This window comes from Pocillopora verrucosa, chromosome 14 (assembly GCF_036669915.1).
Source record: "Pocillopora verrucosa isolate sample1 chromosome 14, ASM3666991v2, whole genome shotgun sequence".
Taxonomy (NCBI): domain Eukaryota; kingdom Metazoa; phylum Cnidaria; class Anthozoa; order Scleractinia; family Pocilloporidae; genus Pocillopora; species Pocillopora verrucosa.
Window position 1 is genome coordinate 20,518,429 of NC_089325.1, and position 238,515 is coordinate 20,756,943.

The following is a 238,515-nucleotide window of genomic DNA, read 5'->3' on the forward strand; positions in this document are numbered from 1 at the left end:
CTAGTAAATAAATAGTTTTTATTTGACTTGCGGATAAAAAATCAAGCCAATAAATGTTCCTCACTGGTAGTCTGCAATTTCAGCAATTGCTGAAAGGAAGCCTCTTGATATTTGGGCTTCGACGGGATTTGTTTCACTCCCAACGTGTGGCTCCGTAGCTCAGTTGGTAATGGCGCCCATTTAGTGTCTGGGAGGCACGGGCTCGAATCCCCTCGAAATTTGAATTTTGCAAACGGTTATATTCAGGGACCATACCTGCTTTGTGTTTTAGAACTAATTTGTTTTTTTCTTTTTTTCTTTATATCTTATTCATTCCAGATGAGTATCGTAGGGATACTGATACTTTTGATTCCTGTGATCACCTGGCAGGCTCGATTGACCGATGCAAGAAGTGATTGCGCACAATCCTGCTTTGGAATTTGGACTTTCTGTCTTACCGGCTGCAAGGATTTTAATGGTTGCGCTAAACATTGTAACTCAGGATTAGAGAGGTGTCGAAATGGCTGCCTTGGTTCACGTGTTGTGAAGAACATACCTTCGTTCCATAAGGTTCCTGTCAAGAGGCACAAACACCATAAGAAAACGCGGAGACTACAGAACCGTTTTAAAGGGAAAATTTGAAAATTTACAATTCGGTGAAAAATTTTATTTGTGCTATCTGAGGGTCAAACTGAAGAATTTTCATGTCTAACAAAATTGTAAGAACTAATTATTGAACGTATGAACACATCAGTTTGGGATGCTCATTTGCAGGAAGATTTTTTGAATGCCGGATTATTGTAATACTTGGTTAAATTAAAATAAATAACGTCCGTGCAAACATGACCGAGGGCCAATAATCGCTAGTACGGTTCGACAAGGTTGGCAGGGAGATTAATATGTCACTCCACTCCTTCGGACTACATTCGCACATTTTTTATTTCCGGCTTTCGAGAACAAACATACAAAGCTTACGACAGTTTTCATGGTAACGGTCCGTATGACAAAATCCTGATCAATTAAGAACCAATCAGAATGCTGCGGATTTAGCTCGAAACTACTTTGCTATTACATAAATATATGTTATTCACTAACCGGCAGGCCCGTATATAATGGTAATGGACCGAGCGGAATTCAGTTCGGTCTGTAATCATAAGAGTGATTAGTAAAATCGGACGACTGCGAAGTGGGAGTCCGATTTGTTAATCACGAGTGCTAAATGGGATTTAAAATACTTGCAAGCAAACTTTGAAACATTTTTAAATAATCATCTGTCATGATCTGACACCTGTCAGTTAGAGAGCGCACAAGTAATGAAAATCACATGAATACTTTCGAAAATAAACAACGGTTTGGCAAACAAACTCAAGTTCAACGGCTTTCTTCAAAAACAGTCATGATATTACAGAAAATATTTTCATTTGCACTGACGGGGATTTAATGCGGCTTTTTATTATTGAATTCCCTCAGTTTCTGTTGTTTAATTTACCGTACAAATGTCCGAAAAATTGAGCAGACTTGCAAAGACTTAAAGTCCCTTCTTTTTTTGTTTTGGAGTATCTAAGTAGTTCGACATTCGCACTGGATACAAAGTTGATGTTCTCTCCTTTTGTATTTGCTGGCTTATAGCCACTAGCATATCATGTTTTCAGTTCTTGCAGTAACAATACGGAAAACTGCAGAAGATGCTAAACATATCACAATCATTTCAGGATTGCGCGCAATTGAAAACAATAGTTTTACTTGCTGAAATATCTTAATAGGTGTGATCGGCGCATCAGGAAACTTGGAGGGGAATTGTTTTCTTTGAAAAGAGAGCACTTTACCGTTTAAATCAACAAATTATGCAGATCCGAAGATATAATCTTATCAGTTCTTGCCGTGACACTACAAAAGAATAGAAACATCCATATAAGTTCTAGGTGAGACATTTTTTTCGTTTTGGATTCTTCGCGTGTTTGAAGTTCAGTATTTAAGTCTTTTCAACGCGTAACTAGTGAACGTTTCTACTTATTGTTTCATTAGCGCCTTTTTTGTCATTTTATTACCACCTTATTACCGCCTTATTGCTACTTCACATAATTTATCGTTGAACATATAGCAGTAATATTCCTGTTTTCGTTTTTGAAAGTTTTTTGAAGAATTTCTTTCTTTTAAACAAGATCATTTTACTGGTTGAATCAGCGACTTATGCCGAAAAGAGCCACTAAATTTGCGAAGCGAGTAAACTGCAAAGTACGATATCTTGAGTTATTCACCAGAAGGATGGAAAGGAAAAAATGTGGATCGATGGAATGGCGGAATATCTTAATTACGAGGCAGAGAGAATATCCTAATAGGTGGAATACCTTCTTGTATGAAACAAAAGTATCGAAAAAATGGAATTTCAACAAATGTCAGGCTCAGCAATTTGACATATCGGAGAAAAAATTTTTCTCGTAAAAACAGTAGCAAATTCCTGAAATATGGACCGTAACGAATTTCCGTACTTTAAGGCTAGCATACTTGAAGATATAATTGAAGAAGAACTTGTCGAGGTGAAAGTAAAGGCGGGGGAAAAATCATCAGGAAAAGAAAGCCAGTCTAAACAGAAGCACGACAACATGAAACTACCGTGGAACCCCGCTAACTAAAAACCCGATATATTAAAGCATGTGAGAATTTGCTTTTCTTCTTATTTATTGTCCTAGAACAGTAAGATATAACCTTTATGTTGTGTCTTCGCTATAGATACAGAATATAGGAACCCTTAAATTTTAAATTTAAAACTCGCAGGAAACGAACAGAACAAAAACTCGCAGGAAACGAACATATTGAACGGTGATTACCTGCATAAAACACATCAGTACGTGACCAAAGCAAATTGTGATTGATGGGTTTTGGCGCCACTTCATGTCAGTTTCGGTGGGCCCTGCGAATTCTTCACATGCATACCGTGTGACAAACTAGAAGAACTCTGAGCGAAAACTAGCAGCTTGGTTTGTACTCTGAAATTGAGGGCAGTGGTTAGTTAAGCTTTATCAGAGCAAGTATATAGCTCAAAATGAAGAACATGTAATGCTTCCTTAAAAATAGTGATATTATATGCTTTGCGTTTCCTTTTTGAAAAAAATACAAGAACTGCGCAATAACGAGAAAAGCAGCTTTCTGCCACGACTGATCCTAGCAAATGAATTGCGTATCTTAATGATACCAGCGGGACAATTTCTGAGTGTATACACAGTAGCGTAATCTAACTGTTGACCCAATCACACTAACAACACTTTTTCCAGGTCAGACCCAAGGCAAGGACCAGCTAGCGGAAGAGTTGGCCTGTGCTTGCGCAGTTTATTTAGACCGCTGTGCAGAGGGTAAATAGTTGGAATCGAGAAGAATATGACCACCAACTGAAGCATTGCTTTTACACATGGTGTGAAAATCGGCCAAGGGCAGATGTTTCACTTAGTATTGTCATATATTGGCATTTAGTTTTACGTTCAAGAGATTTATGACTCGCAATACAAGCTCATTTCTCAATAGATTTCTCACATCATTCGAAGAAACGATTCTAACTCCAGCCACTTGATTAAGGTACAACAGAATTTTTAATAATCCAAATTTTGTGCAAACACTTTTTCTGCCTGTGCTTTCTAAGACACCAGTGGCTGTTCCTTCAATAAAAAACAATAGTTCTGCTTTCTGCTCTAAAATAATCCAAAATAAACTAGCTGTTACGAATTTGAGTATTTTCATATTGTTTACTGTTACAAATTCCATTGAGTGCCACCATTTCTTTGGACTGCCCTCCCACAATAAGAACCATTTGAGATTCCGCTGACTGATAAAAGGTAGTATTCCAGATTGTCAACTTGCCTGGACAAATCTCAATGTTTGTGTGCGAGCTGTCCACTCCCCAAAAGTTAACTATAAAATAACAGTTTTCGATTTCAATCGTGTAAACGTTAAGTAGATTAAGAGTACAATTATTACAAAATTTGCTACGAAATTCAGTGTTTTTGATGATCGTCGATCCGTAATTTAGCAGTCGATTTGCCGGGCTGCGACGGAAAGATGGCGAAGTTAATATTTTCGCTCATAAGCGTGTTGTTCATGAGAAAATTCACATTGCTCCTAATCGATAACCCCTTGGGTGTGAGTCCCACCTGTATACCAACGTTGAACGCCAGATATTTCTTGTATTTTACAAGAGCAGAACACGGAGTAGCTATAATCGGAATAAATTAAAATGTCAGATGGTACATGTCTAGCGCGAGGATTTTTTATTTTACCACTGTAGTCTAAAAATTTCACGTCTCATAAAGTTACACGTGGCTGAAATGAATGAAAAACGGTCAGTTAAGCTACCTGGTAAACTCCCTGGCCCAATTTTTAGCAATTGCCGATTCAGAATTTCCACATCTAAACTCAGACGGATTACCTCAGCATGAGTGGCTCTGCAAGACCTCTTGCGCTCGGTTGTTGGGCTCTGAAAGTGTTATTGACTATGGATAGGTTACCTATGTGTAAAAAGGAGAGAGCTAATGCGTCACCTCCACAAACAAAGCGATCCCTTCCAAGTAATTATCAGTAGTTTATTACCACTAAGCTCGAGTTAAAGATGTTGAGCCGTTTGGAGAAACTTCCCACAGCAGCAGCATCACCTGAGAACCTGCCTTCGTTTCGCACAAACTGACAGTTAGTTAAGTCCACTGAAAGTGACCGTATGTTGAGGTTTCATTCTGGAATCAGGTATTCCGTTCTCAGAACACATTCATTTTTCGTTTTTTAAGTCAGCTGAGTTTCCATAATGGATTTTGACTGCCTTGCCTGTGCTTATTCGAAACTCCGACGAGTTAAAATGAATGCTGAAGTTTAAAAAGCTATAAGTATCAAAGATATTTTTTTCCAGCCACATTGTTTTCAAAACCTGCTGCCTCTATCAGGAAAACTTGGTCATTTTCGCGTGCGTCAGCAAAAAGTTCAAAGCATGCTTCACTAGTACAAATATTCATCGAAACCATTGTCAGTAAAACCAATTGTTATTCCTCTCTGAATTGAACGCAAGTTTTTGTTGGGCAAGTAAAATATTGCATTTTCCTCACTCGTCAATTGATTGTTCGAAAACGTAGTTTTCAATGTTCAAGTTGACCATAGGATCACCAGAAATAGTAATACTACTAGGACTGTTGTTTTGAAGGTGCATCCGTCGAGTTAAAAACTTTTCCTCACAGAATCAGTGACTTATTTTAACATAGGCGTGGCAACAGAACGTCGATAAAGCTACAGGCGACCAGCTTTATGAGAAGCCAGGTGTTGACGTAGGTTATTTGATCCAAAGAGACTTCACCAAAGGCTTTCGTTCTTGAAATGCACAAAAATCAAAGACCCTCCGAGGTGCAGGAAACAAATGCTCGAGTATTGTAACTGCATATTGCCATGCCGGCTAGATCCACTTCTCTCCCATTCTCACACGGATGAGGGACACGTGACGTCCCTGTGCCATGTATACTAATTACAACACAGTCACACGCATGCGCAGAGACTTGTTCAATGGTTTTATAAGGCAAGACGCATTGAGCCCGTCGTGATGTTTAAATAACATTTGATATTCCTTTGTATCGTCATGAACATAAGCCGCGGGCTTGAAAGAATTAGCTATAAATCCCTGCCCTATCTGCATTTAATAGATTGTTATCATTTAGTTGTTACAGCCTTTGTATGTTGTTTTGTTAAAACTAGGTGCATTTTTTTTAATGCCTGAATTTTAGCTTCTGTATCATTATCGTCACTATCTTTATCATCATCATTACTGTCATCATTATTATCATCGCTTCCATTATTATTGCTTTTGCTGACATCGCGTCACTTCCCAACGGCAAAAGGGTGCACAAACTTCACAGATATGGACGTGATCTTCCCATCAGAGTCCATGAAAATGATAACGACTCTATGGTTTTCGCTTCGAGACAAGACAAGGAAACCCCATATGTAGACATGAATTTTCTCCTAAACCACTTATGTGCGTTTTTACTGTAGTCCTTCAAACTGCCAACTGAAAGAGAGTAAGTTCATTCGTAAAGAAAATGTCAGTGACGAGTATTTTTATACCATATTTTAGTTCGATCGGTTTCATTAAGTTAAAAGAGAGCAAGTAAATGGGGACCAAATATTGTTTTAGCGAGAAGGGATAGGGTAATTTACCTCCCTGCAGTTTTTAAGACGGTTTTTTTTTCCCTGCAAATCTTGATTTCGTCAATGGCCATTATCGGCCATTAATGGCGACTTTTCTAAAAAAATGATATTTACACCGAATTTATCGCATAGTGACTTATCACAGGAATATGATTATTATAAGATAGATACAGAATAGAACCATAAAGAAATGAATAAAAGCCATCCGAAATAAAAAGGAAATTTGAAAACCAAACCCTTCTTCTACGTTTTCTATTGAAATTTTTTGATACGTGTTTGACTTCTTATTCTAGGAGCTGTGAATTTTGATATTCACCTTCCTCTCTTCTTCTCTCCATCAAACATCTTGACTTATGACCGTTGCTTAAGAAAATTCAGTCCACTAAGTAGATTGAGAAGGTTTCCTAGCTATACCCCTCCCCTTCCCCCACAAAACATATATTCACGATAAAATTTGGGGCTTTTCACAAGCGAACAAACAAAAAAAATCTCCTCATTCTCACGCAAAATATCCACTTCGATCGTCTTTCTTGCTAAATCAAATGAAAGAAAATTCGTGAATTGTTAATTTCCCACTCTGTGACCTGTAATTTACACTCTGTTGCTTCGCTTAAACAAGTGTGAAGATAATTTTGTTTCATCTCTGAACCTAAAAACCTCTCACACCTTGCTGAAAACGTCAGCAGACTTATTGACAGCCAGGAACGATGAAATAGGCAAAATAATTCCAGATAATTTACGAATTACGTCCTTTTCAGGTGTTATTCCATCACGTTCGCGTTAAAATAAACTTTTCCAGCGAGGGGTTCCTTTTATCAAAGATAAATATGATTAAAATCACTTTTTAGGAGAAAATAAAAAAAATTATGCACGCCTCACACAAATTGAAAGGTATTGGAAACCCTCCTTTGGCATATTGATTATGATTTTCAGTGCTTGTCTTGATCTCACGACTGTAGTGACAGGTTCACTAAAATGAATTAAATTTTCTTTTCACTAGTGAATGAAGGATTCAATATCTGCAACGTATTATAAAAGATTTCTTTTACGCACATCCATAGATTTTATTTACTTTACTTTACTGAACCAAACAGTCATTTCCTTGAATATTGGACGTATGTCGGCAACAGAAAAAGAAAAACAATGGCTTCTAATTACAACTAGCATGGCTTGGCACTCCTGTCGCCACCTTTACTCATTTCATTAAAAAGCCATTTTATCCTTTAAGTGCATGATCCTAATATTAAAAAGCACTCAGCAAACAATTCGACCGGATCAAAACTAAGTTTGTCGGTTCATCTTGTTTTGACATTTTCTTTGCCTGCAAGACAGTTGGCTTTATTCTCGACAGGTAAGTTGACATATGGGAAGAGCATTGATAAAAGAAACCATCCAATTGTTTTTAGAATTACTTAAGTTGTAAAATATTGCATTTGCATAATGTAGCTCATCATGAACGTTTTGTATTCGAAGGTAATTGTCGCTTGTGTTTACCGATTTAAGATTTACACCCTTAACGCAAACTAAACCGCCTTTTCGAACGAAGAAGCGGAAAACTGGATGACACAGCGAGATTAAGCAAGTTCAGGTAATCTTTTTCTTAATCATGTTTATAGTTAGTCTCAATGGACTGAACCTGGCTTACTGTATAAACCAAATTATATTACCAGCGTTTCCACTCCTTATCGTGTCAATATACTGAACTTTAATATTTGTAACCGAGATACAGGTTTTGATGCAGTTACGCAAGGGTCAAAAAATAGAAACGATTTAACGATTCGATCTTAAACCTCGCCTACTGCGACACTTTTCTTTTATTCGGATATATGCTGATTTAATACTATCTTATGTATACATAAATAACAACAGCAATGCGCTAGAATGAACGGCCGACTTATAAGGTAAAAATTCAGCCTTTCATAAGGTTAGTCTTCCTTAACTAATGAACTGAGAGAAACGTATTAGTTAACTGTGGCCATGTTCTTGTTATAACCAAACCGATAAGCTAAGCTAAATGTTTACATTTTTTCTCCTACATTCGGTTGATACCTGTATCAGCTATTTAAGAGAGTAAACTTAAAAAGCTGAAACATCTCACTAAGCAAAAAACTGAAACTCTTCCGAGGGACAATCAAACTCTATTTTATTTTTTTTTTTTAATGTTTTGACAAAAACAATATCATGCTTTTCTAACGAAGGAAGTCACCTCTCTCCAAATTAAGAAATAAAAGTTTCCTGATGATGGTAATAAAAATATTCCAGGAAGTAAAAGATTTACTGGATGTTTATCCTGCTTACTGAAGGCTGCTTTGCCTTTTCAGTAAGAGGAAAGGAGAGAGAGAAAGAGGGAGGAAGGAAATTGGTTAGAATTGCTAAGAAAGGCGAGGAAAATAGGTATGCATAGAAACACCCAGGGAACAATCCACCTTCCCTGTTTCCAGCTCTCTTCTCTACTTTACCGCCTCCTCACTCCCCTTCCCCCTTGCTATTCTTTTCTTTTTTATGCCCGATGACAAGGATCGTAGTATTTGATTTGTAAAATGTTTATATGACGGAGAATTAATAAGAGTTATAAAAATAAAAATAAAATGTAGCAGAGGCAATTTTGCGGATAAATTAATTAGTTGTTTGCGCTGTAAACCTGATTATTACATCTCTGATCTTTATTCTCTCGAAGTTTTCTTTGGCATTGAAAACTTTAATTGTTTTTCTTTTGCTAAACAAACTATGTTCCGTTTTCAATAAGTTAGGTATTGTTGTTTCACTGGTTTAATTTGTGATCGTAAGGTAACCGACACATACATAAACTTTTCGTAGAATAGGATAATATGAATGAATTCAATTTAATTGATTTTTCTTTTTTTTCAAATTAAAGCAGCAAAAATTAAAGGAAAAACGAAACAATTAAACGCAAAAAGTATTGGAAAAAATAGAGATGGTAATAAGATGGTAAATCATTTGATTAAATTTCTTCACCTTCAAGTGCGGCTTATCTGAAGAAAGTTAATTATTTTTTCTCAGGAAAAGAGCTCGATAGACCAAACCATATAACCACCCATCGAGTAAAGAAGCCTTGTTTTCATCATCTTGAAAAAAATAAAGACAAGAAATTATTGTGAAATTATTGCACAAAGAAACAAATTATGTAGGTACATAATTCCTCAAACGTCCTTTATTGAGAAACAACGAACTGGAATCAATAATATTAATTTCATTTATGCCAGTTTTTCGTTCCAGAGCATCCAGTTGCCAAGGGGCTAAGAATATTAGCTACTTTATCTTGTTAAATACGTTGAATTCTTTTTTTTTTTTTTTTAACGCTTCATTTATGCAAATTATTCCGTGAAGTGCGAGGCTATAATTACCTTAGTTGTGTTTCGGTTACTATAGGCTCAGTAGGTGCACTTCTTTATTAAAACCGAGACCATATTTTCAGTTGACACGTGCAAACATGTGAGTAAGGATCGATTTTTTTTTTCATTTTAAGTTAAAGCTGATTGAGTAAGATACATCATTCCATAGAACCTTTTGAGGGAACGTACCATAAGGTGAGTCTGCGTCATAGTTTGTCAAAACCGCCAGAAAATTAGAATCAAAACGAGTGGGGTTTATTAAGGATCACGAAGCCATATCTAACGAGCTTTCAATCCTCTTATTGTTTTTGGACATGTCTGATTGGTTTGCGCGCATCATGAGATAGGCGAGGCCGTCTTCACGTTTCATGTACTTTTCAAAATGGTGACGCGAATTCGAATGGAAAAAACTGCCATCTAAAGGTATGATACCATGCCATTGCTCAGTTTGAACGTTTTTGCAATACGCAACGAATCTTCGTGATCGGAAAATTGGCGATATTAGTAAAAGCTTCCTCTAAGTTGCACGCGGAGGACACGTTGAAACTACAAAATTTAGGCTTGTACACTTTCTTTCTTTTTCGAAAAAAGCCTACATATAGCTTGCTAGCTTGCTGAAAAAAGCTTGGTGTGTAGTCTCCTATTTTTTTCAAAGGCCCGAAACAAAACGCCTGGCACGGGAATGTTTTCTTCAAAATGTTAAGGGGGAAAGATTTCTCAATTTGTCCTAACGAAGGAGTGATGTCGCACTTATCTGGACCCTCAAAACCGAGCTAAGTTGGGGATCAAAGGCTTGCACAAATAAATTTCAGAAACATGTTTAACTGGTGTATTTGATTACAGCCTTGTAAACTGAGTGTTTTTATGTAAATAAGTACAATGATAAGAGCTTGCAAATACATTAGTTAGACAATGTCAAAACTAGCTTGCTTATAACGCTCGATGATACATGGTAATTTGCAGTTCAAATCTTTGTTTAAAGCAATTTTGTTTAATACTTGTTTAAGGATGATTAAGTTCTTATAAAGTGCTCTCCTGTCTAAAAATTTGTGGTAGTTCTGTTTCCTCAGTCGAGGCCAAATTACACTGAAAATATTAAAAGCCACCCTTTATTTAACTTCTATGAACTTCTATGCTTTCTGTCCTGCTCCTTCATCTTGAATGTTTGTTAAAAATCCGGTTGTTTGTCACGATTATGACAAATGTCGAAATCGTTTGCGCATTTGTTTTTGTTATGAAAGCGCAGGTGATAAGCTGAGTACAGCTTTTTCCGTTTAGTATCTGCACAGGAGTCGTAATTTTCGAATTTCCATGTTTTCATCTCCAAATCGTCGCTATACTTTAAATTTGCGCAGCCTATAAATATTCTTTTTGGTGAGTACTTTTTTCTGTCTAGCCGGCTCAGAAGTTTTTCCGGTAAGATGAAAAGTTCTGTCGATGCAGTAATTGATGATGAACAAGACATTTACTGCGAGAGGGCTGGTAAATGGCCAAGTTTGGTCACAGGATGCTTACCTGGATACGGAAAAAGCTCCATTCGTTCGCTCTCGAGGCTCTTCACGTTCCCTATTTAATTTTGGGTGATATATTTTCCGCCATCATCAACTTGTGTGGTGATGGAAACAGAACATCGAGATCCAAAGGCGTAATGTATTTCAGACTTCACCGGAAATCTCTGCCTTTAAACTCATCAGCGAGCAAGATATTCAAGAGTTTGAGTCCACTGGCTAGAAATTGAACAAAGTTTTTTTTAAACTTCTCCTTCTGGCGCTGCCATTATGACGTAAATAAGCGATAATTTCTTTCAAACAGGAACACAACATTCATTTAAATTCTCTTTATTTGCAGGCTGCATACCAGCTTGACAGCAGTCAAAACTTGTCAAGCTTGAAAGTTGCATTTTTAATAACCGTAAGTATGTGTTTTATTTCGTACTCATATTAAATGTTTCGAAGGAAAAGTATCCAAGATAAATAATTAGACAAATAACTAACAATTTTAACCTCTCAAGTATCATTTAATATCGTTTAAAATTTGTTCGACAAAGGGTCGCTTTGGTGACTTGCAGACTGAAATTCAAATGCAGCCGCTTCAACGTATCTATCGATGAAAATATTGAATGTGCTGCATCTGTTTCCCGCAGTGCAGTCGGAAAATGCAGGGAATCAGTTTCTGGTCGGTGAAAACTGACCTCAGGTGGCTCTAGTTGAAGTAATTGTACTGTAAAGCAATCCGTTTGGAACTTTTCAATCTTTTAATAAAGAAACGCTCCCAATTTTTCCGATTTCTCACCAGCCATCCCAGAAAATCAGGGGATGTCTTCGATATCGAATTTTCCTCAGTCGCAAAACTCTGAGGCAATCGGGAAACAGCGAAAACCCTTTAACCCTAGCTTTGAGCCAATCACAATAACAGCCATTACCCGAAAAACCCTTTCAAAAAGAATTGTAGAGCAAGCTCTGTGTTCTATGATAGCTTATTCAAGATAGTATGCTTGCTCTCATTGGTAGATAGGTGTTTGTAGATGAAAGTATCTAATCATGGCTGCGACGTCATTTTTTTCAGTTTTCTGGCAGAATTCCAAACATTTTAAAGCCTTTGCTCTTAGGAGTAGTTCACCTAATTTTGATTTGGACTTTCACCATCTCTTCCCTTTGAGCCCGAGAAATTTAGAAAAAAGTTAAAAAAAAAAGGGCGAAAAAAAGAACCGCAACTGACAATCTGTTGCCTTCCTCGATAGTCCCAGGCCACACGACCTCGACGAAGAAGCTCAAGCGATAACGATACAAAATTACGTAATTAATGTCTTTCGGGGTAGCTTTTGCGTTACATACAACAAATGAATTTTCCTTAAGACATTTTTCATTTAAAAATGAAAACGTTCACCAAAGTATACGCTACAGACTGTAAATTTTTCAAATCAAACTTTTGACAGCCCTTCGGCTGCTGTGTTTTAAAACGTCAAACTTGCATAAATTGCATTTTTGTCTCTGAGTCGTTCTCGTTGTGAAATGTTAGTTCCACATTGGCAACGATAGTCGTTTAGAACTTTATCTTTCAAAATTGCTTGTCAAATCAAACTGCCATATCATGTTGCTGTCTAGCCACAGGAATGAAAATGTCTACAAAGGCCTCAAAGCTCCTCCTTCACAGCAGAGGCTCCAGGCATGTAGAATTTACTATTATTTTCCCAAAATACACAAGCCGTCGGGAAATACCAGTATTCCAAGGGCAAAAGCTACAACTTCAACAATCTGATCCACAGTTTGTACTATTACTCCTTACCAGCAACGATTGACGAGGCGCACCTAGCGATTCAACTTCTCAACGCCGTTTTCGCGCTGAAAAATCAGGCAAGTTCGCATCCTTAGAGAGCGATTAAGGACAATGACATACATTTTCAGATTAAATACACCACTCCGACCGAGATTCTTTCCCTTTAGATTCTAACTAAGCCCTGCGTGTTTAGGTAAGGCTATCTATGTGAAATCTAATGTGGTAGACATTACAGCTTGTTGGAGACAGTAAATTTAGCATCATCAACTGAACACAATTTGTAGGCAATTAATCGCAGGAGCCATTTAGCCACACAACCAATCAAGCTGTACGTAAAAACAAATTCATCAGTATAGAATGGTGTTTTAAAAAGAATTGTCAATCAACTTGCATTATTGTCAAATTTGAATACGACACAGATGGCAAAATTACCGCAGAAATGACGTGATTTATTACTGCGTCGCACAGTTAAATTGGACATGCAACCTTCAAATTTAAAAGTATACTGAAGGGGCAACAAGGCGAAAAATAATGTTCTTAAACATATCATCCGTACTGGGACTAGACCAAAGGAAGCTAAAAGGAGAGGTATGAAGAAAATCAAACGCTATGATTAGAAGAATAAACAGATTATTTAGAAAGGCGAATGGCAAATACAATTATACGGCTTGTAGTAATACATCATTTCCGCGCAAAGTAAATGCCGGATTTTTAGCAGACTTCGAAATTTTTTGCATTTAAGTTTTCATCGCCATATTTGACGATTTTTAACTCTAACTTAGTAAAGACTCAAATGTACTTTCACAACGAAGTGGTACTGAGACAAAATATGCAGCCATGAGTTTCAAATTGCTTCAAAATGAAATATGCCTTGAATTGTAAACAGACCGTTGTTAGAAACACTTACCTGATAGTCCTAAGTTAATGGATTGCAGAGATGGTTTTGCCACTTGAATCATCCTAAGTGATCTTTCAGCTTAATGAAAGGCAAATTACACTCTACCGGGAAGGTTATTTTTCTGAGTGTTTCACAATTTGTGTAGAGGGTCAACATTTTGTCCATGGTTTTCTTCTTCCTCTGTGAGGGGTAAATGAGATGAAACTCAATGATTTGGCAATACTAAATCTTCCGTTTGTCGGTGACACTTTGATGGGCTTTGGACTCAAAAATAAGGCCCTTGATTACGGTAGTATATTAAAATTAACAAGGTGGAAGTCCTTTAAGTTACATGAATTTTTGTATTGGTGTTTTACAGAACCCAGCAGCTTATTGTTAAGCCTACATTTGCTTCCAAGGCAAGGCAAAATGCTTTTTAAATCAGGCAAATGTACTTATTTTGCTTCTTGGAATAGTTTTTGTAACAGGCCATGGATATTGCCCTTGAAGCTAGCCAAATTCGTTGATTGAATTTAAATGAATAAGTGTAACTTCCGTTTTCATATTTTAATCACGAAACGTTAAAAGTCAAATGTTTCAGTTTCTTTTTTCAGCTGTAATCAAAGATTCTAGTGGTAAAATCAGTGAAAAATTACTGCAACTAAACGTGGTAAACCGCAATCCTAACATGTTTTTCTTCTTTTTTTTAATTGATGATCCCTATAAATTATAGCAAAACGCTAGACAAATTATTCTTACTGCCATTTTAAATTGTAAAATGCAAATTTGTTAGCTTCCATTCAGTTTCTGAGAGAACATTTAATATAATTGAGAGATAAAGCTAGCCGTTTAATCCACAGTTTCCGAAATCTGACTGAACACTCTCACAAAACGATTAGCAGTCACAGCAGGGAGGAAATGTTCATCTTGAACCTTCCCTACTGGTGGCTACAATAACTGCAACTCATCCTACAAGGCAAAAAGGGAACCATCCTTCTTATTTAACGTAGCTTCAGCTCGCAGATTTAAGAAAAAGCTATTTTTACCTGCTCAGAGAATGAAAGCGAGGTTTAAAACTACTTCTACAGATTTGAATTGATTTGGGTGGTAAGTAATTAATAATGGTTTCCGCTATTTACAATTGGATCATACCTTTAACAATGCATTATCGCTAAAGCTGTGAACTCAATTTGTAGGCAGAATTTTATGAGAGAAGGAAGGACGCCAAGAAGTGTGTCGCACAGTTCTTGCACCTAAATTTGTATATAAAAATACGGAAATATTTCACATATAGAAGTTCTGTCAAAACACTGAGCTAAAAGCATGCTATAATAGATTTCATGATGATTTTTAATTTTTAAGATTTGCTGTGGGCCGATGTTCCAAGCGCTACCTGCTCTCAAACCCTTTACCCGAAGAGAGAAAAAAATAATTAGGGTTAATTTGTCAGCAGGTATACTTCCTATTTTTCCATCTCCAGATTTTGTTTTATATTTCACTTTGGTTTCTCATTGGCCATTTAGATTGGCTCCGGCAGATAATAAATAAGATTAATTCGAATAAGTAAATGAATAAATACAAATATTTCAACGTATTTTGTCACTTCACAAACGCCCAGGAAAAACACCGACAAAATTTGTAAAGTACGCCCACACGTTTGAAACTCGTTTTGTAGCTTTTGCTTTCTTGTTATCGTTCTCTTCTGTGAAGTCTGGCTAAAGCAGGGGCTGCGATTCTTTTCACGAGTAAGTGTTCTTCTTCGTTGAGCATAAAATCTTATGTTAGCGTTATTGATTTCTGGATTATTAACGACAAGGGAGGATTTAGCTAATTCCTCTCAAGTTATTTTCAACTCGTACACCTGAACTCTTGCGGAGAATAACGTCAAATTTATCTTGCGTTTTCTTGAATCTGTTTGGCGTAGACAACCTGTCACAAATAGACCCCGCATAAAGTGTCCATGCGAGCGAATTTGCAACCGACGAGGTGTTATTTCTGGATCCTTTTAGCATCTCCGAGAAGCATGACATCTTGAAGATATCTCAAGGCAGAAGATATTACGGAGGAAAAATGCATGCTTTAGTTAAAAACTAATTTTTCTTTAAAATGTTTCCCTCTCAAGGTTCAACCAATAAGAAAACTCAGCTCATCATGATGGTAAGCAACTCTTCAATAAATGACAGCTTCACAAATGAGGCGCAAGAAACCCAGCTTAAGTGGCTAAATGCTGTACAGTACACAATGTTCACAACGATCTTTGTGGTCAGCGTTATCGGGAACACTTTGGTCTGTCTCGTCATTGCACGAACTCCGCGCATGCGCACCACACGTAACTTTCTACTGGTAAACCTTGCCGTAGCTGATCTGACAGTCGCAATGCTTTGTATTCCCTTTGAAGTAGTTTTGAAGTTGACGTACCCTCGCTGGCCCCTGGGACCGGTAATGTGTAAGATACTATGGCCTACCATGACGTCAGTGACCACGTGCTCCTCGGCCACCCTTGTTGCTATCAGTTACGACAGGTAATATCAACATATCGACACAGAGAAAGAAAAATCATTTTGAAACAAACTCGATATTTCAACATGAAATTAAGCTATGTTACTTTTATGAGATTAATTCCTCTATTTGAACAAAAAGCAAAGTAACAGCACAACGTGTAATTATATTTTTTCTTTTTGTCTCTAGGGACAAATGACTTTAAGGCTCGATCGAAACGTCATCATGATTATTGATAAGAACGATGTTTTTCGTGTACTTTCAGCCGGTTCTTAGTGGCTTATGGTGTTAATAATTTCAAAAGATGTTAGGTTTGATCGAATGCATCCATAGAGTTTGTTGAGCCAGTTATAGCATAATTCTGGATCTTAGCAATTCCCATTTACAAATAGGTTCCGAGCTGTTGTTCATCCTTGGAAGCCCCGTTTCACTTCAGTACAAACAACCATTATTATTGCTACCACGTGGTCAGTTTCCTACGTACTTGTGATACCCTATCTACTGGTTCTGTCAATCAAGGATAACTACTGCATGGAAGTGTGGCCAAGTGCTGTAGCAAGGCGTACTTACACTTTGGGGCTGTTCGTCATTCAGTTTGTCGTTCCCATCTTCATCATCGCGTTTGCTTACACCAAGGTAGTATTAAAGCTGCGGGATCAAGCTGCACGTTTCGCGGTAGAGAAAAAAGACCAAGACACTGCTACTCCAGAAATTACTCGCGCAGGTCAATCTAGCAGCTTCTTGTCTGTCGAAGTCAGCGATGTGAACTCAATATCTGGATCACCTCTGCCCACCAAGAAATTTACAACCAGGCTTAACAAACTTGTTTTGTCTCCCAAATGTCCCAGAACTGGTCAAAGTAGCGCTATTCAGCGGCTTGAGCGGAACACAAAGATAGTCAAGATGCTGCTTACAGTGGTTTTCCTGTATGTGGTCTGCATGCTCCCCAACCAAGTAGTGTGGCTGTGGTACGAGTTTGGTTCCGGGCAGAACTCTCCATATCTTAGGGTACTACTAACGCTAGGAAGCTCCATGGTGTATTTGAATAGCTCAGTAAATCCGATTCTCTATGCTGGAATGAATGATGAATTTCGACGAGGGTTCATTAACCTCTTGAGATGCCGATGTAGGCGTCCTATAAACAAATGACTTTAACCGAAATGAACTCTTTAATAGACGGTTGGACGAACTTGAGCCGCAGTTTAGCGAGCGAAAGTTACTTGGAAAGGGTTACATGCTAAGTTTTCTTGGCAAGATAAGTTCCTTGTTCAAAAACTGACTTGTTAGGTGACTTGAAAATGTAATGAGCTTGGATGAATTCATAAGATACTAGCTTTGATAACTGTAATGGCTTTTAAGTATTTGTCAACGTTACCCCATAAAGTTGTTCGTGTAAAGATTGGTTAACACGTTTTTTGTGCAGCAGTATCAAGTTTTCATTATGAATGCGGCCCTATGGTCATTCAACATCGAGGACAAAATTACTGACCAAACAGTAATAACTGTTTCTTTAATACAATGAACTTTTATCTTGATTTTCCTTGATTGTTTTCGGATTGACACCTAGATATTTAGCGACATGACAACGACATCACGGAGAACACAGGTATTTTTGTTGACCAGCTTCGTTGTCCTTCTGCTCCTTTGTGACCTTTTTGTTCTGTATTGCTGACATGTAAAACAATCTAACTGGATATCGTCAAAGCCGAAAGTGTATAGTGCTATGATTCTGCTTTTGAACGAATAGCAAATGTTTCATATGTAATGATCATCTGTCCAGTTTCTCAGTATAATTGTGCGTTGCTTTCTTTAGATCGAATAGTCTTAGAATTAACAACCTACACGGTTGGCGTTACTTAGTTGAATTGTCTGCTTATGGGAGCAATAACAATATATTCGTTAACCAATAACATAGCCTATAGCTTTTAAAAATAGTAAGGAAAGAACCATGTTATCCAGAATCAAAAATAAACTCATTTTATGGAAAAGGTTATTGTTCATCTCTGCTTTGCAGATTAATTACGTTACTTTAATCGTTTGTGTCACGATATAAGAGACAGGCTAATCATTCGTGTGTTGATCGATAGACCTGTAAACATCCAAGCTTCGGGAATTTCGATTCCACTATCCCTATTGATGTTGTTGGGATGAAGTCTTACATGAATAGCTTCTTTGACCCTACGTGTGTACCAGTGGGGCCACGATCAATAAACTTAACCTTGCTTTAAATAGGAATATGCCCCATTTCGTTAGCGCCCTCCGATTAACTTCATCCTAACAACATCAATAGGGATAATGGAATAGAAAGTCAACGATCAAAGAACACAACACTTGATCAATGAAGACTTATGAGGGAACACTACCCAATGATGAAGACTAGCAGTATTGCAGTCGAAACGTCGCGATCAACATCCAAAGTGACTCCATCGTGAGACAAACGAATAAAGTTCATCTCCTACCATGTTCTTGTTATTACTATTATTGTTATTGTTATTACTAATTCATATGCCGTACATTACTTACAATACTTACTATGCTGGCACAACTAATGTGCTGACACTATCATTTGTTACAATAAAGTCTGGATATAACACGTGCTGTCATTGGTTGAAAGAGCGTGCTCTTTGAGAGTATAGAGCTGAGGTAAAGCTGTCACGCCATCGGCCAAATTGTGCCATGTCCGACCCTTTCCGGGACTTCTCTCTAACCCTTTTTTCGTTAATTGAAAGTAAAATTTCAGAACAAGCGAGCCAACATGTACCAATAGAAGAACCAAACAATGGTTTTTAAAAAGGCCAGGCGCCGTAATTTACGTTATTATAACGCAAGTAGAGACGGAAATCCTAAAAGAGAAAACGAAATGGACAGTCCAAGATTTTCACGCTCAGTTCGATTGCAAGCTTACGTACGATAATAAGAATCAAACACAGCTAACACTCGCATAGTAAATAAAGTTACGTGTTAAGAAAAACAATAAATTCCGCTGTCGTTCATTCATAAAACAATCACCTTGAACAGTTTGTTTTCTTCTTGTCATGTAAAAAAACGTGCATGTTTTTATGAGCCGAATTTTTACTGAACATTTCACTTTCAGATTCTGTGTTAGAGACTAAAAAAACTTCAGGCGGGATTGACAACTTTAGTCTTGTGCGGCCAATCAGATCATTTGAACCATTTTACCAGGGATCCTGATTGGCTCATTGTAACGTGCTTTATTTGAGTATAGAGCATGCCGACGACACTTTTGTTCGCTTCTAAATAAAGTTTGTTTTGAAAATTAGAAGGTATGCTTGGGAACTTTAACGGATTCTTTATTGCAAAACAAATAGAGGAGCCTTGAATGTGCTCTGTTCTGCTCTAAAGCATTTAGGAAGCGACTAGAGCACTCAAAAAGTGGGGAGATTACGTCTCGTGTTTCTCCCAACACTTCTTTCGTGCTTTAGCCACTTCCTGTGCGCTTTACAACAGAGCAGAGCACAGTCAAGGCTTCTCTATTTGTTAATTAGAACATTTATATCACTGACAATACTAATACTTCTTACAAGGCCAATAATAATTAATAATTATTCACCGAAGTAGAGGCAAAAAGTGTTGGATATTTTACCGAGCCGCGAAACGAGGAAGTAAATATCTACCACTTTCACTGACAATGAGGTGAATAATTTTCTTGGTATATGCCGTATGGAAACCAAAAAAAAAACTAGTTTATTTCTGTAAATATACCAAAAAAATGGTCGGCAATTAAATTTTTGACGCGCGATTTCGTCTCTTTGGCTGTTCGGTGGTGAATAGCGCTTGCTTATCACCTCCGGATCGACCAATCAGCGCGCCTGTATAATACTATTCGCCTGTGTGGTATAGATTAACTATATTCACTGAAACTAGACGCACTAATCTATGAAAAGGTAATTTTTGGAAAAACTGCAAAAACTACCTAAAATGTCAATACCAATCATATCAGTATTAATGAAACTACATACATTACTGATAATAATAATACTTGCTAAAACGCAAAGCGCAAAGTTACTTATTACCAATAACACCAGCAAAGAGGGAATTTGTTTTTAGAAAATAGCAACAAAATTACTTACGACATTAACAAACGAAAAAAATAAATACATAAATGAAATTTTGAAAAGGAAAATTGTTTTTATTAACCCAACAACAAGAGAGAATACTTTACCCGCCTCTCTAACCCAACATTGGATATTTACCCTCAAAACGTTTTCTGCTTAAAAGCTAGCTAATTACAATGTTTTTTCCATACACATGTTTAATAATTTTGATGTAACTAAGGCAGATCAAAGATCATTATATTTGATATTAGCTTCAAGTCTAGAGGAGAAGCGTCTTTGTAATTTGATCCTAACAATTGGAAAACTTTTCAGGATACTTATTTTTTCTGGCAGAGTAGAAAAGTAACTTTTGGTATAAAGTCTTTTAAAGTTTTTTAATCTTGTCTATCTTTTGACGTCACCAATTCTATCCGTCCTTTCCTTATACCGAAAACAAAGGCTTAAGAGGTCCCGGAAGAATCATCATCCGTAAACCGGAAATGAGTGCCTTTAGCGCGTGGGATGAGTTGACAGACACCTAATCTTCCGTTTATTTATTCAGTGTGGCTGTAATTAGTTTATATCGAGCTGAAAAGGAGAATCAAATTGAAAGATATCAATCAAGAATCGATTAAAAATTTGGAACGGAAATCCGCTCTATTTCGGAATGTGTTACAAACTAGAACACCGAAAACCACCATTCTCCAAGTCGGGAATTGAACACTCCGACAACAGGTTAACTGGTCAAGATGACGGACTCGAAGCGCTAAGAGTGCGAGCTACAAACAAAATGAGGTATCTTTTTATATGTATATATTTATATATTTTTTAACTACTGATTATTAAACCTTATGTTTATATTTATCTTTTTTTTTTTTAATTCCGCGGTGTTCCGGCATGTTCCGCGATGTTTCCGGCGTTGTTCCGACTTATTTAGCATATGCTCTCTATTTCAGCGTTTAAGAGACTTAATCTGATTTCTGGTCTGAAAGACCAAGTCAAGAGGTTCGGTCTAGCGTCATGTGACCTGAAACTCTACCGCCTTGAAGTGGGAGAATGGAAATTAACTCTATATCAACTCAAAAGAATCTCGATCTGGAGTTAACCTTGTTTCTTGACTCTGGCGATAAAAATGAACTGAACGATAAGAAGTCTAAGTAGTGAATTCAATCCTGAAATAGGTTAGAAGTGCGTTCATTTTTCTTTTTCCCTCGCAACTGCACACACATGCTGCCAGGCAATGCATTTTGTCTACCAGTGCGTGTAATATTTAACGTTCAGGTCTTGGGTATTTAAATAGTAGATATGGAAATGGTAATCAGTCCATAGAGCGAGATGGGAGATTGTAGTCTCAATTATCAGGGCCTGGAAAATAAAATTTATGTATTAAGTGTATTCGCATTAGAAAAGAACATTGTTATTTAACCTGGGATTGAGGTGGGTGACTACTTCTCTGATACGAAGATTTTTTCCCCTATTTTTGTTAATTGGAAAGGCGTTACACGAAAAACTTATTTTATGGAAAAACAATCAGGTCTCTGCGTTTCAAAATTACGTATTTCTTCGGAATAATGAAACCTTTGCGGCTTTAATTTTCATTGAAGGGATTGAACTTTCTCCAAATGTCATCAGGTAAACGTAAACAGCATCGTAGGAGTTCGAAATTAAATTAGATTAGGAACGACTCCAATTAAAGTAATAACCATAAGCCAAGATTACTACAAGGCAAAAGGCCCAGCGGGGTCTTCTTTATCATATTTGTTTTAGGTATTGACTTTATTCTAACGATTGATATTGTCAGAAGTTATTGTTTTAAGCCATTTTTCAGGTACACTAGTAATAAACAAATGAACTATTACCTAAAAAAGGAAATCAACCAGACCCTGCGTGCAAATTTAAAAAAAATTACAAAAGATAAAAAGTCAAGGAAAAAAGATATGTCAAAATTTGCATACCCTTGTAAAATCATGATTTTCAAATGTTGCCTAAAATTGTGTCTTTGTTGTGGGCACACTGTTAAAATTTTGAACACAAACCATATTGCATGTACCTCCTGTCTTTAAACCCGGAGGGCGTCAAAATTATACCGAGTTTTTTTCAAGTTTGGTATTGCGGACACCTTATTATTTTCATTGTTTTATCTGATTTGTGATCATGGTAGAGGAAGCTAAATTAAACTTTTTTATCTGTCATGAAAGTTAAAAAGCGGCGGGAGATCTTCAAAGAAAGACATTTATGAATAAAACATTGATTCATTTGGTGATTTTGAATACAGCTTTTTTTTCATAGTCGGGGTTTGTTTCAATTTATGGTTTCATTGCATGATTGGGGCAGCTGCATCCCTGCTAGATATATCGAAATGATAATTCAGCAGAGATGTTATTCTAGAAAGTGTGAAGAGGAAATAGTATGAGCTTGACTCGCTGCTCCCTGCTGTAACCGACTGTAAACTAAAAAACATTGAAAAAATAATCTCTGGACGTGGTGAGGATTCCTTTTTTTCTTATAGTTATATTTATAATAGAGATGATCTTGTTATATAATATCGTGCTCGACAGTCGGGATGTTTTGAAATAAGATGGACTAGAAGGAGCTAACCTAGCTTCTTTTCAACATCGACTTTTGTTTTAAATACTGCATGATGAATTCGGAAAACACTGCGGTGTTTGTGGTTCAAAAAAAAAACTTAAAGCGAACTAACATTAGAGAAAACCATTTACATATTGCAGCAGTTTAGAGATAAAAAATTCATATCCTACAAGCAACAGATAATTCCTCTTTATCATCGTATATAAAAAAAGAAAAAAACTTCAAAACTTTCAGCAGACCCTGGGAGCTTCAAACGGATGCAGCACGTTTTTCATCCTTCTCCCACGTGTAGCAACAGAAAATTTGGCATGCTCGTTGGTCATTCTGCCAATAATCCGCAAAAAACCCGAAGCGTGACATTTGAACTACTTAAAGCGCATTAAAAATGGTTAAGACCTTTGAGAAAATATTTCATTGGGGTTTTTGTATTGCACCTTCAGCCGAAAATGTACACGAAATATTTGATGGAGAGAGCTCTCTAATGAGATGCGCTGGTTCAGTTAATTACCCAAAGCCTCGTTCTCAGTACTAAGCCGCAATATTAATTACATATTCAATTGCATATTTAGCCCATTTTAACATAAGTAGCTTCTAATTGAGGCCGTCTCTGGTAATACGTTCAAAGAAACTTGGAAAACAGCCATCTTTTTCCCTTTCCATCTTAGACCTTATGTCAGTTTTATAATATGGGTATTAATTCCAACCAATGCCTGCCAATGTTAGTTTAACATTATTTCGCATTTTCCGTGTCTTTTTTTGTCGTTTGATTGCTCGTCTCATGTATAATTGTTTATTGGAAAGAGTCTGTTCTAAATATAAAATTAGATTTCATTGGGGAAAAGTTTCGTTTCATCCGTCCGTGGCGAGTAATGCCAAGTTCTGATGATGTCTTAACGAGTTTGCGTATTCCTTCTCCTATCTCGTATTGCGTAGCGTTAATTCCGGGCATAAGCTGCTTTGACTGGCTCGTATTGTTAAAGTCTGTACATACTGCACAAGTGAATAGTGCTTTTCGCTCTTGCTAAATGGCTAAGTCGAGAGTCATTCGCAAAGTACCGTTTACTTTCAAGAAGCTGAGGAGAAAATAAAATGCTTTTCTTTTCGCCCCCCTCTGTTACCAACCGGCAACATAACGTTTTCATTACGAACTCAACAAAACACCCCAATCCTGATTGGTTTATGACAAATGCATGAATATACAATGTTTCTTTTAAAAGTGCAACAAAGGATTTCCATAATTCATTTCGAGATTGAAGTGTTTAAAATTGAAAAAGATGCTACTTTTCTCATATATGTCTATAAAAGTTAAGCTTTGTTTGTCTGTCCCAACTTTTGTTTACTCAAGGTTAACAGGCATTTTCCAACCATTGGAAAGTGCTTCGAGTGATGTGATCCGTCGTGGAAAAGAGTAAAGTTGGTAAGTGTTTATGTTCAAGAAATGATATGGAGCGTGATGAATTGCGGGTACATTTCGTGATCTGTAGCTACTAATGTGTCGTGCAATGTTTTTAAATCGTACTCGCTCACGACTCTTGCTAATCTAAAAATATTTTGAATATTGCTCATGATGTCCACGAAACACGAAATGCACACGCGTTATTGCGATTTTTCTCTACCGAGTGCTTGAGGCCTCGTTATTGCATAACAAGTTTTAAGCGACAATCATTTGACTTGCGAGGCGCAACCCAAAATCTGAGTAAAAAAAAATCCTGATAAGAAATTTATTACAATAAATCTAATTAATTACTAAAAGTGCACAACAAAGTGCAATTAAAATCATTTGGATAAAAATTAAGAGCTGTGATAAGGCAGTTATGGGAGAGGAACCGGGTGCATGGTATGTCAGTATTGTAAGTAGTGTCTGGTAGAGTAAAATGAGTGGTGCGCAGGAAATTTTTAAACATACTTAGACTAGAAAACTTGTTTTCTGGTCTACTTACTACCCCCGTACTAAAAAACAGGTTTTAGTACGAGGATAGGGCTCTTAGAGCGAGATCGGCAATGTGCGACTAAAGTAGCGTATCGACCAATATTTATGTCTGTATATCCGAAATACGATTATAAAGAAAGACGAGATCTTTGAGTTTTTGGTCGTGAGTTAATAGTAGTAAGCGAAGAGTCAGCAGTCTTTGTTTATAGGACATCTTGCCAATTCTAGTTCTTAGTATCTAGCGGTGCTACACGCGTTTGGACTCTTTCAAAGATCGTTCTCAAATTGACACTAGTAGGAGACTATGCCTATGTCGCATAGGAGAGGTGTGACTTTTCGAGAGATAGATAATTTCCTCCTGACTTTGATATTGGTGATAAGTGGGTAAATTCTATTTAAGAGACTCAATATTCTATTAGCCTTAGGACAATGCGCATAATGCGCGAGTCCTAGGATAGATTGCTAGAAATAGTAACGCCAAGATCCATATATTGCTTCCTGAATGCGTTGTAAGTTTACATCGCCAAGGAGATAATCATGAGTTACAGGTGTTTTCTTTCGCGTGACTGTTAACACTTTGCATTCGGAGGTGTTAGAACGGCTTCGTATTTGATTCAATGATGACTCCAGGTATCAGTCTTCCATTGTTAAAATAGTACGGCACAGCTTGGTGTCATCAGCATTCAAGGCGGTGCTGGTTTGTCATCTTGAGGATGGCACCAGGAGGGTCATTGATAAATATCACAAAGAGGTGTGAGCCAACAAGACTGCCTGGGGTACACCGGAGGTGGCCGGTAGACGCTCAAAGGCTATGCCGTCAATCGCAACTCTTTGTGATCTGTCCTTTAGGTAGTCGGAAAACCAATCTATTAGCTGACCTGTGACACTGTACAGGGCGCATAGCCAAAAGCCGATTTTCGGCGTTTAGGACCACGATTATTACAATTTTTTAGGGTAGAATGGAGCCAGAGTTGATATCATTCTCAAAGACGCATATGAAAAAGTATGGTAGCATCGATTCATTCAAGATATGATGTTATACAGTACCGAAACTGGTTTCAGCCAAATTATATGACTATGAACAAATTTCGAGACCCTTAACTTCGATGTTTGATAGGAACTAATACTTCAGCTCGACTTTAAGGTCGATTAAATCGGTAAAACTCTTTATACATAAAGTTCTCTTTTACCTATCTGCTCGTTCAGTTTGTCCATTTTTTAGTATCTTACCAGGTTCTTCTATTCATGTGATGTTGGTTGCTAACAATAATACAATGAACAAGGGAGAGCAAATGATTTGTCCACTTCTTCACCAGCTGACAGTTCTTTGGAAAAAATGTTCTTTTTAAAATCAATCGTCAAGTCTACATGAAAATTCAGACGTCGTGAAAGAAAAATATTTTCGCGCGGTCGTTAATTTCTGAAGTTCCGTAGTTTTAATAATTTCTGACAGCTACATCGTTTATTCATTTTTTTTCATTTCTATTCGGTTGCTCACCAGTTTGCGTGGGTCGTAATTAATTTTGGAAACTTCCCCCAAAACTTACGTGTCATATTTGGGAGCCAAAATAGGATCGAAAGTTACTAATTTCAAAGTTTAATTTTGTATCTACACGTTACAGTCTAGTTTGGAGTCCACTGGCGCCTATTTCCATTTTAAAGTTGTGCCTCCAATTTTCTTTTGATTGGATATTCGCACCCTTAAACACGTTTGCTTAATCAGTGTAGAATTTTTTATTTTAAGGTTCTTTTCACGATAATGTGTCATGTCTCCCTTGGGTCCGCTTCTTGTTAAACAGTAGCTTCACTGCGTTGAAGGCAGGAGACAAAGTGGTGGGTGCTATTTCAAAAAGATCCTATTTGATTCCAGTTGCTACCTTTCTTGCTCGTTAGTTTTAAGCTCGTATCGTAGGCTTGACTGAAAAACGATCATGTGCTGTATACTTCGACAGGTGTGATTCATTCTACCATAGAAATGTTCTAGAAATTTACTCAGTGTCCTTAGGATCTAAAGCCCCTTAAGGAAGCTTCGCGAATTTCCTTTTTAATTTTTTTCTCTTTGATAATTGAGAAAAACTCCGATCACAAGGATCACCTCCGACTATATACCTCTTATATTTTAAAGCTTAGAGCTAATTTTCGAGTTTTCTTTTTTTTATACATCAGTACCTGTGGCGTTGCAGTTGAAATTTAGGCGGTCATTAAATGCCATTGAACGAATGGGTCGTAAGGTAGCTAATACAGGATAGCGACTCGCCACTCGAGTTGAAAGGATTATTGGCTACAAGCTCCATAAATAGAAAAGGATTACAATGGCATTCGAAAAACTTTCATGAAATTGAAGAGCTACAGTCTGCGAAGTATTTAGCGCGTCTTTAAACCAAAAGCAGCTGAACAACAATAAGGTGTTCCCGTCATCGCAGACAACACCGCTTCTTATGGATACACCGATTCGTTTTTGCACCAGCATTGCAATGAAAAAAAGAAAAAATGAAAACGAGAAATTAAACCGACAAAGTGAATACAGTGGTTCTTTTCTACGTTGGTGTCACCTGTAAGCAGGTGTCCTATACATTTTCATGGAATTTTGCCGCTTTAAAATTTTTTCACACTTCCCTTAAGTTCCACTTTTGCACAAGGAATTGGATTTCTCTAAACGACATTTTAAAAGGAAGTCCTTACATGGATGACTTCATAAACTTACAATAACCGAAATTAAAAATGTAGTCTACACTGTGATACCAATAAAAATTTAGCGCTTAGAGGACAAACACAAGACAATCAAATAGATTTTGACGCGAGTGGACAGGATGGCAGACCTAATTAATCTGGAACATAATTTGAAGCGGGCTCCTGATTGGACCGGATCTAAAACCGTTGACAAACAGATGATACTTCTTTAGTGAGGAAATATCCTGGATTTTTTGTTTAACGTAAACTCAAATAGCGTGAAAGTAGAAGTCGCCCCGACTTGCTGTCCAAATGCTTAGCAATATGCGAGGTGACAGCGATCTTTGTGAAGGATAGTCGAGCGATTATCAAAACCCTGTCCCTTAATTTCGCCTCTTTTTCTCGGCCTTTCATTTGAATAACTAATAAATCAGTAGTCATGCTGAAGGATATCGACGGCTGCTCACATCCTTTTCTTCCCTACTTCTCTTTTTAAGTACCGAATGAATGTGGATTTTTTGCAAAAGAGACTGTCGAAGTGTACATTTCAGTCAAAACTTCCTGGGGTCTGAGATGAAGTCTCTTGTCTGAAAAAAAACTATTATGCCACCACCTTTGCTTCCAAAAATATATCATCATTTTATCATTTTATCTGCAACTTTATCTGAAATTTTTATACTTTCTTGTTTACCTATATTTTCTGCTTAGTCATCTTTAAAGCAAAAATAATGTCTGGAATAGATGAATTGTACCGTCATTTACCTAGGCTGTCACTCATCTCTGACGTTTTCTTTCTAGAGCAGAGAGGCTTAATGAACATAAAACAAAAGATACCTGAATTAATTTTATTTAAATTGTTTTCGCTAGCAAATGCAAGAAATTGAACTTTCATTTTAAAAGCAAAGATCACATATTTGATCGAGAGTGAGGGCTTGGTTTCGTTTACGATACAAAAGGTAAAATTTAAAAATTACTCTTTTATATTATAAATGGAATCTCGTTTTCACATTGGTTTGATTTTGTAGAATTATTCATAGAATTTTGATTTCTTGTATCAAATTTAAACATGGTTTGGACTGCAAATAATCAAAATTTGGTGTTGAAAATAATCTTTAGTCTAAGGGATTAAGTTCGAAGAGCAATAACAAAACGAAATATGATACTCATCGGACAAAAAATTCAGCTAACATTTCACGAATCCTGTGGTTTTTTCTCGATATATTTTAACCGATTGTTATGGCCGATAAATGCAAGTTTTAAAGATTTATATTTGAAGAATAAGAAGGTACAGAGCAAAGTGAAAAGTCTAGCATTGGAACCTTTATGTAATTCAATATTAGAAACTCTAAAATTTACATAATATATTAAAAACTATTTTAAAGCCTATGTGTAAAAGAAAAGAACGCGGATCCTTTTATCTGTGTATTCAACATTTCCAGTGAGTGCAGTCAACACTTCCAGTGAGTGCACCTGTCTGAGCAAAAAAAATAGTATCGAAAATTTATTTGTAAATTTCGAGTATCTTTTTTTGTCGCCTTCAGAGGAAAGTGTCATCAAAACCCTTACAACAAAAATGAATGATTCACCGGTGTTGCATATAATATTCTAAACTACTCTTACCACTCCTGAATAAACATGAATGTCAGGGCTAAAATCGAGGAAATATTTTTTTAAGGAGAGTTTTTGTTGATCTATATATCATGGAACATCTAGAAAGCTGTCCATAAGATTTATTTCAACAACGGAAGGCCTACAAATTTTAGCTCGTTAAGCATGCCATGCAAAATATCCTTGTAACAGTTAAACTGCGTGAACTGGTTTTCCTTGCCATCTATTGTTATTTAGGCCAGCGAGACTACCTTTATTTTTTTGTACTTATAATTCAAGGTAAAATTTTATTAATTCAGAGTGCAAGTAAGGATACTTCAAGTAAAAAGTTTTTGTTCTCAGATTATTACGGAGAAATTTCACGATCTTTTGTTATTACGATAGGCAGTTTATGAGTGTAGCGTAAATTTACACGCCATAGATTGTGAAGTATAATTGTTCAGGTTAGGTTCGTCTTGAAAATGGCGTGGTTATTGACAGAGACTAAGGGTAATTTAGGCGACCAAAACGCTCTACCTTATCTAACATAGCCCATTCTTAGCCATTCGAAATCCAAATATTTAGGGACCGATATCTAAGCAAATTTTTCTCCGGTAGTTCAAATCGAGATAGAGAAAATTTTAGAGCGGTCTCTCTCTTCGAATACAAAAAAGAGGGACTATATTTTGCCTGTCAGTGTCGAGAAAAAAAGTATATGAGTAGGTGCTTCCCAAAACGTGTGCATATTCTGTACGAACCCTTAAACAGATAGAAAAGGCACAATCACATTCATCATGCTAAAGAAGATTCTTTTATTAGATATAAAATTTTGCCAAATCCACAACGGTATTTTTAGCTGGGCTTCCCACGCGTCCGTGCGACCACGCCTGAGTGGCACACCGCACTGGTGAAATTTACGACTTTACAAGCTAAAAATTCATCTCGGTTTTCAGAGCTCAAATTTCTAAAAGCTAAGTATCTATATCTCGTGATATTTCATTCATTCCGTGTGAACCGAACTTCAATGCATGCGAATTTTTCACCCATAGAAATCTGTTTATTACCATGTATACGTCAATAATGTAATAAAGTCGTTAAGATATGAACAATGTCAAGTGAGTTACTCTCTTCCGAACGAATTCTACCAGCAATTACTTCTACCCAATATCATCGCTTAAAGAAAGGTCGTTGCTCGTATTATCCCGTAAGCAGAGCTTATGAAACATGACAATAATGTTGATTTTCAGCCAATTGGCTTTCTAATTTTTCCTTCAGATGGAAAAAAATATATACATACTTCACGTGCGAAGCAAAATTCTGGAATCTCGTCGGCTGAAAGGAGTTGTTAACAGCGTTTTTTCCGTACGTGACCTCTCCTTCCCTTTCTCGTATTTTCTAGTCCGTCATATTATCTCAGCGTTAATTTCCCTTTAAAAGCTTTTAGGATTTGACTTCGTGATTAACATTGCGATTTTTTCCGCCACTGCTGTCGTTTTACCTTTTTATGATTGTCGCTATTGCAATGGAAAGGGCTCACTTAGCATACTAATGAGTTTAAAGACTTCTAGTTCGTGATTTAATAGACATGCAGGCTATAGTATTTGAATCACCTGTTTGTCAATCAAATGGCTCTCCAAAATTCAAATGAAACATTAAATGCGATCGTGGAAATGCACCTTTCATGATTGTCGCTATTTCAATGGAAAGGGCTTACTTAGCATACTAATAAGATTAAAGACTTTCAGTACGTGATTTTACAGACATGCAAGCAATAGTATTTGAATCACCTGTTTGTCAATCAACTGGCTTACCAAAATTCGAATGAAACATTAAATGCGATCGATGAAATCAATTTATCTCAAGGGGTTCGGTCTTCAGCAAATGTTTGCCGTCAGCAGTACATTCAATTGAATGACGCCCTAAGGTAAACAGACTTTTTAGGGAGTCAAGTGATGCGGATTAGTCACGTATTTCATCGAACAAATTTTTCTATTTAAAAATAAACCACGAGTTATGCCTCCACGAGACTAAACAGGACATGCTTTAAGGTTTCATTATCAAGAAAAAAAAAGACGAAGCAGGGGGAGAAATCTGATTACCACAAAAGGAAACTGAACTCCAAATATCAAATAAGAAGAAAAAAACAGTATAACTATTGAAAAGGTGGTATTACCGTCAATGCACGTTGCTCATTATTCATGATCTCGTTCTCCAAATGGATTGTAAATGACTGTGATTTCTGTTTTATTGCATATCCAAGAATAATTTTTCAGTTTCCTGCGGAAATCGTTTGTCCTTCGAGAAGTTACAACCATGGTTGAATTAAGGGGAAAAACATCGAAATAACTGATAATTGGTCGCCCTAAAGCTTTACGTGCGTCGGAAGAAAATCCTTTTAAGGTCTTCTTCTGATCACCCGAGAGAACATATATATCCTAAGGCTCTTAAGACTGATACTTTGGAGTTTACGTTTTATTCTTGAAAGCAAGGCAACTTTACATTCGAAGTTGACTAAAATTTGGAAATTTTGGTTTAAAAGAAGACAGCAAGTTGCAAACACCCCTAAGGTCGAACTTCTAACCTATTTCTACAACATTTGGGCTTTATTCGTTTGAAATGCGAACAGGGTGCATTTTCTCAAAGGTTTATATAAGATAATTTGTTAATATCACTCACTTTCTTCTCGTTTATGGTTTCTCCACTGACAGGAAATTCATTACATGAATTGCAAAGGAAAGAATGGACCAAATGGAAGCCACAGAGTAAGCTGAAGGAGTAGTTGGAAGTTCTAAGTGCGAGAAGGTTCGTTACAAGACGTGTGTAAACCATGACCTCCAATCTTACTGACATCAGGAAATCGGTATCAAATAGTACTGAACCACAATCTGCTTGCCTTCAGATTGCGGAGTATACCATTTTCACTGTTATTTTTCTTATCAGTGTGGCAGGCAATATTCTTGTCTGCCTGGTGATCTTAAAAACGCCGCGCATGCGCACTACGAGAAACTACCTATTGGTCAATTTAGCTGTGTCGGATTTAACCATGTCACTTCTGTGCATACCATTTGATGTCGCACTGAAGATAACATCTCCCCTCTGGCCTTTGGGTTCCATCATGTGTAACATACTGTGGCCCGCCATGACTTTGGTAACAAACTGCTCTGCCGCAACACTGGCTGCCATAAGTTTAGACAGGTAGGGATTAGAATTAAATAGCACATGGTACGCATCATCTTATTGGTTTTCCAGACGGATGTTTTATCAAGCTCTATGTTTGAACTAAGTTACACGTGTGATTTTTCTTGATTATAAGATATCTAGCTCCACGAGAGGGCAAGCCTTTAGTGAATTATGAATCTAGCTTCCAGCCTTCGTAATTCGAAACCTCTGGAATATACTTTGTCTGTGACAAATAAAGAGCTTATTTGCCTCATTAATGAAACGTTAGATGGCCCCTGTTTCGCTTTTTTTTTTTCTTTTTTTTTTTTTTCCAATCGAAGTCATCTCGCCTCGGGTAATGAAAACGCGTTAAGAACTTGGCGATGTTTACTCTTGAATCGCCTACACGAAAATAATTCAGATAAGCTAAGACTAATCTGCTTCTTTTGGGGGTTCTTAATGTGATCTGTACAAACTACATTTGATCAGCAACAGACTTCTCAACAAATAAGTCAATAAATTTTATCCATGGATGGTGATATTAGCAAAATATCAAAAGATGAAATTTGGGTATATTCAAGACCTTTGGTTGGATAAGAGTTGGGTCAATAGATAAGTGTTTAGTTTATTCTTCCCTTATAAAGAGACTAGGAAACGAAATAATCGGGATGTGTTTTGCTCCGAATAGACATATGGCAAATCGAAATAGTGAAATAGTGTTGGTCATCATTATATTGACTTATGTTTGTGGTTATTAAACATGAATTTCAATGCAGCTTCTCTTTCTCTCGTCAGATACCGAGCCGTCGTTCATCCTTGGAAGCCGCGTTTCACGTCATTCCAAACATCTGTAATAATTGTAGTCACGTGGTCAGTGTCATTCATGCTCGTGCTACCATACGCGCTGGTACTAAAAATTCAAAATGGCTATTGTGCAGAAGATTGGCCTCATCCAGTGGCTGTAAAGGCATACACTGTAGGTTTGTTTATCTTCCAATATGCCCTGCCGCTTCTCATAATAACTTTCGCCTATACGATGGTGGGGAGGAAACTGCGTCACCAAGCTGCGCGCATTGCAAGGAATCGTTACGCAAGTGGCGTCCTCGTGGTAGGTTACAGTTCGATGAAGAGTAATTGTCAGCAGAACGCGATGAGTGAAGTTTATTCCGTATCGTCTCCTAGCGTAGCACGTGTTTTTGAATTTAAAAACACGTTCAGTGATCCTGCAAAACGAGAGCTAGTTCCGCTAAAGTTTGAGAAGACGCCATGCGACAAAAAGGAAATGAAAAGGCTGGAACGCAACACGAAGATCATGAAGATGCTAGTGATGGTTGTTCTACTGTATGCCATATGTCTCTTGCCCAATCAAGTGGTTTGGCTGTGGTATGAGTTTGGAAACTTACAGAACTGGCCACACTTCGGCAAGCTCCTGACTTTTGGCAGTATTATGGTATATATCAACAGCTGTGTGAATCCATTGTTGTATGCTGGCATGAATGAAGACTTCAGGAAAGGTTTCTGCAGGATTCTGCGCTGCAGATGGAAGCCTCCCTTTATGACACGAGTATGAGAGTTTTCTAGAACTTCTGCTCAGAAAAGTCGACAATAAAACTGAGAAGATAAATTTCTGATTTAAAGAAGCCTTTCAAAGCTCAGAAGCACCAGTTTGCTATCAAGCTTAGAAAAGTTCTTAATTAATCTACGTCGTGAGTTCTGTTTTCAAATGAAAGTGTTATTGTTTTAAGGCTAAATATCTCCTTTCAGAATCTTCTGAGGGGGATGGGTTACATCTCAGGTTTTTGAAGATATCTCAAGATCAGAGTATCGTTGGTTAATTCGAAATGTACGTAATGGGCTATGCTTGTTTAATACACTATTACAAAATATTTTCCCTTCTCTCAAATGCTAAATCTGATTTTTTTTACAACTCGTAATCCAAAATGCGATTAGAATTTTACGTTTTTTCTCTTTAGGGTGTGTTGTAAATTCGGAAATACAAAACTAAACGATGCCAATAATTCTAACAAAATAACGAAGTAATTCTTTATAAATTATTAGGTGTTTAGGTTGGTGGAGCTCTTTTATACCTATGATCGGCAAGGGCACCATGCCTGTCAAGAGCTTGAGCACTATGTTATAATTATTACGGAAAAGTAATTAATAAAATATAGATGTTATGCTCGATCAAATTGGCGTAAAATAATAAATGTGAAAAAATAAAAGAATAATCTCGTCCAATAGCGAATCAGTTGTGCCCTTTTATAGATTGAAATGTATGAAATTGTAAAAAATGTTTCTAGAGGTCGAAGATCTTTGTACAAATAGTTTATAATATCAGTAATTTCATAAACAATAATGAAATAAAAAGGTTAATTGTGATTGATTAAAAGCTTTACTATGATTTATGAAATGTAAGTATTATTTTCTGTGTCATAAAACATGATATTCTCCTTGCACACTGTGAACCAACTATTAAATCTTTCACACATGAAGATTGCCATTTGTTTTTGGTTACCAGCTTTATTAACATTGGGTACCTACTTTTCACGGGAGCTTTATTTTAAACTTAGGTTTAATTTAACTTTTTCTTCACATTGCTGAGAATTGAGTCAACGAGTAGGTAAATAACCATTAGATTCTGTGGTATAGAAAGACATTTTAAAACTGTCTCTTATTTATAGAACTGTCTCTTCTATCTATTTATGGTAAACAGAACATATGCGTGTCCTCTTGTGGATGCGAATTTTTCTCCTCGTGATGATAATGGCTAAATTCGTATTTCCACACGGCTATTTAATCATTATAACACTATTTTGCCATTTCTCAGTTTCCATTCGAACCTTACTTTATTACAATCCCAAGCAAACCCAATTAAAACTATGGACGAATCTTACTTTCATTAAAATATGTATTACCTACCCAATCTACTGTTTTCAAAACAGTTCAAGACAAATAATTTTTCTGTCTTGAATATACAGCATGATGTAGATTTTACTCTTCCTCTTTGTAGTTGTTGGGGTTTTAGAAGATGTCGCTGTTGCTTTTTTGTCGTAGAAAAGCTTGTTTTACACTGACCCCTTGGAATTCTTAGTGCATTCTTTCTTTTAATGTTTCATTTCACCTTTTCCTCAAGCGCTCAAATTTGTTTTATCGTTACCATCAGAAGAGTAAAGAATATCTTTGCTGTTCGTGTTCATACAAAAAAGAAAAAATTAGGAAGTCACCTCCTATGTAAAAGGCAAAACTTCAGCTTCTACCGGCTTACAATCAGCCTTACATTTTGATGCAAATAGTTTCACTTACTAAGTTGATTGATACATTATGGGAAAATTGAGCAACAGAAGATATTGAGGTGCAGCCGCAGTGCTTGCAGCTGTGAAAATATTTTCAGCTGTTACTTAGTGCGAAATATTGATTTATTTTAACCATGAAGGAAACCTCAGAATATTAATTTGGCATGTTAAAGATAGGTCATCGAAATGAAGTAAATTTACTTTAACCAAAAGGAGCGAGGATGTTTACGGTTGGAAGAGATTCACACAAATTTTACACGACAAATTTAGCCGAAGTTTTAAGGATACCTGCATCGAGAGGTAACTTCAACACTCATTTATGTAACGCTTAATTTAACCACCGAACTAAAATGTTTGACGCTGCTCTCTCCATTGGCATTTTATAATTCTTATGAATCCCTTTCTAAATTCTTCGTTCATACCAGCGTAGAGTAAAGGATTAACAGAACTGTTGATGTATACCATAAGGCTTCCAAATATAAGTAACTCTTGAAAATGAGGCCAGCTTTCACCAGATCCAAACTCCAACCATAACCAAGCAACTTGATTTGGCAAAAGACAAATCGCGTAAGAGAGGACTACGGAAACAAGCATCTTTACAATTTTAGTGTTGTGCTCTAGTCGTTTTGCTTCTTTCATTCTGCAAGCTCGGGATGTTGTCGGAAACTGCTGCTTCTTCCTTGTTGGAAGTGGGGAGGCAACATCGTGCATCTGGATTTCTAATTTCTTATGACCAAGATGATGTGTTTTATTGAGATTCCCATTCCTAAATTTCTTCCTCTCTGGAACAGGAGAAGACAACGAGATTGCATCACTTATGTTGGGGGCGAGGCTATTGCCAGCATTCCAGTTTTCCTCTGGCAACGATGGAGATGCTGGCCTCTTTGAAATTTCATGGTAGCTCGCCATTCGTTCCGATTGTTCTCGAAGCTTGAGAACTATTTTGACATATGCAAACGCAATGATTGTGAGAGGTAAAGCATACTGGAATACAAACAGTCCCACAGTGTAGATTTTTTGTGTGGTGTTACTGGGCCATTCTTCGTCGCAGCTGTTATCGATTACCTTCAAAGCTAACACGTATGGCAGCACAAGCAATAACGACACCACCCAGATTGCCCCAATGATGAAACCAGTTTGTCGAGTTGTGAGACGAGCTTTTGTCGGTCGGACTATTGCGCGATACCTTAGATGGAAAATGGAAGTATTATTGAGAATTTACCCACTTTCCTTTATGGTTCTGAACAAAAAATTCAAAAGGTATATAATTTGACGAAGTGTTAATTAAAGAAATAACTGGAAAAAGATTGAATTACGATAGTGCGTAAGGACCGCAAGGGCCTTAATATCTCTTTTTTTTTTGACTCAGATGTTTCTTAAATGCAGACCTTACCTTTTCTAAACATAACTGTGCTATGGGACACGTGCAAATTAAAAAAACAACAACAACAACGAAATGCGATCTGCACAGAAAAAAAATCTCACGAGAATCTGCACTTGAATAGATGACAAAATGTATCATGAACCACACGGTTCTTATATAACATTTCTCTCAAGACATTTGTTTTTGCTCATGAAAATAGAGGAGTATTCAAAAGGATGTAAAAACTGATAATTATTTTTAATTAGGCCAGATTCTTACCTGTCAAAGCTGATTACTGCAAGTGTAACTGCAGAGGAATTGGTTACAAGTGTCATAGAAGGCCACAATAACTTGCACATCGCGGCGCCAAGCGGCCAGTTGGGTGCTGTAATCTTGAGCACCAAGTCGAACGGTATACATAATAGGGCTACCGTTAGATCTGATACCGCCAGATTGACAAGGAGGAAATTTCGTGTTGTGCGCATGCGTTTTGTTCCCAATACCACCAAACAGACCAAAATATTTCCTATGGTACTAACTGCAAATATTATGGCAAACAGAGTGTACTGAAGAATGTCCAACCATGAAGCCTCATTCGGAACTGTATCGTTCGTTGAATTGGTACTGATATTTGCCACGGAAGTCCCGCTGAACATTGCAAGAGAATTTAACGAAGAGTAATATGCTGATAACTTAAATGTATGCTCTGTTACGCTGTGTTCTTTTCAACTTGGAGGAAGATAAGAGGTCGTCAAATGAAATTGTGATAATTCAACCTGAATACATGAGAAGATAAGGTTAAGAATTGCGTAAATTTCAACCCTCAATACTTTGACTAACATCGATATACAACAACCATTAAAGAATAAGGCTGGTATCAAAAAATGTTTTGAAGTTCTTGAAATCATGAAAATGATGCTAATTTCAACAAGAATTTCTCCTTTGTGAAAAAATGACGTCTTCAACGCCCCGAAGAGAACGTACTATTTATAACTTCACTCGTAAAGATAATAATGTCGTAATGGTAGCCAGGTTTATTGTCTTGGCAGTTTTATTTTTGATGAATGTTTTTAAACTTACTAATGGTTGAATCAAACCATTTTTGAGAGGGAACTACTATGTGCTGAGCTTATGGGCGAGTGATCTCTGCATTAGGTGCTCTTAAAACAGGTTTTAGAATTTCTTTGATTTTGAGGAAAATTGCATTTTCGCTTGAGGAAGTAATCTTCTCGAAGAAAATAGTTCATCTCAATAATAAACGAAACGAACGAGAGAGAGAAATTATCAACTCTCTAAGTTTACGGCGGCCATGTACGAGTTATATCCTGTATATTTTATTATCCTAATTTGATTATCTTTTAAGTATTTTTACTCCCCAACTTTGTAATATTTTATTCTTCGCAAAACTATGAAAAAGAATTCCATTGGATCAAAGTGACCATTTACTGATTATCATGAGATACGATGATAGGGTTTGAGTATGTGAGTGATATAATCCTCTTCATAACTCACTTTTTCTATTACTTATAGAGGACCATTAATTCATATTTCTCACTCTCGTTTGGTCTGCGACGTTTTGTCTAAGATAATGCATTCTACCTTGGATACAATTTCATATAAAGCTTAAAAGATTTTACCTTGGAGTGGTTTTTTTTTTTCAAGAATACATGGAAGGAACGTCGAGTCCACTCTGATACAAGTCCGTCAATATCAATATGTTAATAATGAGACAGACAATAACTATATATAGACATTCTCATCTCGTCAAACATCACACATAATGCCAGAACTCGCAATGAACGCCAGCGACAGCGAAAATATCAATTAGCAGAAACATTTCTTTCACACCATGATCAGAAAATTACTAATAACCAAGTGCCTACGAATCATTTCGCCATGAATAGGATTAGCGTTCCACGATAGAAAAATATGATAAAGGTAGTTTGGCGAGAAAAAAACGCAAAATGCAAGCAAGCAATTATTCCTTTTTTGAAATCATTTTCTTGTTACTACAGTAAACACGCATTAACGATTCTCAATTATAATGAGGTAAGAACGAAAGTCCATCTTTGTTTGTGCTAATGACATCTTCGAAAAAACAAAAAGGTTTTTTGTTTATTTTTATTAAAGCCTGCCGGTTGGCTCAGCTTATTATGAATGATAGAAGAACTATGGACATTATACAAACCCATTGTTGTAAAAGCGCTGAGTAACAAGGCTTATCGGTGACAATACATGGTATTTGAATAATTATGTCAATAGATGCCTTTTTGAAGCTTTTCCATGCAATTTCTTTGATTAGTTATACGAATTTCACCTGCAGTTCATGATATATTTGAACGAGACCTAAGTGTAAAGTTACAAAGTCACGCTCAGCATCTACACGATTAATGTTACCATAGTAGCTTCTTGTTTATGCTTTGAAAATAAACCAGTTATAAGCGCAGTTTTGTTCAAGCACGTTCTCCATGAGTGGAAGTGAAAAATAGTTCTCCAAATCTCCAGCATAAAACTGATCAATTCCGATTAACCTTAATAAACTTGATTTTTGATCGATGAGCGTCAAGCAGTCGAAGTTTGTGGTAATTATGATATTTTACTCGAATTTTCGTCATGGCAAGTTCCTGGCTAACTTGTACCAGTAAGACGGTCGACTGACTGAGAGGGAATTCATTACGTATGAAAATTTATCAGACATTTTCTTCTTTTTGTAAAACGAACAACATGGCATATCGCTTTACCAATTTAAACCTCGTCACTACCTTCAGAAATGTAGCGGGGAACGAATCAAACAATTGGGAATCTGGTAATCTTTGAATATCTGAACTCTCCCAACAGCGTTATGATGGGAGCAATGGCTGCACATATTTAACATTATTGCATACATCTATGTCTGAAATTTTCGAACAAACAGTTACTAATTCAATAACCTGAAAGGAGATACGTTGAATTTTCTAGCATGAAAAGGTCTTTTGTTCGTCCAAATTGCGTCTGCTCGGTCGATATAAGAGGAACTTTAAGTCAATTTTGGGCGGAAGGCTAAACGCGGTGGTGAAACAGAATTGCTGTCTGTCCTAAAACTATCTGTGCAATAATGTGAGGAGAAGTGCTTGTGATTTGAAAAAAGATATCATAATTTTACTCTTCTCTTGGATCTAGTTCCAGCATAAAAGAAAATAAGTGAATTTTGAAATTAATTTAGGCTCTCTCGCCTGAATTAAACGCGCGACAGTTCTACAAAGTACCTCGCTCGAGGCACCAATTACGAAGCTCTCACTGCTAATTTGAAAGCACATGAAACGAAAGTGGCAAGATAAGCGTATCTTTGTTTAGCCAAATGGGTGGGCGTGCAAAGATAAAATATAGTTTAAATTTTTATTTTGGTTCTGTTTTTACCACCCTCGCTGAATTCAGCGGTGTTTAACATACCATCAGTCGGTTTCTTATCTGTTCAAACTCATTACTGACTCAACATGCCCACTGATTTAACGAACAGAATTGGTAATGCTAGTTGTTCCGCTGATGATGATGCTAGCAGTTCAGTTGCCACCTTTTGCTCGCGTGTTTGAAACCACTGCGGAACTTGGCTGAACCATTGTGTTTCCTTTTACTCAGACTGCATAACACCCGTACCACAACACTAACAAACTTTAGCGGCGGCAACTTTGCACAGAATACTTTTACTCACCTAACACGCTGTCGCCATCGTAAAAAAAACGAGGCCCTTGGCAATCCGTAAGAAATGCTGGTTCAACATCAATCAAGGGGCGCTTTCATCTGTTGACGTCTGAAATGCCGAACAGCGCTGGCACAAATGTCATTTGCAAACCGAGACAAAGGATTTACTTTTAATAGTGCGTCAGATTTTAATTCCTTTCGTGACAGCGTTTGAAACATTTATCAGCTTTAGACACAGATAACAAAAATTGAGAATATATAAACTTTTGATCCTAATAGCATACGAAGACAAACTTTTCAGCTGTATCATTAAACTGTCATACAACTTTCACATTTTCATCTAATAAATGATCTAAAAAAGCTCGAAAGGGTTGAAAAGTCGACAAATTCGAAGTAACGAATACATTAAAATTCATTTTACTTTTTAATTTGCCCTTAGAAATATTAAAAGGATTGTTTGTTGTACCATGAAATATTGATAATCCAAGATAAAAAAAAAACCTTGGGGTTGAATTCGACTAAGTATTAGAACATTTTTTTTCGTATAACTCTGGTCATCAATATTATTTTGTGGTATATTTGAATTATAGGAGACTTACACTGAAAAGACTACGCTGAGATATGCAACGCATCCAAAAGAATAATTTGATCTGAATAGAAAAGTATAATCCGGGCTTTCCTCATCATAAAAACTAAGGTTTACTGATTTACATGAAATTCAGTCATCCTTATAATCTGCAGATCAGCAAGACTTATAGATTTCGAATTTAGCACTACAATTTTCTTGTATCTCTCATTTTGTTCATACTTGCCATTTTTTCCTTTTTTATGAGGCAAGCTTTCCTCTTTGAAGGGGTGATAAATCAAAAGCGTGAAACTTTCCATTACCAGAAATGTTTTATAACTTCTGCTTGCTAACCTTCGTCTCCAGCATTTTGGCTAGAAGGTGTGTTTTCTTAGTTCTTGTTTTTCTTTTTTTTCTTTGCTCATTAGCTTTAAAGGAAGGGCCTTCAGGCGAGACGCTGAGCTTTTCAGGTGCAGAAATAAAATCGAGCTTTATTTTAATTACGAAGACGAAGTTAAGGGGATTACTGTTATCAAATCCTTATTTTCAGCCAGTTAAGAAGCTCATTTGACGAAAGTTATCTCGCCCAGGAGTACTTGGTTCACGGATATCTCAATTGGCTTGTTCCCACTGTGCAATACGTATTTGATAATTGGTGCAACAGGCAGAATATTCTAGTGAAATTATTAAGGCGCGCACGGCGGCGAAGAATCGGGCGTTGATTGAAAATATCTGCACCCATTATCCGAAAACCCGGCTTTAAAATCTAACGACCTTTAGAATGCATTTGCCATTGAGAATATATTTAAAATATATATGAAAGGTGAAGGGGATCAAGAGGGAAAATTTGAAGCTTGAATAGATAATCTTACCAAACAGGTGGCCACCGTAATAAGAACATGCTATCGCGCTTAAGGGCGTCTCTGAAAAGCCTTATTTTTTTTTTTTTTTTTTTTTTTTTCGAAGAATATGTTTCTAATGCCCAGGCTCAATTTTCTTGATTTTCGAGCGACTTTTTATGTTAATAAATTATAATAAATTATATCTAGTCAAATAAGACGGAAGGGGTCAAGAATAAAAGTTTTGACATCTTTAGGCAATACAAATTAAGCACAAGTTTTTATAATTTTGGGGTGCCAGCTTCACTGGAAAAATAGAAAGAATTTGAAAAAAATTTTTGATAAAGGAATGTCTTCCACCGAATTTTTAAGTATTTTTTTCGAAATTAATGTGAAAGAGCTTTTTTTTTTTACAAGAACTCAGCTTAATATATCATTAATTAAATTCATATTTTATCAAATAGCATATTAAAATTTACTCAAAATTTTGGTCTTAATATTCTGATTTAAGGATGGAAAGTAAGTATGGCTTATGCCATGCCTGAGTGTTTGCAACTTAACTGAAACTGCAACTTAACAGTTATTTCGAAATGCTGAGGAGTACGCGGTTACAAATCTAAGCAAATTAATGACAGTATAATTGTAAAACAAACGCGAAGGTTTTTGAGTATTAATTTAATTTCTGTTTGCCTTGAATACATGGTGGTAAAATTTGTTATAGCTCCTAAACAATATCGCTAAACTGTGGATGGTAACATAATGTTTCAAAAGGAACATAGACATATTTCGTCAATTTTTTTTTTAGAATAATTCATGAGAAAAATATTCTGTCTATCAGCTCACTTTTTATTTCACGCAATAAGCAAAAACCTGCTTTTAAAAGCTATTCTCAGAATGCTCTCAGATAGCAACCCTACGCGAAAAATTTATGAAATAAAAATCCCCCACACGGCCTCTTCTAGCTTGCTATGTATTTAGCTATACCACTCTTAATAAAATCCGGCAATTCTATAGTCATCGGCTGTTAATTCGACAAAACATGTGACATTTTCATCAATGGATCATGGTCTTACATTTCAAATGTGTTTGCATTCAGTCTATGAAACAGCGGAACCGCTGGCCATTCATAAAGGCAAGCTGAAAAGTGATAATCCAGGGTGTGATGAAAGGTTTACTCTACACAGCTTCTCTGTCCGTGATGAGAAGAAAAAGAAAATGACCTAATCTTTGAGTAAAGTTATATATATGCACGCTCTCACATGGTGATATCATAGGTCAAGGTTAGTCCAAACTGCAATGTTTACTTCAGAGAACATTTTTCATTATAAAACGTTTGAATTGTTCCAATTTTAAGTAAGCTTTTAGCACTGAAAAAAAGACAAAAATAATTCCAAAGATATATTTGAAGGGGAAGAAAATTATCCCTCTTGCATGGATTACATTCTAAGCTTTCCTTCGATTTGTTTTCATCCTAAATCCTGAATGTACCAGCTTGCTTCAAGTGAATTCGTTTCAGTGGAACCATTTAAACCACTTCAAGATGATCCGTATTCGAGAGATTTTTGCGGTAACAGTTCGTAAAATGTTAACTTTTGTAAGACGTGGCCTCTGAATTGTGTCTTATAAATGAATAAATAATGATCAATTTTAAATCCGTAATTTAAAATAATCCTGCAATGCGCTAAGAAGTTTTAAAATTGATCCTACCTTTAAGAGACACTTAAAACGCTGATGCTGTCTTCTCATGCTTAAACGATTCTCTGGGTTTATTTCATATTTTTTTCAGACAATCTAATTTTCACAGGAAACGAACTGCAGAGGAAGGTATGTCGCAAACGATGAAATTGGATATGAATATTTACACCACTAACGTGGAGGGAACTGCAAATTCATTGCGACATTTTTCCAAAAAAGGAGATTCCAGAGCAAGCTGTCGTAAAATTAACATTAACCGTATAGTTTATGACGGTTAAAACCTTGATTGCCTCTATTAATGGCTTATGGTTCTCCTCACTTACCCGCTCCCTCAATTAAACTTTATTCTGAATATTATTATTTTTTAACCGCGTTCTAGTAAGCTTTGGTGCAATGTTTTGAAAATTATTCTTTCTGAAAATTTTACATTTTAAAACATTGTGAAATGTGATATTTAATAATTACTCTACTCATTTTTCCATCACAATAACAGTTAAATAGACTGACATCACATTCAATGTATATGAAAGTGTGATAAACATGAAGTTTTACGTTCCAGCATAAATATTAGCATCATGTATTTCGTCTTCAGCGAAACACGCTGCACCATCTATATCACAATATGTTTACTTCAGATTAAAATCGATGTTTTCGTTTCTGACGCAAATCAGAATGACAAGGCGTGATCAGTGGGCGAAAAGCTTAAAAAAGCTACGGGAATATAAGGTGATTTCCATTAGCTCGCCCTTTTGAGAGCTTTAACGGGTAAAAAAAACAGAGACTTGAAATGTCTGACGGCTTTTGTCTAAGATGGCTCAGCTTGGCAAATGTACTCTTTCACATTGTTTGTTTTTTCTTTTTTAAAGTTGTAACGACGTCGAAATGAGATACGAACAAATTAGCCGACAAGCCTCAAGAGGTTTAAATTACCGATGCTGTTTCAACCTTTTGACGTATTCTGAACTAAGCAGTTGCATGGAAGAATATAAAAGAAAACATTGAAACGAGTCGTTCTGTAAAGCTTGAATTCTCGAAGATTGGTCGCAGATTAGGCATTTTTAAAGTCGCTCAGATCAAGTCATAATCGAGTTCTACTAATTTTAATCGCTTTCATCTTTATTTTCACAAGGACTCCAATGATTTACAATATCCGAAATATTCTTGGAAAGATTTTCAAAGCAGTACACCATCATTAAAAATTTTAATTTCCTTGACTACAGGAACGACCAATCTAGTGCATTTAGTGTATCTGACCTTTTACTCAATTCCCCAAAAATTTTTTCTTTATAGACAATACCAAAAGTTTTTAATACGAAAACTCAAAAGCATAAAATTCTTGTTAATCAGTTCTCCACCGCTCACCACTGTTCAAAGAGCGGCCGCTAATCAAAGCAAATCGAATCCTCCCCCAGAACTTTTAATAGTTGCTAAAGGTCATTTGATTACTTCGTTATTTCTATTCAGCGTGTACGTAACCAAGAAAACTTATTTCTCATCTAAAAATCTATAACTGAAAGGCGGCAACCAAAATCCTTCATTGACCTCACTGACTGTTTTAGATCGAATATACATTTTTTATACACGTTAGATGTTCTTTTAATATACATTTTTTAGACATGTTAGATGTTCTTTTAATGTTTTGAGTTATCAAAATGCCCGCTCTTCTCCCAGCCGGGAGCTTTTTCTCACAGTTTTCGCGGAGCGAAAAACAGAGAAATGTTGGTATGTCCTGCATGATGACGAAGTAGGATGTAGCTAACTATAGTTGAGTACACATTCGAAGTTTTTACTTTTCTTAAAAGGCTATTATTTTAGCAAGTAATGGCAATAATAATATTCCTAATCCTTTTTCATCCACTGCAAAGTTTTAGTAGCACCGCTGAGTCAATCACGATTGATCGTGTAAAAACAATCAGTGAACATTGCAGCAGGAATCTAATTTACAATGCAGCTTAGGCTGACCATTCAAGTTTTTACACCGTTAATTATTAGATTATTTGAGCTTCTCAGCCTGAACAAAAATGAATTAATCCATTTTGAACCGATTGGTAAACTGAAAAACTAAAAAAAGGGTTGAGATCAAAACATTTTCTCCCAAGAATTAGTGTTGCGATAGTGAAAGACAAACAGGAAGGGAAAGGATTGTTAAAAATTGATTTATACTGACTCTGAGATAACGGTCGGAGGCTAATTAAGTTAAAAATTCTGGATTCATAACACAACCATCAAGGTGGTCCAACATTGGTAGTCAACGACAGAAAGAGATGACAAAAGAGACAAGGGAACTCGACTGCCAGCAAGCAAATCTACTCGAAATTGACGAAAAGAGCCCTTTTGATGTCTTTGATTCAAAAGATTGGAGATTTTGTCGTAAAGGGCTATTTTGGATCAATTTGCAACAAACAAGATCGGCTTGTAGCTCCAATATTGGGTAAATGAAACCAGTGGAAAACTGTAATAAAAACAACACAGTTGTCTCCGAAAAAAATGTAACTTCAAATAGCACGGTGCCATAATCAAATGTTCATACATATTTTCTAGACTGAAAAATAACAAAAATTACACCTAAATCTTCTAAAACATGATGCCAAGTGATAACAAAGCAAAAAATTAAATAAAAAACCATTTTCGCAAGCAGGAACATAAAAATGTCAACTTGGCTTCGAAATATCAAAGTTAATTAAAGGGCAAAACTTGAACATCTTGCAGTTTGATTTCAACCGTTCAATGTTAACCTGAGTGTAACCGCGACCAAGATATTTTTTGTTAGTTTTAAAACTGTTTTTGTCGAAATTTTTAGAGAATTTAATTCCTCACTATTCATCTGATGCCTTTTGCCTTACCTGTCACGCTATTCGTCGGTGTTTCCTCTGTTAGTATATATTTTTGGCTATATGCAAATCTGGGGTGTGCTCAATTTAAGTGATGTTTTAAGAAGCGTCGTCTTGAGTTTGCAAAATTTATTTAGTGAATTTGTGTTGCATCCAGGCGAAAACTATATTTTGTCCCACGATATGCAACCGATGAAATACGCCAAAATGTATGTGGAAAAAAGTTCCGTTCAAGCAGACTTGAGCACTTACGTACTGCTCATCGATACCGCTTGGCTACAGCTAAGTGACAAATCTCCTTATCTTTTGAACAGCTTTATGCTATAAACTGTTTCATTTAGCTTCTTCATAGAGTTAACGAAAATTGCACATTTATTTCATCAACCTACCTTTTATCGATGGTTTTTAGCTCCAAAAAAATAAGATTTGCTTTTGGCGACTTCTTTTATGTGATTTGCTTCTTACGTACGAAATGAAGTTTAGCATATAGGTTCGTCGGCTTCCTTTCCTTATGGTGACAATGATGTGAAATCAATCTTTCTGACAGATATCCTGCCATCAATAATATGCAATATGCACCCCTACTGCTCGGGATAATAAATTTCATATATTCTTCGCCTGAACATGAGTCGCAGATGTGAATCGGAGAAAGTTTTGGGGGGTTTTCCGACCTTTTTAAATAATGGTGTTTTGTTTAAAAAAATGGGAATTAAGCGTGGCTTTTTTAGAATGCAAACAACGTTCTACAAACCTAACTTTGTTTGCGCTCGACAAAAGACTTGTTTTAATTCATTTTGTTATCATTTCTTGAATAACAAAGAATATTACGTTTACATCTTGGATTCCCACGTAATGTACTCTTTTGATGTTGTATTTTGTTGTATATTTTTTGTTTTCTTTGTTATGTTCATTTTTCCGTTAGTGTTTGTTTCTAGAAAGTAAATAAATCTGTTAAAACCCATTCAAATAGTCCGTGGTGAAATAACTCAGTTCGAGTTCGTTGAGCTGAAAAGATGTTTTTCCATCCTTTATTGCTGAAAAGCTAATATTGATTTTGTGTAAGTTTTTAACATCATTCAATTCTATTACTACTTTTCAACTGTTCTGTAAAGAAGAAAGATTTACGAGTTTTAAAAAAAAGGTAGCTCTTATTACTTAACTTAGATTGGTTAGTTTAAGATAAGGTAACCGTAATAAGATTACACAGCAGCTACGGGGTATATTTCAATAAAACTTCTGTTGACAGTGCGGCCAATGTTTAACATAGAGCAGGAAAAAAAAAAAGTTGACACTTTTTTTCGCGTGGCGTGTTTCGACGGTTGTAAAATTTCCCAGAAGTATCCATTTTAGATTCATCTCCCGTTTCATTTTCCGTTTCATTTTTATAGGATGTGCAGTCTCCGCCAATGAAAACACTAATAGTAGCAGTATTGCAGGTAATGACAAATGTATTGAAGAAAGTTTTGATTAGATGATTGTAAGTGCTGTTAAAACAGCTGAAACGTTGCACCAGGCTGTTGAAAGGGAATTTAATTTAAACAAAGGAGAATGGAACAACTGTAAGCCCCAAGGCAAGACACGAAAAGTATTTTAGGGGGCAATAAGACAGTTTACCGATTGAAGTTTTCAAAGCGAAAAAGGGGAAATCTACCGAAACTAACCATCTTTCCAACAGAGAGGGAAAGCAAAGTAATGGTGATGTAATTAAATTCGTTCTCATTTTCTTGTGCGCGCTGAGAAACACCGGATGGCACCTTTTTCTAAATGCAAATCGTCTCCAAGAATAACCTAACAATAATGTAAATGGACAAATGCCCAGTTGTGTAAAAAGAAAACATTAAAAACGCGTGAGCAACTCTGTAATGAACTTCATATAAAGTAAAACTCGCTCTGTAAAAATTTCACTTGTCATGTTCACTGTCTGTGTTCCCTATATTCACCTACATTATCAATAATTAACCACATTTTTCGGACATAGGTTGGTTTCAGTCAATCGAAAAGTCCACTCGTCCTTATTTATACCAAGTTGCAAATTGTATAGACTTAAATATGTACTTTTAGTATCTACCACACAGGTGAATAGTGCTTTTCGCGCGCACTGACTGGCCAGTTCGGAAGTGATTAGCAAGTGGTTCGTCCCATCGCGACTCTGCTTAATCCCAGTGTAGATTCTTCTCTCCCTCAAAAACCTTTCCGCCGATATTTTGTGGTACTGAATTATTTGTCAAAATCGCAATCAATTGATTAGTTTGGTTCTTCTTCCTGTACTTATACCCTAAGTAGTTCGCTAGAGGTTAGTTCATCACTAAACCAGTCGCAGGTGTTGTGAGAAAAGTTGATAAACTGTGACTGTGATGAAAAAATAGATAGACTCGGCCTTGCAAGTGGTTCAACATACTAAGTTGATTTCCTTTCTTTAAAATGAATGGAACTAAGTCGAACGACCGTTGTTGCATTGACATCTAAGAATCCTCGCAAAACCTTTCCTGAACTCGTCGTTCATACCAGCATAGAGTAGTGGGTTTACACAGCTATTAACATAAACCATGAGACTTCCGAAAGTAAGAAATGTACTTAAATGGGGCCAATTGGCACCTGAACCAAACTCATACCATAGCCACACGACTTGATTGGGCAGAAGGCATATGGCGTAGAGAAGCACGACTGAAACCAACATCTTGATAATCTTCGTTGATCTCTGCAGACGTTTCTCCTCTTTCCGTGTGTTCGAAGGCTTGCTCGCTGTGAACTTTGTTTTGTTATTTATGACCGACATCTGAGTACTGTTAGCGAAGGAGGGATCATTCGACGCTAGCTCGCTTTCCATAGCAGACTCCATGTACTGACTGGACCCGGCATTCTTAGCTTTTTCATACGCACTTTCAGATATGCCACTCGCTTTACGATTTCTTGCCAGGATGCTTGCTTGTTCACGTAGCTTCAGTGCCACCATGGAATACGCAAAGCCTATGATCGAGAGTGGAAGTGCGTACTGGAACACAAACAAGCCCAGTGTGTACAGTTTTACAGCAACAGGCACCGGCCAGTCTTCTCGGCATTCACCTTCCACCATCTTTAACGCCAGAATGTAGGGTAGAACAAGAAGCAAAGACATTAACCATGTGGAGCTTATTATGATGGATGTTTGAACTGTCGTGAAGCGAGGCTTCCAAGGGTATATTACGGCTCGATACCTATAACGGAAAAATCGTTAATGATGATCGGTCGCTAAAGTTAAAATTTTGGCATAGGTCGGAGTGAATTATTTAGCGTGAAGAAGATCGAAACAAGTCTGGCTGACCTATTCTAGCGAATGGGAAGCGTCCATGGTCGTAACCAATCCATTCCTTGCCATCATTCATATTATATGGAAATGAAGGATGTTGGTGCTGTAGTTTTTGTCAAGTTGAAAATACCTAACATCGATAAAAGGGCAAGAATTCGCAAAAAAATCACCATTTGTCTCCCATTAAAGGTTAAGCCAACAAATCTTACCTGTCATAACTTATTGCTGCAAGAGTTGCCGCTGAGCAGTTTGTGAACAGCGTCATAGCAGGCCATACAACTTTGCACAGTGCTTCACCAAGTGGCCACACAGGAGAGGCCACTTTTAACACGACATCAAACGGGATGCAAAATAAAGCCACCATTAGGTCTGAAATTGCCAAGTTTACAAGCAGAAAGTTACGAGTGGTGCGCATACGAGGTGTCTGTGCAATTACGAGGCAGACGAGGGTATTTCCGGTCACAGCGAAAATAAATATAACAGCAAAGAAGGTATACTCTGTCAATTGCAGTGCCGTCATTGCTGTTTTTCCGGTTTCGGTTGAATTTTCCATGACACTGTTGAATCTGAGGACTGTTGAGTACTGGGACTGTGTTCCAAATGAAGAGTGCAGCTACTAATGATGAATAATAGCTTTAAATTTGTTTTTTTTTTTGCTGGTGATTGTTCCTCAGTTCTACGCCGATTTATAACAGTTGTTCAAGATTGAAATTTACTAAAAGAAAATAGAGAAGATAAACGTTAAGTGATTATTGTTTCTTTTGAACAAGCCGTATCCTATAGTTTCATTCTGATAAATAAAGAAGTATATTTTTACTACTTCATGTAAATTTAAAAAAAAGACAGAAATCAAGAAAGAGTCATTAACTGAATACAACTGACAACCACAGTCTGGATTTTGGGAGAGCTTTACCGTTTTCTCACTTACTCATCACATCTCCCGATTCCCTTCCACTAGCACTGACGGAGATCCTTACACAAATAGCAGTATCTCTACGTTCGTTAAATGATGGGAAATGGCGGCATTGTGGTCGAGATAAAATCAGATAATGATGATGGTGGATTTGTAGAGATTTCTTTGGCTAAAGCTTATGATGAAAAGGAAAACCTAGGCTTCTAAAGAACTTTAATACCTGACACAGTACCGACTAAATCTATATTGAACTTTTGATTTCAGATATTATTCAAGACAACTATCCAGTCTTAGCAACTCACTATTATTGCCGGCTTTCGTTATTGGTGGTTTTCAAATTTATCAGAAGAAAAAAAAAAAGACATTGGTTTAGTTTACATCAGTTTTGAAACCGATTCAACGGTCATTGAGTTTTAATAATTTCTCCGACTCTCAGCGAAATGCAGTAAACTCACAAAAGTAAACAATGTAACGTATTATTTCAAAACCTTAGAGATCGATCACTATCGGCTAGCACACCACAGTGGATTACCTTGAAAAACGGTGAGCAACCATACAGTTTTAACTTCCTGTTAGCATGATTTATCTCCAACCTTTTAAGTCATGCAAAACGGTCTACCATAATTCTTACCTGTGGAAAATAAAAACGTGCTGATTAAATGGAAATCAGTCTTCATTTCCTTTTTGACATCTTTCTCTATTTACTAACTTTCCTTTTCAGTTTGTAAAATTTCACTTGGTTTGGCCTAAGCCGCATTAATGAGCTCCAACCAACTGAGTAATGAGTTTTAAAAATGTCACATTGCAGTGCATTTTCATCTCAAGTACAGGAAGACGAACCGAGATATTTACGCCCACATTTTCTGTTTTGCTCTTAACCATCCATATGTCTGCGTCTTCATTAGGAAATGTAAACATTTTGACTGCGTTTCCGTCTAGAAGGACCAAATTGCGGATGAAAGAGACAGTACGTGACTCAATCTTGGACGTTTTCAAGCTCCCTTTTCACCTGTCTATGCATGACACAGATCGATTTGAAAATGATGCATCGTTTCGTAACTCTCCACTTTTCAAATCGTTTTCGCAAGTCTTCATTTGCATCAGCGTTTTCGTGTGTTTTAGTGTGGATGATGGGAAAAATGCATAAAAATGTGCGCATTTTCTCCCAAAAACGCATTTGAGTGGACGAAGCTTTTAGAATTGTTATTCAATGAAGCACTTTTTCAGAAACTCCCTTTACCTTATGCTTGTAACTCGCTAGTTGAGTATTTACCCTCAGAAGTGGTGAGTATTGCAATTTAAAGATTAAGAACCTCGGTCTTCTTGTGAACTAAATCCCCCTTAATCTTGTTTGCTGTTGAAAGCTCAAAATCTAGGAAATACGATTTTTATCAGTATCTGTCGTTGTTGTATTTTTGTCCCAAGTGACATTAGAATTGACTGTATATCGTTAAAGTTGTTTTTTGATCTTTTTCATGTCATGGAAATAACGTCCCACGGTTTTCCGATTGCTTTTGTCGAATGAAGGTTTCTCACTCACTTTGAGACATATCTCACGACTTTTTATCAGAAAAATCAAGAGGAACGTTTAAATTTGCCTTAAAATTAAATTTATAATTCAGACAAAATAAATAGTGTGAAATGTTTACTTTTGAAAATAGTTATGTTCAGTTTCGTTTTAATGTTTTATGTTTGAAAACGATAAGCTGCTTTTATTCTTCCTGCAATTGGTGTTTGTTTTAAAGACATCTAATTAACGAGGTCGTAAGAAATTTGAATTAGTATGTCCAACTTCGATCGATTCCACTTTTATCTTTGTTTGGATGAACCAGTTTTTGATAGACTTGTGAAAAAAAGAACTCTTTAATGGACAACCCTAAGACCTCTGTACAAAAACAGAGAGACAAAAAACTTCTTTCTTATCAGTTAATAATTCCAGTGTACGGGAACATTAGGCAACTGATTGGAGGCAAGAGCAGTTGTGTACGAGTCAATTTGATTGTGGCGGGATCCTACTGAAGTCCCCGACTCATAACAAATTAAGAAAGTAAATAATAAATGAAAGCATCTTTAGGATCCTTTTTTTTTGTAATCCAAACCTCTTTCCCTTAAGTAAAGCTGAAAGGAATGACTTTTCTGAAAATGGATAAAACTGTACAAAATGCAAATGAGGTAAGAACTATTTGTATCATTGTTGGATCCTGTCGTTCTAAAAATATTGAAATAGAAATGACACGAACATGTCAAATTTATACTTCGCGAGAATTGAACAATTTTTAAATTCTGATTATTCCACAAGGGTATTTCTTAATTTTGAAACTCCTGCATACCAGTCGGATTCTGCGCTCTAGAGAGAGCCTAAAGCATGAATTCTAGTATTTTTGCGAGGAGCTTTTGCGTTAATTAGCTCGGTCTTCAGGTTGTCCACACTTCCTTTGAGACATTTAAAAAAAGAAAAAAAACTTTGTAGTTAAAAGCAAACTTCTGCAATGAAAAAGAAAGAAATGCCGCCCGGGAATTTCAAGATATCCGTGTTGTAAGGTGTTTCAAAAATTTTCCATCCCATAGATTACATAGACTCGTTTTCAAAAGCCTAATCGTTAGGTGCAGAAGCAGAAGAACTTAAGCCTATTGAAAAGCTCAGAGCAATTTAACTAAGCACCTGATGTGATCTCCTCATAGAAGAATGATTCTCTCAGTTTTATATAGCACCTTGTGATATCGGTCAGCTATGACTGTCTGTGAAAATTCTTTTCCTAGACTTTAAATGCATTGGTGACCCCTCTAATGATTAAATACTACCCACATAGGTAAAGGATAACGGCAAGTCTGATTTATTTGACCTCTAAATGCACTTCTATGGTTGGTTGTAGCAAATTTGGAGAATGACTTCCATTTGTAAAACGATGACGTTCACAGGAAGAAAAATAAACATCTCTATCGCATCTATGGTATAAATTATATTATCTCTTGCCACGGTGTAAACAGTCATGAAGGGTTTGTAGAAGCCGATAAAACTGAAACTGCGTTTTCGTACGGTTGGGCATTGAAATAATTGTGTTAATTTACCCGGATATTTGGTAACCCATTCTTCGTACTGCCTGAAGTATTCTATCATCTGTGGTGAGGACACACCTCACGGCTTATCAGATCTAATATATAGGATGAAGATTATATTTTCGATGTTTTCAGACCTGTCCTTCAGAAGATGGATAATTTAAATTGACTTGGTGATGGATATCCGTGGGAACACCCACCACTGCACTTAAACTGAGCGGCTTCTTTAAATGCTAATCAGCTATTAGCTCCTAAATTTCACCACTTGCGCTCATTTCAATTCAACTTGTTAGTGTGTTAAACCGCCAAGAAGAAATTTAATCTCATTTGTGGTTCAAGACACAACAGTGCTCGCATTTCAATAACAAAAGGAGCGCCAAAAAGAGTTAAAGAATATATTTTTATTCGCGCCCAGACGACAAAAAAAAATTCTTTTGACAGATTGCCATATTTTCAACTCGTAATGTAACAGTGTTTACTTTAGAAAGGGCATATAAAAATAGAAGAGAAAATGTTTTTTTTTTCAATTTAATCGAAAGAAAAGCTTAATTTTTCCCTGGAAAACTGCAAGAATCTGGAGAGACCTAACTGGGAAAAAACGCTTTGACCTGAAAAACAAATTTGAGACAAACACCTGCTACAGTAACTAACGCTAGCTAAAACCACGATATAGTGAAGTTTTTAGCCTTCTTGGTTTCATGTCTATTAAGTTGCTGGCTCCCATTTAAATCAAATAGTGATCCAAAAGTTGTTTTTTCGCCCTTCTATTTTAAGCTTGTAGGCAAAAGACTTTTTTTCCCTTTCTTATATTCCAAACCTCAACTATATTTCATAGAATATTTAATGATAATATTCAGCCTCGATGTTTAATCCGAAGAATTATAGTACATGATAATTTGAAAGTGACCGCGAAATTATTTGAATTTATCCGTTAAAGGTGTTGTGGAGATTTTTTGGCCCATGACTTTTCTAGATTAGTGTCCATTCTAATACGATCTGAAATTAAGCTTCTTCACCTATCCTGAATATCTTCGGTTGTCCATATAAAAAATGTATTATTCCTAGTAATAGTTCGTGAATTAAAGGCTAGGCATTGTACAGTAACTTAGTAACCTTTGAATAAAAGATTCATTTCATACAAAGAGTATCATCCTCGAAGTGTCATATTCTATTTATAAACTGCCAGCCCTTTTCGAATTCCAGCCAGTTATCTTTTGCAATAGCAAAACTGAAACAAGATCATGCATCATGCGCTCAATTTCGAATTACTCACCTACAGAAATCTCTCGTTAATCTCTCTTACTGTTTAGCATAAATGCTTTTTTGGGGGGCACAGAAAGAAGCAAAAAGAAGCACAGGCGAATGTATTTGTTTTGACTGAGGCTGGAACGTTTTCAACCGGATTGTAGCTGTGCCAAAGTAAACAGTATTTTGCTTGGACAATGATATATTTCAACCAGTGTTATCATTATTATCGGCTAAAATTATACAAATTGGCTCTACTCGCGTGTATTACGAAAACAAAAACATATTACCAAGTAAATCCTTTGGATCCGGAGATAAAAGCTACTTTAAATTCAACATCAATATTTATCTGTTTTCCCATAGAATGCATAAGTACTAGTACAGGTACTCATGGCGAGATGAGTTCTTTATAAATTTAACATTAAAATATTTTAAAGAAGCAATTTTACTATAATACTACTATTGCAATAAAATTGGTCTACACCTTAACGTAGAGGGGAATCGAGCAAAAAATCAACAGTGAGAAACACATCTTTTTCTTTGTTATCTTCCATTTGAACTGACATTATTAAATTGTAAGCCGGTAGAATCAATTGCACTACATATACCTGGAAGTACGTTTCTGAACGACAAGTTCGTGATAGCTGAACGACCAATCAAACTGTGGAAATACGAATCAATTAATCTGCAACGAGTGTCTCTTGGCTTCTATTCGTATTATCGAGCGCGCGCATCTATAATATATGCATAAAATGTTAGCATGAGGTAGTAAGAATCATAGATCCATCAGAGGAAACAAGCCAATGACATATACCATGTACATACTCTTTCAATATTCTTTATGTGTTACTCAACTTACCTCCAAAACAGAGCTAATCATAAGAATAAATTATGATAACAAAACCTAAAACATTCGTTTCAGGGAGTTGTGTGAAACTGTTTCTTCAGAACACTTTTTAATAACGATATCTTTCCTTCTGAGTAAACTGATCCGAATTACTTGATAAGTCATTAATTGAAACAACTAAATGTTTACTTATATGTCTAATTTTGGAGGATGCACTTCTAAAATGTTTACTTTGATCTTAAAATAAATTTTGATGTCAGAAATTTATCGAGGACCTAACTTGACAGATCCTCTGAGCATCGCTTGAAAATGCATTTATTTTATCATTCGTTCAACCACTTTCATGCATTAATTAATTAATTTTTTTAATTATCCTCACATGTGTTTACTCATTTTGTCATTATTTCAGTAGGTTATTGTTTGTTTAAAGATAGAGTAGTTTTTGAAGAGACGTAAGGATAAGAGCAATATATTTGCAAATTTTGGAGAATTCAAACTAGGGATTCTCAAAAGTCTTATTTCTGGAGTTCTTTAATACATCTTATCCATGCTAATCAAATTTTGGTCCAACGTTGATCATTAAATATTTACAAGCTGTCAACTTCTAAAATTAACATCTTTTAGATTAAAAGAAGCTTGAGTCGCCAAAAATAAAGTTGTATTTTAAGTACCTCACCCTTGGCAAAATTTTCTAATGGCAAAATGGTGGGCATAGTAACTAGAACACCCACAGTTACATTAATAAAATACTGAATAATGTTCGAGGTTCCTAGATGGTGTCAATATGCCACGAAAGGTGAAATGTCCTTATAAGCAATAATTCTGCATTCAAAAAGACCATAACTTGATCTTGGCTTATAGACTATCGATCCACGATCGCGAAATACCTCGCGAATTTTCCAACACTTACAGAAAATGAGGTCACCCCGTCTAAAAACAACAACACACATTCACTTATACAAAAGGAAAAGCGCCTTGTCCTATCAAGTCGCAATTCTGTAACACATTTTCGCCTGCAGCCCGTGATACGATATGAGAATAATATTTTCACCTTTGGTTCCATCACAAAATTACCGAAAACTGTGGATCTTCAAATAAAGTTCGTAGCTGTAATTTTCTGTAGCCTACATTTCATAAGGTTAAATGAAAGAAAAGAAGCATTTGATGGCATAAATTTGATCTGCTACAGACCCTTTTATGTTCTGATTTCGGAGAGGGCGAAGATCTCCAGCTTAAACCCATGGCAGCCTTCTGCCGGGCTGGGTGAAATAGCGGCGGGCTCATGCACTGAACTAGGCCGAGTCCAAAAGGTCGTAAGCAGCCAGTTTATCAAATGCTCACATTTATGCTATTTTAGATCCTCAGAAGTTGTGCGTTTCTCGAGTCAACTCAAAACCAGTCACATTACTGAGCTCCTTACGTCAGTGGCTAATGCGCAAATATTGCGATTTAAGAAATATTTTATATCTTACGAAATATTTCATCGAAAAATAAAGTAAGAATGAAACACATACGTCATATACTTAATTTTTTAAGGGAAACGTAATCAGGTTTTTACGGATATCATCAAGTTCACGTTTGGAAGAAATATTCAGTATTGTTCCTGAGCAACTTTGATCCGAGCCGATTTAAATTACAGAATCAAGTCGTTATTGCGGTGATGCATGAAAAAATGTCATAGTGTAAACTTTTTCGTGATACTTATCCACAGACATCGCATTCATGGAGAGAATGTATCCTGTTAAAGGTTCCCTTCAACAGCGAAAGATTGAAGACGCTCGTGAAAATACCTCTCGTGTTCGTGTCACAGGATGCTCAGCTGAACGTTTTTTCTATAGTTTCAGTGTCATTTACCTTAATATTTGGCTGACCTTAGGTGAAAGTTTTAAAACGTCCACACGCCTTTTGAAAACCCCTCGATCAATTGAACTGCGCCTTACAGTAGTACAGTACAGGAGTCTTGATTTCAATTCATTTTATAGAAGAAAAAAAAAACAGCGTATGTTAGCGGATTTTAATAACAAATGGTCGACTATTTACTTTTGAAGATCACGTCCCACAAACATAAAAAGGTTTCAGAGAGAACTTTTCTAAACGACGGACTCTAACAGATGCATGACCAATCAAACGGGCGACAGATTATGTAAAATACAGAGCAATTGATCTGCACAGCGGGTCTCCCGGCTCCACTTCCAGTAATAATCTAATAACTGTTTTATCCATAAATGAATTCATCCGCTCGTTTATCCATTTTCCTTTATTTCCCTAGACTATCTACTGTCTAGACGATGGCTAGGTTTCTTCAAATATTTGAAATAAATTAAATGAGGTTGAGAGTGATATCCTTGCAAATTTTGGAGAATTTGAAGTTAAAATTGTAAAAGTTTTATTTTGGTGTTATGTACTCATTTACTATTTATCTCGATTTGCGTTTCATGTATGTTTCTAACGACATTTTTCAAAAACAGACAGGTTCACTAAGGTCTTATGAAAACTGTCACTTTATATATGAGAATCTCAATTTAGCTGAAATACGTCTACTGTTTATCAATTCCAATAAATTTTTATCATGATTTTGGTCATTGATTATTTTCACTCTTTTCTTCCAATGTGAAACTTCTTGTAAAAAATGTTAAAAACTTAAGTCCTTGCACTACATGAAAAGTTACCAGTTTGAGAAACATGTGACATTTTTTTTCTCTCATATGATTACTATAAAGATCTTCGACGCATTTTAAGTGGCTCCCCTAAGGCAAGATTTTCTTAGGGCAAAAAAGGTGGGCAAGGTGACATGAATACAGCTAATCATATCAAGAGAAAGAAATCTGGCTTGGATGGAAGTTTCCATATCACGTCTCTGTGTCGCGGACGGCGAAACGTAATTTTAAGCAGCAAAACGGTCTATCGGTTGCCATATTCTTTGCGAACTTAGTTATATTGAAAAAAGTACTCAAAATGCTGAAAACTAAAGTCGTGAGAGGTTTCTGGATAAAAAAGCTACACCCACAAGATTACGTATCAATGTAAAAAAGCTGCTTTTCTTATCAAGTTTAAGGGTTAAAAAAAATGGGAGTTAAAGGAGGCAGGCATAATGTTTAACAAATTCACGTATTTTGATGAACTCATAAATTGGACAGAAACACTACTTGCACTTGTAATACGAAGTTCGCCACTTGATTTCACTCCAAACCTTCGGGCCGACCTACCACGACATAAAGATATATATTGTTGTTAACCTCGGAACAAAACAACGAAACTGTTTTTTTTATTTTTTTAACGATATCATCTGAGCCTAGGGAATCTCTGGATCAAGTCGTCAAAGTAGTTATACACAAAAGTGTTAATATGCGAACTTTCTGGAATTACTTACCCGAAGGAACCGAACTCATATGAAGTGCCTTGCGTTGGTTATCCCTACAATGGCGGAAGATAGGACACCCTAGTGGAAATACCTCACGCAGCCATGTCGCAAGGTGCTCTGCTGAATCTTTTTCAATGACAGTGTCAGTTTTCTCCTAGGTAACTAAACATGTATAGCATTTTCGAAGCTCGTACTCGCCTTTTGAAATCTCTCAGATCAGTTAAAAAGCTTGCCTCACAGCTTGTGGTGGATACTGTGGAAGCGTCTTACTTTGATTTCCTTTTAAGAACAAAGCTGCCCCCGCTTGTGGATTTTAATTATTAACGTATATAATCTTATGCGTTTAAATATCACTTTATAAAATGGTCTGCATAAGTACTTGCCACTGTCAACCTATGTAATTACTGATCGAAACTTCCTCTGTATCATGTGAAACTGTGTGATTCAAAAATGTTACAAAAAAAGATAAGCAATAATAGAATAAAATAAATCATAGAATAAAACAGACCTAGCCTATAAAAGACATTTAAAATTGTTCAAGAATCCTTCGTCAGTCGGCTCAAACTCATGATTACTCGTCTAGCGATCTCTTATCAAGCCCCTTCCTCTTTTATATTACAGACCCATGTTCCGATTTAATACCGGAAATTTGTTTCTCAAATGAGAGGCTCTCACATCACCGTTCAAAATACCACCTCTAAAAGAAATTAAGATGGCGAAATATTCTCTCTTACTCTCCTTCTGAAGTCTCAAACATCGGTTATTGACCAATGAGTTCACACATTTTCCAGGCGAAACGAAAAACTAGAATAAACTTTCATGATGCACTTTTTCAATTTATACGTTGTGAATTCCACGATCAAAGGGACCATAGAATCTCGTCCCAAGCGTTCACCCTACATCGTGAAAATTTAATGCTATTGTGTCCGAGAATTTATTTCACGCAATATTTTGTTTCATGAGATTGTGTCGTCTATGAAGGATTAAGCATATGCAGAAGCATATGACGATGTTTCTTTACGACGATTTGCCCACCTTAAGGTTACGACGTCACCTTTTAAATTTTTGACAATGGTGAAGGGATGAAAACTACTTCTTGCGTTTCACTGTATTCATAACAGTTTTCTAACTGTGCATAGCTAACGATGTAATCTATTCGCCCTTATGTTGCGCAAGAAAGACAGCTCATCGACATGCGTGATAGTACTGTTTTCAAGGAAATCGCGATCACGTACGATAAATGCTGTAATTAAGAACAGCTCACTGGAAAATGCTAATAGACAAACATTTGAAACCATGTAACTATCACTGCGTTTGTAGAGTTTACTACCATATGTCGACCGAAAGCATCCAAATGAGAGATGTCGTCATGAAGTTACTCAAATATTTCTGTATTTCTGGGCTTCTTTTCTTTGGAAAGTCTTCGTGGGGTGATTTTTTACTTTTCTATCTTGTATGAATTAGGCAGGTGCAACGGAAGACACAATTATCTTAATGAGCTAAGCTCACGTAGTATTCCCCTTTCACTTCATACATTCCGCACGTAGCTTGAAGTACTTAAGTAACCTTGAAAATGCAGTGAATATTGGACGTGCAATACTGGACTTAGTTCTTAAGTTACTCAAAAGTGAGGGCATTAGGGTTTTTGGATATTTTGGTTTTCTTCATTTTCACCATTCGTTCAGTTTTAGATTTTTCAAAGAAGCCATGTTCTCGCATCCATCTGTATAAAGAAACGTCTGGTTCATTTAACGGTTTTTGTTTTTATCTTTGAATTCATAGTTTCTTAGCCCCATTATTTCACTACAATGGGGATATACTTTGGCGGTTCTTCAGTTTGGAGCGATAATTTAGATAATTTTGGCCAGTTCTACGGCAGATGCTCACCATTTTTTAACTGACCTTCTTCTTCTCGATTAAAATTATATCATGGCAAACTCCAGAAGGGCAATTAATATGAATGTTGCTTATCTATGATAAGATGAAATCAAGCCTGTCCTAAGTATCGTCAGAAAGCCAGCGTAACCAAAAAACTACTTACAGGCGGGGGCAAACTAACGCAACGTGAAACTGAAATTAAACCCTGTCAGCCTATCACTAACACATTTTTTTGTATGTTTTTCCAGTGGACTTATTCAGTTTTTATAGGACTCTCTCATTTTCTTATCTTACAATGGACAAACTAATCTTTTGTTAGTATCCATAGGTTACAACATCACACTGCAGCTGTCTTACGAATAAGGTAGCCGGGAACTTATAATAACAGACGTCAACTTTCTCGTCACTTGCGTCATGGAATAAAAATTTCAAGTTCTTGAAAATGAAGGTTGTGCGTAAAGGATTTTCCACGCAGCGCTGAACTAAGCAACCTGGGAGGTATACTTAAGGAAAACCATGGGGATACACAAGCGGGCATTGTAGAACTCATTAAAAAACCTTGATCATTACAATTGTTGAAACTATAAATAAGATCGACAAAGCGATCTCGATTACAGGCGAAGGACATGAAAACTAAAATCAGTTGGCAAAATTCTTTCTGTTAATTTTTTTTCATTTGACTTCTTCCTTCATTTTCTCCCCTGATTATATTTACTGTTGAAGATTGGCAATCGCCTGCGTAATTAATTGAAGTCAGGTTTTACGAACTCCAACTAGATTGCAGAACAATACCGAAAAAATGTATTCAATCTCGTTCGATCTATGAATATGTCAACTTCTAATCAAAGTTAGTATATTTTTATAACCTGTACCAGCCGCCCTCAGTTAGTGGAGACGAGCGCAAACGCGGGCGCGGGAAAAGTGGCAAGCTGGCGGACGCAGAGGTTGCGGTTGACATGGATACAGCTGTCTCACTTATCGCGTTTCTTCGTGCTCTTTATTCACAATAGGTGAATATTTTCCTCGAGCAGTCCTCATAAAGGAGTTAAGGAGCATCTTATATTGGAATTGAAGTTCACCTTACCTTATTTGTATTTGTTTTGTTTTGTTTTGTCTTATCTTGATTTAGCCTAGAAGTTCTGAAAATACATATAAATAAATCAATGTGGACTTGACTATATACAACCTATCGTGCTGTTTGCTGTTTTTGGTTTGTGACGTTTTTTCTATGTTCCACGGTTTTGAAATTTTTTTCATAAATACGATGCGACACTAACCAAATAGCGCTAAATCTTGGTATTTGGCTTTTTCGACGATATTTGGGTTTTCGAGAGACATTGGTTTTGTGTAAAGTATTGAGCAATGGTAGTGTCACTCGAATTTATTCATTAAAATAAAACAAACAAATTCACGAAACTTAACATTTTAAGTGACTCTCAGCATGGGTAAGTTCTTACAATATTCCTCAACATTTATGAGAAAAGTTCCTTCTCAATGCAAAACTTACATAAGTACATGAAAGACTAGCGATCACTGCGCGCGATCAGCATAAATCGATACAGAATCGTCAAATATTGGTCTGAAGATAAAAGCCGCTCACTTTCTTAGCGTTTTTTTATGAGATATCGAATTATTTTTTGTTCTTTATTTGGTGTCGAATAGAGGTCATGGTTTTGGTTTCACGGGTTTTTGTCACATACATTACAACTGTCTTCTTCCGATCTGCGAGGTTTTACATTTTGTCATATTGATGTACAATAAGCGCTAACATCTTTCAGTTTGTTGGGGTTAAATTAACACTCTCTGCTAAGCTTAGTTTTACCCTTACAGGAACCAATATTTTTCTTTCGTTGTTAAAAGAAATTAATCAGGACTTGGTACAGAGAACGTACCCAAAACTGATTTAAGTAACCCGCTGGTAGAATTCTGAATTCGACATTGATGCTGATATTCTGTAAACATGAATTCAATTCTGTATCTTGAACGACTCAGCAGGTGAAAGATATTATAAATCTATACGGTATGTTTTTGCGCTTTTCTATCATTCCCTGGGTAAGATTTTAACGAAACACGCCAAACTAAACGGGTGAGACATCATCTGGTTCAAATTCAAAACAAAAATGCTGAACATTGAACAAAATCATTAACCGAAAGCTCTCACGGTACAATAGCGTTAATCGTTTGAATATCCATTTGGAGTTGAATATCTCCCCTTAAATAACTCACAATCGGTCTAAAATGAAATTTCTTTTAAAAACTGTAAAATGTAAGAAACGTTCTCATTTTCATTCCATACCTGATTACTTTTTCTCTCCTTGATCGAAAAAAGGAAATTCAGCTTTGTAGGTAAATTCGAACTCAAAGAACTCCAAATGATCCGGGATTAGTTCTTTCCTGAAGATTTTCAACCAAATATGAAACTATGAATTTTCGCCCTTGGTTTTAATCCCGTGCATAGTTCCAGGACGTCATCGATACGACGTAGTCTACAAATCAGGTAACTTTGTCAGCTGGTTTTGTTTTGATTGACGAAAAAGGTCGTAAAAAAGACATTTCCGTCGCAAGTAAATTGTCTTTAACACCTGTTCTGCTCTGATTCTCGAGGAACAGGTTCAGTGGTTCTAATAGGGAAAATTTTCAAAATAGCATCAATTTTATCAATTGTCCTCAACTTTCCTTTACATACCCTGTAGGCAACATTTGGAGTTCTGAAGAGAACTGTATTCGCCTGTGGCAAGACATTTTTGCTTGCAAACTCTCGCAAACCGTCGGCAAAGCCGTGAAAGTGTTGCTTACCATTTAAGTTTCCTGTTTTCGGCAAAGTAACTAATAAAGTTTTGTTTCTACAAAATCGAGAGTAAAAGTATTTCAGAACGAAGAAATAAATTTGTTGATTTGCAAACCCTCGCATCTCATGAAATATCTTGATTTTGTTGTCGCAGTTTTTACGCTTTGTTCTTGCATTGATCACATTTGTCTTTTTCTTTTTGTTTTTTCTTTGTTTTTATTTTTGCTTTTTTGGTAATCTTAGCTGTAGATCACAAGAGTTGCATACCAACGGCCGTTTCACTGCATTGGCGAATGTCTGCCAGTTCTCAGGTAGCCGTGATGAGATAGAGACCATATAGGGATTCAAAACAAAATGAACCAAAATGTTTCAGCTCTCGTTACATTACAAAATATATCTATCTGATCGAATAAAGAATGTACCACGTTTGTTTGCCGACTAAGATTCGGTGGTTTTATTCACATTACAAACGATGCTATGAAAGAAATATTTCGTTTCTTATTGTGCCGTCGACTATAATCAGGTGATATAAACAAATTGTGAAATCATAAAAATACTACCAAGCAAAATATTTTCGTGCTGTTTTCGAGACAGACTGCATTTCACCATCACGGTTGAATAATAATCGACTTGATGCAGTATGGTAATGTATATTCAAGATAGACTTAATAGCTTTCAAATCACTTTAAAAGCTGTTATATTGATTTATTGCTTCTGAGAGGTTTTTGTGATTATAGAGCACTATTTGGCATTGTGTACAGTGATTTGGGCTCTTCAAAACCTTAAGAAAAACATTTCAAAAGGAATTAACTTTGTTAATTCAAAATTATTTGAAAGACATATGTGATAAGTGTTTCTTTTTCCTTTTTTTCTATGTTTTCTTCTGTCAGCTTAATACAGTAGTTGCTTGGGGTTATCATTAGCACCACTTTTCAATGCGGTGTTTAAACTATACACGCGCTCAGTTTTGACGTATGTCTTCTCGTCATTATCGTTCAGACCGAAATTAGGAGCATGACAACGCTCTTTAATTTTAAAATTTTCAATTGAATTCAGTTAATTCTACCATAAGCATACACTTCCTATTTATTCTTTTCAAACTTACAAACCAAACTCGCTAACAATACCAAGCAAGTATTATAATTAGTGTAGCACTTTTTTAGCCTGATTTATCCAACATTCAGCTTCTCTGTTGCTGGAAGAGGAATCTTTATTTACCTGTGAGTATATTCATCAATTAATAAGGACAGTTTTGGATTGTACTTACACTTTGCACGCTTTTGTTTCTCCGTAGCATTAAAACGAACCACCAAAAACCATGATTTATTAACTAAACCAAAATGATAATAGCCAGAAGCAATCCGGCTGCTTTTCTTCATAACGTATTTGAAATCTTTGAAAATTTGATATTTTTGTTCGTTTGCAGAGAGAACCTAAATGTAAGAAAATACAGTCGTCTCAGGAGAAAGATGTGATTAATTGAACACTGATCAAGCAGATATTGTCAATATCATTCCCCATTTTTTCTATTTTATATTGAAAATTATTTTTTTCGTAATTGCAATTCTTATTTAGTGCCTGATTGTTTCGCAAAAAAATCTGTCGCAATTCCGTCCACCATTCCTGCACTAGTGAGAATTGAACACCCAGAGTGGAAAATAATTTACAGATGACAGTTGTTTTATCAACAGGCGTAGCTTTGAACTTTGTTAAATCTGATATTTACCGTTATCTTTGCAGATAAACCGAATTTCAGTAGAACAATGAGCGGCAGTATTTTTAGACTCAGTCAATAGATTGACGAACTTATTGGGTGTTCATCTAACCATCACGACTGGTACATGTAGATAACAAGACTTACCTTAAACGAAAAGGAAACAAATACCAAATGATGAGATATTCACACTCGTCTGACAGTTGACTCAATACCGTTGTAACTGCATACAGCATAACGCTTCGACAAAAATATCCCCCGGCGGACCTAACTCGGTAGGCCAATCTGGGAATTTGCGTCTAGAGGCCGGATGTTTGTATGAATCGTTGTTTCAAAATAGAGCCAGTTTCAATTTCCTAATTTCGTGTCGTGCGAGCAACATAAAATGGAGACTAAACTTTTTTAAAATAGAATTTCAGCAGTGCTAGCACAAGAAGATTATTCTCCAAGGTAGTTGATTTTTTCGAAACAAGTGACGTGGCTTTTATTTTTCAGTTTGTCGTTCAATGAACACTATGTCGGAATGAAATGTCTAATACCGCCACTTAAAATCTGTAGCGCTATGAATGAGGTTTACACCGCCTCCTGAGAGTTGAACAGAATAATTTTTCAGAATATTATTTTAAAAAATAATTGGTCTTGCCAGCCTAAGGTCAAGAGATTCTAATCTCTTGCCTAAAGTGAGTTTTTTTAGACCAGAGTTTGTCGTCCAATAAACACATTGTCCAAATGAAATATTCATCGCCAACACTTATTGATTTTTTCGGTTTTGTTTTCTTTTTCTGTCAATTTCAATTACTTTAACGTGTGTTCTCCCCCCCAGTGCTGGTAGCATAAGCGCTAGAAAATCATTAAATGAGATATTTTTTCTTTTTCGCAATGAATAAGGTGGCTTAAATTTTTGGTCTGCTCTCCAAAAATCATGTCTAACAGTATCACTTCAATACTGTAGCATCGTGAATAAATTGAAGAGAAAATAAGTTAAAGAAAGAAAAGAAAACTTATCAATGCTATATCTCGAGTTTATTGTATTCAGATATATTCAGTCCTTTTCTGAGCTATTTAACACAAATTATATTTATGAATGAATATATTTAACAGGAAGACAAACATGATTAATATGGATACGAAACGACTAAACTTATCGGTTATGAATGGTCCTAGCTGGGTACAAAATCAACTAAGTACCACTGTTTACGAAATCACCAGTTAGCTAAATCAATATGAGGAATAAGGCAGCGGTGGTAAGACAACAATCACACTGGATATTTAGGTGTGATTTTACAAGTCGTACTGAGAGCTTTTCTTTCTATAGATTAAAAATATGATCTCTTGATATGATACAATAACATATTGCAATAATAAAGATTTCAGAACACGTCTCACCGTTGAACTCCTTTAATTCCATCCACGGTGAACAGTTGTGGTAGCTCCAAGAGGATTTGCTTTTGGGTAGCTATGCTGTAATTTGATTAGTTTTCCATTCAGTTTATTTGACCAGCTGGTCGAGTGTTATGTCGCCCTTTGTAATAATCGTCGCACTTTGAAATACCTGTCGCACTCATGATAAAATTGTGGCGCCTTGTCATAAAAAAGCTCTCGCACAATCTAATAACAAACCATCGAATTTTGTATAAACATAAGCTGTCGCTCTATGTAATAAAAATACATCCAACTATATAATAACAGACCTTATCCTATGGCTGCCAGCACCCGAGGGCAAGATGAGGCGAATGCTAATCCTGTGTTCTGATTGGCTATCCGAGTGGACAAGATAGGCCCATCTTTCCCACTCAGGATTGTTGCTCCCTTCGATCACGCGAGAAAGAAAAAAACAAACAAACAAACAAAAAACCTTGCGTGGAGTGGACTTACAATGCTGGTAATTTTTAAAGGAAAACAGAAGGCAGCTAGAACAAAGTAAAAAAAAAGCACAAGCAAGTTTCGTGAGTTATTTGTGTTACAAAAACTTGAAAATTCAAGAGAGTCATTATGGGGTTAGCCGTTATCCGTAAAACAGCCGAAATAAATGAGCCGTTCGGAGTAAAAACTGACGCTGAATTTTAACCTTGAGGCGTAAATAAGGTTAACCATAAAAGTTTTTCTCATGTAAGATATGTCATTTTGAAAAAAGACTGTAGTGTGTGTCTTGTATCGTGGCTTACGCTTTTACGACAGTTTTATCCTGGCACCGAAAGCAAAGAAACTTTGCGCAAGTCCCGCTGATTCATATTCTGCGAACCGAAGTGTCTTATTTTTGCGCGCAAGATGAGTTGACAGACAGTAGACCATTTTTAGGATATTATGATTCTTCATTCAGTGTACCTGTGTGATGGCGGTTTCGAAGAAATAGTTAGTTTGTATCGAGCTGGGGAGGAGGCCAATCGAGAGGTATGAGGCGCGAGTGAAAATCGGAGAAAAACGCCGCTCCATATAATCATTTGACCTGAAACTATACTGCCTAGCGATAGTCAGTGAAAAACTCGGAAATCTACGCGATTTCAACGCAACAGCTACTCGATTTAGAATTACTCTTCTTGTCTCACTCTGATGGTGAAAGCGAGCTGGACGGTAAATAGTTTTAGATTTCCTTTTTCGACCCAAATACACACTGCTAGGCACTGCACTAGATCTACTAGTGCAGGTCTTGGTTTTTCGAAGAGCGCATAAATTCTCTGCGGTAGATTAGCATATCCAGTGGATTATGTATAGTGATTCCCCGGATATATTTGATTTCTCAAAAGCTAGATGGAAACTGTTCAACGCCAATCTGTCCAGCTCGCTTAGCGTTTTTAATATGGTACAGCGTAGTAACAACCATTGCTAAGGGAAATCTTCAAAGAACCGCCCTCAACATCGTACAGAAAGGGCGTTCGCTCAAAAACATATACCGGTCATGCTATGGAGCCGTGTAGGCCTTCTAACAACTGCAAATGTTACAAATTAAACTGGACGCACAGTGGATTATTGTAGCCGAGCTTGTCAACCCCAATTTACACAAACATATTATGCAATTAACTATACTTTTGATATAGGTTATTTGCATGGCGTCGCTGTCTCTGTTGATTGTACATCCTATGATATATTATTTCTCTATAAACATAATAGAATAGGTGTAGTCCCTCTTTTTTGGTGAAAAAAAATTGATATTAGCGCGCTGCGGGGAACTCTGGGAGTGAGAGATTTCTCGTAGTCTAAACATAGTATGCTAAAAAACCTATTTCAATTCTTATAGTACCGTAAGTACTTTGTTTATGGTTTTTTTTTTCCGGAATTGACCTAGGACGTTAAAGAACGTTAGTAAATGTGTTTTAGAACAATGAAAATATATCTTTAACTTTTGAAAACCATTGAAAATAATTATTTACATTTCTGTCATCTGTAACGGAATGAAAATAACGGTTAGCCGCTATAACGCGTAGCCGTTATAAGCGGTCACCTCATTGAGATCCTCACGCGTCTTAAAAGGCAAAGTGATATAGAGGCAAGAAAGCAATTTTTTCCTTATTTTGCTATGTGACAATCTTTTAGTGACCAAGGTTAGATGGCTGGATCACACGCAGCCCAAGCTCCAGCTGTGAGATGATCATATTGCAAAATAAGAGTCATGGCGAAAATATAAGAGTTTGTATGAGAATATTCACGACCGCTCTTAGGAAGTAAAGATACAATCAAATTCTCAATAAAACTACCTCACCTTACTTCCACCGTGCATCGCTTGTTATCTGACCGCTTACTATGTTGAAAAGAACCCATTTTGGCGAGTATCCATTTCTAGTTTTACTACCCTTAAGAGGAGGAGAAGGCTGTATAATCCATTTCCGAACACCTGATCCGAGAAGCGAAAAAAATCCAAGCTCAAAATGACCCCGTGTCCACAAATCCAACGCAGAATCCAAGCACATATACTTTAGTTTCATTTCAATTCATTAACAACTCAGTCCTCCTTGTGAAACCCACGCTAAGCCACAGTTTGCTTCCAAAATTTCCCAACGACCCGCGTACCTTTGCAAACCAGCTTGGTAACCCTGTCTCTTTTGGGAACTGAGCCTCACCGGAGAACCACACCGTCACTTGGCACCCGTGGTTCTACAGTAATTTGTTGATGCCAAGTGACGGTGTGGTGTGGCCCCCGGCGAGATTTAGTTTGCAGAGGACTAGATACGTCTGCAAGGACTCGATTGTAAATGAAATATGAGTGATCTTATGTAAAATGGTTGCAATACTCGTACTTCTGTTCATTGCTCCAGCAGCAATCTTACCGTCGACTATAGTCTCTAGTGTAACCGTCTTCGTTAGTGGATAAAATAAACAAACAATGGTGCGATGTTCTTACTGACTGAAATATTGTTTGACTGGTTGATTTCTGGAGTGCGATCAAAAAAATTTTATTGCCTTGTTACTAACAGCAGCTTTAGAGAACAACCGATGCAAAGAGAGAAGAAACAGCTTCAGCTAAGACGGCAATTAAATGAACTGGCAAAACTTATCAATGATAAAAATTATTAACACGCTCATTTACTAGAAGCTGATGCCTTGTGAATCCGAGTAGCGTTGACAATAGTAAATACGACTATGTGGAGCGCTTGCTGCTCATTTGCAAATGCCTTTTAATACAAGTCGCCTGAGGGTAAAATAAATGTTTTCCCTTCGAAGATTAAGCTTACATTACGGAGTCAAGATGCCTCCACAAGAAATAAGAGGACCGAGATAGGTTTCGTGACTCGAGGAAAATCCTTTCAAATCATATAGTCACAGACCATTTACAAATAGTTAATCATTCAATTTTCATTCCGCCTTTGTTTTGTTCGTTTTGTTTACGCACCTTTCAAAAGTACCGCTAAAGAATTGCAAACCCACACTATGTAAATAAAATGCGATACTAATTGATACATCTTCTCGCCGTCTTCTCTAAAAAAACTTTTCCCAGTATTCTGCTCCATAGCGGAAATTCCAATCCTCATCGTTCGCCGTTGCACATGTGGATCTTACGATCCCCTATGGCAAAACAGTTTTAAACAAACACAGTCAAACACAGATTTTAGTCATTTCATCGGATTTTCACTGAACCAAAAATCCGCAAAGGGAGATAACCATCATTGTAATTGCGCTATTAAATTGAAACAAAAGAGCAACGCCGAAATATTACCATGGATTTTCTCACGCAATGATGACAACCGAGAAATCTTGAGGATGCAACCAAGTTATCAAGGGCCTTGGCCTTGTCAAGGGCCTTGGCCTTGTCAAGGGCCTTGGCCTTGGCCTTAACAAGTCATGTTTGTTTGAAGTTAGCAATTTCGGAATATATAACGTCATAAGTTCGATTCCTGTGAGAAATTATTTTTTTATACCTATCATTCCAGTCAAAACTTCATGAGAGGTAAGATTACTCAAAAGCTCTAAATTTCCAGCGTTACCCATGGAGTAAATATCCCTCCAGGTGTAATTACTGTCTAGTGTCTTATTGTCTTCTAACTATTGAACTGTTTTCCCTATAGTGATATCATCTCATTAGAGAAGTAGATCGTATCTTGGTTATATTTGTTACTGAAGCATATCAAGTTGTTTTAATTCAAAGCTCTATGAGTACTAGTGAGTGCCCAGCTTGAATCAACTCTATACTTTATTCTTGTGTCGAGATCAGTATCAGAAAAAGTTGAGCAAAAACGCAGAGTGAAAACATTTAAGGATAGTGTAGAATGCCGATTTGTTTAGTTTAGTTTTTATCTGATGTTCTGACATTCCTCGAATTAACACTTAATTGTTCTGAATGCTGGCAGCGTTTATTGGTATTGAGCTACTTTCTCGAGCGTGATCAAGGGCGGCGTGAGACGCACAGACGGGAGGAAAAAATCACGTCCGAAAAGTTGCTGAAGCATTTCGATGAGAAATGGATCATTAAAAAAAATTTAAATCCTTAAGTGAAAAGTTTGGCTTCTGATGTAAACAGTATTTTCTCCTTTCTATCAAGAACAGGCACTAAAAACAGAAGGGAAGAAATTTCTTTGAAATTCTCGTCTACGTTTTTGCGTGCAGTAGGGATTTCTTATCGCTGCCTCTATGAAAGGTTAGCATGATAAGGAAACTAAAAATGGTAACGATCAAAAGAAGGGTGGAATAAAATCAAATAGTTAATTGTGTCACCGTTGTGTGAAATGGTCTTTTAGGCGTCATTCTCACGGCTAAATGAGTCATTCGTGTTCTCTGATTTTAGAGCTGACATCTCAAACCTGAAAGGTAAGATCAATTTCGTTAAGATAAACTTTTTTTACCCCTCTGTCGAAGAATTTAAGAAGTAGGAAATGGAGCGGTAAGTTTTCCAAAAAGTCATACCAATCACCGCGTGTAACTCAATTTTTAACACTAAAATATTACTTGAATCACTTTCCTCTCACAGTGCCTCTCTCCATCCAGAAGTATAAATGGGTACCGGCGAATTATCAGGGAAGCATGATGAAATGCTTGGCGTAACCTTGCAATGGAGTGGTATTCCATCCAGGGGGGAAGTAGCAATACTCTTATTCGCTCCATGCGAAGGAAACTGGTATATGCTGCGGGTGGGTGGGTGGGCCGGTGAGAAAAATGCTCAAATGGCGCCCACCAATTCACTCTGCGATCGAAAAAAAGAGATTGTTGCGTAGCTTTACATCCTGATAAAATAAGATGCTACACAATTACACATGTATCATCTTCACTTGCATATTTTGCGTTGGTCTGTATATTAAAGTCAAGCTTTTCATTTCAGTTAACATGGCTTCCAGTGGTAAGATTCTTCTGGCCCTTGTCCTTCTTCAAGTGGCACTGGTTTTGGCAAAGCCTTACGATTCCCTTTACGATGAACTTTTTCCCTCTTATAGAGATATGCGGGATGAGTATTTCCACAGACGAGAAGGTATTTCTAACAAGATCTTGCTATTTTTCCGAAGCATTTGTGACATATCTTTAATACATCAATTAAATCGCAAAAAGTGACAAGATTTGTTTTAATGTTGATTTATCAGTTTTATTACTGAGTCACACTAGTTTTCTTTTGTCATCTAGTAATACTTAGGCCCCAACATCGAAGGCTGCCCCGCGATTTCTTGATATTTTGAAGAAGAAACTTTTCTACAACAATAAAATTTCAGTTGTACCGGTAAACAACTGCTAGCTCCTGATAATTACACTAAGACAATTGTTCTTCTCAGCCACACAGAATATTGATTATTTAACAATCTCTCACATACAACAGACTTTTCAAGTTTTTCAATGCTGTAACCGGAAAACGCCAGATAAAAATTTACAGTTCATTTCTATGTCGTCGCAGTATTAATTTAGACCATTTAAATTTAACTCACTCAACATTTTTGTTCCACACACTGGTTAAAAATTTACTACGTTTCAATCATGAAAAACATTTGTATTTCACTTTAATCGGGCGAGGAAAAGGTCGCTTCCGCTGGTTGATACATTGATTGTGGGACATTTAGAAAATTGTTTTTGTTCATTCTGGTACCATAATTATTTAGATCTTCACAATTATTTTTCTAAGAAATTCCAAATGCTTTATTGAATTCCGCAAACTCTTAGAGCTATCTTATCAGCAGTAATGACAATGGTAAAAGCGCCAAAGGTAAGGCAGTCGACTGAAACACTTCTAACTGGAAAAAAGTAACGTTATTAATCCCTCATATCAATCCCCTCCCTTTCTAAAGTCAATTGAAACACGTTGATTTTTCTGTTCTTTTCTTCTTCAACCAAAGCCCAAGCATGTTATCCTGGCAGATTTAGAGTGGGCTACTGCCGAGTAACGTGTGACGGAGGGGAGCAAGCAACCGAAGGGCCAGTGCATGGATGTACTGAAAGCCAAAAATGCTGCGAATGCATGGGCTTAGGTACTTGGTAAGTTATGCATTTCAAATAACAGTAATTCTTTTTTTTAGTAAAGGGTCGAAAGTTATCCGGAATTGCAATAATATTCTGAATTTTTTTCACTCTTCGGCTCTCTAAGCGACCTTGAAAACACAAGCCAACCTCTCTATTAATTAGATGCGACACTCAAAACAGACACGGTTTGTTCATTCGCATGCACTGCATTCACTGCGCTTTAGGCAATATCAGTTCTTAGGAATTACAAAGCAGGTGAATCTTATCAACTCTTTTGGCTGAGCCACGATTATTTCAAGCAACAATTACTTTTAACTGCAGACTGTAGCACTAAAACATTCGATTTAACTTTATCATTTTTTTTGGAACAGGTATTTGATTGTCACTTGACAACACGTTCAATTCTTGTCTAAAAAAAAGAATGAAAAAGCAAAAAAAATAATATTGTGGTTACCGTCACTCATCTCAGTAACATATGTGGCCTCGCCCCCAATAGGAGGAAATAGCCACAAAAACTAATGATTCTGTTTTGCTAAACAGCCCTGAATGTGACCAGTAAGACTAAAAAGTATTAAGACATGGGTTTCTTTTTCATTCTACAGCAAACCATAAGCAGTGTGACCTACATGTGCAGTACTTCAGTTCTGTTGACTCAGTAACTTTAGGCATTTTATTTGGGTTATATACGCGTACATGACGACAAACTGAAAAATAAAAGCTACCATGCTAATCAAACCCACATGAGAGTTTTTTTGCTGTCAAGATTTTTTTTTTTTTTTGAGTTTCTGAGTTTCTGACATTCGGTTACCTTTAAGCTTTTTTTTAATTAGAAGAAAGTGTTTATGAACAAAGTTGGACACGTGAATTAGATAAGAGCGTGTCGCTGCCATTTCGTCTACGATTTTAACCTCTTCCATACCTAAAATAAAACCCTTTCCCCTCATTCCAACCACTCTTAGGGGTTTAAGTACTAAAGCATTCACCGGCTCTATTAAGCATCCGTTGTAACCCTTGACTGAGTCCGAACGGTCTGTTTCTATTGTCTTCCAACTATGTTGAACGGTCACCTTGAGTGGAACCCTTCAAATAAAACTAAGAATAAACTCGGAAGTCAAATTTAATCCATATTTACCCCCGAAATCAATGTATGCACTTTGAGTTAAGATATCCTCAACACATTCCAGATTATTTTTCTTTTTGGGACTGTTAAAACGTAGACAAAATGGCATTTTTTAGGCGCGTCTGACCCCTATTGTTCTTGATTTTACTTTTAAATTGCAATGGACTAATTTTAGCTTTCGTAACCATCGGTTAAGAAGGTAACTCATTGAAGTCAACGATGAAAATTGTGCGTCAGTTTTATCTGTAGTAAATCCGTAATGACCCCATGCTAATCATCACTTTTCAGCATTAAAGTGAAGAATTTTAAATCATAAACACGAATTCTCTAACAGTTTAATACGTCTCAATTTATCAAACACTGACAATTATAAAATATATCTCTTCATGCTGTAGGGACCTCAAGTGACTTAAGAAAAAAAGAATTGAGTTATTTGCCCTTTCTCACTGCCCCAGCTCTCTAATCTGTGGGCACGCTATCGTTATTACTGCGGTGGCATTGGTATAAGACTCCCTGCAGGCCCCTCCCTCACCGACTTTCTTTGCTCAAGATCTCAATGAACACATTTTCTGACTCTAACTCTTAGAGCATCTTTAATCCTTTGCATCCCAACATCATTTTGAATATTCTCCTTATTGTTCTCTAAACATTTCCTAAGGTGCTGACAAGGAGAATTTGTTTAACAATCAAGAGCTTATTTGGCCGGTGGTCATTTTCTTCAATCTTATGACCTTAATGTGTGATTCAAGGCTGATCTTGTAAGGAGAAATAGATGTTAGTCACCCTAAGTTGAGGAGTTAAAGACTTGCTTAACGTTACAAAACGTGTGTTTAAAGGGAAATGTTACAAATGTCACGCGATCTATTTTTGCTGATAAAGTAGTTGTTGTTACATCATGTGCACATGATTGAAGGGCGGAAATATCAGCCCCCTGGCTATGACAAATGGACCGAACTAGAAAGAAAGATTCATTTTCATACGTGTTCTTTTCCCCTTCTTTGTGTAGGGTTCTAAACCGATAGTTGTTCACTGGTTACTAACCGTGAAAGTCCTCATATTGTTAATAATACTGGATAATAATAAATAAATTATCAAGCTTGAAAACAATAGGTCAAAAGCCACCCACTTCAGTAAAAACATGCCAAATCAATAGACGAACAAAGCCAGAATACGCTTGAATTGAGAGCTAGTAACGATTATATTTCTATTTGCCACAGAAGGTTAAGGTGATTACTAAGAAAAAGACTTTATCGAACCATTTTTTTTTTTTTACTTTCCTTAAATATTCTCTACCAATATGTGTTTCGCTTGCTCTATTTACGCCTGTACTAGGACTTTTCACGCACGGCATATCACGGCACATTTTGCAGCAGCTGGAAGCAAGGGTTTTTGAGTAACACTAAAAATCTTGATAGTTAGAAAACCTCGAGCGTAAGAACAATTTGATGTATAATTTGTGGGAAAGTCACGCAATTTTAAACGACATCGACTCAAAAAGTTCTCAGAGTCGTTGTTTTTAAGGCTAACATTTACCTCCTCGAATAACGAATTTCGTGCACGTTTTTACCTTTTTTTCCCCATGCTTAATTTTTTTTTAATTTCTCCAATTTAAAGGGGATAATTTGTACACCGAAATTATTCAATAAAAAAATATAGGTCACCGTGCTCGTTCAAGAGCTAAGAATTTTCGTACCTCTTTACTTGGTCCATTGATCTTGGATTGAGCGCTTATTCGCCTGATTACGTCGTTTTATGCGCATTGCAGAACGTGCAGAGCAATACTGAAGTATTTAAGCGCAGCGGAGGAACAATTTTAAACACTGCTTTTCCAAATTTCAGCAATATCAGGGCCTTGAAGATCCAAACTGAAAACCTGCAATGGCAATGTTTGCTCTCTTTTTGTTCCGGTTGATTGGCTTTCGCTTCTATCTCGACGCCGTTCAGTCTACCGCTTTTTAACTCTTACTGCGATGAAGGGTAACTGATTGGCAGAGTGAATTCCTATAACCCATTCGTTATATGCCGATGAGTTTGTCACTAAATGATAATGACAAGAGAGATTAAGAACAATTTCTAACATTTGAGGAAAAAACATTACTTTATCATCGTTTTCATCTAAGACTATGACAATCGTTCCGTTGTGTTTTTTTTTAATGCTAAAAATGGTACGTGTTAAATAAAATTAAATGAAGCGGATATCATGAGCAAGATCAAAGAAAGGGCGTGATGCAAATGGGTTTCTTGTGATGTCACTTATTCAAAGAAATTTATTTATCCTTCCCAATCCATGCAAAGTTATTTCGGCGCTGGAATTTCGAGTGGTAACTTCTCAAAAAAGGTGAGTTCAATTTTTGTTGAGAAATACAGTTCTTAACCGCAGTCATGAAGAGATCGCAAGAAGCGGTAAATGGTGTGCGTGTACATACAACTGGTCGTACCTTTGATTTCATATATTTCTTGATCTCCGTTCAGGAGTAGCTGCTCTTATTGTGCGCTTCAGTTATTAAGGCGTTGTCACCTTTCAACTAAGGGCTTGTTACAGCATGCTTCAGCATCAAAGCTTTGTCACTGATTTCCAATCTTTGCATTTCAGCAAACATGGCTTTCATTGGTAAGATTTTTCTGACAATTGTCGCTCTCCAATTAGCTCTGGTTCTGGCCAAACCGTACGAACCGTATAACGTTGATCTTTATAACTCCAACGAACCTATGGACGAATATTTCCACAAACGAGAGGAGCTAGGTAGGAGATGTCTGGAATGACAACTTCGCTTTCATTTCAACAACGTGACCTTTTCTGCCCTCGAGGGGAGTGGGGCAGGGGATTTTACGTTCCTTAACTTTGTTCATACCCCGGATTGCAGAAATAAGCTGACAAAACCTCTCCCCGATATCTATTTTCAATTACTATAAAGGTTGTGAATTAAGGAGCTTGTCACTTAGCTTAAACGGAACGGAATTTTAAAAAGGATAGTGACAAATACTCCCGTAAAATCTACCCCTCCTCTGTCACACTTCATGATTCCTCCTTTCCCCCCGAAAAAGGCGAAGAAATTTCGATATAGCTTCGGCAAATGCTGGAAGTATGGTGCATCATCCATCCTCGCTATGAATCCATAAAACATCTTCGAAAAAACACACACGAAAGGTCCATGTTTCATGTTTCCTTCCATGTTAACAACAGACAACCTTGATAATTTATGAATTTCCGAGGTGCCCCTTAAAGTCCTTCCCCTCCAGTAATCAGAGGTGACAGCGAAGGTAGTGATCACAAAGGTTCAAATTAAAATCCTCAGCGGGGCGGGGAAAGGGACTACAGAGAAAAAGATATGGTATTTGTACCTATTTTAGTAGAACTTTCCCGACACTTTTGTCACAGATTGTTTCCGGGAACAAAATAGTTAAAGGGAAGTTTCGCGTTTGTTTTGTCTCAAGCCAACCGTTAAAAGCATACTTTTAAAGGTCTTAAAATGCTCAGCTGATAGGCGCCACTTTTTAAAAAAGGCAGACGGTAAAAGGGAATCTTTTGACGTCCCTTTTCAGCCACTTGTCCACTCTGAGGTAGAGATTTGGCATGCGCAATGAAGAGGTTTTTTTTTCTTGCTGTTTTTTTTTGGCTAAGATTATCCAAGGAGTTTGCATTAAATAAGAGCCATTGTCTTAAATATCACGTTTAAATTGACTGATAATCCACTATTAAAACATGGTCAGGAACCGGTTAAGCCCTAATTGATATCGTTGATTACTTTTAACTCAAAGCGAGGTGCAATCATTTTTCTTGGCCTGCGTACCACAAGGTCAACTACTGCCGAGAGTCTTGCAGAGCAGAACCATATGATACGCATGTGAAGAATCTTGACTATTTGTGTACTGGGGGATTCAAGTGTTGTTCGTGCAACTATCAGTGGTAAGTTTAGAACCTAAAGTCGTTAATTGCTATAAAATTTACCAACAACAATTGCAGCCGAATTATGGGCCTTGCCGGTAAAGATTGAAAAGTGAGTATCGTCAGAAATCACTTTAATATCGTTAGAAACCACTTCAACTTAAAAACTGATAAAGCAAGTTCAGTGATGTAAGCGTGAGAGATACATTTTGTTTTAAACTGGTTCACATCCAAGAGAATTCTTGCAATCATTCATCGATCCCAGCCACCAACTTAAGTTCGGTGCAGAAACTAGCTTGGACCCCAACTCGGCAAACATCTTAATCTCCTGAAAACATCACCCTCTTGAATTTTCCAGTCCTTGATTTATAACCCAGTTGATGTTTGCAACCCATGGCCACCCCCTTCACTGCTTGGTTTATTCATATAATCACCGAGATTTCTAGATTCCAAAGAGGTACAAAAAATTTCGGTTATGGACCCAGCCCTTTGCAAATAACGAAAGTAACATGGCCGCCTACCTATGACGCCCAAAGTCGCCCTTTTTTTCGAAGTTTTGGCGGCGTATTTGGATAGTGAGGAGCTCAAAATGGGATTCTTGACTCATAGAAGTCGTGAAATAATTTTTTCCTACACTGAATGATGTTTTTTTTTCTTTCTACAGTCCTAAGGACGAGTAGTGAGCCGCTTTGCCTTCGTTAGGAGTACTCCGAACAGCAGTTTTTCTTTATAAGACATTCTATTACGATGTTGTGTGTATCAGACAATACGCTGAGTAATAAAGCCAGAAAATAATCTCAATGAAAATATATGAAATTTATGATTTGAGTTTATGGTTAGGGACAAATGAGATTCAATTTCGGCCCCTCGAACTGCGGGAAGTCGAAAGACCTTTGACCCGTGTCACTATCAAGATCTGTAAGTAAAAGAGGGTTAGACGATTTTTATATATCAAGACAACATCCATCAATCTTCTGTGCGAAAGCAGTATTTCCAAGAGATCCTGGGAACTGGATTTGAAAGTACTCATGATGTTCACCCCTCTGTCACTGGATATCCCGTATCCGTGATTTTGTCGTCTGCTGACGATTCTACTCAAGGCCTCGTTTACACCGTTTTTATATGGGGGTTTCTTTAAATCTCAGCGCTGTAGGAACAGTTTCTTTCAAATAATCACCAGCCCGCTCTTCGAAATTTGAAAGCGAGGCTTACGTTGAAATTGGATACTCGTATTAAAAACATGAATGAGGCGATTTAGATTTGTTTACTCAAAGATCTGAGTTCACTTCCTCCGCTGCGCATTTCACATTGCTGACGGATTTACCTTCTACCGTTTGAGGTTCTTAAGAATTTTTATTCATTTTATTTCTTTAAGAAGTTTACGTCGTCCCAAATTATCGAAGAGGTACTCAGTACATCGTTATCATCCTTATTAATATAATGGCAATGATCGTCAGTGGTATGCCTTGGACTACAAATTTGGGTTTTCCAACAATTACATCAACCTTGCTAAGTACTGAGAAACATAATCCGTAGCCTCCACTTGGAGCGAAAATATGCTTGGATATTTTTCTATGGACATTATCTGCCTCGAGGAGTTTCGCGTTCGGAAAACTGTGAGCTTCGAGGAACAGATAATGTCCAAGGAGTGATATAAACCTAAATGGAGGCGACTGTCTTTTTTTTTTTTTTTTTGTCTTTTCTTTTTGCAGCACGTAGGAAAAAATGTTTACGGCCATCTTACCGCTTGCTGCGTTGGATGTTCACTTTTCAGAGTTCTCGAATACAACTTTGTGAACAAAAAAACATGTCTTCCCAGTTGTAAATTACAACAAAACGCCCACTCAACTCGAATTAAAATTTAAACGGAGAATTTTATCGTATTGGACGTAAGGTTTGAAAATTGGGGAATATCACCGGTTATTCTCCCCTGCAGCATATTCGATCACGCGACCCGTTTAGACCAACCGCGCGCTAGCGAAACATTTGATGGAAAGTTATGGCCACGTGTACGAATCTCTGTAATCACATCCTCATTCTCGTTTTTGAGTTGATCAATGTCAGGAATGCCTCTTGTAGCAATGATGGTTTAGTTTCTCCAAATCTGCCAAATTGTACTACGTCCGACCATGTCCCAGACTTCTCTCTAGCCTTTTCCGTTGATTTAGAGTGAAAATTCGGAACAAGCGAACCAGTAAGTAGCAACAGAAGAACTAAACCAAGGTTTGTAAACATGCCAGGTGCCGTAATTGACGTCAGCAGAAGCGAAAATCCTCAAAGAGAAAACGATCGAGCAGTCCGATTTTTGAAGGTTTTCACGTCTAGTTAGATTACAAGCTTACCTACGGTAATAAAAATCAAACATAGCTAATACCCGTGTAGTATGTAGAGCTTCGTGTTCAAAAACGAAACAGGACAGAACAGGAATAGTGAAATATATAGCCAAACTGGCATAACTGTTAAAATTTACACTTATCTGACTGCGATCATGCTGAGGTCCATCGCTGAGGTCCATCGCGGTTAAGATATATTAATAATTATTTTTCATATCAATAAAAATTTTTAAGTTATTTACAGGCTTTTTTTAGCAGTTCCTAATCATCTATTACGTAAGGTTTCATCTGTGAGCGAGTCAGAAGGCCCAACAGCCGCAAAAACAACTTTCTCTCTGACTCAGTCCTTCAATGAACATTGATCTTTGTAAAATAAAAATTTAGGACTACTATTGGCTTTTTATTAATGGTAATAATTTGTGTGGCCATAGGACCAAGGAAATGGAAATCAAATTTCATCGCAGGACACGTAAAGAAAATAGTTTACGACAAATTAATTTTAGGTTACTGCTTAGACTAATTGTCGTTAAGAAAGAATTATTTACATATAGCCTGAGCGATGACTGAAAATAAATGTTTATATTTTAAGGAGCCAGACTCTATTCTTTACAAGTTCCTTGAATGTCATTCCACACATGAATTTTATACGGATGTTGTTGATCGGTTTAAAGTAAAATATGAATGCACTTACTCTCCATCGCATTAAGAAAAATTACTTGGAACAACTACAAACTTCTCAAGTTGGTGAGTAATTTTTCAATCACTGTTTATTATAAACAAAAGTATATCAATACCCACAAAAAATGCTTGTGATACTAACGAACTTATTTTCAAATTTGTGCATGAATTTAGAACTTATTCTCGTAAAGAAAAATTATTTTTATTGTTAACTTGCACGGATATCAGCAAAAATTATTTGTACCACCATAATATGCTTGTGATATTGACGAATTTATTGTTTTAATTTGTGCTTGACTTTAGAATTTATTCACACGAGCGAAAATTATTTTCATGGTAAACTTGCAAGGTTCTTTCACTTGCTGAATTCAAACTTGCAGTGAGAATGACGCTATTCTTTTACATTTTGAAAAGAAATGGTGAAATTCAATTGGAACAATCTTTCCTAGTGACTCAGTGCATTTCTCTGCAGTTTCGTTGAAATTTAATGGAAACAGTTGAAATTTATAAAAAATTTGCTTGACAGGAGGAAAAAATTTGTAAGTGAAACAGAGCAGATGGCGGAGACTAAAACGTAGGAAAACAACCGAGCGTGTGCGACAACGCTGAAAGGTTTCAAGGGTAGCTTTGGTGCTTTTTTCAGTTTCGTAAAGTTCTTCAAGCTTTTATACGATAATGAAAAATAGCTGGAGTTCCTGTATTCCTGAATTTTTCGTTCTTTTGATAGCATCGAAATGACCTTCAAAGTAGCAACAGCAAAAAATTGTTTCCCGCTTTGCGGTTTTCGGGATCGTCCTAAGTATTTAAGCTTCTCATAGAACGAGATTTCTTTGTTGAAACCGCTCGATATATACAACGACCTTAAGTGTTGAGAATCATTTTCTTTATACTTGGGTTTTTTTTTTCGTAAGCGGAAATGTCATTAAAAGGAAACCCATTTCTATGTTAATAAATTACACAACAAATGTTAATTTGGCCTGCGGATAAAAAGCAAGGAAAGAAATGGTTCTCGTAGGTTTTTTACAATGTAAGCCAAGCACAAAAGAAGCCTGAAAAAATATAGGCCCCGACAGGATCCGTACCTCCCAGTTTCAGGGCGTTACCATTTGAGGTACAAAATCCTCTAAATTCACCGTGTCCTCAACGTGCGGCTTCGTGGCTCAGTTGGTAGCAGCGCCCAACTGATATCTGGGAGGCAATAGGTAAAGACCTGTCGAAGCCTGAATTTTTTAGCCAGGCTTCTATTCTGCAATTATTTAAATTGTGGCACACCTGCGAGGATCATTTCTTTACTTAATAAAAATTTTATCAAATCTTTTTTCTATTTTTTTAATTCTTATCTTTTTTTTTTTCTTCTTCTTCTTCTTTTGGCAGGAGAGTTTTGGGTGTAATTGAAAATCTGCGTACAGTCCGCTCATTTTAATTCAGAATTTCACGACCATTTATTTGCCTTTTCTTTAACAATAACGATAGATAAATTTACAGCATCGTATCTGTAAGGTGAGGAGACCTCAAGGAATAACCGGGCTTAAACGTGTAATTAAAATCATTCGATTTTGTCACGTAGTTACTCCCGCTTGGCAGTTGAAATAGAAGCTCGGGATGTACCACAAAATGATTTATTCCTTTGATTTGACAATCCATCCAGCCAAGCATTGCATTTAGATGCTCACTGTTTGCGATTTACTCTTATACTGAATTTGCCAATCCGGTTACTTTATTTTGTTTCTTAATTTTAAATAACAAGTTGTTTTCCTCCCTTAAACTTCCTTTCATTTAGCAAAACGAGTCTTGCCATTTTTTACATTTTTAATCGAGATAAAAGCGAGTTATCACTTTTCACAAAGCGATTTGATTACTGAAACTCGGTTAAATGTTTAGTTGTTTTCGAAGAAGCAACATGTATGATCAGTTGAATCCAAAGTTTGATCAATACTTGCTACAAAACGGAGAAAATGGCCAGTTTGTGGTAAAGGATACTGTAAGAATGATTTTAAGAGGTTTTTCGTTGGTTCTGACTCACCCATGTAGTAAGGATTACAATTGTTTTAGAAACAATTAACTGCTGCCATTTAGATGGACACGCTTTTAACCTTCGCAATAAAAATCAGGTATTTGACCGATAAGAAAGAAGATTTCATCTAAATTAAGAAAAAAGGACGTTACCTTGATCTAGGGAAGCCTGTGGCACAAAACAGATCATCATAAAGATCTGCATAGGATGTTCGCCTTGTGATATTTTTTCCCTTGGCTTTACCAGAAGAAGTTATTAATACGAATGCCCTACTAATGCGCTCTATGAAAAGCCCCCGCTGTGATAAAAGGCCTTCACCAATGTCTTGCAAAACAATTTGCATCTTTTAACGACAGGAACTAATGCTTGAATGAACTCATTCATTCAACTTAACGAGGTAAAGTTGAACTGCGTTTGAAGAGTCACAGAAAGGTTGAACATGAATACAAATATGTAATACCATTTGATTCTGCTTTGTCAAAATGAGGTGTTCTTAATTTTCTTTTCGTTCATTTCCAGCTGTCTCAAGTTATAACACAAGTGACATTTCAAAGCAATTTTCTTGATAACGCGTTAAAAGGCCAAAATGCATGTATAATTCGAAAAATCGACATTAAGCAAAAATGTATGCATCTTAAGTCGGATGAATTGACGGCATAGAGTAAGTAAACGCTTTTGGCGATCAGGAAGGACATCGTAGGATTTACTCAGTCATTCTTCTCTTGTTACCTAAGGTTTGTTTTAGACCACCCATCTTTCATCTTCATCAAACTGGGGTTAAATTGTTAATGCTGATAATAATAAGTTGCGTATTGAAAAAATGAATCGCCAATATTCTAAAATTTCACTACGAAGTTCACTGGCAGTCAGCTAATGGTAAATTGAACACACTTGAAAAAACATCTGACTCTTTTAAGACTCAGTGATTGCAATTTCAAATGTTTTTTTACTTACTCCTGTACCGGCACTCTAAATTTCCTTAAAAAACAGTCCTGTACGAAGTGAAAAAAGGTTTAACCGCATGAGGTGTACATCAAACGCACGCCGATTAAACGGGTTTCTCTAAGAAGATAAAGTGGCTTTTAAACCACTTTTCGCATGAAATTCTCACATAAACATGTGGCTTTAATACTTAGCTTCAGATTGACTAAAAATGATTTGTACTTGCCGCTAGAAATGAGTAAATTTTAAGCAAAAAGATAGAAGAAACATTTAATCAAAGGAATAATTTGAGATCAATTTTGGTGGAGATCAAATTTTAAAAGCGACAGCTTTTTCTACGGAATATGTCAAGAGACCATATTTTCACTCCAGCTGCTTCCAAAGTGTTTGTATGATGTTCACTCACTTCGTGAAAGCCTTGAAAGGCCAAAACAACATTTGTGACAAATGCCGCGCTTGTCAAGCCTCCTGTGCGCAATCTTGTGTCAAGTTATTTGCTTGGTTCGACAAACATGTAGTTTTAAGACAGTTTAATCGATGTTCGAATTTCCGTGCCGAGTGCAAATCTGAAGTCAGGTTCTGGAAATAATGAGAGCGTTCAGAAATCTACATTTATCAGTGTTTTGACTAGATATGCTATCTTCCTCCGCTGCGCGCAGCACTTAAAAGTTTTTAGATCCATAACAACTATCGTTTGAGGGCGCTGAGGTCACTCTTAATGTGCCAGGGTATGAGAGCGATAAAAGAAGAAATTATCTCCATATCATCTTGAAGTGGTGGTTGCTGAAACATCTCGAAACACAGAATAGCTGTTGATTTTATAAAGGGTTGGCTCTTAATTGTATAAACAAGCCTGCTGTGACTTAGGAAATGGAGAAGCAACACCCTCCGGTTATCTGCCCATTTCGGGTTTACATTAAGTTAAAATGCTCTTAAGTGGTCGATCTGCTTCCTTTATATGTTGATTGCGGTCATTTAGAGGAAAATTACTTGAAATAAGGTAAAACCATTTGCTGTTAAAAAGTAATTTCAGGCAATCGGTTTTAGGAACATTTGTCAGCCCTGAGACCGTTTGTGCAAAGAACTGCTATATCTTAGTTTCCAAAATAAATGTTATCGGATCATCTTATGTTTTAAATGGCTTGAACGGAGAATTGTCTGACTTTTCTTTCCTTTCCCTAAGTCAAAACAATTTCATTTGTCTTCAAAGAAAAACAGTTTTAAACGGAATTATGCCTACGGTGGTTTACAACGTTTGAAGCGCAAAACTCAATCATATTTTCTAAAGGAAATCACTTTCCAACACACTGTTAGTACAGTATAGCCGAAGGCATAGTTTTTACTTAAATGCATGGTAACTAAGAATTGATAACACTTAAACTTTACGCAGAGCTTGTATTCAAATTTGTGGGGACTTAAAAATTACGACCTAATTAGCTATCTAGTTTTTTATGCAAGGAAGCAAAGTGCTCTTGAAGAGCAGATGACGCCTTTTATATACTGTTAAAAATGTCTTTCACAAAGGTTAAGAAACAGGATTTACTCAAAATATTAAAAGTGTAACAACTTTTTATTTACCTCACTCCCATCCTGTGGCTTCGAGGCTCAGTTGTAGTGGGTAGGTAGCGCCCAGTTAGTGTCTTAAAGTCACGGGTTCGAATCCCGTCACAATCTGAATTGTATTTAAGGCTTTTCAGCAATTACTAGAACACTGGCAAGTACCACTTCTTTGCTTGATTTTAAGTTGGTAATAGATATACAGAGTTTATGACTGAAGTTAAGGAAAGGACATGCTACGATTACAAAAAGTAGTTTTAAAAAACCACTAATTGTCCCAATGGTGTCGGAGAGGGAAATTCTCATTTTTCTTCCTCTGGACAGTTTGAGACTCAGAACGTTGCTTAAAGATATAAGGGTGAATGCAGGCGAAGGTCTTCTCACAGAAAGTTAACTTTTTGAGGGAAAACTTAGAATGAAGTTTTTGGATGGAGGAAAAAGTTAGATTGTGTATTCAAACTGCTTTTGGAAGGACCTTGCTTTCATATTTATTCACAGCTAACGCCAATTCGCGGTAACCATGCAAAAAACAAAAATTTGAAAATGGTGTGCGCTTCTAAAAACCGCTGATAGTATGCCATTTCGATAATGATCTTTCCAAGCCTGTATGTTCCCCTTTAGATACGGAACAGCTTTGTAATGGGCATTTCATCAATTTAAAATTGGAAAAATTGGTGTCAACAATCCTATAGTAAGAATTCACCGTCTTTTAGCATAACAGTTTTATTTTATAACTTTTACCAACGGCTGACCATTACCTCGTGTCAAAGCTATCTCCATGCCTTGTGGCAATTATGATAATTTTATGGTGACAATTAAACATCAGCTTGAGCGGTTAATTTCCATTTGTATGCAAGTTAACTGGTTTTCCTTCTGAAAATTGACAAGGAAACTGTGAACGTGTTGTGCGGTAACATCGTGAATTTTCACACCGTAGGAATAAAACCACACTAAGATCTTAGGCAACAATCTTCAGTTCGGAAACGAACATCGCGTTAAGATAATATATTCTCCTCCTCTCTGTTAAATTAAAAAAAAAAAAAGTAGAATAAACATTTGGCTCTCACTCATGAAAATTTAAACCTTTGCTGAATAATCAGTACCTTCTGAACCATGCATTAACAATTTCTAATTGAGGAATAGAAGTTTAACTATGAACTGTTGTACGTTTTATACGATGTTTTTTGATAGACACCGACGACTTCTTGTAATGTCCAGAATTTCTAAAAATTCCCTTTTTAACAGAAAGCCCTGACTGGCTTGGCACTTTTATTAATGAATACGTTCCCCGACAGACTTTGCGTTACTCGACAACTCGAATTAAAAAACTGTCTCATCGGCATCTTGACGTGATAGAAACAGGACATCAAACCGAGCACTTTGTTACAGTAGTTATTTAAAGTCCCGTCTACACCATAGCAAGACCTTCTCAGAAATGAAATGAGATGATACACTAGTTGTTTACAAGAAACAGCATAAGCCATTTTCTTTCTGATTTTGTGGTAAGTGGGTGCACAAAATTGTTCCCTTGATTAATGTCGGTTTTACACTGTCACCAGTTTTCTATACCAATGGGAGTAAAAGAAATGTCCCTTTAAACCCTTCAGAGTTTTTCAAACAAAACATTTTCTCACTGAGGCCTCCCACGACTTTGTTTTTAAATCATTTCAATATCTCCGAAAGTCGATGGGTTGGCGACAGTCGATGCATAATAATCAGTAACAAAGATTCAAAACGTGCGCATTTTTCTTCTAGTGTAACCAACATCCAAAGTGTATTAAAAGTGTTTTAGTTTCAGGGAAAATAATAGTTATTTACTCACCGGTTTGAGAGACATTTTCGCCTGTGAAATATCGAGGATATTGCACTGCTGTCGTAAAAGCTGTTTATTCAGCTAACGGCCAAAGTGAGCAAAACGTTGGATTAATTAAACAAAGCTGTTGCGCGAGACAGTTGTTTGAGTTTCCAAGGAAATCTACCATCTTAACAGCGACTCGTTCAACAGAAACAATGATGATGAGTTGAAAAGAAAAAGCACTTTCTGCAAAAGAAAGGAGACACGCGGAACTTGTTGTCACAAGAAAACTGAAGAAAAGCCGGCATGCGTTGTCTGTTTTAGTACATTTCTAAAACTTGCACGAACGTTTTAAGTTGATTATCATTTAGCTATGTTGTGTTAAAAATATTCCGCAACTCAAAGCCTTGTTAAGATCGAAACAATTTCGATTGCAGTCTTTTAGGCTCGATGCAAGAAAATGCATAATAGTTTTGCAAATAAGTGAGTGACCCAAAAAATAAAAGACCACAAATGAAATGACGAGGCGTCTAACACAACAAAGCAAAAGATGAATTGATTTTTCAACGGTGTCTTTGTATTTTGTCAGAGGATGCCTCCCATGTTGGATTGCTTAGTTCCTGAACCACTAAGTAGAAAGCACGACGGTTTTTTAACACTAGCGGGCGTTAGAGAGAGTAATGATTTGCTCGCCAGCAGACATCAAAGTTACGCTTATAGTCGTAAGTGCGAACAACGAAAACACAAACATTTGGTGAGGCTTTCAAGGAGTAGTACCTTCACAAAATGTAGCATCTTGGGCAAAATATGGCTTCTCAGTCTTCTTGAAACAAATTGTTACATTTGAAGAGACTGCCCTCCACATTTTTGCTCGCGTGGTGTTATAAAAATGACGGGAACATAAGTTTTATTTGTTCCGGATATGTAACAATGGCGCGAAGGTGATCTTCCTTCGCGACTAAACTCAAAACGAGGTCGGGCACATGCTTTTTGTTTGAGCTTCATTAATCCCGGATATATACCTCAAGTTTTTTCCTCTTAGAAACGGCTTTTGTTTTTTTTATTTTTTATTTTCTTTGTGATGGTAAGATTCATTTGTTCAATTAAGGCAAATTACAGAGGAGATTTCTGGAAATCTCCAACACAGTTACCGCAAACACGCCTGTCCCACGGAACAAGTCAGGTGGAACAGTCCGCCCATTTTGCTCCATTAATGCTTTCCACTTTCCTGTCGGAACAAGATAAGAGAGAGAAACTTCTTCTAGTCCTTTCAATCTGATAAAATTACAATTGTACTTGATGTTACCATTGAGCCTAAGGAAAACTAGAAAGCGATTTTTGAACTCAGTTACCGCAAACACGCCTGTCCCACGGAAAAAATCAGGTTAGACAATCCACCCCCTTTGCACGAATAATGCTTTTCCCTTTCTTACCGGAACAAGATAAGAAAGAGAGACTTTTGTTAGTCTTTGAAATCTGATAAAATTGCAACTGCTGATATTTTTAATGGAGTCTTCTTAATCTTAGAATCGGTATCTCAGAATTGACATTTCTCAACTGTAAAGACCACACTTCCATGCATCGTCTGAATCATAAAAACGTTTTTCAATACCGCTGCTGCACGCCCCAAAGTTTATCGGCTTCACTTAATAGAAATTTAATTACTTTGGCTCACGCTTTACAAAGTGTCTGTAAACCCTCCCATTGACTTGTTTTATTTACACAGAGACCGGGTAGGGCTGTGGTTGAATAAATAGGGCGGTTGCTTTAGTAAACAATTTTGTTAATTATTTTTTCTTGTTCTCTCGCACTGGTGATTGATTCGTAGAAAGTCAATTTGTTGAACCCCTTAAACTAATTAATTGCTCATTTAATTTGGGTTCTAGTGACACTCTGCACCTGCAAAAGACCACGAGGAGAAAAACAAATGTATTTACTTTCTTGTGATTCTTCTCAGTTTTCACATTAAGGTGGGTGATTATCTCCATGCGCGCCGCTTTGTCTTCCAATTCAATTTTCCAAGTTTTTATCGAGATTCTTTGTTCCAAAGAGTGTAAACAGCGTTTTTTAGAACTTTCCAGCCAAACAGCTTTTACAATTTCTTCACTCAAGGCCCCTTGCGTGCTCTTGACACAATCACATTTTGACGACGTGTATCCGTTGAGTAGCTTTTATCACTTAATTGACTCTAATGGATATGGAGAGCTGACTAAAGTATTTTGATTCTATTTTGAATTTCAGATACTCTCGACCTGTTGCGCAGATAGGTTCGGGAAACTGACTGAAGAAACATCCGGATCATCAACCAACCCAAGGCTGATACTGAGGTAGGTCGGTGATACACGCGGTTATTTGTCACATAACAAGTAAGCTCTGTTTGTCTTTTTGATTAATTTGTTACGGAGATCGGCGCAATTCATCGTTTCAGTTTTGTTGCACCGATAAATGCCACCATCATTTGAGCGTTTTTCGACTAAAAGTTGGGAATATTCTATCTTCTACGCTGGGGATGGATGCTACGTTTTCCAATGAAAATGGACATAACAAAATATTTTAAAAAGGGAGTACCTTTTCGAGACTGAGTGGAAAAGGCATACTTCTTGTTTTTGATCTTGTCATACGTAGTCTTGTCATACGTAGTCTAAGCTGGTTATGATTTCGGATTTTTTTTAATCATTGAAACAAGTTGTATGGTTTGCTCTTTTTTTCTTTTTTATACGATTGCATGTTTATTGTAAGAAAAGAGGCTTCGAAATATGAAAAACTAACCGACCAACTGACTCATTCACTCACTCAGTTACCTAGGTCTCTTTCTCGCTGTCTCACTCACTCACACACAATACTCACCCACCCTTATCCCCTCGAAACTGACTGGAAAAACTACCAAGATAAAGAACAAACTAACCAAAAAAGAAGGCTGTTAAGTTTTCTTAATATTTGGGAAAAGTGCAAAAATGTAAGTATCCATTTCGATAATGAGTGCTTGCTCGTCAAACTTTCAGCAGGGGTTCATAGCCCAGCATCCGACTGGTCTCGGGAGGAAATCAGGTTATTTTACTGAACTACAATGGAAATTATCACCTTTTCTTGACTCAGACGGTAGTCGCATAAAAACCCCTGGGACTGCTATAGCCACACCTTGAATGTATATTGATTTCACTCGTCTAAAAATAGCAGCAAGAGGGAAGAATTGTTGTGAAAAAATAATTGCATCAGTTCATGGATAATGAGGTTTGGCTGCAATTTCTGAGTTAAAATCTTACATCACAAGGGTACCAGAGAAAACAATTTTAAGAGATTATATTTTAGCCTGAACCGCAGCTGTGAACTCTGACTCTGAAAATTCCTTGGTATTATCGCCTTTCCCTGGATTACTGCACGAATTAAAACGTCATCTTATGGATCTTTGTCACTAAAGGGACGGAAGTTTTCCGGCTCTAAAAACTCCACTTACCTGCAAAGAACTTGGCATACCCTTCATAAATATCAGATGAAAAATCAAATCAGTCGATTCAACGCAGCACAGAGCGCGAACATTCCAACGATGAAATTTAACGAAGCAGATCAACTTCACTTCGCTTGGTATGTCATTCGTTTTCTGATTACCTTTAAAGCTTCTCTTTGAATACGTAACTTACCATTCGTAAATTGATATCTGGTGCTTTATTTTCTTTTCGTTTTCTCATCATCTCTTCATTCCAGCCTTTTATTTAGGGAAATAATTCTCAAAGTCAGAATACACTATCTGTTTCATCGCAGTTTCTCGTGATCTCGATCCGAAGATACCCCAAACAAGCATTCTCCCCTCTGAGAACAAAGGACATTCATTCCCATAGTTTCAAAACTAGCTTGGAATCTCAGTTATCGAAAATATAGAAGATTAAAAGTCTTCCAAGACCCTCTTACATAATCAAGGATGCATTTTGGTCATGTTCATACGTAACATTCGTAATCTAGCTCTCAAAGCCTTTATTGTTATATGATTCCGTTGCACAAGCGCAGAATATCTAGACTTAAGATAACTAATGAAAGTATTTTTTACTAAATTCGTGAGAAAAATTCCATTTTAGATCACGAGGTTATAGTTTAAACATATGTAGAATTGTGTGCCTCAATTCTGCTTCCTTTGAAAGAGTCTTAAATGTTAACCGATGCTCCAACTACTGAGGGTGGGCGACTGAGAATTTCTCCTTGCAATGTTTCCCTGGCATTACTGCTTCTGGCAAAAAGTTATGAGGAGAAAAAGAAATGCTAAGGAAAGGATAATGTTTGAGTAACCATCAATTTCTCAGAGACAAGATCATTATATGCTTGGCAGACATTGCTGAGAACTGGGAGTGAAGGGTTAATATACGCTCCCTTCGTCATGCCCCGTCCAGTTTGAATAAAAATTTGGGTTGAAGTTTCATAGCTTTGCTATTCGCTTTTTGGTTGGTAAAACCATACAACAGAGAACTGTTAACTTTCCTGAGTCTTTCAGTGGATTAAGGAATTACACGAACGCCTAAAAAAATTGGCTGAAAATTTTGTACTCCAGCTGTCAGCCAGCAGGTCATTTTCAGATCTATGATTTCAAATGTTCTTGAGATGAACCCTAATCACCTTCAAAAAAAGACACCTCCATTGTTTTTTAAGCACTTCTCAGGATACCATAAATATTTGAAAGTTATTTAATTTTAATACAACTTACTTTTAAGCTGGGCTTTTTTTTTTCGGCATTTGTCATTTGTTTTCGTTTTTTGGTATGTTTGTTTGTGGGACTGAGTTTTCAAAAGGGTGAAACAGGGCACATAGCTAAACATTCATGCTCACAATGAAAAATTGTTGACTCTGAATGAACGGCTAAACAAATTGTCTAACTGCCTATCAATTTTGTTATCCTAATTGCATCTCAATAACCATCATTATCATCCTTTCACCGGCCCTTTTAAATTACTCAAATTTAAAGTGAAATCTTTTTACTTCACGAAGATAAACAAACAAACAAACAACAAATCAAAAGGAAGAGTGGAAACTAAATCCTTACCCGTGGGTGGTTTCCAGAAATACCTTTTTCACAAGAATAGATTGTGACGTCCACAACTTTTATTATCGTCGGCAGGCAACGAATTATCGTTTTGCAATTGTGGACTTTTTTTTGTAGAGAAAGACCTGGAAACGACGATATCCCAAAGCTGTGTTATTAAAACTTTGTTTGAATTCCTTGTTTTATTTGGTTTAATCAATTTCTCAACAGTATCTGTCCATACAATTGTACGTTTGTAGACAAACATTTGCATGTTTAAAGCTCAAAGTTTTCAAGTAAGAGACGTGATATTAAATTTTGCTACTGCTCACCTAGCCAGCGAGTTATGACAATCAGGCCAAGAGCATTGCTGATAAATCCTCATTTTCGAAGTTAGTTGTCAATGAGTGTGTACATCAAAAAAAAATATAAACAGCAACATGAATGTGGTTTTATTTCGCCATTATGACTGCGAATGATATAACCGTTTACAAGATGTCTAGACCAAGATCAGCACTTGGTGAAGGTTTTATCTAGTTGCTAACTAAATTGAAAAATAACCGTTGTCCCTCCGATACTGATTTTGTCATTTGGAGGAAAATCTGAACAGTCTTAAGTGGTAACAAAACTGTACATGGTTTCAAGTTTTACCTAAGAAATACTTTTAATATCAGCTTCGCAGCTGATATTAAACAAGTGTTTCTGAAAAAGGATGTTTCAAAAAGTAACCAAAATGTTCCTTGTGAGGGTTATATCAAGGTCAAATTTCCAAGCGATCAATAATTCCGCCCCGAATATTTTACATTATTTTCGGCAAAACTGCAACATTTTTTTTTGTTTTCTCTTAGATACATATTTTGAGGATGCAAAAATGTACGGAAGACCGTTAGTCCTATTACATGGCAACTGTATATCATGACAAAAATCACCCAAACGAAAAAGAAAAACAAGAAAAAAACCCAGTCGTTTGTTTATCGAAAATAGTTTCCCTCAAACTTATTTTTTTTCCAAAAGGGATAAATAAATTCGTGGGCGTTTTTCATAGTTGACCTAATCCAGTGACACTTTACACGGCTTCAGCCAAATACAGATTAGCCTGGAAGTGACATAAAAGCGGTAAAGGAGTTATGTTTCCCACGATTGATGCGAATTAAAAATTACCCCTGACAATCGCTTTCATATTTCTGTTGCGGCCAGTGCTCAAACGGGATAAGCTACTGGCACACAAAAGGTTTTGTTACGCCTTTTTTAGATACCACGCCAGTTCTCAAGTAATCACGCAGCCTTTCGCTTCGCGTAAAATTGTAAGAATTTTTTGGTTAAAATTTTGAAATATCCGTCCGTAAATTGATGTGTTCGTTTCCTAGGCATTAATCGTTTCAAGAGAGGTAAAAAAAACCAAATCGGTGAAATTTTATTTTTTTTTTTACTTTTCCGGCTACGCCGTACATTTGACAAAATAATCCGGAATTGAAATTGAAACTGCTTAGATAATTCCCGCCGTGCCTCCAGCAGTATTTAACTACCACACGATCTTTCGTATTATCGTTGGCATGGCCCAGTGTTTTGTATTTTTTTTTCCCAGAGTTAATGGTCGTGAATCCGCTATGATTAAGCTTCGTTTTTTGATAGAACAGTGAAATCTTCAATCCAAAATGTGCTTTCTTTCGTCCAACATAATTTATTGAGTATCGTGTGTAGCTAGTGTTTTTTTTTTTCCTATTGACAATAATCCTGGGACCAATTTTTAATTCGAAGTACGGGGCCTAGAATACGCCACTCGCTCCATCAATTGAGTTTTCCGTGTTCAAGACGAGCTCTACGGTAGTCCAGTCGGTTATCAGTGGCGTCAGATGATTACACTGACATCCAGGTAAAATCAGCATCTTGGTTTGATTTCACTGTCACCAGGGGACGCCATAATTTATCTTGCGTGTCTTAGACTGTTTCCAGACATATTGGCTCTTCGCAGAATCGCAAGGCCAATATCACAGGCTTGTTTTTTTTCGCAAAGCATTTTCTCTTCTTGGTTGATTATTTTAGGCAATACGAACATAAACTCGATCTCTCGCTAATGCGTAGCGCGCCGTTAAGAACCCAACCATCGTTACTTTAACGCGCCAGCGAGGGCCCAATTAACAAAACACCTGACAAACTACGCCAAAAACCTTTATTCAACTGCAACAGCTTTATTTACACGTTGTGACGGCAAGGTGAACCCACTGGTGCCTAATTTAGTTCTTTATCACGGTTTTGCAGTGTCGACCTTGGGTACCTTTCTGCTCTTTGGGCAATAATACGCAGTTTGTGGTGACCAGGTTTTAAATATTACAGCCCGGAGTGCTTTTGTAAAAATTCATGGCATATGTCCATTCACGTCAGGTGGTTTAAAAAAGCACGAGACAAAAACGACATTAGTCTGCTCCGATTTATGACAAATCTTTTTGCCGGCGTGGCTCGGAAGCAAGTTTCTGACTAGAACAGTGATGTACCACCAACACAGACTTAAAGGCGCTTTAAAACAAACACCCCCCCATACCTGCTTGGACTTCGTTTCTCTTGTATGCAAAATAAGAAGTTGATGGACACATAGTGGCACTTTACGTACTAATTGCGTCTATCTCAGTGTCTTATAAATTGACAAATCTGACACCGTGCAATGATGCAGGAAAACTCACATGGGCTAGGACTGTGAGCTACTCTTCAACGTTTTACACATCTATCACATCACTCGGGTTTACTGTTTGTAAAAATCCTCAGCATCGATTTTTCTAACCCAAGAAATATAGCATGAATCTTAAAATCATGGTTGAAAACCCTTGTTCTTTAAAAAAGAGAACCATCTAAAAACAAAAGAAAGACTAGTACTTTTAATCAAGGAAATCATTTTGGTCTGCAACCGAACGACTTTCATTTACGTTAATTAACGTACGAAAGAAACCTTTGCAGATTCACTGCTGCTCTGTTTAAATTCGCTTTATTAATTTGAACACCAGATCAACATCTTCCAAATATATTTATGTATTTTTAAGAAATTTAAGCCTCGATTCTTATTTTGATGAAAATAAAAGGGCAAACGTAAACAAGGTTGGCAGGAAACTAATTGAAACAGGCTTTCAAAGAAGAAAGAGGGCGATAGATTATTGACAAATGTCCGAATTGCAAATTTTCATCTCGCCAGTCACAATAAAATTACCACAAAGTGCCAAGTCCATATATGAACTTGCGAAAAAATATTGGAACAATTTTTAATGACGATCTCTCAGCCTTGTGTTCATCAACTACCCCAAAAGGTGGAACACTGTTGATATGTTGGCCATCAAAACAAGTCTCGTCCTTTGTTTTATTGGACGAAATTTTAAACTTCGCCGCCCACCTCATCAAAATACAATAGAACTGTCCAACAAAATGCACTTTAGCACGACCGTCAGTTGTCAATAGTAGACAAGGTATATTTTGATGTAATCGCAGCAACGTGAATGATAGTTGACCACGTGCACCTCTTAATCTACTGGAACATATTTTTTAAGCCATGAAAGATACACCATTGATCAGTGGGCGTGCGGTATTTTTCCTGTAGCAGACATAAACGCCAGAACAGGTAATGACTATACTAAGTGTTCGGTTGGCCTCGTCTCGTGCACAAACCGCCAACAAACTGAAACCTTTTTCTTTCGGTTTGCTTTTCACAGCATGAAACTCCAAATCGGTTTAGCGACAGCTAGGACCGCGTAGAGGTGTAGAAGAGCGACGCTGGAACGAGCTGGGAACAGACAAGCAGCCATAGGTAACACGAACCAACAATCATTTGCGTATTAGGCGATCCTACTGCGAAGGTCTTGCTGCGTTTGGTGAGGTAGGATGGCGTTGAATATCCTAATGTTTTTACAATCAATTTGCGTGCACATTAGAGAAATGCCAGGCTGGGCTGCGTAGGAGCATAGTCGTTAAGCTGGGAAATTTAACGACACGTTTTGCATTGGCTACATGCACAAGGCGCTGTTATCTTCAATGGCCGCTTGCGTTTTTTAGCGAAGCTGTTCAAATTCGCTTTGAACCTAAGCCGTTGAACTAGTTGCTATCGTCAATTTCAGTCTGGAATGATACAAAATTTTCTGATTTTGATCATCGATCGATAGTGTCTGAAAAATTCTCATTTGAAGCACGGAAGAGTCTACAACATTGTCATGCATTCCGTAATTTTGTTGCTATCAGTCGAATAATAAATTGGCCCGCAAACCTCCCGTGACCTACCTCCCCACTGATTGGGGCAACCTGATCTTATGTTACTTTTCCTAGCCGTGGACGATGCGTTGTGTTTTTGGCAAATGAGTGAATAAGGAAGAATCTTCAGCTCCGGGGCCTCAAAAGTGTTTATATCCCCACTCGCTGTACGAAGCGACCATGTAGTTTGCATAAACTTGAAAATTTACCCACCAAAATTTTCGTAATCCATTCAAACATTTTAATTATTGCAACGATTTTAAGTGGAGGCAAAGACGCATTTTAATCAAGAAATCGCCTAAGCCGATGATAGGAGTATGTAAGTGCAAAATTAAGCTTTGGTTTGTGTTATATTCATAAACTGTAAGAAGAGGGAGGAGATATTTATTGATAATTTTCACGGATGTCTTTGGAAGCCTTCCATTTGTTGAGACAAAACTGTAATGATTTTGTTGACGTCGATTGTCACGGCTCGCAGCCAACCATCAAATATTGAGATTGACATATTCAATACAACTCTCCACGTGTCTTATTGGAAAACCAAACATAGGGGCGTATTCAGGGAGGGAAATGTATTGTCACGGCGTAATTACTGTAAAAACAGAATATTCAATTAGGAAATTTGTCAGCGCTGAACGATCGATGGCCAATGCGTGTTGTAGAATTCAATTTATTCGGGTCGGCAGCAAACATGTCCTAAGCAATATTGGGCCTTCAAATGTTTTCCCTGCTTGTCAGGTTGTTGTCACTTGCACATGTAATTTTCACCCAACGGTGCCAGATGTGTGAAAAACGACTTGTGAAAGTCGCAAAATTTGCATATGGATTGGAAGAATGATATCGGTCTTAATGTATGTAAACGTCCAACAAGGAGGTAGTTTAGTTGCTTTGAGACGATATCAATGCAATTGACATCGTGGTATTTTTTTCTCGTTTTGTTCATTAACATATCACTGGCCACTAATTTGTTCGCAAAGTTCAGACGAAGTAGGTTAAATCTGTTAAGTAAACATGATTATGTCGACGGGAGGTAAATCGCAGCTAAAAAACCCATTGAAGGTTTGTTTCATGACCTCCCCGGGTGTCAGGGGACAGCGTGATGTATTCCGAGACACTTAATACGGCGAGATGTCGTCTTATACGTTTTAGCTTTCGTGTGTCACAGTTCCTGTACATCTGCTGAGCGCTGGATTCTCCAAGGAACAAATTAGCAGTCCCTTATTGGCCCAGTAGTTTGTCATTGTTTGACTTTCAATGGACACAACAGGACCAAACGTTAATTGAATATTACAGCACAATGTAACAATATAATTGTGGACAATTAATTATATGTCTTAAATGGTTTAAGCGAAACATTGCCTTCGGATCGCTGGCGGGCACATATCACCTGAAGATATAAGTGCGGTCCGAACGCTCTCGCCTCATTCCATTCTTGTCAATTTCAGGACAACAGACATTCCATGAAGAGAAAAGAGAGATGGAAACATGTTTGGTGTGTCTATGTGGTCTGCTAATAGCCTCCGGCGTCCTTTCATCGATAGCCGATGGTAAGCATATCTGCTTTCAACAGTTCTACTCGCTGGTGCAAATTTATCTTCTTGCGCATAATACTTCAGGCGACATATCGCTGGTTAGCGCATATCTTGAACCTCAAATTAGGTAGACTAGAGTACTTTTTCCCTCCATGGCGTGTTCTTTCTATTCAGAGCGTCGACATCCTAAGTTAAAGGCCGTTGGACGGATCCAAATCACAATTTAGTAATAGTTGACAAAAGAGCGTTTAAATTCTAGTTAATGTAAATTATCTTTCTCCGACCGCAGCGTAAATACATAACAGACATGCCATATTGGAACTGTTACGCGTAAACGTAAACTTGTATTCAAAAAATAACTGATAATTTTTTTCTTCTTTCAGGTAATTTTGGAAAACGACCACTCAAAGGTCTTGCCGTAAATTTACACCCAACCTCATTGGAAGTTCTTGGCGGCAATGTTACTTTGTCATTCCAATTTCCCAACAATTTTACTGGATTTTTTGGTAACCGAACTTTCTACGTCTTCGTCCACGAAAACGCTACTGACAGAAAACTTTTTAAAACAACTGTACCGCTAGATCGCCGAGAAATTTCTGTCATTTTACCATGTGAAATCTTCGACCACCCAGACATATATAGCTTTAAGTATCGCATTTCGGACAGTGAATATGGAGGGGTTATCTCACAGAAACTGAAGCTCCAATGGGGAAGAATCATCATCGATTCACCGACGAACCACACGGTCTTAACCCGGTTAAAATCGATCAAAATTCGACATGATCGCAAATGTTTGCCTAAGGCATACCGCGATGAACTCAATCTTTATTACGTCCAAGGTGGCAGCAAGTCGATGTTTGTAACTCGAAAATACATTCGTAAACTGTCCAGTGGCAAGCAAAGAATTCCTAAAATGCCCCAAATTCGAATGGGTTTTGCCTGCAATTTCTTCGACGCGCAAGGAGTGTACTTCTTCGAGTATCGCACTGGCTACGCTAATGTTACCCTGGCAAAAAGTGCAGCGGTCTACGTCAATTGGGGTAAACAAACTCTCTTTTCTCCTGTCTCGACGATTTTTCCATGCACAAACTCTCTGGCAATATCATTCACTCAACCGAGCTGCTCGTATGCACGAATTCAAGATGCTATAGTCCTCGCCAAGAAAGATTCCAATAAACCCATTGTGCGAAAAGCCGTGCAGCAAGGGCACGATGTGACATTTTTCTCGTGCACACTGTTCAAAGATTACGTGGAAGAATACTGCTTTCATTACTCTACAACGTCAAGGCTCACGAAGAGTACTGTGGCTGTTGCATCTCTCTGTCTGCCATCAGGTAAGTAGAGCGGTGATTTTATCTGAGATAAACTATAATTATTGAACGGGAACCTCTGACCTTGGTAATTACATGGAATGTTGTAAAACACTGATTTTTCTGCTCGTAAATACAGCCTTGCTAATGGTTTGTTTTTGCTGTTAAATTTGTTTTTCTTTAAGTGCACTCTCTGTATTCTTTAGTAAGCGCTTTGAATTTTCATTTGCTGTCACTTAGTATGGTTTTAGTCGTCGAAAACAGTTGCAGGGAAAAATTGGAAGGCGTGAGAAGTTCATTACAAACATGTTACTGCTTCAGACACTTTTTGCGATACGAACCTACGACATGTGAAGTATTTAGGTTTCACTCTAAAAACATTTTAGAAATGTTTTTATTTTTGGATTTTTGTGTGTTTCAAGAGTAAATTGTTGCTTAAGTTTTGTGGATGTTATTCATAACGTAAGTTGCGTCTAATATTTCAGTTCAGTTCACGTAGTGAGAGCTCGATTTTCAGCGTTAATGACAAACAAATGACGTGAAAATTACACGGGAAGGAAGAGGTTTTTATCAGAGGCGTAGACGAGGTATTGCTCCAATTAGCACCATTGTGTGACACGATTCTATAAAGCTGCTAATATTTTCGCTTCATAATGGAAATTCAGCTCAGTAAGAAGTCAGCTGATAATTAGTTCGATTCATTTCCATGGAAAAGAATAGCTTTTAAGTGACGTAGGGAATCCCTTGACAAGTATGAATGCTGTATATTGAGGTCGCGTTTTGTTGTGCTTCACAAAAGACAAATCAACCAGGTCGGCTTGGTGAATCAAGTGCCCACGGTTACTTTTGGCCAAAATAAAACACAGCAAAAGTTTCAAACAATAGACAGGCTAAATATTGACTCAACATTCAATTATGCCTCCCGCAATGACTTAAAACAACAGCTAGTCTATCATCAGTGTACAAACAACGTGGTCGGAAGGCAAACTCTTTCAAGTGTACGGCAGACTGCACACGTTGTGTTTGGCAGAGTTAGAGGTAATTCCGGCTCCGGAAAATTAGAAATACAACTCTTGAATAGCTTGGACTTCAATTTTCCTGTTGTCTTTTTTGTTGACCTTTGGTAAAGCCGGATGAAGGCAAAACGCAGCTAGAACTTTAAAAGTACCAAGTGGCTGCATGCGTTTTTGGGATCGATTCAACTCAAGGGAAGGGCATACATTTGATTTCAGTCCAGCAGTTATGCGCTCGTGCTTGCATTGACATTCGAACTGAATATACATTTGCAAAGTAACGACAGAGTTCTAACGCATCAAGGTTCGCTGAAAGTCAGCCATATTTTCTTTTTCTTTTTCTTTATTTGTAAACAGGAAATTCGGGTGGGTACGACTTGGCGTGAGTTGTGTTGTTGTCTTTACTAAGGTCTCAACCAGATTTCTAAGGGGTAATCTTGCCAAGAATGTTGAGATTAAAATCAGCCGATCTTTGCTCCACTTTAAAACGTGACAAGCTAAACAATCAAATCAAAATAGAGTTTAAAAAACTGAGTAACCGCAGTTATAATTTTAAAAGTTTTTTTTTAAGAATGGAGGCTATGTGTTCTCTCTGAAGTGTTTATTTCAGTCCAAGAGCGACACATTTTTTTATGATTTCCCGTTTTCTTTTGTGAAATTTAATCCACTTAGGAAAAGGCCAGCCGGTTTGAAGTGCTATTGTGTTGTAGCGGATGACTTGTAATTTCCCGTTTTTAGTACGTTATCTGTTTAGAAAAAAATGGCCTTTAATTGGATGCTCCAAGGTTATTTGTATATCGCTTCAATTTCGTGTTGCTCTAGTTTTTATCGTCGTTCATTGTATTGTTTACAAGAAAAAAGTTCTAATTTTGCCGTGGATCGGTAGGATAATGCATATAAAATTTCGCTTCAATTTGTCTGACAAAGCAACCAGTATTCGTAATAAATTACAAGAAAGTTTTCTTCTTCCTTTCCTTCGGCTTTGTCACTGATGTGGATTGGGGAAGGGAGAGGGTACGTTAGGAACGGGAAGGGAAATTTATTTTTTTTTATTCATTTTTTCCAAGATTGTAATGACGTCAGAAATAAATGCTCCAAATTTGTAACAAAGATCACCCAGGGTTCTTAGCGGTAAAGACATGCAGTGTTCACGTTACTAAGATATTCTGGAGAAGCGTGCTTAGTTCACACGACCCACCATTGTTTGAGGACTTTGTAAGCTCCAGACATGTGGTAATTTCAGCCTTAAAATGGTTATCATGGTAACTTACATGTATCCAAACTAATGTAATATTCAAAAGTCGTTCGTGCCCTGAGCGTGTTGCACTGGCAAGCTAATATAACAGCCCATAAAACCCTAAGTGTCTTAGTCTGAGAAGATCCCAGTGAACTGTGTCAAGCAAGTGATTAAACACTCGCCCAAACACGTAAACTATTTTTAAAATTAGTGAAAAATGGAAATTATTCATTCGGTTGTCAGTTCTAAAAAAAAACAGCTTCTAATAACAGCATTTGCGATGTGCATTGAAATTAATTGTGAATTGAAAGCAGACGCTTCAGCTTTTATGGATTTCTTGTTTCCAAGGCTAAAATCACGAAAGCTTTATATCAAGGACTCAGTCCACTCTGAGTAGATATTGACAATTTTAATACCAGCTGCTGTGATAATTTCTCGTGATTGCTGTGACTAATTATAGAACTTTGTTTTCAACACTTCGAAATATAATAATCTGTACTAATCGTGATGGAAGTTTCAAAGCGAAAGAGAAATTATGCTTGTCGCCTATTCTGCACAAACAGTTATAGATATGAACAACTTGCCTAACTTTTCGTTTTGAGCTGAAGTCTCATTTCATGCCAAGAGTGTAGATTAAATAGAATATTATGTCAACTTGGGCGTGTAGGGTTTTTGATAATCAGATTAGCTGCCCTGGAGGTCATTTCGGTGCGGGATTAGGAATGACTGATTTTACTTTCAAACACATGCTGTTGTATGAAATTTACCCGTGTCTCTATGTATTTAGCAAACTACTCGGCAGCTGTATCAGAGCTCCATAGCGTGCACATGTAGTAGTAGTGATGGTTGTTAAGCAAATATTAAAGGAGGCATACATGTTGTTCAAACTTTTACTCTCGATCTAGATAAGTTTAAGCCTGAAAAATTTACCATATAAGGGATGCTGAATGACCAGCAAATTCGCGAGTAACATTTATTGCGACTTTTCCACGATATGAAGTCTGTGATTTTGTCTGCTTTCCTCGCGAATTAAAAAAAACCATCAGTTAAAGCTTCTGAAGTTAAAGATCAGGGCTTTTTGCGGTATTTTTCGAGGCCTACAGGCGAGTTTTCCCGAGACTGTACAGCCAAAATATATTTGACTGAAATTCTTTGCGACGTTTATAACTCAATTCTTAAAACGTTGCCGTCAGTCTGAAAGCGTATACTTTTCAGTCACTAACTTTGTTTGCCCCAGTAAACAAGTTTATTGGGGTAAAACCTCTTTGTTAAGATTTGGCGTTTTCATTCAAAGATACCTTTAAAAGTCGTATTTATTATTATCTGATAGGAGTGGCTTTGGTTGACAACCAGTCTGTATTGGAGAGTCTAGGAGGGACAAACTTTGACAAATTGAGAATTCAGTATCGCGGAGGGTCATGTAAAATGTACCAATTAAGGGAAGACATCATCGTTAATTTAGGAAATGGAATATAAGACGTGAATGTATTTTTGAGGTTCGCCTTTTCTGCGGTAATCCAGTATCATTGCAACATTAAGGTCGTTAGGAGTGTTTTTTTTTCTAAGATAATGTTCCTTGATTAACCAATGTTTTTAATTGCTAAGCGTCGCTAAGTTTTTAATTTTAAGGTTGCCTAAGCGTTTAAAATCTGTAGAAGAAATGTCTCTTGATTCAGGCTTTCGTGAATTTAGAGTAACAAGAGGTTGTGATTCTTGTTGTCACGAATCTGGTCACGCTATCTACATACGAAGGCACGTGTTTACCACTTGTTCGAGTTATTTATAGGGTCTCGATATGTTCTTCGTTTGGTGTGATTGGAGATAAAATTCACGAGCTTGTGGTCTTGTTATGTAATACATATTTGACCAAAGGGGTTTGTAAGAAGCCCTCAATCCTCTTACGTAGCAAAGAGGGTTCTAGAAAAAAGAATTTGTCGAAGCTATTTTAAAACTCATTAAGTATACTCGAGATCAGACAACACGGCGCCTTTATCAGGTGCCAATATTTTTCTTTGTTTTCGTTAGCTACACAGTTTGTTGTCAAATCGGTGATGAATGACGACAAATTTTAAGCTTTTTTTGCTATTCCGTAAGAAGTTTTGTGCTAGAAATAAGAGTTAAGGCCTTTCTAAATTTCCGCTCAACATTCGCCTTTGTCATTCTTTATTTTTTTTTTTTTTTTGGCCCTTAGAGCAAAATATAATGAATTAAAAATGTTTGATAAATTAGCACTTTGCTAATAGGCCATAATAATGTCTAGTGTAGAGTGGTTTTTTCCTAATAGGTAAAAAGCTTTTAGTTAAACGCAAGATTTTGCTATGATTAATATTGTCGGTGTGTTGTATAGGCGATTACAAGTTTCCTAAATCTAAGATTAAATCAGTTTAGGAGAAACAGGGCCCAGGAAAGAGAAAATAAGGTTAACTTTTAATCCGTCTTCGTGGCTTGCAAGCGGTGCCTTACAAAATATGGAGAGAAGCAGCTTAGAAATATTTGGACACTTGTCAGGTCTACAAAGCAATTATAAGCCCTCAAGCTACGCTAAAATCAATGCTTACATCGCGAAACCATCCCTTCTTTTGACTGCTTCGCATTTTCGTCACAACGATGACGAAAAATAAATAATTACCCATTTCCCGCTTCGATGTCTTGCTTTCGCTCAATTACGCCAAATTTATTCATTATTAGAGAGAAAATGCTGATTAGTTTTTCTTTTAACAATCTGTGTCAAATTTATTGAAGAGCTCCGGTTGGTAAAAGCAGAATTACTTTCTAGGTGTTATGTTTTTTTGTTTGGAGTTCCTTGAAAAAAGTTTGAACTACGATGACGTTATATTTGCTTCAGTATCTTCTGAGGCTTTCTGAGTTGTGTTATATTGTGTAATGTTTTGAGTAATAATAATAAATATAGTTAATGTATAAACTGTATTGCATGAAACAATAAAACGACCTTAAACCTGTGATTAGCTATTCATCAACTAAACTTAGTTAATGGAAGAGTTGTTTGTTGAAAAACCCGAACTGTAGTAAGTTGAGTTCCCATTTTGACATAAGTTGGTCAATTTGTTTATTTTTGTATTATTTTTAAGAGACGTGATATTTTTAGTGGCCTTCCTATATTCCAGTTAATCGATTTGTGTGTTAGAGACTTGTGTGCAAGCTGGTTTTACTGTTCATAAGCACAATTTGGGTGTATAGACTCACTAAAATCAAAAGAAGGAGATGTGACGAGAATATTGGTCTTAGAAAAGCTGAATAGACACAAACGGAAGACGGAAACTTGGCAAGTATACTTCAAATGAGACTTTCCGGCGCCGAATGATAAATGACAGATATTACTTGCTTTTAGAGAGCTTGTGATGTTTGGTGTGGTTAACCACGAGGTCACTCAGTTTGCTTCTAACAGATCAATACTCTCTTTCTTTGTGTGAAAACAAGTACGTCAGTAGATTTTGGCACATGTTCGTAAACAGGAATCAGGAAACTGGAGGAGAAGCCTCTCGAAGACACTTTTCAAGCACTTTAGCCAGATTAAATTCAAAATGATCTCACGCAAAGTCGGTTGTGATGAGTTGAACTATCCGATCGGAAATAGCACCAGAAATCAAGTTTTCATTTCAATCCGAGAAAAAATTTGAGTTACCAATTGCAAAAATAAAAGACATCGACTTTGTTAAAAACTGCCAAGCTCGAATAGCAATAGAAAGATTTGTAACTTGAAGGAGCCAGATATGAGATTGTGGACTCATCTTTTTAGCCTTGAATACTAAAACATAAAATGGTGATAATAAACTAAAAATATGGGAGAAAACCTGAAGATGGCTAAGATCAACGGGGACTGAAAAGGACTTTGATTGATGAAATTAAAAATTGGATGCTTAAACCGTTTCTTTGCTTTGTTCCTCTTGACTTTTTTAGAGACGACACAGATCCTTCACTGCGCATGTCAATGTCTCTTTTTTTGTGTTCTGATAGGCAAAGCATATTATGAGGGGTGGAGTACGTGGTCCTCTTGGGGCTTGTGTTCTAGCTCTTGTGGGCAGGGGAAGCAGCACCGCTCACGATACTGTCTGAGTGTCAGCACATCCAAGGAAAAGGAATCGACATGCGATGGGAGTGCTCTCATATCCAGGTCTTGCGCGCTTAATCCATGTCCAGGTATGGAAATGATAAAGTTAAGCATAACTTTTATAGAAAACGGCAAACGGCTGAAATTGGACACCTTGTGTCTGCTTTTAGCCATTTTTTTCATCTGAAGTGGAAATATATGTATAAGCTGTGGACAGGGTTTTCCGTTATTATTACTACAAAATTAATATATAGATATAGATATATATGTCGTTCCGTTTCCATAAATGATGTCAGGCCGATAATGCACCTGTGCTTGCCACTTGTATCAGCCTCAAAAAAAGGCCACTGTGTAGAATACCTCGCGTACAACAGCACATATTTTAATGTTCGTGCACGAACTGACGCTAGGACTAAGTATCGCATCTTTGTATACAAATGCGCAGAGAGTGCAAATTGCCACGGGGTTGAAGGACAGCACGCGCAGTTTGTGCCGAGAACAACAACAAATTTGAGCAATCAAGGTTACTTTGCGCACTACCGAGACCTGTCTATTTAGCAGTGTTGTGGAGAGGCATACTTTGGAGTTGAACTCAGCCTATCAACACATAGTGCAACTAAAAAACTCTTCAAGATAACCCTCTTCCTTAACATCAAAATCAGCATACGCTGGTGTTCTTGGGCTGAAATCCTTCGCTTTTCTTAACTATGTGTTCATGACGAGAAAGGCCCTCTTTCTTACTAATTTTGCTTCCGCGCTGCCTTCAGCAATGTGTACCAGTGTATGTTACAGTAGCTTTTGATGTTATGAAACAGTGTTACTGTGGCTGTAATATTATTTTACTCTCGTCATCGTAAACAGTAGGTAATTTCGATTAAATAGCACTTTATAGGATGCATTCAATGAAATTCTCCCGCCTTAGCGCAACTCGTTTGCCCCTCTATTTCTTTTTCCTGCCAAACTCGAACTATGTTGTTTCCCGCTTAAAGGTACTCGCTCTCAAAGCGAATACGAGTCGTTCCCTACAACAAATCCGGAGCAAAGTGAGCCATTACTAAAATTCTTGCATGCTTGTTCTTCGAACTTGGGAACTCAGTGCTTTAAAAAATTACTTTTATAAACAGAGTCGGGAACCTCTTGTTCATGTGGATGCCGGCTAACAGAACCTCAAGGAATGATTACATCATCACCGCAGTTGTTCACCCGCCCTGGAAATCCTAGCTGTACGTGGGTTATAACCTTAGCAGAAGGGAAAAGGGTGCGTCTATGGTTTGATGCCTTAAAAATGAATGGAGATTCCATCATAATTCGTGACGGAAAAGATCGCAGTGCGCCACAACTGGTCATTATAAATGATGATTCATTCAAAGAGGAAATAGTCTCAACTGGGAACAGCATGTACTTATTTTACAAACACAATGGGAGATGGACCAACGGCACACGAAGAGGATTTACCGCTTCTTACAGCACGGAAAGTAAGTGTGGTGTGCTGTGTTATTCAAATGCTTTGTGCAGTCCTGCCAAATGTTAGAAATTCAGTTACGATTCACAGTTGCTTCGTTTTATGGTCAGTTTAACGTAAAAGAGAAACATTTCCATTTTAAACTTGTAAAAAGACTTTCTTTCATGGTGAAAATTCCTGCTGGTTGCACAGTTAAGTCGTATTTGAGACAGACCAAAACATTATTGAGCGAAACGACCACATACCGTACGATCGAGAAATTTTAACTCGTCATCATCTCAACCACTTTAGACTATTCAGTTCATCGTGAAATGAACCGACTATGGAACAAAGTATAGAAGATAGACTTACAGTTACACGAGACAAACCCTTAAAATCGAGATGTTGCTTGTATAGTTAAGTTGTATTAATATATGCGTGCTGTTCATTTGATTTGACTTTATTTCGTTTTAAGTGACTTCAATTCTATTTTTCACATCCTCGTAGCCGATGACGAGCCAGTCGAGGTGATTCGCAGAAGGACTTTGGGAACGGCTGCAGTAACATTTCTTGCGGTCTTCGTGTTTGCTGTGTTGGTTATTGCGGTTCTTCTGTTCATTGTCTTCACAAAATTGCGCCAACACCACAAAAATATTCCTTCATCGTCCAGCGGAAGCTCAAGTACGTCAGAGTCCACGCTTAGATCAACGGGGACGTCGTCTCCTCTTGAAGACGAAACTTTCAGCAACCAACCTTCAAAAACTTATCGAAATCAAAGAACTAAAAAAGGCGATAGAAGGAGATCGTCACACAGAAAAAGGACGCGAAGGACAGAATTCCTTTGTGATGCAGATCATGTACCAAGATGTACCTGTGGCGAAATTTCCGAACTAGACTCGGCCACAGGAAGTAATTCTGCCAGCGAATTCTCGCCTGTTAAGGCTATAAGCGGCGTGGAAAGGGTGCTAGTTCGTGAAGACGTGGATTGTGACTGTCCCGAATGCCTCAGAAATGACAGGTATCCCTTGAATGGATGCCCGGAATTTCGAGCCCCGGAGAAAAAGTATTACGGAGACTGGATGTTAACGGAAATGCCGGCAGAGAACAAATTTCAAACAAATCAGCGTATTTATAGGGATCCTTGTCAAGGTTTTGTGTAAATATTGTTCATAGTCCTACTAGTGAAGAACAATCGTGAAAATCGGATGAATTTAAATGATAGTATGAATGCCTTCTCAGATTGTATGAAGGTATAAGATGGCAAACAATCGTTGATTAATTTAATCCTCCTGAGCTCCAAAAACACTCACTTTCCAGATAAGGTCGAGAATGCCAATCATTTTCATATCAAAAACTGTGTGTTTACCGTCGTTTTGAAGCAGAAGCTTTGGGTTTTTTAGCTTTGAGCTTTTTGTAAATGCCTCATTAGTTTAGATTTTTGTCGTTTCTTGTGTTTGTTTTTCTGTTGATCTCGGCAAAGGTATGTTTTGCTCCTTGTTGTGTTTTTCTTTTTTTTCTCATGATCACGAGACCACTTTTTGTTAGTAACATACACTCTACGTTAAATAGTTCGTTCCAACAACATAAAATTATATATAATTTTATTGATGCTTAGAAATTCATTTTAAAAATGAAAAAAAAAAAAAAAAAGAGAAAAGTAGTTCATTTTTTAAAAACTAACAATTGAGCGCAATGCGCATGGGTCGTTTGTGCGGATTGTTATGTATTAAAACTATGATCGGCAAATACGCATTGAACCATTTTAACAGTAGAATCTTCTCGTCGAATTTCAGTCGAGTATATTAAGTTTAAGTTGTGTTATTTTTTTAAGCAAAGACGTTGTTGCGTTTGACTTAGATGACTTACTGTTTAGTTGAGAAGCGTACGTTAAGAACTGCTCCCAGCGCTACTTTTTTTAGGGAAAAAAAAAATTGATATTACTTTTAAAAAATATGGAGAGTGGTACCAGACATTCCTTCATTATAACAAACATAACATAAGGTAACAAAAAATACTTATATTAATGCATTAGACATTAGTTTAATATTGAAAATGCATCGATACCATATATTTGTAGCATTAAGTTTTGTATAACAAATAGAGAGCCCTGATAGTTGGGCAAGACTAAATTAAGATACTTTTGGAGAAAAAGGATATAATGTACAACTAAAAGGTAATTGTTTATTTATTGAATCAGGGAAAAGGGGAAAATCCTTTTAACTACTAAATTGGGGATTTTGAAGAGAAACCGCAGTAGTGTTAGTCTTAGACAAGAATTTAAGAAATAAATTGATACAAAATGATAAGAATGTGTCTAGATTTTTGTTAGACTGAGCTGATGGGGTCGTTGAGGCACACGCGCGATCAAATCCCTTGCTCATGTTCACGTGCGCATGTGCACCTGTGCCGTTAGTTTGGATCTCGAGTATAACATGAACGGCCTTTTGTAAAGGGAGTTAACCTATAACCAGAGTTATGGAAAATGGCAGGTCTGGCATCTTTAAAGCAAGTGATAGCGTCGGGGTAATTCGAGACGTTGGAGTCTGCTTTTTTCCCGACCAGAAAAAAAAATTCCTTTTAGTAGGTTACATTACCCCAAGGGTTGGATTACCAAAGTCGGAGTTGGAATGAAAGTTATCAGGGAACTCAGGCAAAACACTTGGATGGCAAATAGAACGTAGAAACAAAAAAAAGATTTAATGGACAGAACAATAGCTAGCACGTGCGTTTTAAAATTGGACATTTCTTATACGTCCTCTGCAAGACAACAACGACAACCCTTTACAGAATTGAAGTCCAAAAAAGCTAATAAACCGCAACGGGAACTTCAAAGACAAGGTGATTTAAGGTGATAACACTGCTTAATCTGTTCTGCGCATAAAAACTGGCTGTCAAGAACCACTGACGAGAAAGAAATGTAAGCTGTCTCATAAGCAAACTCTGCAGCCTATCTTTCTCACTTTTCTGTTTTTGAATTATTTAGTTAGTTCAATCCTTTTTTGCGCTGTGTAAAATTTGAAAAAAAAAGGGGTGGAAAAAATTATTAAGAAAAAAAGCATTCTTAAATATAATTAGAGGAAAAAATTCTGTCCTCTCAATCGCGCAGTCGATGAATAGCTGTGTTCACGAAAAACACCCTTCCGGCAAGGCGCCTGCGCAATAAAGCAAACAACAGATTGCTCGTTTTTTTCCAGGCACTTCAATGCACCTATTAAGTTTGCAATCTCAAGATTTATGTCAAGATTGTGAGTTTAAATTGCAACAGGAATCGCTAGGATAAACATGTCCCTGGAGTTGCAGTTTCAGGAATTCGAAGACTAAACTAATCCAGTTATACTAATAATTCCCCTGTTGTCGAATTATGTGCCTACCACGTACCAGTTACCAAATCATAACGGTGCAATCACAGCCACATCTTGTAAGTGTACCAAATCACTCATTTCTCTACATAATCCCATACGGAAACCTTATGCCTATCTGTGCTACGTCTTTGCATGAGTTCTAGGGTCTTCTAACATATCCGAAAGAACTTTCCATGGTAGATCTACATCGGTGGTATGTTAGCATAGTATGGTAGTATGGCAAAGATTTTTGTCAAAGGAACGACAACAGCAAACGGGAAAGAGATCAAAATAGAACTTGTAACTCATTCAGCCAGAAAAGATCATTACTGTTGTGATGAGCGAAAGCAGAGGAACAGGGTAATTTTAGTATTTTCAACTGAGTTGATAACGTAAATTGGCCAACATAAAGAGTTTAGAACTGACGTTTCGAGCGTTAGCACTTCGTCAAGTCGCTCTGACGAAGGGCTAAAGCTCGAAACGTCAGCTTTTAAACTCTTTACGATGGCCAATTTAAGTTGTAAACTCAGTTGATGATAATAAATTACCCTGTTATACTCTCCCACCGACGCATCACCACAGTTTCTTTAGAAACTTACCCCCTTTATTCGTAGAGGAACCTCATGACGGTACAGTAGGGTGGGGAGAGGATAGGGAGGATGTCATCTTTCATTATACCTTTTATTTTAAAAGGTCCCCTGTTTGTTGCAGGGGGGTCTTCGTTACTCTGCTACAGTAAAGCAGCAATCGTGATCATTTAAAATAATCTGCAAGTGGCAGGGGAGGGGATACCGCTAGTCTCATAAAAAATTAATTAGTAACCAAGAGGTTATAATCGCTAGGTTAGGTAGTAACCTAACCTAGTAAAAGAGTGACCACTCAGTTCAATCCAAAGTAGGTGAAGTTTGTGTGTCTCACTTACAAAGCCTGCCAATAAAGAGGGTCCCAAACAGGTTTTCGGCATGCAGGATTGGGCTTATTTGATGACCAGGTTCTGGGAATTTAGAGTACGAAAGGAGCGAGATGCGGGATTGTTATCATTAAAGGGGCACGGGAATCGGCGATTTTGAGGGGTGGGATTCCTGAGATAAGTTTATGTTATTTGCCTTCCGTATGGTGAAAAACTGTGATCGAGGTCTTGAATATACTGCCCGAGGCCGTAGGCCGAGGGCAGCATTTTCAAGACCGAGGTTTTTTTCACCATACGGACCGACCCTTAGCCGGTAAATAACAAATTTTTTTTTTTAAAACTTGACGAAATTCTTTCCGAAATGGTAGTTAAAATAGAGGTGATGCAAATTAAAGAGAGATGCCTCACCGAAACATTTCCATTTTTGCAAGGATAAAGGTGATTTAAAAGGCTTCCACACAAACTTTGAAACATTATTTTTACAAGTATCTGTCACAATCTGACACCTGTCAGTTAGAGAGCGCGTAAGAAAAAATAAAGCGCAAGAACATTTGAAAAACAACGGAACTAGTTTGGCAAGGACTGTCATGACAATGTTTTCTTCAAAAACAGTCGATGATCTCACGGAAAGTATTATTCACTCTCTTCGACGATTCATTTATGTACGAAGATTTACCTCTGTTCATTAAGTAAACGGCGAGGAAAGTAATTGTGAGTAAATTCAAATTTTTTATTTTGAAGTTGTGAGAGTTTGCTTGTTTGTTTGCTGCAATGGCGTGTGTAAATCTGGTCTTTCCTCCACAAAAACTAAATTCGAATGGCACACTCCAACGAGACACAAGGGGATTTAATGCGGCCTTTTCTCAATAAATTGCTTGCTGTTGTGCAATTTACGGTACAAATGTCCAAATTGAACGGACTCGGAAAGACTCACTGAGAGAGTATATTTGTTGTAGAACTGAATTTAAAACTTCGCTCGCTCTTTCACTACAAACAAATTGTTTGAGAAAATTCAGATATTAAATGAATGAAAGTTCCATCGTTCAGTTTAACTGTAACCAAACACCTCACGTTTGAACTTTCTTGGTACTTTCTGTGAACGATTAAAATTAATTGCAGACGGTTTTTAGGCCGCTTGTCAACCAACGTGATGACACTTATACAAATTCATTTTGAAACAAATATTTTTCTGTCAACCAAAGTGATTTGAGAGAGAGAGAACAGAGAGGATTCATAAGTTATTTATCGACTTGAGGTAGTGACCGACGTGTTTGATTAAAAATACTGCCCAGCCGGAAAAACGAGATATATTTATGAAAAATGGCAACGAAAGTTGGGATGTACTCGGCGATTCACAAAAGCACTACCGTGGCCCGTGGGCAGAGATAGGAAAATACTGACCGGGTAAAGAACCAATCAGATTGCAGGATTCGTTACCGTGCTCTCTAAAAAAAACTAATGGCTTATACGAACCGAGAAGCGGGAAGTCCGTTTACGGGAAACTATAGAGAAGCTGATCTTCGTGAAAGTCCAAAAAGTCCAGCCTTCCACACCGCCGTACTTCTTTTACGAGATCGCGTTTCACGTCTCCCCAAAACGCGAAAGTCACATATGCGATCCCCTAAAAACGTAAGCGTAGGAGGCTAAAAAAGCCGCATAAAGGTTTGTTATGACTGTCCTATCTACGCCTGCGCCAGTGACCTTTGATTGCTTAGTGACCGACCAATTTACCTCTATCAGAGAGAAATTCAGCCGAGTGGACCGGTCAGCCTCGAACGCTCTGACTACGAGGAGCAGCAAAAAGACAGCGGGCAACAAGATGAAGAGGAAGCCCAAAGTAGTGATAAAGAATTGAATAAGTCATTTCCAGACGACGAGACCGCATGTAATGATGATGCTGATTTTCTCCTCGGAAGAGTTTCCCGCTTCGGAAGAAGTATTCACCTCAACAGAAGAAATGTGTTCCGTTAATTTTTATCTATTTCCCTGGATGTGGAACGTTGGACTTCGATCACCTTTTGTTGTGCTATGCACTTGTTAACATTGTTATTCGTTTCTTTAATTTTTCCGTTACCGAAGTTACGGGAGGAACAGGGACCCGCGCGGAGGTAGGGGTTTGTCGGGGAGGGGGGGGGCTTTAACCCCCCCCCCCCACGTTTTTTCAAAAAATGGTCCTGCTTGAGCAAGTCTTTGCCCTTCTCCTTAATTGAAGTACATTATCAATATTGCAAAGGCTGTAATTTGTCCATCAGTTTAAATAAGGTGGTGAACTGGAGCAACTCTGGTTTGACCAAGCGGGATCGGGATGAAAATGTTGATTGCGGCGGGATGGAATGAAACATAGCGATAGGTTGCGGGATTGGAACAGTCGCCGAAAAGTGACCGATTTAATTAAAGGAAACGGACATCGATCTTATATAAATTTCGTTGAGAAAGTCTTAGCAACAAAACAACAAAGATAAAGTGTTTGTCGGAACTGACTCAGGGCAAGTTTCCTCTAATCGGATAGGTCAGTAATGTATAAGTCACCTTGGTAACAATTTTTGTAATTCAAGAATTTTCTGAAGTTAGGAAAAATAAGAATTAAAACCCTCTACTCCAGTTGCTATGTTGTGTTATCAGAAATTAAAAAAATAAGAAACCAATCTCTTTAATTTTAAAATACCATGCACTGAAAGGCTATACGAACCGTTAACTCAACCGTGTGTCAATTCCAGCCGGAGGAGATCGTTGGTCGAATTGAATGCCTAGTAGAGCTAAACCCGGTAATGTTATTTAAACTGATAAAGTATTACACCAAAATATAGAACACAACCTCTAAAAGATATAAATACCTGTTTCAAGACTACTAGGACCCTTATCTGATTCAAAATAGATTTGCATGAATACCTCGAATAAAGACATTTAGAGTTTGTCTGGTCGATGATAAAGTGATTTGCGCAAACTTAGACACCCTGACTCACAGCGACAGACACAAAACTGATTATACTAATCCCATTACAGGAAATGGGCTGGAGACGGTTTTGTCCTGAGCAATGGCTGGCACAATTGAATTTAGTTGGAATCGTTGTAAGCTTCCTATAATGTGATTTTGATCGAGTGACTCCGCTTACCGAATACGCTGTGACACTGGGATGAAGTCTTTGTCTAAGGCTGCTAATATTTGTAGTTTACAAAATCGGATTACTTTTCTGCAGAAATAAAAAAACCGAGATACGATTATGAAAAAAAACTTTCTACCCCCTTTAAGTCGGTCTAAGTTTCGCCAGACAGTCGATACGGTTTTTAGAACTTTTTCGTCTTTAATAGGATATACCATTGAAATGTTTAGTGTCTAAACCTGCGAGTTTTAAGCTGCGCTGAGGACGAAGCGAAAGTAAAAGAAAACGTGCAAACAGTTAACAAACAACTGCACCAACAACAGTTGGTATTTTGAGTGATAAAGGGATTTGTTACCGACCCAAAAATAATACGAATGAACATAATTCGTGTCTTTCTATTCATCCTCACGGGTTCGATCAGGGCGATTTCAAAAGTTTTTCTTTATCCAATGTCTGTAAAGATAAACTGATTAGAATTAACCGACCGCGCCTCTAAGTATTGGTAGTCTCCAATCAATCAAAACGTCAGCTTCAATCTAATAGATTCCTGCAGTCTAAACGAAAATCCAACATTTAGACATATATCAAGAAAATGTTGATTCCTTTTTTAAATTTAGATTTTGAAAACTCTCTTCTTATTTTCTTCATCATCACTGAGCTTTCCCGTGTGCTTTGAATCTTCACTTCATTCCATTTTCCAGCCCCGCGATGCAAACTTGTTTGCGGGTATAGTGCAATCTCGATTTTAACGAAAAGCCAATTACAAGGGACTGGGGAAATTGGTTCGTTATAGCGAGGGTTTGCTTTGACGAAAATCTCGATTTAACGAATTTGCGGGAAAACAACCAAAATGTTCGTTATATCGAGGAATGGTACATAGATTTTAATTTTTTTCCTCTTTTTTTTGCGGTGTGACGTCGCGCTACCCAGCATTTTGGGATCGGAACGATTACTGTAAATACATTTGTGCTTTTGATTTCTTCATGAAGTTACAGTACACTGTACAGGTCTGTATATAGCTACAACACCTTGTTTTTAAAGCACGGAGGAAAAATTTCAATGGAAGTCACTGAGCCTTAACGCCAACGCACTTCACGATTTTTATTCGGGGATTGTCGATCCTTTTATTTTCATTTACTAATAATGTCGACTTTTCTTGTCAGTAAAGGACTATTGTGTTTATATGATAAACAAAATAGTACATGGTTTTTTGTAGATGTGAAATTTCTCTTATCGTGTTTAACTCGACATCTCACTCGTTCGCTGCGCCCACTCCTGAGCTATCGAATTAAACACTCGAAGAGAAGTTCTCTTTGTACGCGCGCTCATGTATTATTCTTGCGAAACACGGGGACACGCCAAGTTTCGAATGTGTTTAGTTTATTTTTGCATTTGTGTTCAATTTGCTAGATCTAATCATTTTAGCTTGCTCTTTCTTATGTTTTTTAGTGTCATTTTTTTAAAATAACAATTTTTCGTTCAGTTTACAATGCCAAAAAATACAATGACACTGTTCTTAAGTAAAATTCTGACACTTGCTATCGCCTTAGCAAAAACATGATTAATATTACGTCAAAAGCTGAAAAAAAAAAAACCCCATCTAGGTTTCCTTTCTATGACCTTAAGAGTTACAAATACATTTTTGACATACGCCGAGATGCAAAAACTGGCCCCTGGTTTCGATTCTTTTCTTCTAATCCCTTTAAACAAGAGAACGTGTCCTCGTGTTTTAAAGGATTAAAAATTGATCCAGCGGAAAAAATAGAAATCATCTATTCACATCAAATTTTCGCTTTATGGTGCATGAGACTAAGGCAGATTGCAAAAGTCTGAATCACTGCTGCATGTTTTTACCGTTGTTCTAAATATCTATGATCGAATGGGGTTCTGAAGGATGTGAGAAAATTGTTCTAAGTGGAATTAAGTCGAAATTATCATAGTTGACAGAACAAAACTGGTTGCCAAGGGTTCTTAGCAACCAACGAGCCAATTAACGATCGGTTTTTCGCTCGTGCGAGTAGCAAAATAGTTCGAACGGTGGAAGGTTTCAAAATGCCGCCTGGAAAATCGCAAAAGAAAGTTCGCCCTTCCACGGCTTCGGGGGCACTGGAATCTCATGAATTTGTTGACTTACTGGACGAGCTAAGACCTTCTACTGCTCCGGGAAAAAACTTACTAGGTCTCGATCCTACATATGTTACATCGAGACATCATGTTCCTGGTGTTCCAATTACTTCGAAGTTCAAAGGAAGGCAAGTTTTTGGTGGTATTCCCGAGAATGATTTCAAAGGATTGCAAGGGAGAAGGGCTACTTTGGGTGGCTTAGAGGATGTGGAAGAGCACGAAAAACCCAAGAGACCGACTACTGCCATCGGAGTTTCTAAACAGATTAAGGTAAATTATATAAATTTATAGCTCAGAGGCTGAATGTTGAATTGTTCGCTTGTGAAATTTGACCCTTCCGCGCAAGAAAATACAGTGCAAATTGGAACATTTCGGCATTTATAAGTTGAGTTGAGGTAATTGTTTGTGATAGCTTAAATAATTGACGTTCTCAGTTCTATTAATTACAACTTACTCGTCGTTGTGGTTTATTTTGCACATTTGATTTCAATGCTTAAAATTCAACGAGGTAAACACTCATTTATGCTTTTGGTGCATGTGCCTCTAAGTGTATTTGAGTACTTGAGCATATTCCATTTCTAAGTTTATAGCAAATTTATTGAAGTGTTAGTTGTGGCTGTTTAATCGCGATCTTGGTGCACTGTTTTATAATTGCACAATATGTTTTTAAATAACAGAGATCCATGTAAATAATTGATTGTCCCTGTCTCACCATATTAATAAGCAGGTGCCGATTTCGTTAATGAGCACTAGTTCCGTGGGGTCAAATTTTAATTCTGCTTGTGAGGCTGATTTGCGAAGCTGTTGGAGCTTCTCCTCTTTCCTATGGAATAATAACAGCAAGGAGTATTGAAAATTTCCTTGAAATTATTGGCCAGTCCTTCACAGGTTCTGACCCCACCTCAACTTCCTCCTGAGAGAATTCTAGTGCCCATTTACACTCCTGATCTCGGTTGCCATCTGCTGGATAAATCACTATCTGGCACCAGTTGTTCAAAGGGTGATTATTACATGTGCACTGTCCTCTGGATAGCTTGCTGGATAATGCATTACACTTTGTCAACACTTATCAGCCCAGGATAACCCTCTATCTGTTGGGTAGCTTAATATCTGCCTTTTGAACAACTGGATCCAGGTGGATAGTGCAATATGTTTTCTTATCTGCCTTTTGAATAACTAGGCCCAGGTTAGAGCAAAGGATCGGGTAATGAACACTGTAGGGGTAGAGTGCTTTGTCAAAGAAATGCAAGACATTGATGTTGAGCAGGATTCAAACCCGTGCCTCACCAACTGTTATACCATAATATCTGTAACTTGTCTAACAAGTAATGGGAAACTACATGAACAAGACTAGATGAACAAGAATTTTGGGAGTATGGGTATGAGTGATGTTTTAAAAGTTTCTGTGATTGCATATTCTGCAACTAAGTGCAAATTAAGAATCTTTCAAAAAAATCACTAAATGCATGTGTATGCAGTTCAAGGAAATTTTTCCTCTCAAACAAAACATTGGAGAAATTAATTTTTTCTTGATTTTCTTAAAAAGCTTAACTTTTTGGAGAGTGGCAAGAGAAAATCATGGATTCCACTCCTTAACCTACGTATATTTATACTGTCAGCAATGACCAAATAGGAATGTTATATAATCTCAAGTATGTTGTTAAGTGAGAAAAGTCTAGCTGTTACAATAATATCTTATTCCTGGGCTAGATTGAAATTTAAGGATATGGTAGACCCATAAAGGCCAATTATTTTTATATGTCAAACTATATTTAGCATCACTATTTCAGAACTACAGTTTCCAACAAAGTGTTTTGTAAATGTTGAAACACACACAGGTCAGATGTGATGACGTTACATGACGTTAGGGTGTAAAGGGATAAAAAAATAAATAAATAAATAAAATAAAATAAAATAATTTTAAAAAACACTTCCAGGCAAAGGTTATGGTGTATTTCAATGTAAGTTCTGCATTTCACTGCTTTATCTAATTAACTAGCTGGTGCTTCAAAAATGAGTAGCTTCTGCTGGTGTATTTGAAAAAGAACATTGCAACTCAGATATGAATCAATCTGGATGACTTGATATCAAGGATATAAACAACTTAAAGCTGCATCTGTGTATGTGAGGTTCAGACAGTAAACTGTTGGGATCTCATGTTAGGCTGACTGCTAGATTGGAGCATTGTGTACCCATAGAGATCCTATTAAGTTTGGGTTTAATAAAACATTTGCTGTGCAACCTGTACTTTGCACTTTGCCTTCAGTTGGTTTTTGTAGTTGTACATGGTAACAAGAAAGAAGTTATAAAATAAAGTTCTTTGGACCTTAAACACTCTACTGTGCTATCTTTGAAATAGTTAATTTAAAATGAAGTTAGTTAATAAGTCTCATTTTTAAAAGTTGACAGCAATTATTTCATAACACACGTGAATTTTTTTTATTTGCTTATTGTCAAGCTTGAGGACCGAATTACTTTGGACCATTTGAATAAGATGAGACAAGCTTTTGAGGTGAGATTTGCAGTCTCTTTGCTTGGTTTCGTCTTTGTGTGCCCTACTTTCATTAGTCCAATTAAAGTACTTTCTGATTAGATGATGAAATATTGACTTTAAATTTTATACTGTGTTAACTTTGTTATCAAAACAAATTTTTGTCTAATGTGAATATTTCCTTCACAGGAAGCTGACTCTGATGGTAATGGAACATTGGATTTAGAGGAGTTCAAAGATGTCATCACAAACTTGTTTCATTTTCAATTCAAGGTTAGTCGCTGCTATACCTGCCATACTTTAAAGTACATGATAAAGTTATGGTAAAACTTCATTTAATGGATCAGAATTATATTTGCGCATACAAGGACTATAGATCAATTAACAGAATGTGAGAATTAAATTGTTTCCTCAAACAGCAGATCAAGATTCTCCTATAGTCCTAGGAGAGTCTGGATCCTCAATTCTTAAGCCTTGATACCTTTAGTTAATAGATTGAGCCTCAAACCTCAATTCTCGATCCTTGATGCTCGAAACCTTTGAGGATTGATAATTGAGTTTCAGGTCAAGACTGTCAACTTACTTGAGTGAATAATACTGTATAATTTTAAATCAAACTAAAATGGAAATACACCTTTATTAATTCAAACTGGGGCTGAGTTTTTTTAGTAAAAAACTATCCCTTCAACTAGACAAGCTGTCCAACTTAAGTGAGATACAGATTGTTCTTACACAACAAATTTAATTTATTTTTTGAGCTATGTGTTTAAGCTGTTATGATTAATACTTGTAATATTAATAATGTTTTCTTTTTTGTTTTCATCCCTTTTTTTTCCCAATTTCATGGACACAGAATGAAGACCAGGTTACAGCTCTGTTCATGAAAATAGATTCTTCATCTGATGGTGAAATAAATTGGGTGAGTTTGTGTACTCCCTTGTAATTGATTTGCTTGGTTAATTTGGAAAGGTAACATGTAATATTTGTTCTAGCTTTAATTACTGGTGTTTCTAACAATTGTGTCAAATTAAAAGGAGTGACATATTTTTTCATTTACATGTCTGCCTGCCTTTAAATTAATGAATAAATGTGTGATATTTTGCTATCTGCCAATTTTTCCAACACCAATGTTTTGTAATTGCAAAAAAAATATATTGTCCAGTCGTCACAGTTATGTAAATTTAAACACTGAAAACTACATTTTTAAAATCCATTCTGGAAGATTTAGGAGAAATGTATATTCATGGAGGGTGATGAGTTTAGTTTTGACAATGATTACAACTTGCAGGTAAAAGATTTTCAGCATTATATCTTTTCCCTGTTTAAAAAATTATTATTTTTTTTTGTATCATGAACTGTTTTCATGTATCTGGTGCTTTAAATGTTTTGGATAAATAGCAAAAGGCATAATGTACATCTGTTTTTGCTGTTTAATTTTATGTTTTATTTCTTTTTTTTTTTGTATTTCCTTTATCAAAATTCTTACAACTCGATGAAATAAGAAAAATGAAACTTTGAATGTCAATGTACAGCTTTAATTTTTGACTTTAGGTCATGGATACCTCTGAACTTTTCAAAGGAAATAAAAAAGGGTTGAAAAAATAGCAAGAATGATGTGATAAAGACAATGATGTCCTGGAGAAACAAAATTATTTTCATCTTGTGGGAGGGCTGCATTATCAAGTGTCCATTTTATGAGGAATGAACATTTTTTGTCTTGTTTTCTCACTGCAAGAAACATTTGAAATTACGAGGGTGATCTGCTAGTTACAAACTAAGAGAGAAACAGCTGTACATAATTTTTTAAAATGTGATTCATAATGTGGATGGATACAAAGCTTGTGACAAATTTAATAATCTTGTCTGAGTAACCATCTTGCCAATTTGAATTTGAAAACTTCAGATAGAAGACAATGTTCTTTACTTATTTAACGCTTTTTATTTTATGGCATAGAATTTGCCTAATAACAAAGACTTAATGTCTTTTGTGAGTTTCACGTGCATACAAGTGCAAGCTATGTTCACACTTCCAAGCAAAAAGGAAGGAAAGTGAGATATGCAATAGCAGTGGCTGACAATGATCAAGTTTCTAGTTTTTGTTCACAGAGCTCTGAGGAGATAATGCATGCTTTTACTGTTTGCTGAATGGGTGGAAAGCCATTTTTATGTACCTTTCTTCATAAAACATAGGCCCACCTCTCTGGTCACATCTTTCCAAACAAGACTATTCTTTAAATGGCTTGAAATTTGGGACAATTTTTTTGTAAAGTAGGAACCTGTGTTTTTCATGTTGTGTTTGTTCTGCCCTGGTTCAAACATGTGGGAAGCAAATGCAAGTGCAAGAAAATAAATTTTTTTTCATATCTTGTGTTGGATCTCATGTTTGCATTTTTATTTGCCTCAGGGTAGTTCACCTGTGTAATTTTTCCTTGCATATAATTGCATTTGCATATGACTGGTGATCCATGCGTAAGGGACTGAGAAATTGTATCAACAAGGTTTTATGTGTGTGAGTGTGTGTGTGTGTGTGCATGACACAAATCTTTCTACAGATATGTCATGCGCATGTAAATTAATGTCCAAGAACAAGGGAACAACTGCAAGCTCTTACTGATAGTAACTATAAAAGTTGTAAAAAACAGAAGATTGGAAAAAAACAGTGAGACTTATTTTGTGCCGCCTTGATTATCCAATATCACCAATTGAATTTTTGTGTGGAATTTTCTTATTTCTGTCAGAGGTGTTGGTAAGCAGGGTTTTTGTTTAATTAACCCTTTAACTCCCATTAGATTTGATTGTTAATTCTCCCCTCCACACACTTCCTTGTAAATTAGTTTGGACAATTTGGTGTTAGATCAGCTGAAGATAGTAACTTCTACTAGATAACTTTGAGTAGTCTCTGTCATTGCCTGTTGGCAGAATAACACATGGATCATATACATTTAGGGAGAAGTTACATCTTTATGTTTAAATCACTTCTGGAAGTTAAAGGATTGAGGATACAAAGTAATTCATTAGCAATCAGTAGCAGCATCACACATTGTGCATTTGGTGCTTGGACACTTCTTTCTTTCTAACTTGATTATATATTACTTTCTTTCTCTATCAGGATGAATTTTGCACTTTCATGCAACTTGAATATGCTGAAAAAGAGGATTCATACTTGCGATCTAAAGAGGTCTGTTAATAATTATTATTAGTAGTATTCAAAATTATTCCACGAATTTCAAGGAAATTTGTGGAAGGGTACTTGTAAAGTGGAGTTCAAATTGTCTGCCTGTTAAATGTTTGTCACTTCAGAAGCGTTACACAATCATGTATATATATTTCATATATATTAATTTTATGACCTGTTTTTTTACAGACTGCTTTTACTCTCCCTGCAATTATTGCTATGAGTGAAAACTCCAATTCCTCTCAGAGAGAACATGTGATAAGACTGTGCCATACAGCAGACAACAACTTCCTTGTTGTTAGCAAGGTGCTAGGATATTTATAGCTTAACACATGAGTGGGAGACATTTAATAAAGGATTCCTAACCTATACCAAAAAAGGTTGAGCTTCAAGTCAAATAGAGCAATTTTTACATTGATTGTGTTGGTGAAAGATTGCAATTGATTTTGCTTTTCTTTGTCCAGTAGCTTTGATTGCCCTGGAAAACTCTGGATACTTATTCTTTCTGACCACTTGGTTGCTCATGTATTCTTGCACTTAAGATGATTTGCTTGATTTTCTTAATTTTTCGTTTGCTCATTGTGATATTTTCTTTCAAACCCTGAGAGTGACTTGCATCTTATTTCTTCACACAATATCACCCTGAATCAAACATTGCACTAGGTCTTGGGAATAAAGGAAACGACCACCAACTAGTTAAAGAAGCTCATGATTTGGTTTTACAAAACTCATTGAATAAGACATGCCATTTAATCCAAGGAGAATTTATTGAGTCTTGGTTGTTATCATATACATTATTTGCCTTTATTGTAAGTAATTTTGATCTCTGAGTACTTTCTCACTTAATTATTTAACTGTAAGTAGTGGTTTTGAAGTACAGTAATGTAATGAAATTGTCTTGTTTTGTCTTTACAGGATGGCCTTGTTTCATTTTGGTCTCAAAATTTGGAATTTAAAAGAATGAAACATGCAGTTCATGTGAGTACTACTTGTACCATGTTGTCTAGGGTCTGTGGTTCAATGAGAAATAAGTACACTGAAAAGTATCCAAGCTAGGTTTTACATTTTAAGCAAAGAGGGAAAAATATTGATCATGACAAATAATGCATGCAAATCAGCGATATTTCTTCTGGTATTAATTCTCATTTGAGGTTTTTTTTCCAAATCTTTAATTCTAAAAAAAATGTTTTCCATGGGGATGAAGCGGGTGGGGTAAATAGGGTGATTGGCACAGTTAGGCATCTGGCTAATAAACTCTAGTGAATTCCAGTGTGCCATTGGTTAGTGTAAATTGTATTTTAAGGACTGATGAAGTATGAGAAAGATTGTTTATATTAAGAAGGATAATTAATTTAAACTAACTTAATGGTACAATTCATCAATAAAGTTGTTTTATTCAATACATTTGATATCGTGCTGTAAAATGATAAGTTAGAGTTCTATTTAGGTGAATTTATCCCATTTTGTGCTGGCCATTTTTAGTTTGAAAGCTCAACAAAGAAGACAAAGTGGATTACAGATTTTGTTCTTATGCCTCAATTTAACAAATTTATTATTTCAACAGGGTAAGTTTTGTTTTATTTATTTTGTTTTATGAAAGAAATGTAGAGTAACATGAATGTACACAATTAAACCTTCAGACTGTATTTGTTCAAATTTTTATATGAGATTGATTTTTTTCTGAATCTTAACTGCATGAGGACTCTGTATTTGCAAGTGAGGAATTTTTTTTCCTTGGGATTTTCAAAATTTTAACAAAAATTATGGCACTATGTAATTACATGTATTTTTGTTTTAGAATAACTTTTGAGTGACATAATTCTCTCTCTGTAGGGATAGGGAAATTCAATTTTTTGAATTATCAACATTTGAGCCTTATTGTCAAATTACTGGTCTGGAGACTACTCCTCTTAGACTTGATTATTGGTAAGTAAAAACAACTTCTTTCATCGTCACCTGTTTTGGTGTCTTGTATGACCATTAGACTCTGCTGGGCATAATGAATCAAAGGAGAGCTGTCCCATTCTTTTGACAATTAGCTTTTAAGTTATAAAGCATTCTGAACAGGGCATATTTTGCCTCTTTTAGGCAAAGGGAAGCAACTGCAAAAAGAGTGTGTGGAGAACATGAATGGCAAGCAAAGACTTGTTTTGCTTCTGATGTTTTTTCACACACATGCCTCACACTTGCTTCTGCTTGCCAAAAAAACATGTTCCATATGGGCTCATAATAATTTGATACATGTAGCTATGATTGTGTTCCTCTTGAAAACAAAAACAGAACAATTTAGTCAGTTGATATAGTACATTCAGTAGAATATTAAACATATATGCAAGGTTAGAAAAGCTGTTTAGAGTAGTTTTTATGGTCATTTTTTCTCTTTCACTACATATAGTTCAACAGGACAAGATGAATGTATTATTCTTTATGGAGACAGCCAGGTAATTTCATCATAGATGCATGAAAAGCTAAAAAAGTCCAAATGATCATGATGGTTGTTACTGATGATGTAGATGAGTGATGAATGGTGATTTTTATCCTTTTAGGGATGTGTAAATATCTTCATCATGACCTCTGTAGGGGAAACATTAAGGTATCACATTTGAGTATTGTTTGCTATTCAGACTTAAAGCCTCAACACCATGAGATCCAAATGGATATTCTCTATATACTGTTATCTGCACATTTCCTAAGTTGCCAACAATGAGAATTTGTCAACAATCAAGAACTTCTTTTGTTTTTGTTCATTTCCTTTATTCTGTGATTCAGGGGATAAATTAGATGCCAGTCACTCTTAGGGGTGAAAGACATAAATTTCAGAGATGAAAGAAACACTCTCTGTTGAAGAAGAGTTTTCTTTTTTTTAAATAATTATCAAATTAAGGATTCAGATTGTCAGTTTTGGAAGTAGATTGGCAAAAAAATTTTAAAATGTATTTTTTAATTCAATTAATGCAAATAAGTTTCTTGCTTCTATTAAATGACAGACAGCATGTTTTAAAAAAATTGTCTGCTACATGATTGTATCACAATGTAAGGTTTCTTGGCTTTGTGATGAATTTTTAAGTATGTGTAGAGGTGCATGGTGTGTTTTGAATTTGTCTTTTGTTCAAGAAGATACACAATATTTGAACATTACATAAAATATAAAACAAAGAACTTATTTTATTGTAAGGTATTTATTTTTAATTAGTTATTGCGATGGTTTTGAGTGTTACCTACTAACCTGAGGATTGTTAAATTTAACAAATTTAACATTTTTCTTCATTAATTTCTACAGAAATTGGAAGAAAATGCCAAAAGTTGAAGGGATAGCTAGTGTAAATATAGATAGGTACGTGAAATAATCGCACATCAAGTTTGTTAAATTGCATTTCATTCTGTTTAATCAAATAATGCTTTCAGGACAGTTGTCACAGTTGCAGTCACATACACTTATATAGTAATGGTTCTGAGCACACCATAAAGTTTCTGTAAGCTCTGTGGTAGAGCATCAGAGTGTGAAATATGAAGGTTTGAAGTTTGGATTTTTCATGAGGACTCTTATCCTATTGTGTTCCATGCTGGTGACACAATTGTATACATTGTGTACATGTTTAAGTAAGTAAGTGAGGTTATGCATCCGTCAATTCAAAGTTTCAACATCCTGCCCCTGGCCAACTCCTCAGACATTTGAACTTTCTAAGATTGGTTAGTTCAAATTTCCGCCCCCTTATCCACTGGGGCAAAAATTTTATTGAAATGCCCCACCCAATTTTTTTTGGAAAAGGTGAAATCAGCATTCATGACTTTCTACTCATTGATCTAGTGTTAAAACCTAGACCTTGTAGACCTTTTTTCTTGGTCGTTTGCTCGCATAAGTAAACTATTTGCCTTAAAAACCTCAATATTTAAAGATCTAACACTTGTATTCCACTGAAAATACTCGACACTTCCAGTTCAAATTCCCTACCCCAGCTAGGTAAGCTTAAAATTCCTCACCCCTTGTGCACAGGCAACAGTGAAATGCCTGTGGGTTGCCTGGAGGGGGGGGGGATGTTGAAGCCTAGAATTGATCGACGCTTTAATATATATATTTTTTAAATTATCAAGATGATATTTGAATAAGTGTTACGTTTGTCCATTTCAATTACTATTTTGCTAGTCTAAAATAATTATAGTTTTACTACTGTGTGGACGGATCATGAGCTTACCCCCGGTGAAAATCTTAGAAGGATCCTTGATGATCTTTAGAGATCTTCATGAGGAACTTTGAAGATCTTATAGAGGATCCTGACAAAAATCTTTGAAAAATCTTTGACTTCATTCAAAATTATTTCCAATAGCTAATAGTTTCACTATCTAGCTTTTCATGGAGCCAGTAACTCCAACAAAACTGACCAATCTGGGTCAGATTTGTTTGTTCAAAGTGCGGATAACGCTATCCACCGGATAAATCGCTATTCAGCGGGTAGAGATTTATCCAGTGGATAGCGTTATCCACCTTTCGAACAAAAGGAGCCTAATTATAGGAAACTAGAACCATCTAAATTCTTGGCCAGTTTTGCTTGCCTTAAACTGACTCACTCTTTGGCACAACCAGATAACTTTGTTTGGCATTGTGATTCGTTTCTTGTAGCAAAAGTGCTTAATTTTGTTTAAATTACCCCCGTACTGAAGAGCTGTCTCAAACTGAAAAGAAAATATGATGTCACTAATTCAACACTGACGGCTACTTTGTGTAGTTTGTTCCTAGTTTCTGGTGTTTAATCTTGGTTTTCTTTCTTGCTTCAGTGTTGTGAATTCGGAAAATGCCAGGTTCACCTGTATCAGGTAGAGTTATCTGCTGTTTTATTGATAGATATTGCAGTACTGTTTGAATGAAGGACATTGTTTCGTAATCTTCATAAAAGCTTTGTTAAGAGGAAATATACATTTGGTATATTGTCGGATTTCGCAAACATACATGTAATTTACCTTAACTGCAACAAACTCAATCCCTTATTGTTTACAACTGATAGTTTTTTTGTATGGAAGACTGGCGTTTTGTATGGTATTTCTGGCATTTCGTGCTTGCATGTTTGGGACCAAACCAATTTGTTGGATTTCTGATGTTTCTGTTTTAGGTGGAAAGTGCACGAAGACTGGGTTTCCCAGCTGAAGTATTATGACTCTTTGAGAGCCGTTATATCTTGTTCAAATCACCCAGAAACAGCTTTGGTTATTGGTGAGTTACCTAGCAGTTCTGTCACACGTTTGACAATACATAAAATCTGAGGTTATTACTTCTCCCCGCGCCCCGGTGAGGAGTCGATTCCGATTTTTCCAATTCCGATTCCGATTTTGCGGTCACGTGTTAGGCTAGTGTAGCCACTGGGAACTCATTTGTGAGGCGAGGTCCTAAACTGTATGGGAAGAGGAACTGAGGAACCCAACTAAATCGCTGTAGATCTTTTTGAAGTGACTCAAAAGCCACACTAGAGAGAGAGAAACTGAGACTCGACTGAGGCAGGGTTGGTTATTTTTGAAGTTGAATCCTGGACATATTTTGATTTCACAATGCAACTATATTCCCCACACTCTACTGGTGTTTTTACTGTTTACTAACGCATAGAAAGCAAACTTTACCTAAAAGATAGTCTGTGGTTGAAAAATGAAATGGCATTAGAAATTAAAGTAGTCACAAATTACTTTTGTTAAATAATCACAGCCATGATAATATAACGACTTCGTGCTGCGTTCTGGCTTAACTTTAGGAGCAAATTTTGAAAGAAAGATGGTAGCTTGTGAGCTCGGTCTTTGAGTGAAAGAAGATTTTCTTTGTTTTCAGGTCAAACAATGGGGAGCACTCATGTAGAATCACAATTAAAAGATTCCACCGGTGCTTCAAAGAAAATTCAAACTTTCACTTCCCGTGACATGCAGCCAAGGAGACGGGCAGACAGTGACCAGACAGTGTTCAAAGTGTACAAAGGAGTCAAAACATTTGACTTCTGCAAAGAGAAAAATGTTATTGTGACTGGAGGTAGGGCGTAATTTAAACCCTTTTCTGATGTTGTATTATGTCTGTGATACTGTCTGTGCCTTTTCTGGGTGTAATATCAATTGAGTGTCGGAGGTAACCCGGGATTACTTTGGTTCTGCTTTATTTCGATCTGTGATTGGTCTAGAAAACTCGTGCCATGCTCTTAACCAATCAGACGCCAAACGAAAACTAAAGGTGACCTGGTCACCCGTGTTTTCCCGCGCTTTTGGTAGTTTGCCTGTTTTTATCTTGAGTCTTCATTGGTTGCTTATGGCGCAAACATTTGTTATGACAGGCTGCAGTGATTACTTGGTTTTGTTTTACGACAATCAATTAGAAATTGCTCTGTGTCTTGTACAACCCTAATGGTCTACTTATAAGTGTTGGAACATACCCCAGGAGGAGAGACGCACTGTGAAGAGAACACAGCGATTTAACGTAAGGCGTGCTGATTTAAACTGATTTGACTTAACTCAAGTGATTAAACCCCCTAACACCAATGATTTAAATCGTTCGAGAGTCCTTAAGGGATGTTTTGCCATATTTGCCACGCATATATATTTAGTTTACAAGACGTAAAGCTTGTGGTAAGGCACTTTGTAGTTAAAAGTTTTCAAACGAAGTTTTAAACTGTTGAATTATGATCTTAAAGCTATTGGAGCATGTACTTATAATATCTCTTACTCACTAAAATCGATTTTTCTCTCCCTGAAGGAATGGACAGACTTGTGCGAATGTGGAACCCTTACGTTCCAAGGTATTTACCATTCTCATTTAAGATTGATAATTTGTATTCAACGCTCTATGTTCAAATAGGATCTTTAGCCAAGAAACCTACCTTCCATAGGAGGATGTTTGTTTGCATATTTTTGCTTATTAACATGAGCTCTTCGTTTTCCTATCAAGCTACAAAAATGTTGGTACTGAATCATCGAAATATTAGGACATATTTATATTTCTCTCTAATGGTCAGTTCGATACATCTAAACTTCTCTCAGCCACACGATGGTAAAAAGAAGAAATTTTACAAAGAATGTTAGTGCTCATTAGCACCTGGCCACCCAGAATATTTCAGTTAGTTTTAACCCGCGAGCAGCTCCAAATTTTGCGTATTTCAAACTCGATTAATTCAAGGGTTTCAGTAAAAGCCGTTTACCGGCGGGAGGTCTTCTGCCGATTATAAGACCTCTCACCGCGGTCTGTTTATCCTGCGAGCTGGCTTTCATGTTTTGGTTTCGTCTTACGGCCCCTTATCAGGCACAGCCGCCTATAACACCATCCGTAGCAGCTTATGGAAAAAGTTATTGAGACCCTTGTAATTGCAAAAGTAAACTTTTTCTTCCAACTCTAACCCAAATGTTTGAGAGCCTTCCCCTGCCACACACCCTCATCAATTTCTATCAATCCTTTGAGTTGCAGCTTGTTAGTTGCTGATTAAGTCGTGATTAAGGATGTTATTTTGTTTGTTGTTTTTATTAGTAAACCGACGGGTCTTTTAAGGGGACATACGGCGCCGATTTTTCATTTGTTTATTTGCCCAGAAGATGACAGAATATTCAGTATATCTACGGACAAAACTGTCAAGGTATGGCGACAAAGCATGGTGTCCCGACCTTATTAAACAAGTTTTCCACTTACTTTGTGTGATCATCACGTCTCAACATTGGAGCAGTTTTCACTTCAGTTTCGAAAGACAAAAAACCAAGTAATCCCAGCAGCCTATTGGAATGAAGGTTGACATCATCATCAGCCAATTAGAACTCCAAGTTAAAACAGCGGGAAAAGAGGCGGGAAAGGCGAGAAAGCGCGAATGACTAAATCAGGGCTGGGTTAAGTTTTGAATCTGATTGGTTTAAGTTTTGAATCTGATTGGTTTAAGTTTTGAATCTGATTTGTTAAGAGGGTGGCGCGAGTTTTCTGGACCAATCACCGAGTGAAGTTTTGCAGAACAAGTCCCGGATTACTGTCGACACTCAGTGGAGTGTCTAGTAACCTGGGTTGCTTTAGTTTTGTGTTATTATGCTTTTTGTTCGGAACGGAAATCTTGAATCATTCTCTCAACCAATCAGTTTCTATACCAAAACCAGTGGTGACTTGGTCACTCGCGTTGTCGTGCCTTTCAAGCAGTTCGCTTGTTTTTTTTTTTACCTAAGTCTCTCTCAAGTTCCCTAGAAAATGCTTTGCTTTGTTCTGATGAGCCAGTTTTTTATTTAGACTCTAAATCGAAATGTGCTCCATTTTCTGTTATTATACTTTCCACCAAGCGAAGTTTCAATGATGACAATCCATTGTTGTGTATTTATTGCTAACGTTGCGATCCAATTAAATGATCAGGTGTGGGATCTTCATGATCACACTTGTCTGCTGACTGTACGACCCAAAGCACACAAGATTAGAGGAGATCTAGCGGGTAGGTACTGGGGCCGAGAAGTATACTGATTTAGAAAATATAAAATAATGACTGGTTCTTTACTTGCTCTTGACCTTGTAACTAAAAATGTTCTTTTTGTGAATTGTCAGCCATTCATTACAACTCCGCCAGTAGAGGTCTTGCTGTTGCCACATCTGAGCAAATAGCTCTTTTGCCTCTGAAGAACAGGTTAGTTTAACATTTCTCTGTAGGTTAATCCCCAAATCGAGTTGTCCTGGTTCGGGCCTTTGTTGGTTCTTTTGCGTTGTTGGACTATATTCTCTCAGTGATTTCTCTTCGTACAGAATTATTTTAGTTAACTTTTACTGAAAGTTTGCTGGTACTCAATCAAAATAAAAGAAAACATGATGTACCGGCAAACTGTCAGCAAAAGCTAATGCAAAGGTCTTTTTTTTTTCCTTTGGGGGGGGGGGGAAGAGGTGGGTGGTAACCTGCAATTAACTGGCATTCTATCCCGGGGGGATTAGCAATACTTCTTGTCGCTTCGTGCGATGGAAACTGGGATAGTAGAGGCCTTACGCATTCTTGACGACGACTCCGACGAAAACTTTGATTCAATAAATGTGCTGGTATCTTTGTTTAGAATTTCACGCGTGACTCCATAACTGTATCATCTTAAAGAGCGTCAGACCTTGTCTTCAGTTTAACAATTTGAGGGCACCGTTGAGTACCAAGTAGAAATATAAATAATTTACTCGCGGGGTTCTCGTTCTCGGACCTCGCAAAAATCGGTGATTTCATGTTGCTGTTTAACAGAGGACAAACTTTTCAAACGCACGCACAAGTCTATTGTTCAGGCCTGGGCTGTTCAAAGGTTGGATAATGCTATCCACAGGATGAATCTCTATCCAGTGGATAACGGAGCACTTTTTATCACTCTTCCGCTGGATAGCGATTTATCCATTGGATAGTGTTATCTGGGGTTACAACCTAGCTCCGCTCATTGAATCTTTTGTATCACTTCGTTGTCGTTGCAGTCGCCATGGTTGTTTGCAGAGGGTCTCTAACAATAATTCCAGGCGTGATCGGCGTTTTGACCTACAAGCTAATTTCACTTTCACCCTAACTTGTGTTAATAGTGACATATTAAACAGTAAGACTGATACTTGAAGTATGAAAGCATTCTTAACTTGAAGAAAATTTAGAGCTTACCAGATTCGTGGTTGTTGATCATGTTTCGTGGTCGTGACACGACACATAGCAAGTTTGTACTGTTTACAAGTCAGACATTCTAGCTGGAAGTACAAAATTACCTACGAACAATGTCTTCTTTTTGTTGTTTTCTTTGCTGTATTAGTCACTATTCTTTGTCTAGTAGCAACGTTTTTGGCTTTCAGCATATACCTTGCATTGAACTGGTAGATGTTTTCAATTCGAATTGCAGAAGTTCTTCAAAAGACATGATAACAACCCACAAGGAGCCAGTGATGTGTCTGAAGTACAACAAAAGCTTTAAACATGTCGTCACAGCCTCGGAAAATTCCGTAAGTTGAAACGAATTAACTTCCTTAACATTAATTCTCTTTTCTAAAAATGATGCAACGGTTTACGACTATACCAAAGAATGGCAAAAAAATAGGAAACCCGTCGGCGGTTTTTTTATTTCTCTCTTTTTCCTATTTTTAAGTTTGTCTGATTCTTCATCATCCTCAAAACTTGGTTCTTGATGCCCGCTGCGGTAAAAGCTGCCTAGAAAGATTCTTTTAGCAGAAAAAGTTCCTCACAAGTTACGAAGTATGTATACCGAACTGGCTGCAAGGATCTCCTTTAATCTGTGAGATCAAAGCGGGTATTTCGCCTGTCAGGCCCACTCGAATGACCAAAACAAAACACAGGTTTTGCTTCATGTTACCCGCTCGCGGAGCCAGTCTCCTAACCTGCGTCCCTTGACTCACATTTTCTCTCCTCAGGTGGTTAAAGTTTGGGATTTGGAGACGGGTCGGTCAGTGTTTGAGTTTTCACAAGCGCATGGAGATCAAGCTGTCACATGCATGAGCTTTGACTCTACAGAAAGAAGGTTAGAAAATACTTTTTGACAAACAACATCTTCCCATCGTGGTAAGGTACTCAACAGTTTTTAAACCTCGTTTTCCTCTTGCAATCGAAACTTACTCTTGTGTAAACCTTGCACGTGTATTACGGGTAGGGTTTTAGTATCACTCATCCACACTGCAAATGAACACTTAAACGTCAAAAGTGCGCTCTCATGGGTTTTAATAAAGGCAGTCTAACATCGCCTGAAAGACCTCTCACCGCCGTCTCTTTAGTCGCGAGCAGGCTCTCGCGTTTGAATTTTGCTTTAGGGCACAGCCGCTTATGGAAAAAGTTATTGAAACCCATGATACACCCAGGCAGTAGGGGAGAAACAAACAAAGAAGTTAGAATTCATCAGATAAAAGATATATCCCTCTGTTTGGGCCTCGAAACTTCTTGTCCTTTACTTGTGACAAATGTTTAGTGTCCATCTATAGTGTTAATTTACTACAAAAATTATTGACCCCTGGTTTGGGGGGCATCACTTCTTTGGTCGTGAAATGTTAGGGTACTCAACAGAATTCTTGAGGTTTAAAACCATCCTTTCCTTATCATTGCACAGGTTAATAACTGGCGGAAGGGACGGCCGGCTTAGAATATGGAACTACAACAATGGCCACTGTCTAAGAACACTAGAAAAAGGTTAGGCTTCTGTTAGTCAACTTGCATTGAATCGCACTGTCTTGCTCCGAGCTCATCGCCACTCTTACCTAACTTCTGAAGGTGTGAGGGTGGGAGGTTGTGACACAATTGCAAAGAAACTATGAGAAAGTAAAGGAAAATCAAGAAGCTGCCTGAGGCATTAGTGACTAAGCAGGGCGTGAAATTGCGCCTAATACAGGCGCCAATGCGACTAAATTTTTCACTTTGGCAACCAAATCCTGAAAGTCAGTCGCCAAATTGGCGACTAGAACGTTTCATCATAACCTTACCAAGAGATATAGTGAATTAAAAAGATTTGCAAAGATAAATCCGCGGCAAACTTCCTCGTTAAGTTTGTTTCCAAAACGTAGCACATGCATCTCGATCGATAACTAGACGCCATCTTGGATTTAGATGAGCCTGCAGAAAGTTGTATATCATCCATCCTAGTGTCCACTTTGTAGCATGTTAAAGATCTTTTCCCTAACTTAATTTTGGAGGGTCTATCTAGAACGCTGACAGCGTAAAGAAAGATTTTGTTTGCTTTTGAAAATGGCGACCAACTTTTTTTGAATTGGCTACCACTTTGAAGAATTTAAGAGCCAAGTGGCTATCAGAAAAAAACAGTTAATTTCACGCCCTGCTAAGTCGTGATTGGTTTCAGTTTTGCATCTGATCGATTAAGAGGGTGGTGTGAGTTTTCTTGACCAATCAGAGAGCGGCATAAAGCACGACTATTGGAATTATGGATCACTTTCCCGCACTTAGTTGAAAAACTGCTTTATTGTTCTTCGCTACTCGGTGCTACAGCTTGTTAACTGACAATTTGTTTACCCGCCTCAATATCGTGCATGTGTGGCTGTTGGCCAGTAGCTGGTATCAACGTAGTAGAAACTATCGTGGAACTGAGCCATGCTTGTACATGTATGTGTTACTAACGTGTTGCCTTTGGTAAAAACCTTCATTCATAACAATTTTTTTTTTCTCGTTTGGTGCCAGAGAGTGACGTGGACGAAGTGGCAGATTTGACTTACTTAGTACTGAATAAAAACAGGTACAGTAAAACATTCTTGTTTTGTTTTGTGTTTTTTCTCATTTTATGTTTTTTCGTTTTTGTGTTGGAGAGATTGTTTACAACGCTTCACAAAAAATTACACGACTTTCCTTATGAGCTTGGACATTTCCCTTTAAAATTTAACCATCGACACCAATACGTACTACCTTTGTCTTTTTTATTACAGATATATCATCTCTGTCGGCTGGGACAGAAGAATAAATCTTTTTTCCGTAAGTGACTTTTGGAAATTAAATACGATGCATTAGCTTCTGTAGCTGGTTGTTCTACCCACAGCGCTCGCGGCACCAAAAACTGTGGAGGCCAATAATGAGCTTCAATCTGTGATGAGCTTTGTATTCACTCTGTTAAACACATACATCCCATGTCGCCGTGCGTCCGTAACAATAGATCACAGATGACGTTGGGATGTAATAAGAACGAAAAAAAGACGCATATTATGAGGTGCAGCCGAAATAAGAACAAAAAAGGGCACATATCTTGAGGTGCAGCCGAAATAAGAACAAAAAAAAGGTACATATCATGAGGCGCAGCTGAAATAAGAACCAAAAAGGGCATATATCATGAGGCGCAGCCGAAATAAGAACCAAAAAGGGCACATAACATGAGGCGCAGCCGAAATAAGAACAAGAAAGGGGCACATATCATGAGGTGCAGCCGAAATAAGAACAAAAAAGGGTACATATCATGAGGCGCAGCTAAAAAAAGTAGCAAAAAGGGCACATATCATGAGGCGCAGCCGAAATAAGAACAAGAAAGGGGCACATATCATGAAGCGCAGCCGAAATAAGAACCAAAAAGGGCACATATCATGAGGCGCAGCCGAAATAAGAACAAGAAAGGGGCACATATCATGAAGCGCAGCCGAAATAAGAACCAAAAAGGGCACATATCATGAGGCGCAGCCGAAATAAGAACAAGAAAGGGGCACATATCATGAAGCGCAGCCGAAATAAGAACCAAAAAGGGCATATATCATGAGGCGCAGTCGAAATAAGAACCAAAAAGGGCACATATCATGAGGCGCAGCCTAGTGTTTTATTGATGTTCTTTCCTCGTTTTGACGTCTTATCTGATTTATTTCAGAACAGACGCATGCCGCATAGCAACATGAAATCTTTTTGTTTTATATGATAGAGAAGCAAAGTTAACAATGGTTACGGCATCTTTGCGTCTGTCTTTCAGTAGATCGTAAATATGACCCAATCGAATTACGTATATAATGCAGCTTATTATATAATTCTGCGTTGATAATGTTGTTCTGACATCTTCCAACAGGATGATAATGAAGATTTTCATCACGTGCAGCATCCATATGCCTACTGGAAAGACGACCTCGTAAGTTTATTTACACCATACAACACACCAGAACACGAAACCTGACCTTTCGTATATTACTTTCAAATGTGTTAAGTTCGACTTCGGATGCTACCCTATTGATTCTTGCTTGGTAAACTGGCCGCTCACCAATTTCGTTAAAGATTCTCACGTCCTTTTTCAGTTCTGGTCAATGTCTTTGAACGACAAGGAGCTAAACAAGGAGGAACCCTTGATTCAAACTTAAACATTTTTTCACGCCACCCGCAGCAGCAGCTGTTTGTGAATAGCGCGTTGAGGTTTTTAGATGTGCGGCTAGTAGGATGTTCCAACGGCGGTGTCTTATTGTCGAACATTTAATTCATTTTATTGCACTTTCGAAACGTTGTTAAAAAAAATAAAAGTAAAATGGTTTATATCCTTTTCGATAGTGGAGCATATTTTCTCTTTAAAATTGTCTCCAACAATTATAATAGTCGCAAACGTTGCGTTTTACACCTTTCCTTTGTTTATCTGTGTATTTAGGTCAACGGCCACAAAGAAGATATACTGTCGATAGCAGTTAGTCCACCAAACCTTCTGGCAACTTCTAGTTATGACGGCGAGGTACAACCACTTAATTCAGTTTCATAGCAAATTATGGCCAATCTGTTTTAAGGGTGGATAACGCTATCCATCAGATAAATTGCTATCCGGCGGAGAACTGTTTATTAAAAATATGGCACTGTCCAACGGAATCCAAAGAATTACATTAACTTGGCACCCTTCGAACAACCTGGACTGGAGTTCGTATCAGCTCATGTTCTTTGGAACAGCTTTCACAGTCTTTAACATGTTTTAACCTTAACACGTAAAAAGAAAATAGACAAAGACAGTAATCCTCAATGGCACAATTGATAGCTCAAGAATTGTTGGCTATGTTGTCCTCGTTCCGTGTACAATAGCTCATGGCCTCCATAGTCGACTAAGTACAAAAACAGTTTCATCAACTGGAATATTATGCTCGGAACTTTGGTCTGTAGCACGCAGTCTCAAAATTCTTTACCATAGATATTGAAATCACTTTTAAATTTCATGAAACACTTTTTGGTCGCTCTTGTTTTTGCCGTCATGATAACCACATAAGTACATGTACCATCTTTCTTTTCGTATAGATCATCATCTGGAATCAGATTTCGGGGCATATATTTTGCCACATATTTTCACCCTTTGCGACCAAAGAGAACGGGGAGAATTTGTCTTCTCAAGACTGTAAGTACGCAAAGAAAGCCATCGGTTATGGCGACTTCAAGCATAACGGGCGAGACACAATTTTTTCACCTGGACGCAGCATACATTTCCTACGATTTCCAAAGAGTCTTGAATAGGCCACTGTACAGCTATGTACTTAGTTGCCAAGCCTATGATTTGGAGTGAGGTTGAGGGTGACCTTCTGGTGATAGAGACCAGTATCTAGTAAGCATGATAACAAAGTATTCTACATCTGAAAAGCAGCAAGGTTTATATCATAACAAGGACACCCTTACCCTCACTCCTGTTCAAAGGCTTGGCAGCCAAGCACGCAACTGTAAAATGGACTATTGAACTTACTTAAGGGTTTGCTTCCTTAATGTCAGGTTTTTATAAATGGCATCAGTGCCACTCTACGTGTACAGAGTGCATTTTTGCTGAGCAGGTGTTTAAATAACTTCAGTGTCCATAAGCGGAAGACCGCTAATGATAGACTTTTATTGAAAACCCAGTTAGATAACGTAAAACCAAACGAAATTATCCCAGCAACCAATCAGAACATAGGAAAATATCACAAGGAGCCGATAAGAGCTCGAAATAAAAAAACGCAAACTGCATAAAGCAAAGAGTCCAGAAATGCATGCAGTAACCAAAATGGCGAAAATTCGTTAAAATCGTCAAATCCGCCCAGCTAATTTCGCCTTGACGAATTTTGCTAAAATTTGTCAAAATCGTCAGAATTATCAATTCCGCCAAGCTGTTTTCGCTGTCACAAATTTGACGAAAAATCGTCAAATCCATGAACATTCACTCGATTCGACGAAAAAAAAATCTTCCGTTTCGTAAAATCTGCCATTTTCGTTACTGTGTGCATTTCTGGACATAAGTGAACGAAAAGCGAGCGACAAATCGTCATCATTTTTAGATTTTGATTCGATTTCTGACTGAGGATGGTGCGAGCTTTTAAACTAATCGTGGTGTAAAGTAAAGAAACACTAAAATTGCGTCGGGTTATTTTTGAGACTCGATAAAAAAAATTCACGAATAGACAATTGCAGTTGCTCTAATCTCTTGACCTTTCAAGGGTTATCGGAATTAATTGAATGGTCATATTTCATGCTCTTATTTTGTTTCTCAGTGGATGGAGGAAATGCTGTTGGTAAGATAATATTCTTGAAAGCTAGAGCAATGAAGAAAGACGCTGCCACTCTGGTGGCCAGTGGACCACAAGGTACTACTATATGTTATCGAACGAATCTGTCCCATTCATCGTTAGGACCAAGGTGATATCCTCCGTTACAATGTGATTTCGCTGAGCCCGTAGATGTTAATAAAGGTTACACGTCCTTTTGACGTTAGACCAAACGGGGTATCTTTTTCAGAGTTCTGGCTTTTTGTCCAGTTTACCACGAACGTTTACTCTAGGCGCTTATTGTCGGCTTTATACTTTGCCAAGCAGAAGAGGACGTGCAAAACTGAAAAATAAGTGATTGTCTTGAATGATGTGTTCTCTTGTTCGTTAGTTTGTTTTTATTCTTCGTGGTGTCGCACCGTCAAGTACATTTGCGGTATCCCTAATTATGAAAGAGATGCTGTGTACATCAACTTTTCCGCAAATTGTAGGCTACCGATATTAAAAGTGCCCCCTGAAATGCTCTTGTTTTATGCTCTACTAACATTGTGGCTATTGTTCCTTAGGGCTGATTCACTTTTGGAATATTTACACTGGTGGCACTCTTTATGCTACGTTTTCTCCGGTGAGCGATTTTTTAGCGTTCGGCACCAGCGTGTGAATGTGCAATGCAAGTCGGCCAAAGGGTCTGCAAGGGGTCTAGTACTGATTATTGGTGCCAGACCCCCGGCAAACCTCTCACTAAGTCGTCTCAAGTCTTCCCGCTAATAATGAGGGTATGGAAAGATTAGAAGGGAAATCTGACGTTATGTAGAGGAGTGGTATCATGTTTCATGATACGCAAATCGTGATTAGTTCCGTCGGCATGGACCACCTAATCTCATCTTTAGACATGCACATTACAAAGGCTCATGGTGCTTCTTTTTTGTTCACAGTCCAAGTATGGTGTCACCACCTTGACGTCGGTTTCAAACGATACCAAACTCATTACCGCTGATTCAGCAGGTTGGTGGATTGTTTGGTTTGTCGTTCTTCTTGTTGTTGCTTCGGTAATGGTGGACTTTGTTTTGTCATGGTAGTTTGATTCCATTTTTTGACTTTCGATGTGTATGGAGAATATTGCAACACGTCCGTGCGTGTATTCCGTATTTATCACACCTCTTACCTATTCACCCCGCTCGGTTGTGAGATACATCTTGAACTTGAGGGGGTGGGTGGGGGGAACAAAACGGCAGTGGACAATTACGGTATCCTGGAGGTACAAAATGCTTTTCCTTACCACTAAAGATGAATAAGTTTTCCTTTCATTGTTTTGGTAGCAAAGAACCAACAGCGGCTATACTGTCGCCCAAGAGTTTCAAGGCTTGTTAATCCTCAAAATGTTCTTGGCTTTTCATTTCTTCAGGTTTCATCTCGGTCTGGGATGTCGAGGATTACGGTATGAGAGGAAAAACCACTAAACCCCCGGAACGTGAGTGGAACTTAATGATTTTCTCCGAGTAGTTGCAAGCTAGGACCTTCTGTCGCAACTGATAGTTTGTGTAGTTTGAGTGTGCCTTCATGGGGAATCATAACCCTAATTACGTACTTTCTATCGTGCAGAAACGAAGGTTCCTTTTTTGTTAGGTAGGCCACCTCAGAATAAGAATTCGTCATTGAATTGTGGGGCTAAAATTATGCAAGCGCTCGTATGTAAAATAACTTTGAAATTCTTTAGGAAATAACGTGTTTTAACTATGGAGTGTTACTAATCGTTAGAGAGTGTGTGAACCTACCCCTTCGTATAGTTATCAAAATTGCATGGTTCTTTTAAGTTAAGAGTTATGTTATCTCTGTTTCTGTAGGTCTATTCTTTTGGCGTGCACATGTGCAGAGCATCACCAGGTAAGCAATTCTCTCTTCTTTTTTCTTTTCAATTCTCTTTCAACTGTGAAGGAACCATGAGTCTTAGAAACGGGAAGCAATTCCATGGTTAAGGCATCTGTGAACAACCAAATTATCAATTATACTTTCCCCTTGGGAACGCAGATGGACTGAATAGTTGACGAGTCTCTCCGTTGCAAGTTCTGTTATCCAACAACTGAAAAGCTCCAATTTAACCTGATCACATTTATTGTCCAGGTATCAACTCTCCTCACTGCCGCATTTTAGCTCTGGGAATTTGTTGTTGATTAACAATATGCTTCAGTTGACATTTTTCTTCTTATAGCGAATAATTATTCCTCGACATGCGAACTTGGTAAGGAAAACTTGCCTGTTAAAATGCAGCATCATGGACATGTTTTATTTGTAAATTTTCAGCCTTGAACCGCTGGAAATATGGAATATTGACGTGTTGATGACTGCGTCTTTGGACTGTACAGTCAGACTGTGGACCATGGACGGACATTTCATCGGTATGTTTTGTTTCGTTCTATTGTAATGAAGAAGATTCTTGTCTTCACAGCATACCTTGTACCCCCCTGTAGTACCCTTCGCAGCATACCTTGTACCCCCCTGTAGTTTAGAAACTAGTTCTTCAGCGTCTCTGCAGAATCTGTCACCTTAAAGATGACAGACGCAGGGATTTTCTTCCAGTTGTATTCAAAACTGGCTCTTATACCTTCGTCGCAGTAAGAGCAATTTGATTCATTGAAGTCAAGAGCGTAGGGTGATAAATACTCTTCTTGTCGATCCGTCTTCCATTCAAGTGTCGGCGGTTCACACTTTGTTTTTCAAATTGCTAGTTGTTTAGTGTTGATTTTATTGATTTTATCCTTTCGTCTCTCAAACCAATTTTCATAGATATCTTGCTTGGCGTCGACAAAAATCACAGCGGTATATTTAAACTCTTTGTGCTCTAGGTACTCTTGGTCAGCCTAAAATATGGGACATAACAAACCCTGTGTCTTACCAACATCCAATGGCGCCCTATGATGTACTGGTGGATCCTCAGACTGTGCCTCACATCCCTAAAGCAAATGATCCTGACGAAATTACGTCACAAAATGACACCAAAGAATCCGACAAAGCAAACGAGGTCAGTGCCTGGAAAATAGTGGGCTACCGCGCTGCGATTTTTGACCAAGTTTCACTCTTTTTGTAACCTTTTTTATGTGCTGTTTTATTTTTTGCCTGATGTAAAGCACCTTGAACATCTAGCCTACCAGACAGCTCTCCCAGAGTTCCATTCCTTCCTTGCGCACCCTCCCCGGTAGATAGGGGTCTGGGTACAAGGCAGCCGCAATGCAATACTCAGACCTCTGTCTTTGCCCTTTACTGTTTGCGCTCGTTTTTTTCATATTCATTCACCGAACATTGTAAATGGTAAACTCAAAATGCACATACAGCTTTACAGCACCTCTAAATACGAAGAGTATTCCAAATTGAAACATTGTTTTGTTCTTTGTAGTTGGATTCTCAACCTATCCCGTATTTCTCCAGTTCTCATGGAAAAGATCCGCTTGTGTAAGTAGATGTTGCTCATAACTACAGCTTGAGGAGATCCATGTCCAAAATGGCGACTGAAAATGAAAATAAAAAATGAAGAATTTTATGTAAGCTCCATAATAACCTTCCTTGGTTTGGTAATCTTATTAAGTTCCGTCTCAGCAGGTGTTGTTTTGGCGAAGAAAGTATAATTATGAATGAGAAAAAATCGGCATAAGTGTTGTGTGGGGAACCAGCCATACCTTCCTCAGTGACAAAATTGCCGGCAATTATGAACAATGTCCTCTGATAATGTGCATCACCAACTTGTTAAAACAACTATCAATTGTCAAAAGTAATCCTAATAATGGTCCTCCCTCTTTGGCAGTCAATTTTCTATAGCGGCCCCCCCCCGATCCTCCCCCTGATCCCCTCGTTCCTCCTGATAACCATATAATGCCCCCAAAATCCCTCTCACCACCCCCCCTTGTGATAAATAACGACGGGTCCCCAATAAGCCTTCCTTTATCATAACCTTACTGTAGTTGGTATATTTTTGGCCCTCCTGGTCTGTCGTTAATATTTTTTTCTGTGATTTGTATTTGTATGTGAACTATTAGAATCGACGAACATGCTATCGCTGAAGAGTTAAAGAAATCACCTTGGAGGGAAGGATGCGGAAAGAGGTGAGAATTTATCTGAAATATCCTAATGATTACAAGACCAGATGTTACTGCTCCACTTGGTATACATGGGAATGCCATGAAAAAAATTGAATTGAATGTTCCTTCTCGTTGCAGATTGCGTCATGAAAGGTTAAAGAAAGTTCCTAGAGATGTTGGCGGACCAAATGCTTATCAAACTCTGACGTGCTTTGAACTAGAAGATACGCCTGCTCTCCCTAACCCCCCCTCGTCTTCATCCATCGATGATCCTTTTGATATCACAATATAAACAGTTCTTTAAAAGCGCCAAGTGACCGGCTAGTATCTAAATGTAATGAAGGGAATTAACACGATTGGATGTTTTTTTAAATAAAAAAGGAGAGGGTTGGTCTTTTTATTGTAATGAAAATATTGTAAATAACCTTCAAATTCACTTAAATATCTTCTGTTTCGTCATTTATAGTTTTGCGTTCCAAATATGGTCTAAATCTTTTTACATGCAGAAATTGATTTTATTTTGACAAGTGGAACGCAACTCCGCCTAACTACGTGTACATTTGAATATCACGGTTAACGGTAGCTTTCGTTTTCAGACACTCTCGCATAACTTGAAACTTTGTTAACACTAGTAGTTTCAGTCAACTAAACTCTGAGGTTAAAATCAAGTTTCTCAACTCACATCAACTTTTTTATTGTGCCGTTATACGTATATCAGTGGTCAAAGGACTTCTTCGTTCATTTTGTGGTACATGGCTATTTTCAAATAATTTTACCTTAAAACTCTCCACAAATGAATGTAAGGCAACGCTTGTACAAGACAACTACGAAAATACATGAAGATTCGTAGTCCACAGAAGCAGTATGAAGTGCATTTTGCGAATTTTTTTAAATACACAATACTGCCCAGATGCTCATAATTCATAGTTAAACAATACTCGAGCGTGAAGTGTGAAGTTTGACGAAGTTTCACAGTGTTAAATGGGATAACGATATCGATTTGAGTGTTTGAAAATTGCCTGAGTAAGCTTAATTTGTAAATTTTCAAGCCAGCCAGCTCAGAATCGACAGGAGTATTTATCTTTTCTTTTCATGTGTAATATTTTCGTTTCTTTATTTACGGGCAAAATAGTATTTAAAAAAATTAATTTTAATAAGGAAAGAGTGTTCTGTATCGCTGGATGGGAAGCGTATTGTAAATAAATGAATCCGAAGAATTATTCCAAGCTGTGAATCCGTCCAAAACTTGTAAAATTTGAAAAAAATTAAATTTCTTTTTACAATGTGAGTCAAATCTCTCTTGGCCTCATACGAGCTGGATCTCAGTATATTCTCAACAAAATATCACGTTCGTGATTGGCCAATGGCGAATACCTAGAAAGGTTTTAGAGCGCAATACTGGGTTTCCGTTTATATTGCTCTTTCCTCAGTGAAACTTAAGCTCTTAAAGATAAATAAGAAAAGTTGATTTTTGAAATATTTCGACAAACACCGAGCTTGTTTGTCTCACAAATGTTGCATAAAGTGATCTACTCAAAGAAAACTGACAGGCATCTTCTAATAAGCTGTTGAAAAGTATTTCGAAGAACGTGCGCCAAGAATGTACTAAGGAACTTTGGTGAGTGATAACCTTTTGAGAATATGATAGCTTCAAAATTGCATGAAGCGCGCGTGCATTACGACTGATTTATGGTCGATCGTAAAGGTCTGAAAAGTTTTCAAATGGCCCATGCCGAAGTCTCGTGCAATGACGAAAAACAGCACTCGTGTCCATAGATCATGAATCCACAAGCGTTCATGCAATTTCTTACACTGATCTCACCATCAGTCGATCGGAAACCAAAGCGCACTCGTGCCTTCATCCACGAGCAAGCTGTGAGAAAGTGTCTTCCATTTAGTGTATGCGGAGAAAAGGGAGCGAAACCTCTCCTTATATGATCTCTTGATTCCTATGCCCTATGCCTATGAGTCTCACAGCTGCCGCCCTTTTGATGTTACGCAAGTCGTTTGAATTAAACGTTTCCCCAGCTCAATATAGCTTTAAAAGAAACTACTCCGGAACATTTCGCTTTGTCCGGTGACCGAAGGACATTGAAAGCAGTTCAAAGTTAGACGGAATTGCGGGATTGAAGAACTCCAGTCTATTGGGAGACCCTCAAAGTCCGGCTAGACAGCACAGTTTGAGTCTAACTATAGCCTTCAAAGGCGTCTATCACTTGTTCACGTAAGTCCAAATTCGCTGAAAAGGAGACATTTTCTGCTACGTAGCTGTTTAGGTACAGCAAGTTTTTGATGGTGTTACAGAGAAGGCACTGCCATTCAATTCTGTTGCTTTACTCAAGCAAATTGTTATCAACCATTTAATTGTTCATGGTAACTAAGTCTATTCTTAGCTATGTAAAAATAGGCAAAAATTTAAGATTGCAACCAATCTGATGTTGCTTGCTTAAGTCACGCTGGAGCATGTCTTTAAGAAATTGCCTCGTGCTCTTTTGATGACTTGTTACTGAAAAGCAATGAATTAACGAAATTTAGTGTATTTTAAAACATTTGCGAATGCATTTAGGGCTATCTAGTATTCGTCTGATAAAAAATTTAAAGAACTGTAAAACACACGGTGACACCCAGAAATAACGAGAATAATGCGTTACTCATCTTCGCGTGACCACTTCCACATATGGGCATCTGTTAACCGCTGAAAATTTGTTTGGGCTTATTGATCCGTGGGCGACTCTGTGAGCACTTATTATGGTGACGAAAACTTTCCAGTCGTTTTATTGGGTTACGAACTTGGCATTTTTGTCTGAGATTTTCGTTCTCTGGTGAAACGAAGAAAATTTCACATCTTATTCGAACGACAGGGAAGTTCAGCGATCGAATTGGCGCGGTCTCCCCCGACAACGGCAGTTAAATGAACCGTCGAAATTGACATTATTGATGGCGCAGATATTGGGACACTTTTTATTCTAAGCTTAATTTGTCAATTGCTCGCTGTAATTGCTGCTTCGTCCCCCTGGATTAGTTGAAAAAACACTGTAAGGGGCCGCGAGAAAATGCTTCGTCTGTGACGAAAAGACTGGTACTTCATTGTCTGAATAACAAGACCCATGTGAGTTCACGCGCCCTACAGATATTATCGAGAGAGGTAAATCCATCATTTAGATTGGTTTTTGTGGCAGACCAGTATTGCACCGTTAACGGGGTTTATATATCAACGATTAGTCCAGGATGTATTCTTTTAACTCCGAACTGAACCATTCTCCGAAGCTGAGCCCTTCCTCGAGCGAATCTTCGCTGGGTGGCTCGCCTTCACCCAACACGAACTCGAAGGCTCATGCGGATATGGGCGAAAAAACAATGGCTGAATTGCAACAAGAGAACGCTCGATTGAGGAAGGAAATTGATGCCAAGGAAACAAAATTAAACTCCAGTATGAGAAGTATCAAAATGTTTTGGAGTCCAGAACTGAAAAAAGAGAGAGCAGCGAGGAAAGCCGAGGAAGAAAAATATTCTCGACTAAGAGAGCAGCTCAACGTTGTTTCTGAAGAATCACAGGTAAGGTCTCAATTTAGATGCGTTATTTTCTTTCGGGATTTTGGGATTGAAGTAATAAAGGCGATCTTTTATTATGGGATAAACAGAAAATGATGAAACGTGTGTCTATTCGTTTAAAACGGAAGTGACTGGCGGGGAAATCAAGGGAAAGCCTTAGCCCCGTTCGATATTAACTAATGAAACCACGCACTACGTTCTTTCTTAACAACAGTAACACGACATTGTCAAGATATTGCGCCCCAAAACTGATTGATTTAGAGGTACTCAAATTCTTAAGCCTAAATTAAGATTAAAATTTTGCAACGGTGTCGAAAAGGCATAGACCACTTACATTACCGTGCATTATTTATACGTTCTTATTGAAAATCTCTACAAACAATCGGCACAAGCTCTAATTGTTTCTCTCTTTCCGACAGCTGTAAGCATCAAGCATGGCGAGTATTGTTTTTCCTAGGTGGAAATCATTGTGTTTAGAACAATAAAAGGTCATTAGACGTGTGGTTTACTATCTTGAAACTTTCCTTGAATTTATACATCTATACATGGGGTACGAAACACTGTCGCAGTTCGCTTTTAGCTATACCGCCAAACAAATGAAACAAATTCTTGACGTGGTTCGTAAAATAATATAAATTTATTAGAGATTTATGGAGCGCAATAGTGACTTCTGATAATTCATCATTAAGCTTTCCTGAAGTGTAACCATTGCAGTTTCATTGTATAATACGTGTGATGACCACGTCTAAAAATGTGAGATACACAATTCCGTCGTTTTGTCACTTACATTAATGTAAAGGGTAATGTTTTATGGAAAGCCAAACTTGACTTCTATTACTCAAGAACAAGTCACAAGGAAAACAGATTTAGGAGTTTGATTTGACCAAAAATAGATAATAGATCCATCCTTACATTTTTATTTATTTTAAGCAGTTGCCCTCACAAAATTAGCAATTCATATGGAAAAGTATACTTGCTAATACACCAACTATCAAGCTCACAATAGTTTACTTAGAGTTCTGTATGATCTAATTATGTTCTCAAAATTTTTTTTCTTTAAAAAAATGTGTTTAGCTAAAAGTAGCATATTTTGTTGCCAATTTCTATTTTTAGAAGCCTCTTGTTACTGCCATGTTGGAAAAAAAAGAGATCTTTAGATTAAAATCTCCAGACTTGTGTATCATTAAATTATTTGTCATTTGTTACAAATAGATGCAAAATCCATACTTCCTCTGAATCAAAGCAGTCCTTTCTTAGTTGAACTTTTAATTGAGGAGGCGGAAGGGCTCTCTTGATGATGCAAATCTATCTACTGCTGAGAAACATATCACATGCACCAAAAAAATGTCCAAAACTTAAACATTTCATGGGTTTTATAATTTCTTTATTTTTATAGTGATCCGATTATTGGTAGTCTGACAAAGGTGATATTATTGATAGCCTCTAATCTGCCATAATTATCCAATTCAGAACCAGTAATTCCTCAGCTTTCTCTCATTGACAAATATTTGAGCATGCTGTCTACAAATACTATTTGCTACAGAGGGTTAGGAAAATTTGCAAGGGTTAGATTTCATTTAGGTGATGAAGTTCTGTGTGGGGGGTATCTTAATAACTTTCCACTAGTGTGACTTTGGTTTGATCTTGACTTGGTATCACCTGTGGATTTAGTTTCTTTTCTTTTTTTTTTTATAATTATCTGGTTAATCTCATCCTCACTTTAAGGATTTCCATATATTACCCCATTTTCCAACCTCCACAAAAACCATTATTTTTAATTCCAATCCAACCAGTAGAGACTGATGAATAAGAGCTATCTTTTGAGCATGCTACTTCTGAATCCAATGGATCATTTCATGAATGATCTGTTACATAACATCCTCTCACAAGTATGGTGAACATTTGTGAATTATAAAGGGAAGCTGTGGTGTCATAATATAATAATGAGACAAAATGCCCCTCAAAACATTACATCACATGTGTGTTAAGTTTTTGTTTGTTCTTTTCTGTGCTGTAAGGATTTTGCTGTGTGTTCTTTGGTTTTATCCCCTTCACATTAAGAAATATTCTTAAGGAAGAGAGAAGGAAAATCTGTTCAGTGGACATGTACATGTCAATTTTAATCACTGGTAAATTCAACTAATATATTTAAAATGTTTAAGTTGAGAGGCCCTTGTTATCCAGTGGCAGTATTGTGAATGTCATGCTCTTATAGACATGATCAATATAGTTAACAGAACCTTCTCTTTGCTTGGTGTGGTCCTTATTTATGTCTTTCGTCTTGTTTCAATAGCAAGAAGTTTCTATTTTTTTTCATTTTTCACCTTTGTACTCTTCAAACTTTTATCTTCTATCAGTTTTCTTATGTCAGCCGTCTTCCAAAGTATACTGTATGTTTGCTTGGCCCTTGTGCGCTGTGCCCCTTACAAGTGGGTGGGGTTATTTTCAATTTTCCTTGCCACCCAGGTACTCATTGCAGCCTGTTATTCTTAGAGTCTCATTCCTTCTTGGAGTTGGTATATCTGTAAGGTACTCTTACTCTCTCCATCTATTAGGTTGCATTTCACTTGTAAGGAATATCTCCAGAAATTCTTCCTCTCCTCTTTCTTTCTGTTGATGTCTGTCATCAGCTTGGTTGCCCTCTTGAGAAGCACAAGTTTAACAGATTGACTTTCATCCAGGCGATACTTTCATGATGAAGGTCTGAAAGTGGTCAGTGTTGTCAGGTTTTCTTTATGTAGGGACTTTTACAAGATAACTGTGCTACTTTGCTTTTCCTGCATATGTACTTTTCTGTTTAAAAAAGTCAAGATTTTCATTTTATTTTCTCTTAAATCTTTTATCTGGGTTTAGTTGATGGATGCAATTTGTAATCCTGAAAAAATTTTTGTAAAATTGTTACTGAACTCTGAGATATATTTGACTCTAAAGGTGCATGTACCTCATGGACATGTAAGCTACAACTGTATTGGTCAGGACTAGCCTCTGTATTGGAAAACGTCTGAAAGAGACAGTCATTTGTATTTTTACAGACTGAGGCTCTTCTCAGATCAATGCCCTCTGCAAATGAAAGAGGCACCTGTTGTCAGCCAAATTCAAAAGAAGGTTCCCATCCTTTCCCTTCTGTCTCTCTTTATAGAAGTACTGAGATAATAAGGATGTTAGTCATTTTTATTAGATCAACTGCAGTGTTTTACAAGAATTTTCAGCCCTGAAAAAACCCAGAACAACACGAGAAAAAAAAACCCATAATTTTTCATGTTTGTGTTTGATATCACCAGTCAGCTGCTGACATGTTACTCGTCTTTGATGCCATTCTGTCATGTTCATGAATGAATTGCAAAGCCTTCATCTTTCTCAAACTAAGATTGTTTGTAGACATTTTAGGGATTGTGGCTGCTAAAACACTGAAATATTTGTTTTGCTTACAGACAGTGATGTTCAAAATTTCTCAGAAGGGAAGGAAATAAAAACGTGAAAAGAAAAAATGAAAGTTACATACTAATAGGCTTTAGCAGTGGCATTTCTTGTAGCTAAGGGCAAAAATATTTGCCACAGGCCCATCGTGCTGAGTACCTGTGCAGTTTTCTTTTGTTGGTAATGAAAAGGTTAATAACTTAGAATTTTGCAAATTGAAAGTTACCTCCATGGTTTGTTTTTGTAATGATTCGATGCATTTTTATCTTGAGCCTTATCGCCAGCACACTTAACAACTTTTTTGAGGGGATATGGATCCTATTTTTTCATTCATGTATGATTAAATGTTTGCTTCTCTTGTCAGGAAAGAGGGTATTATGTCTATAAGATAAACAAAATAATACATGGTAATTTAGTAGTATCTACTGAGTTCATAGCGTAAATTGGCCATGGTAAAGAGTTTAAAAGCTGACATTTCCAGCGTTAGTCCTTTGCCAGAGCGAGGACGAAGGGCTGGCACTTGAAAGGTCAGCTTTTAAACTGACACAGTGACCAATTTAAGTTATCAACTCAGTTGATAATACTTAATTACCCTGTTGTTCTCTCCCACCAATGCAGCACCACAGTTTCTTTAAAGACCCACCCCCTTTTTTAAAATGATACTTGGTTACTTGTAGATATGGAATTTCTCCTCTTGTGTTCAACTCAGTATCTCACTCGTGAGTTATCAAGTTGAACTCTAGAAAAGAAATTCCATATCTACCTGTGCTCATGTATCACCCTATTCAATTATTTTTTTCTGGTTATGTAACTTGTGGATACACAAAACGTAGAAACAAGTTTCAAGTTTATTTTAAATTTCTGCTTTTGTTGAAAAAGGGGTTTTAATTTGTAAAAAATTATATCATTATGCAGGCCACTCTTAGGAGAGATTAAATGAGTGCCTTGTTTGATCAAGTGCCCTCATCTTTTGCTTGATTTGAAATGAATAGAGGCTAATTAAAGGATTTATGTTATTCGTATAAACAAACATTTGACTTGCCCAGTCTAAAATGATTAAAACTTAAATTTATTTATTCCTTTTTTTTTTTTTTTTTTTTTTTTTTTTTTTCAGAAAAAAGCTGAAACAATTCGAGATCTGCAGGAACGGTTACAGCAACAGCAAGAACAAACAGATCGCCTTTCAACTGGTCAGCGGTCCCTTTCATCCTCATCACATTCAGTACATTCACAGGATGGAATTCAGCGCGAGTTAGAACTTTTAAGAGGTGAAAAAGATCGACAGGACAATGAGACATTTATACTGCAAAGATCATTGGAGGAATTGAGCTCCAGACTTGAAGCTCAACAGCAAGCAATACAGGCTAAGGATGAAACTATAACTCAGTTAATGGAAATGATACAAAGCAATAAAGGACTTGAATCCAAGCAGCTTGAGATGCACAAAGAACAGCACAATGCTGACAAAAGAAGCTTGCAGAAGCTCTCAATCAACTTGTTAAATTAAGAGAAGAAATTGATGAAAGGGATAGAGCAATTTCATCCTTGCAAGAGGTAATGGTACATGTACTTAAAAATCTGTTAATTATTAATTGTCCTCTTTTTTGTCTTTGCTATTCCATGACTCTGTTACACAGTGTGATCAAACTGATACATGTACACCAATGAAGGAAATCTTCAGCTTTGAAGTCCTGAGGATGTGGTTTGTATTAAGATAATTTCCATTTGTGGATCATATTGTGAGTTTTCATAACTAGATATTGTAAAGATGATTTATATATACTGACAATTACTTAATGGTAAACTCAAAGAATAAAGTTAATGACACTCTTACTCCTCCCTAGGTGGGGAAGGTGTTAAAAAAATTTGTTGTGGTGGAAGTTCAATCACTCCCAGACACAATTTGATGCATGAAAACTTATTTGTAAATTTTTATGATATTATTGGTTCTACAACTGAGAAATAACTTATCACTTGACTCTGAAAATGGCAAAATGACTGTTACTACCAATTAAGACATTCCTCTTTGTCCATTTCCTTTCTCTTTTTGTCCCTCTGATGAAGGGTTAATGCTTGACACATTAACTTCAAAAACTCTTAACAGTGGCTAAGTTATATCAACTCAATTTTAAAACCAAATTAACTGGTGATGTCATTACTGACTCAGTTTCTTTAGAAACTTACCCCTTTATCCTTTCCTGTAAACCTTCAACCAAATGAAATGTTGTTACGTGTACCTCTACAAGTATCTTGCATCTGCTCTGTGTACAATGTAACATGTCTTGCAATGGATACATGTATTTATTTTCCAGAGCTAGTACACGTATCAATGATGTACCGTGTTTCTAGCTGTTCATTCAGCATCAAAGATCAGAGAATTCTCTCTTTATTTATCAAATTTTCCAGCTAGATTTTGATGTCTTTGGCTATATTTTATTCAGCCTTGGAGAAGTATTTGGCAGTCTATTTACCCCTTTCTCCTACTACTAGACTTTTTAATGAATACCCTGTAGTTTACATGTACATATCAATAAAATCCTTTAGATGCATGTTCTGATGGGTTATACCTTTTGCTCATTCTACTAGTGAATCCATAGCTATTGGATATATGAACTGTAGATTTCTATTAACATTATTTTATTGGTGTTATGGTAATGTTTATGAAGACCGAGAAGCTTATTGTCAAGGGTGTTGGTCTTGTGACATCTGGTAATCCCCAGTTCAAGTCCTCCTCTTTACCACTCACTGGCCTTGTTCTCAGTTAGCTTGAGTTCAACTCCTTAATGGCTTTGCTTGTATACAGCCAACTGATCTGCCTCCTGCCAGTTGAGATTTTTACAACACTATGTTTATTCACCATGTTTGTTCCAATTTGTTTGTTAGGGTCTAGATGAAAATTACCTTGTGGAAATCTGGTTTACCCCTATAAAATAAAGTCTTTTTTTTTCATTATGTAATAACTTACTTGGGGGGTTGGAAAAACACTTGTTCATTACATGAATCACTCTATGTAACTACATCTGTGAACAAAAGGAAAATGCAGTCAGTGGCTGCACCATGAAATGCAGCATTTAATGATCAAACCCTAACCATTTTTGTTTTATTTACTTTCAGGAAATTGATAATGTTAAAATCAACAATGTAAATGATGAACTAAAACAATCTGCAAACCTGTTGGCTAAGGTATTTAAAATTTGTTATAAACTAAAAATAAGTGTGAGCAGGCCATCACTGTTGAAAGGTCTACTAGTGTTAAAGAGCAGAGGAACTTTTCTCTTTTCCTTTTAATTCCTTCTCACCCAGAAGTTGCCTTGCTAAGGTGCAACCTGTAGTAGTTTTAAGAAATTTCAGAAAAAGTTATATTTTTGATCCCATTTTAGTTTAGAATGCAAGATTGTTTGTTTGTTCATTTGTTTTTTTAATAGTTTTGTACAAGTCATTTAGTTCTGACTATTATTATCCTATGGTAGATGTACATGTAGGTTACTATGTTGGAGTTTCTAATGGAAAGTTTTAGTGATAATTAGTTTTTGTCATATGTACAAGGTTTTGTTACAAAATTTTTTGTATTAGCAGGGCATCCTCTGGCTACCCTGAATAAATAAAGTTGTCTTATTTTATCTAATGATTAACGGGGCTATAATGGTAATATTTGTCTCAGAGAATTGTTTTTGAGTGGGTATAAACCTTGAAATATTTGATGCCTAAAATTGTTTGCTGTGGCTGCAAACAAGCTAAAGCTATTAGAAAGATGAAAAAGTTGAAAAAATGTGCTAAATATTTTAGATGGATTAATAGTGATGTACTTGTAGTTCCTTTATCACTATTACAAAAACAATTCCAATTACCAAGATTTACAAGCAGCAAGAGTGAATTAATTTGTGAAGGCTACTAGCTCCCTGAAATGACTAAAAAGTTAGGAAGCTAGATAAAATAAAATATCATTTAATGATTATAACAGAGGTTCAATATATTGATGTATACTAGTCAAAATGATTGTTTTTACAGGGGGAGTTTTAGATATCACATGTTGGGTTGCGAGCTTGAGTTTTCTGCAAGTCATCATTTTGCAAACATAATAATGTTGTGCTTGCCATTTATGAAGCTTGGTCCATGGAAAAAGGAAAAACAAAAGGACACTTAGAGTTTTCTATGACCTTCTATAGAGCTTCAAGTTGATTGGCTGGTTAATAGTAATAATTTCAGATGCATAGCCTTTGATTGTGACACAGCTATCATCACTTTCCTGGGGGGGTAAGGGGGTCTTGTTTCCCTGCACAATTGTGAAAAAAGTGAAGTAGTTAAGACATGCATTCCTTTATTCTTAGTGAAAATTTTTACCTTTGGAAAGTGGTAAAGGGAACAAGTTGTAAATTATATCTAGAATTGATATATAGGTACTTGACCAAAGCAGAGGTTTGCTTTCTCACAATCAATAATAAATGAGAATCTTGAAAAGTGTTAGATAGTTTCAGCATGAGAGCGTAAGATTGGATTTGTGTGTTTGAGTCTCATGCTCAGTGCATGGAGACTTGAGTGGTGTGCTTTCTTCATTACTGACCATGTGGCGTTATCTTTGAACTAACCACTGTTGCTGGTAACTCTTCTTTGAGACTCTTTGGACATTTTATAACATTATACCTGAACAATAAAGAAGAAGGAGTGTACATATTTTTGAAAGAACCAAGTCCATAAGAGAAGCAATAATATTTATGTAAATTTTATCTCACTTTCACTCAAAGACCACAAACACTTATCAAAAATATTTATATTATGCTCCATGAACACCACAGATAATTCTTAATTGGCACCTTTTTCTGAAAATGTGTTTGTCAAATGTTGTATATTTATTTACTTCCAGTGCTGACCTAAGTGTTCTAGATAAGGGCAGTGTACAATATAAACGGTGTTTGTATTCAATTCAAAATCCTCTATTCAAATAAAGAAAATGCTGGATGCTGACCAACTTGAAAATACTTAAGAGTAATCTTTTGCTGTCTCATGCAGATGCATTCATAAACACGCTACATTTACAATATATCAAATTTTTTTATATATTTTAATGACAGTGTAACTTAATATCTTAGTTTCCTATTGGTAAGTCTGTTATCATCTCAAACTCAGGTTTTTCAAAGGACATGTATGCATCTTTTACTAGAAGAGATGCGTGTCTAAAATTGTATGCTGGTACCTTTACATCACATGCTTTCAAATATGATATGGTGTTTTACTTTATTCATGTTATGATTGAATGGGCATCAAGACATTATATTATAAAAGGAGAGGTTTATCAACTTGCATTTTGTTATGTTAGCCCTTTCCCAAACAATTAAAACAAGTACTGTTTGCCAAGAAATTTTGAGTGATCTTCTACTTCGAAATTCATAAGACTGCTTCTTAGACAACAACAATATGACAGGCAGTTATGTTTAGTAAACATGACTTACAACCTTAATCAATAACAGCAATAGAATGTACGGTAGATGAGTTTTTAATGGTTACATTGGGTGCATGAATCAATTAAACTCTACTTGTCTTCTTTACCAGTCTAAAATTTTTTCTTCTTGAAACAACTTTTCACTCTCAATATTAAGGAGTAAGAGGTCACGTCTCTGATATTGTGGTCATTTCACTGTTTTTTGTTTTTAGGATAGCCACATTGCCGCACTGGAGACACAAATAAGTCAGCTGGAAGCAGAGGTTTGTGGACTTGTTGAATACCTGAACTGTTTAATTGAAAGCTGTCTTAAAAGCTACAATTTTGCAGTAGTGAACGTTTCAAGTTTACTTTTGATATTCGGTGTGAGATAACTTAATTTGTTTTATAAAAAATTTGATCTATACGTTAAGTTTTGATTTACAAGTGATCAATTATGTATTTTGACCTTGTTTATCTAATATTGGATGAAATGCAGTCAACAATCTTTGGGATTTACAATTATGCAATCAATATTGATAAACATATTTTCATTTTCTTTCAATTTGAACTAGTATTGAGCTGTATCTTACACTGAACATTTGACATTCGTTTGTTGTGAGCAATACATTAACTTCTTGTGATCATCATGATATACCTGTCAGATGGAAAATCTCAAAAAGAATGCTTCAGAAGATGATAAGAAGAGAGAGGAAGATAGGAAGCAATCTGAAGTTTATGAAAGCCACTCAAAATTCATGAAATGCAAGGTAAGTACAAGTGGGTATTTTGGAGTGTGGATATTCATCTCTCTGCTGTTACTAATTGTACCATGAGATGTATATTTAAAGTTCTCTTTACTGTGAAAGACAAAGTTTTTTTTCTTTTCATGTTGTCATTTTTGGTCTCAAAAGCACCCTTTTGTCGGCCCAATTGATTCAAAATGCACAGTCTTTCCAAGTCATTTTTTGCCTGTTTATATGTAAGAGTACATGGCAAAGTACATGTCAGGTCACATTTGTAGGCTAAAAAGTGTTTGATTTAAACAAGCAAAAAGTTTGATAAAGTTTATAATGTTATGCCCTCATGGGTTGAAATTCAGGGCTAAATCGAAACATCTGGAAAACTTGAAACATAACACAATATAATTTTATGTAAATTTAATTAATTTGAATGAAACTCAATGGCCAATACATAACCCAGGTGATTTTAAGCCAACTGAAAAAAAAATGTATTTGCTTCATTCTTGAGTTGTACACAACTGATCTAGGTGATGTTGTTGTTGCTGTTTTATTGTAATTTTTTTAGTTATTGTTTTTTATGTATGTCCTAAGATTGAATCACTTAAAGTGGATCTAGGTAAGAAGGATGCAGAACTAGTAGCAGCAGAAACCAAACTGGAAACACTGAAAGCTCATCAGGCCAACCAACAAGAACACATTTCTGTGTTACAAACCTCTTTGTCAGCCAAAGAACATCATATCAAGAATCTACAGAGTGAGGTTAGATGTGTGTTTTGTTGGTCCATTTGTTTTAATATTATTTCGATTGATATTCCTATTGATGTGCACTACATATGTTCAGTTTCAATGACATTATTGTGTATTAGTTTATTTCAACCTCTATCAGTATATGGTTGAATTTAGTTTTTGTCATGGGCAGTTTCCTTTGTTGTCACGCCCAAAGTTTGTGTTCTTAAGGGGTAAATATTTACAAGGAGTCATTTCTGTGTACATGAAGAATGGTGAATTTTGTAGATTAAACCTCCTATGATAAAAAAAAATAGAAGAAATTTGTTTTCATTATCTAGGGATTATGGAAGTGTGGAAAAATTAGATGATGAGTAGAGAATGGAAATGGCCTGGTGTGTGTCTTGACTTGGGTCAGTGTGTTGTGTTCTGGGATGAGACACTAAACACTCACAGGGCCATCATCCACTTAAAGGAGTGGGAATGAGTACCAGTGATTTGTGAAAAAACCTGACAAAACTGTATGGGGGAGGAGGGTGGGGGTAACCTGGCATACCATCATCCTGAATCTATTCATGTCACTAAATGCTTTGCTTGATTGACTCGTGGCAGCTGGAGTCTTTACGTGGTCGACTGGATGACAGAGAAGAGTTGTTAAGAATGAAGGAGAAGAAACTGTTGTCAGTGTCTACGGAACAGTCAGAGAATTACTATGCTGTAGAGAACCTTCAGAGTGTACTGAATACTAAAGAAGACAGATAAACAGTCTCAAACAAAAGGCAAGGACCTGAATTTTTAATTGCACAATCAATCCTTCAATTCCAAATATAATATATTAAGTAATTCTTCCTCGGAACTGCTATTTCCTCGAGAAATAGTTAATTTTCCGTTATTTAAAACTGGCATGGTTTTTTGAGATCTTTTAAAGCTGAATTTCACGCAAAGTGCCTCGGCTAAACGCTATTTTAGCATTGTTGGAGATTTTAAGTAGGAGGCGGGGTAGGGCTTCGAAACTACCGTTCTGCAGAGACCGCGCGATTGGTCTCGTAATATCGAGAGTGGAATAATAGAAGGTGATAAGCTTCTGTAGAAGGATGGTAAGATTCTGGAAAAATTCCTGAGTTTGTTGCCCAGATATACGTTTGATTCCCACAATTAAAAGGAAGCAGATAACAAACATGGACCGAAAACCCTACGTTATTTCTGTTATTAATGGTTAAAAGAGGGAAACATACTAACTACTTACTTTTTTTTGGTTTGCGAAGTGCGAATGTCTCGAGAGAGATCTACACGAGAAAGATTCCACCGTCGTAAGTGTGAAATCTCAATTGTCTTCCATGAAGGCTGAGTTTTCGGGGTCGTCCACTACCATCGCCAATTTGGAAGCGACTATCCGCGAGAAGGATAGGCGAATAGAGATACTACAGAGTCAAAGGCAGCGCAGCGGCGCTGAAAACGAGGAGGAGGTGAACCGAGTCAAAAGATCACAAGAAAAACTGGAAGCGAGGGTCGCATCTCTGAGGGAACAACTCACAGAAAAAGACGTAAGCGTTGAGGGTACTTTTTTGTCCTACTGCTCTAATAAGTTTGTTTCTTTCCTTCTGATGAAAGTGTATTAGAATCGCCATTATTTTATATTTTTGCTTGTACGTGTGCGACGTATAAGTTAAGAACTAGACACGCCCGGACGTAAACGGCCAAAAGCGCGCGAAAGCGCGGGTGACCAAGTCTCGAGGTTTGAATCCGATTGGTTGACAAAATGGTGCCAGGTTTTTAGGCCAATCACAGAGCGCTGTGACATACATACATTTATTTTTTTCTCAGTTCGTGAGCAGGCGGTATTCTACAAATCCTGCAATCTGATTGGTTCCGAGAGCGGGCAGTATTCTCCCCATCCGGCCCGCTCACAGCGGGCGGTATTCGAAAAAATGTTACGAAGTTTTCTGGGAAGCCTTTTAAATCACCTTTTAATATCATTACGCAAATAAATATGTTTTGATGAAACCTCTCTCTTTCATTTGCATTGCCCTTGTTTTCTCTGCCATCTACTCGCTCATAAATTGTTCCGTTTATGATAATCTTGCCGTAATTACAGCCCTTTATCATTCACGTGCTTTTCGCAACCATTTATTAGGTTTTAGAAAAAAAATAAAAAAGTTATTCACCAGCCAAGGTCGGTCCGTATTGGGAAAACTGTGCCTTCTGTCTTGTGTACCGCGGGCGGTATCCAAGACCTCGGGCACAGTCTTTCCAATACGGACCGACCTTGGCTGGTGAATAACCTACATACATACATAATTTATTTGAATAAGGTCATGATAAGGGCAGCTTTTCACTGATGTGACGCAAACGAAAGCATTTTTTCTTTTTACGCTCATTCGAAAGTTGCTCTGTTTGCTCGTTTTCTGATTATTTCAGAAACAGTAGTAGGAGTTTTACTTGTTTGTTGCATTTATCAACCGCTTATGTCAACGCGTTCTCGTTTGTCTTTTGCAGGAGGATGTTGCTAGCTTGGAGAAACAGGTTTCGTCTCTGAAGACATCGCTACAAGAAAAAACACCAACTGTTATCCTCTCAAGAGAGAATTAAACATTTGGAAGAGAAGATAGACGAGGTATGATTAATATTTGAATTTTTCGCTTCAGTTGCAAGACTAGTCGGTAAAATCATCTATGAGAAGGGCGGGAAGTGTTTTGCAAAACAGTTAACCAATATCGAGCTGTCCAAAAATTGATGCAACACTTAGACGGTTTATAACTTTGTTTGGTTCATGAATGTCCCTTCTTGACTAGCAACTAAACGTTTTCACCCACGCCATTTTCAGTTTAACCGTTTCTTTTTTCCTTTGAAAGTAAACAGTGTTTTTGTTTATAAAAGTTCAACTGATGCTAATTCACTTTACTACATGGCCGATATTCATTCTGCTAGTCAGCCAATATGGCGCTCTTGACGTCGAGTGCAAACATTTTTTCCAATAAAAGATATAACGTTGTAATTCTTTGATCATAAATTAGTCGATTGACTCATTTATTCAATCATTCATTCACAATTGCAGCGTGTCTTCCGAAGTCGTGGTCACTCAAACAAAAAGGCAATTTGGATGGTGTTTTTATGGAATACTAAAACATTTCCTGAACACAAGTTACCGATATGAATCCACAAATTAAAGTCTTTTACACTTTTTTTTCAGCCAGCGACCTTTAGTAAACGAATATAACATGTGCTTCTCCAATTCTTGCTCTAACAACCCCTTGTGTGCGTTAATTTCACCGTCACCCTTATTATCTTCACTCTTTCATCCGATGGCCCCTTTGATAGTAACAATAGTATCATTAATTCCTCAGAAAATCAGCAAAACGGATCAAGTGACGTCGGATCTGAGCAGTAGAAAACTTGAAATCTCTATATTGGAAAAAGATCTCAGAAAACAACAAATCGAACTCAAGAGCAGAGAGAGCAAAATGAAGAAATTACAAGAAGAACTGAAAGAACAGAACGCAAAAGTGAAGGAGTTGGCGGATGATTGTGAAGTGAAAGACCTTAAAATAACTGAACTGGAAAAGTAAGTGGAATAACTTTTAATTCCTCTCACCCTTTTTTCCGCGTGTCCCCTCTCTTGTTCATTCTTTCCTCCTTTTGTTCACGGCTCGTTCGTTTGCTTGATCATTCCTTCGTTCTTTCGTGCCTTCGTGCCTTCGTGCCTTCGTGCCTTCGTGCCTTCGTGCCTTCGTGCCTTTCCTTGATCTTTCGTATCTTCGTTTCTTCATTCCTTCCTGCAATCGTTCCTTTTCTCATTTGGTACAGTATAGCAAACATACGAGTGTATGGTTTGCGGAACAACAGTTTAAAGCCCGTGAGGAAATTCAAAAGCTTGTATTTATCGGTTGCCTTCTTTGCCTTTTCCTCAGCACATAGAGATGGCGTTGATATTTTCTCTCTTTAGGCAGCTTAAAGAACAGAGCAAAAGTTGATCGGTGTGAAGAGAAATCAGCAGCTTGAAAGGGAAAAACAAGCCGAGCTGTTGAATGAGGTCAAGAAAAAAGAGGATCAGAAAGGCGAGACAGCTGAATTCTTCCAGGTAGTTTGTGTATCTAATAGCGGGTGAGAGGGAGCACATATATGTCGCCGGACAGGGTATGATTTCGGTTCTCGAGTCTTAAAGAGGCAATACAGTTAAATAACTCATCGCTTTGAACAGGGTTACTTAATGAACTACAGGCTATGAACAGCGAGTAAATATTGGCAGTGTTTAGTCCACTTGGGAAGAAATGACGAAACCCTATCTTTTGTAAGGTCACGCAACTTGATCCACATGTTGCGTCGTATAACTTCACAACAGACCCAATGTTTTCTCAGTCTATAAGTGTAGTTTATAGAATATAAGAGTGAGATACGTTATATTAATATAACTATGAGAGTGAGTGAACAATGTTATGAGAAACGCATGAGATACATGTAAATTTCAGTTATAGAACTTCGGCGTTACGTAATTTATTCGAAGTTAGTTCGTGTAGTGAGTTTGATTTGTAACAGTCGTTAGTAAAGTGTCTTTAACTTAACCGGGAGCAATTCAATGCGTATGTATTATTTTACAAAAGTTAAAGCTGTTGTTACCCCGAAAGTAACATGCGTCATATTACCCGACCCCCTCCCCTCAACCTCCCTTTAAAGGCCATCTCTCTGAAACGTCTACAGTAAAGAATTTTTTACTGTACCTTAGATGTTATGGCATCTAGGCAATTAGATAGTTTGAAACTGCTTTAAAACGATAGCAATGCTATTTTTCCACAGAGCGAGCTGCAGAAAAAGGACGAGCGAATTGCGGTCTTGGAAGAAGCCCTCACTGAAAGCGTGTCCATTGCTGCTGAACGCGAAGAACTGCTGGCTCAGCAGGCTCAGAACGCCGAGACAGCCACACATCGTGTGGAAGAAATGGAGTCAGAAGTGGAAAGAGTTCGAACGGAGACCGCTGTAACGAACACGAAGAACGCGTCCCTGGTTCTCGCTTTGAACGAGAATGACATCATCCTGTCTTACTACAAAACTGAAAGGCATGGGATGATAGAACAGCTACTAGAAATGAGGTAAATATGTTATATTTTTAGCGTTGATACATGTAGCTGTTTCGAAGGCTTCGTAACTCCCACATATCATAATAGGAACTCTAAAATGTTGCCTCCGCGAGATAAAAACCTTTAGCTGATGAGATTGTTTATTCTCACTACCTGTTTGCTTATGAATATATTGCTACAATAAGGAGAAAAGAGAATTAAAGGGATGAGCGTAAGTTTATTTTATATAGTCTAACAATGACTTACAATCCTGATTTTTTAACTCCTCACTCGCTTTTCGCACCCTGGTTCCAGTTTCCCGCCCTTCATTGCGTCTCACTATAGAAGAATGACTCAGTAATGACAAAATTTTAATATTTCACTCCCGCTTTTCGCCCTTTCCTCTTCCGTCTTCCTTCCCCTCTCACTCGTCATCATCAGGGGCTCTACCCACCGCGTAACTACCCCCCCCCCCTTTGATCTCTTTGATGTTACTCCCAACTAGTTGTCCAACTATTCAGAGGTACGCTTCGCATGTTGGTGTATCATTCAAGTTCTCTGATTAAAATCTTAAAAACTGGCGGGGTTAGTCGTCGTTCGGTTGTAAGTGGTCGAGAAAGCAAATCGGAGTGAACAGAGATAAGGTTCCAGGTTGCTCTGGTCGTTAGCTGTCTGCTCATACTAATTGGTCTATCGTTTATCAAGTGCACTTGTAATGGCTAACAGATCTTTGTTTAAATCTTTTTTGTAGGCAAAATGCTTTACTTGCCACCATCTCTGAAAAAGATGCTAACATCGCGCTGCTGGAGTTATCTCCCACAGCTGGCAGTGACGCCGAGGTGCGAAAATTTAAAGCGGAAAAAGACAAGTTGGTGAACGAGCTCAAAGAACAGGTACGAATCCACATTGACAGAGCTTCAATGTTCGTCTCAAGCAGCGGATTAGTCTAGAGGAGAGAGACGAAAAGAAACGCATGTTCCACTCGAGAAGTGGTACAAAAAGCTGTTTGATAACAAAAGAGAACAGGGTCCAAATATATTTGTTTATATATATATATATATATATATATATATATATAATTTGCACAATGGAGAATGTGCTTCCGTTTTCAACGCTTTATTCAAGACCCAAATATATATATATATATATATATAACGTCGCTTGGAAATTCATGGAATAACGCGCGCACGCGCGCGCTTCATACTCCCACTGTGCACGCTTATGACGTCAGCAAACAAACACCTCGAGAAAAAAGTATCTCTGCGATTTCCTTCGGCAATTAACATTCAGAAACGGGGGAAAACTTTAGACTCTCAAGATGCTGAATTTAGATGGGGATACTTGGTTCGAGTGCAGATTTTCCCTTTATAAATTTCTATGCCCATGTTAATAAGTCTATACTTTTTAAAACGCCACCGGCGTATTCGTGTACACGAGGGGTTTGAAATTTGTACTTTGTTTTTCAGACTCAAAAGCGAATGACGCTTTTGTCCAACGAAGATAACAAAGAAATTTCTCTTTCGTCCGAACTCGCGCAAGCCTCTACGGAAAAGGTAAGATGACTGGTTCGCTGACAGTCCATGTTTAAGAGATACACAAAGCACTCTTCTTTTTCGACAACGGGCTTATAGATTTGTGGTTACTGAGTCGCCGTTATGACTGATAAAACCTGCCAATCACAAACTCCTTTGTTGGAAGCTAGCTTTATTCTGTCCTCTGAAGTGTTTGGTTGGTTCGCCTAATTTGTGGCACAACTTTTTTGGTGACCTCAGATGTGTCGTTATCACTATCAAAATTATGGTTGTGATATCAAACAAGCAGGTCTGAACCTGTTTTTGTTTCTTCTTTTTCTTCTTTTTTTTTGTTGTTTTTTCAGCCGCTTTACCGTATAGCTACTTCGTATTTTTACTTAACAAGTTATTTTCCGGTATTAAGGGGTAACTTATTTTTTATTACAAACGGAGAATTACACACAGACGTTTCTACGAAAAACGTATTGAAGCATTCAACTTAAGTGCACATTCATCTCTTTTCATCTCTAACAAGCTATCCAAATTAAGTAAGCACACGAGAGCTCATTACCGCTCGCGCTTGGGCAACGAGCAGGCCTCTGGTAAACCAAGGAGAATAGCGGCTGAGAAATTAAATTGGTTTTTCCCACGACAATCCCAGACAAATTAAAGTGGTTGAGCACACGGGAGGAGTGGCTAAAACTTATTTACTTATTGTAAACCCTAAATAAAAAGATGGAGGTGAATGAGCGAGAGTAGCGACTGAAATGTCATTGGTTTTTGGCGTGCATGGCCTTTGGAGACGAAAATGGCATCCGATGAAATATTATCTCAAAGTTTTCAATAATTTCGTTGTGGCGACCATTACACGACTTTACCAGCATCGCTCGTTGTCTGTAGTAATTTGATAAAAAATGAATCATTTAGCGGTAAAAAAAGCTTAGGTTTAAACATGCGCACTCCCTGCTTTGTTGAGGTACTAGAGTTGTATACTTCTCGGGAGACTGTATTTGAATACAGGGAAGGGAAGAATGTGCGAAAAGAGCTGTTGTAACTTCTGTCATCACGCAATCTGTGTTAACAAGGTGAACTCGTTAGCAGAATCAGTCTCTTGCTACAGCTTTTGAGAATTTTTGCTAGCTGCGCTGTGTGTGGGAAACCTATGAGGTGACTCTTGAGAACTCAATTAGCGCCTATCGTATTCCAGAGATTTTCAAGTTTATCCTTTGGTAATCCTGTCTACTGATTTAATCAACCTCGCTCTATGCACGGTTCTATTGTTTAAAAAGTCGAGCTGATGAAGTATTTGGCGCTTTACTCTCTTTAGGTGACGCAGATCTCTCGTTCGCTCGACAGTTTGACGTAAACCGATAAAAGTTAAACAAGTGCCAAGGCGCGATAAGACTCGTGTTATATCTAGGGGTCAATAACTAGCCTCCGAGATTGTTTTGAATGATTAATTATTTGTTGAAACAGTTGTTTCGCGAAAGCAGTGTTTTTTACTGACGTCACTTAAACCCGCTTAATCGGCAAAGTGGTTCTTTTCACACGTTCTTTTCCATGTTAATCTTCGTGTGAAGACTTCCACATAGCCTAATTTAGAAACGCGATGTATTGACAAAACATTTTTTTTCCTGGTTAAAAAGTGTTTGTCATGCCATAATTAAGTTGCTTTAGAAAATTATACAAGGATACACTAAAAGAACTTCCTGGATAGTACTTTTGGCGTCGTGGTCTGTTACAAATATGTTCGTATTTTCAACTTCACTTTAACTTTTTCAGGAAGTTTGCTTTCATTTTGTGTGGAGTTTTTAATTATCTGCAATATTTAGTTTGTTTTTCGCGCATAAAAACTTGAGAGTGGGTATCATAGATTTCCACGTTTTCGTAATGTCAGTAATTTAAGACGTGAGTTTTTCCGATGACGGCCAATAGAAAGTGAACAACTGGGTTGAAAACGTAAATTAGCCACCGTAAAGGGTAAAAAAGCTGACGTTTCGAGGTTAGCCCTTCGTCAGAGCGATGTATCGCTCTGACGATGTATCGCTCTGACGATACAACTCTAGTACCTCAACAAAGCAGGGAGTGCGCATGTTTAAACCTAAGCTTTTTTACCACTAACTTAGTTGTTAACACTAAATTACCTGCTATACTCTCCCACCGACGCAGCACCACAGTTTCTTTAGAAACTTACCCCTTTAAACAGTTCGTTTGGCTGATGTAATAAGCATATTGCAGTGATTTTGTTCCGATTTCCGAGGAATTACACAGGCGAACGATTTCACACGCCAGGTGGTGCTAATGGTGCTAATACCTGTATAGTTGGCACAAGGAATATGGATAGGCTACAAGACATGATATCTTGAGTATCTGGCCAGCACAGATCACGGAAAGCTTTAACAGAATTTCCATTCGTTTCTTTTGAGCGAAAAAAATCTCTCTTTGCCAGCTGACTATATCACCCCCGTGTCCACTTTGATGTTAATTCTTCCAACTTGATGCATAGCTTCAGCGTGAATTTGAGTATTGTGCGAGATATCATCCCGTTGGAGAGAGAAGCTCTCTTTCACCACTTGAGCATATTAAGCCCAGTTTTGCAAATTATATGTCTGACTTAGACGGCGGTTACAATCAAGAAAAGAACCCAATCAAATGAAAACTACCTCAGCGGACCTTGGTCATCTAAAGTCACTTTTGTATTTGATGAAATCTAGCCTACTTTTTTGCGCAAAGCCATTTATAATTGTAGCTCGAATTCTCTTATTTACTTGATTAAATGAAGGATGGGAATATATATATATGTATATATATATATATGGGAGTTAGCAGCGTAGACATTTATTGTTTACTGAGGACTGGAAAGTTGCATGTTTGTTTCAAATGATGCAATGACATCCTCGTGGAACTTCCTTAAATTTTTGGTTCAAATTGCATTTCGTCTCTTACTTCCATTGGACACAGCTTTATGCTACCACATACCTTTACTAATTTCAGCTTTGTATGCCTGTTGTGATCGGATTCGAACAAATTCGATTACAACCTATTTCAACTAGCATAACAAGATTATTCTCCTTAACTTGAGATATTTTTGAGGCCGTGTTGAAAGTTCAGTGCCACCTAAAATTGTAAATGACGCGTCTGTCATACATATATTCTGCGTCACTTGTCAGTTAATTTTTAGATGTGATAAAGAATGTACAAATGGAGCTCACTTTTGAGCAAACTCTCCCCTTATCTTTGTCTGTCGCGCGAGTGATAAGAATACACAGAAAAAATGACAACTAACTGAAAAAAAAAAAAGTTTAGAAAACCTTGAGAAAGAAGTTATTTTTACTCCTGCGACGAGCTTACTTGGGAATGAAGGGGTACTATTTGCCTATGGCGCTGTGATTGGAGCGTTATTGTCGCCTGGGCTCGATTCCCAGATCGCCAGGCTTGGGTCATGTAGGGTTGATTGTTTAATTGGTTCGTGTCCTTGCATCACGGGTTTTCCCGAGGTTCTCCGGTCTTCTTCCCTCCACAATTACTAACACTCCAATTTCGTTCTCTCTATTTGTCTTCTACCCATAATGAGACGTGAATGTCGTTCATCTTTGCAATTAGAGCCTTCGAAATTTATGGTTTTGTCATTTATTTGTTTTGAAATTTATTGGTTTGTCTTCGTAGATAGTGGAAGTTGTGTCGCTGATGGAGGACAGTATGGACAAACTTCAACAATACGGAGACGAACTGGGTGAAATCTGTGAGAAACACTTCCCTGATATCAAAAGAAAGATTCCCAAAACAAAACGCCGACAAATGAGCGGTATAGACAAGCTTAAAAATGCCAGTCAAAAGGAGGTACGTGTCCTAGGCGCTGAGAATTCTATCTCTCTATAATTGCTTTGTGGTTATAACTCATACTCTGCATTTCATAGTAATCCACCAGAGGCTGAGCAAATTTGTTTTCGGTTTAGTATAGGTAACAACATGATTTGGAGTGCAATTTGGTGCTAATAAGCGCAAGTCAATTTTTCAAAAGAGAACAAAACTGCACGAGCCCGTAGGCCGAGTTCAGTTTGTAGTGTTTTAAAAATTTACAAGTGCTTATTTACACTAAATTAAAGGAGAAATATAGTTGTTGCTTGTTAATAATTTACATGAAAAACGTATCACAGAGAGTCAAAACGGACGAGATTTTGGCAGCGCGCGCGCTATTTGTAATTGCGCTAGTGTTACAACTTTGCATTCGTGTTACATGAAAAATGCACACGTTTTCAGTCAATCAGACGCGCGTAATGTTTTCATGTTCATGATTACTGACAGACATGGTTTGATGCTACTCTGGTTTACAGATTTAACCCATTGACATCCGATGCGCCCTCATGCGCCCAGAAATAAAACCCCTCTGAAATTCCAATGCGCCCTCATGCGCCCTGTCAAAATTGGCTTGTTTTGATTGGCTGTAGCTTAGAAACAAAACTCCCCTGGGTATTGAAAAGCAGTGAAACGTGACATGCAAAAAATAAGCTTTCGTTTGAGACCAAACTCACTATTACACGTTTACCGTGCGATTTTTTACAAATTTTTCAAAAAATGTGTCGTGGTCTTAGACATGGTTTCTGGAAGAATTGATGAAAGTTAATTTTCATCCGATGAAGAGCAAGAAGTCTTCGCTGGTTTTATCATCGAAGAAATTGAAAAAAGCGACAAGCTCGTCAAGCACAGCATGAACAAAACTTGCTTCGAAATGTGGATGACGAGATGGAAGACTTTTTCGACCTACGGTCGCAAGAAAGGGGAAGCGATTCCGATGTTGAGCTATATGCTAGTGAGGAGGAAGAAGAAAGCGACGCTAGTAGTGATGAAGAATCTGCCGCAGAAGAAAGCTGACCAAATGCTCTTCAATGGTCTAGCTAATTGCGAAAATTTAATGTTGAGGAATTCTCCATTCGTCGTGGCCCGACCAGAGATCTCGGAGAAAATGCAACTGCCAAAGATTTCTTCAATGTATTTATCGACGATGCTTACATTGACGAAGACGTCCGATACACCGTTGCGTACGCTCGTTCGAAAGGAGATCGATCGTTCACATCTACCCAAGCGGAAATTTCAGCGTATCTTGGGCTAAACATTCTCATTGGAATCCATGAACTTCCTCAGCTGGCAATGTACTGGGATTCTGACGAGTTTGTTGGAGTTGATTGCTTAAAAAAACGATCCCAGAGCACCGCTTCATGACTCTCGGGAAATATTTACATCTTGCTGACCCGACCGCAGAAGACCGAAACGATCTCCTCTGCAAAGTTTGCCCCCTTGTAACTCGCTTGGAGCAAAAGTTTGCCTAAGCGAAGAACATATATGCATTGTTCAAAGTGAAACTTTTCATTTAGGCGTAAAAATTGGTTTGTTCTTGCTCATGACTCGCAAAAAGTAATTTTATAGCTGCGCCTTGTGACGTGTCGCGATGTCGCTATGGCGGGCAAATTCAAAATTGACCCGCGTTAGAAAGTTTAGGATTCCTTTTGTTGAGGAGGAATTTGCGATCTGTCTTTTGGTGTTGTATTTGAGGGAAAGCTTTTTACATGATTCTGATGGAATAAGAGTGCAAAAGAGAGTCATCATACTGATAAATACTTTCAAAGCTGAAGGCAACCTTGCCAATGACTCGCTGTACATCATGAAGTTGAATCCGTTCTCTAGCTTTAGAATTTTTTTTGAGAGAGCCTGATGCTCAAATTGAAAATAAAATTTGACAGGGGGAAATTATATTATTTAATATGCAACTTTGTGCAGTTTCCCTTCAGTAGAGTGAAATGAAGACATTAAAATCTTAAATTATTTTGGCAGTGGTCTGTGTGTTCACTGTGGCAGCCATTTTCTCTGGAATTTCAGGGGGTGGTCTGAGCTCTAAGGTGTGGGGCTCAATGGGTTAATGAATGTAACCGAAGAAGTTACAATTCATTTGGGTCTATGAATTGTAACTTATTCGGTTACATTCATTAAATCTGTAAACCAGAGTAGCATCAAACCATGTCTGATTGTCCACCTGGTTGCCGTGTGAACTTTAATATATATGGTTACTGACCTTCGCTTGCTGTGATGCACGCTTTCTAGTACATTCTCATTGTTGTCTACGAGGTCATTAATAGTTACTCGCGCGTGCACGCTCGACGGACCTATATTTTTTCATGAAGGGAACTTCGATCCTTCTGGTAGATCATGCATAACTCGAATCTCTTTGAACTTTTTCGTCATCCGATGCCATTTCTAATTTTCTAAAGTTCTTTCTTCATGCCAAATACGTATTAGAGGAATTTTGCTTTCCAGTGCATGGTGGTCATGGCAAATGGCAAAAGTTGAACTTCTTACCGTCTGCCTTCAGCCATTCGACACCTAAAATAATAATTTTTGTATCTCATACCTTGTGTAAGATTTATTTTCTATTTCTTGACAGTATTGATTGAAGGATTGGATGATAACAAAAATGAAAAAATCCGAGTTTATATTTTTCTTTTGCCGTTGCAGAAACAACGTTATGCCTAACCTCATTGATATTGAATTGAACTCGTGCTCAAAATATATCTGTCATTTATCTGCTTCTGATGAAAAATGTTCTGAATCTGGCTAAGTTTGGTTTTGATAAAAACGAGTTTCCCTTCTCGCAAATTTATGGTCCAGTCAGTTTTGATTTTAGTGTTAAGATTAATCGTAACGGACACGACTACCAACGAACTTCTGTCCAAATGTGTACAGGTCTGTCTTCATACAAAAACTAACACATCAGTTATGTCACTTTTTATTAATTTGGCGTCAATACTACTATGGAAGCCTTCTTATAGGGCGTAAGTGTTTCAACTCGGCCAAAGAGGGTACCTTTCGTGAAGAGCATTTGCTGAAGGTGGAGACAACGAACCATCGGATGGAATGGATACAGTTTTGACCACCCAGGTCTCATTTTTCATCGTATGCAATACGCTCCCCCTTGAAAGTCATTTTTTTTTGGTTTTTTTAAAATACCTGTTTGGTATTGACGTCAATTTTGGCACCGTGCAAGCAACCTAAATAAATTAGAGTAAGTTTTCGAACCATGACGTTGACAAGGAGCTGTCGGTAAAATTTTACGTTTTTTTTTTCGTCAGCCAATTTTCGGCATGATAGACGGCTTTACCGACTTGACTTTTCTTCCTTATCTCACGAGCACACGAAACCACACATCCGGCTATTATCTATACTATGTACAGCCCCTTAAGCTCGACCACACAAAGTCCTACATGTAGTCGTTTAGGCGTATTAGAGTCCTTGAGGTGCGCCGGCGGTTTAGCCTCAAAAAAAATTCTGTTGCATTACGGCTTCGTAAGGCTTCAACACTGAACGGTTTCCGTTCGTCTTACAGGTTGTTATCCACACTTGCAGACGTTGGAAAGCGGACATGCAGACCTTACAGGACAATATACACAAGCTTCTAGGAATATGATCGAGGGATTTCAGCTATACGTGACTTCTAAGCGTAATCTTTTACATCAAGCTAAAGAAAGAAGGTTTTGCAAACTGTTGTTTTACGCGCCTGATAAGGTGGAACTTGCTACGCACTTGACCACTTTTAACAGATGATAAGTGCATTAGACTTAGTGCAAAGAGTACGGGCCTTTGCCTCATTGAAGTTGTTGTCTAAAAGGGTTTAGAAAATTTCTAGGTGCGTGTCTTGAGCGTGCGAGTATGATTTTAATCAATTCAATCAAAACCTTAATTACGAAAGAAAAAAAAACTATCGAAGATAAAGGCATTGGAAAATGTCCCCCATGGCGGATGCTTGTTCAGGTGAATATTTTATTAGATACGTGCTTGTCCTTAAGAAGTCCGCCGAACAATCATCCATCATCTAGCGCCCCTTTATGTGATTAACACCCACAGTTACCCTAGGGTGCATAGCTGAATGGAAAGTACTTCACAAAACACGTCAGATAGAATCGTATTATGTAATTGACGGAAATTTTCCGCCATCAGCTTTTTTTACAACTTTTCACCCACTAATCGAAAAGGAAAACCTTACCGACGATACCCACTAATTGGTTGAATTAAGTTCACAGTCAAGGTAACCCAAGATTCCTGACATTATTGTAAGACCAAAGTAGGGCGCGGCGCACGGTTTTGTTTGTTTGTTTTTTTTCTGTTTGTTTTTTCTTTGCTGTGCTGAATTTCTTAAAACTCTATGGTGTGTTTTCCTTTGTTTATCCAGTGTCATACTAAGCTAATCTTGGTCTAGACAATTCCAATTTTAGATTTACTGCTAATATAACTTGATAAGCGTTAGGTGTTCTTTTCCTGAGCTTGGAAAAGGATAAAAAAAAAACCTCTAAAGCCACGTTACTTTGAGTTGATTCCACTACGGTTTGCCAAGTTGAGTCCAATCGGTTTTGAACGCAGTCTAGCGGAAACGAAGAGTACTTACTTAGTTATATTGCAAAACTGAACCAAAACCCTTACTCAACTCTTTATTTCACACAATATCGACCAACATTAACTTCCCATAAAATTGTTTAAACATTATCAAACAACATGCGATGAGATTTGACATGTTTAAAAAAAACTGTTTAACCAGACGGGGACGTCTTGATACAACACCAAATTCTCCTAACTTAATGTTTAGAAAGAAGATGGCCGCTTGTTAAGGAGATTTGCCGATCAAAATCTTGGGAATCGCGTGGTTAACGTGTCTTCTTAGAGTCGTGGATTATTCATAACTGCGCGATTATTTGTTAGTTGGAACTTACAACGCGTTGCCTCTAGGAAAGTGCAACAGCGCTTTAAAAATGTTCTTGACCTTCTTACTCAAACCTTAAATCCATTATTTCTGTAAGTGCTCGATAAAATTTCTCAGTTTCTGCTTGCAACAATGGACCAAAACGGCACCGAGCCCGTGAAAGGAAGGCCATTGCTTTTGGCCGTTTCGCGTGATTTCAAGTTCACCCTTGAAGAACAAAGACCAGAACTCCCGTGAATAATTTTTCAGGAAAGAATCTTGTTATGACGTCAAACCAATCAAAGTCCAAAAATGTCGCCAGCCTTATAAATCCTGCCTATCCTGTTTGGTTGGCCTACCCTGAAAGTTTTCTTAGTCAAAATTTTGTACGTCAATTAACCAAGTGTTGGCCGTCAGTAACCCTGTAGGGAAGGATAAGCGCGTTCAATTCGGTGGTGTTGCTGGAGAGAAAACACAACAACTAAAGCTTTAAAAGAGTTATTCTAGAGGCAAAGTATCATATAATATATTATAATATAATTATTTCAAAAAATTAGTATTTTGCGTAGTTTGTTCCTAGTGTATTATGTCCGTAACGTAAAGATGGGTGTTGAGAAACGAGTGCTTTTTACGATACCAGGTGGGCTGTTAGGGAGTATTTTAAGATTGACAGTTTTTGAGAATTGATAAATAATTACTAAAGATTAAACCGTTTTTATTTTCGCCGTTTGGTGTATGATATTTGATAGTGGATTCGGAGGCTTTGACTTAATGAAGCTCATTATATTGTCCCGAGTCCTAGACGAAAAATGTCGTTAAGGTGTTTCGTGAATAATGGTGTCTGTGATTGTTCCAGGGAGTGATTTAGTATTTAAGTGGGGATAACAGCCATTTTGTCCAACCCGGAATTTGAATTGACCGTGTAATATACGAATTTTGCACTTAGGTTTAAATAACATAAGCCACCCAACTAAACAAAAAACCATCGCTTTATCTTGTCGGTTTACATCTCAATTACTTAGAATGGAAAACTGAGAAGCTACGAATGTAAGAGAGATTAATCCGCAATGCGAGTGATTAACCCAAAGCAGGCATGTCTATGCTGAAATAGGTTCCAGCAAGGCGCTCTTGACTTTTATAGTCTGGTGTCGCTTCTGTCGCTGCTTGGAGAAGATCGCGGTTCATTTCGCCACGTACACAGTAGGAACAGTATTTAAGCTCAGGTGGTCAACATGGACATACGGTAAGGTGCAGTGACTTGTCGCATCTCTTCTTTAAGAAATGGATAAGTTAGTGTTGTGTACATTTAGCTATGGCTTTTGCTAATGGCGAATTGGCTGTGCCGCTCGATTTAATTGCTCTTCAAACAAAGCCCTTAGAAAGACGAGTGTGCAGATATCTCGGTTAAGTTAAACAGTGATCGACAGAGATACCTCATTTATCATTTATTTTCCGAAAATTCAAGCTCCGTAGAGCACTGTTTTGTTTCGACTATTTCTATCGAATGTGTTTCCGTTGTTGAAAGGAGAGAACAAAAGCATATCTGAGTAACCGTGAGTCTGCCACGTTGTTGCATGATTTTACACAATCGAACCCCTTTATAAGCCATTATTACGGCTACCTAACAAATATCAGATGTGATTAAGCTGTTAGGCTCAAATCGTTAACGCGTAACCTTGCATAGAGGTGGTAACTATTCACTCGGCTTACTTCGAACTTGCACGGCCGGCGGCGAATGGGCGAAAACTCTTGGAACATGGAATGTCTGTTGGCGTGATCGCATAGTTTCTGTCAGCTGTAAGTTCCTTCTGGTGTAAGTCTATCCAATATCGATATGTCGTCGTATGATTTTGCAGGCTCAAACTGCAAGGCGTGCCTTCCGCAGAACAAAACTGCCCTTGGAATGTTATGAAAATACTTTTTCCTTACCTAATCGGATAGTTTTTTGTCTATACGATTTCGTAGGCGGCAGGTTAGGAAAATATTGCTAATAAAAGCACATTAAGCAAACTTGTTCCTCGTTCTTCGACCTTGGTGGACATGACGGTGCTGACTCAAAAAAAAAAAAAATCTAATGAGAGATGTAAAGTGCCGGTCATAAATCTTAACGCGTTGTATGAAAGCATTTAGCAAATGTTTTATGTGGTGTAATCCTCTTCCTTTAAATAACATTTTGTTTTCGATGTTGTTTTGATCGTGTGGGAAAGTCGAGACGAAACCCACAGTGTTGGCGCTATGTAGGCAATGTTTTAGATGAGGAAAATGAAGAATGCTTTCAGTGAATACGCGATGAATACAGCCTAACTTTCTTGAATTTAGCAGAGAAAAATCCTCTGTTAATGAAGATGGCGCTATGCGTTAACAGAAAATAAATTGGATTTGTTCCTGATATCCACGCTAATGCAAGGCCTGGCGAGATGTGGGAGGGTAATGAAAGGTGGTGGCTTGTTATCACTTACTGGGAAGCTTTGTCTCGAAGCCAAACCAACACTATTTTCGAAGGACATCTCTTAAAGAAAGTGATATGCTTCACTTAAGTTCTCGACTGTATGTTGCTGTAAAACTGAAGTGGAGAATGAATCGTCTTCGTTTATCACTGAACACTGAAACTAACCTCTTTCTCGTATAGTCAATGGATTTGCTATCGGATAGACTGTGCCTTTCCACAAATATTTCATGAAATTGCAAAAATATCTTTAAAACTTTTCCTGATAACACGAGTTCATTCCAGATATCGTGCAAAACCTTTTAAATATCTCACGTTTGTCTGAAAATTCCCTTTCGTTGGCAAAAACTTTTCACTACTAGGAGGGGAAATAGTGTCAAAGATTGTTCACACGAGTATTGGGGAAATATAAACAGTATGTAATACTATTAAACCAGCATGTATGCAATGCTTTATTTCTGATCAACAATGGATTAATCAGTTGGTAAGTTTTGCGACAATTCTGGCAAAAAGCTGATAATATTTTTGAATAACATGGCGCGGATAACCTACAAACCTACTTTAAATGTTTATTAACACCCCTGAATTTTCCAAATATCTCGTCAACCTCTCAAAATCCCAAAGAGGAAGGCTTAAAATAGACAGTCTCTAAAACCCAATAAAAAGTCCTGAAATCCCTACTTTGTAAACTACCGCCAGCTTGGTTCCCTTTCGGGTGACACATCGTCTCAAAAGGAAAGAACGCCCTCTCCCGCGTGGAGAGATGTGAATAGAATACCTCAAAAGTCATTACCCTTTTAATTAAGGCTTAGAGTTACATGCGTTTGTACGCAATAATGTAGCGTGAGATTAAAATAAACCATGCACGCATTTTGGAAAAGTTCCATGAAGTGGCTATCATTGAAATGTGATTTGCTCATGAGTTCCGGCATAAATGCTCTATCTTGTAAACTCAAACTGACAGCAGTATAGAAATGTAGCTCAATCTGTGATCTTGGAAATCATTCTTAATTGCTGAATAACGGAATTAGACTAAACGAAACCAAGAAACATAGGCACGCTACGCGTACAAAATACGTTTGTTTATTTATTCATTATATTTTTTGATAATAACGTGTCATTTAAGTCCTTATCTGATTACTTAAACTGTCTTTTACATAATAAATATTATAAAGAGGACGTCTAAAAGAATTAAATGGATACTCTTCTGTCTACAGTCATCATAACATTGCTTGATGGATCGTGTACAAGTATAATTTTGTTGAAATAAAATGTCGGGAATTGAGATTATACCATCATTCTTTGTTGACCCTGTCACCTATACCATATCAATCGTTGAATATATAAGTACATGTAGCGTGTTTTATTTTTCATATTGGAAAAGGCGTCTACATTTTAGAAGCCTTCATTTCCAGTGAGCGCGAGCAATAGTGTAAGTATGGTGTTGTTCCGTTTTGGTTAATTATCGCTGATATAATCCACACAACCTTCAAGTTTCTAAATAAGAATCGTTGGAGTTGGTTCCAGATCGTCGTAACATGTCGTTAGTGAATCTTAGCCTTTGACTGATACTGTTGGAAAGGTTGGACACACAACGAAGAGGCAAGCTTGAACGGAACGGTTACAATGATAGTTCAGGACAGAGAAAGTTAACTCACCTGCAAATGACAAACCAGAAAATTTAAGAGATATTTCTCGACTAAGACAAACCTTGACGCTTTTCATGATCATCAGAGAAGTTGGCAATTCCAGATTACGTGCTATTGGTAAAATCTGGTTCCATCTTCCTGTGGACTACAGCATTCATTAGTATGCGGAGAGCTTTTGGTTTATTTTTCATATGACCGCTGTTAATCGACGTCCAAAACTAAAATGGGTTACAGCTCCACTGGTAATCTGAAATATCGCTATACTGCAGGGAAACTGTCCATCTTAGAACTTCGTCAGTGATTGAATATCCGATAGTTAGCAAAGACTTTATCAGTCATCACCATGCATGGTTAAAGGAAATTCTTTAATCATTCTAACCTCGTAATGAGAAATCCTTCAGGGAAAACCACTCGAGCTTCCGTAAATCTGAACAAATCCAATTTGCAGTGTGCATAGGAATTCATTGTTAGAGCCAACTGTCCAACTGCAGTCCTTTTAACAGTTTCGTGGCATGAAGTGGCTAAGAGCATAGCTTACTGTACTGGCGCCCGCTTCTCGAAAGTCCCGCCGGGTAACTGGACGTAGCCGTATTCAAAGAATAGAAAAGCAGGTTCTGACATCCTAAACAGTCCATTTCGTTGCTTTAGCTAATAGTTTTATTGTATAATTTTCAAATATTTGAAACCCCTATCGTGAATGAAAACAAAACAACTTCACGGGCCAGTTAAGTTCTTAGGATCTTTCAGAAACGGACCAGAGGACGAAATCCAGTTTATCGCTGGTTACCCAGCAGAATTTCGCAAATTTTCCCAATCAGAATTTTAGACCCCTTTATGATTTTGGCTGGGTGAAGTGAACCACTGTAATAGAGTCTGATTCGATTCAGAGTCTAAAGTTCTGTTTGGAGGGTTTGGATTAAAATTCTTCCTTGAGCCACACCCTAGGTCAGAAACCTGTAGACCCTTCCTCCTCTTTATAACGCGAAAGTTGCTGTCTTTATGCGGTATTTTTAATATAAAAGATCTTGAAACCAAATTGTAGCTGGCAGTCTTCAGAATATATCCCACTTACGTTCTAAGATTTTTAGTCACTCTTAAAACATGAAGGGGATAAAATTTCCTTGAAGCAATTCAACAAGATCAAAACAAGAATTAAATCAGTTATCTGATGATAACAGAATTGGACATAAGACGATTAGAAAAGTTAACTCTAAATTTATTTAGTACTTCAACGGTTGCTTGAACCTTGAACTTAAATATCCTGTATACTGCATTGTGTCGCCGTCCCTGAAGCGATCCACAGTTTTATTTTTTATCAACCATGAAGGGTTGTGAAGAAAAAATTTAACTAAACTTTCGCAGTGTCGCAGTTTGATCTGGTGGTTATCGATGATAACATCCATTCACTGGATCTTCATACTTCTTGGCAGTTAACGAACGAACAGAAGAAAGTAATGAACCGGAATCGATTTAATGTAGGATAGGCACGTCGGAAGGAATTATTACAAAACTTTGATTATTAAATTAAAAGTTAGTAGATATCTTAGCACGCAGAGCTGTTGAACGATATTTGAGTAACTTCCATGGGTCCTTGAAAATTTTCGTCAGCTGGAAAAAGAATTCTATATAATAGCTGTAGTTTGCCAAAGAGGAAAAACTCTGAAGTGGAGGAAAAAAATAAAAAAGAACGAAGATGGTTAGGAATAGAGAAGGTCAACACGGATTCAAAATGATGAACTTGAGGAAAACAGGAGAAATTTTTATACTGCACAAGTTGTGACGCAGTTTCTTCAAAAGTGTATCAAACACGAAATGGATTTCTCCTTGCTTGAATTGTGAAACATCACCTTGCCTTTTTATGGTTCTACCAGGGACGTAAACGGAGGGACATAAAACTTCCTCTCAACTTCAAACTGAAGAAGATTTACAACGTTCGTAGAGAACAATACTTGAGGAATAAAAATTTTGCAGGTTTGCAGAAAATGTGTGCAGGATCTTATCTAAACGTGACAGTTACAACGATCAGTTGAAAGAATCTTCGTGCATAATGTTCACAGGGCAAATGTTTTTCCAGAATAGGAGTTGCTTTGTCGAGCGAGGACCATCGTGATAAAATGTATTGAATGTAAAGCGTTTCCGTGTCTTCTTTCCACTTGAAAATTTATGCTTAGTCTCTTGAATGATTGGCAGAAAAACTCTTAAGATCCACTAACAAGTACAAAGAGGCAATTATTTTCTCTTGAAAGAACATACTTAAGAGCTGCAATAGAAGATTGGAAACAATTGGTTACGAGGGTTATTTTCTGTGTATTATGACGCAAAAGACAATACTTTCGAGAACGTAATTGCAAACATGGCAACAGAACGATTATGATAATCGTGATGTCTGGAAACGTTCGGCACTTTGATTAATTACATTCTTGAATTCGAAAATCCTCAAGACGCAAATTCTAGCTTAGACATTGGCTAATGGATCCTCTTTACCGGCGCCGAAAACGTTAAGTTAATTTACGTAACAGGTATTAAAATTTTCGCAAACAACAAGAATTAGAGGTGGTTGAATGATGTCAAAGATCGGGTAGATTACGTAGAGTCTTAAAGCTGTTTAAGTTTTAAGGTATTTGTTCGACTGACCTCCTACAAGGATGGGTCAACTATGAACTGCCGACTGCAGATTAGACTGATTACCATAAAATCTCTTAGGAAAACTTCGGCGTAAATTATGACCACGCCCTAAAATATATTTTCTCTTAAATAAGCCACTGCTTTAAGAAGGCTGTTTATCCAGGTAAGATATAAAACAAAATTAGTTTTGACCCTGATGTGTTACGGATGGCCTTATGATGAAAAATATGCCACAAAGTCTGTGCAGAAATTAAACCGCTTTTCAGTACTTAATTTTTAGAGGCCTTTTAAATTCATACTGAGCGTTAATCCTGCCTAGGAAGGAAATCTTTTTTTTTTATTTTATCTTCCTTGCTTCAAAATATCCGATGTCCCGGTTTTTCCAAAGGACTTACGATCCTTTGCCTCGTGGGTCCGTCAGCATTGACAGAAATCTGTTTCAGAAGTCTTTAAATCTTATCAGACTTGGTTGTTTTCTTTTTCGCCATTCGCGCCATAGTTCCTGGTAAATAAAGAGGATAAAAAATTGGGGCGAGCGAAAAAAAACAACGGCGGAGATTTGGGGAAGAGAGCCATTTTCCTTTCCAGACCCCTTTTCGTTTCACTTGCCTCATGTGCTCCAGCGTATACACTACGCTACGAGTTTAGTACAGGTTACGTTTGCTGTAAGCGCCATAATTTCTCTTCATATTGTGCTGCAATAAGCCTAAAATCCCACATATGAGAAACCGTGCCGCCCTAGCTAAATTTTGATCCTATAAGCACCGTCTTTTCTAACACCGACATATACCAACCGTATTAGGGTACACGTAAAGACACGCTTTCCGAAAAAATTAGTCTGCAGATGTTCATTGGATTATTAGATCTGCTAGGGTCAAATATTAGAATTTCAGATTTGTGTCAACATGCAACATTGAAAAAAACCTTGTCGTTAATACTTTCTGCACCAAGTGAAAAAAACAAAACAGAACTTTTTAAGCAACAAACATGTCCTAAGCCTTTCAGTTTTCAGTCCGTTTGAGAGATTATGTAGTAATGGAGCTAATGGCATAACACACTAGCTTGGATTTCATGTCGCACGCAACTTAAACCATTCATTTATCACTTGTCAATGCATACATGTAGTTTGTCATGTGCTATTGAGTTGAAATCGGTATGAACAGAATAGAACATTCCTTCAGCTTTTTTTGAAAGCATAGGCCAAGTTCAAACATCGCAGGGAATCACTATGGTGGTGTGGGCGTGGTTTCATCTCACTGAAAACGGCATAAATTAAAATTTCATCATCAATTAAGCACGGCCAGATGCAAGGTATTTATTCGGTGACAAGTTAACTTCAATCTCCCTACACAGTCTATATGCAACAATTTGACCGGTGGTAAGTGAACTGAGTCATTCTATGGTGCGATGACCAGCAAAATGTTTTCGTTACAAAACTATTTTCGAAGCTAGAAACTACAAAACTGATTTTCTTAAATGCCCTCGTCGCAGTTATTTAAGATAAAACTATGAGCATATCAATGAAGTACGTTATCTGAAATTTTTTACAACTGTTTCAAGATGTTTCGCGTGACTAAAAGTCTGTACTCGTAGACTGAACACTGTTGATGAAGATGTGCTTAGATCAACCTTTTTTCCTAAGCTGATCAGTGGGTTTTAACTATTCAAGGTATTTCTTGTTCACGCGGTTCCATGACCTCTAAATTTCCTCTGCAACTTACCTGTTGACTGATTCTTCTCTCCTCTCATATTTCCATTGAACCCTTAACACTCCTATATCAGTATGTACATTCTCCATACAGTTTCCAAACATTTGCTAATGTGCTGACAAGGAGAATTTGACTTACAATTAAGAGTTTCTTTAGTTGATGATTATTTATTTTATTCTCACGAGCTTATAGGGGGGAATTTGGGGTGAGATTATAAGGAGAAATTAGATTTTGAAATACCCTCACTTTTCGCCTGGCTTTTTTTGTAATGTCAAGGAAAAATATCTTTTTCCCCTTTATGTTTCATTTCGACTCACTCAGAACCGAAAGGTCTACGGTTGGTTACACAGCATGCACCTATCTTTCCAAATAGCCAGTCAAGGAATGGCAGGCGCTGGTTACTGCAATGCTCCAGTACATTTTCGTGTGAGATGCTCGTAAATTTGCATCCCTCAGGCTTCAAACATTTTGTTTCCGACCATTTTTTGAATCCCAAAAGGAAACTTTATAAATTTGCTCTGAGTTTCGACTCTCAGACCAAGCAAATTTTGGTGATTTTACTTTGTCTTTTTGCATGCGACCGCTAAGAAATGCACTAAGTTTTAAAACGCACGTGCTGAGCTATTGTTCTGCTCATAAGATTTTGCTTCGTTCTCCTTGCTGACGCCGTCCAGGTTTGCTTAAGATCCCTATTCATTGTAATTGTCAGCCATGCCTCTCCTATAAGATTAGCTTCGTGAATAAGGCGTAAAAAAATTGTAGTTTCTAAGCGTAAAACAAACGATGTTTTCTGGTGTATGTTTCTGGTTCCTTTACATATTCTCGTTACCTATTTGCTTGACAATGTCATAGCGATGGGAGGAGAAACTGCTTTTTTTTTCACTCCTGCGATGGGAAGGTTAATGCAATTAGACAGTATATGGAAAGCAACGAACAGTCATGCAAGCGGACAATTGATTGTTAAATCCTGAATTAATAGCTTCATCTAGTGAGATCACTTAGCTCAGAACCACCTTTCAAGATCTTAGAGCTATCTCTCTCAATTGCCATACATTTCTTCGTTACTTATCAGAGGCTAGACCCATTCGCCAAGCGCAGCGAAATCTAATGCATGTCAGACACATCGCGTTATGTAACATAAAATTTTTAACTATTGAGACATTGTTCCAAACCTGACCTCAACAACTGTGGACAAAAACTGATTGAATTTCCACATATCATCCCTAACTGGCTATTGATTTCACACGCACATGTGTTCGTTGATATGAACTCGAAATTTACAGACAGAAAATTGTTTTTTTATCATATATTATAATAACCTCTTCTGGAATTATCTTGTTGTCCTTATCTGTAAAGAAAATCTAAAGTTAGATTTAAAACATTTCATAAAAGATCGTTAATTAACCTAATTAATTGCCTAAGGGTCAAATTCAAGATTTATTTACTTTTCCCATTGTCAGCCCTGTACTGCATAGTGACCATTAGATAAAACGTTGAAATGGAAAGTTGCTACAACAATACAAAAAGATACGATAGATAACAACATTTCAGCAGAACCCTGAAGATCATTTTTATAGTTCTATTTTATTCTCTGAATAAAAAAACTTGTCACACCAAAATTTACATTTGTAAATAAAGTCTCAATTCTTCAGTTATCAATATCGCTGTATTTCAAGGTTGGTTACAAACGCATTTGCTCAAAGGACCGTTAAGCAAACAAAATTAAAAGTACATACTGCAATCATGCGCTGTATTGCAAATAACGGAGCGTGATGATCTTGATACAAGTTAAGAAAATGAGAAAAGCTTTGAGGACGATAAAAATAAGGCGATATCCCAGAGTGCTTTTCTCTAAAATATCACATCTGCCATTTTAGAATTTATCATTATTTCTCGGTCGTGAGAATACATTCTTGCCATTGACGTCAATAAGTCTTAATCATTTCTGAGTGAAATTCTTTCTTTTCTTTTCAAGCAAAACATTTTGATGCACTCGCGGTATTTTGTCCTTTCATTGCCTGATTTTCGCCTGATAAAATTTAGCCTGTAGAAATATTCAACTTTGAATTAATTGTTATTCCTTAAAAGGATGTCATGAGATCAATTGATTCTTTTCACTAACATGGCTCAGATATCATATCTCTCCGCCCTCTGTAGACCAAACAAGGTATTTCTTTTCTTTGCCAAATTGTACCTTAAAAATGCCCAAAATTCTTAACTCTTTCAAAGTCTCTTTGTCGTCTGTCTGCTATAAAATGGCCATGCAATCTGGTTAACTTTGAACTGGTGCCATTTGCTCTATGACTTGAGATGAAAGACAAGCCCTAATCTTCTCTCCAGGTTAGATCCAGATACAAACTAAGCCTTTCGAAGTTTAAACTCGAGGTAAGGATTTTACAACTGCACAGGTTTTTCTTAGCTTTTGCTGGGCTAGAAATGACGTGACGAGTTTTCTGTTTCTGCCTTGAATTTTTGTTTCAAGAACCATTCGCTTAGGATCAGTTTTTTTTTTTTTTTCTGATTTTAAATTTCTCCGGGAAACACAAAAATTTCCCAAAATTGGAACAGGCTCAAGGTTCGAGTCTATTCTTTTCCATTGCCCTCGCACTTGGTAGACAGAACTTTGACCTCTTAAAAATTTGTAGAAAGATGAGAGTTTTCTCTGAAAAATGATCGCATTTTTGCATACCTATGATAAAAATAAAAAGTAATGGCCTTGTTCATATTACATCAGAAAAAAGAAATTTTTGCAACTGATTCAGCAACGTTTTGTAAAGAAATTGGTCACAGAATTAAGACGACAACTTTTTTTAACTTCAAAAGCTTAGTTTGTTCATACTGTGAAGATTTTTACTATTATGCCAGCAGCTATTTCAATGTGAGGAAAACTGATTTGAACAGACTGACTGATTTGTCTAGGCAGACTAAAAGCTTCAACCACTGCTGACAGAAATGAAAGCAGGGTTTTTTGGTGGTTTGGATTACACTTTCCTCTCGATTATACATGATGATCTTAATTTTACAAGACTGAACAGAAGATGATGTAAAATGACGAGAAAAACCTGCCTGCGCTTGTTTTTTTTTATTTCCCGAAGCAGCGCTAATGATTTCTATCAAAAAACATAAGACACGTGCCTCAAGCAGTAATAAAATCTGGAAGTGTCACACCAAGGAGATGGATTGCGCGGCATTTAATCTTGGACATTTTTAGCAATGAACTGTGGTATTGTTCAATTCCTTTTCCAAAACTCGTTATCATTAAAATTAAACTGCGTTAGAGACTTTGGAAATTGTTTTTGTTAAATTTGGGAGTTTGATTTGTCGGATCCAAGAACTCCAGTTTTATGTCGGTGTTCTAGAAGTATCTATCTTGGGCGATTAATGAAATATTTATTCGTAATCAAACCATTCGAAACTCATTTTCCGCCTTTCCCAGGATAACCACCGTTTAGTTTCTCTGTTTTCAAACCAGGCATACGTATAACTGTTTATACTTGCAAAGATTGGAAAATTAAATTAATTTTTCGTGGAGGTATCTCTTGCAGAGATAAGTAATTTTCTAGACAAGTATTTAAACCATTCGAAGATAAATTTCATATTTTCGTAAATTTGTTTTGGGGCATAATTTCTCGCTTGAGAAAATCTTGTGACGTCAAAAATAGTATATAAAAATGGTGTTAGCTATGTCAGGCGACCCAAAAGACGTCAGAAGAGGTGGAATGGAATTGTTGAAAGAGACATAAAAAGTAATATCGCGTCAGACCATAGGTAGTAAACAAAGAAGGAGTAAATCCATAGAAAACAAAATAAAAGAATAAAGAGCTTGAGTAAAAGATGTCCAACTTTTCTGGCGAACGAGACAAAAAAGGTGAAGAGTGACTGGGAGCATCCGAACATCAGAGCGACCGATATGACGCGGGTGGAAAATATACCAGTTGAACTGCAGATGAATAATTGGCAAGTTACGCTATAACAGGCGGTCAAATAAAGAAAGAAAGTATAGATTGCATCTATCGTAAGGACTTTACAAACAATGGCATGTTACGTATTTCACTTGAACAACCACGACCTGTTCCCAAGCTGCATTTTTATCACGTGTACACCGTCATCATTTTTTAAATCCGTTGGTTGAGATGTTACTTGAGATCAGCTGATAACTACACAATTGGTGTTTGAGATGGCAATTCAAGAACCTTTTAATAAAAGTTGTATTGTGAATATTTTGCATGCGCTGATAGCTGGAACTACGCTGGCGCCAAACCCCTTTTTCGCCCTCTCATTAATAAAGGCCGCATCGATTACATCCCGCTGTTAATGACGGAAAGCGGTCTGTGAAACCGTGATTAGAACTCAATTAAATGGACACTTTAATTTGTGTTCATTTATAGTTACACATCAGTAGTGCGTTTCCATCGATGCGCGAAAAGCGAATGATTTATCTGTTAAAAGTGAAATTGATACCTTATGCTAGAGGCTTCTTGGGCCTGATATGTAAGGACATGTAACATCAAGTCGGTTTCTTTCAGTGTCGACCTCACGACCTCAGTGAATTGAGTAAAGAGAGCCGACTAAATTTAAGTAAACCCTTTAATTTAAACAGATTTACACCTGAGAACCAATATCTTCACAAAACAGGTGACGATAGGCGTCTATGAAGAGTTGGATAGCATTCAACCAAGGAAGAGTATTGAACATCCCGTCGAAATTAGTTGGTGCCATGCTACTGATCAGTTGGCCCTCATTTTTGTAACCTTTTCATTGTAACCATTTTTAATAAGCGGGAAATGCAAACAAGATAACACAATCCATTTAACCTCCCACGCGTAATGATTATAGCGTGTTTGTTTTACATGACCCAAAGATTTCCACAAAACTGTAAACTGTGTGTAAATTTACTAATCGGTACCTCCATATTGAACATTTGGAATATGTTCAGAATTCTGTAGCAAACAAAAGTAGAAGAGCCCAATCAACTCCAACCCGCTTGACTCACATTTTCCGCTGACTCAACCTTAGAGCTATACTTTCCCTAAAAAAATTCAGGCATTTCTCAGTCATTTGCCATCAATCAGCTCTCCAGCCATATTTCTTTTTTTTTTTTCGCAGTTCGAACTCAGTAATAAGGTTCTGAGAATCAGACATGAATAATTGTTTATTCATGCATGCTTTTCCTTACGTGGGTATTGTGAGAGACTTGATTGAGACAGTCGTCAAACGAATGTTTTATCGCAGAATGTTTATTTTTACACCCAATCTTTGGATTTCCTGGATTTGAAAATGTGTGTTATTTTTATCTGCGACTTAATTCTCGCGGTTAGATTAAGATATTTTTAAATTTTTTGTGTGTTAATGCGTCTGCAGTAATAACCCAGTTTTACCCGGGGCTATTCCACATCTCTCACGTCCATTCAGCTTGGGTGCTGTGGCAACCACTGAAATACGCAAATTTCTTCACACAGATACCGTCGGGGACAATCGTCGGAAGAAAAACGAGGCTCAAGCGAGGCTCAAGCAAGATCTATCCCTGCTGACAAATCAAAGGTGAGTTACTTTTGTGATTGAAGGTCCGCGCTCGCACATTCTACAATGTAGCACTGTTAAGTACAGCTGAATTGATTGCTGATCCATGACAACTTTGGTAGCAAACTTTAGTTGATGCTAATAAATAGATGAGTGACAATGATATTCCTGCATTAGAAATTGAACAACTGTTCAGCTGATGTTAGAATGGTTCATTCGAAGTATAGAGAGGATGGTTCCTGAACTTTCATCATTTTTTATTTCTCCAAACTAGTTGAAGCTACATGCAATGTGCTTCAATTTCGATCAATTTCTAAGGGCAGCATGATGCGTCATTTGAATTGCGTCTGAAACGAGGCATCCAAGATGATATGGCCAATAAATTTTCAAGTTCTGTTAAAAAAAACTGGCTGAAGGTATAGAAGACCTTCTGAATGGGCTAAATTGTTTGGGAATGGTTTCTTTGTTATCAAAAAGTTTCTCGAAATATTCCGACCCTAAATAACTGTCATCTTCAGCCACTGATAGATTTGAAGTCGCTTGCAACAATTATTTGTGTTCGCCCATCAAATGGCCTTGCTATACATTTCTTAGAATAACTTCTTACGATTCGAAGACCACCCGTAAACTTATCCTACGATCTGCAAAGGGCCAGTAGGTTTGCATAATAAACCGATGAGAGGAGGTGACAATAAAGCAAATCGGTTGACTGCATATTTATTCCCTTCCAGAGAAAAACAATATCGGTGAATAAAAATTTAATTATGCAATTTTCGCTCATCGAACTGGGTGAATTCTGTAGGGGGACTCTCAACATGATATCTGAAAGCTTGCCTTTATGATGCACTCACAAGAGAGTAGCCAGCCAGTTCCTGTGTTTATCGCGTGCACCACCACGTTTGCCTAAAGCATTTCACGGCGTGAGTGAAGCTCAGTTACGATGATTGATAATTTTTTGGTACTAGTCCTATGAAAGCTATCTCCTGTTGCTATGCTTTTGACAATCTAACACATTGCCAAATTGGCATGAAAGATGTTTTGAGAAGAGAACAGCCTACACTTGAAAACAGTGTTGAATAATGTTTGCGTCTTGAGTGTAGAGACAATTGCATCGCTTTAAAGTTTAAGTTGAAAACTGCAGTTCACATCCTCGTCATTTGAAGTGTTCTACCTGTTCTAAATCAAGACTTGTCATTCGAAACATCATAATAGATTACACTGAGTGGAACCATATCAGTTTGTTTTTAAATTGAATCAGTATGTTTGGTATTTTATAAGATCCTTCTAATTAGCCTCTAACAGCATAGGGCGGAATTGATACGTAAGCTAAAATTGGTGCCAGCATCAAAATACGGCTCAAAATACTTTATACTATTTCTCAAAGGTAAGCTCAAGTTTTCACGATTTTATGTTGTTCCAAAGGAGTTGATATATTGTTTCTTTATCGCCCTTACCGTCATAAGATAACACCAAACAGAGCGATCAAAGATCTTATCTTTCAGTTTTTGAATAAAATTAACAAACTTTTCGTGTAGGTATTCAACTAGAGACACACCTTAACCCTTTATTGTCAGGAAAGTCAGTTGTGGTTTTGCACATTCGTACGGAAGAGATCGATAAATTCATACTGAGGGCTTGAATTCAAAAGTTATTATTGAGTCTGACGACAAACTTAAACAAGTTTATAAAAAATGCAGGTCACTATTTCTGAATTTCCTTTCTTGACGTCCGACTATGGCCCAAGGAAGTGTCATGCGCCAGACAAACGAATCATAATTTATTAGTTACTGGAGCGTTCTGGGAGTGGATCTCTATGCATTGAAATTAGCTGATGATTTTCGATTTTCGAGTCTTGTTAAATACTTGTGATAGTCAGACAGTTTTCGAGCTGTATTGTAGTTACATGAACTGAAGAGCAGTCATTTACTGCAGGCGATTCTGATGCATTTCTTGAAAATTGAGTTTGTGAGTTTGATAGTGGAAAGTAAAATAACGTAATTTTCAGAGTTTTCTTTCTTTTGACTTTTTTTCTTTCTAATCGTTTTTTTTTCTAATAAGATAAGAGTATTTATTACTAAAGTGACTTGTGAACTTTTTTGTTGTAAGTCACCTTAACTACCGCTCCTGATATTTTCATCAAATTCCTAATTTTGTTTAATTTCCAAATCCGTTGAAGATAGCTCTTAATGAGAAATGAAATAGCTGACCTTAAATATTTAGTATGCGAAATAGAGCGGAAAAGCCAAACAGTGCGACCCTTTTGTGTTCCCCACGCGTTATGTTAAAGTGCGTGACATTTGAGTGACATGGGGCCAAATTTCGATGCGTTATGGGAAAAATGGATGAGCAACCTTCTCATGGGTGACTAAAGCGCCTTCTTTAAATGAGGCACGATTTGGTCAGCGGCTGCAAATCCGGAACGTGTGGAGTTCGAAACTTTGAAACTTTCCTCTGTTGTATTTTTCATCAGAACTCAAACTAAAGACCCATTTATATTACAAAAAGGAAGCCAGCTTTCGTATTTCGTTGATATCCGCAAATTACGAACGAGAGGTCTTTTATTGGTGTTTTAAAAGAGATACATCAATAAAACTTTCTAAGTCATCAGCTAGTGGTTCTACTTTACAGGTACTATACTTCCTTTGGCCTTCGTCGCTTTTTCACATGAAAAAAAAACATTGGTTCAAAAAGATTGGACGAATTGTTGTCTTCTTTTTAACTGAGACTCTAAAACACCGATTATCATAAGTACACCCATATGAAACACTTCTTCAGAAAACGTGTAAGTTCATCATTATACTGGAATGCTATACGTGCAGGCTAGCTAAAAAGACGATTTTCCTGAAAGGAGAATACTCTCGTCTATTGGCCTTCTCAACCTTAAGAAAATAAGGTTCACATAGCGGTGAAAAACACGACAAAGACAAGCTTGTCACAAAAATATGATTTATAAAGGAAAGAGGACTGAGTGGAATCTAATTCGGTCTGTAATCATACGAGTGATTAACAAAATCGGACGACCGCAAAACGGAAGTCTGATTTCTTTTTCACGAGTATGAAGTCAAAAATTCCTCCATTATGGAAATTCCCAGTTTTTCCTAGGATTAGTGGTTGTTGCCATGGTTATTGAGATCAATTCTGTGATTGGTGGATTTAGCTGATGGACTTAGTTCGATTGGCTGCTTCAACTGTCCGATTACCGGTGTCCGATCACAGCCAACTATCCGATGACACTTTCCGATTACAACTCTTCAAAATGATTAGTGAAAATAAAGCAGTTAGTGCACCAATCACAATTGAGGAAATTGCGATGGTCGTGATAAGATGAGAAATCCTGATTCTTAACCAAAATTTCGGAGTCGCAGCAATCGTGTCAGTTTTAATTGTTCCTCCAAAGCCATGTATGTTCTCAGCTTTAGGAAAGGACAAAATGCAAATAATGATATTTAAAACATTCAGTCATATCCAACCCAAGTCGCAGATCTTAGAAGCCAAAACGTCACCAACTGGCAGTTTGCCGTTTACGATAATCAGAAATACTTTGCTCAATTTGGAGCAAGCTTACTCCTCTCAAATTATCAAACATACCGAAGGCTCACGAAATTGCTTCATGTCCTATGTTTTTCATTGCTCAGCAACAAATTGTCGACTGCGTGTCTATGGCGTAGTTGTAATTGCTTATTACGAGCGCTACACCAACTAGAAAGAAGTAAATGTCATTAACTGAAGAAGCATTACAACATCAAAATCCCGTCTCTATGGAAACGACCCAAATGAAAAATATCAGGGTCAGAAATATTGATCAGTAGTGAGACATGTCAGTGCTCACGCACACGACCCGGTAGAATGCCGGAAAAAGTCCCCATAAAACCAGCCCACAAAGACCCAACATGTCTTATTCGATATAAGGAAAACTTCATGTAAACCAGGAACTGACTCCTGCGCTATGTGCCGGCCCAGGCTCCGATCAACAATGGTTGTAAAGCCCGAATTTTCTTGGAGTTTTGGAGTTCTAACCAACCCTATTCTTACAGGCAATAAAAGCGCAAGTACTTCTACGCAAGCAGAGAACGGGCCTAATCTGAAAAACTTAGATTTTCATGCGCATAATTGGCCTTACCTGTTTTACATTTTTCATTGCTTAGGATGTGGCGTAGAAGGTCAACATAAAGCTTACCTCTTTTCGTATAAAAAAAAATCACACGCATGTCATTGTATGCTTTTTATGGAAATTATCTTTCACCGTATTATTACTGATTGAGTTTCAGTTTTCGCAAGGCATAGACATTTGTGTTTTTAAGTGAAAATGGTTTCTCACTCCAAGCTCAATTTATATACACTGCGTGTAAACCTCTAAAAAGTAAGAAAATTCCACTTTCGGAAAATTCATGGCCAAAAAAAAAATCCCCTAAATATTCGTTGCACAAAAAAGGAACAATGCTTTCTTGATCTGAGCATATAGAATAATGTATGAAACAACACAGTTGCGCTCATATTCCTTACATTTCTACTTAAAGGGATTCAATATCTGTTGAGCTATCAGATTCTGAGCAATTTGATAAGGAACCTGGTTGCAACCCCAAACTAAGAGAACATTCGAATTGTTCGTTGGAGGTCACGCTACATATGGAATCTTCCTTGCGAGACCGCTTATACTCTGTAAATTTCGTATGGCAAAGTTGAAAGCGATCTATTCCGTTTTACTAGTGCGAGGAAGTGTTTGAAAGATGCCGCCTAGAGGAAAATTTGCCTAGCACATCTTAAAATCAAAGATACTCTGGCGCCAACAACAGGTGACCGAGTAACACAATTGAAGATATGTTATTTGCTAAACCTAAAATGGAAATGTGAATTGGCGAAATTAGTTCACAAAACATGTTGCCACAGATAAAGGACGTGATGTAGTTTTATTTTGCGTACTGCATTTGAAATTCTCGTGAACTCTGTCCTTATGTACAAAAGGTTCCCGATACAAACCACTTCGCATAAAATTTATTCACATATTCAATTCATGAGTGACATTGGAAAACAATGGCATTGAACTAAAAATACACGAAGAAATCGACTGGAAAAAAGTTCGATTTCTATCTCGAGAATGGCCTGTATTTCATGAACACACTGTATCAGGAGTAAATCGAATTTACCCGAATTAGCTGCGACATGTGGTGTATAAAATTACGAGCAACTGAGCCACAGCTGTGTGAGCGATGGGTCATCTTTGCCATAAGCCCAAATTAAGAACTTGAAGATGAGGTAGATGCATTAATTTCTCCAGTCCTGTTTTGGTGACTCTGGTACAGCCGTAAAGATCAATGTTTGTTATACTAGTCAAGTTTTCGGCGATAGAAATCAAGCTTGCGTCCGTGATTTGCGTGCATTGGCCAATATTCAAAACGCGAAGGTCGTGTAGACTTCGCGCAGCCTTGCAAAGACCATCATCCGTAATATGACAAGAATTCAAGCCCAGATTTTTCAAATGATGAAGTCCATTAGATATGTGTTTTAGTGCTGCATCTCCCACTTTGTCGCAAAAGCTTACGTCTAGGTACGTTAAATTAAGGCCTCCTACTGCCAAGTGTGCTATTCCTTCATCGCCAATACTTTCACAAGATCGAAGGTTCAATTCGCGAAGGCTTCGCAGACCAGCCAAATGAGCTAGTCCACTTTCCGTAATACCACAACAGAAGCTTAAATTGATGGACTCTAAATGTACTAGTCCTTTAGCTATGTTGCTTAGTGCGTTATCGGTGATCTTTTGACAGTCTTGTAAACACAAAGTAGTTAAATTCTTGTTTCCGCGCGCCGAACTCGCATTCAATCCAGCGAGATGTGCGATGCCGGTGTCCGAGATGTGTCGGCAGCTTCGAAGATTCAAGTATTTTAACTTCGGTAGGCCCCACGCACAAAGTAGCAGTCCCGTGTTCGTTATATTACAACATCCAGCGAGATCCAACACCTCTAAATTGCTCAAAAATCGAGCGATTCGTCCAAGACTAGTGTCGGTGATTTGTTTGCACAAACTTAGATTTAACACTGTCAAAGACGAGAGATCTTTAACGAACGCATGTCCAATTCCAATATCCGTCACATTATAGCATCCTTTCAGATTTAAGCTTTCTATATTCGGTAGATTTTGTATAACGTAGTTCAAGCTTTTTTTGAGACTCAGTATACGGATTTTTCGAATACCACGTTTCGCCAGCGAAGGGAATAGATATGGATTCGACCTTCTCAAGTGTAGTCTTGCTTGAACGCCGCGCCATACCAAACGGTTGTAAGCCGCGTCTCTCCATTTTGAACAGACTTGGGAAACTCTTCCCTTATCCCTTATGTCCAAATAACTAAAAATTATTGCCAAAATCTCTGGGAAAAGGCAGTGGATCGTAGCATCGCTTTTCCCTTTCATGTCGCTCGAACCGCGTTCAACAAAGCACCATTGGAAATCGATCAGGCATTTCAATACTCTTGGGACCTTTTGTTTAGCTTGACCACGTGATCGCTTGTAAATCGCTGAATGGCTTTTACAAACAATAGTTTGATCGACGCTCACAGTTTGAGCCAAAGTATGGTGCAAACAAAATTATTTTTAGTTTCGAATAACAGAACTTTTTACGCTTGAAAAACTTTGCGAAAGGTAAAGACAAAACTAAAATCTTACATGATGATTCTACTGTTTTTCCAAGGCAAACAATAAATTGATATCTACTCGGTGCGCCGACAAGATTCTTTCATTGTCGCCTTTACATATTCGCACTATAAAGTTATTCCTGATTATATCACGACATCTTTGCACTGATGGAACTGTCGCTAATGTGAAGAAGAATATTAAATTCAAATTCAATTCTCAGCCATGAAGCCTTTAAAAGTTTTTGGGGTTTTAGTTTTAAAATGTAAAATTGGCAAAACATTTTTGTAGCAAAGTCATAAAAGCATTTTATTATTATTTTTTTTTTTGGCATGTCAAGCTCTCATGCCTTCAACCACAACAAAAGCTAATTGCTTAATTGCCCGAATTACAGTTAAAAATAAACCATGGCTTGCAATTTTGTGTAGCTGGCGGCGACAGAATTTAACATTAGTTTTGACCCACCATACTTCTCTAATCAAAATAAAATACCGTCGGTACTTTCGAACAATGGCCTCTGTTCTCAGAAGTTGTTTTACAATCGTGTTCTTGTCTTTACAACCAAAAGAAATCTGCAAAATTGAGTCTTTTCAAGATTTTACCTACAGACTTAAAGCTCGGATTACACACGGCTAATCGACTTATATTTATCCTATAAGAATAAAAATTAAGAATTTTCCATTTATATCATACACAGTGTTCATCCCTTTTAAGTATGTTTTTCCAAGGTTATTTATCTGTTCAATGATATTTCTTTAAGATGAGCGGTCCAGATTTATTCAGATTGTTGGAGAAGTCTTTTTTTTCTTAGTTGCGTTTTCTTTGTTCACCTAATATCCCATTGGAAACCTCAAGTTCAAACATTGCATGTTAGAAACGCTTCTATATTGCGTTTGAATTAGTAGAACTGTTTTATATTGCTTCCACTTACGTCATGGTGCCAATATCCTCAAGTATAATTTAACATGGGGAGGGGGGGGCATAATTTTTTTCGACGCTTCACACCAACTGGTTATAGAACTACTCTCTTCCACCAGATTCAATTCATCGCAGTCAGGGCAACTTACCCTGATCGCCTTTGTAGGTTCAAAACAAGGACCACCTCGGAACGAAACTTAATATCTATTTTCAATTCGACGCAGACGTATTCATAGAGTCCTTTCCTTTTTGAATAAAATTATCTGGCTGACTTTTGGTGGCCCGAGAGCTTAGACTTCATAATACCTTTAATCCCCAATAAGCCAATAATTGACAGATCAACCCGGTTTAGCGCTCTACGATTTAAAATTGTGCCAGATCCTTGAAAAATGGCAACAATAACGATCCTAATATGTACTCTTCTTCATCATAGAATTTTCTGTGGCTCAGTGAGCAAAGAATTGTCCAACCGGAATATGGGGTGGTTCCCACCCCTCCCCCCCCCCCCGAGTCTTCATGTAAGACAAGGGTCAGGCCCCTATGTTCGTGACAGATATTCAACACCCTCCTTTACTCAAAATTAAAATAACGAGAATAATCACATATTTGTATTGAGATAAGTAATAATAATAATCGTAATGACGATAATAAGGATACGAACGACAATAACAGTGATGGTGATAATAACAATAAAAATGATAATAACATAGACGAAAAGGAAAATAACTGGTAACAATAATAATAATAATAATAATAATAATAATAATAATAACAATAATAATTACTACATGGCGAATTGCTTTTTAAGGCACCATAGATCAATTTCGGATTCTAAAAGTTTTTCTTCTTTTCTTTGTCAAGCGTTTTAACTCTATATATTTTCTTTACCGCCCATTTTTTTAGGAGATAAACTATTTTTTTATTCATTATCAATTCATTTATCGTTTTATTGACTTATCTATGTACTCATTCATTTTTCATTTACTTTTATTCTCTCCTGTTTGGTTAAATATTGTAATGGTGCATCTTAAGTGATTAACATGTAACTTCTCCCCATAGTATATGTACATCATCCAGCAAACAGTTAATGAGAATACTCAAACTAATGTAGAAGTTGTTACTTTGATCTAACACTAAACTCTCGTAATTTACAAAGAAATGAGTAGCGGCTCGACGGGAGAATTAACAATAAGATCTTTGGAGTGAAAGAGTAAAAAAAAAAAAAAAAAAAGATTTGCTGCAATTAAAAAACTGCAACATGTGGCAAGCGGACGAGAACGTCCGACAAGGCTATATTTTCACCATGAATCGAATGGATTCAATTTCCGTTACCATTGATCACAAAACGTCAGCTACAAATTCTTTTCAGTATTGCACGTAGTGTGATTGCTGAGTAATGGCATAAGTCATCACCTGAAAGTTGCACGTGAAGATTTTCAACCACTTTCCCTAAGGTTGTCATATGCTTCTAGTTTAAAACAATTAGCTCTCAGCTGGAAATTTTCGGAACGTCAAAGCACAGAGAAAGTACGTACCGAACACTGAGGGAACGCCGCGTCGAGTCCCTGCATCCCTGCTCACCGCCTTCTTCTTCTTCTTCTTCTTCTAGTCACAGTTTACTTTAAAACACCTTTTTTTTAGCAAAGACTAGGGTAAAGATATCTCATTTTTGCTTATGGTCATAAAAATTACTGCATAAATTTGTGGTTATGAACAAGCTATCTTCAACCTCAGCAACCTTTCGTCTTCTGAAATAACGGTTAGAAGAGAATTGCTTTTTCTCATTTTTCACAGAAGAATTTACTCAACATGCTGAGTCTGTCGCTTTAAAAAGAAAATTAATTTACTGGTGTGTTATGAGGATCTTTGCAAATTTTCCAGCTAACTTAACGGAGAAACTTCAGTTTCGATCAGAATCCACAGAATTTAGAATAATTCTTCAAGGAAATTTCCTATTTTCTATTTGTCTGGGTCTAATTATTGTCCTTTTCTGCAACAATTATTGTTAACATTGGTAATACAAAACCTAACCAACGTAATACTGAAAACTCCAAGAACAATGAAACAACCAGTCTGTGAAGCATCACTACTTTCGTGTTATCGAGTCTTAGATCTGAAGTAGAGCATGGCAGTTTTACTTTGACATCTTGTATGGGCTCTCGTGCAATAAATTTGATGGCTATCAGTTTCAAAGTAAGTTTGACAAATGTTGTTCCACAACAACTAAAACTTGAAAATTTTGTACCCTGGTCTACTTTCGTTCCAAGATCAGGCCCGGGACTGAACAGTGGTTTGAACAAGATTAGAAAATTTCCTCACTCGTCAAACGATCCAGTCATACAAGTTAAATTTTTGAACATCTCTCCTCATAAACAATTTATGAGTAATCATGTCTTAACAGTTAACATACCGTACAAAAATTTCCAGACAGTCGAAGAAAAAAAAAATACTGCCCCCTGCGATAATGAAACTCCCCGTATCAGAAATATATAACACAACACATAACAGAAATAACTCCTCACCTCAATCAATTTTTTGAGCGTTCAAGTGAAAGGGGTGGTGGGTAAAGTATGGCACGAAGGACACTTCACACCCTAGTTATACTGAACGCGAAATGTCGTAACTAATAAGGATTGCAGCAGCAGATTCGAGCGCCTCTTACCTCATCTGAGTAACTCAAACTTTAATTTCACAATTTTTCACTTTTCTAAATCTGTTTCGCTATAATCCAGTTTAAATATAACCTTTATTCGGTCGAAAGAGGTATTTTAATTTTCACAGCTGAACTTATTCTCTCCTGGTATCAACCGACGATCGCCCCCAAAATTAATACTTTGCTTGAATCTTTTTTCACCAAAAATTTTTGACGCGTTCCAGGAATGCAAGATATCTTCTCACGCCTTTTTGCAAATATTACTTTCATGCATTCCACAATGATATGAAATCTCTAAAGTAAAACTCTGCTTGCCTCGAGTCTGTTATCAGGTTATCAGCCTACATTATTGCCCCTAATTGTTGAAATAATCATGAATTTTTCACATGAAGGTCTCTATTCCTGTTTTATCCATTCTAGTTCTGCCTTCTTGAAATTGTATAGGAAAAGCGCTCTTCTAAATATTCATAATAACCATTTTTTTGTAATTGATTGGGATATCTCTCACGGATAATCTAGAAAAATTGGACTTTAATTTTTGCAAGGAAAAGGGATCATTGACATTGATTCATGTTGTTTAATCAGGTTGCATAAAAATTTTGACAACTTCATCGATCTCTTGTAATGAAATATAAACGCCAGAGTTGTGCTATTATTTTTTTCAATCTCTTGACCTTTGAGGCAACCTTAGCACGAGACTCGGTCTGGTTATTGGCGTAAGCAGATAAGAACTGTAACTTCGCCCCTAAAAAAATAATTGAGAGTCTAACCCTTTTTTCGCGAAAAATCTTGCGTAAGCGAAGGAAGTGGAGAAGAACCATATTTGGGAAAGTTACCCCCACACGAAAACTAGACTGTTAGATTTCAGATCTATTTTTGAAGCGGTAAGAATTTATATGATTGATTCAATGATCGTGCTAAATGCCGAGGACTCCAGCAGAATAAACTAGGAGAATTACCCCCCACCAAAGAATAGATTATTAATAATTTTTTTTGACAGATTCACTTTTCAGGTTTCGATTAACTGCTTGAACTGATTCATTAAAATAACTTTTAATGTCAAGCTGGGCAAAAAACGCTGACAATTTCTTTCAATTTGACTACTCCTGGATCTGAGGCTGCGATGTAGCAAAATCATGGTATTGATTCGGGAGTTCTTACTTGAATGCGAACACTACCTGACTTTGACTTCTTTAGCACATATGAATGTTCTCAGCAGGATAAACATAGATTGCCATGTGAAATAAGCCATTGATAATCAATAACAAGAGTTTAATTTGTAGAATTCACTCATTTCTCGGTGTATCAATGAAGTGATACACCGAGAAATAACAATCTTGCGCTATCTGCCTACACATCCCTTAAAAATTCTAGGGCTTTATGATGGTGTACCGTCTTAAACAATTTTATCTAAACGCAAGCTCCAAAATGTCTTGTAATGGTCACATTTATTAATTCAAACTTTGAATTATCCATGGTGAACCCCAAATACTTTTAGTGACTGTTAATCCTGAGAACAGGTGAAAAGGATAAACTGTTTTGCACTTCAGAGAAAAAGTGGGATCGAAATTGCTTCTTTTTCGGTATAAACTTCCTCTTGAGCGGTGAATGAGAAGTACGTTTTTAGCCTTGGCATGGCCCAGTGACGTTAAGGACGCCTTTTAAATGAGTAATTACTCGATCAGTCTGTTAGTCTGGTATCATATGGAATGCGTCGTTTCGGGGTGGGCATTGCCTAAAGGCTGGTAGCAGTGCGGTGGTATGAGACTGTTACTCGGACCTCAAGCAGAGTTACGAATTTTTCCACAACTGACAAGTTTTACCGGTGTTAACAACCGGGAAGTGAGGGAATCTTTTTAGAGCAGTTGATCAATTTCCGCCTAAATTAACAATTTCGCGCCCACTCGTCGTAAATGATTCATGTAAGCTTGTTCATATAACTTTTGATCTGCTTTTCGGTCATCCACTTGACCTTGATAAAATTGATTTGAAGACTCAGAATTTTTCAAAACTTTGCAAATTATAGAAACTATTAATAACCCATTGAAATCAAAGGCCTTTCTCATTAGTTTGATCATATTCTAATATTTGCTCTCTACGAACTGATGCCGAGTGAAATCCAAGGACAATGAATATTTCAGGGCGCACCAACGAGTTCTGTTATATCAGTTTAACATGACCAAGATAACGATTTGTTTTTCAGCTTGTTTTGTATCGCATTACGACCAAATTTGGAGTAAAGGTAGTTACAAATCAAAACAGATTCAGCGTAAATGTTGACTGAAAACGAACCGAAGTTGCGTGCCCTCACGATTGTCAATTTCTCGCGTGCCGGGCGCCATTAGATGGAAAAAGTTTTAGCTGTGATTGGCGTCCAATGCACGAGAACCCTGAAAGGCAGCCAGCAAAAGATGTGAACTTTCAACAAACAGTGTCATCTGACAACATCCCAAAACTCTTGAGGAATGTCGGTCTATTCATCGGATCACGACAGTAAGGTCACAAACCTGGTATGACATTCTTAGTTTTCGTGCACGGCATGAAATTGTAAGACCGTAATAATCTAAAAATTCCAATATATGAGTGTGCATCTCATCTCAGAGCGCTAATCTTTTCCTCTCGAGGGTTTTAATCAACATCCACTCGAAGCCAGATGAAAGCTGCCCGTATATGTGTGGCAAACGTGGTTGTACATATTCGTGACAAATCGTCCATGGAACTAAATAATGATATGTTCTTTCAACTTGTGCCACTTAGACGCGTTTCCAAACTTATTAAACAAATGATCCTAAAGGTCAATTAAAGAAATTAAGGGTTTAAAGCCTAAATGGCTTGTCTTTTAGACTTTTTTATTTCTTCTAGGAATCTTTTCTCGTGTGTATTTGATTTGTTACGTTAGTGACTGAGTGGCATCTGTCTAGTCCATGTTTGCTCAATATCACACCGCATTATCAGAAAGTCAAACAAGCTATTGCCCTTCATTGAAATCCAACTCTTTTCTGTGGTGACATATCCGTCAGTTGACGAGGTCATCCTTAAACTGGAAATATTTCCGGTATAAAAGCCCTCTGGCTGATAGACGCCAATTTTATTCAGGAATCTCCGAGGCAGAGTCTGCAGAAATCGTGTCTTTTGCGTTTAACTTCTTACATCTGTAATCAATAAGTTCGACGAACTTCTAAATTCAAACAGGATTGGATTTAGTTCCCATCGACCAATCAGGAGAAGCGAAATGGTATTATAGGAAGCGAGTCGGCTTTATTTGAGTGCTTACTGCATGTGCTAAAGAGATTAGTATAAATCAGCGAGCGTGAAGTAATTGCGGGGAGTGCGAGCTTTGACAAGCTTTTGTCTCTTTCAGAACTTCTTAGACTTCGCAATGAGGGTGCGTCGACGAGTCCGTCAAGTTCCACTAATCCTTTGCCTTATGCTCCTCACATCGTTCTTTCAAGTTGGACAGAGTATATGGTGAGTCAAATCCCTTATCACCTCACTAGCACCCACTTTGTTTTTATTCAGGGGCTCGCTTTCCTTCCTAGACGGTTTTATGTTTGTCTCTGGTTTACACAACAGCATCTGGAAGAAATCCGAAGAAAAACATCATTCCCGTCAAAGTGAGGTGTTAGCTTAAATTCTTAATACTTGGTGTTAGTAAGGGTGTCAAAAGCTGCTCTTCAAGAGGAATTTTGCTGGCAGTCAATCAACCCTTCCCTGCCACTAAAAAATTGAATTGGGTATATTGGATGCCACTGTAAGACTTGTGCATCCATTTCTTTGCAGAGAGCTAATGGTTTTATAATCCCTTTGATGGCGATTACTTGTAAATTGCTTAGCCAAACATCTTTCCTGTTTTGTGTTTAAACAGGCCGCTTAGTATTCCACACCAGGCATTTATTGTAGGCATCGTCCCTCAGCCTTGCCACAATATGGGATTGTCCGACGATCAGAAACAAATATGTATGAGTGAGGCGAATCGGGAGCTTTTACCTACAATAAGATATGGTGCAAGTTTGGCGTACAAACAGTGTCAGTACCAGTTTAAGTATCGCCGTTGGAACTGCTCTGTGCCTGAAAAAGATAGCAATTCCCTGTTTCGCCGAATAACGGGGAAAGGTAAGTATTTGGTAACTGTACTCACTCTTGTTCTGTATCATGTTTTGACCTCAGCCTTGATTGTTTGTGTACGTATCGTCATAACACTGACTGCCATTTCCTATTCTTTCGTATGACACCTGGTTCAGCGAACATTACAGTGAATGTTTGTTTGTGCAAGAAAGCATGCTTAAAAACGTGCTCTTGTTACTCAGCACCGACTCAACCAGTGGTATACTTAACAGCTCAATAAGAATCCTGGCTATTTTCAAAAACGTACTTGAAGATGAAATTTCCATTCTGTTTGATAAAAGAGCCGCTTGAGATGGATGTGTCGAGATATTGAGGAAAGCTCTCAAACGATATTCGGTTGCTATGCAAAATACCTTATTTTTTCAAAGTTATTAACATTTCCAAGAGCTATTCTAGCATTTATCAGCATAACGAGATTGCGCATTAAGTTATGAAAGATTTCAGTCATAGTTCAGAGCGGTTACGCACTCACTTGTTTGGGAGGCAATCGTTGCGGTTTCTTTTGTCAGGATATTATAATCTTTCATGTCAAGATATGTCCCAGATGTCCACTTTAGGCGCTTGTGGTCTACGGCGGGAAAATTTTAAAAAATAGAAGTTTTCTCCGGTCGCAATACGATTAGCATAGACTGTAAAAAATGTTTGATCTTTTTACAAAATTTTGAATGACCCTAGACTTCAAAAATTGCATGATCGTGACATTTAGAAGGCCAATCTTTATAAGAACAAAATACGCAAGCATTTTTAAAACCTTTCCTTCAACTAGGCATCAAATTGTCATCTTGTCATTTCAAATGATTCGAAGATTGTTTGAGAACGTACTTGAATACGTTTCAGTCACTGAGTCGTCAAAAGGGCCAAGGCAGATATCAATGAATAGTGCTTTCTCAAGAGTGCCTCTCCAATCTGTCGACTTACTTCAGTTATCTTGGTCGAGAGACTCGGATACTGTTAGTTGAAGCTTTAAGTCTCTACAGTGATGATTTGGAAATATTCAAGAAAACTGGAGTCCTTTCACCATTTATTTACATAGTTCATAGTTCCATAGTTCATCTGTCTTTAGAGAGCTACGTGTTGGAAGAAAAATGAAACTGAGGTTGTTTGGTTTTTCAAGATAATTTTCATGTCTTCCAGTTCCTCCTCTTCTTAATTTACAGTCCTAGGAGAAAGCCAGACATTGATCAAAAGGACTTTTCTAATTCAAGAGAATATCTTAAAAGATCGGTTTAAATTTAGCAATTATAGACCAATATCCTTTGGAACCGTTAAAAAGTTTACTTTGCTGAACAACAAACTATTATAGATCGATTAATTCAGAAATTTTCCGTTGAGCCTCTTTAAAGTGCAACAATAGCTTCAACCATATTCTGGCATAAAGGATTATCAAAGAAAGTCGCACTTTGAAAATATCAATTGTTATGTGTAAGTTACCTAAATCGAAGAGCATAATAACAAAAAGTGTGCCTGAGGCATCTTTGATTAACTTTTAAAAGTCGATAATTTTATCGACAACACTATGAATATACATTTAATTAAATGTTACCCTCTGGCGCCTCTAGGAGGGTTTGTTAATAACATCGATTTAGGAGAATATCATTTTAGGCTTCTAATGAATATTGAAAAAATTGTTTTCTCAATTGTCAAATTACATGGCAGGTTTTTTAGAGCCAGCTAGTTTCTATTATAACAAAACCCCAACTCTCAGAAATTTGAAAACAAAGCGCTATTCCCCAATTCACCTTAAAGAGGATCTTTAAGCACGTGGCATATCTGTTTAAAGATTTGCTTGGTGGAAACCAGATTTTCCTTCGCAAATAATGTTTAGAGAGTGGCTGAGTAGACGATTGACCATGAAAGTTTATGCTTCTTAGCTAAGCTTAGGAAGAAGCAGGTAGCAAAGGTGGTGGCAGTTGTAAATGTAACAGTAGTAGTATTAAAAGTGGTATGAAGTAGTAATCGTTGTTGTGGAAGTAGTAGTAGAAGTAGGTGCAGCAACAGCAGCAGAAGTGGTAATAATAGTGTTGATGCCAATAGCAGAAGTAGTAGTAAGTTGCCTGTTGGAGATAATATGTACCTTAATAGGTGTATTCTTGAACAGTTTCAATTAACTAGATTCCTATATCACAGTTGACGTCAATAGATTTTCTTGGTCGTGTTTAAAAGGTGTTTCAAAAAACAAATTATCTACATCATCAGAAGAAACATTCGTAATGGTAGTTGTTAGAGTAGCAGTGGCAGTATTGATAGTCGCAGTAGAAATTGCAGGGGCATAAGCAATGATAATAGGGCCTTACACTCCATCAATAGGCATTAGTTTAAGATCCTGCTTTCCTCTTTCACAAAAATAAGGGATGTCATGAGGAAAGAGTCAGTGTGTAGAAATTCATGAGCTTAAAATTCCTAAACAGCTCATTTCTTGTCTACGTCGTTAATAAAATGCAATTCAGTAATTGAAGCAGATGATTCATTCACAGTCTGATCTTGTGGATGTTTTCAGGTACGAAAGAGGCAGCCTTTACATATGCTATATCAGCCGCTGGTGTGGTGCACTCGATAGCTCGATCATGCGTGGAGGGCAATCTCAGTATGTGTGGCTGTAGTCGGGAAAGAAGGCCTAAGGACTTAAACAGCAACTATCAGTGGGGAGGATGTGGAGACAACATAGAGTATGGCGCCAAGTTCGCAAAGAAATTCATGAAAGCTGGCGAGAACTCTAAACCGAAGGACACGCGTGAACTAGAAAGGAAGTTGATGAATCTTCATAACAATGAGGTTGGAATACAGGTGAGGAAATTTTATTTGCTGATCAGAACTCCATTTTGGCATGATTCCTGCTGTTGGGATAGTTATATGGTTGATTGTTATCGAAAACATCCTGTTTAAACATCTAGAAACTAAATCCTAGGTCAACTACATACGCATCGCATTTTGGTTCTAGCATCAATCTCTTCTATAGCTCAAGCGACATACCTCAGTGGTCATTAACAGTGCTTTATTTGACTTCAAAATCTCAACCACAAGCTGAGATGTCGTTTGCACACAAATTTCTTCGTAAAACAAATCTAGCCGGTAAACATGCAAACTCATCCAAAGGATCCGCATTTGTTAACACATTGCTGAGTTTAAGATCTTCACTAACATTTCATAGTTCAATTTTCCAGTGGAACAAACTATAAAATTTGGCGTTTCGCTTGCGAAAACATTGAGTGGTATTGAAAAATGATTGAAGGGAAAGAGGATAAGATCGCCGATTGATCTTCAACATCTCTTACTAGAAGTGCGGCATCCTTCCATCATAGATCAATATACCAGTCTACTCAACTTCGTAGCTTGAAATAGATACAACAGATGATCAGCTCAATATAATTTCCTTAGCTTTGAAACCCCACTGGCATCTCTCTCAAAATTGAAATCACATCTACATCAAAAGGCCAAAAATAGTGGCGGAACTCTCTGTAGAATACGATCGCTGAATTTCCGCCGCCCTATTGTGGTTGATTTATCGTCTTAGGCACAACGCCGTCGACCAAGATAGCGAATTACTCATACTGATGCAAATATCATACTGGAGCGTCACAAATGCAGAGAAATTTTGAGCGATGTGCAAAGTAACTATGTGTGGGTCAATAATTTACCCTATCAGACGTCTTTCATACTTAGAAAGTGAGCCACATATTAATCATGATGTCACGCCTTATTTCGCTCCTCCTTTTGAGCAGTTATTTGCACAATGTGTCAAAACCTTGGCTTGCATGTACCGGCGAAATCGAAGCCACACACTGAGGTTTCTTGTCATTTGTTGAAAAGATATCGTTCGGCCTCCAACGAAACCTATTATCTCCCAATGGAGATAATATGTTTCTTTGACTACGTGGATATTGCTTGAAAACAACAAAATTCTGACAAGATTTCTTCTTATTGCTCTCTCTCCGTTCATACGTAATCTTTCTTTCTTATCCGTTCTCAGCCTCAAGTCATAAACTATATTTTAATTTCATAATGAAATGTCATCATCAGTTCTCTTCAGTTCTTTGAGGAAAGCGAAACAATTACTTCGGTACAGGAATAATGAAATTGTCTTTCCATGTTGAGCAATATCTTGATTAAGCTTGTTTTTCTCTTTGGTTCATAACTCAGAACGAGTTAATGTCATCAAATTTGGCGGGTTTTCTTTTATTTCAGTAACTATTGAGTAGTAGGTTTTCACTTCCCTTGCTGTCGGCCTCAGCTACGATCTTTACAGCAAGACATTCCTTTGGGAAGGAAATGCAGTTATTTTTGAAATGAAGACAGACAAGACACCCAATGTTCAACTTCATGTGGGATAGATTGCGTCCCCGACTGAGCTGAAACGTTTAAGTACTTTATATGGAAATTCATGCCTGGTTGCTGTCTTATCTTTCCTTGGATATAAATACTAATAAATCAGTCAATTAATCCTTTTCGCTTACCCTTATTAAGCCTTCTCCTGAACTGTCGGCAGTCTGTAGACAATGTTTTTGCGGCCTTTCTGTCGGTGCCTACAGCCATCTGTAAGTATCTTGTTACTTTCAAAAGATAAAAATCATGGCCTATTACTCTCTATAATAGGTCGTCTGTCGTCATCTAAATAAATATTTCTGGTTAATTCATTTTCGTGACCGGTTTTGCTTGTACCAAAAAATTAAGCGGCCACAAAGGGATTATTGCCTCTGTTTCTGATACTTTTGAAGTATGCGTTTTATCTCACCGACAGAATTGCTTTACGATCGTTCACGATAGATGTGGATAACCAAGCAATATCCGCGAATGATGTTTCCCAAACTGAGATCATCAACCAGATGAAGACATTTGGACTTAACCTTTAGTCATAGAGAGAAAGAATATCGCCATGACACTGAAGGAATGTTTTCTAAAAATAGTGGCAAATTTGCTTTTGTAAAATCTAGGGCTTTTAAGTTTGAATTTTCTTCCACGTGAAGTTCTAGATCTAAAGAAATTTAAAAACCGTCGTTTATCTTTTTCAAACAGGGTCTTTACCACTAACAGAATAGCTGCTTCTCTTCAAAATGATTTTCGCCTATCAGAGGTAGATCTCCTAGCAATTCATTGTTGGTTCATTTCGGTTTTTCTTTTGGGTGAAGACAGGTATTGTATTAGTCTAGGACGTATTTTGGAGTGCATTGAGCCTGACATCTGCAGTCACTTTCACTGTCAAAATAATCTATTCTTCCCTTTTTCCAAGTTCTAACCAAGAACCATGTTGACTTTATTTCGTGAGGCAGGTTTGGATATCATTCATCGCTCATTTCCTTCTATTATCATGTTTCTGTGGTGTTTGGTTAGTCTTTGTCAAGAGCGTTGTGATCACTTGAAATACTCATTTGCTTCCTGAGACATTGAAAAGATGTCGCCTGCAACTTCATGTGTAAAGAAACACCATCAAGCACAGAAAAGTGGCATTTTACCTTCACAATCTTCACAATTTTATATTGACATTTCACTGTGAAATCACTTTATCACCAATCAGTATTCAGCACTCTAGCCACCGTCCACCTTGAGGTAATCCAAGATCCTATCATCCATCAAGATTGTTTGCTGCATCTCAAGAGTTCATTGAGGTATCAAGCTTATCATGACCTGACAAGGTTGGAGTTTGCCTTGTGGACATCAGTATCGTGTTTTCTTACTTCCACAATCTCACTTGTAATGTGGTACTCATGGTTCAATATGTAAACTGGTGTGAATTATGCTCTTCAGTAGAAGTATTGCTCAGCTCCACAGGTTATCTGTTATTTGCTTTCTATCCGTTACGAAAAGAGATCCTACAAATTTCAAGTTTTTTTGATCACTAGTAATCCTCAAGAACGTGCTTGCTGAAGAAAATAACCATTTATTGTTTTCCTCGTGTTTAGGTCATTAGAGATAATTATGAAATCCGGTGCAGGTGTCACGGAATTTCTCAGTCTTGTGAAATCAAGACCTGCTGGAAGGAACTTGTCCAGTTCTCCACCATTGGGGAAAAACTCCGCACCATGTATGATAAAGCCGTCAAGGTCAGACTCGACAGAAGGACTGGGCGCCTCCTTAAAGGGAATAAAAAATCTGAGAACCAGAAGGTGACTGGAAGACGTAGAAGCACCTCCAACAAACCAACGATAGGCAATTTGATTTACTTGGAATCTTCACCCAACTATTGCATTAGAAGCAAGAGGCGTGGAATTCTAGGTACCGCTGGTCGAGAATGCAAAGTGGAAGCTGCGGAGGATGGCAACTGTTATGATCTCTGCTGTAGGCGAGGATTCCTTCCGCAACAAGTTTTAGTTGTAGAAAGATGCGAGTGCAAGTTTCACTGGTGCTGCGAAATTAGATGCAAGGAATGCCGCCGTTATCAGACAAAATATTTTTGTCTCTAAGAAGGCCACATTTACCACAAGTCCACCATGTCGGATGACGACTTGCGTGTAGTCGCCAAAGAAGAGACTCAAAGTTTTACTTGTGACAAAGATCAGCGAGAGAACAAAGAAGAATGCGGCAACGTAGCATTTAACTTTATTTAATTTATTTCATAAACCCTTAGTTTTAGACAACATTTCTAGGAGTGAGATTTAGAGCACTTCACCTTCATTGGTGAGGTAAGATTTAATATCTAAGATCTGATTTTTTTCTTTCGCCAAAACTTCACCAATTTCCTCCAGAAGCTATAATTACAAAGCCATGATTGTTGAATCCGCTGGTGGAAACCCTTTTCCTCAGAAGATCTACCTTCTCGAACATTCCACTCAAGGCAAACGCTGCAGCATCTCAGAGAACGTCTTCTGGCTATCATTACCATCATATTAATTTCCTATCAATATTGTTATGATTTTCAACATCCTCATCAATATTACTTTTATATTTATTATCATTATCATCATTATTATTATTTTCTCTGCTTGCTCTTGTTATTTAATCCCTCCAGTAAGTTTTTTATATTTGAGAATAATGACGATATGAAAAGACTAGCTAAAGAAAAAAAATGGGGTATTACATTCGAGATTTCAGATTATATACATTTCAATGTAAATACAAAGAAATGTGTTATTTTGACCCAAAGATATAGTTTATCTTGAAGCGAGAGACCTCAGATTTTAATCGTTACCGAGATAATAACAGACAACGTAATTTAACTCTGTTCCTGAATGCGAATATTTTTTTAGAAACACGGGTAACCTTTATTTCACCTGTGGATTTAATCGATGAAAGATATTTTCAAACTGGTTTTACAATTTTAGTTTTGTTGATTAGGAAAACAGATTTAAACTGAATTTTAAATTGAAGCCTTCCAAACATTGATTTAAAAATATTTTAACTCGGCCATAGACTGAAAATGAATTTATGCACAAAGTGACAAGCTTATCTTATCTTGTAAATCGCTTTCAATTGATAATGAATACTCAATCCGAGATCAATTTACAAAGAACTCTTTTGTTTCACGATGTGAAAAGAGCATTGAGGAGTTGGTCTGTACGAGACCCATCTTGATTCACCAAAACGTTCTCTGTCGTAGTAGCTCTGATTCAATCTAACATTAGTTCAAAAGGACTTTCCTCTTTCTCTTAGGTTTGTAATGCGTGATGATGATTTGAGACAAAAAAGGAAAATTCAAATAAATGGAAAAGGAAACCTCAATATCAAATTCCAACATCTATTTCGGGCCAACTCTAAAAATTACACATGGTTAGTTTTCAATGAGTTAAGGCAGATTAGTGTACAGGAATTGCGCGTTAATCATTCCGAGATCTGATTTTTTATCACCTCTGTAAAAAGATATATGATAGAACTTGTTTGCGGTTTTGTGACTGTTTTTGTTTAAGGACCTGAAAAATATATGTTATTTAAGTATACTTTCTTGCTTTGGCAGATTCCTTAAACCTTAATTTTTCCATTCGTTTCCTTTTAATTTTATCTCCTTTCTTCCCTAATCTTTCTTAACTCTTGTTTGCCCTTTAATTGTTTCCCTTGATTTTCATCTCCAATCCCCACTAGTTTCCTTTCACCCTTTTCTCCCTTTTTTTTTCATTCCCTTCCTTCACTTTCGTCAACATTAGTTAACCTATCTTTCTCATCTATCCTTTTTTCCAATTAGCTGCCTATCAAATTCCATGTTTTGATTACAATCCTCCCATTTCCTTTCAATCTCTAACATCCCTTTCCTCTCTTTCTCAGCAATCTTTATATTCTTTTCCTTCCCTCCTTTCATTTCCATCTCTTTTCTTTCCTTCTCCCTCAATTTCTTCTTCCCTCCCACCTTTTTCTCTACCTTTTCACCCCATATCTCTGATGACTTTAAAATCTTTAAGGATGAACGTCTTAAGCCCGGTATAGATGGGCGAGTTTCTTTCTCATGAGAGAGAAAACTTGGACTACATCGTTTCTTTTGTTTCCTAAATCGTACGGTTTTTTGCTCTGCAGGCCGCATGAAGATAAAACCGCATTTTAACTTGTCAACAAGTATGGCAATATGCTATAGTGTCATGTTCTACCACACTTCCAATATGTATACTACGGATAAGAAATTCTTAATAAATAAAGTGCTCGAATCTAATGAAAATTATTTGTCAGGGTGTTGAGATACAATTTTTAACCTTCATAATTTTGTTCAAAAACCTAACTTTGCTTTTTTAGGCCACAACATGTGGTACCTCGCAAGCATGATGAAGCAATTTATGCTTCTATGATAACGTGAACTTTTGACATGTCAATTAATTTTACACACGCACCACGTTTCCAGTATCACTTTTAATTGGTAACAGTCCTTTTACTCTGCTGTGTGACAATCTTTAACTGTCATATTATCTTTATTTCTTCCCTTCTAGATGGTTATAAAGGAAGCCAAGGTAGTCTGTTCGTGTCACGGGATATCCGGTTCGTGCAACATGAAAACTTGTCAACGCGTATTGTCAGAATTCCGGAAAATCGGTGACTTACTTCACGAGAAATACGACAATGCTGTCCGTGTTAAAATGGAGCGGAAAGACACTTTGGAAGTTCTGAACATCGTGAAGAGGAAGCGAAATGGTGAATATCGTCGAGATAATGGTAGATTGAGGAGCACCAATAAAGAAGCTGGGAAAGAAAGTTTGGTGTTCACTAAGGAATCTCCCAATTACTGCGACAAAAGCTCTGACTTTCCCAGTACAGTGGGACGGCTGTGTACCGCGGCGTCGTACGGCTCTGATAGCTGTGAAAATTTATGCTGCGGACGTGGATTTCAGAAGGCTCAAGTCAGGGTGAAGAAGAGGTGTGAATGTAAATTTCACTGGTGCTGTGAGATACGTTGCAAGCAGTGTGAACAGATAGAGACGCGACACACCTGTTCATAAAAATTGCTGAGAAGTATTGTTGAAAGAACCCAAACAATGGTACCATAGGCAAAGAACACTACGGTGAACAGGCATTGTACGTTGTGCAACTTGTTTACAGCTGTAGAAAGCTAATGAAGCTGGGCTTTTTTAATTGCAGTCACTGGATACTGTAGGTAGGCAGTTTTTATTGCATCGGTATTATAAGTTATATAGAGCACTGTCAAGCAAACGGGCTCGTAGATATTAATATTTGTGTGTTGCAGATTGATGAATAGTACTAATAATTACTTTACGTCTCATGAAATTGGGTGGTTTACTTATGGAGTGATTTTCAACTGAGTGTCAAATGTTATAAAGGATTGCTTGGTTTTACTTTCAAAACTTGGGCCAACTTTTTAACCAGTCAGATTCCAAAACCAATCATGACTTGGTCACTCGCCTTTTACAGCGCTGAAAAAACTTTGCTTGTATTTATTTTGAGTTCTCATCGGCTTTTTGATGTTAACCTTTGCTATGATTGGTCGTGGTGTTTATTTTAGGTTTGGTTTTGCGTAGGGTCACTCACTTGAAATGAGTTCTTATTTTAACACATGGGTTTAAGTGACACACTGAATATGAACAATATAAAATTTGCTTGTCTTAAAATGTCTCATAGCTTATTTAGGCTCTGGACTGTGTTTTCTTTTTTCAATCAAAGTTTGGACCCCTCCTTATCCGAAATTTTTGGATCCGCTATTGGTTCTCGGCTGTGCACAAATATCTCTTTTAGAGAATTTGTTTGATCTGCTATTCCTGTTTCATTTATTGGAATATTTTTAGTTAAGGGTTACTACAAACTAGTTCTAAACCAAATCCCAATATATACTATAGAATATATATATATATATATATATATATATATATATATATATATATATATATATATATAATAGAACTTGTAATCTCACGTTGTTTCCAAAGCCACCGATAGACTGTTTCAAAAACACTGATAAAAAAATCAGACCAACTCTTTAAAGGAAAACCATACCAGTTTTGTCAACTAAGGAAATGGATTCATTTTATCGGTCAGTGATATAAACCTTAATTCAAGTCATACAAAACGTCTTTTATTTCTTCGATAGTAAGGATGGCATTGATCACCCGTGATTCAGATCGTGTCCTTTTTTGTCATGGGATTTACACTGGGGTCCTATCCATATCGTCGGAGAAATTTGTGAACGGGATTTTCACTCTGAAATGGTCAAGTGTTGCCAATCCTCTCTAATTAATGGATATGGCATTCCTAAAATAAGGTTGAGTTTCAAATTTCTCCGACGCAGAACTGACGGGGCCTTAATCCTCCTTATAGAGAATATTTAGCTCTCCATTTGTGAGAAATTGCAGTTCTTGATTCTGCTTGTTAGCTCACGTAGTTGTTATAACATCTTCATTTTTTACAACGGGAAATTACGTATTTTTTAAAAAACTATCTGAGACATCTCTTGTTGTACGCAGCCGTTTTTATTTAGATTTTAGCCGTAAAAGATCTATAGTTAAAGCTAAACTATCGCGTTTTTCCTTGAAATGTTTCCCCGACAATTTTTCTTTTCATTTTTCTCAAACAACACCTAAAATGTAATTTTGAATAGGTTGGCTTGTCAAAGAAATGCCTATCAAAGTTTAAATGTGCAAGGGTACATGAAAAAATCAGGGAAACATGTCAGGGAAATCTTAAAGAACGTTTGACTGACTGTAGTGATGTATAATGGAACGTGGATGGGGAGGTAAATATTTTACCTTTCCCTCGCAAACAAAGCATCTTTCTTGAGTGAGTTTTTAAATACTAATAAGGCTTTTATAGCCCACATTGGGCAAAAATTTTAAGGTGCATGTGAATAATACCATATACCAAAGATTTTAAAGAGTGTTTGGTTTCACATCATGAAAATACATTATTTTAATGTTTTAATAAAATTTGTGTGCTTTTTGATTACCTCAGTATGTTGGATTGCGATTCTATTTCGGCCCAGTTGTCTACGAAGCCGAGCAGGATCTAAGTGGGGGAGGGGAGCTGAAATGTTTCGGTCGATCTCCCTAAACTGAGAAAGCTAGCGTCAAAACAAATGTCAATATCAATATGATAACTGATAACTTATTTTTTAATTTATACTTAAGTTTTTCTTATAGCGTGACAATAATTTTTTTTTTCTTTAAAAGGTCTTGGATCTAGAACCTAGACAGGCAATTTCAATTTTGTAATCTCGCAAATTACGATTTTGCCTCGAGTTGTTTCTGCCTGGAAAGTTTTAATTCCTCTTTATAGCTTTCAAACAACCCGCTCGTGGTATCGTTGATTTTTTCGAAACAGAGAAAAGTTTCAGTCGTTGTATATTCGATGGCAGGTTCATCCATGTTTAACTTCAATGCATCATTGCGCTAACCTTATCTCGTTCTCAAGTGCACTCACAACTCCTCATATAGATTAATCTATATGGGAAGTTGTGTGAGCACTTTTGGGAACGAGATAAGGTTAAATGTTCTATCAAATGACTCTGCGCCGGTCTGTTCAGTTTTAAATTTCTTATGGTGAACGCATGCAAACAAAGATGGAAAACGAAAGCTGGATTTGAACCGTAAAAAGGTGAGAGGCCGTTTATTGACCCACGCAAGAATGCATTGAAGTAAGCTTCCGTGTGACTTCTTTTGCTTCCGGTCATGACACCAGTAACAGTCCAAATTTGGTTCAGATCAGAACAGCCAAAAACTAACAATATCGATGTCCAACTTAAAAAAAGATCTCGACAAAATTGTTATAATCAATCAAAAATAAATGAAGAAGTTGTCGTAGGTTTTTTTGTGCGACTGTTTAATAACCCGTTGATGGGTTTATTTGGCACCTGTTGGATCGCGAGTTTTGCGTCGTTCGTCATCAATGTTTAATCACGAAATTTGACCTCGTTGAAGTTTATTCACTGAATGCAAACTCTGCCAGGGAGCTAAGTGGTAGAAATGGCCCATCTCCTCTGTTTTATCGTTTTAATAATTGTCTTTAGTGCTACCTACGCCATAGAAAGTGGGCTACAAGGCACAGCAGTGATAAATAAGAGCTTGGAGGCAAGATTCCGAAACGAAACGCTCGAGAATGGCTCGTCGATAGTGAATGCTACACACATGACCATACCCTCCTTGATAATGCTGTCCGTTGAGATTATAAAGAATGGAAATCGCTCTAACAACACAGAGAAGGCGCGTGATGGCTCAGAGATTTTCTTTTTGGATGGGAAAACACCAGAGGAACTTTCTTTCTTGCAACCTCCCAAAGCCTCTCCGTATTTCCCGCGATTTAGTGAAATCTCGATGCGGACTCTATACTTGATTGTCTGCATGTGCTTGTTAATTCTTCTCCTGATGATCGTCAAACTGTTGGTTTCGAGAAAAGAGCGCAAAAAGGATTATGATATGGTTACCAGAGGAGAATTTGACGCTTAAACCGAACGGCTGAGACAAAGGATTAGAAGTCAGGAGTTTGGAAAACAAGTTTTTCGGGTAACCCGAAATTCCGGTTGAAAGCCGGTTGGTCCGGGTGCGTGATTTTGCCACATTCGATAGAAAGACCAGTCTGGGATTTTTTACGTAGATAAAAGGTATATTAAGAAACGCTAATTCACTGAGCAAATCAACATTGATGTAATAGTGGATTTGGTGAGGATTTTGCGAAATCGGCATCGTACAAGAACCTTTGTAACATTTCACAGTCAGCCGCGTTACCTTCGTGGTCATTATATAATTTTAAATTTTGTCCAATTTTCTAAAGAAATTGTTTTAACACAAAACGTAAAATTGCATGTCATTCTAGAGGGTAGAAAGAGTTGAATCAGGTTTTTCTCCGTATAAACTATTTTGCACTGTTGATTGCACCGAACAGTTTCAGTGGAGACGATCGAAAATTCGTGAAAACAGCGCGTGAAAACAGGTGAAGATGGTAGGAGGCTGGAATAGAAAAATGATGGGAAATATTTTCCACCTGCCTCTTTCTCATGTCAAGACCTCCTTTATTTTTCTTGCTCTTCGCCTCTAACAGAGAGCATGCCGGGTATTGCCTGCGAAATAACTAAGTGCTTTAACTAAGACGCAGCCATTGTGTGGCATAAGATAAATCAGTTTTATAATGATTAGTCGGTAGCATGTGAAACATAGACTAAATGGTTGAACATTTCAAGGAGGCTATGAGAGAGGGAAAGTCGGGATCAATAAAGTAAACTACTGCATTCTTACAGGAAAAAGCTTTTTATAAAAGAAATATTCTCTCTGTTACCCTGATTGTCCGAGTTACTCGTAAAATCGAAAGAACTTGGTTTTTTTTTTCTGAAGCATCTCAGCTGGCAAGAATCTGAATTCTTAGAATCTGATTTGCTAACAGCGCGCTCGAACTGGTTAAGCTTTTTACAATACGGACTACGATCCGAGTTTTTTCCCCGCCATTCACGGCAAAGCAGAAAAAAGCAAACCATCAGAAAAAAAGTTATTTACTGGTCTAGGTCGGTCTATTTACGAAAACATTGTGCCCTTAGTCTTAAAAATACGGCCCGTTGAAAACTTCCCGCCTTTTAAATAGCGTACATTTATTAGGCTCGATGCCTCGTGTGCACCAACGTCATATTTCAAAAGTCTTCCTGTTTCATGAGATAGTTTCATTAAGGAAATTCCTAGTCCTATTCGATACAGCCGCACAATAGACATCGCTGACTCGTTCTCTACCGTCCCTGAGGTAGAGATAGACGGGAACGCTCCCGTTGTCCCGAAAGTTACTTGTCATTATGACTTGTGCCAAACTCTCTCGCTCTTTTAGTTAAAGACCAATGAAGGGTTACAGGGACAAGACAAGTTTGAGAACCATGATGCAAAAAATGTGCGATCTGTGTTTGATATTGGACCCGATCGATACGATGTTCACCTTTGTTCACAAAAATAACGATAAATACTCTGTAAATGCAGATCAGTGATGCATCATGTAAAAGAAATTATTTAGCTCCCCTAAAAGTTCATTTCTTTATCAGTACGTTTTGTGAGGGGTGATGAGCCAGAGAGTGTTATCCTGATTAAACACCAAATTCTCTTGACTCATTTGCGAGAAAATGCATAACATCTGACGGGTAAAATCAACAGATCACAAATAAATAACTAACTACCAATCATGACTGAAGTCATAAGATTCGTCCAACTAATTTGTTTAGAAGTAAAGAAAACAACACCCAAACTTTTCAAATAAAACTCTTTTATCCTGTAAGCAATACTTTATTATTAGCTCTTCAGCGCGTGCGTTGTTCGTCCGCAAGGAATGTTGAGTCTTTAAACGACGCTAGCCGGTGAAAAGTCGACTGTAAGTGCTTCAGCACCCAGACCCCCAGAGGCCCCTCCCCAACTTTTCTTAAATCTTCCTCTGAACAATAAAACGCTCGTCCCGAGGCGCTAATATGATGAGGGCCTAAGTGTAAGCCAAAACTGTTCAAATCTTTCCTTCCACATCGATGAATGAAAAAGGGCGCGAAACTAGCGGACCAGGTGGATGCTTTTGCCTTGACCTAAAATGTAATCTACCAATGAAATAAAATCTTATTTTATTCTCATGACATGTGCAGGTTGAGCGTCAGCCATGGGGGAAGTAGGAAGTCTGTACCGTTCGTGTTAATTCTAAAAAAGCAGGCTCAACCTTAAGTTCAGATGAGCTTTAAAAATGAAATTTTAGCGATATCTAAGTTGTCAAGAGCAAGGAAAATGTTAATTGTTGCTGAATTTCTTCACTTTTCATCATTTGCACGCTTTAATTCGAAAATAACATAAAACTTAAGAAAATATAAATAACAGCTGCGGTATTATAATATTGTCAAACTTTTGCGTACAATCAACAATTTTGGCTAGAGTAGCAATATATTGTGATCTGTGGCGAGCAGATAAATAATTTGCCGAAGCAAACGACTATCTGATCAGCAAGACACAAATCACTATATTTTGCAATATAATGGTTTTATTACACGACCACTGAGTCCGTTTTCACAGCTATTTTCGGGAATTTCTTACTGATAGCCAAAAAAGCGAACGAGTATGGGCACAACCACGCATGAGCAGAACATCATATACAGCGAAGCACGGTCGGACGGTATTTGTGCATAAGCGGACAATTATTTTAAGCGATTATCTCACAGGTTACGATGTGGGCTTTAGGTTAATCAAAGGAAGTAAAAATCTGCTGCTTGATAGTATATCGCGTTATGGATGAGTGTCGCCACTTCGATAGTGATTGGAAATAAACACGCACCCAATTCTTGCTGGCACTTTCATCGATGCCATAGATACAGACGACAGCTTTGAATCGAATAATTGTTTGATTGGATGTTCATATGATGCCGAGATTTATTAAGCCTTGGCTCGCGTAAAGATAAAATGCAAAAATATCTGGCTTGATAACAAACGTTGTCATTGATGAATTAGAAGCACAAGTTTAATAACATGAACGTACAATAGCTGGTTTTAACGTTTCCTTACGCTTTGAGTTGTCTTTGAGCTTGGATGTGTGATAACAGGACAGAAAAGAGGCATGTTCTTGACAAATGTGTTATCATTATATTCTCAGCTGGAAATAAATGATACTTTCATTATTTTTGGTACTTTCAATTTCCAATTTTTTTCAATCTCGCATATTTCGAAAAGGGAAAAAAGAGTCTTCTGTGCGAGACAAGAAGAGTCTAACTCAATGAACAATTGCACTGTTAGGCGTAGTGCAAAATGCTCAAATTCTACAAATTGACAGGAGAGCGGGTACGATTGCATGGATTCAATTCGGCATAACTGAGTTTAAAAATGAACATTGCCTTTCTAATAATAGAAAACAGAAAAATCTGACCGCAATATTTGAGTGTTATTACGATTGCTCAGATAATAAAGATGTGCGTGCTCTGATAGGTCGACAACAAACAGAGATACTACGCCCTGATAGATTAAAAAATACAGACCCGTTGTTCAGGTCTTCTGGGTAACGTCTTGTTCAGGAATTCTCGTGGACCACCTTCTAAACACCAACTAAGTGAAATGTGGCAAATTTAAAGCACATCATAAGACGGCACAACAACGATTTTTCCTGTACATCTATTTCCTAATCTCTACTTTTCTTATTTTATAAATGAAATGAATGTGTACACTGTTTGAATCAATGAACTCAGTGGTCAAACGTCGGGCATACGCAAGTGGATCCGTTCTGGCCTGCCGCGCGCCATTTTCCCGTGCAAAATTTCAAAGCAAAACGTAATAAACAACAGCTGTCTGGCAAAATAAGCGAAAGAACGCTGACACATTCATAAAGAAGTAAGCAAAAGGAAAACTCGAGACTTTTCGAACATGAATCTTATTCAGGGACTGGTATCAAATTAATTCATCATTCTATATTCAGCCTAACCGAAAAAGTTATACGCTTTTGAAACACTGTGACTCACTAGCTTTTGCAGTTGTTTGTAATTCCTGTTAGACAACTTGGTTGTGACAGCCTAGAAGCGCGCTACCTGAACGTTAAAACGTTCGCACATGCATAAACGTTTGACTACTGTGTTGAATCAGTATTCAAGATAAAATATTTATACAAAATGGCTACATCTATGAATATAAGCCTGGTAAGCAATCTTCTAATTTCCGACACTTAGCATCAATGTGGCCAGCGTGTGCAGATTATAAATACTACTGCCAGATCATGTCCCTCTTTAAAACCTGGGAACATTGATAATTAAACTCAGTGTCCCCGACGTGCTTGCAGATTATATAGAAAGATACTAATAACTTAATGCCATTATAAATATGCTGAAACGATATTTCCCTGGGACATTTTTGACTGACATTCGTAATTAAATAAATAATATAAAACAAGTCAAAAGGCATCAAAATAAAGAAACATCTGGTTTGCAGTTTTGAGAAACCTTAAAGATCATTTTCAAGATGCCTAAGGCCTTAGTTTCTAAACGAGAATAAAATCAATAATCGCCAATGATAGCAAATGTTTTTGACAAACTTTGTCTTTATTTGAAATTGTAGCGCGTTGAGATAAAACTGGCAGGCTATGATATCAAGTTATGAATTGCTCATCTTTTTGCATTTGCTGCAGTCGTACAACCGCTTTTACTGACTTTTGTAAGATTATTATGCAGTTTATCTGGACGAATTCGATATGGTCGACCCAATTTCCTAGTCTCGAGTTTTAGCACAGTCATCGAGAGCTATCAATTCGGTACGCAAGTTTCTTCGTCACTTTTTATAATATAGTCCATCGTTTGTCTCTTCATCGATTACAAAGCCACAAACGAAAACTTTTCCCTCAATTTGCCATCTAAAATTACAAAAACCGATGCCTCCTACCTTGACTGTCAGAAATAAAAAAGTCCCAGCCTTTCATTAAAATCTTAAAACCGTAAGTGTCATTATTCCTCACTGAGATACGAAATTCAATGATGATCCTCTGTCATTCAACAATAGAATCTACTAAATTGATGGACAGGGCAGTCGTTCGGCAGCAAGCCGATAGAAGGCCGGTTGTCGTTAAAACCGAATTATTTGTGATAAATATTTAGGATTTATCAATTCGTTTTACAACTTGTATTTACAGTTCCCATAACTATCTACATTTCCAAAAGGATAGAAACTCGTTGTAAGCCAATGGTCAACGGAAAATGCAAAATGCCTTCTTCGTTTATCTTAAGACTGGCTTTCTTCTTTCTTCCTCGATGAACACATAAAATCGAGCAGGAAAAGTGACTGCACAAGTTTAAATATGAGATTTTGAATGACTCGCGTGCATTTTACGCATTGATTGTTGAATAACTCTTCATTTGCATCTGAATATTTCCACACGCTCTTTGCAGTTCTCGCATTCAACATGACAACACCAATGAAACTTGCAATTGCAACGCCACTTTTTGACAATCTCATGAGTATTGTAGCCTCGGCCGCAACACATCAGCTCGCAGCCATCGATTCCATCTGATGTCTTATTGCATTCTCGTTCTGTTGTTCCGGGAATTTTCCTCCTTCGATCTCGATCGCAGTAATTCGGGGAGTCTTCGATGTAAACCAAGTCTCTAGAAGGAGGCTTGTTGTCGCCGAACTCCAACCAAAGATACGCATCTCGTCTACCGTTTGGAGATGGATATTTAATAGTTTTAACACGAGAGGCTTTAAGGTAGCGTTGCTTTAATTGAGAGCCTATCTTTTTAAAACCAGGAAGATCTTGCCAGCAGGTTCTTGACACGCATGATCCAGAGGTACCATGGCAATGGCAGTGTAATTTGAGACTGTCTTTAAGAGCCTAGTGAAAAAAGTTCCCGGTAAAGCAAAGATTTACAAGAAAAGCATACTGGCCAAAGTGCTTTATGTTTCTTTCTCGTAATTTATATTCGTTTAGGAAAGAAAACGGGTTGAGGTTTACGCCAAGATATGAAACCCGCGGACTTCCAGGGGACTCTTTCACAGAAAAGTCCATTTTAAACCCTCTGTGAAACAAATACTTCAAAAATGGAGTTACTATAAGTTAAAAAAATTGGTTTATTATCAACTGGTAGTTGATAAAGGATTTACACACCGCCCCAACTTATCTTGAGCGTCAGCCTTTCCTAAAATAAATCGGATAAAGGAGCCATCTCACTCGAGTTGCTTTATAAGACAAATCATAACAGTTTACTCAAGATAGAGACACTAACTTTCATATATTTACTCGCAAACGATAGTAACTTGTAATGAGTTAAAAATATGGAGGGAATAACTTATCTTGAAGTAACTTCACTTGCTCAAAGATGGAGATTTAAAGGAAGCTTTCATTGGTGAAACAGGTTGCCATTGAAATGATGGAAATATCTTGTAGTATAGCAATCCGTATGGAAAAATTGGGTAACAAGAAGCAAAATGTATGAAAACCGAGAACAAATATTTGCAATCTTGACGTTTGAACTTTGAACCGTGAGCGCCATTTTGGATCGTAGACGTCCTACGGTTGCCACTTTTAGCTGGCATCACGTAGATAAAAAGTGGAAACTGTGAAGCGTCACACCATCCAACATGGCGCAGAGCACGGCACAACTAAGTTTGAAATAACCTTTAATATTTGCCCCGTTGTTTTCTCACTATACACTTCATTGAAATTTTTGATAACTAGATTTAATCTTTAACGCTCTTCTTGATAATTCAACGGTGATTTGTCCTACCAATAGAGATGTTAGGAAACACTTTCCAAAGACGCGGATGGCCACCGCTTTAACAGTGCGACTACTTCTGACACGCTTCTACATCAACCGATTAACAACAAAAAACACTGTCTTCAGCTAAAAATACAGACAAAAGATTTGTGCCAATCATTAGACAGACTAAGAGCAGCTCTTTCTTTTCGACGAAGTCCGTCGCGTGATCCAAAAAATGATAAGAAGGAAAAAATGTTAGGCGCCACTCGGAACTCTAAGTGTGAGGCGCCTAGTTCAGCGCGACGCGCTGACGTCATATCTTTACCGAAAATCACTTTTTGATCCGCACAAGATACTTCGCCGAAGAGAGATTACTCGTAGTCTAAGCGCCAGGGTAACTAAAACTAAAATTTTAGCGGCCACCTGCGTCTAGTTATTTTGCAGAACTTGAAAAAAGTTCAGTGACTTAGTTCATCTTTTCATTCTTAACGGAATCTTATTGTCGACAGTTTTTTTTCTATTACCGACTATACGATGCAAAAAGAAAACACTTTCACAAACGAATACTTCGTTTAATTGGTTTATTAGAGCGCAATTCTTATGAGTGTCGTAAACTGATAAAAACCAAAGTAATCGCAACTTCCAAACAAAACAAAGAAACATCCTCATAGGAGCCACTTGAGAGCTGAACCTCCTCGAAGGACCAATTCGAGATTTTATTTCATTTCTCGTCTTATTTATCGACTGGATTTTAGGAGCTTTAGAATTCCTATCACAGATGAAAATAGAGCAACCCAATGCAATCCCCCATTGTTTCAACACTCATTGAAAATTGCTCTAAAAGTAGACTGATTTCGCCTTATACCACACCTCCTACTGGCTTTGACTTTGTACTGGCTTGATGAAAATTTTCATTATGTAAATACCGGATAACTTAAATGGGTAATTTCAAAGAAGAAACGAAAAAGCTGGAGAAAGTTTTATGATTGGAAAAATAATAAAGCCTTCCCTCACCAAAAAATGTTAGCGATAACATAAATTGTCATTATAAAAAATTCCTCCGCGCTCGGAACAATTCTACAGCTACGATCTAAGCGCGACGGTCGACGGTTGATAGTTGATGTTTCAAGTTTACTTTAAATTAAATAAAGAAATGCAACGAAACGAAGTAAATTATGCTACGTCAGCTACACAGAGGTTATTTTTATGAATCTTGTAACTCACAGGCCGAGAAACGATATCTTCATTCCAATTGGGTAGTTTGCGCGCGTTAGCTTTAATTATTCCCTAGACCTAAATAAAAACAAAAATGCGATAAGTTATCGTAAAATGACAAAACTGTGTTTGGAGCAGAATTGAAAAGCAGAAAATAACACGAAAAACAATCGTGTATCTTGAATCTTAAAACTGCCTTTGATATGCAGGCTACCATTGATATGCAGGCCCCATTGATATGCAGGCTACCACAGACAAATAGCATTCCTCATTTCTCGAGCGTAAGAGGTGTGGTATAAGAACCTACGGATATTCCATTAACTTTAAATTCTAGATTTTTAATCAAGGCTATTAGTCTTTTATACTCTATACATCTCAACACATCTACAATAATATGACTTAACTTTTTGACGGTTCTACCTTTTAATAATTAGATAAGTTTACATATATCTCAAAGTCAGTTCGATCTTATCATATGTGATCCTAAGTGGATCACTTTCCGTCACAAAACACGACATTTCATAAATGACATGTGAACATCTTTACAGATAAAAAGCACTTTAAGTGCCTGCAGTACTTAAATGGTTACTGTTATTGGTGCCCTAGTTGCACCTGTATTTTACGACGTTTTCGACACGTCCGATTGTATGACTGTTCTTCTGTACATGGTATGAACTGTCCTTTTAATCGTTTCATTTTAACATGGCGATTTTCGCTGTTAGCACTTAGGCCCTCAAATTCCGATTTAAATGTCAATGTAAGCTGTGCCACGCGCATGATCGCCATCTACTTGCACGTGTGCCTTATTACGTTGTTGACGCACTCATGACATTTGACCTCGCAGCACCAATGAAATTTACAGCTACACTGAACCACTTCAGTAAGATTGTGCGTGTCGTGGCCGCGCCCACAGCACATGACATCACAGTGGTCTTCCTCAGTAGAGCCGGTCGTGTTGCAGATGCGATCTCGGGTTCCCGGGATTCGAAGTTTCGGATCCCGATTACAGAATGCCTTAGAGTCATTTAGATACACCAGGCTACGCGTGTGTGGCTTCTTTGAATTATTCGATTGTAAGACAAGGTGTTCAGGCTTCGCCCCTCCGGAGGTCGCGCCCGTCAAGGCATCAACTCTCAAAGCAGTGTGATAATACTCTTTCAACTTTTCTGCGACTTTACGGAAAGAGGACAGGGCCATCCAGCATGTTTGCTCTACACAGGACCCTGACAATCCATGGCATTTGCAAACTTTAACCAATTTCTGTCTCACAACCTAAAGCAAGCGAGAAAAATGTCCCAGGTTTAGGTGAAAAGTTAAGGCTGCGCTCTGCTTCGACAAACAACAGACAGTGACCATTCCAAACCATGTAGCGTCCTCCTTGTGGAAAGATGATCTCTGTAACGCATCCTCTAAATTATTTGTTTTGGTCGTCTAATTACTAAGTTCTTTAATTAGTTGTCCATTCTCTAACAAAAATGATTATGTAGCAATGTAAAGTCGTGTTTAACTCCACGTGGATATAGATGCGGGCAATAGGTACTTGATCCACAAAAATGAAATGGAGAATTTTTAGCAAACGTGTGAATTTCGTTTGAGCCCGCTTAAGGTTCTTATACCACACCTCCCTCCTCAGTCAGCTAACTAGCACAGTCGTTAAGACCCCCTTTTTAAAGGGGGTTCTCTCACAAAATTACTTTAATATTCGTCGTCCCGCTTTTGGGGGTGGGATGGGGTGGGGCCTAATGTACTGTATTTACGGGTATTATTCTCAATGAAGACTAAACTATCAGATAGCTATAATAGCCACGAAAGTATCATTCAGAGCTACATGCTCAAAGTCGTTATGCTGTTTGGTTGTATTCGAACTGAGAAGAATAGAGTAAAGGTCGGAACACGTTGGAAATACAGGTCTCTCCTAAATAGCGCTTCATGTTTACTACTTTCAGAAGGAGTAAATGCAACTCACTTTAGTGATTAAGTTGGCATCGATATCTCTCGGTTTAGATTAATTTTTTTTCTTATATTCTTTTGTATGCGAGAGCAAAACGGAAAGATCTTATTTAAGTTAAACCCACCTTTCCCTTTTAAGCCGAAAACTAAAAATTAGCCAAAGATTAACAGAAGAATTGTACAGTTCTTTCAATAAAAATATCTCTAAAACGACTCCCAATTTAGAGGAAGCAATGTGTAAACAAAGGCGCACACGAAGGTGAACCTCAAAATCAAATACCATTGAAAGAGTTTCTTTATAGCTTTTAATACTCAGCGCCACGGTTTGACGAATTATGAGGCTCTCGTAAACTGCGATTTAGCGAATGAGACGGTGTGACTAAAATGCCTTGAGTCGATTTTAAAACGTATTTTATAAACGACATTGCACTGAGAATCATTTTAAACCAAGAAATTCCCAAAAGATAATAGCCAAAAGCAACTAAGTTAAGGAAAACGTCTTTTTGTGGAAACATTTCGCTTAGTGCTCCTTAATATGTAGGAATAAAAAAAAATTGTTGATTTTATGCGCGTAGCAACATTTCCTGAGATCCTGTTTCTACAGTTAATGACCGCCATCAATGTTCCTTTCAGTCACTTTATGATACAGCCAACTGGATAGTAAAATTATATTTGTTCCACCGCGGAAGTATCTGCAGTCTTCACGGCCTTTTTTTTCTTCAAGAAAGAGGAAGAAGACGATTCTTTCCGTTTCTTAAAATAATCTCAGGAATATCGGTCTCAATTTTAGGCGTGGGAAACTAAATTTCTTTTATTCCAAAAATAAATTTTTCGACATATTAAAAAAATTGTTATCAACATAAAAGATGCTCTGTCAATGTTTGTTTTCAGGGTTCCCAGCTGTTAGAGATTCCGCCGTTAATATTAATCTCTGCAGGCGGGCTAAGAGAACTCACTTTGTTTTAATTACTAAAATTCAACTAAACAATGCTTTCTTTTCGAACCATGCCTAGTGGTTTTCGGATCCACAAAAGTTAACATTGCACCACCATGGGAAAGCGCTTTTAGTTACAAGTATCACTTTAAGTGTAGTTTGCTTTCCCAAATTCTCGAATTCATTTCTAAATATGATAGATTTAAAATTTCCTATGCCCTTTACAATTGGTGAGCGTAACTGAAACTGTCTAAGCGAAAGCACAGTTTCGTTCGATCGCTGATGTACTGCATACCTTCGCAGAGCTTCACGTATCAAGCATTCTCTTCACAGTATGATTTCGCTCATTTCTGAGTTAGGCAATGAATTCCAGCGCATGTTTGAAAAACTATTGCTTTCATCTAAACGTTGACTTTATTCAGAGGGCATTGTATGCACATTACGTAAGTTGGCAAAAATGTTGGAAGGGAATGAACAGTCATTAGACCATAGCCACTTTTATATATTGCATATTCCGGTTAAACTAACTCAAGCTGGTATTTCATGGTCAACTTAGTTAAAGGACGGATTACTGTAAAATATAAAGCTAACAGCCAGTAGTTGAGCGAGGTGGTGGTATGGCATAAGGAGTTTTAAATATTAGCATTAAATATTTGCAAGCAAAACTTATCTCATAAGGAAAATTTTGACCAAATCACACTTTCCGTTAGAGATAAGAAAAATTTAGCGTAACCCTTCTTCTCTTTCGAGTTTATCGGTTTCCTTGTTAACACGGGTCATTTCATCTGGACAGAGTCCTTTATTACATATTGTATGACTCTCTCAGTTCTCAATCATGAGGCAGATTAAAAGATACTAAGCCATTCCCAGAGAGAGAGTCACAACACGATTAAATAAACTATACACAAGTCCAAAAATAAGAATATGTCTCACTCTTCAGATTGCTTTTTTTTGTCTGCTGTAGTCAAAGGGAAACAAAGATAAAAAAATTCGAGTTCCGTCATTTTTTGTTATTGATCATTTTAAGCGAGGTCAAATATTTCGAAGTCGAACTTTACAAATCATAAATCATTTTAGCACTTTTTTTAATATTAGGGAGCATGCATTATTTTTCTTGAGGATATGAACATTTTGAGCGTAGAGTTTTAATTTCCTACGACGTGGTTTTGCGGTTACTTTTTAATAAGTTTGAATGTCTTCCTCAGTAAACATTCAATATTGTTTATTATACAATTGTCGTTGCCCAATTAGTTATTTTACTTTCGATTTAAGTTTCTGAAGAATCTTGCCAAATTGTGTTGAAAAATCGACGAATTTTGTACACGTGTTCAAATTGGAGCGTAATAATCCAATATATAATTATCTTGGATCAAGGTTGAAAGTTCCTGCAATATGAACCCTTTTCATATGCAAATTTCACGGCTACAAGCTTCTTCGTGTGACCAAGACAATTCAGGCCAATCCGAAATTGTTTAGCCGTCATTATCATTAACTAATTAGAAAAGCAATTATCTAATTAAATCTCCTACCTGCCTACCAGCCCTGCTGTTATGCCTGTTCATCAGCCAAAAGGCATTGTGTTTCTCCTCGCGAGCATTCACGAAGCGACTGGAAAGATCGAGACCGAAGCTCAAGTCGACAGAACAACCACCCCACGACCAACCTTTGTAGTGCTTTTTTTTCTCCGTACCCGTGAGTTTCTTGTCACAATTGCATTCGCTGAGGTTTCCCATACTACAGGCTCGGGTGACTGTGTACACAACTCCAGCCGAAATGATAGCTTGCGTGTAAGCCATCTCTCTAGTGCCCTCTACAAGTGGGAGAGACAACGTTTGAACGGACATCTTTGCATAATTAGTCACCTTTAGTTCACTAACGTAAAATGAACACAACTTTTAGCATCAGTCTTTCAACTGATATTTTCACGTATGTTCAAGAGTTTCAGACTGAAGCAAATCCTTCGGCAAAGATTTATTCCATGCATATATAATTGTTTTCATAGAACAAAGTTTTGGGCATTTCCTTTAAAAGACTATCCTTCTTTTCCAAGTTAATCGATGCAAAAATGAAATACTTGAGTAACCCTAAAAATCCCAGTGATGCAGTTTTTTGTCAGCTAAATACTCATATCTACTATCATCATTAGATCTTGGTCGAAACATGTAATATATTTTAGAGGAAACCAAAAATATCCAGTTTTATCGAATTATCAACAACAAGTGATTTCCACTTATTAAAAAAGGACTAAAATAATCGACATTGGTGAGAACCTTATAAATTTGAAATGAGGATGCTTAAAATAGCTTTTTAAATATAATTTTTTTTTAATTTCATTTCACATGATCGATGGCTGAAAATATTAGTATCAGTCTCTGGATGATTTCTAGAAGACGACGGGTCTAGTTACAATCATCTTTACTCCTTCACTACAAAATCGCTCAGGAGGATTGAAAGCATAACATAACATTGCTCTTGCAGCTTCTGCAAGCATAACTTATTGGGACACTAGTTCTAGAAGGAATGCAGGCTGTATATTTACTCCTCGAGAGCGAAACACATCCTTTGATATGAACAGATGTCTCAAAAAGCTGCGCATGAAAGTATCATACCACGTAGCCCGTTCTTATACGTAATACGCAGAACTGGGACAATTAAACATTTAAATGTCCAACTTCACTTTAAATTTAAACACATTCAAACTCGTTAAAAATTGCCTTACAGAAACAATCAAAAATTTCATATTGGTTTGTTTTACAATATCGATCGGTCAGTAGAAAATTATAGGCAGCACCAAAAGTGCTAGCTTTTGTGTCGGGAAGCTGAAAGTTTGGACAAATGAAAATACTGTCGCCGTATACCGGAAACACTTCAAGACACTTAAACATAAGTGGATTCATAAGAGGACTCTCAGCTAAATAGTGAGCCATTTACTTCAAACAAACAAACAAACACTTTGTAACAGTTCAACTAAAGTGGACTGACAAAGAAAGGCAATAGTTAATTGCATGATATATATTCGAGAGGCCTGTAGTGTCTCATTAGAAAGCCGACATTTAAGACAATCTTAGAGGATGTTAATCCCACTTACTAATGGCTTTGTCGTCGAAATCCGATGTTTCGCCGAGTAGAGTACAATTCCATCTGCTTTTTCGGAACTGGAACCTGCATTCCTCTGCAGCCATTCGATAACCCTCTCTTATGCAATAAATGACTTTTGGGTTTTCGTCGCACACATTTCTTTGCCTATTAGACAAGCCTGGAATGCGAGTACAGATAAGGCTTGGGACAAGAGTTGCGACAGAGGACACAAACCTGCCAAAGACATGACATAGAAAGTTTGAATTAAATACGATTGTCTTTGTAAAGTACAAGAACACAGGAATGAATTCTCACTCACAAAAGCTTGGAGTTGGCTTGCATGTACGCGAATACTGTGGCAACTAGTAAGGTGAAAAGAGCTATCCCGTGTTGGCTCTCCATTTTAAACGGTTCAAGTTCGTTCTTTTTATCTAGCGGGTGACAGAAGTTCACGAATATAAATCCTGTCATCATTGAAATGTTTGTTTGATCTTTCTCCTGATTGGGCCGACCGGAATTAATCAAAATTTTTAATTTACTTTGTGGACTAAACAATTGGGCGGAATGTGTGGCCTTAAATATTGTTTCTCATCCAAGCAGGAAAACTTTTATTGATGAGTGTTGAAGTTTCCAATTTGAAGCATTCATTTTTTTTCAGCGGCTTAACTCAAATATTTTGATTTAAAAACCGACAAGAACGCTTAACGAAGCAAGCGACTCTTTTTTTTTTGGAATAGCTCTAACGGGGCTGACTTACTTTTATTAAAAAGCTAATGATAAGAGCATAAAGACTTAATTGAAGATCATAGACGTGGCCAAATTTTATTAAACAGTGATTTTGCATGCATTTGAGGCATTTGAGAGGTATTCCGAAAACAAACATCCAGCTCATTATTGATAAATTGAATTGAAGGTTTCTCTTTGATGTGCCGCCCATTTTGCAATGGCGGACTAACCCTTTCAGAAGGTTTTCACTCAGCTATACCACAATTGCACGGCAACCTCCGTTATTTCGACTCGTGTTATATTAACCGCGCCTCATCCAGCGGAAGCGGTAAAACTAACGGTTTTGCGTTTTTTCATAAGCAGCGCCTCGCGAACTCTATTTCTTATCGAAGGGTAGTCTTTATTTCATCCGGTTTCTTCTTTATTAACGAAAGTTTCATTCTGACAGAAGAGGCTGCACAATAAATCTATAATTATGTCAACTTGACAATACTTTTAGAAAGAGAAACCACGCGCCAAACTCATCAACCAATCCTTATCACAATCTTAACTTTTGTTGAGTTATCAGGGAACTTCGGCGGCTCAGTAATTTATACAATACTTGCCTCGTTCTCTTCTTGTCAAAAAATATCTAAGCTCAAATAATAATTAATCTAAAATTCTAGATTTATGCTTGTTGAAGTAACAAGTAAATTTTTCTTGATAACGGAAATTGATAGCCAACTCGGACACCGCCGAAGGACGTCAACGATCCATACGTAGCCGGTAAGAAATTGCTAATAGTTAATTTCGTCAGTTCGTGCGAGATAAATAAAGCAACAATTCAAGTAACTCTATGGGCATAGATACTTCATTTTTCCTTCGGAAAATATTTGGGGTAAGAATGTTGGAAAAACTTTCCACGAGCTTTTTACTGGGTGTATTCGAGATACGGCTTTCATTTTTCATTCAGTAAACTTCGTCTTCCTCTCCATACAGCTATTAAGCTTACCGGGGAAAAAGATGATGTAATTGAGAAAAGATTTTTCATTAAAAGGAATTTTTCCTCAGATGTATAGTCTCAGATCGTCCTTTTGAAATCTTTGAAAGTTTTAGCCATATTGGGAGAGCTATTCAGTTTGTACACCCATTCAGACAAGCCTGTTGATATTTCGCATATTCACTCATAAATCTTCTTTTCTGCGTAAGGGTGTTATGTTTGACAGATCATCAGAGCATATAGAGTGCTTTGAAAATGTCTTATTAAATTTACTGATTAGATTAAAAGAGCAGAAAGCACGAACTACTCCACATTTCAATATCCACAATGTTCCGCTCCATGGACCAATTTGATTGCATCTTGTTCAAACACCCAATCATCAATCGTTTGTAATTCAGACATGCTCTGATGTTTCTACTGCCTTCGTTTGACCGCCTTACAAAAGAGATTGTGCGCAGATAAAGAGACAGAATATATCCCATCTCGTAAAAAAAAAGTTCCTTAGTTTCTGATCAAACTAGTTATTTAAAGTCATTGCCTTAAAAGACAAGATTTCGATCAAATCATCTATCAATAGAAGGTTAACAGGCAATTTGTGGACTGTGTTTATTTAATTAATTTCAATCTAACTATCTCTTTGATACCTGCAAACACTTTGCTGAATGCCGACTTTGAAATTAGAATGACAATATTTCCTTAACTTTATCAATATCACGATTACAATGTCACATTAGTATTCTTGCTTTAAAAAGGGCTGCTTGAGGTAAACCTTTGAAAAGCAGAACAGAAAATTCCATGTTCATTAAAATTTAAGGAACAATACACATTCTAAATTTCAGATGAAAGGTTGTTGTTCAACGTGAATCACAATATCAACGGCCCTTTCCGTCTTCTGAAAATAAGTAACATGATTGATAATTCTATGTACATTTATTCAATTATTATCAAATTCTTTTGATCCCAAAAGGTACAAAAAGGAACACAGACAAAAAAAATCCAATGACTTACTAAAATTGGTTACATAAGCCGAATATACCACAATGTACTTTGTTTCAGCTAGGAATTAATTTCCATTGTGGTTTTACATTCACAGATGATTGCAAAGTCACTTCAAATGACAGATTTACATTCGATCAAGTGACATCCCTCGAGGAGCCGCCGAGCACGTACTTGTTGCTATGTTTAGCTCGGCCCTCCCACCACTTATTTTTCCATATTATCGGCGTAGTCTTTCCTCTGTCATAACACGTGTGAAAGAAAAACATTGACGAGTCACAAAACGGTAGAAAAATCGCGATCTTTTCATGCAAGAAGATGGATAAAACTTCACGGAATCCAGAGTTCTCCTGTCTCGTTCTTCTTTGCCGATCACTCGTAAAGCTTGAAAAATAAATGGAAAATTTTGAACCATAGACCCCTTTCGAATTGCAGATGGGTCTTTCGTTCGTGCGGTACCAGCAAGGATTAAATCGGCAAACTACTCATGGAAAACCTTTTTTGGCCTTGTAACAAAGAAAATTGGCCGAGAAACCGGCAAGTTAAGAAAAATCAATAAATATCCACTTAACCTTAAAACCACATACAGAAAGCCGAAAAGAAATCATAAAGAAGATGATTGCAAACACAGTCAACCGCTATGAAATTAGCCCTTCAAGATGCGGCCAATTGCAATTGGGCACAATTGGCCATCTGTAAAAATTCACTGAACTGGCTGGGGAAGCAAAGAAAAGCCGAAAGGAATTGAAGAATCCCCTGCCAGCCACTGATCACTTAAATAATTGAGGCCGAAACATACTCTAAAGGAAATAACAGGGTTTAAAAACTTTGGACGAAGGAATCTTAGTGAATTTCATTTTCAATTGAAAACAATGCCTTATAAAGATAAATTTCTCATCAGATTATAATAGAATCAATGGGAAAAAACCGTTTAATATTTTAGCTCTTTTGAATCAATTTTCGTCTTAGGAGATATAGGGGTATTTTGTAAAATTGGTGAAGTATTAAATCGAAGTTTTTGGACAACGTTTGGGAAACCGTAGACTCACTCTAAATGGAGTATCCACATTCTCTAGTAAACTGCAAAACAGCGGATTCTTTCGCGGTGTATGCAGACCCACATTTTGTAAAATTTTCATTAGTGACTTCATTTTGATACATTTGATACAATAGATGAATGATGATAGTTGTAATATTCAAGAGAGGACTCCTCTTAGTCTGTGTTATGTTTGTGCTTTAATTCGTCCAGTGATTCAATCGACACCTTTTTGGATGGAAACATTTTTAGATGTGCATTTTTTATTTTTCATTTTCTAAAAATGTGTTAGAATTACTCCTCATTATTCTGGAGGGTTGAAAATGCATAGAGTTTTGGAAGCCTGCAGTGAGTGCAGCACTCATCAAGAAATCGCACTTTTTTTTGGCAGTTATGTTGAATCAATCATTCAAAACACTTAAGTGATAGTAAATCCTACAGCTTATCACTCTTCCGTAACTGATCCTACTGTTAAATGTTACAATTAATCGTAGTCAACCATCCTCAAAAAGGCTATTTTTACAAAAGCATGCAGGAGTTCTTTAACTATAAAACGGTTTCCAAACATAACCCAAAGTTTCCGTAAAATAAGAATTTGCTTCATAGCGTTTCAGAAGCTCGTTGCCCTGAGGGAGCCAGCTTTATGACAATTTAGGACTGCCGAGACTATTTTAGAAACTCATTTGCTTAAGAGAAGTGGAAATTTAAGCCGCGATTAACTTCCGACCCTAGAGCAGCATACTTTGGCTATTAATAAACCATATATTGCCTCGATGCCTCCATACAAAAATTTAATCTTCGTTGTGACATTCATTCATCAATATTATTAACAATTCAATTTAAAGATAGATTTTTATATCAATGAGGCTGTCGTAAACGCTAAAGCCCTCCTTTTAAACAAATTTTTATCCTACATGAGTAGTTTTACTCGGCCCAAACTTAAGACCTTTTTCCTTAAAAGGAGTATGAACGTTGTTGAGTTTGTAAATAGAATTTACTCAGGTTAGGCTTACAATTGCACAGGGGAGGTTATGTTTGGATCCTTGGACTTTCAAAAAAAGGCGACCAATATGGCTCTTAAACAGAAAAGTATTTTCATCAGTTCCCCTATTTTCAACGCCTGCGAGATGCTACGTCCATCAAAATTGAAAGAGGAGTACCTCCATATTTCAAAACTTTGCTTAAATTCATTTGTTTCTCTTTTGAAAAATTTTCTGAATGAGCTTGGCGGCAACATAACAAAGGATGCCATCATCCTGAAACGAAGTCATTTGGAAAAAAAGTTATCGAAGACTGTATTACGAGGCCATGCTGTGTACGAACTAAAGATTCCTCTATGATGGTTCATTTACCAATCAAAGTAGACTTGATTTGCCGCATTCGGTTAAAGATCAAAAGGCCGAAACAGCTTCCGTAATAACATTCAGTCTGCGGATTTGATACATCATCACAAACGCTTCACCTGTGATGTGGTTACCCGACATCCTTAAAATTGTTCGCACCGCTGACGGCACGAAGCACGCAACAGCTGACCAAACTGCCAGAAGGTCACGCAAAGCTGTTGAATAGTTATACAATTAATCTCTATTTCGTCCTCAGTATGCCCGATCATCTTCAGCTGACTTAAATCCAAGAATGAGAACAACACGACGTATTTTACTCAATTAGAGTTTTAAGGAATGGTTCTCTAAAGAACATTTCTTTTTGTATATACATGATGAGTTTTCTATAGGTCACCCTCTATCATCCTTTAATTGAAATTGGTATGCATGTATTTAATGAAAGTGTTACTTTACGATCTTTTAGAAAAGACTTAGAGAAGTCAAATATTGTCATATTTTTTGTCTCGCTTCAAGCTAACTATTACACTTGTTTGATCGGAACTTTTTTTGCAACTCCGCATCAATATGCACTGGTAAATTCCCATTCATAAAATCTTAGAAGGAACGTGTCTTTTTCCGTGATTCTACATCAAATTTATTCGCAGGTCGTAAACTCTATTAAAGGGAACCAACAGATTGTTTCACTTAAAACTTGGTTTCGCTAAACAACAGGGTAAAGCTCGAAGGGGCACGGTGTACTATATCTCACGGTAGCAGCCACCGCCTCTGGTAGTCACTCATTTATGCCAGCGACACCGATTACTTTCAAGAGGTGAGGCAACTAAGAACCTCAAGCACGAAAATGAGATTTTCTGTCTAAGAATCACAAGCTCTTCAATCCTATTATCTTTGCGTCAACACATCGTTAACCTTTTCACGGATCAACCGAATAATTAAAAAAAAGGTTTCCGAACACCCTGGAAGGGCTTTCAATAAGTCAGACAGCGATATTCGATCAATTAAGAAAAGAAAATGCCCCACTTCCAGTATCAAAACAGGACTGCCTTACCTTCAGTATAGTTTTAGCAGTGTTTAACCATATGCTCAGGGCGAGGTATGGGCCTTTTTCTGATAAATTCTTCTTGTTACAGCCAATGCTGTATAATTAGAAATGTTCTTGACAAAGAATCGCACGTTACTTTTAAATGCCGCTTAATGAGTTTCAATACCACAAAATTCAATCCCGCCACACGTACAACGGAACTCATATTAGACGTAAGCAGCTCAAAAGCTTCCTTGTTTCAACTATCCGCATCATTTCAATCAAAGATATTCAATTTAGTACTGTAGTGAAAGCGGAGCTTCTACGCGCGTTAGCGGAGCCGTTCCCCTAGGAATTGCTATTTCGGTAACGTAGGCATTATGTGCGTTTCATTCTTCAAAGATTCTTCTAGCGCTCGTTTTTCTCCTCAAATCTTTATTTTCCTTTTCAATAAAGTAATTATCAAGCTCTTGATAAAATAACTTGACAGAATAAGTTTGGTAGCGCCATTTGTCAGTGAGCCTCTTGATACCGAAACCTCCACTTTTCTTTTTTGTTCGCTTTAGCTCAGCACACACGGTCCCGATCTTTTTCCTTAGGACAGTTGTTATTCGATTGTTAAGGATGATGCCTCTAATACCCATTTGTTACATGATTTTCTCCACAACTGCAGCGAGGGTAAATTCACTACTTCCCTCTCCATTCTCCTTAATTAGCAATTGTGTGGAGAAGATGGCTGAAAAATTGATAGACACAACCGGCATCAGACTTATTCGAGACTTACTAGCAACAAAATTTATATGAAATTCCGTACCTCTGAGAACAAAAGGAAAAAATAAAATCGATTTGTTTATTTATGAAACTACTTACTTGTCAACACTGCATGTGAACGAAGGTAACGGATGCCCCTATGATCCTTCTCCCTCGGCTTATACGGATCTGCAGAAGACCTGAAGTAAAACCAGTGAGAGTGCTCCAACTTGAGCGGCCATTTGACCTATCTAAATCGGTCGCAAACTAGACGAATTATATACCTAATGGAGGAAATTTCTCGCTCCATTCGAATGTGGCGGTAAAAGATTGGAACATGCGCAAAAGAGCTAGAACCCATTCTCACGCGCTAACCGTTATACGACACTTTGAACGCCTTCGAAAATTGCCTAGTCGTAATTTTAAAAAGTGAATTTTGACCCATTAAATCCTAAAGCTTTAGCATTTCAAACTTCTAAAGTAGCTTTTAAATTCGTCTTTTAAACTTTTTTGGTAAAATTAATCACTATTAAAATGTCTCCTGGCAATCGAGTCAAAGGTTCCAAATTTTGTGTGTTCTTGAGTCACACAATGGTAGGGGCGTGGCCGCTGAGACTTGATATAGGCTTTTGTTGACACTGAGTTTGACATGCCAAGGTGCATTGTGTTGTGTGTGATCAAGTGTGTTTGGCCGGCCAAACTGGAAAATGTTCGTTGAATCTTCCGTTTCTATATATTCAGAGACCAGATACGAAACATATTTAGAGAGTAAATACCAGTACTTGATAAGTGAAGTTAAGTTTCTGTCGTTACTTTATATTAGATATTGCACTATGTAATTAGACCGCATCAAAGACGCTTAACCTGAGTGGATTTTAACGGTTCTATCAAATGTGGTAATGAAAAAAAAGCAAAATTTTGACCAGAGATTACTGGAAAGGAGAAAAAGCTAGCTTAGGTTTGGTGCGCGTTGTAAAAATTAGCATAACTCTTTATGTTTACTATCTCTGTATCCATTACCATCCTTCCTCCTTTTAGCTTTAACTGTCCACGATAAGAAACATTAATAGAAACATTTCTTTCAGGGCCCAAGTCAATATTCTTTGTTACCGAAGAAGACAAAATTATCATTTTGTTTGTTCAACTTTCTCTTCTTCTTCCATAATAAGAAACATTAATAGAAACATTTCTCTCCGGGTTAAGTCAATATTCTTTGTTACCGGAAAAGACAAAAATTATCATTTTGTTTGTTCAACTTTCTCTTTTCTCTTTGCCTTTTTGTCAATGCTTCTCCTTTCTGCAACTTTTGTAAATTTGACTTATGCTTTGAAATGAAAGTTAAAAAGATACAACTGAGTAAATTCCTTCTATTTTATTTCATATCAGTTAACGTGGAATAAAGTTTCAATTTACTTTGGAAATCGTACAATGTGGTAATACATTTTTGTCCTAAAACACAAAAACAAAATCTTGAAATATAACTCGAGAGGTCTTTGGTGATCTTGAAGCCTTTCAGTTCTTTAGCTCATTTTCCAGAACAACCGCTAATGCAATCTTGCCATTGCTGTGTGCACTCGCCGCAATCGACTTCGTCATCTACACATGCATCCTCACACAGGTCGTAATCTTGCTCACACACATCACAGGAAGAAGAAGGAAGAGCAGATGACGGAAGGGCAGCAACCAGAATAAGGACAAACACTATCGCATACTTCATCTAAAAATAAAAGAGCAACAGAAGGAAATGGTCAGTATTCACATGGGTTAATTCTCAGAAAGGCAGACAAGTTACTCAACGCGAGTTTTGATTACCCTGCGTAACAATCATTTCAGTTTCCTTTTAGAAATTAAATAGGCGTGGAGAGAGAAGACTCTTGTTTTTTCCTTTGTTCGGACCTCAGGTAGAACTTCTCGAGACAAGCAGGATATATTACGAAAGGAGCAACTTGATACTTCACGCCCCATTCCTTGCTGTGACTTCTCCTGAGTGCTAAGTAGCCTGAATCACTTTTTGTCTCTCAGAAAAAGACTATTGGACTGCAAGCAATCTTGTCAATACTCGCATTTTGAGGGAGCCTCGGGAGAGAAGGGATTGGCGCGAAAAGAGACTAGGACAACACAAAAACTACAAAGAGTGTGTCCTTACCCAGTGTCTACCGTTTCAACGTCAATTATGTGAGTACCTCACTTCTCCCTCTTAGAAAAAAGGCTGCTAGCAGTTTAAAGCGAGAGTTATGAGCTTCTTCAAGGCAAGCGTTGCGAACATAATACTTTGTCCGTGACACAATAAGTTTTCTTCGGGTTACAGGATAAAGCGATTCGTTGTTTTTGAAAGAAATATACAGTAAACGAAGGTTTTAAGCTTAATTTAGGAAGCAATTATTACTTTGTAGTTGCTATTTGTCATTCGCTTAGGGGCAGGTCCGACGGTTCTTGATCGTGAATTCACAAAGATGTGTTTGGACAAGAGATTTGTAATCTCTTAGTTTTGAATAGCTGCAGCGATAACGTTTGATACTTGTAATAAAATGGTATAGATATCTTTCTGTAAAATTTAAGCATAAAAGGAAAAACTCCTTGTAAAAAATTTTGATAAAAAGTCACAAGTAAGTTTCTTCTTATGCCATCTCATGTTTGATTAGTACCTTGGCCTTTCTTTACATTGATTACCATCACCATAGCAGCGTTAAAGTGAGCTTTGGATAAAATGGTCTTTCCTATGTTCAGTTACCGCCCTAATTTTCTGCCTTTTTCAGTGCCGCGGCTGTTTCTTAAGACTTCTCTTCCTCTGTATTGTCATTATTGATTGGGAAATATTCCGAGAAATCAATGTCAGCTATATTAAAATTTACGCGTTTACGATCTGCTTACGCTGCTTCTAACAACAAATGAACTTCTATCCTTTTCAACTTAATTCTAGACTGGAAAAAAAAAGTTGAGGTCAAGTTTACATGCTAGTTAACTCGCTCTCCTTGCCGGAACTTTCGCCATTTTCTGTAGCCATTAGCAACGGGGAGAAATGCTACTCCTTCTGAAAGAAGAACTTATTCATAATAGGCTGGAACTCATTTTCTACCTCCGAGTGGAGAAGGACACATGTTGCCTAAGAACACTACAAAACACGACCTAACCATCAGGTCATTGCGTTTTCCGAAAAAAACGAGAAACCATCCCCCTCCCCCTTCCAATACAGTATTTGATTGGGTCACATTGTCATCTGAACATTTTCATGTCAACAAGCCAGTGACAGAATATTTATACAAATAAGGAAAAGGATGAAGAAAGACTGATATCACAATAACTTTTAATTTTTTATACTTTTATGGCAAAACTTGTTAAGATTTTCAATATTTTCATCGCTTTATCTCCTTTTTAACATTTTTTCAAGAGAAGCATATCAATAGGTCAGAAAACAGAAAATCTGTGAATGGCGACTTTTTCCGATATTTTTCTAAAAAAAAAAACAAAACAAAAATAATACGATAAAAACGAAAACATTTGAGCGTTCTTCAAATTGGTTTGACGCCTTCGAAAATTACTTTTATCGTTCATTACCAATTTGACTTGATAACTACATTTCAATCATACCGATTTTTTTCAGCTTTGAATCTTTACACTTTTTTTTAACAAATCAAAAGAGAAGCAGCAAATAAAAACGTCAATTTAACTTTGACTTTCTGTACCTGTAAAGATTTGGCACAGGATATGAACTGATTTCGTTTTAAGTAGGTGGGTCGGTCGACTAAATTCCGGTAAAAAAATAAGATATTCTGCAGGAATCCTTCGTTCCTAAGTCTTGATCACCATTAATTAGAATTCTTCCAACTTACCTTCTATCTTTTCTTATGAAATTATTCCCTTCGTGCAGCACCCCTTTCCGAAGCTAAATGTCCCTTTCGTAAGTATACAGTGATCTTTTTTACTCTCTTCGTCATTGCTAATATATTTATACGTGTTCAGCCGGAAAAGAGAGAATAGAATGCTCATTAAGTTTAACAAATCAGCGGATATCATTGACAGTCATTTCCACAACGATGAATTTATTTTGCTCCTAAGTGATAGTTTATTCTAGTTCTCTTATTATTGCGAAATAAAATGCTAAATACATTGACACAGTTAACAGGAGCTTTTAGTCTTCGTTAAGCTTCCCATTAAAACTCAATCAAAGCTTAGCACTCTCATTCAATCTCCATTTTAATCAAAGGCTTTTTACGCACACTGATCTTCTGAGAGCCAATTATCACCTAGATGAACAATGCTACTCTATCTATTTTCCATCTTACAACAGTAGTCATCGTAAACAAGATGAAACGATATAAAACCTTAACAAAAGCACTTGAATAAGTAGACATTTCTATTGTACTACAAGAGCTAAGAGATAGTCATCGTAAACTAAATCAGAACTGCAATCATCCTACCCCGAGGTAGTCTTCGTCGTAGACTTCCGCCAAGGTGGTCAACCATGATTATTATCATTTTGAAGTATTTTCTGAACACTGTTTGCTTTTAGTTAAAATCGACTCTGACCAAATGCCCGAAATCAAACTGCTTAATCGAGCTCGTTAAGCACTTGTCAAACCTCACATCAATTCTTTCCAGCTGTGATGACTGTAGACTGTACACATTCGATAATTGCGAGTAAGAATCCATTTTAAGACGTTTGAAACATTTGAGATCAACTATATCAAAATCGGAATGAGACTTAAAAGTGTTCAGTAATGTTTGTCGCATATATATATATATATATATATATATATATATATATATATTGTTAGACGTTTTGGTGTGTAGTATCGCTGAGTATTTTTACGAGTTGGGTCGTATTTTGTCGAGCCCTACAGGCTCGTCAAAATGCGGCACGTACGCAATTCAGATCACGAATATTTTGGAACTTGCGCGAAAAATTTACAAAATCCCTAAAGATATTTCAGTGTAGGGAAAATATTTTTTTAATCCAACGTCATTTTCA

At 37.3% G+C, this 238,515-nt stretch overlaps 12 protein-coding genes and 1 pseudogene across 32 annotated transcripts; 9 read left to right on the forward strand and 4 right to left on the reverse strand.

Moving 5' to 3' along the window:
- Positions 1 to 7,443: 7,443 nt before the first annotated feature.
- Positions 7,444 to 18,591, forward strand: LOC131775697 (cholecystokinin receptor type A-like). 5 transcript variants are annotated; one of them, XM_066161300.1, is made up of 5 exons: positions 7,444 to 7,501; positions 7,654 to 7,738; positions 11,352 to 11,414; positions 15,779 to 16,178; positions 16,548 to 18,591. In XM_066161300.1, the coding sequence occupies exons 4-5, from the start codon at positions 15,808 to 15,810 to the stop codon at positions 17,302 to 17,304; spliced, it is 1,128 nt and encodes a 375-aa protein (XP_066017397.1). In that variant the 5' UTR covers positions 7,444 to 7,501; positions 7,654 to 7,738; positions 11,352 to 11,414; positions 15,779 to 15,807; the 3' UTR covers positions 17,305 to 18,591. The 5 variants fall into 5 exon arrangements, with proteins under 5 accessions (XP_066017397.1, XP_058947806.2, XP_066017398.1 ...); XM_059091823.2 differs by lacking the exon at positions 7,444 to 7,501 and having other exon boundaries at positions 7,619 to 7,738; XM_066161301.1 differs by lacking the exons at positions 7,444 to 7,501; positions 7,654 to 7,738 and adding an exon at positions 10,788 to 10,877.
- A 13,157-nt stretch (positions 18,592 to 31,748) lies between these two features.
- On the forward strand, positions 31,749 to 34,385 carry LOC131775683 (RYamide receptor). The gene is made up of 2 exons (XM_059091803.2): positions 31,749 to 32,181; positions 32,941 to 34,385. The coding sequence occupies exons 1-2, from the start codon at positions 31,814 to 31,816 to the stop codon at positions 33,713 to 33,715; spliced, it is 1,143 nt and encodes a 380-aa protein (XP_058947786.2). The 5' UTR covers positions 31,749 to 31,813; the 3' UTR covers positions 33,716 to 34,385.
- A 385-nt stretch (positions 34,386 to 34,770) lies between these two features.
- LOC131775681 (galanin receptor type 1-like) lies at positions 34,771 to 46,907 on the reverse strand. Of its 3 annotated transcripts, none has more exons than XM_066161358.1 (3): positions 46,799 to 46,907; positions 37,081 to 37,577; positions 34,771 to 36,624 (listed from the first exon to the last, which is right to left on the reverse strand). In XM_066161358.1, exons 2-3 carry the CDS (start codon positions 37,455 to 37,457, stop codon positions 35,784 to 35,786), a joined length of 1,218 nt encoding a protein of 405 aa, XP_066017455.1. In that variant the 5' UTR covers positions 37,458 to 37,577; positions 46,799 to 46,907; the 3' UTR covers positions 34,771 to 35,783. The 3 variants fall into 3 exon arrangements, with proteins under 3 accessions (XP_066017455.1, XP_058947785.2, XP_066017456.1); XM_059091802.2 differs by lacking the exon at positions 46,799 to 46,907 and adding an exon at positions 43,591 to 43,712; XM_066161359.1 differs by lacking the exon at positions 46,799 to 46,907 and adding an exon at positions 40,490 to 40,548.
- Positions 46,908 to 47,438: 531 nt separating this feature from the next.
- Positions 47,439 to 66,922, reverse strand: LOC131775695 (RYamide receptor-like). Of its 7 annotated transcripts, none has more exons than XM_066161313.1 (4): positions 66,885 to 66,922; positions 51,141 to 51,239; positions 49,905 to 50,410; positions 47,439 to 49,603 (listed from the first exon to the last, which is right to left on the reverse strand). In XM_066161313.1, exons 3-4 carry the CDS (start codon positions 50,246 to 50,248, stop codon positions 48,841 to 48,843), a joined length of 1,107 nt encoding a protein of 368 aa, XP_066017410.1. In that variant the 5' UTR covers positions 50,249 to 50,410; positions 51,141 to 51,239; positions 66,885 to 66,922; the 3' UTR covers positions 47,439 to 48,840. The 7 variants fall into 7 exon arrangements, with proteins under 7 accessions (XP_066017410.1, XP_058947802.2, XP_058947803.2 ...); XM_059091819.2 differs by lacking the exon at positions 66,885 to 66,922 and adding an exon at positions 57,612 to 57,737; XM_059091820.2 differs by lacking the exon at positions 66,885 to 66,922 and adding an exon at positions 54,939 to 54,992.
- A 4,621-nt stretch (positions 66,923 to 71,543) lies between these two features.
- LOC131775710 (uncharacterized) lies at positions 71,544 to 74,091 on the forward strand. The gene is made up of 4 exons (XM_066161681.1): positions 71,544 to 71,565; positions 72,244 to 72,390; positions 73,241 to 73,379; positions 73,967 to 74,091. The coding sequence occupies exons 1-4, from the start codon at positions 71,559 to 71,561 to the stop codon at positions 73,974 to 73,976; spliced, it is 303 nt and encodes a 100-aa protein (XP_066017778.1). The 5' UTR covers positions 71,544 to 71,558; the 3' UTR covers positions 73,977 to 74,091.
- Positions 74,092 to 76,749: 2,658 nt separating this feature from the next.
- LOC131775709 (uncharacterized) lies at positions 76,750 to 79,276 on the forward strand. Its single transcript, XM_059091837.2, has 4 exons — positions 76,750 to 76,822; positions 77,078 to 77,227; positions 78,244 to 78,391; positions 79,035 to 79,276. The coding sequence occupies exons 2-4, from the start codon at positions 77,083 to 77,085 to the stop codon at positions 79,048 to 79,050; spliced, it is 309 nt and encodes a 102-aa protein (XP_058947820.1). The 5' UTR covers positions 76,750 to 76,822; positions 77,078 to 77,082; the 3' UTR covers positions 79,051 to 79,276.
- An 11,842-nt stretch (positions 79,277 to 91,118) lies between these two features.
- Positions 91,119 to 109,196, forward strand: LOC131775672 (uncharacterized). Of its 4 annotated transcripts, none has more exons than XM_059091790.2 (6): positions 91,119 to 91,271; positions 98,364 to 98,465; positions 98,834 to 99,784; positions 105,986 to 106,168; positions 107,204 to 107,554; positions 108,028 to 109,196. In XM_059091790.2, the coding sequence occupies exons 2-6, from the start codon at positions 98,396 to 98,398 to the stop codon at positions 108,678 to 108,680; spliced, it is 2,208 nt and encodes a 735-aa protein (XP_058947773.2). In that variant the 5' UTR covers positions 91,119 to 91,271; positions 98,364 to 98,395; the 3' UTR covers positions 108,681 to 109,196. The 4 variants fall into 4 exon arrangements, with proteins under 4 accessions (XP_058947773.2, XP_058947775.2, XP_058947769.2 ...); XM_059091792.2 differs by lacking the exon at positions 91,119 to 91,271 and adding an exon at positions 94,541 to 94,567; XM_059091786.2 differs by lacking the exon at positions 91,119 to 91,271 and adding an exon at positions 96,521 to 96,550.
- Positions 109,197 to 116,858: 7,662 nt separating this feature from the next.
- LOC131775700 (cilia- and flagella-associated protein 337) lies at positions 116,859 to 143,885 on the forward strand. The gene is made up of 37 exons (XM_059091829.2): positions 116,859 to 117,266; positions 119,455 to 119,508; positions 119,677 to 119,760; positions 120,341 to 120,406; positions 122,597 to 122,665; positions 122,852 to 122,968; positions 123,578 to 123,640; positions 124,145 to 124,227; positions 124,496 to 124,588; positions 125,058 to 125,103; positions 125,209 to 125,255; positions 125,943 to 125,996; positions 127,436 to 127,474; positions 127,768 to 127,868; positions 128,472 to 128,666; positions 129,381 to 129,423; positions 130,146 to 130,251; positions 131,001 to 131,076; positions 131,187 to 131,265; positions 132,482 to 132,581; positions 133,008 to 133,114; positions 133,694 to 133,773; positions 134,773 to 134,827; positions 135,015 to 135,060; positions 136,127 to 136,186; positions 136,691 to 136,771; positions 137,320 to 137,416; positions 138,534 to 138,626; positions 139,094 to 139,152; positions 139,463 to 139,532; positions 139,933 to 139,998; positions 140,372 to 140,411; positions 140,829 to 140,923; positions 141,371 to 141,546; positions 141,919 to 141,974; positions 142,556 to 142,621; positions 142,736 to 143,885. Exons 1-37 carry the CDS (start codon positions 116,925 to 116,927, stop codon positions 142,887 to 142,889), a joined length of 3,258 nt encoding a protein of 1,085 aa, XP_058947812.1. The 5' UTR covers positions 116,859 to 116,924; the 3' UTR covers positions 142,890 to 143,885.
- Positions 143,886 to 145,128: 1,243 nt separating this feature from the next.
- Positions 145,129 to 170,461, forward strand: LOC131775690 (ELKS/Rab6-interacting/CAST family member 1). Its single transcript, XM_066161845.1, is given in 20 exon segments — positions 145,129 to 146,152; positions 150,681 to 151,029; positions 151,032 to 151,120; positions 152,681 to 152,749; positions 155,216 to 155,266; positions 155,648 to 155,752; positions 156,317 to 156,484; positions 157,064 to 157,199; positions 157,202 to 157,230; positions 157,717 to 157,995; positions 158,948 to 159,009; positions 159,011 to 159,065; positions 159,796 to 160,013; positions 160,395 to 160,411; positions 160,414 to 160,529; positions 161,243 to 161,535; positions 162,254 to 162,395; positions 162,969 to 163,055; positions 166,680 to 166,852; positions 170,389 to 170,461. Coding segments are annotated over 20 exon segments (2,838 nt in total). The 5' UTR covers positions 145,129 to 145,825.
- On the forward strand, positions 167,641 to 168,906 carry LOC131794313 (piggyBac transposable element-derived protein 5-like; annotated as a pseudogene).
- Positions 170,462 to 172,684: 2,223 nt separating the features above from the next.
- Positions 172,685 to 211,301, forward strand: LOC131775669 (protein Wnt-5b-like). Of its 4 annotated transcripts, none has more exons than XM_059091781.2 (6): positions 172,685 to 172,978; positions 185,624 to 185,705; positions 199,242 to 199,348; positions 199,746 to 199,993; positions 202,503 to 202,789; positions 205,900 to 207,873. In XM_059091781.2, the coding sequence occupies exons 1-6, from the start codon at positions 172,968 to 172,970 to the stop codon at positions 206,398 to 206,400; spliced, it is 1,236 nt and encodes a 411-aa protein (XP_058947764.2). In that variant the 5' UTR covers positions 172,685 to 172,967; the 3' UTR covers positions 206,401 to 207,873. The 4 variants fall into 4 exon arrangements, with proteins under 4 accessions (XP_058947764.2, XP_058947763.2, XP_058947765.2 ...); XM_059091780.2 differs by lacking the exon at positions 205,900 to 207,873 and adding an exon at positions 208,843 to 211,301 and having other exon boundaries at positions 172,763 to 172,978; XM_059091782.2 differs by lacking the exons at positions 172,685 to 172,978; positions 185,624 to 185,705; positions 205,900 to 207,873 and adding exons at positions 198,200 to 198,390; positions 208,843 to 211,301.
- LOC131775670 (F-box/LRR-repeat protein 14) lies at positions 190,575 to 192,113 on the reverse strand. The gene has a single exon (XM_059091785.2). The coding sequence runs from the start codon at positions 192,088 to 192,090 to the stop codon at positions 190,897 to 190,899; it is 1,194 nt and encodes a 397-aa protein (XP_058947768.1). The 5' UTR covers positions 192,091 to 192,113; the 3' UTR covers positions 190,575 to 190,896.
- A 5,136-nt stretch (positions 211,302 to 216,437) lies between the features above and the next one.
- Positions 216,438 to 232,960, reverse strand: LOC131775691 (protein Wnt-7b). Of its 3 annotated transcripts, none has more exons than XM_059091814.2 (4): positions 227,015 to 227,126; positions 226,706 to 226,929; positions 225,147 to 225,427; positions 216,438 to 218,653 (listed from the first exon to the last, which is right to left on the reverse strand). In XM_059091814.2, exons 1-4 carry the CDS (start codon positions 227,095 to 227,097, stop codon positions 218,174 to 218,176), a joined length of 1,068 nt encoding a protein of 355 aa, XP_058947797.1. In that variant the 5' UTR covers positions 227,098 to 227,126; the 3' UTR covers positions 216,438 to 218,173. The 3 variants fall into 3 exon arrangements, with proteins under 3 accessions (XP_058947797.1, XP_058947798.1, XP_058947796.1); XM_059091815.2 differs by lacking the exons at positions 216,438 to 218,653; positions 227,015 to 227,126 and adding exons at positions 218,687 to 222,005; positions 232,824 to 232,960; XM_059091813.2 differs by lacking the exon at positions 216,438 to 218,653 and adding an exon at positions 218,689 to 222,005.
- Positions 232,961 to 238,515: the final 5,555 nt, after the last annotated feature.

Coding starts and splice junctions, on each gene's coding strand:
- LOC131775672 (XM_059091790.2), top strand. CDS start 98,396: ATGGAAACATGTTTGGTGTGTCTATGTGGTCTGCTAATAGCCTCCGGC. Junction 98,466..98,833: donor CCTTTCATCGATAGCCGATG/GTAAGCATATCT, acceptor TTCTTCTTTCAG/GTAATTTTGGAAAACGACCA. Junction 107,555..108,027: donor CGCTTCTTACAGCACGGAAA/GTAAGTGTGGTG, acceptor ACATCCTCGTAG/CCGATGACGAGCCAGTCGAG.
- LOC131775691 (XM_059091813.2), bottom strand. CDS start 227,097: ATGGAGAGCCAACACGGGATAGCTCTTTTCACCTTACTAGTTGCCACA. Junction 225,428..226,705: donor TTTCGACGACAAAGCCATTA/GTAAGTGGGATT, acceptor TCCCACTTGTAG/AGGGCACTAGAGAGATGGCT. Junction 222,006..225,146: donor ACAGCAGGGCTGGTAGGCAG/GTAGGAGATTTA, acceptor CGCTTGCTTTAG/GTTGTGAGACAGAAATTGGT.
- LOC131775697 (XM_066161300.1), top strand. CDS start 15,808: ATGATGGTAAGCAACTCTTCAATAAATGACAGCTTCACAAATGAGGCG. Junction 16,179..16,547: donor GTTGCTATCAGTTACGACAG/GTAATATCAACA, acceptor ATTTACAAATAG/GTTCCGAGCTGTTGTTCATC.
- LOC131775710 (XM_066161681.1), top strand. Junction 72,391..73,240: donor GTATTTCCACAGACGAGAAG/GTATTTCTAACA, acceptor CTTCAACCAAAG/CCCAAGCATGTTATCCTGGC.
- LOC131775670 (XM_059091785.2), bottom strand. CDS start 192,090: ATGAAAGGGAAAAGCGATGCTACGATCCACTGCCTTTTCCCAGAGATT.
- LOC131775669 (XM_059091780.2), top strand. Junction 185,706..199,241: donor TCCCTGCTGACAAATCAAAG/GTGAGTTACTTT, acceptor TGTCTCTTTCAG/AACTTCTTAGACTTCGCAAT. Junction 199,994..202,502: donor TCGCCGAATAACGGGGAAAG/GTAAGTATTTGG, acceptor GGATGTTTTCAG/GTACGAAAGAGGCAGCCTTT.
- LOC131775709 (XM_059091837.2), top strand. CDS start 77,083: ATGGCTTTCATTGGTAAGATTTTTCTGACAATTGTCGCTCTCCAATTA. Junction 77,228..78,243: donor CCACAAACGAGAGGAGCTAG/GTAGGAGATGTC, acceptor TTTAACTCAAAG/CGAGGTGCAATCATTTTTCT.
- LOC131775683 (XM_059091803.2), top strand. CDS start 31,814: ATGACCTCCAATCTTACTGACATCAGGAAATCGGTATCAAATAGTACT. Junction 32,182..32,940: donor GCTGCCATAAGTTTAGACAG/GTAGGGATTAGA, acceptor TTCTCTCGTCAG/ATACCGAGCCGTCGTTCATC.
- LOC131775681 (XM_066161358.1), bottom strand. CDS start 37,457: ATGTTCAGCGGGACTTCCGTGGCAAATATCAGTACCAATTCAACGAAC. Junction 36,625..37,080: donor GCAGTAATCAGCTTTGACAG/GTAAGAATCTGG, acceptor TTTCCATCTAAG/GTATCGCGCAATAGTCCGAC.
- LOC131775700 (XM_059091829.2), top strand. CDS start 116,925: ATGCCGCCTGGAAAATCGCAAAAGAAAGTTCGCCCTTCCACGGCTTCG. Junction 123,641..124,144: donor GAATGAAACATGCAGTTCAT/GTGAGTACTACT, acceptor GGCCATTTTTAG/TTTGAAAGCTCAACAAAGAA. Junction 127,869..128,471: donor AGAAACAGCTTTGGTTATTG/GTGAGTTACCTA, acceptor CTTTGTTTTCAG/GTCAAACAATGGGGAGCACT.
- LOC131775695 (XM_066161313.1), bottom strand. CDS start 50,248: ATGGAAAATTCAACCGAAACCGGAAAAACAGCAATGACGGCACTGCAA. Junction 49,604..49,904: donor GCAGCAATAAGTTATGACAG/GTAAGATTTGTT, acceptor TTTCCGTTATAG/GTATCGAGCCGTAATATACC.